Below are 235,953 nucleotides of genomic sequence, written 5' to 3' on the forward strand. Positions count from 1 at the left end.
TGGGCAGTGCTACAAGTCGGTAGCTACTGGACACAAATGACGAAAATCATCCTGGTGTAAATGACCGTATTAGTAGTCTGCAAGCCCCATGAATATCACAAACAACGAATCAAACTCTACCCACCATGATATCAACTCCAGCAGGACATATTTCCAATATATTGAGATATGTAAATTTCATTCTTAATATTTTCAATCTTCCAAGCGAACCATCTTTTAAGGCGGCAATAATACAAGATTTGTCGTTATCGGCTAACGCTCTCAAGGGCGATTTGGTGTATGGAAATGTGAATATTGAATACGACGGTGCGATCTTGGACGGTTCGCCGCGGTAAACAATCCTTCATATCAGGAAACAATCATGCGCAGTCTGAAAATATAGTCGAACATTCGTACCATGCTACAATACCAAGCACAAAGCGTTATTGGAAAAAAAATTGCGATGAAGCGGCGATCGACATGCATTGTACAAAGACATAACAATAGTCACGCACACATACACACTAGAATACTAGTCGGATTATCGGACCACGACCTAACATATCGATCTGGCTTTCCATCCCATGTCACCTCATTTTGTCGCTTGCCTTTCATATTCTTTGCTTTAGTTTTCATTCGGTATGCATTCCTCTTTTCTACTTTACCTGTGCCAAGGTGGGTGTCTGATTTCAAAGACTACTCCAAGCTCCAACTCGTTTCGACACCTTATGTCTTTCATTGTATCGCAGTTTTGTATAGTGTTTTGAAACGATGAAAATAATAATAAACTGACAATGATACACTAAATTCTCCCAAGAACAACTACAATACAGTAACGGTCAGAGGTGTGGTCAGTAACGAAATATACTTCTACTTTTTAGAAGTACTCAAGTAGTTTTGCTCTACTTCTGGTTCTTACTCAAGTAGATCTGATTTTCTCTACTTCTATTTCTACTTCGTCATATTTTATGATAGACTTACTTACTTTTCGCTATTTTCAGTTTGTCAAGTAGAAGTAGTTTCATCCCCCAATACGAAAGCTAGCCTGAGGAATTTCGGGGCTGTTTTCACGAAGGAACCAGATTTAATATTTATAAAAGTCAAGTAAAGCCCAGAAATTATGTTGAGCTTCGCACATAGTAGTGATGAAGTGACAAATATGTTTTGATGAAAGTATCAGTGAATATAATTTAGGTACCGGATTGTTTGGTTCCTATCACACCACATTGTCGCCCATATCAAATATTTCATCACAGTAAATATGGCCCACCATAACGTTGAAAACTACCGATTCGCAATCTAGCAATTACCTATGCTAATCTGGAAAATCCAACTTTTTTGAACGTTACACCTGATTTAGCAGATCACCTTTGATGTTTTATGGACAAAAGACATGCAATATATTTTCCGATTTTAAGAAGTGGTATTTGTATTTCACTGCAAGTATCATACTTTGAGTTCGAATTACTTTTAGTTCTTTTGTCTGCCGAAGATAGATGTTGAAGCATATAAGCAAGTGTAGTAATGCCTCTTTATTTTACGAAAATAAAGCTACACTAAATATAACTTTAACGATCCATAATATTTGTTATTAACGTATACTAATCACGTAAAAGTCATGAAACCGTATCCTATACAACTTCCACGTGATGCTGTTCGCCTAAACTTGGGGTCTTATAGCTAAGGGCAGGGCGCCATGCCATGATATTCTCTAAAAACGGGGTCTTCTAGTAAACAAATTGTTAGTATCGCATTTTCATAGCAATACTATAATATGCATGCCCATGATGCGAAACAATGCTTATTCTGTCGGGGATTGATACCTCCCATGATGCATCAATACGAATCAAGCTCTCTGCCCCTGCCGCATAGCTCGATTCGCAGATTTTGACAGTCCATGCGAACAGATTAAGACTGTTTTCAAAACTACTTACTTACTTGAGTAGATTTAAAGATAGTCAATTCTACTTCCACTTCAAGTAGTTTTAGGGGATCATTTTCGTTGAGCATTAAAATATGGTCTCTTGCAGAACGTGACAGTCAAAGAATGTGTGTCTCAAATATTCAGCGGAAACCGCCGTACATTATTATACGAGACTCCTATATATGGCTTGGAATACAGCACCGATGCCTTGTAATTCAGAGGCTGCTGTATCGAGAGCGTCCATGGCAGTTGGTCGAATAACCATATGAGAAGATGGGCAAATTTGATTGTTTAACTCTCTATTATAAATATTTCGGAGTGTTTCCTTGTATATCCCCGAAAGCGACGACATAGAGCCGATTATTACTGATCTCCCGATGTGAGGATGAAACTCGTGAAAAGAAGCTTGTGATCTATAACGGATTACAGAATATTCCGATGTCAACGCTGACGTTCGTGAAAATGGTGCGATTCGTTATAGTTCTGATCTTGTGTGACTACCCCAAACAGTAGATTCTCGACTATAAAACGTTTGTGTAGCTATAATTCGTATCCAAGTTGTTGAACTAAGACATATGATGGTAGAATCGAATGCCATACATAAAAACTTATTCAAATACCTACTAAGAGTGAATATTACAACGTTGAGTCACTTGAAACGTTGTCGTGGTAGCAGAATATTGTTTGTGAATCGATACAGTTAGTAACAGTTGCATTGTTCGCACATTTAATGCTATTTATCGATATCGGATCGCCTTACGAAATATCAGTGTGAGAACCAAGTGCGTGCCAACTGCCCTTTGTCGATGGAAATAAACACCTGTCTCCCATATTGCTGTCAGAAAACAATCTGTTTTCATGCAATACGCATATTTGCACGCCCAGTCCTGCTAATTTTGTTGTCCGTTCGTTTTGTATTGACATTAAGTGTCTTGTATCGCTCCTTTGGCGATGGTAATTTGCCGGAAAAAGTCAGCACCTAAGATTAAAAATTAACCAGAGAACGAGCTCTTTCTTCGTGACCTTTCAATATTCACCTATGGTTTTGAATTCACAGCAAATGACATTATTGTTGCCAATATGTGAATTGCTATCGAAGATTCGTAGTAATGGTTTCGTCTGTTTTTAGGATGATATATTTCTCAAATAGTTTCCCAAAATGAGAGACTGTTATGGAAAGACACTTCGATCCGGATCCGCCAGTACAGGGATGTGTATATATCGCGTCGGGCTCTCACCGCTCCGAATTATATAGACTCGCAACGTTCGCCAGGTTTTCGAGATTATCGTACCCAAAACGTGCAGATTTAGCATCTGACGGATATTACTGGCTAGGGTTCGAAGACAAAATTAAACGTTTCGGATGCAGTATTTCACTCGAAAAATGGGTTGAAAAGGATTCGAATGTAAGTTGTCATGAAGCGAGTTGTGTTCGAGACGTTTTCAATATTCCCGTTGAAAAATCGAATTTCAGGAGTCTATTACGGGAATTTAAGCTCCAAATCGAGACACCGCAAGTCAATAACAGCGACATAAAACTTGCGAATATCATTGACCGAGAACACGCGTGTTTGATTAAGAACCTCGACTTGAAAAGGGAATCGAAGCGACGCGAAACCTTCGAGAAATGGCCTAGCTATCCAATACCCCACGCAGTAGGCGAGTTGGCGAAACAAGGGTTTTTCTATCTCGGTAACTTGGACAGAACGCAATGCATTAGCTGCTTCGGTGTTCTTCGCAATTGGAAACCCATAGACGACGTATCGGAAATACACCTTACACATTTTCCAAAATGTACTTTCGCGCGTGGTAGCTTTTCAGGAAATATCGCACTAGCTGAGCACGAGCGCGGCAATTTGGATGACTTGCTTCACGAGAAAATACGACGGCTCACTATCAATGTGAAAGAACCAGATGAGCCCTCCGAGGATGAAAAACACTATCTTGCTGAATTATTCCCTTACCTAAACCCCGTGAATCTTGTAATGTCGTCCTTGTCACGAAGAATAGCAACCTTCGACCAAGGTTGGGATCCCGCTAAAATCAATGCTAGCGTTGAGCAACTAGCAAATGCGGGGTTTTATTACATCGATTCGGACAAGACGAAATGTTTTTACTGCAATGGTGGACTTCGGTGGGACCGGACATACGAGGTTTGGACGGAACATGCTAAATGGTTTCCGCAATGCGAGTACGTACTTCGTACGAAAGGTATCGAATTCGGGCGACGCATCGAAAACACATATCCAAATCTCAATCGTCCGATTATTACAAACCCCATCACGAAGTTGGAGTTGAATAAACGCCAAAATTTTCTGGGGAATCGTCGATCAAACGATGGACACCGTTGAATTGTATCGATAACGGGAGAGGTCATGGCGTGTAAACGATGTGAAATAAACATAAATGAATATGACTATAGCATGTGGACATCTTTGCGTTGTTTCTAGACTTGTGGGACTGACGTAGAACGCAGTGGTGGCAGTCATGAAGTACATCTATTTTTTCTCAGAATTGTGGTAGGTTTTACCTAATTACACTATATACGCAAGTGCCTTGTGTTGGACTACTTCTATTTCTATCTGTTTTAAAACCATTTAGAATGTCCCGTCTAATGGAACCGATAGAAATAGAAGTATTTCAACACAAGGCACTTGCGTATATAGTGTAATTAGGTAAAACCTACCACAATTCTGAGAAAAAATAGATGTACTTCATGACTGCCACCACTGCGTTCTACGTCAGTCCCACAAGTCTAGAAACAACGCAAAGATGTCCACATGCTATAGTCATATTCATTTATGTTTATTTCACATCGTTTACACGCCATGACCTCTCCCGTTATCGATACAATTCAACGGTGTCCATCGTTTGATCGACGATTCCCCAGAAAATTTTGGCGTTTATTCAACTCCAACTTCGTGATGGGGTTTGTAATAATCGGACGATTGAGATTTGGATATGTGTTTTCGATGCGTCGCCCGAATTCGATACCTTTCATACGAAGTACGTACTCGCATTGCGGAAACCATTTAGCATGTTCCGTCCAAACCTCGTATGTCCGGTCCCACCGAAGTCCACCATTGCAGTAAAAACATTTCGTCTTGTCCGAATCGATGTAATAAAACCCCGCATTTGCTAGTTGCTCAACGCTAGCATTGATTTTAGCGGGATCCCAACCTTGGTCGAAGGTTGCTATTCTTCGTGACAAGGACGACATTACAAGATTCACGGGGTTTAGGTAAGGGAATAATTCAGCAAGATAGTGTTTTTCATCCTCGGAGGGCTCATCTGGTTCTTTCACATTGATAGTGAGCCGTCGTATTTTCTCGTGAAGCAAGTCATCCAAATTGCCGCGCTCGTGCTCAGCTAGTGCGATATTTCCTGAAAAGCTACCACGCGCGAAAGTACATTTTGGAAAATGTGTAAGGTGTATTTCCGATACGTCGTCTATGGGTTTCCAATTGCGAAGAACACCGAAGCAGCTAATGCATTGCGTTCTGTCCAAGTTACCGAGATAGAAAAACCCTTGTTTCGCCAACTCGCCTACTGCGTGGGGTATTGGATAGCTAGGCCATTTCTCGAAGGTTTCGCGTCGCTTCGATTCCCTTTTCAAGTCGAGGTTCTTAATCAAACACGCGTGTTCTCGGTCAATGATATTCGCAAGTTTTATGTCGCTGTTATTGACTTGCGGTGTCTCGATTTGGAGCTTAAATTCCCGTAATAGACTCCTGAAATTCGATTTTTCAACGGGAATATTGAAAACGTCTCGAACACAACTCGCTTCATGACAACTTACATTCGAATCCTTTTCAACCCATTTTTCGAGTGAAATACTGCATCCGAAACGTTTAATTTTGTCTTCGAACCCTAGCCAGTAATATCCGTCAGATGCTAAATCTGCACGTTTTGGGTACGATAATCTCGAAAACCTGGCGAACGTTGCGAGTCTATATAATTCGGAGCGGTGAGAGCCCGACGCGATATATACACATCCCTGTACTGGCGGATCCGGATCGAAGTGTCTTTCCATAACAGTCTCTCATTTTGGGAAACTATTTGAGAAATATATCATCCTAAAAACAGACGAAACCATTACTACGAATCTTCGATAGCAATTCACATATTGGCAACAATAATGTCATTTGCTGTGAATTCAAAACCATAGGTGAATATTGAAAGGTCACGAAGAAAGAGCTCGTTCTCTGGTTAATTTTTAATCTTAGGTGCTGACTTTTTCCGGCAAATTACCATCGCCAAAGGAGCGATACAAGACACTTAATGTCAATACAAAACGAACGGACAACAAAATTAGCAGGACTGGGCGTGCAAATATGCGTATTGCATGAAAACAGATTGTTTTCTGACAGCAATATGGGAGACAGGTGTTTATTTCCATCGACAAAGGGCAGTTGGCACGCACTTGGTTCTCACACTGATATTTCGTAAGGCGATCCGATATCGATAAATAGCATTAAATGTGCGAACAATGCAACTGTTACTAACTGTATCGATTCACAAACAATATTCTGCTACCACGACAACGTTTCAAGTGACTCAACGTTGTAATATTCACTCTTAGTAGGTATTTGAATAAGTTTTTATGTATGGCATTCGATTCTACCATCATATGTCTTAGTTCAACAACTTGGATACGAATTATAGCTACACAAACGTTTTATAGTCGAGAATCTACTGTTTGGGGTAGTCACACAAGATCAGAACTATAACGAATCGCACCATTTTCACGAACGTCAGCGTTGACATCGGAATATTCTGTAATCCGTTATAGATCACAAGCTTCTTTTCACGAGTTTCATCCTCACATCGGGAGATCAGTAATAATCGGCTCTATGTCGTCGCTTTCGGGGATATACAAGGAAACACTCCGAAATATTTATAATAGAGAGTTAAACAATCAAATTTGCCCATCTTCTCATATGGTTATTCGACCAACTGCCATGGACGCTCTCGATACAGCAGCCTCTGAATTACAAGGCATCGGTGCTGTATTCCAAGCCATATATAGGAGTCTCGTATAATAATGTACGGCGGTTTCCGCTGAATATTTGAGACACACATTCTTTGACCGTCACGTTCTGCAAGAGACCATATTTTAATGCTCAACGAAAATGATCCCCTAAAACTACTTGAAGTGGAAGTAGAATTGACTATCTTTAAATCTACTCAAGTAAGTAAGTAGTTTTGAAAACAGTCTTAATCTGTTCGCATGGACTGTCAAAATCTGCGAATCGAGCTATGCGGCAGGGGCAGAGAGCTTGATTCGTATTGATGCATCATGGGAGGTATCAATCCCCGACAGAATAAGCATTGTTTCGCATCATGGACATGCATATTATAGTATTGCTATGAAAATGCGATACTAACAATTTGTTTACTAGAAGACCCCGTTTTTAGAGAATATCATGGCATGGCGCCCTGCCCTTAGCTGTAAGACCCCAAGTTTAGGCGAACAGCATCACGTGGAAGTTGTATAGGATACGGTTTCATGACTTTTACGTGATTAGTATACGTTAATAACAAATATTATGGATCGTTAAAGTTATATTTAGTGTAGCTTTATTTTCGTAAAATAAAGAGGCATTACTACACTTGCTTATATGCTTCAACATCTATCTTCGGCAGACAAAAGAACTAAAAGTAATTCGAACTCAAAGTATGATACTTGCAGTGAAATACAAATACCACTTCTTAAAATCGGAAAATATATTGCATGTCTTTTGTCCATAAAACATCAAAGGTGATCTGCTAAATCAGGTGTAACGTTCAAAAAAGTTGGATTTTCCAGATTAGCATAGGTAATTGCTAGATTGCGAATCGGTAGTTTTCAACGTTATGGTGGGCCATATTTACTGTGATGAAATATTTGATATGGGCGACAATGTGGTGTGATAGGAACCAAACAATCCGGTACCTAAATTATATTCACTGATACTTTCATCAAAACATATTTGTCACTTCATCACTACTATGTGCGAAGCTCAACATAATTTCTGGGCTTTACTTGACTTTTATAAATATTAAATCTGGTTCCTTCGTGAAAACAGCCCCGAAATTCCTCAGGCTAGCTTTCGTATTGGGGGATGAAACTACTTCTACTTGACAAACTGAAAATAGCGAAAAGTAAGTAAGTATATCATAAAATATGACGAAGTAGAAATAGAAGTAGAGAAAATCAGATCTACTTGAGTAAGAACCAGAAGTAGAGCAAAACTACTTGAGTACTTCTAAAAAGTAGAAGTATATTTCGTTACTGACCACACCTCTGACCGTTACTGTATTGTAGTTGTTCTTGGGAGAATTTAGTGTATCATTGTCAGTTTATTATTATTTTCATCGTTTCAAAACACTATACAAAACTGCGATACAATGAAAGACATAAGGTGTCGAAACGAGTTGGAGCTTGGAGTAGTCTTTGAAATCAGACACCCGCCTTGGCACAGGTAAAGTAGAAAAGAGGAATGCATACCGAATGAAAACTAAAGCAAAGAATATGAAAGGCAAGCGACAAAATGAGGTGACATGGGATGGAAAGCCAGATCGATATGTTAGGTCGTGGTCCGATAATCCGACTAGTATTCTAGTGTGTATGTGTGCGTGACTATTGTTATGTCTTTGTACAATGCATGTCGATCGCCGCTTCATCGCAATGTTTTTTCCAATAACGCTTTGTGCTTGGTATTGTAGCATGGTACGAATGTTCGACTATATTTTCAGACTGCGCATGATTGTTTCCTGATATGAAGGATTGTTTACCGCGGCGAACCGTCCAAGATCGCACCGTCGTATTCAATATTCACATTTCCATACACCAAATCGCCCTTGAGAGCGTTAGCCGATAACGACAAATCTTGTATTATTGCCGCCTTAAAAGATGGTTCGCTTGGAAGATTGAAAATATTAAGAATGAAATTTACATATCTCAATATATTGGAAATATGTCCTGCTGGAGTTGATATCATGGTGGGTAGAGTTTGATTCGTTGTTTGTGATATTCATGGGGCTTGCAGACTACTAATACGGTCATTTACACCAGGATGATTTTCGTCATTTGTGTCCAGTAGCTACCGACTTGTAGCACTGCCCACTTCTGAGCTTCTAGAAGGCGTCGCTTATACGTATTATATGAAAAATAGGAGCCGGATCACCGATTCATTGCACCACTTCACAAGTGATTGTGGACAGAGACAATGAGAATTTGGGTCGCAGGCTATAAACACTCAGCAAGTACGTCTACTTGCCTAGAGATAAGTTTTTTTATCACTCGAATATAATGCCTAATATTCCCAAACTCGTATTCAGCGAAATTAAGCCATTCCACCAGTATCCTACGAAACGAGGCGAACTTTTCCGATGCGTCAGCGTACAATGGAATCGAGTATCGTATAGTTCTCGATACAGGAACCACATCGACGGAAGAGTCACGAGTCAGAAGAAAATGACTACGTTGATGCAATTAATCCAAACGAGTATTTTAAACCCCGACTGACATCATCGTATCACGCTCGATCGATCACGGCTGAATTATGGCCATCACTTGCTGGCGCAATTATTCCGCCAGTAGCATGTAAAATCTAAAAAATCCGGGTCTGGATAAGCGTAAATCCAAATGTAATCCAGTAAAAATCATCCAATACGCTGTACTCCCATCCGAATTCACGCTTACATGTATAGTATACGAGTCCCGATTCGTCGGCGTACAATGGAATCGAGTATCGTAGTTCTCGATACAGGAACCACATCGATGCAAGAGTCACGAGTCAGAAGAAAAATGACTACTTTGATGTAATTGATACAGACGAGTATTTTGAACTCCGACTGACATCATCGCATCACGCTTGATCGACCACGGCTGATTCATGGACAATGGACATCATTTGACAGCGAAATTATTTGGCGAGTAGCATGTAAAATTCACAAATCCGGGTCCGGAAAAACGTAAATCCAAAAATAATCCAGTAAGGATTCTCCAATGCGTTGCTTTTCCATCCAAATTGACGTTCATTTGTATCATATACGAGGCTCGCTGCTGGCACATACGCCATCTACTGTCCTGAGCTGCGGCAAGTAGCTTCGAACGTCGTCAACAACCCCTTGAACATGGCGGCTAGCAAGTAGCAGCAATCGAACCCCATATGGTTATTCAAAACTGTCTGCTTACAATCATATCAATGTGATATACTATGGACTCAATGACACAAACGAGTTTGATTTGATAACACGTGCACCACACAGATAGCTTGCAGTAACACTCGATTGAACCGGAAATCATTGATCGAGAGATCCAAGAGAAATCATACGCCAGTTGAGTTTTAAAATATAAACAGGAGCAGGATGGTTTCATGATACCAAATCTTTACATCCGCGCGTCTCTGCGCCTGACTGACAGCAGGTTACGGTAGTAGTTTGGAATGTAGCCCTTAAAAACAGCCAACTGTCCCCCACCCCCATCGAAGACAATGACCTTGAGAAAACTCGCCTAATAATAAAACTTTATTCAACACAAACGACTTTTCGTTATACGCAGATGCCACCCGTACTCATTTGAACCGGAAATCATTGATCGACATGATAGGTCAGCGGAGTTTTAAATCGCCAGGCAGGACCACTTCTAGTTTAGGAATCCACTCATCGCCCGATAGTGAGTTACGTAATTCTGCAAACAGCCTTGAAAATGATACCAAGAATGCACATATATCACCCTCATTTGAACCGAAAATCACTAGCCGTAGCGACATCACACCTTCAGCCACAGAAATTATTGATGAAACCTCTGCAGCAATCCGTCACGGGGGGAACTACCCACTGCAATTCTGCAAAATGCGTAAGTCGGTTATCCTTTGTTTCTTTTTTATATTGGAGAAGTTAGTTTCTTTAAGTTAAAAGACCGTATGCGGGCATCGCGCTCATTTCTTTACTACTGGTATATTGGGTCAAAAGTGGATTGCTGCTGATAAGGTCGCGACATGCTCTCATTTCTGCAGTTACAACTGAACAAATCGCACCATTTCAAGACTAAATCGTACTGTATGGCTTGATATTAACGAGCGCGATACCGGTACAAAACATCACATCACTGTTTTAATGCTATATCATGTGTACAATGTACACAATAGTACATGCAGTGATGCAAAGGCATGGAATAAATTACGTTCTCGTGCGGATATGACGTCATCGACAGACGACACGAAGTAATTATTACGTCACAGGACTTTGCATACGCCGAACAAATGATGGTGCCTTGCGACTTCTACAACAGAACCATAGTTGCCGGAGCAGTGGTATCAATGAGTTCCGGAGATTGGAGCCGAAGCCAATTCATCATAGAAGAGAGCTCCGGAGCCGGAGCTCGAGTAGTTTAAAATTTACGACTGGTCCAAAGTCCTGGTAGCCGGGAGGCGTAAAATTCCGAATGGATATCTATCTACCCAGTGAATCACACAAGATCCTTAGCCTAATTATGATTAGCGTAGTAACATACTAAACCAGTGGTTCTCAACCTTTTTGGCTTCGCGGACCCCTTTTAACCGTCACGGACCGTCGCGGACCCCCTCAAGTTTTAGTTCAATTTTAGCTCTATTATGGTGCAACCTTCCTCTGCCTTCTGCAAATATGAACTGTAGGCTTGTGATAAACAGCAAAATAATGATTTTTCTTGAAAATAACCTCATACCATTTATGTAGAAATTGGTAGACTTTTATTATTTCAAAGCTAATTTTGCTGCTGTATTTCTTGAAGTACTAGGTCGTGTCTTGAAAATCCGCGTCTTCGTTTTGATATGAACGAGGAGTGCCGGAAACTATTTCCGCAAAGATAGATGGAGGCTACTGCAATATTAACGCATAACGCTTCCAACGATACTTTTGGTGTGATCGCAACATTTTTGGCACCGAATTGAAGAAACATATATTTTATGAACATATCACGTCGAGCATCTTGCGCGGGGACGGGCAACATACGGATCGCGAGCCGCAGAGAGTTTCTACTGTCAAAGTGAAATCCTAATCTAAAAGTATAGACAAATTTTATGCGCCAACGAATGGATCCAAGTTTTGCAACCTGAGAAAGACTGTCAGGAAACGACTTGTTATGTTCGGGTTTACATATATATTTACGTGCAAACATTTTCGACCATGAACAATTGAACATTAACAAGACAAGGCTGCATACCAATATAACTGGTGATATGAATTTCAGGGTTGGAGCGTAATGCTTCGATAGCAACGAAACACTCCTTGTTCATCAAAATACCAGCCTGGTCGATAGGGAATCCGCAATAAGAATGTGCAAAATCTGATAGCCGAGCTTTAAGGGCAGGTATATCATGGTCTTATTTATGACGAGTGTCAGCTGAAAATACTCGGGTTAATTTCATATTGAAGTTCTGTACCTCCAAGAAGCTGTTCAAATAGTGTATATCACAGGAATAAATGGATTTCGTGGCGAGGTTTTAATCCACGCATTGGGACAAATTTGGGAAATGCTTCGGAAATTTTTTATTTTAAACGACTGTTTTGTGAGACAACTTCGCATCGAGAAGGTTTAGCAGACATTACGAAGTCGATTGACGTTATCTCCATATTTTTATTTTTTCCACAAACCCCAACAAAACGTCCCTAAACAGCAATATGTTTGTATCAGCAGGTTATTGAAAGATTGGCAATAAAAATGATATTCCACACTACGACAGTTCATGTCAGACGATTACGATGATGATATGAGTCATGAGGTTTTAGCAGTTGTGGTATGAAACTGCCTCATGCTTTCTCAAAATAAAAAAAAATAGGTTATCAACCATTTTATAAATTTAGATGTCTCGCGGACCCCCTTAAATTGCTTCGCGGACTCCCAGGGGTCCGCGGACCCCCGGTTGAGAACCGCTGTGCGGTGGTTCTCAACCTTTTTGGCTTCGCGGACCCCTTTTGACCGCCACGGACCCTCGCGGACCCCCTCAAGTTTTAGGACAATTTTAGCTCTATTATGGTGCAACCTTCATCTGTCTTGTGCAAATATGAACTGTAGGCTTGTGATAAACAGCAAAATATTGATTTTTCTTGAAGATAACATCATACTATTTATGTAGAAATTGGTGGACTTTTGTTATTTCAAAGCTAATTTTGCTGCTGTATTTCTTGAAGTACGTGGTCGTGTCTTGAAAATCCGCGTCTTCGTTTTGATATGAACGAGGAGTGCCGAAAACCATTTCCACAAAGATAGATGGAGGCTAATGCAATATTAACGCATAACGCTTCCGATGATACTTTTGGTGTGATCGCAACATTTATGGCACCACAATGAAGAAACACATATTTTATGAACATATCACGTCCAGCATCTAGCGCAGGGACGGGCAACATACGGACCGCTGGCCGGATTAGGCCTGCAACGACATTTTGATCGGCCCGCAGAGAGTTTCCACCGTCAAAGTGAAATCCTAATCTAGAAGTATAGACAAATTTTATGCACCAAAGAATGGATTCATGTTTCCAACCAGAGAAAGACTGTCATGAAACGATTTTTTCTGTTCGGGTTTACATATATATTTACGAGCAAACATTTTCGACCGAGAACAATTGAACATTAACAAGACAAGGCTGCATACCAATATAACTGGTGATATGAATTTCAGGGTTGGGGCGTAATGCTTTGACAGGGATTTCTAAAACTTAGATATCCCTGTGCTTTGATAGCAACGAAACACTCCTTGTTCATCAAAAAATCAGCCTTGTCGATAGGGCATCCGCAATAAGAATGCTCAAAATCTGATAGCCGAGCCTCAAGAGTATAGGTATATCATTGTCCGATTTATGACGAGTGTCAGCCGAAAATATTCGGGTTCATTTCAATATGAATATACTATTCAATTGTATATTAAAGTTCTGTACCTCCAAGAAGCTTTTCACTGCATTGGGCCAAATTATGGAAATACTTCGGAAATTTTTATTTCAAACGACTGTTCACTAACTTGATGAGACTGCTAACTTCAAATCGAAAAGGTTTCGCAGACATTACGAAGCAGTGTTGGGATGACTCGAGTCATGACTTGACTCGAGTCAGACTCGAGTCACTTTTTCGTATGACTTGACTTGACTCGAGTCACTTTGCTAAAATGACTTGACTTGACTTGACTCGGCGTATCAGAAATGTGGATTGACTCGTGACTCGGAGCAAAATTCACGAGTCAATTTCAAGTCATCAAATAATCGGTGTCGATAAAAATCACTGTATCTTGCACATGCTCGGATTGTTCGCGCAACGCTGGTGTAACCCGTGAGAGCGACCAATCATTCAATGACCGTACGTTTTACTGAGCCTCCATTGTTCTCTCACAAATATTTTGATCACAAACGAAGTGATCGAAGCTTACAGCTTACGTTGTCGTAAACTATAGTATAGTAAAGTAATTTAATAGCAAAATGTCTATTTCTGTTCTGTGTTCTTAACTTAACCAAACCTCTTGTTTTATTGAAATTGAATTCGGAAACAGTTTATATAGTCCTCAACCATTGGCGAAGGCTCCAATTGTATCATATCAATTTGCAAAAGGGTAATGTATTGCATCTTATCAATTCGTTTCACTATTCTCTGTTTTGGCTGGTAACTATAAACTGAGGCTGTGCAAATACTTACGTAGTTTATTAGTTCTACTTATATGTGAGCGATACAGCGCCTTACTTGCGTGTATGTTTAGCTCTATATTCTTTCATCGGTTCAAAATCAACGACCACTCAATCTGAATTTCAGACAGCTAGCAAAATACAATGACGTAATCACGCCTCATACCTCGAAAAGGCAATTTGACTTTAATTGTGACTTGACTCGTGACTTGACTTGACTTGACTCGACTTGACTCGAGTCACCTCCAAAAATCGACTGACTTGACTTGACTCGAGTCACCTTCGAAAATTGATTGACTTGACTTGACTCGAGTCAAAATGTGCAATGACTCGAAATGACTCGTGACTCGAAGGTAGTGACTTGATCCCAACACTGTTACGAAGTCACCCTGATTGACGTTACTATCTCCATATTTTTATTTTTTCCACAAACCACAACAAAACCTCTCTAAACAGCAATTTGTTTGTATCAGCAGGTTATTGGAAAATTGGCAATGAAAATGAGTTTCCACACTACGTCAGTCCATGTCAGACGATTATTATGGTGATATGAGTCATGAGGTTTTAGCAGTTGTGGTGCGAAACTGCCTCATGCTTTCTCAAATTGAAAAATAAAATAAAAATTAGGTTATCAACCATTTTAAAAATTTATAGGTCTCGCGGACCCCCTGAAATTGCTTCGCGGACCCCCGGTTGAGAACCGCTGTACTAAACCAAGGTATCTTGGCTAAGTATGATTATAACTATGGCGCAGCCAAGTGGCGGAAGATGCCCAGTCCCCTTAGCACAGTGGTTCTCAACCGGTGTGCCGCGGCACACTATAGTGTGCCATTTATGTCTCACGAGGGTACCGCAAGAGATTTCTTCGAAATCTTGAAATTAGGCGTAAAATAATTCTTGTCCGTAGCAAACAATCATTAATCTAAATCGGGCTCGATGTGAAGTTTGTATACATTTCTCAAGGGATATCTAGAACTCCGAAGAACCGGAGTTCTAGATATCCCTGCATTTGTCAAATCAAAATTGCTGTCATGCCCGCAATCAATGTCACCCAGTAATTCGCTTTACCCGACCTATCGCGTGCCTTGAAGGCTGAATTCAGTTTCGCACAATAAAGAGAGAGAGAGAGAGAGAGAGAGAGAGAGAGAGAGAGAGAGATGATATTCTTTTTCGCCTGCACCATCGAGATGCTTTGTCGACGGAGTAGCGATACGGCCGTGAGGTCATCTAGTCTGCGCCCCCGTTTTTTTTCTCCTTCGTGCTATCCATGATTGCTGAGCGCCTAGCAGGAGAGCTGCGGATACCAATTTTCAAGTCTTTGGTATGACCCGGCCGGAGATCGAACCCACGACCTACCGATCGAGAAGCTGGACGCATAACCATCTCGGGGTCTTAAAAAATTACTTTATTTCTCAAATCGTACTTGCTACTTGATAAAATTGTTAGGTTACCTAATTTAAGCCTACACACTAAATATGGTTCAATTCCAACCAGTAGCCGCATTGCTACAGCAAAAAAAGCTATATTTGTTATACATAAATAAATAACAAAAAATTTGAAAATGTTCTGTTCCCCCATTAAAGTGTTTGGTTGTCTATACAAACGATGTTCACTAAATTTGGTTCAATTCCAACCAGTGGAAGCGGAGTTATTGCCGTCGAAAAATTTGGATTCGAATAAAATAGTATTTAATTAAAGCATTGGTCACCGTAAATACTATTTCATTCATAATCAAAATTTTTCGACGGCAATGACTCCGCTTCCATTTGTTGGAATTGAACCAAATTTGGTGAACATCGTTTATGCAGATAACCTAACACTTTCATGGGGTGAACAGAAAATTTTCAAATTTTTTGGAATTTATTTTTATACAATAAATGGAAACTTTCTTCCCCTGTAGCAATGCGGCTACTGGTTGGAATTGAAGCAAATTTGGTGTGTAGGCTTAAATTAGGTATCCTAACAATTTTATCAAGTAGCCAGTACGATTTGAGAAAAAAAAAAGTCATTATTGAAGACCCCTGCTGATCGATCGCAGACTCGGCGGTGGCTGTGTGACAATGCAGATTTCGAATCCTCATTGTTTGCCTAATCACCAGCGAGAAATGAACTCCTTTGGAAGTGATGTTCATTGTTCACGTTTACAAATCGGAATTAAAAACAGCCAGCCATCCACATTGCGATTGTTAGGTAGCGTGCCGGACCGGCACTGCCGTTAAAATGTAGAATCGAAGCGCAACGCTATGTTTCCGTCGACGAATTCGCGAATTGGGGAGTAAAGTTGATCAAATAATATCAGTTAACTGCTCCGAAAAGGTAGAAGTGCTTCTTCTGCGACCTTTGTGCGACTGTGGTTGCTGCTACGTATTCTGGTACTTTGCAGGTGCAGCGTGCAGTAAGCCAAAGTATGTTGAGAACCACTTTTTTAGTGCGCCGCGAACTATTTTCATTTTCAAAGAGTGCCGCGGGGTCGAAACGGTTGAGAATCACTGCCTTAGCACTTCGATTTCATTCGTTTTGATTACGTCGCAATGTGTAGTCATGACATCATGTCATTGTTATAAATCCTGAATCCCACAGAAATAGTTTTATCGTGGCTACGCCTATGTTTGTGATGGCATTCTGCAAGTAGCATAGACTTCGCCGACAAAATGATGCTGATTCTTCTAAAGATGCTATTGTCGTTCTAGGCCAGAAGTACTGGTTAATTGTAGCATAATTTAGCAGATTCTGTATCACGGCTACGATTTGTTTGAGTAAGGAAAACTCAGTAGATGCATTTTGTGTTCTCTATCGAAAAATGGACAAGATCGCGCTGTGAATGAGCCAACGCTTAACTTCATTCAACTCATATGCTGGAGTGAAATATATGACAGACGAATCTCACTTCGAATGAAGGTGTCCTGCATTTCTCTCTGTCATTTTGATTCGAAAGAACGTACTTGTACAAAATCACCGAAGTAGTGGCATACCTTTCGCGATTGATGCGAATATGCGATGCCATGATAACTTGCCAAACTGAGATATAGAATTCGACGATAATAGACCAGCATGACATTATTATGATTAATATTGATGCTATGGAAAATGACACACGTGATGCTAATCTTTTTATCGGTCTGGTGCGCCAGGTCCAGGATTCATTCACGTAGCATAACAGCTCAGTAGATTTCATTGCTGTGGCAGGCGGTTGCCCGACATATGAGCATGCGACACAATGGAAAACGACAGTTCAGCATGGAACACATCAGCATGCGTCACTTCAGCATGTGACTGTATAACCCAAAAACTTACCCTAACCCGAAACATAGCCTAACCTAACCTAACCTAGCCTAACCTAACCTAAACCCTAACCCTAACCCAACCATAAACCTAACCTAACCTACCCCTAACCCGTAATTTAACCCACATGCTCATGTGTCGCATGCCAAATTGTCGCATGCCGAAGCGTCGCATGCTGTAATGTCGCATGCTCATATGTCCACGGACCGTGGCAGGCAACACAATTGCATTATGATACTAATCGTCATTGCCAAATCCGTAGAAAAGTACGGTACGGCATGATAAATGTTTATCCATGTACCAATTCCGTGTCTATAATCTAGAATTTTACTTTTCCTATATTGGTACAGAAATATTTTCCACACGAAATGAATTTGCTGATTCAATATACCGCACGTAACATTTTGACCTGTATTCCTTTGAATGAATGCTTTTCTCCGCTTGGATTGGTGTCTTACCTCACGTTCGCGCCGACATGTGGAATGTCAATGCTCAATATTTATGTATTATGTCTTGCTTAATTTTCTCCCGAGGCCATATCTTCATTGAGTAATCACAAATCGGATTCCCCGCTCACAAACCTGATATGACACGTATTGTACTTATTGTGTTACACGTGAGCAATGAATTCATAATCACCCCTTCGTGAAATGAAATGTCGAAACTGTACATTGTACAGTCTTGATAAACACCAGTGATACTGGTAATGCTATGTGAAAACAATATCCAGCCTCGAGCTTGCAAACAATCCCGGACATTATAAATAGTGATTGAAAGCAAGTTTGCTGGTACAATGTGAACAGGTTGGAGGTATCACGATGTGTTTCAGTCACAATAGGCTTGTCATTACGCTTTTGCTTCTGGTAGCATCGGTGTCCTATTGCTACGGTTGTAATTCATTTCTTTTTGCATCGTTGGGTAAGGACTACACTGTTTCGCGGACTCGTAAGTGAAAGGACTAATGCATTGATATTAAAGCACCTAGAACTTGCAACCTCAGATGCAACCGACGACCGACTCTTCTGGATTACGATTGTCCATTCGGATGCTACTGCCACGACACATGCGGCGGAAGATTGCCCTGCTGCGGCGACAAGAACCGATATTGCGGATGTAAGCCTGTTTGTTACTCCAATTCTAGTGAGACGTCGTAAATCTATCTGATATATTATCATCGATGTATTACATCAAAGCAATATATGGTGACGTAGTTGCGTTGCCGTAATGATTGTAATTGTGTTTTTAAAACCAGGTAGGTTTTGGGAAGTGGTGCATTTACGAAGGGTCTATTATGAACACAGCGCTTTAACAAAGTTACCTCTATCCAAGGGCCCGCCCATGCTTACCATACGAGACTTGGGCGTATGGCATGAGCACTGAGCAGTCGATAATTTGACGTAAGGTAATACTCGTGATTGGGTTGGGTGAGGCGATAGTAATTGAGGGGTAAGTCTAATTCCTTTGCCGCAGCCAATTGTGAATTAAATATTATTATACATATTATTATTATATTCTTTATTCACAATTGACCAGTTTCTTACTGTGAATAAAGAATATAATAATAATATTTATAATAATATAATAATAATATTTACTCCAATCTCGCCATTTTCCTTTGGGTGCAGGTTGCTCCCCGGATTATGTCTGTATTGAAATACAGACATAATCCGGGGAGCAACCTGCACCCAAAGGAAAATGGCGAGATTGGAGTAAATTTTTAAAATTTCAGTAATGCAGTCAAATTGTTATTCCTATGCAATACATGGAGGAGTCAATTACAGAATTGCAGTAGATGAAGAATTGGCAAGGGTTACAGAGCAGAGGTAGAGATGATTGAAAATGAAGAATCGAAATTACAGAACTGATGCTGTGATTCACTAGTATAAATTTAGTCCAGTGGAGCATTCAAGGCCTTCCGAAGAATATGCACAGTGCCCAATAACGTGATCTTTTGGATCATGTCGAATCGAACCCAGAATGTTTATTTACCTTCAACTAATAAAAATAGCACGTTAGATAAGCGAGTACATCGTGATAACACGACGATTTACGAACAACATTTTGTTTTTGAAATTTGGGTCGCGTCAAAAAAGAGTAGACACCAGAGGATGCAAATGCCTGGTTTTGTTTGTCTTTCAACATTTTTTTATTAGTTGATTATATAAGTGTCGGCTTTAACTATGCGTGTTTTCATATCTTTCTTTGGTGGCTGCCGGTTAAAAACTACACTATGATCAATAAAGTATAAGCGTTACAAGCTTATAAATAACTCATTTTTATCGCCTCATTTCAACCATGACAATTGTGCTTGGTAATAGGTTCCAACAGCTTTATCTCTGTAATTTTAATTTATGTGTTATTGATAGTTTACTGCCGTCGTGTAAGCGACAACATTATTATGACTGCAAGTTAATGTCATCTTCATACCGAGCAGCAGGCAATCCGACTTCTGTGAGAAATTTGATTTTATATTCATCGCCGTAATATAATCCGCTTATTCTATGCATTTTCAAAGCATCATTCGTCTCCGGAGGACAGCAGTCTTGCATCATTCCAAAGAGAGTTCGAAGTGCCAAAATCGTTGGCGAGGAAAAAACGTTTTATACAATTGGAGAGAGTATCACTTACGAATGCAACTTCCACTACGTAATGGACGGAAGTAGCACAAGAACATGTATTTTCAGAAACGTCTGGTCACCGGGCCCACCTTCCTGTTCATGTAAGTTTTATGGGCGAACATCGTTGTAGGTAGAGCATGAACATATTGATTGGCGAAATCCATTATGAATGTATATCGTACTTGGAGAGTATACGAACACGATAAATTAGTCAAAGCGCCGTAAGATATCTGCAATATCACCATGACCCAGGGGTTGTAACCAAGTCACAAGGCTCCGAGTCACAAGTCAATCTCACTTTTATAGTTTTAACTCGAGTCAAGTCGAGTCATTTTCAATTCACCACCGAGTCAAGTCCGAGTCCAAGTCAACCAGCAGAGGGTCGACTTCGCGTCATGGTAATATGACTCGAGTTCGAGTCCAAGTCATTGTGTTGACTGCTCAGTTTCCAGTTGAAGTCTTGTTAAACCCACCTTTTATAACTTTGTTTGGTTATATCGAATGGTTCGCATTGATAATATACTAATTTCCTTGGTTTTAGCAGTTTGTGGTTGCATTTTCAAGTACCAGTACCATTAGATGAAATCCCAATAGTGTGGTGACTTTACTATTCTTCGAAACTACAAAAAATATCGGTCTTGGCCGTCTGAGCCTCGATTCCAATGACTTGCGCATGACTCGAGTCCAAGTCGAGTCAATACACAGATTGACTCGAGTCGAGTCGAGTCATGACTCAAGTCATTACAGCCCTGCATGACCCCTGGTAGTTCTGAATTTAGCTGCGCAGCGTTTCGCGTACACGTGACATAGTAAGAATGATTTTAAAGTTTTTATTGTATGAATTTTCGATCTGACAGATATTATCCACGAAAACTAGGAAATGTAAATGTCGTTCGGAACGTTTCAGTCAGACGAAATTTCCCAGGGCATCCGTTCCAAATTGTCCTCGGGTACCGTACAGCCAATGGCATATTTCAGTATACACTGTAAGCGAAAGTCGTGTATGTCGCCGATTTTCACCCTAGCGCATAATGCAAGTCAGGTAAACGGCGCTTTTAGGTATCGAATTGTGCTTTCACACCCTTCCAATGGATGAAAATGCATCAAATACACCAATTCCCATGGAGATATATCCCAGGGTTGTTGTGGGATCTGTTTCCATATGTGCCACACCAACAGGTGGTGTATTTGACTCATTTTCACCCATTAAAATGCCGTGAAAGCACAACTGAGTGCCCGAAAGTGCCTTTAGCCTGATTCACACCCCACGTTACGGGGGAAATCTGAAAAATACTAATGCACCTATTTTCCACCTATCGATTAAAAGTGCATACCCATTAACATTTATGTACTCTTTAGATGAGCTACATGTGTGTCGTCCACTGGATATTAAAGATGGGTTCGTCAGCGAGACGAAAAAACAGTTCTTGAATTATGAATCGGTGCGTGTTTGGTGCAAAGACGGATACGTTCTGCAAGGATCAAGTAGAAGTACCTGCGTAAGGTCAAGATGGAGTCCGTCTACGCCCAGATGCTTCAGTAAGTGAACCGACTCTGCGTGTAACAGTAACCATCCATCTTCAAATAATCTTTCTTACCGTATAACTGAAGTTCAGTTCCACTTTGAGCTTATTCTGTACACACATGCAGGAGACTGGTGCTCGACAATGTCTTGTTCTGCTGACGCAACGTGCACGAATCTACATTTCAGAGGAAGTTGTCGATGCAAAGATGGTTTCACTGGCAGTGGATATACATGTGCAAGTAATGGGCGTAATATTGATATTCAATTTTGCTTGGCAACGTCCAATGGTGCAACTCCGATTCTATACTGATTCCGCAAAATTGAAATTCACGTCTCTGGCTTCGACTCACGCGACTCTGACTGGCCGGTATGTAGTCTGACATAATCGTGCTATGCGGTTGGTTGGATCGATCAATTTCAACAGTGCTCAGTATCCAGTTTCGCAAACAGTGTTTATAATAGAGTCGGTTTTGTTTGATTTTACATCCAAGATACAACAATCTGAGACTTCCATGGCTGAAATTCGCAAGTATAGTCAATTAGTCATGGCCTTTAATGCAAATATGTAAAATCAATAACATTGCGTCTTGTGTATCGCATTGTAGGCTACACTGTGTGTCTCGATTGGATAAATATCGTAATACCGCCGATTCAATTGCCACTCGCAGTGCACGCACCCTGATTGTTCGTTACGTGGTTATACTGAAAATTACAGAACATCAGCAAATCTCGATGAAAGCCTGATTAAAGCACAGGTTCTATCTCTCGGATTTATCCAATACCAATTACTGCCCTACCAGAAATGCTCATTTATATTGATGATAAATAATACAGAGGTGCTCAGAAGTAACAAAGTAGGCTACTTCTACTTTTTCGGAGTACCCAAGTTGAGTTTGTTTACTCTTGCTACTTACTCAAGAGGTTATGACTTAACAGATTTCAATTTTGTGGGCAAAACCTAGAATACTTACTTGGTAATCGCCACTTCAATTGAGTTGCAATTTACGACGTTACTGCTACTTTTGAGTACCAAAAACTTCGCCGGATAAATAATGCTGCACACCTAAACCACTTACAAGAGTCTCATATTTTAATGGGGACGCGACTGCAAAATATCGCGATGACTTGGTTTTGGACTCACACTAACCCAACTTTAATCGACAGGAATACCCTGTTATAACCACAGATGCACCGAAAACGAAATGTGCGTAGATTCTGGCGATGGTTCGGGACGTTATACGTGCGAATGTAAAGACGGGTTTATTACATTTGAAGACAAATGTATCGGTGAGCATTCGCGTTTACTAATATGCCACCGACCCCATTAAGATATGTTTCTACTACAACATTTGTAGCCGACCCATGTTTATCGAACGACTGCCACGAAAATGCGACCTGCGTAGTCAACTCGGACACCTACGAGTGTAGTTGCACTGACGGATATATCGGGAACGGCACAACTTGCAACGGTATGCCTACTAAACAGTTACTTCACCAGAGGTGGTTATAAGTAGCCCATGGCCACAAAAATGTAAGCCTAGTCATATAACCACTTGAGCAAGTAGGCCAAACTTACTTGAATAGCCTACTACGAAAAGGTAGGATTTCTATCCTTTTCTTTTATTAATGCCGTGCGACATTTCCAAGACAAGAGGGCGGAAGCAGAATGGGTGCCTAATTATAGGGTTACCATATGTCTTCCTTTTACAGGAAATCCAAAATGTTCTCCGAGTACGCCACAATGTCCTCCTTTTTGGTAATTCGTCCTCCTCTACAAGAAGATTTCCCTTAAAATTTTTTCAAATAAGCAGTTTTTTGGTCCGGTGATCTTCCTTTTGCGATCTGAAAAAAAGTGTCCTTTCTTCCCGATCCCAAAATATGGTAACCCGACTGATTAGCTAGTATAGTCCTATAATGTTAATTAGGACTAGCCATGTTGAGTTCTCACGACGTGTGTGGTTAGAAAACGGATCTCTGGCTCTCAATTGCTGCAATCTTCTATGGCTCTATGCATTTCTGCGATCGGTGACACAATAACCCTGATTCACAATGATTTTTATACTCATAAAGTCTCGTCGAATGAACGAACTACTTTGACTAGTAGAAGATGGAATTCAAAAACATCCTAAAAAGAGTCAACCTGAAGTCGTGCTTTGTCAGTGACTAGCACATGCGTCCATATTGACCCGCATTAACATATTAATCCGTGAAGAGCGGCTTTGCAACTCCACCGCAATTTACGGCGAAGAAATCGAGCAGCCTTGCGCCGCGTGTGAAGATATTTGCTGCGACGACGAACGAATTCGCGACTGCAGAATTTGCATCCACACGCAATGCAACGGAGGAGGTAATTACGGGGTTTTAACATCATGGATTTGATTGCAAATCCAATTTTTGAGGTACATCGACGCCTTTTGCCCAGCAACCAGACTTGGACAACTAGAAAATTTTCAGCTTTTCCAAATTAGATTAGAATTAGAGCTACATAGTTTTTTTTAAATTAAATTAGAATTAGAGCTACACAGCTTTTTCCAAATTAGATTAGAATTAGAGCTACTAAGCATTTTCCAAACTAGATTAGAATTAGAATTACTGAATTCGCAAAAACTTGGAAATTGAATGAAATTGTGAATGAGAAATATATACAGCAAAATCAAGTTCAGTTCATATCAAATCACACTGCGTTCCCATAAGCATGAGAATGGTCAACGTCTGTACACCAAGCTTGGCTCGTTTTCCACTATACCAGGGGTCACAAACAAGCGAGCCACATGCGGCCGGCGATCCGATTTACGACCTTGGAAGAACGCGAAGTAAAGAATTTTGAAATACTAAAATTGATTTCAGTTTCAAAGTATTGTAGTTGTTTCAAAATTAGCTATTCGCCTACGCCAAACAACACTTTTCCTCACCAGCTGAAACGGCGTTGGCGACGACAACAGCATTCCATCGATGTAGAGTCAGTTGATATGAAAGAGCATTTGAGTATATTGCCTTGACGTGCAATGACCCATACACTGCATAGACCGAGACGCTTAGAAAATGCCTAGGGCTTGCACACAAGATCAATTTTTAGGATGAGATTATTAGATTAGATTAGAACTTAGAGTGTAGGAACGCTTGACAAATTAGATTAGAATTAGAGCATAGGAACATTTCACAAATTAGATTATAATTAGAATTAGAGCATAGATACATTTCACAAATAAGATTAGAATTAGATTACTGGCAATTTGCTTTAATTTAGTGAAATTAGACAACTAGAATTATCTAGTTGCCCAAGTCTGCCAGCAACCACATAGAGATAGTCAAAGAAATCTGCGTTGGTCTTCATGTAGAAATAAAGCCGTAAATTTCTTCTCAATCACAAGCGTCGATTTCCAATGTAAACGCAGAATTATATAATGAAAGTTCGAATAGCATGTATTTCGAAAAGTTGATATAGTGAAGGTGCCGCATACCCTTGGCGGCAAATCGAAGGCAGCTGCTTTAGATAATGCAGGGTACATGTTACCATTATCCCCAAAAAACTGATGGAACTGCAGACAGAAGCAAAACGTATCCCTATGCAAAATTTTAATTGTAAAAGAAAACATAACTACCTGATTACTACGAAAAAGTTCAACTACTTCATTGGCGTGACCACCTCTCCCCGTAATAGACCCTCTGCTATCACTACATGGAAAATACCACAACGTGCCTTCCTTTCACAGAGGTCTGCGGCGAGGATGCCTCTCGAATTCCTACAGTCTGCAGTGCAGTTCAATGCTTCGAGAACAAGGGAAGTGGTGGCTTTACAGTAGACACGCCCGACAATGTAGTGTGCTTCAACGACGAAGGGAAACCGAACGAAGACATGCATTGCTGCTGGATTGGCGAATGAAGCTGCATCTCAATCTTAGACCACCTTCTGGATGAAAAAACTAAAATTTTTCCAATAAATAAACACTGCATTTATCCGTTACTGACATTGGAAGGGCAAGAAGCCTAGATGAGGCAATGGATCAGAGGGTCTGTGGAAAAAGACTTATGAGCATGTGACACGATAATATGAGACACTTGCCAATGACCACGTGGTAAAGTTAGGGTTAGGGGTTGAGGGGTACCGGTTAATTCGGGATTAGGGTTTTGAGGTTATAAAGTCATATGCACAACTGTTGTTTTTCCATGTCACATGCCCAAATGTCGGGAAATTGGATAAGAGCATGCACTGTACTCAATTGAAATGGGTAGCAGAAAAAGTGGGGTGTAACTACCGTAGTCAGCGAAAGGTAGCGCTTTTAATGGATGCATAATAAGACTTCGCAGCCGTAGCAACTCAACTGTAACATCAATTCCAGAGGTAGATGGATGAGATAGCAGTGAGATATGAAAGCAGAGGTGGTCAGGGGTCAGTAAAAAAGTACTCATACTCTAACAAAGTAGGCCTACTTAAGTAGCTTTTCCACTTCAACTCGGATAGTTTGGGTATGGGTTTGCATCACTTATATGTGGGAAAACCGCCTGAATCAAACGATCACAGTAACTGCTGAAGACATATTTTCGCAAATTCCACCTATTTGTAGCGTCATTAGTTAGTATTTAACATTGGTCGCGAAGACGTGTCTAGCAATTTTGTAAGTAACCACCATCGATCAACTGCCAAAAGTTTGCATACCCTTATCATTCACTTGAGTACATTTAAGACGTTTCATATCCTAGTTCCACTTGAACTACTTTTGACATTTCAATTGCTACTTTTAATTGTAATTGAGTAGAAATGTATGGCTTTACTTACACGGTAAATGAGTAGAATTTTACAGTGTCACTCCAACATGAGTAGCAATGCTGCCGCCTTTGACCACCTCTGTATAAAACATATTGCAGCACCACCAAGGACACTAGCTCACATTTTGCTAACCAAGCGCTCATCCCGACTCGAATTGAAACCGTGTTAACTGCAACCGCACATTACCACCATCGCTAACACTGTTTCAAGAACAAATGCATCTTCCCATTGATTTTTTTCTGCTCGGGCTCCAGCCTTTTCAAAATAGAAGCCACGGTGTTCACGATTTCGTCTTTTTTCAACCCGGTCTTTTTTGTCTTGAATTTCTTCAGCAAGTCCTTCGGCGTGATTGGCTTATGCTGCAAGTACCGTCTGATAGTCTCCTCGTTGAGCAGATTTTGATTTTGAGACTGTTCTTTCGAGGACGAGCCGGCGCCTGGCGAAGTCTTGATTCGTTTGGCGGAAGATATTTCCGAATCAGCACCGGCACGCCTTTTACCTAGCAAGCCGACTACTTTAGGCGATGATCTGCCCGCGGTTTCGAATTTTTTAACATCTTTGATTTCAGTTACAGGCGTGGATGACCGACTGCTAGATTTACTGTCGGTACCTTTTTTGGGTTTGGACAAGGATTTATTTTCTGTCATCAAAAATGCGGGAGATTCTTTCTCCATATCGCTGTCAATATCGGAATCGCCGGAGCTGGACGTTTCATCGGCGCTTCCAGTTTTCTCGTTCTTTTTGACGTCATCAGGATTTTCTTCATTTTCATCACTGCTGCTTGAAGATTCTTGCTCATCAAGCCCTTTCGGTGCTATCCTGGTGTCGTTACCTGTTTCCTCTTCACTGCTGACGTCGCTGTTGTAATCTTGTTCCATTCCTTCTCCATCGCCATCATCTGATTCCTCTATACCTTCTTCAGGAGCGTCGTGTTTTATGTCTTTTTGCTTTTTTGTTTTATTCTTTGTCGCCTCATCGTCGCTGCTGTCGTCGCTATCACTCATTAGTAATTTATCGTCTGTTTCGTCGTGAATCTGCAATTCTGTGTTTTTTTGCTTTGTAGATTTTGTGGTTTTCTTTTTTTTCTTATCCTCCTCCTCGTCTTCCTCTTCCTCGTCAATTTTAAGACGTTTCCTCGCCATGAAATTGAGATGGTTCACGATTTTGTCACGCTTATCCCACTCTGCCTCTGCTTCTTCGTCAGTTAGTGTTCTGTGTTTGATTTTTCTAGTGAAGTTGTACCAAGAGTCGACCGGATAAGCTTCGAATGCTCGGTCTGGAGTTTGCATAAATACAAAATACCCTGAGCCTTCACCGATACCGCCCTCTTTACGCCCGATGAATTCTTTAGTAACCGCGACTGTTGCATCTTTTCCTTTATTCTTGGCCGAATACGGAGCTTTCGCTTGCGTGTTTACAGCTAAATTCCAAGGCTGACCGTCAAGGTTGAATTTTGATTTCCTCATGCCGTATTTTAGCTTGCGAGCCGCTTCTTTTTGTTTTCTTCCGTACTCGCTGCCTGCGCCGAATTCGGGATACTCTTCTTCTTCCTGGTAGATCTTCTTCGCGCTCATGTCTCTAGTCATGACTGCGCTGTTCCACTTCTGTACGTCCATCATGTCACCTCCGCCGAAGCGCATGACGCTATACTTCTTGTTGCTGTTTTTAGGTACCCGCACGACAAACTCATTTGCCCCAGGTTGAGCCATTTTTAGTGATTGTCTTCACAAATCACAATAATAACCAAATATATTCCCGTTACCAGAGCCGCGGCCTGAATAAGTTGCATCCGCCTGTAGTGAGTAAAGACTGAAGTGAAGAGTGAAGATTCGGTCGTTTGATTGACATGAGGCGTCACGGCGATATCTAGTGGTCGAAAACGTTTGTACGCAGCTACGTGAGTGTTCGAGAAAGGCATGACGGTAATATGATGGAATTGAACATGAAATATGCAGAAGCGTTATTGATTTTATAAATTTAAACTTTTCACTGAACCCCCTTCCTATTTTATGTCTACCTGTAGCAATCTTTCTCTCGGTTTGGGGAATTCCCCAAAAATTTGCGCGAGAAATTGAGTAAACATAGCTCCAAACTGATGCAAAATGAGAAACCGTAGCCGAGCGCTACGATTAATCATTCACTATCACTGATATTGCTCGCCGTTGAAAAAGGGGAACCGGGCTGGATAGTGTGTAAGTGACCGCGATGGGAGACACGGTCGTAAATCTGACGCACGAACCCTGCTCGCATAGGATTGCAGTGACCGTCAACAAAGAATATAATATTTCGCGAGATCAGTTAACCAAATATTTTGGTAAATCCAACAACGGCGGAGATGACATGAAATCCGTAATATATCCGTACGAGTATCGAGGTCGAAACGTAGCCGTCGTCGAGTTCGAAGAAAGGAAATGTAAGTTTGCAATGGCATTCCTAATCTATTGGGTTCTTCTGATACAGTGATACTTGATACATGACATTATATCGCATATGGTGTCTTGAATTGATAAAAAAATTTAATGAGTGACTGGTTGATTGACTAAAATTTTTGATTCCTGTATTGTTTTTCATTTTCCAACTTTGAGGGGTCGAGTCACTGATAGAAAGACAGGCTCAGATCAAGATCAAAGGCAACGTAATTGTTTCTTTGGAAATAACTAAATTTGAAGAAGTATGTATGCTGTTGTCTATGAATGTATGAATATATCACCCATATCTATCTATCTCTCTTATACCTTTTCAGATTTTGGGGCATGGGTCAATGGAAATAAGTCCTGTGATTTATAAAAACTTGAAATCATGTTTCACGAATGATAAGTGGGATGATATTTTAGAAGAATATGATATTACCATTGATGAAGAAAAGTACTGCATGACAGGTAAGAACATTGTCTAATCTGAGTCAAGATATCAAATGAAGAATAGGCACGGCCATACTATATATGCATGCTTTTTCTTGTGATGAATGATATGAAATTTATTTCATTGTATTTCTTTAAAAACGATTCAGACTATTATTGATGATACATCCTGCTCATAACATAGATCGTTATGCTATATGTGAAACAGGTGATTATTACAAAATATCGGCAGCAAAAAAAATGTTGGATGACTTGGCCGCAAAACAATTCTGTGAAGAGCAAAACAATCCTCAGCACAATGAAACAGGTAAGCAACCAATTAAGACATTACAATCAAAGTTAGAAATTGACAAGAATTTCTAGCTTACCTTTTCCAGCACTAGACTACTTTCCAGTATAGAATCAGTTTCTGTGGCACGTGCGCATGTCATTGACTATTGCCGACGGTCAAATTATGTGTGTTGACAGGCTAACAAAAATGGTGTCTGACCCACTGCAAATGCTATAAATTGATTTCGGCTAAACTCGGCAATCCTTACAAATGCTGATATTGTCACAAGCCTAATGGTTATACGGGTTTGTGGTTATGATGGTACGGTACTGGGTTTACTTGTATCTGATGGAAGAGCACCAATTAACCCCTCCAAACCTTGTGTGGTTGATCTCTGGCAACAAATTTTACATAGAGAAATACTAGCTGTCATGTAACAGCTCCGCCTTGAGCCAAATAATTGCAGAAAAGTTACCTTGATATAAAGCTGGATCTTTCCATGCAACATTGTATCGAAACAAAATGCATTGACTCTCCTGTCAGTACCAAATCATTTGTTGTGTGGTGTTGGTTTTCAATTGTCGTTTAGCATCGACTTCACCACCCATAAACTCTTTTGCCTGCGATATGAGTATGCCAATTCACGTCAGTAATAATCTTCTTCAGCATGTACGCATAACTGATTTACAATATCCTTGCTCTTTTTGCATTACTTTTGCTTTAACACCTGATGTAGGAGCAGAGCTCCGAAAGCTCGTGTAACTAATAAAGTTATATTCATGCAAGTGGATGTTATTTAGGGTGTGGAAGCTATCAAGGTCCTACGTATATACATACCGTAAGTGAGTAAAATGCCCGTAGTGCTACCTCGGTTTCCCATTCCCTTGTCTGGCAGCAGCTTTGACATTTTAAGATGAAGCAGGCAGTTCAACCAATATCACTGACATCCTACTTTCGACGCAAAACCACTCCAAAGATGAATGTCCACCATCAGAATCTGAATTGACACAGCCTCAAGTAAACTTCAACTCCTTAGCCGTTGATAATAGCGGTAATCAGCATCAGCAAGGTTTGGTGCTAGAAATTTGTGGAAATTCTTGTAACTTATATATTTTAAGTTTTATTCATATCAGAACTTCAAACTGAAGCAGATGACAAAATCTCTGTCGATCGCCATACATGGGGCTGCATCAAACTTACAGACGGGGAAAGCTTAAAAGCCTTGATGTAATTTATTCTCTATTTCATATCTTTATCGAAGTTTAAAGAGTTTAGGGGCACGTTCCACTAGCAGTGGTTCTCGAACATTTTTAGACACGCCCCCATTCTGATAGTGAACAATTTCGCGCCCCCTCATTGCCATATCACAAAATGCAACGAGAATGCTAGCAATCCCAACAAATAGTTTGATGGCATGTAAGGTTATGACTGTTGATGAGAGAATTAACAAATATGAAATTCAAACTATACACAGAGCAACAAAGTTTGAATGGAGGTAAATCGCGCCCAGCACGAAAAATTTTTCCAGTTGAACGCAGCTTCGCTCTCCCCATCAGATGCCTTCATGCCCCCCAGTTTGAGAACCACTACTCTAGTTGTAGCAGATGCTCCTGGTTAAATTGGTCATAGTGTGAGTTGTTGTATTTGACAAGTGGTGTGATGACACTCTACTTGTCTAGAGGTAGCCTTGGTGGCATTATGCTAATACTGCGTTTCCAAAACTTTTTTCACGCAATGCCCTCCTGGACCGCAAACCAGATATCAAACCTACTCCAGACAAAAAGTTGTTTGGTTTGACTTTTCGTGTTTAACCAAGTTGTTGGCAGCCTGGCATACGTTCTGTGCCGTATGTCAGAGTCACGTTTTTTTACTATTTCTAGTACAAGGCTATTTCTGTTTCAAATCTTCATACTTCGTTTTGCTTCGATATGCGCCTAAAATTTTATCGGCCTTGTACATGTGTTTGAATGCGTGCTGATAGCTTACACTCGATAAGTGCCACTAATTAACAAGTCTGTTTGTTCTTTTGTTGATTGTTTGATTAGTTATAACACTCAATGTTTCATAACAATGAACATCTGCAAAGAGCGTTGGTGACAACTTTTGATTAAGTGTGCCTTGTGCAACCGCAAATGATGTGACCACAAAATTTTAAATCTGATTTTGGCGTACAGAGAGCGCTATTAATTTACGGATTTCTCAAACAGTTCCACAAAATGCCCACATTTACTCTCATTGCCCCCAATCGCTGAATTTGTAGCTAGTACCCCCTTCAACAACTCTCTCAGCGTGGTGCTGGCATCCACTTCGGGAACCGCTGTGCTAATATAATTGTCCGATTGGATTGTGATTCATTGTGACATGGTTCCATTTGCAATATCAAAAGCCTACACCCACTCACATAATATCTATTTCAGGGAAGACTACGGCATAGAATGGGTGGGCGAGAAGGATTACAAGACGACATTACGCTTTATGAATTCTGATAAAATCGTGGAAGCCCATGCGAAAATGAAAGACTTTTTCGAGACTGCGAAGACCGGCCACACCAGAAAAACTTGTTCGATTGCCAATACAGATGAAAATATGATCAACCATGCCATTGAGACAGTGCGAAAGAGATACGGCAATGTTTATATGAATGAAATGTCACGGGAGGCTGATGGAACGATCGAATTTGTCTTCATATCATCCATCAAGGATGACTGTGAGGACGCTGTTGGTATATTTTGGCAAACTCTATTGGCAGCCCCATCTGAAGGGAACTGTGGAAGTGAAATCAAGAATCGTAGCAAGCCAGAAAACTCGCACGAACTTGCTTGCTATCCCTTCCATAATGAGAATTTACAGCTCAGGGTACTGCAAGGCAATATAGTAGACCAGAAAGTAAAGGCAATTGTAAATGCGGCTAATGCAGATCTACATGACGGTGGTGGTGTGACTGGTGCTATTTTTGACGCTGGAGGTCGCCAATTTCGACGACGATGTCAAGACTTGATGAAGGAGAGAAACTACCGGCCTCTTGATCCCGGGGAAGTTGTAATGACGGAGGCATGCGGCAAGCTCAATTGTGAGAGGTATGTTTTATCAATAATCGCAACAGGCAGATGGGGATGTCAAGAAATTATCGCCATCTTTATGCATATGCAAATTGTGCCTTTTCCCCTTCTCTGATAGTTGACTTTGTGACGTCATAACTTGTCATTATGCCACAATGGAACAGCTATTCCACGTAGTTTGTGCTTATCTGTATCTGATTTTTCTATTTCTCAAGAGCTCATTTCAAAATCGTTTTTGGTCCACTACAAAGACGAGGAAGAAAAGTCCCATTTCATTATTTACTATGAGATGTTGAGTGCATCGTGAACTACGAATTTTCTAGCCTAATCCCAATGCTGTTATGTTTGTATCTTCCGTTGTACTTGCTAAGAAGTGGTATTTGTGAGTTATGTCATGTTTCACATCCCACAGAGAAAATTTATTGCTCGTTGTATGAGGGATCAGATTCGCTGCTGACTCGTGGTAGCCAAGGTCCTACTTGGTATTATATACTAGAGTTGAAAAGGAACTGTCATTTTCAACATTCTGATGTTTCATTCATTTTCAGCGTCCTACATGCAGTTGCTCCCAAATATCACGAATGCGCGAATGAACATGATTGCCAGCAGAGAATGAACTTTTTATGCCTCCAAGTATTTATGGCAGCCGACCAACAGAAATTTCACACGATCAGTATGCCAGCCATGGGCACAGGTGATTGATAGATTTTTTAGAAAGGTGCGCTCTTTCTCTATTGTGCCCACATTTTTTCAATTTCGACTTTGTCACATATCTCTGTCCTTTATCTTCTTCTAGTGGTCATTGTTATCCATTAGCAATGCTCTTATTTCATCATGATAACCTGACCACCGATACCCCGTGCAGGTTGGTCGAAGTAGATACTTCAGTATTAGTAATCCTTTCAAGTATCTCTCAGACTCTCACTTACAAGTGAAGTAGCAATTCCAAGACCTGTCAAAATTACTTCAAGTGGAAATAGAAAATTGAAGGTCTAAGAAGCACTCGGTATGTAATCTCAAGAAGTACATTTGTTTGAGGTGTCGCACACTTCCAACACTTAGTCGGGGCTGGCTACTTTTAAAATTGCAAGATGTATCTTCGCGACTGGCACAATATGTCTAAATGGCACTGCAAGTAGGTGCAAACTTTGAATATATATTAATTTACTTTGCTACCAATTCTGTTTAATGCTGTTGTGATGATAATTTCACGTTCTCTTCGTTTTACTCTTCAGAATTCAAAGTGTAAATAGTCAGTAAATAGAGTTGGAAGTAGTCTACAAACATCCTCTTGATCGAGTGCTGAAAGTAGTCGCATTTACTAGAGTACTCGGCAAACATAGAATTGCTTCGTTACTGACCACCTCTGCTTATTTCCGCCGCCTTGGCCCCTTGTCCGCATGGAAGAAGAAGGTATCATTTATAAACTACATTTAGCACTTGAGATTTGATAATAAAAATATCGCTGTTTGCATTTTCAGGAATCTATGGCGTTCCCATTCATGTGTTCTGCAAAGCGATGATGGCAAGCGTCGGTGAGCTACGTGATGCAATAGCGAAAGGCAACGCCAAATATTTGAGAGAAATTCGTCTCGTGAACTTCAACAAATATCAAGCAGAAGACATAGCACAGTTCATGTCTAGTCTGTTCGTAGAGAGCGATTGCTGAACTCTAAATGGGGACTTGAAGTTATTCGTATGTTTCTGATTTTACTTCCACTGTTGTGGATTTCCCATAATGACTTGTGATAACTTGATGAATTTGTGAATCAATTGAAATCGGTTGATCTTCGGATTTTGCTTTTCACACCATGTATCCAGTAAAAAAATTTACAATGAGCATTTGAGTACACTAAACATTAATGTGGTAACACTATACGTAACTATACAGTTGGATAGACATGAGTGTTTTAATCGTGTTGCTCGAGACTTCAAGAGTGAGACAACTGCTGTCGCTATTGTGTTACACTGTTACTGTCAAAGTTCTCAACAGTGCATGTCATAGTCCTGCTTTTGTTCTATCAAATAAAATATCTTTTCATCCTTTCCGTGGTGTAGTAATTTTTTAGCCTGATTTCATGATTTATTTGATGGCTATGTGATTTCCAATATACCCATATCTTTGATAGCAATACATAACATGTTTGGGTAAACTACCACACGCATCAGTAATTCGGTACGGCACAAAGTCAATCCGTATGCCATGCTAAAACTTACAGCGTAGGAATTGATGGAACGGTCTCTTATTTACGTGTTGGCCAATGTGGTTGTCTGATTAATATAGGCTACTACTCTCAAGTCGTCAACCACGGGTCGTAATTGTACGGCGAGCATTCGAACATACTCGATTTCTTGTGACATTAGGTCAATTCTCAGTAACTGGGAACACGAAGTTTCCCTGCGTTGCGTCACTTGTAGGCTACGATATACGTACAGTCTACTTTTGGCTTTTGGTAGACCCAGCGCTACCCAGATACAAAGCGAAATTGAAATCTTGATCTACCTAACATATTTTCAATGCATTTATATATTGGCTAAAGTAATGTTACCATGTTTTGAGATCCGGAAAAGGGGACACTTTTGACTAAATATATAATATCGGGCGAGAAAAGAGGTGATTTTAGGGTATTTACGGGAAATATTGTTGCGTTGACTGAAAAAAGGTAATTTATACAACTCGACTCCCGAAACACACGATGAACGTCAAGATCCCACATTATTTTTGTCATGGCGTATTTTTGGTTCTGCCTGTGCGATCGCCTGGCTGTCAAAGCTATAACGGAGGACGGATTGCCAAAGAGGATGACATTTGGGCGTTCTCGGAGGACATTTTCGATTTACCGAAAAAGGAGGACAAATCTTCCTAAAGGAGGTCGTATGGTGGTAACTTTAGAGCAGGGGTGGGCAAACTACGGCCCGCGGGCCGCATGCGGCCCGCAACACCGTTCTGTGCGGCCCGCGAGAGTCGAAAGGAACTTTTTTAAAAATATTGATAAAATATATACTAAATATCGAATTAATGTAGGGACTTGATTAAAGTTTTTCTTAGTATATTTCACCATTATAATTTTACGACAATGGTTACCAAACTGGGGTGCACCCCCTCCTTGGGGGTGTGAAGGCATCTGAAGGGGGCGCGAAGCTGAGCTCGAATGAAAAAATTTTCGCGCTTCGCGCGATTGTAATCCAATTCATAATCATTGCTCTGTATTTAGTATGAATTTCATAGTTAAAAATCTCTCCTCCACAGTCGTAACCTTCCATGCCATCAAACTATCCGTTAGGTTTGCGTTTCACCATCATAAAGGGGGGGGGGGGAGGCTTAACAAGTTTGGGAGCCACTGTTCTAAGGTAAATACTTCCTATTATAACTTTTATGTTTAATTTCTTGCGCGACAGCTCGATCTCAAGGCCCACACAGTTTGATAGGTTTCAACTGCTAAACATCACAGAAATCCTAAACGAGATTGACATAATTCGGATCACGAGTGGGATTTCAGATTGGCCACTACAGTTTTAATTATCTCAGTGATGTGCTTATAAAAACGATTTGCGCGTGTCTTAGGTAGATTCGTTCTCGGTATGCGTAGAATTGAGGAATCTATATTTTATCTACACATAGTAGAAGTGTGTTTGAAGCTAACATGGTTATGATGCTGTCAGCATTGTGAGTCCTGGAACTGAGCCAAAAGTGGAATCAGTAAATCTATGAACAGATCGCTGCTCACAGACTTAAATTTCAATCCGGTTCTAACAGACTTTCATCTCTATAGTTTTGACAAATTGGTTATTGAGGTCGACTAGCCGATGAAATCTCGCCACTGTGTTTCTGACGCGAGTACGATATCATCAAAGCAATGTTTCGTTTGTTTTAAATAACCACATATATTATCTCCATGTCCTCACTATATTATCAAATACCAATATTGCGTTTTGGTTTATAATCCCAATTTTATATAGTGCGGCCCGCGAATGGATTTAGATGTTGAATGCGGCCCGCGAGCTCAAAAGTTTGCCCACCCCTGCTCTAGAGAGAGAGAGAGTCTTTATTTTCATCCAACCTAACTACATGACAAAATACATAGCTAAAGTTACTCGCATACCACTTGCGGTTAAGATGCGTACGCGTACCACAGTTTTGGAACCACTGCTATAAGTGTACGTTGAGTAAGGGTGAAAGCTACCAATATGCGATTCACAAAACTCTAGAGATAGTTCCACAAAATAGCGCCCGTAATTTCACTGAATACAGGATAAAATATGTTGGACTCGATACCTTTATGTAGGCTCTGCCTTGTTCATTTAAATTATGTTGTTAGTGAAGGACTATAATTTTCAGTTCAATTTTTCAAACCCCAGTCCTTGCTAATAACGCTACTGATTTTTATAGATCAGTAGTGGCTACTCGTTACAGCTGACTGAGCTCAGCGGACTCAACGAGCCATGTCGCTTTTCTTGAAAACTACGTTAGTTTACTATATTGTAGAAGTAATGGAATGTCTGGCTTGTCGATAGTTGCTTTACTAGGTATACGGTGTGCATGTATAGCTCCTTGTGAAGATGGAGGTGAATCTGCACGATGAGCATGTCATTAGCATGGTTTTGGAATACCTTCACGCGAAGAATCTGTTGGACAGCGCGTTGGCTTTAGAAAGAGAAACAGGAATATTAGTCGATGCCGACAGCTCGATGCCAGAACATTCGCGATATCTTCGCAATTTGTGTCTCGGCGGTGAGTGGGAAAATGTTCGATTTTATTTAGAGCCGTTCACAGACCTTCACGCTTCTGAGGCTAAAAGACTTGAATTCCTTGTCCTGAGACAAAAGTTCGTTGAAGTGCTTCATTCCATGAATCAGAATAAATGCTGCTCCTCCGAGGATAAGGAAGCATTGTTGACTATCATGAGTGAAATTCGGCCGTTATGTTCTGACGAGGAGATGTTACAGATACGCGCATTAACGGTTAATAAGAAATTCAACGATTCGGGTACAATCAGTGTCTCGAGACTGCAATGTTTTCAAGATATATTGAAGACCCTGGGGCCGTTTTTTGGCCACTACGAACCTGTCACTCAGAGCGCTGATGGAACATACACAACTTCCAATTTCACTAGATTGGAATCTGTTGTTACTGACTCCTTATTCTTGGAAGCATGCTGCAAGAGATGCCGGGACAAAGCCCTTCAAGTGAATAATAATTCGTCCCTGCCGACTTTGAGTTCTTCCACGCTTGAATATCGTGGTACGGATCCGTCATACAACGCTGCGGTGCTCTTCTGGATTCTTTCTTTAAAACAAACAGATATCTACAGACAGCCGTATCAGGTAGAGAAAGTGAAAGTAACGACAGAAAGAATCGTAAGGCCTGAAAATGCAATGAAAAACAGTCCATCCATTCGTACTTCTGGAGCGTCTCCAAATGCTACTACTGTGAAATATTCGGAACACCATATTTTACAGCCTACAGCCGCGAGAAGTCTTCAGATATCTAATAACACAAAAACACCACCATCAAATCCTACTCTCTCCGAATCAGGCCCCATGAGATTTTCGGATTTCGGCCGCAATGTTAACAACAATAACAACGTACACCCCACCACCAGTGTGACCGTCGATCAATCCGCGGGAGATGCATCACTTTCTCTGACTAACGAAAGTGATATCTTTTCTGCCTCTCCCTTGATTAAGCTTAATGGTTGGACCAAAGAAAACCTCGACCAGCCAGTTGAAACACAAGGCACCGACGTATCGACGAATGAAGTCAGAGATTTCAGCATGAACGAAAGTGCTCGCACTGAGCCAGAGACTAATTCACCGACTCCAAACGTATCAGATTCTGCCGCTACTGGCACATCCAAAGTCTCAGATTTTAATGTTAACTCATCGCACGAACAATTCCTTTCAGAGCAGAGAATGTTAAAAAGAGAAAAAGAAGACTTGTTGCGGCAAATAGAAGAAAGAGAAAAGCAACATGCCGAAATCAGAAGACGTCTAATGGAACCAACTTCAACCTCACCCGGAAGGACCTTTCATAAAGCAGACTTGTCCACATCAACAGATTTAGAAAGCAGCTCAGCACGATCTAGTCACTCCCCGCCACGTTCTCCGCCATTCAACAAATTACAATGCGTCCAACTGGAGAAACTTGAAGACACTCATGCTATCAGGACAATGTCATTTCATCCGAGCGGTCAGGTTTACGCTGTCGGTAGTAACAGCAAAACCTTACGTATATGCTCCGTTCCTAGAGAGGTCATCACCTATTCTGCTGTACAAGACGGAGATGTTGATATCGTCAAAAAAAGATCACCAAGTTCTGCTACAGTTATTGCAACAGCTAATAATTACCATAAAGGATCCGTGTATTGCTCGGCTTGGAGTGATGATGGTACGCTTATAGCAACCGGCTCCAATGATAAATTAGTGAAATTGTCTGGATTTAATATACTCGGAAAAAGCTTGGATGACAAGCCTACGGAACCGCTCATGCACAGAGGTATCGTCCGAGACGTAGCTTTCATGCATGAAAGCAGCAACCGCCTAGCTAGCGCTGGTGTTGATCAGATGGTTTACATCACTGATTGCAAGCAGGAACGTAACGTACACAGTTTGGCCGGTCACTCCGGACAAATTCTGGGATTGTACTCGTGGCACCGTGAAATGTTGGCCTCTACGTCGGAAGATAAAACCATTCGGTTGTGGGATATCAGAACTCCGCATTGCGTGTCGATCATTGAAGTAGGCGGTGCTAATCCGTGCGTTGCCACCAGTGTATGTGTGGACAACCGTGTTGATTACCTCGCGATGGGTATGGATTGTGCCAAAATCGCTTTGTATGATATCAGAAAGAGAGCTGTTGAAGTGGAATACAAATGTCACAGTGAGGAAATCCGTAGCGTGAGATTCAATCCGGTTTACGGAGAGCTTTTACTTTCCTCTTCCTACGACGGATCGGTTGTCGTTACTGACGTACAAGGGCTGCTGTCGGAAATCGATCCAAAGTCGTCTCATCTTCATCATTGGAAGACGCTGACCGAGTCGACCAACAAAATTATTCAATGCAGATGGCACCCAAACGGCGACGCATTTGCGGCCACATCTGTTGACAAGACTTGTAAACTGTATATGACGATTTCCACGTGATGCTGCTTACCGCATATACCGTACTATTATCTTTGAAAAAGCGTTTCCTATATTACACCACCCTGTGCAGTATTTAGCATGATATTGCTCCAACGTGCCTAGAATTCTGTGCTGAAAGTTGACTGTCACTTGAGCTCTGGTTAAATCGTCATTCTACCGCGATTGCGACATTTCATCATTGCATGTGCAAGTTGATGGCAGCGTATAGAGTGTCTGTTCGAATCTTAATTTTACTGCATGTAACAGCCGTGAATGTAAGTGAGCAATAAGTTTGGGATGAAATATTTGTAGAATTTCTCATTAACCACTAAGGTTTGTATCGCTCGGCTGTATGTACTGTGATGATTGTCGTTGTCGGTGTATATTCCAACGCCGTCTTGAAATAATTTTCTGTACACTGTGCTTTGTTCTTCATATTCAATCCACTTCTGGTGCTGGAATTTTGACATATTCGCAACTTAATGGTGTGGCAGTGACTGTGAAATTTTGTCTGTATTGGCTCTATTCTGAAATTTTTGAGAAAGTAATCGTCAACATAAATTATTTACGGCGATTGTTCCTAGAAACGTGCTTACACCCATCAATATTTTAGATAATTTCTCATATTCCTTGACATGCATGCATGGAAATATTTTCTCTATATTACCGAATCTCTTTATTCTGATATGAGTCTCATGAAATCATATGTATTATATTGTGATTCATTGGTTTGTGATCGTAGAAAATTCAGTTGAACATACCCGGTATACTCCCTGTAATCATAGCAAACGGACCTGCATAATTCAGTATGGTAAATGTATTGTAGATTTTCTGGATGCTTGTTTATGAGATTTGATATGTACTTTGAGTATATGTTGTAATGTAATGTAATTATCCCTCTTTATGACGAAAACGAATTGGTCTTGACATAATCAGTACGTCACTGGTATCTGTATCCATCCAGTTGTGTAGAGACATTATCATTGTACTTATGGAACCGAATGATTAATGAATGAATCCGTTTGCTAAATTTATTGTTTACGTACCACTAAAAGCTTGTATGCCTTACTGATGCTTTTGACTTCTGCCCCATTGAATTTAACGTCCCAAATTCCACAATAAAGATTACTTCTTTGATCGTTACAATGGTACCGCAAAGCAATGCTACACAAGTGGTGATTTTGCGTAATCTTGTAAGGTGCAAATTTCTTTTTGAACTCTGTCTAGTTACCTATATATTTCGACAAGTCTTTCGAAGGTGCTGGAACCGTCTCGCGCTACAGGTTTTTAGAGGTCTAGAGCGTTCGTTGCATGTGATTGTTTCCATTGATTTCTTTTTTGTCTTGGCGTTCAGGTTGCTATGTTAGAACTCTCCTAAATTATAGTTCCAATCTTAGTAGCGGCAACTCATCGACGTTAAACAATGACGAGTAGCTCGGCAGAGGCTCACAACGCATCACACAATGTTGCCCTATGGTTGAAAGAAACTATGAAACTGCAGAACGCGAACAATGCTGATGTCAAGAAAATATCGGCCGGTTTCGTACCCTTCTGTAAGGGTACCGCAATGTCGACGATGTGGAAAAATATGGCGACGCACATACGACCTAAAGACGAAGTTGACGCCGTTAAGAAAGACATTGAGCTTGACAATTTGCGAGCAAAGCAAGACGAACAGATAGTTGAACTACAATGCAGAAAACGCAAATTAAAGGCAATGAGAGACGAAGTGCGTTCCTTGAAAGCGCAAGTTGCCGATAAAAGAGAAAAAGTACAATTTATCAATCAGCGCGTCATAAAATCGAAAGATACTGAGAAAAAAATGAAAATTAAATCCCAAATGCACAAGAGTTACAAAGAACTCTTGACGGAGCAGACATCGAGGTGCAAGGCTTATCTGGATTGGATAAGAGAGCTTGGTAAAACATATTCTAGGAATGAGCAGCGCGATGCTCAATTTAGCGACGTACTGCTGAGATCTGCAGTTTCTCGTGTCAAAGACGCAGTTGCTTGCGGCAGTGATAAAAGTTCCGTGTATCCAATAATCAAAGATTTGCTACAGAATTACTCTCCGAAAACCATGACCTTGGTCTTAATCACGGTTTTGGAAGAACATGTGAACAACGTCCGTAATGACGTCGAATCTTTTGATATAGATAAGGAAATGACGGAGTTACGTTGTCAAATTCGTGAAAGTTCTCGAAGTTATGGTGTGCACGGCGCCACGACACTGCACGGCATGTTACAGTTATGGAATACGGAATGTATCGGTAACTACGCTAAACTGTCACAGAACGAGCGGGAGCATAGAGAAAAAATGAAGGAAGCCACCAGAATTCGATGCGATGTGCTTGAAAAGATGGAGGAGGTTTACGAATTCGAGCCTGCTAATCTGCGTGGCGCTGTCGACAGCCTTGATCGCGAAGCAGGCTTAACGACAGGCAAGATTCGCTTGCAAAAGTTACGAGACGGCAAGGTTGGAATAGCCGATGAGATCCAACGAAAACGTGTAGCAAGGCAACATGTGTCAGTATTAAAAGAAATGTTGGCTGCCGGATTGAAATCAATACGTGAAGATCAGAAGGAACTCTTCGAAACGAAGCGTATGAATTCGAACACGACGGCGTCTTTACAAGATCGCCAGCGTCAAGTGCAAAGAGTCGGGCTTGCAAGTGTATGTTCCAAGCGAGACAGCTTGGGTAGTATATGCGCCGGCGCGCAAGCGGCTTTACGGTCGCGTATGAGCGCTTTCAATCACGTCGACATGGACAGGTTATGTCAAGTGGAGACTTTAGACGGGCTGCTACCTATAAGGGACCTGGCCATACACCGGTACAACGATGTGTCGGAGGATAACGGCAGATTTTCATTTCAAAAATCTCTCTGCCGTCTATCAATATATGGACACGTGCCGCCTAGCGTGGCGTGGAGAAAGATTTTGGACGTTAAAACCGACATTGGGAGGCTGAGTATTTTAAAGTCGTTGATCGATGATACTGGGACTGAAAACACCACGTCGGAGTTGAAGGATTTGTTCCGGCAATGTCGTGATAGCGAAGCGCGGATTCTACAGACTTTTGATCCCCGTTGTAAAAACGCATTGCTACTCGCAGATCATGCTGCTGCAGAGTGCGCAAGACTAAGTAACTGTGTTAAAATATGGTTCGAGCAGCCGGCGCAACACCAAACGCCGTGGATTACCGTTAACGAAATGAATTTTGAAGAATGGAGAACTGCTCAGCGTAAATAGTAGACTTAGTTCATGTTTGTCAATTTGTCATTATATATTTTTATTATTTTGTTGCGATCTTGATGCTGATTTATTAGTTCGTATGTTTGCGAGTTCACATCGGGCAATCATAGTTGAAGCCTTTTTTTTAGGTTGTGCGTAAATGTATTTTATGAATCTGGAATAGGCCTGACGATGCGTTACAAGCCTGCGATCATCGACAAGAAGCTATTGGTATGGCGACATTTAATTTTATTTCTTTGAGAGTCGCGTGCAATATATGGGGCCCCTGCTAGGACTCTGAGGTGTGGAATCATCACCGAATACCACCAAATGATATCATTATGAAGTCATCAGGACTGGGCAAAATAGAGTACCGGTGTCCGAGGGATTCCATTCTGAGTCGAGTATATGGGTGCCACTCGTCATAACGCCATAACAGTAAGATGGACCTGAAGTGTCCAAGCATATACCTTTCATGCGACCACGAAGTAAACAATGCCAGTTACATTGATAGAGACAATACTGCAGTTTGATCACTGCTTTACAGAGATTCTGTTGTTATGAACGCGTGCCTCGTGGGGCATGTAATGAATGACCGGCTGTCTCACACCAAGGCTCCCCTAATAGCAATAAAGTGTCACAACAACAATTTGTGCTCGAAAAGCATGTAATTTCATTAATTGAAAACACTTACTGTCGCTATTCTTCTCAAATCAGGTCACGGAGTTCTGTCGGCTGTCAAGATAGAATTTTGACGCATGGTTTTTGCCATTTAGAAATATGTAGCGAGTCGATATGACAAGCCCGTAAGTCAAATCTTCAATGATCCGAAAGTCACGATGCATCCCCTCAAGTCCGAAGAAGACAGAAAAAATGAGAAGTTGCTCTTCCAAGTACTAAAGACGGTTGGTGTCATGTCCATATCTAGGTAAACCGGCCCTTTCAAAGCAATTTTCACTTTTCTGCAGCTTCCCGACTGGGGTGTGGGTCGGTACGTGGTGTTCAAACAAGACATGCCGAGCTTGAGCGATCCTCCAACTTTCTGGCGAGTGACGCGAGCGCTGGTGGATCAGACTGATCACGTACGATTGCAGGAAGTGTAGCTTGATCCTAGCTGTCTCTAAATGGTTTCCCTTCAGGAATTCAACTACGGCGTCGCGTGGGGGATACATACTTGGAAAGGGTGGTGTGAAGAATACGAGAAAGAAATCCCCAGGGTAGGCTGACGCGTCACGGCAATACTGTTTTAGGGTTTATGGCGCTTTTAGGCAGAGATGAGAAAAGTAGTCATTGTTGGTACTCAATTAGAAGTGAAAGTACCGAAATTATCCACCGACATCAACAAAAAACAATTTTTAATATTTCTATCACAATCAACCGTATATTTTTCTAAATGTAACTGGTAATATTTTCTTTTATATTGTCTGAAAGGTACACATCTGAACATTACAATTCGGTCTTCCAGTGTATGACGTCATAGTGCAGGGGTTCTTAAAGGATGGGGTAAAATGTTGGTCGTGGCCGTACCCACGGGCAACTTCTCCAGTCGGTGGGCCTCGTATGGGAAAATGTAGTAGTTGATGGGCCGGATTTCTGAATTGATACGTTAATCGCGTATTTACCAACCTATACATTAACTTCAAGTTTGAAGCATTGAGACCAAAACCAGTATTTAATGAATTCTTCAACGTAATGTACTTCAATAACATCTGTGGTTGATCAAAGTTGTCAACAAGTTATTTGAACTCTTGGCTGCATGTTGGACGTAGAAACCCTTATTAGTAAAAGCTGCATGTAAACATCTGTTAGATTGGAAGGCAGCTTTGTCTTGTTAATGTTCATGGCCGAAATTTTGTTTGCTCACAAATATATGTAGAGACCCGAACAGAACAGGTAGTTTCATGGTCTTGGTCATCTTTCTCAGGTTGGCAAAGTTGGATTCCTTCAGTGACGCATAAAATTTGCCAATGATTTCACATTGGACTATCTCTTCCACATTATCATCTAAGAGCGAAAACTATCCAGGGGCTGGGTTTGGCCCGTGGGCTGTATGTTGCCCGCCCTTGGTTTAATAGATGTGTGAAATTTTCGAAGATATCACCTCCACCGTTACATCTGATATTACGGTGATTTAAACGATTACATAAAATTGGAAAAAGTCCGTTCCTAGCGCGTCTAGAAGCCTAGTATCACTATACGTGATATGCCAATAGAAATAAATTAATATGTGTTACTTTGGTAATTCGGCCTGCCTGTTCCTGCATGTTGTGTGTTAGTGACTCATATATAGAAATGAACTTCATTGCTGGATTGTGTGGACTTGATCGCCGATTTCAATGATGCAGGAGTTCGCTCACTGGTGCTTACAAATTATTTCCCTGTAAGGAGGTCGTGAATAGAAAAGGTTGGAAACCATTGATATACGCATTGCTCATCGATCCCAACACAAACGAGTCGTACATGAGTAATGCTATGAAGGATACATGTCATGTGGCATAAACCTCGCTGAATGAATGACTTTTTTGTAATGAACCATTATTCTGCACCTTTTCTATTTAATACATGCCCGTGAAAACGTAACATACTGGAACCAGAAATGCAATAATGTCAATGTGTGAAGATTGGGTCGCGAGATATCGTTCAAACTCTGATTTAGGTGTTGTGCTGTAAAAAGTCAGAACCACCGTCGTAGTGCGTGGTACTAGGCTTGGAATCGTATCTGTATGGTGTCAGATTTTACCTAGAACCCTATTGAGTACATTCTACGTACCACGTTACTGCGCTAGCATCGAACTAGTTGTTCCATTCCGCAGTCGAATCGCCACGGTTGGAGATTGATCCCGAAACTCGACGAACACCTCTTCCTCAATTTCGAGCCGCGAAGTCGCGAGACCAAGGAAGTGCCGCTGTATTTCCGGCCGCCGCCCTTGCTGGACTTGATGCTGCGACAAGTAATGATGACGCAATTTTTCGTGTTCTTGGCAATGAAAAGCAGTCAGCGTAACATTCTACTCAATTGCAAGTAGATTTAGCGACTTCCGAGGCGTGTGAAACTCCAAGTGGAAGTAGATTGTGTAAAGCCTGAAAGCTAGAATCTTCGAAAATACCTTGGCTATCATGCTTTTCTTACCGCAATTATCCTCAACTCAATACTTACTTACTACTGAAACTTCTTTCTTCTTTGTTGTTGTACAAAGCAAGCAACAGTTATGCTTGAATACTTCACAACTATAATCGCTTAGTTCTTTGAAAAAGTAGAAGTACTTAATTACCGCCCACGTCTGATTATTGGATTCCTCTACCCTTTCAGAATGCTCCGAAAGCCGATAAGAAACCAGTGATAAGATTATTGCTGGATCGGAACAGGAATTGCGTGGAGAGACAACGACTTGACGACGGCACTTTGGTATGAACGCCCGTTCTGTTTGGAGATAACCACGCGCTCTTTTCGGAGCGTTTCGTCACGAGAAAGCATCCGAAGGACGAGTGATAACGTTGACGACCCGTTCTGCACCGCTAAGCGACTGGAGTGTAATTGACAGTCCAGAAATATGCGTGCGATCGATTGAAATGGAGTGAATAAAATGAAACATTACTATGCGGTGTGATTGTTGTTCACTTTCAGGCCTGTGTAGATCATTCAGTTTATAAATAATATTAGCGATTCAAAACTTAACTAGAATGCGATGCAATGAAAGATATGAAGGTGTCGAAACGACTTGTCTTTCAATCAGATACCCACCTTGTCTTAGAATATATAGATGAGACTATGAGAGGCGTAGGCCTACACTGCACACCTAGTGTAAGGCAGCGTCTCATTGTACATTGCGTTTTTATGTTGGATGAATATATAAAATGCCTACTAATGTTACATATCATTACGGCGTATAACATAGACAAGCGGTGAAAATTAGGAGGCGTGTCGAAAGGCGAAGTCGATATGTCACATCGTGTCCCAGTCACCACAAGCGATATTTTTAACTGGCTGGGATGCGAAACCAATTTGGAACGGGGATGTATCCTGTTCCGGTAGTTTGACGATATGCCGTAACCGCATCGATCGCAGTCGTCAAATTCCGTAGTGGCGGGTTGCGTGCGTCACCCTGGTATTCATCTCGATAAGGCTGGCTAACCTGCAGCCAGTCGAGTTGCAAGAACACTGATTCTGGAAAGACGGTCACTGAAGCGCAACCGCTATGGCTGATTATTACTTCGCTATTGTAGAAGCATCATTGTACGCGGTATCGGACTATTGTAAGATTCATGTTGGTAAACGGCATTTGCTAGTGGTCGTTAGAAGACACGAGTTGGATCTGCATGCAGTTGCAGGTTAGGGAGTTCCGAGAGGACAATGTCGTCGTGGTTGAGATGCTGGTGCAATTCGACACCCCGTTGTTTGTGTGAAGGGATGTAGTTTAGGGATGCGCAAATCTTGTGTATGGAGTTCTGCAGCATCGATTCATTTTTTCATATAAGTTTAATTGACTAACAGTCGTGGTGCGCAATATAGCGGCGAACATTGTGAATGGTTATGGTCAGTGTGGAGTGTTTGCGGGGATCGGCGCGGTCCACCACGTCTGATTCAACTGGAGGCTCTTATTGTGATCAAATCGGTGGAAAGGTGCATTTATTTTTCACAAAAGTTGCAGTAAAAAGTTGCATTTATCTTTTTCACAAAATTGAACTAAAAGATTGTATTTATGGACAAGCTGCTTGAAATTATTAGGGTATGAGATACTCGAATCGATCCGTATCCAAGGCACTGTAGCAAAACTCAGTGTTGACGACTTCAACAAAATCAATAGCATGAAAAAATTGACCAGGTGAAAATGTAATTTTCGGCGTTTTAGCCTGAATGTGCGTCAAATCAGGAAGGACCTTCAAATTTTAACGACAGTGAAATAATGAAGCGATCTATTTACATATTGTGCCAAATATTTCCAGTAAAAAGTTAGTTGCATGAAAAATCGAAAAAAAAACTTGCAAAAATTTGCATGGAAATTTGAAAAAAGTTGCAAAAAGTTTCATGAAAAATAGAAAACGCTACAAAAAGTTGCATGAAAAAATTGGAGACGAGTTGCGATATAAGAATCCTCCGAACAGCTTAAGACGCCTTACTACGTAACTTCTGAGTATTTAGGAAGCTGCCAGAAGCTGTAAAAAAAAGTTGCAAAAGTTGCAAAAAACTTGCCCCAGTTGTGACTTGACTTGAACCCACCCGCTAGCGGGTCCTACTGTTGAGATTTAGTTCAGTTCATCAGTTTACTATTTATTTCAACGTTTCAAAACACCACAAGATTGTGTTACATTGAGAAGACAGAAAGGAGTCGCATCCCAACATCAACTCAAACCCTCCTGTCCTACAGATATTATAAGGAACTTGTATATACAGAGACATATGCACACTTGCATAGATGTAGGCTACTTTAGCAGCGGTTCGCAAACTGGGGGCGTGAAAGCATCTGAAGATGGCGCGAAGCCGCAGTGAGCTGAAGGCTTAATCGATATGACAGATCGTACTTATCAAGCGCACACTAGTATTCATTCAGTAGTCGTGGTCCTTCAAACTTGATAAAGCATTGCGTTCTCATGTGATTGGTGCTGTACTGCACGCATTGTGTAATTGGGAGGCCAAGTCGCACGAGTGATAATGCGGGAATCCTCGCAAATTTAGTGGCGATTTGTTGGTCGAACATACATGCCCTTCGGGGCCTCGGCCATGATACGGCGAACCTGGTATCAGCCTGTAGTTTTTGCAGTGGTCAGTGACTCAGTGTAGTACTGTACAGTGTACCTGTACAGTTTACACACTATAGCGAAGAGAGTATTTATTCACACCCAGAGGGCACAAAAGGGTGATACACGAAAGGGTGATACACGTGAGCCTACGTGTGTCGTGCAGCCTATACCTTCCTACGTCACTGCGTGCATGCACAATGCACAATTAGGATTATATTGTTGTTCTCGATTTATACCGTGGTTTAAGTTTGAGGACTGAGGTAGGTTCTGGTTTCGTGTGCCATGGATGTTTAATATATCCACACCCGCATATCAGGGTGGTACACGGGTGGAAATACACTGTTTTCGCCAGGAATGTATACCTTCTTAGTGGCAGCACTCCTGAGAACGGCACAATGTAGCTTTGTAGAAACAATGTACAAAACGTACGTGGTAGGCCTAGACATGCAGTTGCAGCGGCATGATGAGCTAGTGGTCATATCTGTGCTGGTATTTACGATATGACTGAAGTGGAATGAGCTTATTGGTTTCCAATGCTAATCCCCAAATTTTGAATCGATCATAGACTCAAAGACACGTGATAATAGTATCCTTGAAATACGTCGGGCCGTATTTTCGGCAAATAGTATTGTACTTCAATTGCCCGACGAATTGGATTATTTCGAAAACACAAATGGATAATGATTCTGCGGGTAGCTGCACAGACGAGGACAATGCATCGAGGCTGGCTGCCGACGAGCATGGGTTTTTGGATGCAATCCACCATATGGACGACTCTTTGAAACAAAAAGAGTTGGCTTTGTGGATCGGGGAGATTCTAGGTATGTATCGTAATGTATGCATGGGTTAGCTTTATGGATCGGCATCGGGGATATTCTAGGTATGAGTTGTATATTCGGGGAAATCCCAATTTTTCAGGATGTGTTCCTGTCGAGTATATGTATAGTAGTATACTGTAGCAGTAGGTGTACGCTAAACCTACAGAGTATGGAAGCACGCGCTTATTGCAACGACATTGCGCTAAGGATTGCTATCACATAAGTACAATAACATGCGCTTTACAACTTGCTGTGTTATCACTGGTAACTCTTGTTTAATATTCTCTCTCGACTTTACGACATCACAGTTGAATCTTCCTCATCTATTGCTAAATTTTATCCATATAGGCTACAGCTTATTGATTCCTGATATTCCGCGAACTAATGCCCCGTTCTCGTCCTCGATATGAAACGGAGCAACTGATATTGTCCCGATCTTCCAGCTTGCGAGTTTATCCTGTGATGCGACATGTCCGAGTTGCGTTGCGGTATAATCGCAATACTTGGAAGTTGTTATTTCTTCGCTCTGTTTAGGTGAAGAATTGAACCCCGACGAGCTGTTCAACGATTTGGAAAGCGGTGTAAGATTGTTGTATCTGGCGAAATCGATACAACTCATTAAGTGTGGTCGTATAAAGGATGCCGATTTCCGAAAAAAAGTAGAAAACGTAAGAATGGAGTTTTCTGTTTATCTAGGACCAATCCAGATCATTGGTTGGTTTGGTCAAGACCATCTTCGCCGCCAGTCTTTTCGGCCCTTGGCGGGCTTATTGCTGCCGGCTATAATACCATTCGCGTTGTGCGTTCGCAATTCGTGCCTGTGTTCATTGATTAATTGTGTGTGGTTCTCAACCTTTTTGTCTTCGCGGACCCCTTTTGGACCGCCACGGACCCATGCGGACCCCCTCAAGTTTTCGTTCAAAAATTAGCTCAATTATATCGTGCAACCGTAATCAGTCCCGTGCAAATATTGATTGTAGGCTAGTGATAAACAGCCACAAAATAATTTTTCTTGAAAATAACATAACACTATATGTAGAAATTGGGTGGCCTTTTATTATTTAGAAACGAATTTTGCTGCTGTATTTATTGTCTTGAAAATCCACAGCTTTGGCGGCGATTGCATATGAACGAGTGCCGAAAATCTATTTCCTCAGGAATATATTGGTGGCGAATGTAATATTATCGCGTAACGTTTCCCCGAAGACAGCTTTTGGTGTGTGTCTTTAATGAACATATCACGTCCAGTAGGGTTGTTCAGAATTGACCGACTTTCAAAAAGTCCAGGCTTTCAGTCCGATTCCCATGCCTTATACCTTAAAAACATATTCTGGCTACTTTTTTTTTTGTAACTCGTATTTTGCATCCGTGTGCACATTGAGCTGGAAGAATAGCAGCTGAAAATAGGGGATTCACCTAAAATCTGAGTGTCACGATTTTACCTAGCCTAGTTAAAGTGACATATAACATGGATTTATGCAGCTGTTGCGGTTTGGAGTGCTAAAAAACCCCACTATATAAGGCATTGCTAGTTCAGGATATCATTTCCATGTCGCCCACTGCCTTAGAACTGCTCAAAACTACCTAAAACTGATAGTCATTTTGTTGGATCACATATCCTACACCCCTCAAACCTACCGGCACTGTTCATCAATTTCCTGGATCCCCATGTGCAAGAATACAACTGTAAATGTAACATCCACTCACAGCCACATAATAAACATCACAGGAAACGAAAAAATAAGGCAAAGAAAGAGATCAACTTGGCAAAATATTACATAAATCAGGTGGATGAAATGGTTGCTTTCGAGAAATCTGCATATCTGTTCCGGTGATCTTCCACAGCTTGTAGGAAGCTCGCTCGCTGTTTTTTGTCATCCGTTATGATGGAAAGTGCTACAGGAAAAGCACAGGCTGATGCATCATTTGAACTGCTGGAACTTTGGAATTTAACAAAATCTGTTAGAGCTCTTGTGTTTGACACAACATCCTCAAACACTGGCAAAAACAAAGGTGCGGTTCCGTTACTTGAAGAATTGATTAACAGGAAAGTTTTCTACAAGCCTGTCGCCATCATATTTATGAACTGGTCATTCGAGAGGTTTGGAAGTGTTTGTTTGGATCGACAACCACAGGCCCTGAAAACAGGATTTTAATACCTTCAAGAAGAAGTGGAAACATATTGATAAATCAAGAAGCTATAAAACGCTGAAGTTTATTGAAGGCAGCTGGTTGGCGATGAAAGCTGATGAAGCAAAGCAAGAAATAATTCAACTGATGAAACCCAATGATGGAAAGCAGAAAGAAATATTGATAAGAGATGACTACAGAGAATGTGCAACAGGCACCTTGGCGATTTTGGATGACAAATGTTGATAATCGTTTTCGCAAGCCTGGTGCTACTCATAGCGCTAGATGGATGAGTCAAGTCCTGTACTGTCAAAAAATGTTCATGTGGAGTGAGCAAATGGACTATTCTGAAGAGTTCATTGAAAAGTTGGAACGAATCAATACATTCATTGCTTTGTTTTATGTTCCAGCTTGGTTGAAAACTGGTATTGCATGTGACGCACCTTGGAATGATCTCAAATTCCTTCGTGACATGAAAAACTTTTCATTATGCGATCTCACTGTTGCTGATGTGGCATACAAGAAATTGCGAAAACATCATTGGTATCTAACTGAGGAAATGGTGGTATTTACCATGTTCTCGGCTAATCCAAAGATTCCTGACAAACTGAAGGAAGCGATGGCTGCTAAATTCCTGAAAATGCCAATCCCTGAAAAATTTCGCAGAGGTATGCCTCTCAGTCTGATCTCTGACTCTGTCTCTGAGTCAATGAGTATGGTCGATTTGATTGCGCCAGAATCGTGGTTTCTATTTGATGCTATACATGTGGAACATGATTGGTTGAGTCTTCCAGTTTCGGAATGGCATACTGATCCGGATTTCGTGACTGCTCAAGAATTTGTGAATACTGTTGAAGTAGTTAATGATGCAGCAGAGCGTATAGTAAAATTGAATACCGACTATGCTGCGTTCATAACGGATGACAAAAAACAGCGAGCGAGCCTCCTACAAGCTGTGGAAGATCACCGGAACAGATATGCAGATTTCTCGAAAGCAACCATTTCATCCACCTGATTTATGTAATATTTTGCCAAGTCAATCTCTTTCTTTGCCTTATTTTTTCGTTTCCTGTGATGTTTCTAATGTGGCTGTGAGTGGATGTTACATTTACAGTTGTATTCTTGCACATGGGGATCCAGGAAATTGATGAACAGTGCTGGTAGGTTTGAGGGGTGTAGGATATGTGATCCAACAAAATGACTATAAGTTTTAGGTAGTTTTGATCAGTTCTAAGGCAGTGGGGGACAGGGAAATGATATCCTGAACTAGCGATGCCTCATATAGTGGGGTTTTTTAGCACTCCAAACCGCAACAGCTGCATAAATCCATGTTATATGTCACTTTAACTAGGTTAGGTAAAATCGTGACACTCAGATTTTAGGGGAATCCCCTATTTTCAGCTGCTATTCTTCCAGCTCAATGTGCACACGGATGCAGGGGACGAGTTACAAAAAAAAGTAGCCAGAATATGTTTTTAAGGTATAAGGCATGGGAATCGGACTGAAAACCTGGACTTTTTGAAAGTCGGTCAATTCTGAACAACCCTAACGTCCAGCCTAGTCATTTTTATCTAGCATCTCATCTTGAAGGCCTTTAGTGGGAAAATGGATTTCCTGGCGAGGTTTCAATTCCTTCATTTGGACAGATTTGGAAAAAAAAATCAGGAATTTCTATTTCAAACGACTGCATGTTTACTAATTTGATGAGACTGACAACTTTGAATCCGAAATGCTATCTTCAACATTTCATTTTTCCACAAACCCCAACAAAACATCTCTAGACTGCAATTTGTTTGCGTCGGCAGGCTATTGGTATTTTGACGATTAAAACGAGTTTGCGCAATCGGATATTTCATTTCAGACGGCCATTTCAATGATGCGAGTCCTAAAGTTTTAGCAAATATAACGCGAAACTGTCTCGTGCTTTTCCTAATTAAAATAAAATAAAAATAAAGTTATCAATCCCTCTACAAATTTAGAGGTTTCGCGGACCCCCTGAAAATGCGTGGCAGACCCCCGGTTGAGAACCACTGGTGTAGATCATTTCGAGATCACGGCTGCCTATAATTTTTTTATCATCGTATATCTAACATCAGAGCTCATCAAAATCGCCTTACCTACCTTCAGCATTAAGAACTACCTGATACGCTTTAGGAAACCAACAAACACATCCTTTGGAATGAGGCAACGTCCGACCTTCGGTTGCATGCATTCCGATATAGCCTACATTCAAGCAAAAATTACCCTTCGCTGTGACTCAGCAGCGATATGCCAATGGGTTCTGGAGTGCGACAGTTTGTCTGAACCTGTTATTATTATTAGAAGCACTGAGTGATGTTGGTAACGTATTGACCATGTGCACCACCGCCACGCACTATAAATTTACATCCAACTATAGAGTATAATCATATTGGGAATCGGTATTGTGAATCTGCCTTGATATTAGCGTTGGGACCTCGGGAAATCGCGGGATCCCGGGATTATTCCAAATGAAATCCCGGGATTTGTAAACAGCATCCACCAAGGCTTACGTAGCGCCATATCTCTTATTTTGGTGATGAAGAAGTGTCACAAACTCGGCTGATTGTCTGAAACATTGGTCTTAAACACGCGACCCGCGTCGGCATTTTTCATTTTCAAGTATTCGACAATATTTAACTGGAAAATATCTTATTTCGGATTTGAGATCTTAAAATTCACCCTGAATCCACCACAAAAACCTGAATCGCTATCACGTGTCAAATGTCCGCTATCTGGGAAATTATAACGCGACAGATTTTACGATGACACGATGCATTTGTTGTCTCGCATGGTGTCCAACTGTCTATAACTCATTATTTCGCCAAATTATGACAAGCACAGCAATATTTTAAATAAAATATTTAAAAATATGACTTGGCAAACGTAAATATTACAATAATGAATCACATTTTCACAGTGTGTAAGGAACGCCAGTCAGCAAGGAATAAGGCCTATTTGGAAACACACATTATACCCCTATTTGATGCTGCGGCCCGCCGCGTCATCAGAAACTTCGAAATAGGCCTGCGAGCAAATTTGAGTTTAGATCCAACGATGATACTCGTGATGCTCTCATGTTTTTGCGTCAATATTACAAGGAATACCGGATAAATGTTGCTCAAGTAGCTTGTATGTGTATTTTACTACTTTTCTAATCCCGGGAAATCTCGATCCCGGGATTTCAAATTTGATCCCGAAAGTCCCAACCCTACTTGATATATGTCAACATATCTTGAAATCCAACATTAGCATTCACGATGGCTCGAATAATACTGAACAAACTCAAGAGTTACCGAGTCACGAACAATCGAGATTTCGAGGCTCCAACGGTGTGAAGGAAGCATAGAAGCTATATTTCGAGCTGATGAAATAGCTCTTACCGTGAAGGGAAGGACGTAGTTAATTGTTGTTCTCCCGACTCCTAATATACATACACACAGCCTGTGCATATGTATGCCATGCATGAGTGCATCATATGTATTTGCCGTTGGACAAGGAAGGTGCAGATGTAGCCTTGTAGGGCTGGGCTGTCTAAGTCTTGCACTACCCATCCATGCTGTTCCAGTTATGCACGAGTGCCAAGCGGGGTAGTGTTACGAATCAGGTCTTTAGTCTGACCCGGTCGGGGATCGAACCCGCGACTTACCGATCAAGAAACCGGACGCTTCACCATTACGCCATCTTGAAGTCGCTACCCGACTCGATTCCTTACAATTGACACTCGACTTGGATTCGAGTACTCAAATCATTGTGCCCAGCCCTACTTATAAGTCAACCACACAGGCCTATTTAAGTGAACAAAACGCTTGTCGGCAATAAATAGTATATACCCGCTTAAAAGCCACCTTTCAACAAACGTCTACGTAATCTGTTTCAGCTCAAACCAGATACGTACAGTGTGACAGGAAGGGGTCCGCCTCAGCGAGCATCTCTAATAGCAAAGCAACGATCCAATATTGCCAAGTTCCTGGAATGGTGCAACGATATAGGAGTTCCTCAGATCACCATATTTCAGACGGATGACCTCAGTCAGTAAAAACTTGTATTTTTGTCCGTCGAGTTATCCTTTGCAAATGCAGACACGCTTTGAATTGGTTTTGTTGGCAAATGTGAATGTCATATAATGCAATAATGAAGTGGCGAGGTTAAATTGAGAATTGTGCATCGTTCAAAATATCACTGGGAGCAAAGTAAAAAGCGGGAGATTGGCGCTGCGACAACGCAGTCTGTGTCATTGTCCACTACAAAGTCCGAATCGATCTAACGACGTCTTTACCAGGACTGCGGAGTCGGCTCATTTTACTATTCCACACTTCCTGTCAATCTACTCAGAAAATTTTAGTTTTACCTATTGTTTATCACGTGAATCAACCTATTGCTTTGAATTAAAAAGATTTCATTCTCAAAATAAACATGTAGATATCCCACATTCAACCAAACTCCGACTCCACAGACCTGGTCTGTACGTAACAAACAGGGATATCTAGATATCCCTGGTAACAAACCTGCTACGTCATCGAACTTGAATTGTATTTCAGCTCATCGCAAAAACCTGCGTCAAGTCACAACGTGTCTCTTTTACGTGTCGAAGATTGCTTCGAGGTAATCAAAATGCTCTCCGTGCCGTACTCCGTTTATCGCCGCTTTAATCAATTTCTCGCTCAGAGTTGTTGAAGTATCAAATTTGTGGCCCAATGTAGAATTTTAATCAATAAATATGATACATGAGGTAACTCCTACACACTGCCTTATCCATGACATCGTAACTTACTTCCATTCCACGTCTCTATTTAATTTTCTAGACGAGAAATCGTGTATTCTGCGGGATTTCGTCGTCAAAGTGTCGCTATGAAACCCTGTCTCACATTCCTTTTCTAAATTTATAACCTCCGCAAATTGCGCTTTCTGGCTTCGTTTTTGTGCGATACCACAATGTCCCGCTGTCGATCTTAAGTGTTTCAGCATAGACAAGGTCTAGTCTTGTCGTTAAATGTATCAATTGTATTTAAAGGTTTGGAATCGAGCCGCCGTCGAGCGTCAAAGAGGAATTACAAGTGGAAAAATGCGGGTGACTGTTCCTTGTTGCATTCTTCGCCGAAAATATCGACGCTTGGCGCCTGTGCAATTATTCACGCATTTTGTTTTGACGTTTGTAATAGGGAAAGCAACAATGCAGCGAGTACGGACGATTCGTTTTTGATGTTGCGGAGTAACCCGTCGTACGCCGCATGTCAGGTGAGCAAGCTGCGACGAGAGAGATTGGTGTCTATCTCCTCTATGCCGACACTAAAATGCAGCTTTCCATTGTTTCTAATACAGAGTCCCTTTCGTCAAGAGGATTACGCAGTTGTGGTTGCATCACAAGTTCCGAAATTGGAATCACCCCTGAGCGAAGGTATATGCAACAATGCATACTACTTTCTACCAGACATGGTGAACGTAGTCAGCCTTGCAGCTCAAGTATGGAAGTATAGGCCTATAAGTGGGCTTATCGCTTTAAACTGCTTATTAGAGTTAAAGTAGAAAATGAAATGGCCGGGAAGCAGGTTACTCTAGGAAGTCCTTTCGAAAAGTGGATTTTGGTCGAGGGGTCGGAGACTTTTAACAGATGACCAGAGGCTATACTTACAAAAGTGCAACATGTATTTTCGCGACGAACGCAAAATTACTTATGACGCTTTAGATTGGCGCAATCTTCGAATATATATTCGGTTCCTGTAATAAAGGAACTATATATCATGCCTTGGTTCTGACAATCCCGCTCAGCAGAAAAGTAATGCAAACTTATTCTAAAACTACTTATACTTTTCGGAATCCGTATTGTAAGAAGCCGGTTAGCCTAAAATTTGTTGAGTATAGAAGTGGAAGTAATCACTAGTCAGAAAACATATAAGTAAGTAGCGCGTCACCAACTCGAGTACCCTGAAAAAGTAGCACTTCGTTACATACCGTCTCTGGTTTCTATAATGTTCCATTTGATACGTAACCAGTGGTAGTAAAAATGGTCATCGTTAGTACCCAAGTATAGATAGAAGTAGCGCCGTAAATTCCCAATCAAGTAGAAGTAGCGAGAAGTAAGCAAAAAGATCTATAGTTTTGCCTAAAAAACTGGTGAGTGGAATTGGAACTAGTCTGAAATCATAGTCACTTAGCACGAAGCGCCAGTGCAGGCAAACTAGAAGAACTTCGTTACTGACCACCTTGGTACGTAACCTGGCGATGCTAAGAGTATAAATCCGCTATCGCGCCACTACACAACCCCCGCGTAATTCGCTACATTGACGCGGATAAACTACTGTACTTTCGCGCAAGTATATCTCAACATACCTTTAGATACGGTCGAATCATTTGATTCGTTCGCGCAACACTGTAGTCTGCCGGCCGATTCCCCACACGAAGACGCCCCACGTACCAGTAGCCGTGACGTCACGAAAGACGACGCTCAATCGGTAGTGAGTGATCGAACGGATGATGCGAAAAACCGCAAGACAAGAGCGTCGTGTATATTTGTTCCAGATGTACCACCCCGACGAAGTCTACTTTCGGCCTCTGCACTCGCTGTCGTCAAATTCGACTCTTCCGATGGGCGAGGATGAAAATTCAGACTTATATATGCATTCTACCAGCGGTAACGTATAACCGGCAGAGATGGTCAACGTATTCGACGTTGATACTGAAGCATACGAACAAGTAACGCCGCAAAGGTATAGGCCCACGTAATTGCAAGTAGAAATAGTGATTTACAAGTACAAGTAGCTACTTCAAGTGGTAGTAGACTATTAAGATTTGGAAGTAGACTCGAGTCAGCAATTGCAAAAATAAAGACTTGGTGATACTACTCAGAAAATCATTTGATGAATTAGTTATATTACATTATAAGTTATAGCTATTACCTAGTAAATTAAACTATTTTTGAATTAAACATAATTGCGGGCGCAGAAAGATATAAAGAAACATGCGGAAATCTGCCTATACGTCAAAAATTTCGTACCTTCTGTTACTGAAACGCCACTTTTTCGTAACATTAGAGGATACATGGGTTGGTTTTAAATTGGACGGAGTCGGAGCATTTGAACCAACTCCGACTCAGGCCAGTCCGTGTTTCCCCGACTCTGACTCCAAAGGGTGCTAAAAAATTCCCGACTCCTAATCCAGAGCCCTGGTAATTCCTTATTCACCGCCTCTTTTCGCTTACGCAAGATGATTCACAGGCGGGCCGCGCGTTTCGTCGGATCACGTCCCACAAACACGCCACGAGGATCACAGTCGTAGCGGCTCGGAATATATGCCTACATACGCCCCTGTGTATTACGATTCGGGAAACGAAGACAGCGCACTGCACCATATGACGGATTCCCAAGGAATTTTCGACTACACCACGACGACCGCGCGGTCCGTTTCGCCTCCGCACTACACCGCAAATAAAATCCGGCCGTCATCGCCGTTCCACCTTCCGGCGATACCCGCCGATGTCACCATCGCGAATTGCAGCACCGACGAAATCGACTCGGAAGACTCCGCTTCTGACGAATCGGGCGACGAGATAATCTATGTCGACGCAGCAGTCGGTGACGACGAGCCCTTGACTAAAGATCTTTTCCTCTATGTTCCAAAACGCGAAGAAATCATGATCGATTTTCCGCCGTACTTTGAATTCCTAGGCGCTGCCGACAAATATCCGGTGCTGCAGCGAGAATACACAGTCGCGACGGTGGAAAACGATGCGACGTACGCGAAGCCGAACAAGCCGTCTCGACGGCGGGAAGAGCGAGCGAACGACGCGTTTCAGGACGACGCTACCGCGCGCTTTCAGCAGTACCCTTCCAGGTATAGAGGTGGTCGGTAACGGAGGGGACGGTGTATTTTTGGAGTGCCCTAGTATGTTTTGGCTGCTTGAGCTTATTGGTTCTGATTGGTGACTGATTCCATTTCTACTTGAACGGTTTTGGAGTAGTGCATACTTTTACACTCAGGATTTTTAAAGTCGAAAGTAGTTTCTGGATAAGTATGCATCACTTTGATGAGTGAAATTGTCGTAACACCACGGGAAATAGCCCCAGTAACACGGTAACTGAATTTATTTTCGAATATTTTGCCTATGGGTTACTGCGGGGGTTGTCGACTTGCGGCCATAGAAGGAAATTGTGCGGCCGTCGACATAAAAATTTAATTACCAAATTAACTCTTTGAGTTTTTCTACGCGCCAGGCGCGATTCAATGTGACTTCATTTTTCGATTTTAAATATAGTAGCGCTCTTTGCAATCTGAGCCCCACAGTACAGATACGAACATCGGAGAATAATGATGCGCCCCGTATAGAAACACCAACTTTGTTTCTGGTACGTTTGTAATATCCTAATATATTTCCACTATACCTACAATCATTGGGAGGTACATAATGCAGCAAAGTGACTAATAACAATTGGCTCAGCCGAAGACGCATCACCAATGGTGAATATATAATTTGCCCTACATTTTCGAAAACACTACCTCCATCAACTCTACCGGTGAATCTGATTACGTGTGCTGAAAAAGGATAAATATTTAATAGTAATATGTGATACCATTAATATTCATGACGAAATTCATTCGTGGATGTAAAAAGTTTTCGCGCTGGGCGCGACCATAACTAATCCCAGTAACTACATATTCATAGCATGACCATTCGCGATTTCGGTGCGATGGTTAGACGATATGAATAAATAGATTAGTCTGGAGTTTACCGGAAATGGACAGCGTCAGTTTAACATGGGTATTAGCGTCCAGTTATAGTTCATTATGACTGTGCCCCGTAATGTGGCCTCGAAAGGCAAAAAGGTTGGCGATCCCTAGGTTAGTGTCCTTAGTCGTTTTGCGTGAGTCGCGCAGATGCACCCTCCGATTTCAAACCGCCTCTAATTAACTGCAAGAAGTTTGCGGTCGAATCTTCTTTTTTAAATTACTTATTCAAGTACTTTTTCGTTTTCGACTTTCACTTGAAGTAGTCTCGAGGTGGTTACTAACGAAGTACTACTTTTTTGGAGTAATTTAGTAGATTACACCTACTCGCACTACTTGACTTAGTTGGTTATGATTTTAAACTACTTGTACTTCACGTATTTCAGTGTTTAAGCAAAACTACGCGTAGAATACTTACTTTTTAACTTACACGAACATCACTATTTCTATTGTACCCGAGTAGAAATTCACGGCTCCACTCTTCAAGTACCTGCGACGAGTAGTTTGCCACCTCCGAACAGTATCAGTTTTTGTTCTAGTCGCGAAGACAAATCTTGCAATTCAGAAAGTATAGCCATCTCCGATTAACTGCTAACAGTAGCAACCAAGCGGTCAAATCTACTTTTGAAGCTGCTTGGAGCACGTTCAACGACTTGTATTTATCCGTCCACTCGCAGTAGTTTTGACTGGTGTTGGAAAATGCTACTTCTACTCGTAATCAAGCAGACATTCACCGCACCACTTTTGCTCAACTCAAGCAGCAATGCTGATGAATTTTCCTCTGTTTAGGTATCACAGTCTGGACGGCATCAATATCGCGCGGCGTGGGGCGGCTTGGAGCTACACGGCTTCGTCCGCCACCATCAGCACCTTTCGCGTTCGCACACCGCCGGCAACACACCATCAGGTCGGCACACAGACTCACTTCACTTACAGCCAAGACACGCTTCGGATCATCAGCGAGCTGGACGATTATTCAGAGTTGCGCAAAGAACATTCCAGCCTCTCCAGCATAAGCACGCGCGGCAGCACCACGATACTGAGAACTGATTACCAGCGCGTCCTGCCGACCAGCGATAGAGACGTTAGCATTATTCAGGAGTCGGACTTGGTAGGTTCTGTGCCTGCCAGGTTTGGAAGCATCACCGCCAGTACAAGGCTGCGAAACCGGGATCCCGATTCAGCGGCAGGCGCTGTGGTAACGCCGATGCGCAGAGGGTTGCTGCGCAGGACCAGCAGTAGAATAAGTCAGAGGATACGAAAAGCCGCACTAGCCACAAAAAAGTATACTAACCGAACCATCCTTGTGGCGATTCTGTTTGGCCTCGCCCTTTGTGTCCTTGCCGCTATGCTTGGCGTGTTTCTCACCAGATAGAAGAATTTATATGTGTACACTGAGTGTACACTGTGTACAGTGTACATGCATAATGTCTGATGTATGCGCCTTGAAGCAGTAGCGGAAGATAGATATATAACAACGCACGATTAAGTCAATATACATTGTTTGAATGATTTTACTACGCATTAACTATGAGCTATATATGAATCACCGATGATAATATATTTTGTTTTCGATTAAAGAACGATTTTAAACTTTATGTTGTTTTCTTCTTCGCGGCGCTCTTGCTATGGACCTAAGGTGTGTGCCTGTGGGCATAGTTGTGCGTTACATTACGAGGTAGGGTTGGGTCGAGATGGTGTCCATTCTCACGCACAATTTGGCCCTGTTGTTGCTATTTGTTTGTGTCGTCGCTATGCGCTGCGTTTCGTCGTGGGGTCTTCTGTTCGCGGCATATGAAAAATAAAATTGCTGTCTGCTGCTGTACTACCTGTCGTTAGCTGATCTGGAAGGTCATTGCAATTAGAAAGATGAATTTTGGCTGCTGCATTTGTCGGTCGAGCTACAGGAACACCAAACTTAAATCAGATATGGGACCTCACCATTATCTTTGACGCATGTCAGTATATAATTCCCTGACATGTCAGTGAAATAGAAATCGAACTCTTTATATAATCTGTCGGTTGTGTGGATTTAGTCGCGTTATCAGGCGATGTAATAGTGTCAATCATATATTCGTCGCGTTATGGCGTCAGAGTCGTACGTCTACTTCTACGAAGACACTGGTTTTGGTTGAGTTCATTCATTTCAGTAATCTAGCAAAGTACTAGTGGCAAATTTGTTAGTCGCGACAACTCAACTCTGTTATTTGTCTCACAAAAACAGCAATGGCGCGAAAGTAGATCTCTGCAATATTGTAATGTAGAGTAGGCTACATCGGGCATTTTCGTTTTATGGCGTTGTGGTACCATTTATTGTGTGCTCCGGTAGAGAGACACGCTAATCAAAATTCATGTCACCCCAGCTTCGCACGAACCGGGAATGCAGGGCACTAGATTTTTACTGTAATCACTATACCCTTGTATGTTTCCATGGTTGGAAACGAGTCATTTATACGGAATCTGTTGATAACAGACGAAAAGGAATATACGCGATGAAATTAGCATTATTAGTTGGGATTGCATTTTTGTTTCTATTTGGAGCAGAGGCAAAGTTGAAAGTCCAAAACAATTCCTACAGACAGTTACTCATTGCGATCAATCCAGAATTGGAAGAAGACCCGGTCATCATCGAACGGCTCAAGGTATGCAGTATAAGCAATAATATGCATTTATAATTGTGAATATTCAATATTATGCAGTTCCGTGCGGGTGTATGTATGTACGTACAGATATGAAACGCATTCGGGAATGTGGTAGTTGGGTAAGTCTGGAGCAATGATGTTCAACTTCTGAGCTATTCAATGCTATAACTATGGGTTGGTTTTAAAACAAATGGTGTTTTAAAACAATGCCGTAAAACAATTATGTTTATTGTAATATAGGGATTTTTAAATTTATTTTAGTAGGTATGTGAAATTTTAAACTTTGTGATAAAATAAATAATTGCTAATATTTAAAAATATTTAAATCATGTTGTGATGCTTATAACAACGTAGGATAAGCTGATTATTTTCATCAAAAACATGAGATAATTGGTAATTTCACGAAAAGGATAAGATATTCACAATGTTAGCCAATTTTTATATTATTACTTTGTGAGATTTATTAATAAAATGATTGTTAATAATCATTGAAATCATGTCATGTTGATTATAACAGTGAACGTCTTTTGTACAAGCTAATTATTTTCATCAACAACACAAGATAATTGATAATTTATCTAAAAATTAATAAGATTTTCACAAAGCAACAATATTATTAGAATAATCAGTGGCAGTGAAACAATGACACTTAATAAAGGCATTGGTTCTGACTTACTGAGATCTAGGCGGGGTTAATTGTTCTAGATTGCGGGTGGTAATGACGCGACAAATGTTTAATAGCGAGCAGCCGGGCGACGCGCCAATTTTTTAATAGCGAGCGCGCGCGCGGCGGACGGCGGGGGTCGCGGCGGCGGCCGTGAATATGAATAATATAGACGTGACCGTAACTGCTGCAACCCAATTGTAGGAGGCCAAGCTCGAACGGGGCCAAAACCTGTATTTCGAAAATCAATAAGGATTGGGTTGACCGTCAATTGGGAGGCCCAAGAGCCATGTTTTGGGGCACACAAAGTGATGTTACGGCTCTGATTAGTATTAGACTATACAAGCATTATCCGTGACATTTCAGACCGCCTGGACCGATGCATCGAGAGACTTATTTCAGGCGACGAAAAAGCGAGTGTACTTCAGATCAATAAAGATACTCGTACCAAAAACATGGACCAAAGGGCAATACGCTGTCAGCAACGGAGAATCCTACAATAAAGTAGCTCATTTTTTCGTAACGTTTGTCATTAATTACCAACTGCATGGTTCATCATCGTGTTTGACAGGCGGACGTTATTGTTGCTGATCAAAGTCCCGTCTACGGAGACAATCCGTACACTGTACAATATGGCAAATGTGGAGATCCAGGCTCGTACATTCACCTCACACCGGGATATCTCACCGATGATGATGTCGCTAGTAGTTTTGGGCCACGAGGTAATATAAACACGATTCTGTTCAGTTTTTATCAATTGAAAACACCACAATACTGCGATACAATGAAAAGATACTCCATGGAGGAGCGTATTGGCGTTACACTATAATTTAGGGTTACCATATTTTGAAAATCTGAAAAAGAGGTCAACTTTCCGGCCCAGCTCCCGAAATACCCGCCGGAGCGTTGCCAGTGCTGATTTACTGTAGGCCTATTAAAGTCAATTTTGCCTAATATTTACCGAAAATTCTGAAAAAAGAGGACAAAAAAATCAAAAAATAGGACATTTGGGATTCCTCCGAGAACACAACTTTCAAAAAAGTCAAAAAAGAGGACAAATCCTCTCAAAAGAGGACGTATGGTAACCCTATATAATTCCGTTAGATTGGAGTCTAAATGCTTCGGAATCTACCGCTAGCTATATGTCGTGAAACTTCCCAACACCTGGCCTACTTGTTGAGTCCCATTATCTGCGATGGAAACTCTACAGTTGTTTTCAGGAAAGACTATAGTTCATGAATGGGCGCACTACCGGTGGGGTGTTTTTGACGAAACCGTTACGAACGGATACGATCCGTTTTATCTTTCGGGATCCGGGACTATCGAAGCAAACCGGTAAGATATCTGTAGAAACACAGCCCAATCTGTGTAAGAATTGACGCTCATAGTCAAGGCCTATATCTGTTGTGCGCATGGGCAATTCGGGCATGAATTAGAGTCCAGCGGTCACCAACCTGGTGCCCGCGGGCCCCAGGTAGCCCGCGAGGGCCAGATGAGTAGCCCGCAAGCCTGTTCTAAAAATAGATCGAATAGCAGAATTTGCCAACATTCGTCAGATTATTACCAGTGAGCTTTGAAATATATAAATTGATTGATTTAGCTACTCTTATTTAAATCACACTATAAAATGTGACTTAGAAATGACAATACATATATATATCAGAGATGAGCGGATTTGAAATTTCTATGTCCTAATCCAATCCAAATCCGAACCTTCAAATCCAAATCCAAATCCTTATCCATAACTTTTTCATATTCAAGTCCATGTCCAATCCAATCCTAATCCTAACTGGAAATTCAGAAAATATACTAATTTTTGCAATGAAGGGATTCGAAAATCTTCTTTCACAACCAACGATTCACTTGATTCAAGATAACTTGGTAACCATATTAGTAAATTAATAACTGATCTGAATAAAGTTTGTCGCCATTCGCCACACGACATGTCAATCTCCCAGAAAATAGATAAATCCAATCCAAATCCTAATTCGTTCAGAAAAAAATGTCTAATCCAAATCCAATCCAAATCCGACAAAATTTCATAAATCATATTTTTTCAAAACCTAATCCTAATCCATGCTCATCTCTGATATATATATATAGATATCGAAGACGTAAAATATGACGGCATGCCATCCACACTCTTCTTGAAATGGTGGGTGGATCCGTTATGGTCGCTCGCCGTCCAGGACAATACCAAAGTAGTAAACAACATTATTATCCGGTTGCAGATAGCGATGAAGTACTAGTAGATGCAGTATGCCCATTTCGTATTGCATCTTTTGACACAGCTTGCCTATCTTACACTCAACGCAGTTCATGGTACCATTTTCTTAACTTTCTGTAATCGATGCTGCTGTCAGGTATAATGAAATCTGTCATGTCTGGATGCTGAACAGTTAGAGATTGAAATTGTACCACTGCAAAATCACCTACACCTCAAAGCCCACAGCAAAGCTGCAGCAAACTTTTGATGCCTTGTTAACACGGAAAAGTATACAGTGGTGAATGCGCAACAGCTATGAAGGTTGCAAGCGTGTTTGGTTCAACCTATCGTTGTGAATCAGCCTTTGCGGACACGACCTTCATCAACATTAAAAAAACTCAAAACACGCCTCCCTAGTGCACATCTGGAACACTCACTCAGAGTTGCAGTGTCAAGTTACATACGAGAGTACAGCGCACTAGTTGATAGCATGCAATGCCAGGCCTCCCCCTGACCAGAGTTGGATCAATTGTAATATGTAATTGTAATTGAATGTAATTAATTACATTTTTCAATGTAATTGTAATGTAATTGTAATTGAAGCATTTTTATTTTGTGTAATTGTAATTGTAATTGTAATTTGACAAAAATTTTGCTCAATTACATGAAATTGCTATTGAGACCTGACAAGCACAACATAAAATAATTGACTTATAATGAGGCCTGTTTATTTTTGGATTTCTCCAAAAATAACAAAAATAGCTTAGTTTTGGATGTTTTCAAATTTTATTTTTGGAGAATCTCCAAAAATAGGAAATGAAGGTGTTTTTAGCCCTAATACTACATATGAAACTTCACCGAAAGTATGTTATTATCATGTATTCATGTTCTTCAACACATCGACATCATCATTGATCTTGATCTAACTTTCTAATACTTTCGTCACAAAGTCTTTGGCCTGGAGAATGCCCTCTAAATAAATATCAGTGGGTGACGGCCGGTAGGGGCCTTTCTCTTAAGTTGATTTTCGAGAAATCAGCTTCGACCGGTGCAGTTGTGGGAAACATCGAGCCATGTGGGTCCAAAGAACTGACGCTCGTCAATAATGCGCTTGAAAGTGACGTCCATTTTGCATCGGACAGACATGAATTGGAATTGGTCTTCGATATTCTGTATCTACTCAGGTGTCCACTTGTTCAACAGCCCACCCCGGTGTTTGTCGATCAATTCACTGAGCTGCAAATAAAGTAGCTTACATATATGTATCACTCTTGTTTATATTATTAGAATCTAACAGAGCAAGAAGTATTTGTTCTGTCCTGCCAACGAGGTTGCACCACTTGGTGTGGTAGACAGGGCAGAACCCTTTCATTGTCGGCAACTTCAATTTTCTTTATGACGTCGATGAGCCCTGCTATAAGGCTCCTGGCTGCCTCGAACGTGGACTGCTTCTCTTTTTCGTCGATATTCTCGAGAAGGTCGAAGACTGCACAGTGCACACTCTGATCCTCCACGAAATTGCGTGACTCAGTGAACTTGATAGCCCAGCACCCTCTGACCAGAGGACCTTCCTTGCCGCGGGTGTCATTGTCCCAGTCCTCAGCTGGACACCGAGCTCGAAGTCGTTCGACCAGGCGATGGAGCTCATCCTGATGCTCCACGATCAGATGGCCAAGTCCTTGCATGAATCTTTGTGACGGTGGTGCTCACCTCTGTGGCCATGCGCTCGAGGACGATTAGTAGGATCCACTACTGCAGCGGAGATGCACAGGCCAGAATTTTATCGTTTATAACCCCGAGGAGTTTGGCACGGTGTCTAGTCAACCAAGTGGTCATCTTCTTAATTGACAACCAACATGTGTCTACAAACTTGGGGCACATACTTTTAGGCTTACCATATTTTGGAAATCTAAAAGGGGGACACTTTTCCTAGGCTTGCAAAACCGGAGAAGAATTCTCAAAAACCGGTGAATTTATCCAACTTTCTGATCGGTTGACTAAAAAAAAAAAGGTCTTCTCTCCGCTCAGAGCTCAAAAATACCGTTTTGCTCTCCGCATTGCTAGGTGGTTGACTAAAAAAAAAAGGTCATCTTTCCGCTCAGAGCTCAAATCACCGTTTTTCACTCCGAAATACCCGCCGGCCTTAAAAAGCGGGACGTTTGGCTGACTGGTCGGGACGCCGGGACAAGACGTCAAAAAGAGGGACTGTCCCGCCTAAAGCGGGACGTATGGTAAGCCTACATACTTTTCTTTTCCTGGATCAAGTCCCGTTGGAGGTAGCCATTCAGTCCATCATCGTGTGGACGAAGTTATTTTTGTAGAGGTGGCGTTATTCGGCCTGCGTAACAAGGTCCCGCCCGCACCACACTCGCACGATTTCATACCATGCAGCCTCTTCAACCCTTGTCGTGTCGCCTCTGATCCTTCCAGTGAGTTGAAGTACTTTTAGCGTTTCGGAGACCCCCCTCCCGCACACACATGCTGTTTTTGTGTGTGTTTGTGAGTTTCCGGGTTGTTTCAACAGTATTTACACTGCTCTGACTCGTGCATTTCACTAAAAAACTTGAAAAACATCATTCAAAAAAAGGTTATTTTTGGATGTTTTCAAATCTTATTTTTGGAGAATCTCCAAAAATAAAACCCAATATCCAAAAATAAACAGGCCTGCTTCTAATGCATTCTCTTTAAATGTCGACAAGGAATTTGATGGATCCATTTGCGGAAGCCCTTGACTGCGCCCTTGCGGGCGAAGTTTTTTTTATTTTTACCGCTATGCTGGCCTCGGCTGCCACGATTGAATACGCCGAGAAGCGAACTGCTGAGCCGCTAAAAGCAGCAGAATTGATAGTCCCATAGCTGGCGATCCAAGCGTCGAAATTTGATATGTATGGTCCTAATCGGAAGCTAGTGTCGCACTGATTCCGCAATAAAAGTATATTTCCAGGCAATGGTACCATCCCAAAATAGTCGTGAAACTCTGGGAATCGGCATTGTTCTGAACAATCGCTGGGCGTAATTGGTCATTGTTGTGGTCATGCTGCTGCGGCGCTCTCACTTTTCAAAACAGTCGGCCTTAAACGGCTATTTTGGAGCAGTTACATTGCCCTGACGAGATTTTAATTTGTATTTTCGGAATTAGTGCATCGATAGCGTACTATAAAGACCAGATGCATCAAATTTAGACGCCGAGCGAGATAGTGTAATGGTTATGCGTCCGGCTTCTCGATCGGTAAGTCGTGGGTTCGATCCGCGGCCGGGTCATACTAAAGACTCAACAATTGGTATCCGCAGCTATACTGCTAGGCGCTCAGCAATCACGGATAGCATGGAGGAGGAAAAAAAACGGGGGCGCAGATGATGACCTCATGGGGCCGTATCGCAACTCCGTCGTCAAAGCATCTCGATGGTGCAGGCGAAAAAGAATATCATCTCTCTCTCTCTCTTGGATCGCCAGCTTTACAAGGTCTGCTGCTTTTAGCCGGCTCTGCAGTACGTTTGTCGGTGCATTCATCCGTGACTCACATCTTGCGCATCTATCCGTGGGTTGGCAATCTACAATACGATTTCGGATCACGATGCTGCATCGTTACTTCGTCAGGCTAACTAACCAGATCACTGGATATTATATAACATCTTATCTGACAAAGCACGGTTTTGTTTTTACTCCTCATCCTAATTCCTACGTCCCTCGATAAAAATAATATTATTTCTTTAATTATACACTATATACGCAAATCCAACACGTGCATATATTATAATACTTTTTTCAACGACATAGCCTACTGCATATAGTTCGAAAACGTTTTTTCTTTTTATTAATTAACGGGTATTTGCGCATCATGAATGAAACATGAATACTTGAATTGTTGTTAATTACGACGCTACGGTTGTCAAGGAGCACGGTTGAATTTATGATTATTCAATTACATGTTCAACCAGTGGCGGCTCGTCCTATAGGGCAACTGGGGCATTGCCCCACCTAAAATTCTGTTCAATAACAATTTAACCATTTATAGACGCACAGCGCACAATATATACCGAGATCACAGCGAAACCCGCGTTCTTCTTGTGCTTTCGCTTGCAAATGCCCATACATAGCGAAGTCTCTGCGAAAATCGAATTCTCTTCTGTGTTTTCGTCGTGAATGCCTAGCCGGGGCTTGCCCCGGTAGCGCTCATAACAAGCTTTCACTATCTATTCTCTCAAAGCCGCGCACAATTAAGAAACGGTGATATACTCTCTCCTATTCGTAAAATGGCCGAGCAACCGGGGCATATATGCCTGTCGCCCCTAAGGTGTGATGTAACAATCGTATCTATGTCTGAACTCGGATACCGTGATATGCGTTGAGTCGACCTTTGCTGGTATAGGTCGATTTTCATGGTGTTTCACACCATGATAATTCTTGAAACTTGGTATGTCATGTCGTGATGGTGGTATTTAACACTGTCGCAGTGGCGGCTCGTCCTATAGGGCAACTGGGGCATTGCCCCACCTAAAATTCTGTTCAATAACAATTTAACCATTTATAGACGCACAGCGCACAATATATACCGAGATCACAGCGAAACCCGCGTTCTTCTTGTGCTTTCGCTTGCAAATGCCCATACATAGCGAAGTCTCTGCGAAAATCGAATTCTCTTCTGTGTTTTCGCTTTGTGAATGCCTAGCCGGGGCTTGCCCCGGTAGCGCTCATAACAAGCTTTCACTATCTATTCTCTCAAAGCCGCGCACAATTAAGAAACGGTGATATACTCTCTCCTATTCGTAAAATGGCCGAGCAACCGGGGCATATATGCCTGTCGCCCCTAAGGTGTGATGTAACAATCGTATCTATATCTGAACTCGGATACCGTGATATGCGTTGAGTCGACCTTTGCTGGTATAGGTCGATTTTGATGGTGTTTCACACCATGATAATTCTTGAAACTTGGTATGTCATGTCGTGATGGTGGTATTTAACACTGTCGTAAGTTTCAGGGTTTCTACTCAAAGTTTAGGGTAGTAATTCCGTTTCCAAAGTCGAGTGTGTGCTGATCCGTCATGTATCGCAAACATATTTCACGCAAAGCCGGTATTGGTCTCCATTAATTTTAACGATGCTCCTTAGCTAGATCCGTCATGAGCTTTTACATGGTATGTCATGATTTTAGTATCGAACGCTGTGCCAAGTCTCAAGGTTGGCACTCAATGATTAGGGCAGCAATTTCGTTATCTAGTTCGAGTATGGTAGAGATGTGCGCTGATCTGACACTTAGCCTACCTAACGCATTGCGGATTTCACGCAAAAGCCGGTGTATCTGTGTTCCATACTGAGATAGGTGATGAGATGATGATATCATGAAACAGTTTACTAACATCCTCGGTTTGCATTCAAATATTTAGTTTTATTTTATATTCTCCAATGTCAATTTCACCGTGGAATGGTGGCCTTCGGGCCATTTGCTCACAATTACAACCCCTGTCAAGCGCGATAGCTGTTTCGTTTTCGATGGCGGCTAACAGCTTATCGCTTGATCAGCCTATTCCTCAGTAAATTTTACGCAAAATTCGGCGTTGATCAATTCGTATTAATTTTGACAGTGTACCATACCGAAAACGGTCATGAGGCTACCTCTCGATGATTTCATGTAACAGTGTACCAAGTTTTCGGCTTTCATCCACGTATTTATTCGGTAATATATTTTCCGAAGGCGATTTTGCAGCAGACATATAGACAGTAGACACTATAGACCGTAAGCCGTATGTGTCGTGTGACAATCTCCAGCCTCAAGGTCAAAATCTCCCAAGCTGTACCGGGACCGAATTTCCGAGGATGCTATCCGTAGTTCTTCAGAATGATGTTTTGGATTCAATATGACATTTCCTTGTCCAATCTATGAGATAACAATTGCGTATGTGTCCGAACTCGTTGACCTTTCCAGTAAGGCATACGCAATCTCTCGATTTATAGTCATTTCCATTTCTGCAGATAAGTAGTCAGGTGCGAACATGAATCGTGTTGAATCTTTGCTCCGTACGCCGTTTAGCCAGCTGCCTTTAGAGCAAAAATTACAGGTAGAGCGACTAGGTCCGTATCAGCCTAGAAATTGCCCATTGGTCCAATCGTACGCCGGAGGAAAACGCACTCGTGCCTTTTCTTCAGCGCATTTCGATAAAAATGAATGGCTTACTTATGGCGAGGATAAAAACGCCTTGTTTTGCTCGCTTTCGGGACGAGAATCCTACCATATACAAATCGGGTCAGAGGCGCTGCAGCACTTTACAGAATTGCTGAGCATGGAACGATTAAAACACCACAAGGTGTCATGCGAATGCTCTTTGTAGGTAGTTGGTCTGTGTATTTTTTGGTATAGTCTTACTTTACTCGGCGCTTGCGTAATCTCTACCACGAAATCATAACGCATGCTACTAAGGATACCCTGATGATTGATTCGTGGCATGGGAACGATTCTTAGTTCGCGTACATTTTGTAAAATAATCATTTGAATAAAAAACAATGAATAAAACATTTGTTACCGCACTTCAAGTCACGCCACCGGCAAACCTCTCGCGGCACCTACGTTAAAAATCATTGTTTACGGGAAATTCATGTGACCATCATGAACGTTGAAAAACGCTACTGTGACGTCATATTGATAACAAGTCGCTTGCGGCCCTTGCCCCACCACCCGATATTGTCACGAGCCGCCACTGTGTTCAACAGCAGCAATTGTAATTGTAATGTAATTGAAGCATGCAAGGAGTAATTGCAATTGTAATTGTAATTTGATATTTTTAGCATGGAGTAATTGTAATGTAATTGATACATGCATGAAAGTAATTGTAATTGTAATTGAACTGAAATAATGTAATTGATCCAACTCTGCCCCTGACTGGTATAAAAACAGATAACGTGTGACATGATTTATGTTAAAATTTGAGCTGACAGTTGTTGTATAATTTATATTAACATGGTGCGAAGTAATTCATGATTTCTTAAAAAGTGTTAGTGGCTAGCTAGTTGAAATGAGATGTTTTGATTCAAAAGACTCTCTTGGAAGTCTTACCGCTATGCTATTCCTGCCCAGTGTTACGAATATTAAAGCGGAAATTCCGTCTGGTACGGGTAAACGGCAGGAGTAAATGGTAGCCCGTCGCTTCAATCAGTATCCAAAAGTAGCCCTTTGTTGCAAAAAGGTTGGTGACCCCTGATAGACTATAATTCATCTGTAATAATTATTACAGAATTTAATTGGTATAGTATAGGCCTACGCAAGGAATGTTTTACTTTCTGCGATGAATTGATCTTAGCCAGGAGTGGCCGTGCAATCAGTCATACCTGAATATCCGTAACGAGTCGCTTTTGTATGTACAGTAGATATTAGCTCCAAAAAGCAGCAGATTATGCCTCCACATACAACCAGATCTTGGATTAGTCAAATTTATTGAATATGTCACCATTCAGGCGTAGGCAATATGGAAATTTGGTCTGGTTGACAGTTTCAAATTAGATTTGTAGGGGGAGATCATTCAACACAAGATCAGGGATAGATAATTGTGTAGTCAACAAATAGGTGACCTTACCATGGAATTGGGAGGGGGAGAGGCAGGAACTTGCCATTGCCCATTACGCCCAACAAAAATGATAAACTATGCCATTCTGTTCCATGTTCCATGTCCATGTTCATCTTCATAGTTTCTCTTGGCTGTGAACTTCATCGCAACATTCCGATGCCCCTTTACGTTCGAATAACTTAAATAAATCCGAAAGTGTTGGTATAAAGCTGGTGTTGTCCAACTACATACTGTGTGTATGTGGCAGGGATGAGCATGGATTAGGACTAGAAATCGCCAAGTTTATGTATCAGTTTCACTGCGGTCGTTGCCCCGAATATTTCAATGACTTCTTTACCTCTGAATCAAAAGCGCACAAGTACAACACACGCGCGTCCACGTCGTCCAAATATCATATGATCGACCGAAAAGATCATCGCTCTATCAAATATGCCGGACCTAATGTGTGGAACAGTATCCCGCCGGCCATCCGGCAGTCGACGAGCATGTCCAGTTGTCCACATTCAAGTCGAAATACAAGCAATTACTACTAAATAAATACAGTCCATCCTCAAGATTACCGGACCACGACTGACCTATCGATCTCGCTTCCCATGACATGCCGCCCTATTTCTTGTCGCTTCCTTTTTCTATACTATCTTCTTTACTTTCATTCAGTGTGCATGCCTCCTCTCTACATCGCCTAGGCCAACGTGGGTGTCCGATCCATAGACAACTCCTAGTCGCTTCGACATCTTCCTTTCTTTTCATTAAGCCCATTTACATGGCCGTTTGGGTCAGCTTCGAAGCTGACTCGTCAATCCGACTCTCTCGTTTTTGAAAAAGAGAAAAAAGCAGACGGCTTCAATCCGTCTTGAGCTCAACCCGTTCCGCAGAGTCGCTTGGAGACGACTTGAACAGTACCGGTACTTGAAAACGAATCCAGACTACAGCAACATACCAACATTTCATGTTGATATTTCACGAAACCGGCACGTATTTCAACTGGGTGAATATGAAAGCTCTATCAGTCCATGATACTGCTTTTATAATATGCACGTGGTGTTATTTGTTCAGCGTCACAACTTCTGAAGCGAGTACAGCCAACAATATAACTTGCCCAACTCACTATCAGAAAGAATATATACACGGTGTATTTGGTCATTCTAGAATTGTGTTTAAGTATTTCTGGATATCTCAACTGCCGTAGCATATTCCCGAACTGAATCCCAAAGTGCTGTGTATCACTCGAGCTGCGATAAACATGACCAATGACCATGTAAACTCGATCACTTTGGCAAGCCGTCTCATGACGTCACTCAAAGACGACTTGGCTTCAAGACGACTTGACCATGTAAATGGGCTTATTGTATCGCATTTTTTGTGGTGTATTGAACTGATAAAATTGCTGATAAACCAATGATGATGATGATGATGATGACTAGGCTTTGAAAAAAAAAGGATTTGTGAAATTTGTCGGATTAGGCTTGGATTAGGATTAAAGATTTATTTCTGAATAGATTTGGATTTGGATTGGATTTACTGATTTTCTCGGAGATTGATATGTCGTGTGGCGAATGGCGACAAACTTTATTCAGATCGGTGTACTTATGGTAGACTACACTATGGTGCACTTGGTGCCAATGAACACGAGAGGTGCAGCCCTATGCTAAGTTATCTTAAATCAAGTGAATTGTTGGTTGTGAAAGAAAAATTTCCAATTCCTCCCTTGCATAAATTAGCATTTTTTCTGAATTTCAAGTTAGAATCGGGTTAGGATTGAACACGGATTTGAATATACAAAAGTTCTGGATTAAGATTTAGATTAGGATTTGAAGCTTCGAATTAGGACATAGAAATTCCAAATCCGCTCATATCTGGTATGTGGTTCCACTGTTCCCATTACATCTGTCAACCCGAAAAATCTATCAACCGAGATGGAGCAGGCCACACTGATGGTAGTCGTATAGTAAAGAAGCAGCTAATCGTTAGTAGGTGTTCTAGATATCCGTGATCTCTATTGCATCGTATGAGCATAGTGTCCTATATGGTGTCGACACAAACAAATCGCACGGTTCAATGAAATTGTATCACGTCACAGTTTCCATTTGGCTACAGGCAATTTGACGGTGATTTTTGACCGGCTTGCCGAGCATTAAATTTGATGAATCGGGTATCAATCGAAAGCTGACTCTGCACTGATTACGAAAATATAAATTTTATTCCGCTCGCGGCCCTGGAACCCCCACAATCAGCCCCCAATTATTCATTGTCGAGTAGATTGGCAGTGTGACGCAACAATGATGTCTGGCGAAACGAGAGACTCGCTCAAGAGCAAGGATGCGGCCGAGCGGCGAGAGTGGGATCAGCTGACGTCGCGGCAATAGCGATGTGCAAACGCGCCACAGAGAAACGCTGCGCTGTTGATACTTTTTCTATGCGTTTCGGTACAAGCGAGCACACACCAGCCTTTCCTTGACTTGTAAGGGTAGAACTGGGTCCACAGAATGTATTAGGGCCCTACCAATTTTCGCGCAATATCCTTCAGCTGATAAAGATATGTAGGCTACGTCTAAGTAGTCTACATTGGATATGTCAGATTATTATGATATCGATTGCCTTAGCCCGCTTGTTGCGTAGGGCTCCAGAGACACGTCGCGCTGTTGATGGCGGGTGTCGATACTTTCTATAGTCGCTTTTATGGTTAAGTGTGAGCAGGGAGCATTGAGCATGAGCATACATTACAAGCTTTTAATTGATCCGTATGGGTAGGACTTGGTCCGCGAATGCAGCAGGTAAAATGTTGATTGTTGAATAAAGTTTAACAGCAGGAGTGTCGAATTAAACTGGTATCGCTGTCCGGATTCAATCCGTTACTAGAAAGCTTGCGGACCATACCTGCCAAATGGTTCCAAATGTTACCACCAAATTCATACCTTTGTTTTTCACTGGAATATATCTGATATCACTATAAACGTTGACGTTGGAAGTTGGTTTAGCATTTTTCAATCACCAAATAGTTTTTTTGAATGCCGGGGACCTTTTGCGTCAAAAGTAATACAGTGGTATCACAGATATTTGAATTATATTCATTCTGTAGCCTGTATATATATTCCTAATGTAACTTACGTAATACGGATTTGCAGTATTTTTTTCGCATCTGTGAATAACTGAATGTCCATTGTCCATTCGGCCCAACAGAGTTTGCACTTTTTTGCCTTCTCGGAATTTGGCAAGGTCACCGACGTGGTGCTTATGGGGACTAGAGTGAAAACTCAACACTGTAGTTGTATTACTGCAATATGATATATTTACATTATCTAAATTTGCTGTCTTGAGTGAATCTTATTACTTGAAAGTATATTTTTCTTACTAGAAATATCTCTAACAGCTGAAGGATTGCGCGAAAATTGGTAGGGACCAAATACATTCTGTGGACCCAGTTCTACCATTACAAGTCAAGGAAAGGATGGTGTGTGCTCGCTTTTAGCGAAGCGCATAGAAAAAGTATCAACAGCGCCACGCATCTCTGGAGCCCTACGCAACAAGCGGGCCAAGGCAATCGATATCATAATAATCTGACATATCCAATGTAGACTACTTAGACGTAGCCTACATATCTCTATCAGCTGAAGGATATTGCGCGAAAATTGGTAGGGCCCTAATACATTCCGTGGACCCAGTTCTACCCTTACAAGTCAAGGAAAGGCTGGTGTGTGCTCGCTTGTACCGAAACGCATAGAAAAAGTATCAACAGCGCAGCGTTTCTCTGTGGCGCGTTTGCACATCGCTATTGCCGCGACGTCAGCTGATCCCACTCTCGCCGCTCGGCCGCATCCTTGCTCTTGAGCGAGTCTCTCGTTTCGCCAGACATCATTGTTGCGTCACACTGCCAATCTACTCGACAATGAATAATCGGGGGCTGATTGTGGGGGTTCCAGGGCCGCGAGCGGAATAAAATTTATATTTTCGTAATCAGTGCAGAGTCAGCTTTCGATTGATACCCGATTCCTCAAATTTAATGCTCGGCAAGTCGGTCAAAAATCACCGTCAAATTGCCTGTAGCCAAATGGAAACTGTGACGTGATACAATTTCATTGAACCGTGCGATTTGCTTGTGTCGACACCATATAGGACACTATGGTATGAGGTATCCGTGCTACGGACCACGTGATTATTGCATTGAGTTTTGTGTATGACATGCGTAACACATTTATACATCTCTCTCTCTCTCTCTCTATCTTTCTCTCTATCTTTCTCTCTCTCTCTCTCTCTCTCTCTCTCTCTCTCTCTCTCTCTCTCTTTCTCTCTCTCTCTCTCTCTCTCTCTCTTTCTCTCTCTCTCTCTCTCTCTCTCTCTCACTCACTCTTTTCTCTCTCGCACCACGCCGTCGCGTAGCCTGATGTAAAAGTGAACGCATCCATCGTATCGTCAGACTCGTAACGTTACAGTTATTGAATTGATTTACCGGTATAAACGAATCTGAGGCAAAAGTGTCGTTGCAATACGGTTGAAGCTGCCGGCTGTCGGACAAAAACTCATACGCGGGACAGCATACGTTGCCTAATGCCTACATTATTGTATATACTCCGATGCAGCATATTTATGATTATGTGCACCACATTGATTATGTTATCCTTCACATTTTCATAATTTAAAGGAGAATTTTTTCAGATGTCCTGTAGCCATACAGGGTAGTAACTACTTTGTGGACTGGTCATCTGGAACGTACCGAACATGTAATATTGAGCCGCAAACGATGCTCCCAGAGGACGGCTGTGTGTTTTTTCCGGACGAAAGGAGAAGCTCCGAAGTTTCAGCATCGATGATGTCTTATCAATACCTAGATAGCGTAAGGATAACAAACTTCTATGATGAAAAAATCCTGACAGGCATACATTTTTAGTGACTGTAAGACCCTTATAATTTATATGATTTATAACTGGACAGTGGACAGTCGGACACGCACTCTCTAAACTTATTATTATTACAATGGACAACAAAAAATTTCATCATGGTAGGTAAGAACGATTTTAAGGTAAATCAGGGACGCTGAGCTCGAAAATGGCATTGGTTTCTGACATCACCGAATTTGAACATTTTTTAATTTTTTTCTATATTCAGACTTGGTTAAATTTTATCCTAACAACCTATATTTGTATATTAAATGTTTTGGTAGGTCCGTCTGTACTGAAACCATGAGAATGTGAGAAATGTAAAACACAATTAGATCGGCGGGACGAAACTGTGCTGCATAACTCTATTCTTTTCCACATACCAAACACAAAAATACCCCATTTATTCGTATTTTTATCGGGTTCTCCTATTATATTGGACTCGGGACCCTGATATACCTCTAAATCAGAGGTCTCAAACTCAAATGTGCTGGCGGGCCAATTTCCACGTTTTTGATGACACCACGGGCCGCAGCATCAATAAAAATGAGGATATTCAGTGTATAATTCCAAGTAGGCCTTATTCGGCGGGACCCTGCCGACAGGATTTTCACAAACAACGTGTTGGTGTCATTTACTATTGTATTATTCACTCTTGACACAAAAAAAAAACAATGTTTTCAAACATTTATAAAAATATAAATAAAATTGATTTTGTGCAGGGCATACTTGTTTTAAAGGGGCACTGCGCTCTAAAAATGATGTGGTCTCAAATTGAAGGTAAAAACGAACAAAAATTTTTGGCCGCAGCCATTTTCTTCAGAACGCCACCGTAATGGAGCTGCAATTTATTGAAATTTCTACAAGACCAACTGCCGCGGCTGCTTAACCCGTTACATGGCACGATGTCTTCACCGTCGCACTTGCTCGAAGCGATTAGGCAGTCACGCAGTGCAGTGCCCCTTTAATTAACGAGTTATAGACATCATACGAGAGGATGCATCATGACATCTCAAAATTGTCAGGTTATAATATTGCAGCTTGTGAACCTTTGACGTGCCACAATTTTATATCAAATATTATAAAATATACTGAAGGTCGATCTGATATCAGAGCATTTGAATGGTGTAGCCCAGTGGTTCCCAACCTTTTTCGACCCATCGCCCCCTTTTCAAGGTCAACACCGATCATCGCCCCCCAAATTTTGTGTACCGAAAATTGGGCATACAAATTGCAATCACCGGCGGGTTGACTAAAAATAAAAAAAGGTCAAATTTTCGGCTCGATGTCTGATTTGACACACTTTCGTAACTAAATTTCCGTGGGTTGACTAAAAAAAAAAACAGCCGTCTAGACGCGTCATCGCCCCCCTATCGCCCCCTTCGCTTTTTCGCCCCCCGTCGCCCCCTTTGTCCATTTTCGCCCCCCCTGTCGCCCCCTTCGTCATTTTCGCCCCCTAGAAAGCCAAATCGCCCACGTTGGGAACCACTGGTGTAGCCTACTCAGGGTTTTGATATAGTCGTGATGAGTATAGGCTATTGTTACTGTTATTGCCAAAGTCAAATTAAATTAGCTTTAGATTTTGCTTTCGATTATTATTGGACATATCAATAGCAACTCAAGCGTAATAATTATTGAGCCATAATAATAGCAGTGCTTCTTAACCTTTTTAGCGATTGTGCTTTTAATCAGATTTCCCGTAGCATCTGTCCGTTTTCAACACAATTGTTGAGATTTCAGTGATTTCTATAGTAGTTTTGGGATGAACTTCGAGTTCTTATATCTAAAAAAGATAGATCACTTGAATATATTGTTGAATATTTGAAATTCCAAAATGCCGTCGCGGGCCGCGTGTTTGAGACCTCTGCTCTAAATCGATCTCACATGTCACGATTTTTCAAAAATATATTTTTGTTGCCCTGCGTTATTAATCACGAGTTTCAGTGGTGCGTGTTGTTGTTTCCTGCCCTGTGCGCCACGGACGAAATATATTACCTAGGATCGAATTTTCATGCTATTGGATGTAGGTTTATAATAAATTCCCAACTATATATACAAACACATGTTACATGAAACAATAAACTCGGCGACCGGGGTAAATAAAACACTCGGCAAACCAATTAACGGCATTTGTGGATTATGTCACAAACGGTTTATGTGTGCTTAACATGTATCTACAAATTTGATTTCTTCTGTAGCAAATATTTGGCTAATGGAGCACCAAGACCTATTATGTTATAAAACTGACGTCAATTGTTGCCTTCCTGCGTCAAATGGACAAGCCTATCATTTTGCTTCGCAGATACAAATGTTTTGTCATGACGACAGAGAAGACGCGCTCAATATGCATAACAGAGAGGCGCCAAACGAACACAATAGGTTGTGCAATCTGCGCAGTACGTGGGACGTGATATTGAACTCAAAAGATTTTGAAAACGAAGAGAATTCACCCAACGAAGAAATTGAAGACACGTCGCCGACTTTCCAAGTGATACGACCCGGTTCATACCAGAGATTCGTGCTCGTTCTCGACACTTCTGGTAGCATGGATGGAGTAAGTTCGCACAGCTATAGTGCGTAATTAGGGATATGGTGTGAACCCCTGAAAGGCTCTGGTTCGTGTGAACGTTAATCTTTTTGAAAGGCAGTGAACGCGAACGTGAACAGTACGAATCAATGGCGTCACGTGACGTTACAATGTCAATAATACATTTCCGTAAAGTATAGTACATCAATGTACTTGCACATTTACACGATATATATAGCGACTATTCAGGCCACATTATGCAAGCATTCGAGTAACATTTTCACCATCCATCACCAAATGTATCAACTGGAACGATCAAAGGCTATAATAATTGCATAAAATCTGCCGTCGCTTTGCCACCAATTCCGACGAGGACTTCTTGGAAGGGAAGAAAAAGCTTACGCTTTATCGGTCTATATATATTCTATAGGCTCGACCGGACAATGTATTTTTATCTGAACAAGACACATACAATGTACAATGCGATAAGACACAATGTGATGTAATGAACAAATATAAGAGGATGCCGAACGACCTAGTTGCCCGATGTCACAGTTCCTTTTCTTCGATGCTTGTGTCTATTCTGAGGCTCTTTCTTGCTTTTTCCATTCCTCGTAACTGCGCTCTTCCATCGAGTCTTTTTCTAGACTTTTTGTCGCCGCAAGAACAGCGATGCGTGGGTAGAGGAGCCCAGAATTGAACAACATCCGGCGAATATCCTCACCACTACCTACCCTATCTGCCCCCGTATTCGCGAGGAGCCAGACTATTTCTACATTGATATTTATCAAAGTGAAAATTCTATAGGGCCTACTTGCTACAGATCCCTCAAAATTAAGTTATGCAGAGCCAAAACCCCAATCAGACGGATTTGGTTGATACAATAAACATATCAAATCACGTACGCCTTACAGATTTTTTACATTAGACAACGATGCATTCTTCAGAATATCAATTTCGTCGATGCCTATCAATGATATCGTTCCAAGCCCAGAGTAGAGAGTCACTAAATATTCACAAACGGTAAGCTGAATATTTTGAGTAAACATCTGTAACAAAATCAACAATTTTTGTTTTAAAGGACAAGGTGCATGCTCGTTTAGTGCTGAATTTTTTTTCGTGCTGCCAGTGCCATGCATAGAGTGGTCAGAAGTTGAAATGCATCAACAAATGATGTTATAATGAAGTGTAAAATTGTAATAAACGGAAAAGGTTCACAGTGGCCAACCAAAGTTCACGCAGAGAACGCGAACTTTAACTTCACATTCACAACATCCCTGAGACATTATCACTCACACAATATTATGCCTACCATATATTTTCTACACTCAAAAAGTGGACCTATTATATTTCCTGCCAGTAAACGAAATTAGAATAGTTACGCTTGAGTTTGATGATGCATAACATTTCATAGGAGGGTTGCATTTAAAACAGAAATTTATAACAAACATATCTACGTACTACAGCTGTTGAACCGATATTTTGAGGGTTCAAACCACCCCATATCGTACAGGTATAGGCTATATCGGGTGGTAATTGTCCGTAGGCTTATACAACATGTTTTGGAAAATATTTACACAATTATGGCATAATTATAAAACTAGAAAAAAAAAACATTTTTTAAAAGGCCTTTGTATAAAACACTGTTAAAACAGTTTTGTTTGTTTTAAATGCAGCCCTAGGTATACTAGTTGCAGGAAAAAGTTACAAAATCGAAACAAAGATAAAGTTGCAAAACAACAGATCAAATTTATTTTTCAGATTCTGCTTCCGAATACATTGAGGTCTCCTAAACTTTTTCCAGTGAGGAATGGTCATTTTTGAGGAGATCATGATATTATTCACACGAGATATCATTATAGTGTTCGGAATTATAGTTACGGTATGTTCGAACCTGCGGCAGAAAAACTGAGACAGATAATATAAAAAGGTCCAGATTTTACAGGAAAACCCTTTTTGAAACCTGCAATTCAGCATATTTCATGGTTACACTTATTATTTGGTAATAAATACGCCTAAAAGCTCGTATGAAGTATAAGCATTAAGCAACTAACTGGGAATGCAAAAATAGTAGGACATTTGGGCATTTTTGAGCGTCCTCGGAGGACCATTCAATTTTCCTAAAAACAAATAGGACAAATCCTTCTAAATAAGGGCATATATCGTAGGCCATACCAGCAGCGGTGGTCAAAATAATCAGTGTTGCTACTCGATTCGAAGTAGAAGTAACGCCATCAATTTCTGCTCAATTACACACAAGTAGCCTATCAATTTCCAAGACGTGCCAAAACTACCTCCGATATAAGCAGAAAATTAATATCTGAGTAGTAGGCCTACTCCACTAAGTTGTTTTTAAAAACGCAGTCGTGGTCGATGGATCGCACACTTTTAACAGTTAATCGAATCGAAGGTAACCACTTTTGAATTTGCTGGGCTCATCTTTGCGACTAACGCAAAATGACGAATGACACTACAAAGTTGTATAATTACGCGACCGTGATACAGGGTTATCTTGAATCCGTGTCTCATCATCATCAATGTGGATTCTGTTATACATGTATAATAATTATGGTATAAATGATTCTATAACGCCACCCAGTGTTAGTGGAGGCTGTATTATGTGCTTTAGGCTGAGAGTGCACTGGGCGAAAGACTGCTTGGGGTCCTACAGTCACACACGCCTCGATTAAGATATACAGTCAGTCAGGTTTTTTTTATTTTTTTTTATTTTTATTATTAATGGCACATTTACAGTGGCGCTTATCGCCTTTTTCAGGCTTTGTGCGCCACGACACGAATATTTGTAAAGTTCATAATTCTTTGCCTTTCGTATTGTTGAGGACGACTTTCACTCTTTCTCTCACTCAGACGGTCTCTCTCGCTCCCATGCGTCCCCATCGATGTCTTTGCTGCCGACTTCTAGCACGGCTCACTTTCAATCTGGGCTTTTTCAATGCACTGCAACTGCAGTGAGGTCGGCGATGAGGAGCCCAGAGAAACCTCCGACACATAGAAGTTGGTCCGAACCGGGATTCGAACCACTGCCATTGGTGTCGTGACGCTGGTACTTAACCAACTGCGCTTCCCAGTCAGTCAGGTTGCTTACAGCCGCCTTGGGATTCTCCATCGACTCATCCCATTGACAGAACCTTCAAACGAAGGTTCAAATAGGATTTGTAGTGTAGTATAAATATTGTGATTTTGTACACCCAGCTGTCTGTCACGGACGGGTTGGTGTCCCCCATCACCGGAAGCGCTGTGACTGATACTGATACCGGCAACCTTGAATTCCAGGATCGTTTACTGATGATGAGACAAGCAGCCTCCACCTTCATAATGCAGGCTGCACCAAGTGGAAGTGACATTGGAATGGTGGAATTCGAAAGCAAGGCCAAGACGCTGAGCGACATGGTGCGTATTGACACATACAAGGATAGAGAAACAATCAACGCGTTGCTACCAACTTCCGCTGATGGTGGAACTAGCATTGGCAGCGGCGTTCTAGAAGCATTAGAGGTAAGTACATGCTGAGTATAGTTGGTTCCATATATTTCCATATTCAGTTCAATTATCGTGCTTACAGGTGCTGAGCAAAGGGTGTGATACAAGCGAAGGTAATCAGTGCACAAACGGCGGTATTCTTATTGTTTTAAGCGACGGAGAGGAAAATGAAGCTCCCAAATTACCGGACGTTTACCAAGATATTATCGACGCGGTATGGCAGATCATATATATCAAGCAGAAAACCCGAGATTTAGTATTACCCGTAGAAATCTAAGTACCAAGACTAAATGCCAATAATAATCAACAATATCTTTTATGCAGGGAGTTATCGTCCACTCGATGGTGTTCACTGAAAATGCAGATCCCATGCTGCAAGTGATCGCGCAAGACACTGGTGGTATCTGGTATTTCGCCGATGAAAATGACGAGGGTGCTGTATCGGCTCTAACTGACGCTTTTGTTGAGGTAGCTAAAGTCGATGACGGTGATACCTACAGAGAAAACTTTCAGGTGCTGCGAGTCTACGAGGCTCCTCCGTTCACACTATAACGAAGGCTACCTCTTGCAGATCCATAGCTCATCTTTTACAGTGGGAAAATATGCGACTCACACAGGACGTGTGACCATTGATATGACCGTTGGCAATAATACAGTGTTTAATTTTGCTTGGTCTCAATACGATATTCAACCAGGAGTGGTACTTGAGGCACCAGACGGTTGTACATATTCCACGGCAGTACCTCCTGGTACCCCATGCGAGCCAGGAACAACACCAGCAGTCGATATAGACCTCAAGACTGTTACGTTTGCCATCAACGGGACAGCTCAGGTACCGTGTGTCGTCGATGGATATTCATTAAAGTCATATCGTATTACAGTTGCAAGTAAAGAGATGTAAAGAATCACTATACTAAAAAAAGTGTCGCAGTGCATGATAGGGTTGCCTGCGTGATCACTATTCAACTTAATTTATATCATATTGTAGGTTTTTGGTTATGATTTTAGACTACTTTTACTTCATAGTTTTCAGCCATTTAGACAAAACTAGGCCTAGAATACTTACATTTTTACTTACTTGGAGGTTATTACTTGTACTTCTACTTGAGCAACAATAACGACTACTTTTGCCAGCTCTTGTGTTACGTAACTATTTATACAATATTACTTTGGTTTCCACTTTTGAAAGTCGAGAATGGATGCAAATCCCTATAGTTGAATTTTACTTGGGTTGCTTTATACTTGGAAACCATTATCTTAATGTATTCTTGGCAAAGAACAATTCGGAACAATTCTATGCGTCCACATCTAGAACTATTTCTAGACTAGTGAATATTGATGCAGACGTCACCTTTTGCAGTCTTCGAAACACGATGTATTATTACGGTGACGAATATATATTTTGTCAGATTGGTGTATGGACGTACTACGTTAGTTCCGCTGGATCATACTCAGAGAATGTTGTGGTAACCGTTACTTCGATGGCCTCTGATCGTGATGTAGATCCTATAATTGTGGAGTCTGGAATGGGTAATATTAACACAACAGACGGGGAAGCAGTAGTCGTCTATGCTCAAGTTAGTATGGGATACGCTCCAGTGATTAATGCCGACGTGACAGCAACGGTTACAAGACCGAATGAAGAACCAGTAATTCTCGTCTTGAAAGACAAGGGGGCGGGTAAATATTTTCAATATGCTTATCTGTGTATCGGTATGTCAACACATAACATTGCACCGAGAATAGCTCCGGATGTCCGGAAAAACGATGGCATCTATTCAAGATACTTCACGCAATACTCCGAGGCTGGACGCTATTCGGTTCAGGTTGGTTCCAGAGCTTTTCTATAGGCCTATGTATAATTACTGGGGAGTGATATGAGCATATACTTCCCTCTCCAGGTTACGGTGACTGGCGTGGATGGAAAAACAACTAGTGCGTATGACGCCGTGGGTTCCAAAGCGGCCCTTAAACCTGGTTCCTTCGACTCAAACGGTATAGTAAACATTGGCTACCGAGAGCAGTAATCACCACGGCAAAATGACTAAATTGCATTTCACTCTTGTATTCCGCTATAGGCAATCTCAATTTGAACACGCGGAACACTCCTGTCTCCCCTCCACAACAAGTAACTGGGATCTTTTCACGTTACACCTCAGCTGGAGGATTTAGCTTTTCCGGGTGTGTTGGAATTTCAACTGAAATCTATTGCCATCATAAAGCCGTATGTGTAACAATAATCCGCCTGGCATACAGTACTGCGCTCTCTGACACTTTCCCGCCCAGTCAAATTTTGGATTTGACTGCTATCCAGGAAGATACAAGGATCGAGAACTCGGGAATAAGAATTCGATTCACGGCGCCGGGCGATGACTTTGACGCCGAGACAGGTATTCATTTATGAGATGCTCAAATGAAATGGAATGTACGGTATGGATGGAAGATGTGGGTATGATGTTGTTAGCGTTTTCATGGCAGTAAAATCACCGTATGTTTTGAACACGGCGCGTCAACAGACTTCAACTAAGCAGTCTATTGTACCGCGCGTGCGTAGCGAGCTAACACTATCAGGGGTGTCGATAATATTAAAATCACTGCTCGAAATATTTGTCACATACAGTGACAATGTGAGTACAAGGACTCATTTGGTATTCATCGTCATATTTTCTCGGTCAGGCCGCTGGAAAGCTACGAAAAGTATGTATTTCCACCTGTGTACCACCCCTGATATACGGGTGTGAATATACACCCATGACACACGAAACCAGAACCTGCCTCGGACTTATACCATGGTGTAAATCGAGTAGAAAATTTTAATCCAAATTATTAAATTAATTACGTAGGAATGTCTGCACGTAGGCTCGTATAGGATTCATGGTTGCGTCACAATACCAATAAACTCCATTACAGTGCAACATTCGAGGCTAATTTTGGGGGGTTCCAGGACCGCACGAGCAGAATAAAATTTATATTTCCGCAACCAGTACTGCGGTAGCTTTCGATTGATACCCGTTTTATCAAATTTAATGCTATAGGCAAGCCGGTCAAATATTTCCGTCAAACTGCCTTCGACCAAATGGAAATTGTGACGTAGACCAATTTCACTGAGCCGTGAGATTTGCTTGTGTCCACACCATATAGGACACTATGTTGTAACGAAGAAATTCAGCGGTGCAAACGATGCTCGATCGTTTGCGCGAATAACAATGGCATTGCAACAATCCGCCGAGTTGAGTTGAAGCTGTACCTTTACGTACAGTGTAGGCTACGTACACACTCTTCATGTGTTCATTTAGTTATGTTTCAATTTCTTGATACTAATAGCGGTCATAATATTGATACCCAATTGCGTTGTATTTGTCTCATTTTCATATCGCATCTCAGCTTCATATTATGAGATCCGGTACACATACGGAGACATATTCGACCTGACAGCTAATTTCTCCGACCATCGAAATGTCGAGGATAGCAATATCCTTGCGGGATGCCTTCGAAGTCCAAAAGAGGCCGGGAGCGACGAATCTTTCCTTTTTCAGTTATCGAACCTACCGTCGAATACGGCCGAACAAGCGTAAGTGTATTTGATATATCGATTTGTCCTGGCGTAACTTAACAGATCTGGCTTTTTGGTGATAGTCGTGTGACTTGGAGGTTGGAAATATTTCTTTCTTTTATAATCAGGGTTGGCATCGCTGTAAGAGCTGTTGATGATGTTGGTAACGAGGCCATAACGTCAAACGTCGTCTCGGTCAAATACTTCATCGATCCTCTTACGTACGAGGGTCCGCAAACACTGGGTAACGCTGCAACGTCTTTGGAAAATGTTCCCAAGGCTCAATATGATATCGAATTTCAGATAGAGAGAATACAACGGCGTTCGTACTGATGATCGTCTTTGCTTGCAGTACAGCGGGATTGCGTAAGTTGTCTATAGCAGTTGTTCTCAACCTTTTTGGCCTTACGTACCTGTAAAACTTCAAAACGTATGTTGCGGACCTGTGAACCTTTAAAAATCAAATTAACCGTAACTTCCAGGACAACAGATTTATGCAACCTCAAATGTAATATTGGAAACTTCATTGAACGCTGTTTCTATTGAAGTCTGTGTAATGCGAAGCTCGCGAAGTCCTGTTAAAGACCACTAACTTGATTGTGATTGTTTGATACGTCATCATTTGACAGAAATGCTACTTTGCTGTTTGCTATAGCCTCTATTACACTGCCAAGTGCTGATTAACTTGGCGTTACCATAAGTCCTCCTTAAAGAGTATTTGTCCTCTTTTTGACTTATTTGACAGTGTCCTCGGAGGACGCCCAAATGTCCTCTTTTTAGAGAATTTTGGTTAAATATATGGTAAAATCGACTGAGATGCAGTATATCAGCACTGAAGTAGCGCTCCGGTGGCTATTTCAGGAGCTGAGCTGGGAAGTTGGCCTTTTTTTAGTCAACCGTCCACGAAGTGGGAAAAATTTACCATTTTTTCAGGATTTTCTTCCGGTTTTGCAAGTCTGTAAATTTTGAAAAAGCGTCCTTTTTTCAGATTTCCAAAATATGGTAACCCAAGCTTAACTGCACTGGCGGGATTGAACCAAGTTGGTTTAAAAGTGTTCGTAGCTTTCACATATTACTTGTCAGAAACGAGTTGTAGGTAACGTTTAAACAGTTTCGTACTACACTCGTACCATTTTGACGTATAGGCCTAAAGTAGACCATGAACTCTCTATTACGAGTTACGACACCATGCTTAAGAACACGTTTCAAACTTCTAAACCAGAGACGGGCAACATAAGACCCGCGACGTGATTTTGAGCTGGCCGCTACCACCCGCTGACAGTTTCCGGTCGTGCATGATAATGTGGCCCGCAGCCACAGTCTGCCGCAACCCCTCACTACTTGCATACTACGTCAGATTTTAGTGACTGTTAGGTTATTCTTTAGAGTGCGTGTGTGCACTGTGAATAGCGTGCGAGAATGAATCTTACCCGCACAAGTTCGTCAACACGAGAAGGCTTGTATTACCAGAATTCCTATACTTAAGTGTTGGAGGTTTATCTAGGCTCCTCCTCGCCATCTTATCCGCGTAAGCGTTGTGGGCCTAGTGGGCCGTGCTATACAAGTCGGCATCTACGGAATATCGGTCTGGTGTAAATGACCACTGTAGTCGGCAAACACCATGAATACCACAAACAAATCAACATTTACGCATGAACTCATCCCTAATGAGTTGATATCTTGGTAGATATGAAAATATACAAACCTCTTGTGCGTAATACATTTTACAAGAGTCGGTACATTTTACCATACTGTCCGTGATGGGATTTCAAGCGGCCCGCAGACGGTTTTTGGTCTTAGGCCTACATATGTTAGTAGCTATGGCCCGCGGTCACAGTCTGCCGCGATTCTTCACTACTTACTTACTTTATCAAATTATAGCGACAGTAGTTTAGTCTTTCTTTTTTTCGAACACAAATAATAGTGATTGTTAATTATTCTTCATTTTTTTTGTGTGCTCTGTTTACCGCCAGAGTTCAAATAACCTGTTCGCAACTTTGATCGGCCACAGATGTCTGGTTGACTTCAACAGCTATTGAAGTAGGCCTACATTACGTTAATAAATTCATTGAATACTGTTTTGGTCTATATGCTTCGAACTACGATAAGTAAGAATAATCCTATAAGTGAATAAATAGCCTACGCGTTGAATGCATCGATTTAGGAATCCGGCCCGCCAAGTAGGCCTATACTTCATTTTCCCATAACCGCCCGACTGCAGAACTTGCCCCTTGCCCGCCCCTGTTCTAAACCAATTTGAAATTTGATGTTGTATTTTTATGATTGGTGGACAAGTGTCCAGCTCCCTGCATATTATAATTGAGATATTAAAGTCTAATATATTTGGCGGACCGGCAGGAAACTTGCCAAGGACCAGTACCGGTTCTCAACCTTTTTGGACATGCGCCCCCCTTGAGGATGGTCGAAAATATTGCGCCCCCCTTGACCCCCCCCCCTACACTTTTCGTCATGTCTAAAAGAGCACATCATCTAATACAGAGGTAGGCAACCTTTTTGCTAATCACGGCCCATTTCGATTACTTATGTAGCCCAAGGCCACATTCCAGGACATAGCCGTAATGAACTAACTGCACGCGAAATACCTAATCTGTTCATATCCATTGCCGGTGAATTCCGGAGTCCAGACTATTATACTTTTAACAAAAGCCTTTTGTACGTACCGAAATCGTGAGTCGCAATGTTATGAATAGATGCTGGGAGTGTTTATTGTCGCGCCGAGCGCGAAAATTTTTCAGATTCACGAATGAATTCCGTAATTTATAGTAGCAGTATCACATATTATTATCAAATATTTATCCTCTTTTAGCCCTTGTGATCAGATACACCGGTAGGGTTCATTGAGGGAGTGCTTTTGAAAATTTAGGGCAAGTTATAAATGATAATGCATCTTCGCGTGGGCCAAATGTTATTAGTCACTTGGTTGTATGCTGTTATTTCTTGACCCCCGATCAGGATTGTCGATTGTATCGGTAGAAGAAATATATTAAAATCGTCCAAATGTACCATAAACAAATTTCTTTCGCGAGGAGCACACGATTCCGGGTCAGAGTGAGAAGGTCGCTACTATATTAAAATCGAAAATCAAGTTATGTTGAATTGCGCGGAGTGTGAAGAAAATTTCAAGATTAATTAAAATATCTCAAAAATTCGGGAGTGAATTCGTAATTTCAATTTGCATGTCTACGGATGCCAACACATACAAATTGAATTAGGTGTCGACGGTCGCACAAATTCCCATCTACAGCAACAGGTTGCCCTTCCCTGATCTAATAGTATAGATATGGTATGTCTTACGCCCAGTTTGAATTCGCATTCCAGTTGTTGAGTCTTTAACATTTCTGACAAATTTCCCCAAACTTGTGGGAATTGCTCAAAATTTTCAAAGAATATCAAAAATTTGCTCAAATGAAGTTGAAATCAGCCTATACTCCGTTGAGCGCGACTGCTGGAGTTGGAATTTGGCGAGATTTCTTGAATACGAAATAAGTTTCATCTTTAACAATCGCCTTCTCAGAATGATTGTGAAGCACATTCTTAGTCAGAATTCATACAGACGTGATCAATTTCTCGCGCTCCCCCCTGAGAGCTTCCCGCGCCCCCCAGGTTGAGAACCCCTGCTATAGAGAGTTCAAAATTATGTACGCCATTTCAAAAGCAAGTGTCAAAATCGCCAGTGTCATACCGGCGAGATATGTTGTTCAGTAGGTTCTTTAGGGATGGATTCAGACCCTCACTGTTTTGACTGTTGCTAAAACGAACGACTCGTTGTCTTGACACTCACAATTTCACTACCTTGCTATTATTTGTCATTTGCAGTTTTGAAACTCGATATATTGAAATCTTCGCTACTATGACACTCGCTATCATAATCATAATATGTGTTTTTTTTATCATTGCCAACCCCTGAAGACACACAGTATACATCGATGACGTTGTTGTCTTGTTGAGCCAATAGCAGACGATACAGTTATAATTAGGACCTTGGTAGCTTTCACGCCTTATTTAACGTCCGCTTTGAAATTAATATAACTTTGAAATTAACCGTCTTGGCGAAACACACACCTGGGCCTAGGCGATATAAAGAGGCGGCATGTAGTTGTAGGTAGACCAACAATCCAACATTGTACATGTAGGCTACAGTAGGCCTACACTGAATGAAAAGTATAAGAAGATATAGTATAAAAGAACAAGCGAAAACATTAGGGGGCATGTGATGGAAGGCGAGATCGATAAGTCATATCGTGGTCCATAGTAAAATACAGGTATAGCCAATTCCACATTTTATAACTAGGCACTTCTATCTATATTCTATATAGGCCTACATTGGGGTGGCCCCGGGTTAGTTAGTGCTCAGTAGGCAATATAGCTTGATCGTGGGTAGTAGGCCTAGCTCCTGATTTGTATGGGTGAGCTGTATTATTAAATGCGGTGGCACTATCGAATTTGATATCTTTTCACGCCTGGTCCTCCGTATACCCTATTTTTCTAAAACAATATAATGATTCATAACTTGTTTTGCAGTCGTATGGGTTGGTATTTTGCTTTCTACCCTTCGCAAGACGAATAAGCGTCAGCAGAAGACACAGCCAGGATCCGAAACAGTGAAAGTTGCTTGATGTTACCACATCACCACCGCCTCTTCAAGTGTAGTGACAATGTTCCTCACATATTTTTGCTATCAATATTATATATATAATGTAATTATTATTGCAATCGAATAGAAGTTATACGTATTTATCTTTACGTTTGCTTTTTACTAATGCACACTCGGGTTCTGTTTAATACTAGCAGGGTCAGCACAGGCCAGACCGTATTTGGTCGTTCCGACATTCTCCTATACATTGTACACTGCACAGTACATACATTCATCGTGTTGTGTCTTGTGCATCGCGCCGTACATTGTGTGTCTTAAGTTGGCCGGATGAAAAGTGCAAAACGGCTGACCAATGACCATGACATGCTCGACGACTGTCGGGTAGCCGGCGAGATAGGCCTACTATTCCACACTTCAGGTCCGAAGCGATGATCTTTTTTGTCAACCATATGATAGTTGGACGACGTGGACAAGCGTGTGTCGTACTTATGCACTTTTGATACCGAGGTAAAGAAGTCAGAAGTGTTCGGGGAAGTGGCCGCAGTGGAACTGATACATAAACTTTGCACCAAATTTTTTGAGCAGTGATTTGTTGGACACTCATCCTGGTCCCTTTGGGACCCTGGCTATAATAAGGAGGACCTGATGTTGTAATTTTTGTAGCGGCTTCAGTGCAGTTTTACTGGCAGCCCCCCAATAGATGATGCCATATTGTAACTTCGATAGCAAAAATGATTCAAAGAGTATCAGGAGGACCCAGACTGGCATGTAGTCTTTAAGGCTGTAGTACAGACCACAGTTTCGTGATAATTGTTTTTCCTGCGACTGAATGTGACTCTTCCAGGACATGTTCGAGTCTAGTAAAACCCCAAGGTATTTCGAATTTTCCGAGTTGGAAATAGGTTGACCACCGATGGTAACGGTTAATTTTTTGTTTTCGGAGTTTAAGGCCAATAACTGGGATTTCGCGGCGTTGACGCAGATATTATTGCGGGCAGTCCACTCATGCACTTTGTGCATTTGGTCACTGGTCACGGCACCCAACTTAGCCTTAGAGGATGAGCAAGAGAGGAGGTATCATCAGCGAACAGTGTGGTATTCAATGAGGAGGACTCAGAGAAAGGACTCAGCGCTGATTTACTGTATCTCAGTCGAATTTGGCCCTATATTTGAGCAAAATTCTAAAAAAGAGGACATTTGGGCGTCCTTCGAGGACACTTTCAAAAAAGTCAAAACAAGAAGCCAAAAGGGGACGTATGGTAAGTTTGGTCCGGTCATGGTCATGGATTTCGTTGAAAGTCAGAATTTAGAAGAATTTATTTATTAGAGCATATATTTTGCACGATTCGTGGTACCAGGTGGATTATTTGGACATTTGAAATACCAGCCGGAGCTCGATGGAGCATTTCAGGAGCATCTCATCTCCGGTCACAAGTCACTGAGTTTTGAGCTACCAAGTTGTTGCGCCACCGCGCGACTGAATTTCTAAGCATGAACTGTTGTTGGTGAATGTCAATAAGCTATATAAGTGGACTGTGGGATGAGTGAGTGAGGATTCTGCGGGTTTTATCTGTTGGAGATTGTTGTAACTAGTCTGACCAGGTTTATCACTTCTGCTTTACGTTCATTAGCTTACTGGACTATCAGTTTTAGGATATTTACATCAGAAATGTCCTTGTGGAATACAAACAGAAGACTACTTACTCATTATGGAAGGAGGATATTGCATTCCCGGCAGGTTATCCCTTTAACAACGAGCTTCCAAGCTATGAATTACTCGAGGTTACCAACCAACACAGTTCTCCTGTTTGTCCCACAGCAAGAGGCATGGGTGATCGAGAGGATGGGTAAATTTCTGAAGATTCTTGAGCCTGTGAGTATATCTTGTGACCGTATACTGTGTGTATATCAGTAGTGAAAACAAATTATACTGGCTGACTAAGCTGACCTACTACTCCTCAGGGTCTGAATATCCTGATCCCCATACTGGATCGTGTCAAGTATGTGCAAGTTTTGAAAGAGCAAGCCATCAAGATTCCTGAGCAGAGCGCAGTAACAAAAGGTGACTGAATCAGTATGTCCTATATTTAGTGCCATATAAATGTGATGGACTGAAGCAGGTTGAAACATTACCAGCTAATTGACGATGTATGACTGCGTTTATTTTGATCATTCATCCAGACCAGTGCCTTCAACCTGTGGCTGTGGGATGGTACGCACTTGTGCGAATGAAAAAAAATTGCAGTACGAATGACGAAGATGGTGCGAATGAATATCTGGATAAAAATCATAGGAAATATTCGGGCAATGTCTCCCTAACTTTTGTGGTTTAAAATATGTGTAGCGGAGCGGTGAACCTTGGAAATTCCAAATTAAACCTAAATTTCATTGCGACAAATGTACGCATATCAAATGTAATATACTGGGAGCTTGATTTACTGCCGTCTCTTTGATATTAGATATCATGCGTCACTTTGGCATATGGTTTCATAGCCCCAACACTAACCCTAATCGGCTAACCCCACCCTACCCCCGAAATCAACACGTATATATATATACTAACCCCAAACCTAACCCAATCCTTAATCTAACTAGACCATGCCCGACCATAACCCCAAATTTTACCCACTAGCTCAAGTGTCGCATGCTCCATGGTGCGAATGAAATTTATTCTCCAAAAAAGTGCAAATGAAGCTCAAAAAGGTGGAAAAGCACTGGTCCAGGCTAGTAAAGAATCGTTACGATGTCCAGTGTCCAAAAATCCATAATGTAACCCGAATCTCAACCAGTTTAACCAGTTCGTAGCAGAACTATGCCATTGAATTAATCTCACTCTATAATGCCACATTGGAAATCTGAGCGACGACTAAAGCTTGACACCCATAATCTTGGTTTACAGTTTACCACAACATATTATGATGGAAAATCTTCCCTGTACCGGTATCCGAGAATTGCTGCTGTCATGCACAATATCAATTGTTGACAACATGTAATCTTGAATATCAAATACTTACCTACTTGACATTTTCCCTGATCCATTCATTGGATGTACTGTCCGTTTATTCATGTATTACGTTTTTTACAAATTGATTGCGGGTGATAAATATCGACCTACAATCCACCAAATGAACTTGATCCGTACCGGTATTGTACAATGGTGTATGACCCAAAGAATATGTGCTAGATTTTAGTTTACTAAGTGTAGTCATAATTGCAAGAATTCCGTTTGAATTCTGAGATAAGTCGTTATGAAATTAACTAATGTGTTATTTTACATTTGTTATTCCTAGCTGCTGGTTGGGTGACTGCATTTATCATGTCTTCTGTTTTCAGATAATGTCGGATTGCACATTGATGGGGTTTTGTATGTGAAAGTTGTGGATCCATACAAGTCAAGCTACGGAGTTGAAGATCCAGAGTATGCAGTAACTCAACTAGCACAAACCACAATGAGATCAGAAATAGGTAAGTTCAATATAGAACTTGTAGTCTTGGGCAGCAAATTATGTCCACTTCGTAATATTTCGTTGAGAAATGAAAACTGAATATTTGCTGTCAAGGTCAATTTGCCTGGCATTATCGTTCCAAGTCCGCAGCACTTTCAATGGGTTAAGCAGCACAAAGCCACACGCAACTTTGTGCTTGTGCACCAGAATGGGATGCATAATGTGCATTTTAAAATATGTTGCATGCAATGTTCCCTTTAAGATGTGCATGTGCGCAGTGCTGACAAGGTCTCTGCGCACAGGAAATCCAAGATGCGCACAAAAAATCCGAAGTGATGACCTTTTTTTAGTCGTTACGCACTGTTGTCCAAGGGTCTGCGCAGAGAGTTGGTGAGTCTGCGCAGATGCGTCAAAAAAATTGGAGGGAACATTGGTTGCATGCCTTCACATAAGTGTTCATATTTTCCAACAGCCATTATATACACAGGAAGCACTGTTGTATTTATAAGATGTTTCTAGTGTTGTGTGTGAAGCTAGTTACTTCGTTACACATGAACGCTTCACAAATGATTTTATGCTGCACTGCAAATGAACACACAAATGATTTTATGCTGCACTGCAAATGACCAGAGGTGATAAAAACAGTCAGCGTTGCTACTCAAGTAAGTAAAAGTAATGCTGTAAATTTTTACACAGCTACAAGTGGAAGTTTCACTACTGTCAAACTACTTTGAGTGAAAGTAGAAAATTAGAAGTCTCAAACTTACTCAAGTTGGTAGTTTTACACAGACGATTTGATTGGCGATTTGCAAACTTTCGGCAATTAATCTGCGGGAGCCACTACCGAAATTTCAACATATATCTGCGCGAAGAACGCAAAATGACTATAGACGCTACGAATAGGTACCGAATATCGTTGAAAATGTATTCCCATGTCACTGCTATGGTTCTTTCACACGGCTCCTATGACGATTTCACACGTAAAAGTGACGATAACCACTTCCTACTTTTAAAAATACAAAGCAGTTTTGCCTAAAATACGGTTCAGGCAGAAGTAGTCTAAACACGTAACCACTCGAGCAAGTAGTAAAAGTGTGCTAAATCTACTTGAGTAGGCCTACATCAAAAAAGTAAAAGTACTTATTTACTGACTGTAAATAACTGGTTATTAGCACTTTTTAAACCCCGTGAAATTCAACCGTCGACACGTTGGCTTTGGCGTGTGCCTTTTGAATATCTGACGTCATGTCGAGCTGATAAAGCGCGATTTCCGTGTGTTTCAAACGCGGATTGGAGTGCGCTCGCTCAACCCCTCTCAGACATGTTGAAGTAACATGTCATTACAATTATGTCAACAGGCAAGTTGACTTTGGACGGGATATTCCGCGAAAGAGAACTCCTCAACACAAACATCGTGATGGCCATCAACAACGCCTCGCAAGACGCGTGGGGCATTCAGTGCCTGCGTTACGAAATAAGAGACATACAGGCGAGTGCTTCTCCAAGAGAATAGCAACGAGGCACCCGTTCAAATTGGCGCCATTTTTGAACGCAGGTCCCCACGAGAGTGCAGGAAGCTATGCAAATGCAAGTGGAAGCGGAAAGGAAGAAGAGGGCCGCAGTTTTGGAGTCAGAGGGTAAAAAAGAGGCCAACATCAATGTAGCCGAAGGCATGCGGCAGGCTCAAATTCTGTCTTCGGAAGCCTTCAAAATCGAACAAATCAACAGGGCGGAGGGTAAGTGCGTCCAACGATTATTATTCAACGAATTACTAATTGACGCTACTTTGTGCAGGCGAAGCCAAAGCTATTATCGCCAAGGCCGAGGCTAGGGCTCGATCAATACTCGCTATAGCGGAGGCTCTGTCGCAGGAGGTAAGTTTGCCTTCGTGCTTGTGTATTGTAATTTGATAAAATTGAGCTGTCCTCTTGTCCTTCGCTCAGCACGGCTCAAATGCTGCCTCACTGTCTGTTGCCGAGCAATATGTAGTCGCGTTTGAAAAACTGGCTAAGGAAGGCAACACTATACTACTACCAGCCAACACTGGTGACGTGTCAAGTATGGCAGCACAGGTAAGCGACGGAAATATATTATAGAACAATAGGCATGTACATTTATACCGTTCTTTTACTCTCACAGGCACTTTCGATATATAAAAGTATGTACCGCGAGCCGGGCAAGGTAGATGCGAATACGTCGGACGAAAATAATGTAGATAATAAAGATAACATATCTTGATCATGTTGGCCATGCAATTTCATTGCGTTTTTGATATAATGAAAGAAAAGGATCGCGTTTGCTGAAAAGATCTCCTGCTGAGTACTATATTATATTGTGGGTCACGGTGATGCGATAATCAATTGCATATCTATCTGATGTGAACTATTTGGTTGTCATGGAACTGTCTCACACGTATTCTAATCTACCGGAATGTGTTTGACCACATGAAGGGTTACCGTCACAGCTAAAAATTTAGGCACAATGCCAAAACGATGGCTGCAGCAGCTTATGATCAGGCAGAGAGTTTCTCGTACAGCGGGAGCTTCTTGATCTCCAGATTGATCTGCTTTACTTGATCAGCGACCCTGGCGCGGCTTGTACCGCCTGGGGCCTGGTACTGTTCCACGCTGTTCTCGAAATCCCAAATAGCAGCCGTATCTTCGTCAAAGTTTGGGCTGACAAAAGAAAACAATTTGCGTTGAGCCCATAAGAAAGGTATGAGGATTACGATGTGGTTGTCACATCTGCTTATTAAGCAAAATTTATCACGTTGACTTGTAAGTTGCTATGAATTTCATAGTTAAAGACTTGGAGACTCTAGGCCAGTGTAAATTTCTACTCGAAGAAGTAGATTTGGTCAAGGGGTCACCTGCAGAGTGCATCAACAACGCTCAACACACTGATAGAGTCCCGACACTACAAAGTCATACAAACATATTGCCTAACTAATTTCTAATTAGTAGTTTTACCCAAAAATTCAAGCAGTGTAATCCAAAAACATAACCACTTGAGCAATCTAATTGAGTGCGCTCCAAATACATTGAAGTGTTGTGTTACAGGGGACTCGAGTCGCAATTTTTCATGGACTTGAGCCATTTTCTTAAAAATGTAAAATGACTCGACACATTCTACTTCCACTTATTAGAGTTATGAATCCGAGGACTTCGATATGATCCAAGAGTTACACAGAAGTGAGTTTAACCTGACTTAACTCGATACTGAACAGTAAACGCTATTATTTGGACTCGAGTCTTAACACTATGACTTGGACATGACCGTGAATTGAAAATGACTCGAGTCAAAACTATATAAGTTAAATTGACTTGTCACAACCCTATCATGTTACTGATCACCTGTGATCTGCAGTGCGTAAGGTTGACAACACAGACTTGAAAGATTGAGAAACAGTATGCAACTACCATATGATCGGGATGGAATACAAGCAATTTCTTCTAAATGAATACTAGTCAGTCTTCAGGATTACCGGACCACGACCTAACATATCGATCTCTGCTTTTTACATTCTCTGCTTTACTTTTCATTCAGTGTGCATGCCTCTTCTCTACTTCGCCTAGGCCAAAGTGGGTAGGCCTATCTGATTTCAAAGACTACTCCAAGTCGTTTCGAAACCTTCCTATAAATTCATTGTATTGGAGTTTGGTGGTGTTTTGAAATAATGAAAATATTGAAAACTGATACCAATGCAAAGCTAACATCGAGACGCACTGACCATTAGGGTTATGACTAATAAAAAAATTTTTTTGCCTGTAGCAGGAATAAATGAACATTTTGGTATAAATTAATAAAATTATAATCATTTTGTTCAAATCGACAAAAATGTCCCGCACAAATAAACTTCAATTTTCGACACTGGTCCAAATATAGAAAAAATTTAAAATTCAAAGATTTTCTTTGCTACAAATTTAATCTTGAAATATATGTCCTTTTGCACTTGTGAAGTTCATTCATCAATTTGACTTCCCTTTCTGTTATTATGTTAGTGCCAGGGACATCTACGACGGACATATCCGACTTCCAATGGGGTTTTAAGGCACTTTACCACTGCAGACCGCAAAGATAGCAGCATATAATCTTTGGTATATTCGAGAGCCCGACCAATATTGGATTTTTGGGTCGATACTGATAAAACCGATATCTCACACCTTGACCGATAACCCCAATACATTCAGTCAATATTCAAAAGAAGTTGGATGTAATCATATTTACATAAGCACATTTTCAAAGCTTCAGGGCATTTATTTGAACATCTTTACAGCCATTGTTATACTTGAACATGAAATAAACTAGGACACCTGTAAAGTGTAACCTATATGAAATATATCAATATTCTCAGTGTAGCGGTCAAAGATTATAGTTTTCTGACTTCCTACCACCATGATGTGACGTCACACGCAAATTGCCGACAAGTTTTCAGCTCCAATGGCCGATACCGATAATTCTTTCAAAGTGTGATATCGTCTCGATATTATCGACGAACCGATAATCGGTTGGGCTCTAGTATATTCCATCTTTAGACATCTGGTTAGAATACCAGTCTTCCTGACACGCATTTGCGAAGAATAAGCATGATATCTCCAGAGTTATTCTCCATCTGGGGATTTGGAAGTACGCAATCATGGCCCCCTTGAGCACCATCTCGCATTGCGTAGAGATGGAAGTATATGCCATTTGATTAGTGGTAATCTATACTATTTTCTTTAAAAGAGCGGCATGCTCTGCACAGGTCATAGATAAACTTAAAATCATCTCTCCATCCTCGGTTTACTAATATTTTCATCTGAAATTCTTGCTTGGTGGATTGCAGCAAGTTTTTGTAGTGTTTTACCACATCATCTCCAAATTTATAGCTGAGAGTTGGATTTGTTGAAGACGTTGGATTGAAAAACTCTATTATATGCTTTAAGAATCGATAATATGATGTTGGCAGACAATATATTGTGGTTTATGAAAAACCTTGCTCATCATTGCATTTTGCAGTTTCGAAACAACGCCATTATGCCGTCCAGTATCAACAGATGCTACGGTGTCACATAGGCCTATGATATATGAGATTTTCAAATTTTCCTATACATCATATTCTTCTTATCGGTTTTCTAGACCGCTGAAAATATCTAAAGTTGTTCTACTTTCGCCTTTTCAAACACCCAGTTTGATTTGTGTCAGACAAATTGAAATTATACGATATATACGGTCTACATCTAAAATTGGAATTAATAATTATTTATTAATTATTCAATTTTGACTGTAAACAAGAACACGATAGGAATAATTCAATCTGGGCGATAAAATTTTACCAAAATACTACCGTATTTTAAATCTTCGCAATTGGAATTGGGTCAGTTAAATTCAAATCAGTCGATATATAAATTATATAGTCTGTATCTACGAAAGAAAGCCTATCCCCTTCATACAGTGAAAACTGGAAAATTTTTGTGCGGGAGGTTTTTGTTTAAACAGTCTTAACTTTTGTGAATTTTGAAATCAGGACACAAAAGTTCATCATTTGTGACTACAGGACACACAAAATTTTGAAATTTTTTTTCTAGTCGTAAATCTACTGACCATATCTTCTGAAGTGCAGATAACGGAAGTTCGTTCAATGCGCAGCCCCTGTCTTCGGCAGCCTTCACTACTTGACCAGAGATGCCGTGCGCGGTCCGGAACGCAACCTGCAGTTTTCAAAAGCAATACGTGAAAAGAATGCAAGAATATTCGGCAATGTCATCACTTACGCCTTTTCGAACCAAGTAATACGCTACGTCGGTCGCGAGCATATCCATACTGAGAGCCTCGCGCATTTTCACGGGGTCGATTTGCAGCGTTGACACGATGCCGCAGGCAATCTTTGGATGCCAGATATGTCACTGATATATCGCAATTCCTTTTTTTTCATAAGCTTACCTGTAATAGATCTTCCACTGAGTCGCACACGTCGAAAAGTACGATTTTATCCTCTTGTAGATCTTTGTTGTAGGTACTTGGAAGTCCCTTCATTGTCATCATAAATCCCATGCACTGTTGAGAGGAAAACCCATCATTAACAAGTGATGAACTGTGCTAAAGGCTTGCTAGTGGCCTACGTACTGTGCTCAATTCAGTTTAGTTAACCAGCTTAGCATCCAATGGGATTACTTGGGAGGGTGGTTTCTGTTCAAGTTTAGGACAATCGCTTTTAAGACCTTGTTAAATTAGGAGACGGTCAGTAATGAAGTACTTCTACTTTTCATAGATACCAAAATACTATATTCTGAACAGCTTCTAAGAGGCAAATTTGCATCGCTGTCATAAGTTAAATTGTCCAGATAACCTTGGATCACGTTAAGTGAATGTTTTTGAAAAGAACCACCATCTGTAGAGTCCTTAATCTTTTTGAGTTAGTCACAAAGATGTATCTTGCAATTTCGCATAAAGCCATCTGCGATGAACAGCTCGAGGCCCTCGATCAAATCCACTTTTTCAAACTACTTACTTCAGTGCTATTCAGCCCCTTCATTTTTTACGTCCACTTGAAGGAGGACAGGTACTGTAAATTGATACTGCTATTTATAATTGAGTAGAAATTTCTTGTACTTCTTTTTGAGTAGCATTGAAGCGCTACTTTTGTTATGATAATAGTAACGTCAAGAAAGTGAAAGGGTAAACGTACAAGCACCAAAACCAATGAATTGTTTCAATAAGCATGAACCAACAGACTTTCAGGCGTTCAATCGCAGCGACACTTACCCTGCCTGTGATCGTGCCGGCTTTTCCACGTATGAGTTCTAATCCGTCCGAATTTCTTTTTTGCGGCATCAAACTACTTCCCGTGCTGTAGCGATCGGAAATTCGAACATAGCCAAACTCGCGCGTCGAGTACAATATCAAGTCCTCGGCAAATCGACTTAATGTAGATGACAGCTGTGCACACCAAAACAGAGTATCACCTGGAAATATAAATGCAGTGTTTAAGAAGTCAAGATTTGTTGCAGAACTGATCAGAGTATTGATAATACTCACGTGCAGTTAAGATTTTACTCAAGTGCAAATTCAAGGGGAGCGTGAGCAGAATCTACAGAATGAATACTTGTCTGCACAAGAGGCTACTTTCACCTCTACTTGGCTTTTTTATTGGCTAAAAATAACCCTTCGAGAATCGAGAAAAGCAGAAACAGATTAGGGATAAGTTTACCTAGTCTAAATCGTCGTAAGAACAGCGTAAAACAGCCGCATTATCACAGCAACTGAATATATTTTTTGGATTGCACGTATTTATAGTGTTCATAGTATCATTGTCCAATTCAAATAGATTTGACATGTCTTGGAAATCCCTATTTCTACTTGTAATTTACAGCAGTACGTCTACGCCTACTTGAGTGTAAACACTGACTACTTTGACCATTTCTGCAAGCGACCCACGAAGGCACAGCTTTCAAGTCATACTCAGTGATTTTAATTCAAATAAAGTGAAGCCATTTCCCACTCGGTCAAGTAGCACAGTACCAATATAAGGAACTCAGACTTGCTCTAGTTGAAGAATGGTTACAAAAGATATCAACAACGCTCCACTCACTGATAAAGTCCCGACTGCCAGTCGCGTCCAGACTGTTTATACTGACAGAACCGAAATTCAACTCTTTGCACAGAAAAGCACGGTCGATATTGAAGGGATTTCCAGCTAACGCACCACTGCCTAACGGCAGCACGTTGACTTTGTGATGGAGACTCTGAATGTCCGTCAAGCTCCTGAGCAAAGCGCTGGCGTAGCTCAGAAGCCAATGACTCCATCTGGAAAATAATATTCACGGTCAGTAAAGAAGTACTTCTCTTTTTCTGAGGACTCATGTAGGGTGTGCCTACTTACTCGAGTGGATATGCTTCCACTTTTATTCATTGGTTTCTACAGCTAAACTACATACTGTTATACACTTTGAATGCTGTGAAGTAAACGGTAGTTTCTGGGTAAGTTTAGGATGCTTGAGTAGCAATGCCATTCTGACTACCAAGTCAGGGTAAGTAAGATGGCATGCTACCGATTAAAGGTCAAGCACATTTGTTGTCACCTGATAGGCTGAGCACGTTGTAAATGAGTGTACCCCGGCATCAGTATATTGATTTCCGTTTCTGCTCGTCCCGTAATGGCCGTGATAAATCGTGTAATTAAATTGAAGAGCGTGACCAGTTCTTTTCTCAGCCACATCCTGACATCTGTCACCACCTACCAAGAGATTGAGCAAGCACTATAGCATGACGAGCCTCTTTTTACATTTCGATGGCCGGAAAAGCTCAGATCTAAGCATGCTGACGTTGTACATGACTTACCTGATCATTTCTACTTCTGCCAGTATGAAGTTTTCCTCCAATCTCTGATCCGATGATTTCACTCAACCTCCGTTCATTTGCCGTGTGGATATCTTCGTCGGTATTCAAGATTTTGAATTTGTTCTTCTCCCACTCTTGATACACCTTATCTAAACCTGCATGATCAATTTACTTGAATAACTCATCCAAATGAAATACATAACAATATTCAACTGCTGGACAGAAAGAGGCCCTGCGTTAACAGGCTGAACCATCCATATTATATTTTTTAAATTGAATCGATATGTGGCACCTACAGTCATGACTCATGACAATATCAACTCATGAAAGCGATACAAAGATATCCCGAAACTACTTTCTACTATGCAAAACAAAAAGTTTATTTGTGTAAACATTATAAGTAGTCGAAACATAACCACTCAAGTAGTGTGCAAGTATGCAAAACCTACTTGAGAGCAGAACTACTTTGTTACTGATCGCCTCCGTTAATAGGTAGGTCCTAATGTGTCCCATGATTATGAAGCAGCGTCAAATGGGCAACTCACCCACAAGGATTGATGTCGCCTCATCTTTAGTGATAAGAGACGCCTTCCATAGCGCTGCAGCATATGCTTTGCTGCCCGTTATATCTTCTCTCCACATTCTCTTATCAAATCCTATCGAAGCGTTGAATTTTTCCATTACAGGATCAGTGTCCGTGCTAAATCGTCCTCCCCATAGTTTACCACCCTATAGCAAGGAATAAAGAACCAATCTACAACTGCAAAGCTACCAAGAGACTATAAACGCATCTCCAATAATACCACGCTTCTTCTCACCTCAGATGAGCTTTCATATTTGCCGGATTTCATACCTATTGATCGGGACATCCTCGGTGCTTTCAGTTTTCTTAAATTCCTTATTATCATTACTCGTCTGCCAAAAAATACACGTACTGAATAGACATATACACGCATAAATCGGACATATGGCATGATTTGAAAGAAGAATGCTCCCTAGGAGTGAATTTCATCAAGCCATTATTATATACCAGACAGCGTTTGGGTCAAAGTTACTTATGCATTAGTCGCAAAAAGCAGAACTGCCCGACTGGACTAAATTTGTAGTGATCCCGACGCAGCCGGTAAAGAGGATCCCATCGAATCACCCAAAGGTTGCGCTATGCACATACATTGGATTTTGGATGTACTGTCAATGTCTATCAACAATGATAACTTTGTGCGTAACGATAGGTCCCGCAATTCCTGTTGACTATGGGGAAGCAAACCTTTGTCATCTCACCAGGAAGATTTGGGAGCTGCCAGACACGCCAAGAATCCAAATATCCGATTTATTTTTGTAGCATATATCAATATAGTTCATAGCACGACTAAAAATATTATCGATTGCCCACGACAAGGGTCAGTCATGAAGGTGTATAAAACACAAATTTTATTACAAAGAAACGTAGATCATACAACGAACACCAATGTCATGCAAGCTGAGAGTTGTGTTTTAGAAATATGCAAAGGTATGACACAAGTCAACAAGTGATATATTAGGAAGCATGACAGTTAATGGTTATCTAAAACATTGTGTGTACGAATACCATATTACCAGCGAATCCTGTTGTAAATTTACAACTTGGACAAGATTACAAACATAACAAAAGATCAGTGACAAGAACAGTAACAATCACTAAAAAAAGAGCGACAGCATGCTCGACACCAGATTGAAATTGATACACTCAATAGAGCACACATATGCAAATCAATTACATTATCCTTGTATAGGTCTACTATTATTACTTTAAATCAGTGAAGTAGTAGAACAAAAACAAAAGAAAATAACTGTAGCATTAATCAGACCATCGCCCGGAGTCTTGTGCGTACGACTACAAATAATACCGGTAAACATTAACCGAAACGGTTATCACACCCGATGATTATATTCGAAGCTCACTCTGACAAAGAACTGATTTAGAAACAAAAGCGTACGTAACGTCAGAAATTTGTATTGAATACATAAAGTTTGAGATGAGCACAGTGTGCAGACATAATATTGAAAACATGCACGGTCACGTCCCCATGAAAAATTCGATGAACTCCCGCCGGTTACCCGTTCACTTTATGTCATTGAACTCCCACAATTCGTTATCATATCCCTCGTGAATATGCTGCAGCAAAAGCTGCCGCCGGCTGTCGCAGTATCTCCACTTGTCCTGCACCTTCTGTTTAATATCCCTCATCGCGTCGGTGGTGATATCGCGTTCAAGATACGCACACAACTCCTCCGTCGCCTTCTCTAAATCCGCTTGATTGCTTTCAAAAATTATCGATTGATTATTCTTATCGAGGAAGAAAGCGAATACGTAGGAATACATCAACATCTGCCGGCACTGACACAAGATATCGACTGCCCTTTTGAGAAACTGCACTTCGATCCATGACATCCCGAATTTCTGCATTTCTTCCATTTTTTGCTTCACCTGCGTGTAGAGCTTGTGATCGAAACGGAGATTCTGCATGTGATTCATGTAACGGTTGCAGTAGAATAGATAACGCTGTAAAGCTTGCCTGGATTTCTCTTGTGAATCACGAGCCTTTTTCGCGTCATCCGCTTTAAACCTGTTACACTGATACCAGGACGACCCGTGCGGTTCCCATGGACCCAAACAAACCCAACAAAACTCATGCTTACAGCTGCTACTCCTGCATACCATGTGGTTGCAGCCACCATCCTTTTCTATAGTTGCTCTGCATAGGGGACATTCCTTTGTGTTGGCTGCGATCCAATTGAATGTTTCGCTATCATCGTCGCATTTTTTCTTCCATCGCTTTAGATAAGCGCAAAGCACAGGGTCGTGCCATGATTCGCCGCATTTGAAGCAAAACTCTTTCTCGCAGGTACACTTTACGGGACGCGTATCGACAAAGTTTACTTTGATAACGTTCAAACAATTGGGCGCCGGACACCATCTTAACAACGGATTGCATTCGACGAACGTGTTCGATATCAAATGTTGGTATTTTTGACGAATTCGGTTATTATCAATCAATGACATCACCATTTCATCAGAAACTAAGATCTCACAGCCGTACGTAGGACAGCTGATGGTTTGTGACATGCCTTGATCCATAATTTTTGTGCGCAGGTATTCCGCCCAGCAGTCTTTACAGAAGTAATGCTGACAACCGAGCCCTGTCAAAAAACTTACGCTGTACGGAATGCAACAAATTTCACAATCGTACTCTGTGTGACGACTCCCCGTGTGTAATTTCTTCTTTATAACCTGCGGATCCACTACGTGGGCGTCCTTGAAAAATTTTTCCCGATTCCCATCAGATTCATAATATTTCTCCAACAAACGTTCCTTGTCCCATTTGTAGTGGGCGAGTAATATACGCAACGTCGTAGAGTCCAAGGTAATAATATCTGAAATGTCTCTCACGGAAACTTTCATGAGATTAACAACACCTTCGGGAGTTAAGGTCTCGAACGCGAACCCATCATGCTCATTGCCTCCTCCGGCAGTGAATGGTACCGAGCTGCTATTATGCGTGCCGAGACTCGGATCATTTTCAAGGCCTTCTACTTCATCAGAATCGACCCATTCTTCTTCCTCTCCACTATCAGATTCATATTCGAAGTCATCATCCATTTTACGATCAAAGTTTAATTTACAATAAAAACTAGATACCTGTCCCAGAATAATGGCATCAATGTTCTATAAAAAACATCATTTAGAAGATGTTCTACACAAATTTGTTTGTGCAGAGATGGGTCACGGGTCTTTCTGAGGTATGCCTATTATTTCAGTAAACAAATTTACAGTGCAATTTCTGCACGACTTAGGCTGATAAAAATCACCATACGATAGACAACATATTTAATTATTCTAGAAAATGAACTGAATGTACGCCACCGTGTTGTAAAATATTAATGATTGGCTGTTGGCTCCACAGGCATAACCGGGTCCGGGTGTATGTAGTAACAGGACCACTTATTAATTACCTCACTCCAAGGAACTATAGCATAGCAGTTCTATTTTGAACTATCTATACTATGACTTAAATATTCCAAGGTATAATAATGGCACAAGCAACCATAGCCCACTGATCAATCAGAAACGACTGACTGTGTACTTCCTCGAATTTACGAAAAGCCATTCTCAAGGGACAAGAAATGGTTAAACCATTCTCAGGGATGGCCGGTTAGCAATGGATTTTACATTTTGAAATGCACTGTAGCAGATAGGAATGTTTGATTGTAACATAGTAGGTGCTCGGGGTAGAATCAAGGTACAATCAATTGGTGTGAGATGTGGATTTTCCTCGAGTGACAAATTATGAGACATGACAAGACTAGAAGTAGAACCTTGAACCTCTCCTTATAAATTCTGTCATAGCCTATATACCCGCTAAGCTCAAGCTATGTCAACTATAAACTCTATAACGACAATATGGTATTGGCATTTTTGTTGACTGCTGTTAATCCTAAATCAATTTATAGCATTCATGGTGGGCTCAAAAAACTTTTCGTCGGCCTGTTATTGTTAGCCCACCGCCCGAACGCCGAGCCCATGCTATGCTACGGGCTATACACACCATGGATCGTGGATGGATAGTATCGGTATCCGGATACCTATACCTGAACAAATACTATATAGCTAACGGTCATGGCGATGAGTGCTAATACATAAATATCAGTGTTGGATAGATTCAAGTCGCCAAGTTACGACTGCGTCAAAACCTTCGATAATTTTCCATGCTCCTCTTCATATCTGCTATATCAATCTTACGTTGTGTGTACCGTGGCAAAAGAGCTCGAACGGATATCCAATTCCATTGTTTATGAGGGTCAGTAACGATACAATGACAGACTATCAATTAGATTTGTTACACACAAATGTAACTATCTACCAGTATCACTGTATCAGAGCGGCCTGGTTTGGGTGCGCCAACGCCAAATCAATCTTCGGTGCAAGGGAATGGACAACTGCAGTCGAAGGACGACGTCAAAATGTCCACTGATTGACATGACCATTGATACCCGTACGACGAGTCGGACGGCAGTGTATTCATTTAATTATGGTTTGAACGAATTGAAATAACCGTATATCGTTACACGTATAATATTCTGAAACATATCATTTATTGTTACGTATAACATATATCAACTATTATTATCGTTTGAGGTTGTTCATGTATATGACTATAGATAACTAACCTTATGTTGTGGCTGCTTCTCTCATGCCAGCTATCTCCACGTTCTGTGTAGTTACTCAAATTCATTATATGACGAGCGTCATTTAGTTTACGTTAGGCCGGAGTAAGTGCCGACTTTAACAATGCAACAATTCTCCACTCAAGCTGCAGAAGACTTGATGATCCCTCAGTCTCTTCACCAAAACCTGGTTATGCAGTACATTTTCCTATCTCTTTCAATTTTTGATCCACATCGAAAATATAAATCTCCCTCCCGAAACTAACGCCATAACGGAATTCCCGTCCCCACATCCAGCGTATATAATCTCACTCTGGACCAGTGGTTCTCAACATTTTTGGCTTCGCGGACCCCTTTTAACCGTCACGGAGCCTCGCGGACCCCCTAAAGTTTTAGTTCAATTTTGCCGCTATTATGGAGCAACCTTCATCTGTTTTGTGCAAATATGAACTGTAGGCTTGTGATAAACAGCAAAATAATGATTTTTCTTGAAAATAACATCATACTTCTTATGTAGAAATTGGTAGACTTTTATTATTTCAAAGCTAATTTTGCTGCTGTACTTCATGAAGTACGTGGTCGTGTCATGAAAATCCGCGTCTTCGTTTTGATATGAACGAGGAATGCCGAAAACCATTTCCGCAAAGATAGATAGAGGCTAATGCAATATTAACGCATAACGCTTCCGACGATACTTTTGGCGTGATCGCAACATTTATGGCAACAAAATGAAGAAACATCTATGTTATGAACATATCACGTCTAGCATCTAGCGCAGGGACGGGCAACATACGGACCACCACGGGCCGGATTCGGCCCCCGACGGCATTTTGATCGGCCCGCAGAGAGTTTCTACCGTCAAAGTGAAATCCTAATTTTAAAGTATGGACAAATTTTATGCGCCAAAGAATGGATCCAAGTTTTCCAACCTGAGAAAGACTGTCATGAAACGACTTGTTCTGTTCGGGTTTAAATATATATTTACGAGCAAACATTTTCGACCATGAACAATTGAACATTAACAAGACGAGGCTGCATACCAATATAACTGGTGATATGAATTTCAGGGTTGGGGCGTAATGCTTTGATAGCAACGAAACACTCCTTGTTCATCAAAAAATCAGCCTTGACGATAGGGCATCCGCAGTAAGAATGCGCCAAATCTGATAGCCGAGCTTTAAGAGCAGGTATATCATTGTCAGATTTATGACGAGTGTAAGCCGGAAATATTCGGGTTCATTTCAATATGAATATACTATTCAATTGTATAGTGAAGTTCATCTGTACCTCCAAGGAGCTGCTCAAATAGTGGTTATGTATATCACAGGATAAAGTGGATTTCGTGGCGAGGTTTCAATCCCTGCATTGGGACAAATTAGGGAAATACTTCGGAAATATATATTTCAAACGACTGTTCACTAATTTGATGAGACTGACAACTTCAAATCGAGGTTTAGCAGACATTACGAAGTCACCCTGATTGACGTTACTATCTCCATATTTTAATTTTTTCCACAAACATCAACAAACCATCTCTAAGCAGCAATATGTTTGTATCAGCAAACTTTCTCAAATCAAAAAATTAAATAACAATTACGTTATCAACCATTTTAAAAATTTAGAGGTCTCGCGGACCCCCTGGAATTGCTTCGCGAACCCCTAGGGGTCCGGGGACCCCCGGTTGAGAACCGCTGCTCTGGACCTTTCCGACTTCGTGATATCATCATGTCCATTCACATTTAAAAACTTCACTCTGACAAAGCATGCTCAAGCCCTATTTCTAGTGTTCACTTCATTACTACTTATTTACGATACATACTAAAGGCACAAGCACTTTGATAACCACCAGTATAGCCACATTGTCGTTCATGCACGGAAATGTTTGCATGCTCCAAAATTACCTCTCATAATAATAATGTCTGTATACTTTGTGTTATTTTCACTGAGACTTCATTACAACTCACAAGGCATAATTTCATCTGAAGTTTTAGCAAGTGATTGAAATGTATTCATTTTCTCATTCATTTGAAACATAAGAAAAGTTTCAAAAGACATCTTTATCCATCAACATTTTCGGACTTCACTTTTCGTTTCTTCTTGTGTTTCATATCGCTTTTATCTGAAAATAAACAACATTACCATCTCCTTCACGATGGAATGTAACTTGAATTAACCAGCATAAATCCATGTTTTGTACCTTCCTTTTCAGATTCTTTGGGAGTCTTTTTTTTTCTTTTCTTTTTGTCATCTGTAGTCACTTTTTCATCAGTGTCTTTCACTGTTTCACTGCAGGCATCATCTGAATAACGAGGAGAAAAGTCAAGTCTTGACAAAATTTTGTTTCAGGTGAGGCAATACCAAATTATTTAACAGTGACTGGGCAGAATAACCCGACCCGTGGGTATGAAACCTGTAGTGGGTCCAAATGCGGCTGGCCATGACATATATACAGTTTGAATCGTCTCATTAGTAGCTGGCTTCTTAATTCAGTGTGTGTTGAAAAACCTATGCCAAAGTCTATACCTTCATTCATTATGATCTCAATGTTTCACATTTGATCGAATGGTTTTCAAAACAGGAATCATAAAATTTCAAACTGACCACTTCCCATTACGAGTACTCGAGAAAAACACTACAAATCGAAGCAAATTTGGAAGAAGTCAGCTGCATATTTCCCATCCAACTTGAAACCAGTTAGTTACACAGTAACTTTGGGCGGTAGTTTTCTTCGCAACTCTTAATGTATGAACATGAACAGCTCATGCAATATGATGGATATCACTACCGAAGTCACAACACAATAGAAGCGATTTTTGATTCAATATCTATTGCAAAGTTCAACCTGAACAAACAGAAAGTGTGTACTGTGATCCCTAGTTCAGCTGCATTAATGGCAAACATTTTATTTATCAATAGATGTGTGATTCGCATTGTTCACCCTTCTTTTCCGATTTTTGTTTTGAAATCACAACATTCTTTTTCCTCTTCCGCTCCTTTTTCTCCATTAAAACCCGTGCCTTAAGCTGCTTCTTAGTTTCCTGTGGTGTTTCATCAGAGCCTTCATCTAAATGACAAACAAGTCGTGCCTTGGCTATTCTGGGTGCGGCAATAGTACCGTTGCCGATAGAACAAGCATTTAACTAGGCTCGGATATAGCATTGCGGTATCGAGAATGGCATTGGGGAGGGACAAAAGAACATGACTCCTGAAGCCAGGGTTGTAACCAAGTCACAAGTCGATCTCACTTTTATAGTTTTGACTTGAGTCAAGTTGAGTCATTTTCAATTCACCACCGACTCAAGTCATCGAGTAGAGGGTAGGGGGTAGAGTACGAGTCATGGTATTATGACTCGAGTCCTAGTCCAAGTCATTGTGTTGACTGCTCGGTTTCCACTTTTTATAACTCTGTTTGGTGATATAAAATGGTTCGCATTTACAATATACCAATTTTCTCAATTTTAGCAGTTTCTGGCCACATTTCAAGTACTATTCTTCGACATAACAATGAAATGTCGATCTTGGCCGTCTGAGTCTCGAGTCATATGACTTGGTTCAAGTAATGCGCAATGAGTCGAGTTGATACACAGATTGACTCGAGTCAAGTCATTTCCGTATTTTGAGAAAATGACGCGAGTCACAACAAGTCATCCGAAAATCGTGACTCAAGTCAGTTTAAGGCAGACTACAACCCTGCCTGAAGCTATCTAACATTTCAGTCGGGGTCGAAACCAAACAATACACCACTCTGATTCGCACTAAATCTTCAAATCCATTTGGATCTGAGGTATATACTGCGAGCAGATTTCACGAAGCCTACATTAGTGTCCAGTGTCCACTTTGATAGGGCTTATTAAATATATATATGTTAATGCAATTTTACATGCTTTTTTGGTCCCGACTATTTCCAAGCAGAGGTGGTTGGTAACAATGTACTTATATACTTTCGGGTAATTCCATTACTAGCCACGGTAAAAAAGTACAAAATTATTGGCACATACATATCACCCGCAAATCGACTTTCAAATACCTCATTATAGCAATAAAACACCAAAGGTAACTATGATTTACAGCCTCTATATATGTAGGCGTGTTTCTGTTGCTAAGTGATTATTTGGTCCAACTATTTTGCTTGATTTGGCTATGGTACCATAATGCTAGGGTCACCGTATTCCGGACGCTCTTTAGCGCCCACTAGTGGATTCCAAAATGAGGTATGAGCACATTGTCGATCAATATGACGTCACAACAGCAAAGCTTTGTATATCGACTAGAGCTGGTCATGATCCGGTTCAGGAGTATATGGCTGTGTGTTGCAAGTTGTAACCAGGGCCTAAGCCACATATTTTTAGCCCCCTCCCGCACCAAGAAACACTGATATTGAACCAACCGTTGGGTAATCGATGCTACTTGAAGGGGCTTTCTATATGCTTTTGCTTATTATGTGGTCGTTAAATGATCTGAATGTCAATAATATTGGCTCTTCCATATATTAGCATATAATTTTGATCCTCTCTCCGCTCACATGATCAGACTTAGCGTTAAGTCATGTTCATGTCACACCGATAAGATTATTTGTCAGCCTAATGCCGGTGCGCACTGCACCACTGAGCTATATAAACACCGCCCATCCCGTGGCTTCCAACCTTTTATGGTCGCGACTCCAATTTTCCGTGGCCCAGCTTCAAATTTGATAAGCTGATTACTAATTAAGGGTCGGCACATTTGCCCAGACTTACTCACGGCCTATTTTGGAAACTGATTACGTTCAACATCTCCGTGAACCGCAGAATAAAGGCAAACTACCCCCAGGTTTGGAACCACTATCTTTGAATAAAGCATCTAAACGGCCTAAACCGACTCTATGAACATACCGTTATCTTGTAATTGCGATTACAATTAGACTCATTTCCGTAAATGAATGGTATTTTTATTTATTTTTGATCACAGTTTTTGCGAGGGTGGTAGTCCCCATATTAATGCCAATATATGCGATACAAAATCGCGCCGCGAAGAAATATTTCATGTAGCATAAATCTGCCCAAAAATAATATTGCTTCGACACCTTCCTATCTTTGCATTGTATCGCATTTTTGTGGTGTATTGAACTGATAAAAATTGCTTATAAACCAATGATGATGATGACGACGACTACGGCTCGTAGGTTCAAAAGGTCCTATGAGAATTTTAATCTTGCTGATCACCGGTGTGTGTATTCAATGATTTTATTATAATCATCAGCCCAACATACACACACACACACATTGTATAACGCGAAAATCAGGACCCTCGTATTCATCCTTTTTGTGAAGCCGCTGTAAAAAAGGGACCAAGAGCCTATATAAATCTCCGACACTCCAGAGTGTGTTACTGGCGAGAATCGACAAGGTTCGGCTACCCCGATGGCGACGGAACTAGCCATTACGCCAACCCCCCTTCTGCGGCCCTGACGTCCATACATCGAGTTTTGTGGGCAGCACAGGGGACAAACATGTGAAACATGACAAATTTTGATATGTTCAGGGGGAGTACAGATCAGCGGTTATCAGCTACTTGAAAGTTTAAAAAGTAGTTTCGGGATAAGTTTCTATCAGATTTACGGGCGAAATTATCATGAAAACTGAGCGAAATAGCCCCCCTCCCCATCAAGCTAACTGGATATATTTTCGAACACAGCACCAAAATGTAGGAGCATTAGGCGATAAGCGTTAGTTGCGAGGTGCACCCTGCAATTTTGAAAGGTAGCCAGCCACCTCCGACCAAATCCACTTTTGCAGACTACTCAAATAGAATCATGAAATCGTTCCTGGAGGCAGACTTTGACAACTAGATAATTCCAGTTGACCAATGAGAGTGAAATGACGGTAATCTAATTCTAATCTAATTCGTGAAATGTTTCTATGCTTTTATTATAATTCCAATCTGATTTCTTTTGCGAATCTAATTCGGAAAAATTGTATTGCTATAATTCTAATAGTAATTCTAATGTTACTCAAGTAGAATAGTCGTCGGCATTGACGAAATAGATGCACGGCGACATTGGAAACATTGACAAAATAAATATATCCTTGGGCCTTGGATAATCGGTATGTTGTCAGTCGGGTATAACCGTTCGGTGAATGATTCTGATATTACTGTTGAAAACGAATTGGACCCTGGACACCGATTTGTACCTGGCTTCTTTGCCACAGGTGGAAGTGCCGTTTCTGCGTCTGAATTCGACTTGGTCCTCTTCCGCTTTTTCTTGCTGTCTTTCTCACGTCTGAATCAAATCGACTCACATAATCGGACACCAGGCAACAAGCGGCATACACTCACTCGACGCCGAGCCCCTTCAGGACCTGCCAAGTCCAGTTCGTCAGCTTTCGCGATTTTGAAATACGTGACGACTTCAAATACTTGTCCAGTGCCGCGACCAGGACGGGTTTGTTCAAATCCAACTTGGCGGACGACAACGCCACGTGATAAAGTCTAAACCAATGTGCTTAATCGAGTGAAATCTAAAATAACGTTCTCCAGCACAAAACGTGATGCTCAACCAGAATCGGGACCAGTAAAAACCTACGAATAGGGTGGGCATAATCGAGTACCTGACTGATTCGAATCAAGCATTAGACTCGTATGAGTCAGTCATTAGGATGGGTAAAGTTCAAATATACACCTTTTATGCAATCACTAAGAAAATAGTGCCAATTCCTCACCACATGTAGATGATTTGGCAACCCGATTCCATTTCCTTTTTCTTAAAATGCTGTGGGTTGATCGTGACTTAACAAAAACGTCATTTCCACTAAAATGTGTAGCTCTAGACTTCATATTTTGGGTGCCGCGATACGACCGATCGAGGTTTCAAGGCTTCACATTGGTGCTATAATTCTCGTTGATAATATAAAACTTTGTGGAAAGGGGCGTGCAATTTCACTACTCAACACGAATCGTTACAATTGATTATAAAAATTGGTGATAAATTCGGGTGTCGATGGCCGAGTTGCAATTACATTGCAAGAGTCTCGCATTCGAGAAAATCAAATATAACTGTACCGAACCTCAAAACGCCACGTGACATACTTAAGCAATTCGACGTAATACTTCGCTGTAAGTTTCTCAAACCCAGCCGCGCGTTCAATCAAGTCGTTGGCCACGGACACAATTTGAGACAACAGACTTTGGCATTTCTCTTTCGACGCCGCGTTCTTGAGGAGATCTTGAAGCAGCTCGCAAGCCTTCGTCTGGAAACACAGCGGTTACTACCTGACTTGCAAAAATGTCTCGGAAATGTACATGTACTGTACAGTTACCTTTCGATAGATCTGCACGGCGTCTTTGATGTATTTCAGTAAATCGGGTGCCAGATCGGCGGCGATACTAGGGAATCTGTAACAGAAGTCCGGACATCAGATCAGATCGCAATGGAACTCAGAATTTAAGGTAAGGAACATTACATTCTATTACCAACCTTGAAAGGAATCGCTTATGAAAAGCTACATATAGGGACAAGGCGGGAAGTACAAAACTTAGTACTGCATGCTTTTGTCACTCCGAGAAGCGTTAGACATGACAGCCAATAACCCTTGACTCACACCAGAGACTCTGGCTAGGGTTGGGTGACTTTAAACACCCTGACCGCGACTCTAATATTTCTGTAACTCCTGTAGTATTCATCATTACCATGAGAATCAAACTATCTTTTCGAATTAAAAAAGCCTGGTACTGGCGAAAGAAAAAGGTTGGAATACGAGCAAAACTGAACGACTTGTGGAACTGCAATGGCACCTTTTAGTAACATTTGATTCGATTAGAGCATTTCAACAAACACCGACCTGCATGCGTTTCCACAACTTCGATTTTAAGGAGTGTTTTGCAAAATTTGTGACTCCGACTCCATCACAAGAAAATTCAACAGAACTCCAATCCTGACTCCACAGCCCTGGTATGTGATGTGTGCGAGTCCCGATGACACACGTTTTTCAAGGTAAGGTAAAGATTGTGTATCTATGAGCGGAACACCCTCTCTCTCTTATGAGTATGAAACGGCATAGTCATAACTCCCTACACCTAATCTAACCCATCCAGAGTCACTGACGCATTTTGATTGCAGGCATTTGGAAAAAACCTTAATTTGTATCAATAGGTGGAAATGCAGAACACTTCTTCAACACATTGTCTCCGACGCGTAGCCAGGGCCAATGCCGTTAAGTGTATGCTGATTAGCGATTGTGACTAAAGAGTGACATCGCGAAACCGAAGGACAACAAACGTCCACAAACATGTGTGTGTGTCAAGGCTTGAGCTATAAAAGATGAGAAAGGTTTGAAATTGAACCACCTAAAATCGGTGCCATTATAGCATACATTTTCACTTGCTGAAATCGACGCCGAGAATGTGAAATACGCGTTGATAAGCGCCCATTTAACTGTTCACAAGAAATCAGGGACGCGCTAATTGACAGCACTTCTGGACTCGTTGGCAAGCTTATCATACGCGCAAGCTCGTGAACGCGAGGAGATTGTATAATCGTCATTTACTCATGTACTTAACCCTAATGAATTGATGCTATATTAATAAATTCGAAAAAAATCGAAACCCTCTCCTTTTTATTAAAAACCCTTCCCTTATTTTTTGGGCTGGCTACGCGCCTGCGTAGTCTGAATTGAAGAGGTGTTAAAAATTTAATAGTTTACCTCAGAGCAATATTGATATTGATATCCACAATGACTTCACCGAAACCAACATGTTGCACACCAACCTTGCTATATAATCCTGAATGACACATAGATGCACACGACTATCTCTTTCAGTCATGAAACTCTCGGCAGTCGCTTTGTATAACTTTGATATCCGTTTCACATCTACAGCACCCAGTTCGCCGTCCGCACTGAGACAAATATCAAGTCACATAACACAAACACTACCGAGCCAAAAGTCATCGCGGGAATTCAATTGTCTCACATGTCACTCGATTGATTCCCAGCCAACACTCGAAGTAGAAACAGACTGCAGTCGGATGCAAGTTGGCAGATGAAGACGCTGTGAGCTTGGTGGGCCACAGACATCATATCTTCGATATCGTCGTGGCATTGTATGATCGTTTCCTCCGAAAGATTACGTGGATAATTCTTCATTTTACAGATTTTGACTCTGTGAAACAAAAACGTAGACCGCATTAGACAAGGAAGATACTCAACGTCAGCAGATTAACTTCATATAAATGTCAAATCATGCCTTGATATTTGTCGCCACTAATTGCATTCCATTTATTTATATGTCACTGGTCGATACTATCATATAACAATTTATCGAAAGGATGGTATACCATAGGGAAATGTACTCAACTGATTGTACTCAACTGATTGCCATTTACATATCTATATAACCAATCGTGATCTGAATCACAGAATTCAGTATACTGAGTCATGTACAGGAGTTTGGTCAATCGTCAAATGTTATGAATCAAATAATTTCCCACCTCTCAAATTAGCATGTCTAATTGCCGATAAGATAGTGTGCATTATATTAGCGAGATGCAGTGAGAATGCGACATGACTGCCAGAAAAGCAATTATGAATCTTGGCATAAATAAAGTGCGATGCTCGCGATGACATCATTAATCAACAAAAGAATCGACTAGAATTCTCGAATACCCAGCGCAATCACGTGTCGGCTAATCATGTTTCTGATTGTCACCGGTCAGATGACGTGAAGAGAGAAAGCATAAATAAGCCAACGTGCGACAGACATGATGCACGCATTCTCCAAGATTTGCGACACAGGGTATAGAACAGAAAAGTCTAGCACATTCATCATTTTTAAGGCAACAGTTTAGAAGTGAACAGAAGAAAAGAATTTTGAGCATTAGTAGATAATAAACAGCATATCACAAGTTGATTTCAGGGTAATTACGAATGTGATCTGATAAGTACATTGCAATAACATAAGTACCACAGCCTCATGAGGATTTGCAGCACTAGGTCATGTCGAAACATAGCAAGCGAAAATAAACTTCGTGACACATTATTACTAATAGTCTACAGACGTTTATACGGAGATTGATCGAAGTTAAGCGTGATCACGAATAACATACACCAACTCCATTGAGCACGGCTGTGCAACAATCAATCAATCAAGGTATAAGAGATTTTACAAAAGCAAATTCACAAAGTGACGTTGCAAAACAATCACCATGCTTTGGAAATTCTGTGCTGTATATGTATCTATCCCACCAGTAAGAACCGTTTATAGCAAATGGTGAACACCAATGTCTCAATTAAAGAGCCCGCACAGCAGGACATTGTGTAAACAATGTCAGAGCACGCCAGCTTAAAATTGTTTATTTTGCACCCATGCAACCACAACAATTGCCCATGTTTTATTCAACCGTATCCTGAGTAGGGTTGAAAGAAGACCAAAAACGCTTGCTTTATCAAGTCGCTTGTCCCTGCTAATGAGCAGATGTACTTGTACTGACAATAGCGCCATCGATACCAAGTTAAGTCACCTGAGTTTAAGTTTCATGATATGAAGGAAGCAACAGAAAGCATTTCCTCATAGAATTTTGTATATTATGAAGGAATGAGTAATCTATTACCGTACTTAGTTAAGTTCAAGCATTATCTCGATTGAAGTGTGTATATTAGATCTCAATAATAATCAGAGAGACTATCACAGCTGCATCATCGCGATAAACAAATTTTTGTAAATTCTTAAACGAAAAAGTTGAGCGAACAGCAAATACATGTGGAAACAGGCCAAGGCAGGGATTCATGCAGAAAGATCAATATTAATAAATTTAACATGTACGTTGCAGGTCTGGCTTATTATTGTTGCAAGAATGGGTGTATACAAAAGTTGTTGCAGCATAAGTATCTGTGCATTCGCACTCAGATTGCCAGATCTCGGGTTTACGTACCAGGATTAGATTATCTAGACTGATTGGTTGCTTGGATTGGTTCCAAAGAGGAATAATTCACACTTGGTAGCCACCTAATAATTAGAATGAACAGAATTCATCTGCCTTCGTGTAATGGTATCAAAAAGAAAATAATTGAATTACACCTGCTTTCATGCTAGTAAGCGTAACGGCTTACAATATAGCACTTGCATCCAATATAAATATTGAATGCGAACTTTAACTACCCATTTCAGGTCAAGGGTGTTTGCTATCGAAGTGCCTAGCTACAGTGATTCGCTTCATTATCGCCAGGATCCCGATTTTACCCAGAGCATAATTAAATGCTCTGTCCGATATGGGAAATAAACAATCGACAAAAAACTACAGATTGGAGAAAGCAGTTCAAGCGAGAAAGTCAAAGACTGCCGAGAGATGGATAAGAAAAGGTTTGTCACAGAGGGCAAACCCTATCGGGATATTAAAGTGCTATAAGAATAACCTGCTGTATCAAGTAATGGCACGAATGATACTCCAGTATGAGCAGTAACCAGTGATAGGATTCATATCTAAGTTCTACTTACAGGCGCAAACCCAAACGGATACAGCAAGAAATCACATTATTCGTACCTGAGCATGGCCATAACACTCAGAGACGAGGCGCTGGTAAACGGTCTACGTACAAATAACCGCAGTCATTAGTGACATTTTGTGCTGTTTAGGTTCGGCTGCTCTTAAAGAAGGGAGCAAATCCAAACCAAAAATCGTGGCTCCCCATTGGAAAGGACACAATCGACAGTAGGACCGACAGTGACGTTGAGTACCCGATCCACATCGCCGCAGCGCATGGAAACGTGAAAATAATGCAGGTGATCTTGATCGTGTGAGGTTATAATCAGCAGTGGTAAAAGTAGTCATCGTTAGTACTGTATCAGAAGAAGAAGTAATGTCGAAAAATTCTAATCAAGTGTAAGCAGCGATTTCGAAGTACAAACATATGTATTCCCGGAAATGAGACTGGTCATGCGGTCAAGTCGATGAATTTGTCGGCGTAAATTTAAACCACGATACAGACCAAGAGCATTGTGTAAAATCCTTGCAGAACTACATGCCGACTAGACTTCCTACAAACTATATATAGATGCTCCAACTAGGGCTGGGTAGGTAAAATGATTCGAGTGTAATGATTGTAATGATTCAAGAGTTGCAAGAGACAATTTTTTTCAAGTAGCCTACTTAAATTAAATTCCCCCACCAAGAGTTATATTATTAGCAAAAATTGGTTTTTTTTTCACAACGTAGAAAGCTTCAAACACTCAATTGTTCGTTTCACATTGTCCAAAACATATAGTACAAAGCCACGCCATACGCACGTTGTGGAAATGACATTTCTGCATAGTCGTGGTCAATCCAAGGCATTGTAACAAAAGGTAATGAAATGGGTATGGTAAAAGAATAACAAATTGGAAAACTGGCAGTATATGCTTTGTAGCCATATAAAAGGTACATATTTGAACTTTATCCACCATCCATAATGCCACGACGTCACAATGATTGATACTCCGATACTTAATTTGGAATTGAATCACACAGCGATTCGATTTTGCCCAGACCTTGTCCCGACTTGTACTACCAACTTACAATCTCAGGCCCTACTCAACTCTGATGCCATCGAAATCAATAAGGGCCAGGACCACAAGCACGGAACCGCTCTTCACCACGCCGCGAGATTCGGCCACTCAGAAGTAACGGAACCTCCCAACAAGTCTCCCACCAACACTAATGTAACTCATTCTTCTTCCGCAGGTAGCCGAGCTTCTACTCGAAAACGAAGCCGACATAATCGGTATCGACAGCAGAATAAACATCCCGTTACACATCGCCGCTGCGTTTGGACACGTCAAAGTCGCTGCCGCACTCATAAGATTTGGCAGTCCGATTGACGCGTTCAACGTAAAACGATGGACTCCCCTACATTATGCTTCATACGAAGGCGCGTTGTCTATGGCAAAGCTGTTGCTCCAGCAAGGAGCACGGCTTACGCCACAGGATCACGCAGGAAAGACTCCAGTCGACTTAGCAGCGTCGGAAGACATGGTCAAACTATTCCTCGAACACGCCATCGACGAGACCGAAATAGGAAATAGTAATCCGGACTTGATGAACATCACAGGACCGCCTAAACCTGTCCGTACTTTCGTCAGTTCCGGTAGAATAAGAGAAAGATCTCAATCGGAAACAGGAGATTCGTCAACACACAAGGAATCTCTGCAATTCTCAAAGTCTTATTCGGAATTCGGCAAGTGGAATCGTTCCAGAGAAAATAAAATCACGCCAAGATCTCCAGAAAATTGCGCGCTGGAGGTCAAACATCGTCGAACCAAGTCAGCACCGCATAAAAGGCACCCCAGACTAAATCCGCCTATCGTCGAATCGAAGATAGATACAGAGACACAACAAAGGCATACAAGATCCAAATCATACAGAGAGAGAAAAGTGAAGAAGACGTCGCAGAAAAGGTGGCGCTCCACACGGTATCGCAAAGTCGACAGGCTGCAAGACCACAAGGTCCAGGAGAAAGCGGAGGTGCCCGCTACACCGAAACGAAGCAAAAGTACGTCTGCCTTGCGGAATCAAATTAAAGACGCCCCAAAACCAGGAGCTGTTGCGTGTCATGATCCGCTGCTTGCCCAATGCGAAGACAAAGCGGTAGATTCAGAAATTAAATCGGTGGATGATAGCAACACAGAGAACATAAAGACCGCGTCAGTACAGGCACGCAGCAGCCTGAGTCGTTCCCTTCACGACTTGTTACAGATCGCAAATGAGCAAACCGATGCAAATCACAATGTCACTAAAGAGACACAAAAAGCGGTGCACCGCACAAGATCGGAGGGTCGTCACTACGGCAAAAGCGCGACAGCCGAAAGCTGGATTCATTTCGACGCGACGACGACCCAAGTCTGCAGATGACCTTTCGTGAATATCGAAAGGCGACGGGTCGTTAAACTTAAAGTTTCTTTTACTCACCGTTTTGCAATTTTTCTAAAATACCTTGTTGTTACGCAACGCGTGGGCTTGTAAACACATGCACAGGGGCATGTCAGAGGTAGATAGCAGTACTGAGCAAAATAAAGTAGCTGAGCGATTTCAATCCGAATTGAGATTAGATTTACAGTCGGCTATCCGAGTCTCGTCTGTTACGATGTCATGACAGTATGGATGGTTCGGAAAAATATTTATCTTCAAAGACCACAAAAAACAACTCTGTCACACGGCACAAAGATAATTAGATATTTCTGATATTTTTTCGTTGCGCTTTGGGGGCATGTTGATTGATCACTACTCCACAGGAATCCCGTTTCCACTAACGTTGTTGTGGATGCTGTGTCACAACCGATTTAGATTTTCAAGGCGTACAGGATGGAAAAAAAGTGCCGAAACTCAAATTTTCGCCGATAATTAAACTCTTACCAAGACTAGGAACATATAATTCGATTACCTGAAAAAATTATCTCTCACTACACGGCTCGATTAGGATTGAAGTATTCCAGTCTTACTTGATATAGTCAGCGTGACAAAAGTTTTCGCAGGAAGTTATTTTATCGCAGACCTTACCTTCGCCATTAGCACATAACGGAAAAGGAATCTCGCCTCACCTTAACAAGACTGCTGCCTTTTCTGCCAACGTCATATCTGAAGTGTTCTTCGAAGCGTGTTGGACGGCGATAAGCAAAGGCTTAACGGTTTTCAAAATCAACGAGTCCGATGACGATTCACATTGCCGGTTGCCAGTCGCCATTATTTCGATGAGATCCAGGACGCGCAGTTGAAACACCAACAGTTGTTGGTGCGAGTCTTTCTCCCTCTTCTTCTTGGACAACTGGAGAAACAGAGGTGGTCAAAGCGGTCAGCACTAACACTCCAGTACAGACTGACAAGACAGCGTGATGGTGACATCGAGGATCAAAATAAACAGCGTCCTATCCCTTTGGTTCCGCTCACTTTTGGCCGAACTAAGCAGAGAAACGGCTTTGTCCGAATTAGGTGGAAAATCAATTGTTGGTTTCGTGGCAATTCGATAAAATATTGTACCGCTGCGCATAAATGAATTTCAGCTGCGATATACTGCAGTAATTGGCATTGATCGCGTAAAACGTACAAGAGTTATGCCTTCAGGTTAGTAGTATGTACACTATTTCTATATTAAGCGATTCAACAGATAACAGACAAAAAATAATACGGTAAGCCATGTAGGAGAGGCTGAAACAATATTCTCACTTGATAAATCTACATTCTACACAGAGAAACAGTGGGAATATAAATCATAAAGCTGTCAGCGAAATACTGCCTATTTCGTCATAACCAAACAATAGAAATTGCGAAAGAGTGTCCAAACTGACGTGTGTCGGAGTTTTTCACATGGAATTTCAACTTTTGTGACCGTACAAGTAGAAAATAAGTTTTAATAGTAATCGAGAAAATAGTTGCAAAAAGTAGATTAGATCGACGAGCAGCATACTTGGCTTCTTCCGAAATTACAGGATGCGATTTGGTGGCTAACGCAAAATGAGTAATAACTAGGGCGATGTTTTGACATGTCAAAAACTCGTGAAAGTTGTTTACAACGTCAAAATTCCTTTGCAACCTGCATTTCGATTGTGTCGTAGACGTTCGCACTGTCGGTGAACTTATCATTTGACATTTGACATCTTGTAGCCTACTTTACAGGTCTACCGTCGTTGAAATCATAGTGTTATGCTCAACGTAGCGCAATTTCCTTACTGAAGCAAGACTGCCTCGGCATTGGTTCTCACATCAAGAAGTGCATGCTGTAGACAAAATTGCCAGAACGAAGCAAAACGGTGTGTCACCAGCAGTGTACACACAACTTCCGTGTTGCCAGCCAACAACTGCTGCTGTTGAACGTTCTATCTCCATTCTTGTCAAGCTGCTTAGCAAGGACAGACACCTTCTACCGGAAAATGTAGGAAAGTATCTTTCGTTGTACAACAATTTTAATAATGTCCACCATAATGGGTGATTTAACTACTACTGGAATTCTTCATAGGACCAGTTTTCAAGTCAAAAAAAGTTTTTCAGCCCAAACTACATCGTAAGGACAGACAGTTCCAACGAGAAACAAAGATAAGTAGTGCAATTCTAACATCATGTATGAAAACACCTAATTTACATATGCGAGGTCAAAACTTTGTCGAAATCAAGTTCTTCAAGTTGAAATAATGTTAAAATTTTCATTTTTAGGTCAAATTCGCCCTTGTAATAACCAAAGGTGGTCAGCAATTTTTACTTTTTCGGATACCCAAGTAGGTTTTGCCTGCTTGCGCTACTTATTCAAGTAGATATCATTTTAAATTACTCAAGACTACTTCTAGTTAACAGCAAAACTAGGCCTAGAATACCTACTTGGAAATCGCTACTTCTACTTACACTCAAGTAGAAGTTTACAACATTACTTCTACTTCTACTAGAGTACAAACTGTTTTTCAGAAATATACTATTTCGCTGCTATATACTGACTAGTTCACTGCATCGTCATGGCAATTTCACTCACGAAGCCGATACAAACATATCCCGAAACTGCTTCATAGTTATCAAAATTGAAAACATAAAGAAGTTTGCAGCAAAAACGGTCGAAGTGGAAGTAGTCAAAAACATGACCACTCAAACAAAGCAGGAAGCTTGAGTACTCCGAAAAAGTAGAATACTTCGTTACTGACTGTTGATGGAAACTGTAGCCCCGCAATCACACTGTGTTGACATACCTTCTTCTGCCGAAACACATCGGCCAACACTGAATCAATCCTCATCATGGCTTCGTCATCCAGCTCCGGACCCGAGTCTTCCTCGTTGTCTTCTTTCGATTTTCCGGAATCCCCAGAGTCCGCGTCATCATCCTCCTGTAATGGAGAGCGTTTGATAACAAAATTTGCGGTAAAAACGACTCGGGTATCATTATGTATATCTCAGGTGCTCAGTAGTGTTGTCCAAAGCATTTCAAAAGTGCTTCGTTTATTTAAAGTACTCGAGTTATTTCAGGCATTTAGTTTTCTATTTCCACCTGAAGTAGTTATAACATGTCTTGGAAATCGCTACTTCTACTTGTAATTGAGTAGAAATTTTTAGGGATATTTCTACTTGAGTAGAAAAGCTGACTACCAGGACCACCTCAGGTGCACTATATACACCATTATGCTTCATAGTTCCCAACTGCCGCAGTACCTAGTACCATATCAGGGCATCATTGCAACACCATCAGCATGAACGGGCACGATTCACAAATGAGCGTGTTAGGTGCCAACACCAACTGAAGTGCTTTTATTGAATAAACAAAAGGGAAATCTCGAACACGATATCACATAAGTCAGCAATCTGTTATCTGGAGGCTTCAATTGAAACCGCTTGCTGATAATGCGGTGGTTCCCATTGATTGCATGAAAATTCAATCAATTTCATTTCGAGTATTCATTTTGCCTGTCCCCGGTAAGGTAACTCACATCAGCAGCATCTCCTAACGCCTCCTTGACCCGGTTTCGGAATAACATATTTTCCTCGGTAGCTTCGTCTGAGACATCAACTTCGTCGAACGCAGAATCTTCAGATTCTACATCCTCGTCCTCTCCAGATTCTACAAGCACAATCGTGAATCAATACAATAAAAACAGCGACGCAACAAACTTCTTCCTCCCACCATCATCATCATCGTCGTCATCATCCATTTCCCCGTCAGTAACGTCTTCATCCATACTCTCGTCTCCTTCGAGAATCTCGACACCGCGTTCTGGGTCCAAAACCTTCGAGAGACGGTGCAAACATAACGTACCAAGGTGCAAACGTAACGTACCTCGCTGCCAGGGTTGTAAAGTACGGAATATGACTCGACTATACTGGAGTCAATTTGTGTATTGACAAGACTTGTAGTTGCGTCACTGCGCATGACTCGACCATGTCATATGACGTGAGACTCGGATGGCCAAAACGGCATTTCATAGTGACTTGGAAGAATAGCAAAGCTGCCACATTATTGGCTTTCGTTAATCAGTGCTGAAACTTGAAAATAGAGCTAGAAACTATCACAAATGAGGAAAATTACTATATTATGAATGCGAGGAATTCGATATTACCCCGCGGAGTTGTAAAAAGGAGGGTTGAACATGACATGAAACTCGAAATTGAAAAGTGAATACGAGAACATGAACTCGAGTCTCCACACCACGACTCTGTCCTGACCCTCTGTTACATGACTTGGACTTGACTCGGTGCAAACTTGGAGAACTAGAAAATTTTCAGCTTATCTAAATTAGATTAGAATTAGCTTACAGGCATTTCGATCTAATTTAGTGAAATTAGACAACTAGAATTATCTAGTGGCCCAAGTCCGACTCGGTGGTGAAGCGAAAGTGACCCTACTTGACTCAAGTCAAACCTATAAAAGTAAAATTGACTCGGAACCTTGCGACTTGGTTACAACCTAGCTCGTTGCCAATCAACCGTCAATTTACTCACGTCCAGTATCAAACGCAGGCCTTTCCCAGTGAGCTGCGTTCTGAAGAGCTTGAAAACCTGATCGGCGACCAATCGGATGGATTTTGAGTTTTGCGAAAGCATACTCAAAATGGTGTCGATAACCACCTGAAAATACGAAAATATACATGCAGGCGGTAGCAATATGATTCGCAACAAATGAACAGTCAAATTAGGACTCAACAGCTTGGTCTTAAAATCCTCGTGACGAAAATGATAAATTGGCAGAGTGACAAGCGATAAAGGTGACAATGGGAGCTTGCAGATATATACGAACCGGCAGGTCAGGGTAAAATCTGGAACTGTCCGGTTCTATTCCTATTCTAGTTTCAAGTTGAGACCTGTGTTATCGCGTATGCTATGATGTGATATAGGACTCATCAATTACTTCTCAAAAGAATGTCGTTTCGATTAATGCTTGCAGGCTTGATATACATCAATTGAATGGTCTGATATACAGTCAGTTGAAGTTCCTAGGCAACAGTGATGAAAAAAAATTAATTGACACAAAAATAATCGATGCAAAAATAATTATTACTCGCAACTGGCGTACAATTTTGGTAACAAAAACAAGTGTGTGTTTACTCCATAGCCAAATCATTATACAGTCCTACTAATTTCTGCATAAGAATGTGCAGTACATGTACAAACCCCTTCAGTATCATTAACTATGACTTTGTAAGGCTGGGATAGTGTTGACCCATAGTGCAAAGTTCAAAAATGAGTTGTATCCCATACTAAAAATATAAGATCTCTTTTTAATCAAGCCGGTTCAAAACATATGGCACGGTCTCCGTTCATCGCGTTCAGTCTGCAGGTGAAGACTAGAAATCAACAATTAAATCGTCAGAGCCTACCTCCACCCAGCTCGTTTCTTCTTCATCCCCTGCAACAGAATTGGAATATTAGCTCCCAAAAGTTATACCGACACAATGAATGATACATTTAAAACGCTTATGGATAGCAGATTGGTTTGAATGATCGGAAACTCGATTCCGATTGGCTGTTTCGATCACAATCCTATCCGACATCTCGATGGTCCTAAATGTGAACGTGAAATAGACATGGACACGTAGTGTCGCGGTGCAATCAAAGTACCGGTACTTTATGCAGAATACTTAAAAATCTTGAGATTCATTTTCAAATGGATAGAAGTCGAGTTTTCTCATGATTTTCATATTTTCTTGCCATATCTTGGTCATATATATGCTTGTCACAATGTCACATTGTTTTAAAGTTAACCGTGGCCAAAAGAAAACGAAAACTTTACATGAAGTTAATTAAATGGAAATAAGCTACTTTGATACCACAGCGATGATATTCGCCCTTGCGTCTACTCTTCATAGAAGAATTCCTAGGTTCAAATATCCTTGATTTTGGCTTTCTTTGCTCATGCCATGACAATCCCAATGTCTTGGCTCAAATCATTCAAAAGGTAACTTTGTTTTCACCGGCAGCGACTACGAGGACCTTGCTTACCTTGTTCCTCGTCTTCGGGCATGTCTTCATCTTTCGACAATCGAGATTTGACAACGCTAAATAAATCTGTCAGGACCTCCTTGGTGGCGACAAATTCGTCCTTGGGGCAGTTGAGAAGTCGGATTCCTACCTGAGACAGTAGCAGCCGCAGAGCACGGAACTCTGTTGCCCTTGAACTGTCAGATGCTAAAAGACACATCGAGTTTAGAGATGAAACACCACATAGAAATACGGAGCCTACTTTGCATCGACTTCAATTGTGACAAATGCTCTGTCATTTCGGACCATACGCCTTTCGTCTTTTTGTCCATCGGCGAAACAAGATTGGCGCCATGCTTGTTCATGAGAGAGTCGGAAAAATCAATGAGCTTGCACATCCAGAAGTCTCCATCGGACGCTGTGCCTTGGAATCCACGCTTTGCCTGAAAATACAGAAACATCTCACAAGGCCAGTCTTGAGCCTAGGGACCTTTTCAAAATGGTAAGTGGACCATGGCTATAAAATGATTAAAAACCACTGTTTGCTGAATGTCGGTTACGGATGGATTTCAATCATTTTCAACAGTGGGCACCATTATTATAGGACCCTATCTCCCATGCATCGCCATCAAGGAACATAGTTTTAACAAGCGTTTGTATTTGCATTACCTTTCCGTCACCAGGCGGCGTGCTGCTCAACCCATTCATAGCCTGTTCCGAACACCTTCGCAGGTGCGTTCTCGTTTTCTCAGAAATCTCGGACATGGCTCCGTCGACCGACTCGAAACCAGGCATCTTCTTCACGCGACCGCTCACTGAAACCGCAAACGCTCAGTCAGGAACGCCCAACACTCGGCTATCTTTCCAAGCTGGTCACTTGGTCACCAGTAAATTTGGGCCATGGTGAATTTAGAATTACAATAGAATAAGTATCTATCAATATTATCAAAGCGTTTCATCAATATTGTATGAATGTTCAATGAATATGCGCATAAATTGTGATACACAGCACTTGATACACAGCAAAATCAGCATGCTGAATTTAGCATTCGAAGTATTTTAACTAGTATTATTATGAAGTGATGTATCAATATGGTATGAATGTTCACCGAATATGAGTGTAAATTATGATATACAGCACTGGGTGAATTTCCCATTAAAATGTACTAATAACTAGCCTATTCATTTTTATGAATGCGGAGGATCAATATTGAATTTATATATTTAAAAATGAATGTTTACCTGAATACGAGCGTGAAGTGTGATTTATGGCACTTCCTGAATTAGGCACTTACTGAATCTGGCATCAGATATGTACTAGTGACTATTATCATTATTATGGAAGCGATGCATCAATATTGTGGTACTAAATTCAAAAATGAATGTTTCCCTGATATATGCACGTGGTGAATTAGGCACTCGACAATTGGTTCCGGAAAGGGTTAGGAGTTAGGATCAGTGCCGGTCGAGTTCATCAGTAACCGTTCACTCACACGAGAAATGATTCAACGCAAACAAGAACTGCACGGTGGGCAATATCCATTCGTCGCTACGGGGCAGCCGGCTGTTGCGTAAAAGCTGACACAGCTGAGACACACTCCACCTGAAAAACGAGCAGGTAAAATTGTGGGTGTAACGCGGAGGGCAGCAAGACACAAAACCTTCGAGCGGTGTCTTCGGTCACTTCCTTGACCCCTTCGCGGTTCAACTTGCCGTCGACAAACACTCTCTTCAGCCACTCGACGTATTTCATCAGCGCCTCCAGATTTAGCGACCCGGCTATAGCGGCAACGCATCGAGTGTTTGTGTTATCGTCGAGAAAGAGGCCGGCGGGGCTAAACACAGTAAGCGCAAACGCTTGAACAAAACAAATAACTCAAATGACACAGGAATCGTCAAACGTTTCTAAAAACACACAATCCTAGATACGCTCCCGACAGATATGGAAATGATTCAAGTAATACTTCTCCGCATAAATTTGCATGATTCTACAGTATTTGAAATTGTCTCCGCATTGATTGCTGGGAATAATTCACACGGTAACTCGGTAGGAGTAATTAAACAATTTTATGGTGTCAATGAGACTTCATATCCGATACTTTTGAATTACAATTACAGCGATTTCCTTTAACCAAGTACCGGTGCCATGTGATACTTTATAGCCTACTGTAGCATTAACTTGGCTATAAAGCAACAGAACTGTCTTATTTCTCAGTGGCAATACCATAGTGATCATTTTGGGCTGCTTTTATTTCTAGATTTCAAATTTGGTCATTTCAATAAAAACGTTACCAGACGTATTGTTTTAACAATAACATTCCGCCGATGGCTAAGTATCCAAGTTGATTCAAGAGCATTGCTTATTGTCCGCGCTACAAGATACCAGACATACCGTACATAGAACATTATGTGGTATTCTTGGAGCCGGGATACCACAAAAATATGAAATAGAAACCACACCGCATACGTCAGTACTATACGCAATCACGAGGCAATGTCTCACATTGTAGCCTACTATCCAAGTAACACTGCGTGTTGCTTACAGGTACAGAAAAAGAGACATAACTCGATGCAGGACTACACATTTCACCTTCATGCGCTGTAACACATAGCCGCAAAGACAAATCAAGATACCTTGTAAGAAACTGATAAAGGAGCGCGAGTTGTTGCTCCGATGAAGTTGTTTTGGTTTTCTCGCCGATGCCTTCCAAAATCTCAGACTTACAGACGACGTGCAGCGGATGGGATTTGTTGGAAAAGATATGCATCAAGCCCGTGACTGCTTTGCTGGACCATACCGTACGAATCTGCACATTACATCACAAATGTTTTAATATAAAACACGACAATCGCAAGTGCCAATGAAGCCACTACAGAGGGTAAGATCAAAAGCATCAGCACGCTACAATTATTTTTAAAAGAAGTATTGTAAACAAATCACAGACACATAACTTTTTCTGTTCAGCTGTTACTTATCGTACTACTAGGTTGACAGTTGTTAACGATGGCGTCAGAATGCGTATGATTTGCTTTGGATTTATTATGCTACCCGATTTCACCGAAGGATTACAACACAATCGGGAGAAAGCATTGTAATATAGTTCCACACCATACCAGAAACTATTGGCAATAAAAGCTTTACGCAGCAATCTACAAACCTACACGTAGTTACGTAGCTATGTTCATATCAACCACCAGGGCAGAATTCGAAGCCCTCAAAGTAACACCAACCTGGCTGACATTCAATTCCGAAGTAATATACAATGACAGTTTCAATCCGAGATATTTCCTTTCGGGCGTCGATTCCATCAGTCCCGCCTCGATCATTTCTTTCCAAAACTTGGAAAAAACGTCTTGGTCACATTTCACCACGCTGCTGACAATCTCATAACAAAGAGGGTGAACGTGCGGGTGGCAAATAGTCGTCCCGGGCAGCATCTGTCCGATATGCTTGTAGCTGTGAAGGCCTGTCAGAAAAAAGTTGAAGAAACTAATTCCAGATTGATGTCAGCGTTTTGCAAAAGTAGCTTTCTGGTATTTATACGAGTAAGGGGAACCAGGTAATGCAGGTCACTTGTCATGACACAACAAATCTAAATGGTGATTAAATTCTACTGTTCATGCAAAGTTGAGAATAAGATGGCGTCTAGTTGAAGGTTGACAAGATTTCGACAATTTTCACAGGTCAAAATCTTCCCTGGGCATCAATTCCATCACCAATAAATACAATATTGTTGAGCTCCAGTACTCTCTTCGCCCTGGTTATTCAAAATTTCATGCCACGTTATATTGTGAGAAGATAGTTGATATACAATACTCTTTCTAATTCTCCACTAGTTGCTGACGATTACCCAATACCCATGAGGAGTGTCAGCAGTAAATATACCGGTTCATTTCAATATAAATATGCTTTTCAATTGTATATTGAAGTTCTGTACCTCTTTAAATACAATTATGTTGTTACAACCGAAGACCAACATAGTGTTGTCGAACATAACTTGTAAAATTAAATACCAAAAAGATGAATTCGGCAGCCCAAATCAATGCAGGCAGCATGGCTATCAAATAATGATTCCACAATTGAAAAATTAAATTCCAATTGACTGAATTCCAAGACAGTTTATATCAATCTCCGACAGATAATACCTCATATTAATGCGCTTTGATCAATGGGCAGGCAAACGTTTGACATGAAATTACCACATCCCGTATCGATTTCTGATGCTCATGGAAACAAGGCATGAAAATTTGGACATTACTGAAGATGATGGATGATTTACAGTGACCAACACAAATTGAAGTAGCGCAGCGCAGCATGTTCGTACCGAAGTTAGCTGTTTCCTGTGTTCATGATTAAACATCTTCACTGATATGATGATATAATAGTAGGCCTACTTATATAGACTTACAGGACAGATGTTTTGGGTATCTATTACCGGAAAAGGAAATCTAAGGGAATGGCCATAATACATCGCACATATCCGGAAGTCAAATTTGATGACCAGGAACTTCAGTCAAGATCATATAAATCAGTGGTTCTTAACCTTTTTTCCTCCAGCGCCCCCTTTCCCCCCTTCGTGCTCCAGCGCCCCCCAACCTCATATTGTAAGGAATGTAATAACGACAATGACTAAGAGGGAGGGCCGTAACAGTACTTCGTCAACCCCGCTAAAAACGATTGCCTTGCGCAAACTTCTGAGGGCTTCGCCCCCAAGAACGCCGTAGCGTGATTTCGACCGTAGGCGTTGGTCTTTGGCCCCCCATCGGGTGATATGCCAGACTTCCGAGGGGGCTTCGCCCCCAGACTCTCCTCTGGCTATCCGCTATTTGCTGATACTATAGTCATCTACATTAGGTGTCCGTTTACTGAGCCAGCTATTCTCGCCTAGACGCACGAGGCGCGAAAATTTCAATTATTATTGATTGAATGGGTCAATATGATCGGGAATTGCATGCATATTGATATCAATTTTTATCCTCTCCCTGCTCACGTAAACAGATTTACAGGTAGCGCCGAGTGATGTGTGATTGAAAAGGTAGGACCCCTCAATAATAATTAGACATCTTCTGGCGTATTCCCGTTGGCAGGAACGAAACGGCACTTCGTCAGCCCCCCCCGAAAAAGCTTGGGTCTTGGGCTCCCATAGGGTGATATACCGACCGCCCCCCATCACGTTGTTCGCTTTAGCCACGAAATCAGCTGTACTGTTAAGCGAGCCAGTGCAAAGCGCGAAAACTTTCGATAATTCATGATAAAATCGGTCAGTAAGATCGGAATTGCATATATAGTGCAATCAATTTCTTGTCCTCTCTGCTCACGTTACCAGATTTACCGTTAGAGCTGAGTGAGGTGCAATGTTCCCTCTAAGCTGCGCACCTGCGCAGTGCTGACACGGTCTCTGCGCACAGAAAATCTACGTTGCGCACAACAAATCCGAAGTTATGACCTTTTTTTAGTCCTTACGCACTGTTGTCCAAGGGTCTGCGCAGTGAGTTGTTTAGTGTGCGCAGACTCGTCAAAACGTAGAGCGAACATTGTGAGGTGTCTTGGAAACTGTAGGGCCAGTAACTAATAATTAAACATATTCGGGCGGGCGAACCCGTTGGTATGACTTCGTTGCATGATGTTATTTCGTGACCTCCTGTCTGCTATATCAAAAAATATAGAATCGCTCAACAAGAATATCTAGCTTTAGATATCCCTGTCGCCCCATCGTACTAAACTAAAAGACGCAAACGATTTCAAATTGGGATTTCTTCACTGGCATGTAATTTTTCCCTCCAAGATGGAATTCGTCTTCTGGGGTTCAGATTGCCAAGACAGGAACATTCAGTGCCAGTCATTTAGGCGCCCATGGACAATTAAACCTATATGTCGAAGTTTTCGGTGTTAATTTGCTCTGAATACTCATTAGGGATATGTCCTACCACCACATCATCTACTGCGAAGCCATTTTTTTCCAGCGCCCCCCATACCGTCCCCCGAGCGTTTCCGCCCAAGGGGCGCTGCAGGCAAGGTTAAGAACCACTGATCTACTGCGAAGCCATTTTTCTCCAGCGCCCCCCATACCGCCCCCCTGAGCCCAGCGCCCCCCATATCGCCCCCTGAGCGTTTCCGCCCCCTTCAAAATCGCCAGCGCCTCTTGGAGGGCGCTGGAGGCAAGGTTAGGAACCACTGATATAAATCAACTCACCAATTAGTTCGATTTTCTTCGATTTTTGCGCAATCCAATTATGAGCTTTCAGGAAAGTTTTTCCACACGTTTCCGATTGGTGTTTACAGCAAACTTGTAAGAGACTGAACGTGTCGGCATCACACTCATACCAGCCTTTCGCGAATATCTCACTCAGCTTCGGCCACATGATTTCATCAAATACAGAATTCGGCACCTGAAGGCACAACCCAAATGAATCAAAATCTCAAATACCACTCGAACACATGATAAGTGCGGGCACATTACCTTTTCCACCAGCTCGCTTATTCCGTGCAGGCACGACGGTCTCAGATATGACTTGGACTTGCTCAGTTGCATCAAACCCGTGAATACTGCTTTCAATGATGATTTCGCAGTGTCAAAACTGCACGACTTGATTACTGACAAGTAGGCAAATACTTTGCCGATTAACGCTGCTTTCTCAACCTTTGAAATAAGGTAAAACCCATTATTGTGTCATCTACATGAAAACATTTACAGGTAACATGGTCACAGGATGACTGTTATATTGTTAATGACTTTTAGTTGGAGATCAACAAAGATTAGTTGATCGAGTGGAGAGAGTAAGCAATATTTCATAGACTCACCTCTTTTGCTGAAGAGAGTTTCTCATCCGCCAAACAAAGTACTTTCTCAATCTGTGAGTCATCGTTTATATCCAGTCGAGCCATGAGGTGGGTCACCGCAAGGGAGTATCCTAAACGAGACGCCTTGCGCTCCGAAGCAAGGCCTTGAAACAGACGGCTGAGCGAGTATTTTATTTCAGAACACCAGAGATCTTCTTCATTCTAAAACGACAACATTGAAGAATCACAACCGCATGACAAAACAGAATATGCAATTACCTCTGATTTGTTGTGTTTTCGTTGGCATTGCACCAATGCATCGACAATTTGCTCAGAAGCATTCACCCTTACAGCATCGCTGGGATCTGAAAGCTTCCAGAACAGACCCATGAAACCGTCTTCCGATGATTTGGCCATGTTCCGCACTTGATACAAGAAAGTATAGAGATACTACAAAGAATCCGTATAGACACGGGTACAGGTAGTGCTACAAATCTGACGAGGTACAGGCGTGGTGATTGTGCAACCATTGTGTCAAAATATGTCGACTTGATACAAGAACATAAATAGAATAACAACAGTCATCAAAGATCCTTATTATTCCAGTTAGTGGAGACGAATTGTGGTTATAATGGAACATGGTTAACACAACTGAACAACATGAAAAGTCTGACATTAAATATCGGCAATAGGCTATATTATAGCCAATAAGAGATTGAAGACATAATTTCCAAAAAAAGCATGAACCAAGTAAAGCGTAAACAGGTCAGAGTGAAAAAATGAAACTGGACACTTGAACTTGAAAAATTATAGTATTTGCTTTCAGAAAAAGCAGTCGTCAAAAACCAAATTATTCCAAACATTTTATGTGCATTGCTGAAAATCATTTGAAAGTTTTAAAAGGCTCAAAACAAGCATATCAAATCAATTCAACTACGGCGATTACAAGGATTAAAATACGCAGTGTATTTTCCGGCCTAGACACCATGCAGACTTGACAGTGCTATGCAAATTTGAATTACCACTCTCTATTTCGATTTCATTTTGTACGCCACTCTATAAAACTTTTTGGTGAAGCCTATTTGGTTGGGCGCTTTCACAAGTCATGTTAAGCATCATGTCCAAAAATAATATTCTGTATAGTAAGCTGAGTCAGTATACATGCAATGACAGTGTTTCTAGATGATTTTGGTATGCTTACTGTTACTGGGTTCATCAGATTTGGTATAAAACATTGTCCAGTTTTTAAATGAGGTATGATGACAATTTTGCTCTTGATTGCGTGATTTCAGCAAGATGACAGATTAGCTCCATTCGAAGTTACACAACTGCAATTTCACACATGGATTTGCAATTCCAATATTGAAATACCACGATAAAGGAGGTAATTCAAACTGAAGGGCCAGTAACTTGAAGGGTATGTAAAATACCCTGCATACAAAGTCTTGACAGCACTGTTGAATTTGCCAGATTGCAAGGACCATAACAAACCATGAAATGCTGACAGAATACATTTCAGATAGCGAGCATGAATGAAAGTGGCATGGGATAATCATTGACGTGTTTTCGAAAGAGCAAGCAAACACTAGGTTATACTTTGTCAAATAATCCAAATTGCTACTCTTTAGCATTTAAAACAATTAGAGTCATAGCCAATTAACCTGATTGGCATCATAAAGATATCATTAATTGCAACACAATTCCACTGTTCAGATTGCATTTCAGTCATTACCGTCCATTTGCAGCATTGCTGGGCTCGTCTGAAAACATATCTCACATTCGAGTGAAATGTCACAATAGTGAATGCTGCCACAAGTCAAATTATGTGCAATATAGTCGAGCAAGTGGTGCTCTTCATTCTAAGAACAGCACTAAAGTGACCACTTTGGGGGTTGGTGTGGTTTCGTTTTCAACATGCCAACCTTGAATGAAACCTAATTGATAAAATAAACAATGTTCATCAACAATTAACAAAAACACCAAATAGTCTTCTTCCTCATCTTAATGACGGCGAATCGGTGATTTTTAAGAATTCCATATCTCAAGAGTTTGAAATCGAATATTTCTTGACCGAGTCAGGAGACATGATGCAGATGTGACCCAAATCACGGAAGTACTCATTGTAATCCAGGCCGTAGCCAACAACAAATTTATCGGGAACTTCAAAGCCGATATGGTCAGGGCGGTATCCAGTGCTTCGACTGGTTCTTTTGACCAAAAGACTCACAACTCTAACAGCGTTTGGCTCATTCTCGTCAAGTATTTTTAGCAGCTTTTGCATTGTCCTTCCAGAATCAACAATGTCTTCAACAACGAGAACATTTTTTCCTTTAATCCCGGATAGATCATCTCCGCCAATTACCTTGATAGTTCCAGTTGATGTAGAGTCCGTATAACTCTTCAGCCTTATGAAGTCAATGCTCATGCGGCAGGACTTATTTGCATTTGCACTAAGAGCGCGTAGTTGTTCCAATAAATCATTGAAAAATATGTAGCTTCCTTTCAAGACGCAAAGTGCGACAAGGGGCTTGCTCAAATCGATTTTCTCGTGAATGTCTTTAGCGAGTTTTGCTGTTCTGTCTAGAATGATCCCGCGAGGCAAGAGTACGGATTCCACATCATTGATGTAGTGAGAAGGAACATTGAAAAATTCCTTCGAATATCCAGGGTATTCGTCATCAACAATGATACAGTCGCCCATATTATGTGACCAACTCAGCTTTCTTACAAGAAATGCACGGAAACGCTTCTTGACTTGACATGTGCTACTTGCCGTGTGCGCATTGGAGTAGAACATCCACAACATGCCTCTGCTGTTCTTTTGATGAATGAGCGCCAATAGCGGACGAGTGACAACGAAAAGGCACCATCACGCCTCACCAGTGCTCGCTAGAATATGATGGAGTGCATGTCTTTTGGGAGTTGCATGTTTGAGTAATGAGTACCACTCAATATGAGGACATACATAAGAAGAAACGAACTATCTCATCTTGAAGGGGCCTTCGAATCAATCAATAGTACCCCAAGTCACAAATGATGCCATTTCAGGTTTCTTTGTACATTAACCAAACCAGAAATATTATATCTATCGCATTTCCCCGTCACATATGCGAGACCGAAACAGCAATCCGTCAGCCCCCGCCCTCCCCCTCCCAAAAAAAAACGGTGGCCTTGGTCCCCCATATGTTGATAAACCAAACTTGCCCCCCCCCTCCCGACTCCTCCTCGGGTTGTACGTTTTTGCCGCTACTTATCAGCGAAAACTGTTGTACTGTTAAGTGATCCAGCTGTTATCGCCTAAACGGGCGAAAATTTTCCATAATTCATGATTGAACCAGTCAATACGGGAATTGCCTTGGGTTTTTTCTGGATTCGGACATGTCATGGAAGAGTGATCGACATACAATCACTCAAACGCAACTATCAAAGGAATGTGGTCTGTTTTGCCGCCTTAGGTACACTCCGCAAGTTGGGTTTCTGTAGATACTATTCAACACTCTATTCTATCAAAGTTACAATACGGAATTCTTTGCTGGGGTGCTGCCTGCAAGAATACGATTGACCCACTGCAAAAAACTACAAAATCGGATCATCCGTATCATTGCCAAAGGTCCTGCCCAATGCCCATACGTAACCTCTTTTGGTCGCATGTTATTTTATGATATCTTATATTACTTTTCATTTTGTATGCATGCCTCATCTTTACATCGCCAAGTCGTTTCGACACCTCGTCAGCCTTCAGGATTTCTGGACCACGACCTAACATCAATCTCGCCTTCCGCCACATGCCACCTCATTCTGTCGCTTGCCTTTTATATTCTCAGCTTTACTTTTCATTCAGTGCGCATGCCTCTTCTTTACTTCGCCTAGGCCAAGGCGGCTGTCTGATCTCAAAGACTACTCCAAGTCTTTTCGACATCTTCCTATCTTTTCATTGTATCACAGTGTTGTGAAATGATGAAAATAGTAATAAAAATGACTGATTCCTAGACGCACCGAGTAATAAATCTGAATTTGACAGAATGCGCCCCACAGTCATCCTGGATCCATATCACAACGTCACTCACTGTTGATCAATGTTAGCCTCTGCAACCAACAAATTTTTCGAACATCACAACTCTACATTTTCACTTCCCAACTTTTCATCAAGAATACATGCACTGAAAATATGCCATTTTTTCCATAATTTGAAAAATAATTATGTTCGGTCTTGTAATATAAAAATCAGTTTCATTTCGCATTCCAGAAATGAAATTCGACTTATTTAAAGTCAGCAGACAAAACCTTAAGAACTATATTTAGACAATCAAAGCTCGAACACAATTGAAACATCCTAGATTATAATGCTTCTTTGAAACATGAAATGCAGATTCAATATACTTCAATAATTTGCTAGTTAATATTCAAGAATGTAAGCTCTTAATACATGAAACAAGCGACAGTGTTTGATCCGGGATATCATTTACTCTGATTCTAAAACTGTGTAAATATCTTCAAAAGATTCAACAATCGAATCAACAAACCCGGCCACGTCCCTATTTTCATAACTGGTTATATTACACCCCAAGTGGTCCTTTCGACATCCGTACCCGATTCCGAACCCATCGGGCACGACCGGAGCGAACCCGCCCATGGCTACAAAATTGGTGTCCAGCGTTGAAGTGGACAATATTATGTGGTTCATCAGCTTATACATTTTGTCTTCGAAAATGTTAGGGACAGACGACCCATGTCTAAATGCAAGGTTTTTCAACCCAAACATATGCCGATCGAATCCAAGGCCCATCGCAGCTTGATATGTAAGAGTGTTGTGCTTTTTACAGCTTTCACGAATTAATCGACTGGCTTCGCTGCGATTAGTAGCATCTTTCATACTGTTCTCACAGATAAATTTGGCAGCCGCCTGAGCTTCAATCGTGCAAGATCGTACAGTTTCCGTACGGCCATGCTTGAAAGCAGCCGTGCTGCAAGACTCGTATGTGGCCGCTGGGTGTCCGTACATCTTGCGATGTCCGATTTGGATTGACAGTTGAAGGACCCCGTCGGGAGATATCTTCTTACTTTTCAAATACTCTTTGGACATCTTTTCATATTTCTTGGCGGCTATTTTCAATCGAGACGTATCTGCTTCGTAACGTTGTTTCGCTTCAAGTATCGCCGCTTTGCTGGCGTCGTCATAGTTGAAATTCAACTTTCTGACGGTCGATATACCCGAAGATTGGAACTCCGAAGACTTCACCACAGGATTGTTGATGGAGTTATCATAAACCTCGTTCATGTAACGTACAACTGCAACACCGTCGCCCCAAGAATGCTCAAAATTTAAGCATGTTTCCCCATTTTTAGTTACGATCAGAGAAAATGATTTGTCGAACCATCTAGAACCGCCATCCCCATAAAGAAAAGTCCTAGTCGCCTTATCCACATCTTCAACATCGACATTGTCGTCTTCCAGAACAACACAAAACAGCGCAGAATCGATTGCATTGATGGAACTCGCATTACCCGTGTGCATGAGATGATTCCTAGCATTGGCCCACTTATCTCTCTCCTCCGTGGTCAAGTATCCAATCTCATGAGCTGGCTTAGGCGCTTTATCCGACGTTATAAACTTGATGTCTTGCATAATTTGTTCAGCTGGGAGTATATTGAAATTTTTGTCCAAAACATCGATTGCATAGAAATTTCCATTGCGCACAACAACCAAATGTCTGCTGCGTTCGTAAGTACAAAGCTGATCTCGTCCTATGCCGGGTATACGCGTGGAGGCAAACAGATTGCCGTACTGACTCATATCCAACGGGTATGCTCCGGTTAGAAGCATTGGCAGATAGCGCAAGTTCATAGTGCTCGGTAAGACCTTAACTAGATTTTGAACGAGCGGAGACTTGGCAGTGTCTTTGGTGTAGAATACTTCAGGGCTGAGCACTTCGCTTGTTAACGTTTTGTAAAATCGCAGTGACGAGACGATCAAGTTTGTCGTTTTCACAAGCTGATCGTTCAACGCAGGGATTGGATCTGCGTTCAACACCATAAACGGATTGTAGTTAAGCGGCAATGGAAGTCTGCTTTCCAGATACATATCAAACCACGGCTTTGACACATAGCTGGTGTTTCGATTCGCCGCATTTTCCTCCGTGAGAAGCTGGTTCAGTTTAGGACCTTCCGACATCATGAAGCTGTGTACGGCACGCTTCGTAGCATCCAAATCTTCGACCGACACGTCCGGATGCCCGACAACTGCAGCGCAAGAATCTAAATATCGATTCATCGTGTCTTCGAGCTCGGGAATCGGCAATCGCGGCAGGCAATTTTGAAAATGATAAGTCGGGAGAGCGCTTTTGTGGAGAAAATCGGACGAAGACGAATAACTCCTTTGGACAGCTGAAGATAAACGCTTCACGAAATTGCACCTCACAAGGCCAGCCATGTTAACTACTGATTGAAGTCGAGCTTAAAAATAGAAACATAATTTGAGGTTACAGTGATCTTCACATTGATAATATCTATGAGCTACCATAATGTAAAGTAAAAGAGCAACAGTGCACACCAACAAAATGGTGTAGGACTAGAAACTACAGCACTCAATAAAAAGTTCATATAGATGCAAGAGCGAAATAGTTTCAAGACAATACGTGTAACACAAGTTTGTGCAGGTAACTCATTTTCATTGTGTCGTTTTAAAATGTTAAAAATGAATGAACAAATCAACACACTCTGGATACCGGTTTTCCACCAGGTCCGATATCTCATCTAAGCTGCATAACCCGACTGCATGCTATTGTTAAAAAGGTTACGGCAACACAGAACATACCGACCTGGTCAAAGTTAAAATACGAAAACGATAATGTTTGAACGAGTACTTGAGTTGCGAGGAAAATTTTCAATTTTACAGTGCAGAGCTACAAGGTACTGAAGAAATAATCAAACTTGCAAAGTTACAAAACAGTTAATATACAATGATTAAACCAAAACTATCATATATGTTCATTGAATTATATTAAGTAATTAATAGATATTTGCGAATTAGGTGGTAGAAGTCAAAGATTGGGTTATAAATTATTGATGATATTACGACACAATGATGAAGTGTTCAGATTGGTATATCCCAATACGATAGATCATTAACCAGCCGACCAAGGATGGAGAAAGACTCCCTGAAGTCTGAGATTGAAATGCAGAATGCGTACTTCCGCTAAAATTTCACGAGTCCGAAGACCGTGCTATGTGTCCACGCAACGTCGATTGCAGATACACGACCTCGTCACTAGATGCCCTGCTTTCATCACTGTCAGTGGTGGGGTCCAATACGTCTTGGGTAGTAGACATGTTGGAAGAGCTTCTTTCACTGAGAGCCTGGCTTCGGACGAGATGTCCTCTCAGAGCAGCTTGTAATTCGACAATTTCTTTTTCCTTTTTGCTCTTGTGAGCGTGCCACTGCTTTTGTATCGACAAAGCTGCTTTGTTCCTTGTGTTAGGAGTGGCGGGACGCCTTGATTTTGATGTTCTTCTCGTTGGGACTGGTTTTCTGTGGTCACTTGAATCATCAGAATCTTGGGACACTGTGTCACTGCTGGAGCTACGTCTTTTGCCTCGACTGTGTCTCCTGTATCTAAGTTGATTTTTGCCTTCCGAATCGCTGGTTTTGTCTAATCTTTTGTGGTCACTTGAATCATCAGAATGCCGAGATACTGTGTCACTTCGGGAACTGTGTCCGTCGCTTCGTTCGTTTTTTCTGTATCTACGATGATCTTCTGATTTCATGGCTTTCTCTAGCCTTTCTAATTCCGTCCGCAATCCCTTCACCTTTTTCACTTGGTTATCGACATCTGTTTTCAGTCGGTCACAGTCTTCTTTTAGCTTCTTGTTCTCTTCTTTTACTTCATTTTTTTCTTTCTTGTGGTTGGAAATGATCGATTTCAGTCGATCAACCTCATCTTGGTGTTCCTTCCTAGACCGGTCAGTTTTCCGCGACTCTGATGCCTTTGTTTTCTTTACTAATCCCACCAATTCCGCTTTACTCAGAGCGCTGAACTTGATTTCTTCATCACTATTGTCATCGTCGCTGTACTTGTTTTCCGAGTAATCGAGCGCACGCTCCATATCAATTCTTAACCTACGATTTTCCTCCGTCAACTGGTTGTTTTCGGCGATGAGTTGAACGATTTTTTTGCGAAGCTGGCCTTGTTTCGCAGAGTTCCCGGCGTTCACAGAGCTCATTGATACGGACAATCTACTCGTTTCTATTTTTTCTGATTTGACCAATTCTTCTAATCTCAATACCTCTTGGTAGTATAACTCCATGGCGGCCTTCATCTCGACTGTGTCTGTAATTTTCATTTGCCTTTTCATATCGGTCAATTCGTTATCTTTGTCCATCAGACGCTTTTCTAACTTTAGCATTTTTTGCTTCAACCCGAGGGTCACAGAAGTGGCGTTACCCCCTCCGGCGAGCATGCGTACCTTTTCATCGCTAGTCTTCTTGTCCAGCAGCTCGTCGATGTATTTTGCATTCCTCGCGTTTTCCTCTTCAAGTCGTCTCGACTTTGTTTTGAGCACTTCGTAGTCGTTTTTTTGGACTACAAGTGCTCTTTTTAAACTCATGATTTCATCGCATAGATCTTCTTTGGATTTGTGCTGCATAGCTGTGGGTGAGAATGACGTGTTTGTGCTTAAATCGACGCTGCTACTTCTTTTGCGACGGCGTGCGGAGTTTGGGAGTCCAAGCTGCGCACGTAAATGATCAGAAGTACTGGAAAGTGCGGGATTCGAAACATTGACTTTGAAGGATGCGGGATTTTTCGAGTCGCCTCCTCTTCTTAAGGATTTTAACCACATTTCCCTGGACTTTTCTGCGAAAGCGTTGGACGAGTCGCTCTCGCCCGTACTGGTCAGAGACCGCCATTGTCTTTGTTGTGACTTGGGTCTGGGTGATTGGGAAGAGCGATATGGTGACGGCGGACGTTGTATTCTTGGAGAGTATTTTGTAGGCATATTCGAATTAAAAATGCATGTGATACAGAAAACTAAAAGGAAGAATTACTCGTGTTACCAATATGTGTACCAAATGTCACTCTGGGAATATAGGTTCCAGATTAGACTCCAGCTGATTCATTATGCTTGCTCTACTCATGCCAACATTACCTTGTAAAACAGAAATAATGACAGAAATACATATATAATTCTGACTTGGATGGAATACTCACTACCTTATCCTGTTATTAGGCAATATAGACAGTATTACAGTATTTGGGCGAATGCTAATATGAATGTTCATAAGCTACTGAAAAAAACATTGAGAGTGCAAAATCTGCTATAATATACCTGCAAGACATGGATGAATGTGCAGGTATATTGTCCCGGCACAACCTTTCCAGCTACCATCGATTACAATGAAATTCAACAATACATAAAGCCTCAAAAACACAAAACTATGGAGAGTTTTGAGACCAATAACTAGAAAGATATAAGCCTATCTAGGTATAACGGACGTTTCATATATATTAGGGTTACCATACGTCCTCTATTAGGAGGATTCGTCCTCTTTTTTGACTGTTTTGAAAGTGTGCTTGAAGGACGCCCAAGCCCAAAATATCCTCTTTTTTGAGAATTTGTCCTCACATTTGAAAATTATGATTAAACATAGGTTAAAATTTGACAGAAATATAGGTAGGCCTAATCAGTAATCAGTACTGCAGTAACGTTCCGGCGGGTATTTCGGGAGTTGAGCCGGAAAGTTGACCTTGTATTTTTTAGTCAACCAACAAAGACGGGAAAAATGACCATTTCTTCCGGATTTCCACACTATGTAAGTCTGACAATTTTGAAAACGAGTCCTCTTTTCAGAATTCCAAAATTTGGTAACCTCAAGATATATTGTGATTGAGTTCTGGACAACTACAGTATACCTTACAGTCACAATAGTCAGGATACAGGATATTTTATTTCAGATTTTTGTATCTTTTAAATTTAATTATGATTCGATTTCGAATATCTTATGCGAGAGTTCATAAGAATCGTATCACTGCAAAATTATGGTATTTGGATTGGAATTATTGTTTAATAAACTGTCTATCCATCAATCATGGGCATGGTTTCATTACTCAGACCGTGGTTCTCAACCTTTAATATTCTGATGTCATGCACTCACTTGATCTGCATGGTAACTAACAACTTCAAATTTTCGTCTATTGCTGCAGTACTGCTGTTCAATTATTAGATCGGCGCGCTGCAACTATATCCCAAACATTCAATTGAAACAAAGTGCGAACGAAATGCAGTCTTTCCAACTAACGGTCCTTCTAAGTGTTGATCAAACATTGGCAACAAACGCAGTCTACGCTGTTGGAGTCAGGAAAGTAGCGTTGTCATCATCTGCGATATCAACAGTAAAGCGAGCCATCTTGCGGAGCGCCACCCTGAGCAGCGGTTGGAAAGAACTCTGAGCTCGATCATATGTGGACTGATTTTCATCTTTCATAATCATCATCATCCTTGGTTTATTATCAATTTTATCGGTTCAATACACCACAAAATGCGATACACTGAAAGATAGGAAGGTGTCGAAGCGACTTGGAGTAGTCTGAAATCGGACACCCACCTTGGCCAAGGCCATAGCCGATGTAAAAGGAGGCATGCACCTGCACAATGCACACTGTGCACACTGAATGAAAAGTAAAGAAGATAGTATAGAAAGAAGTAAGCGACAAAAATGGGGTGGCATGTCATGGAAAGCGAAATCGATAGGCCAGTCGTGGTCCGGTAATCTTGAGGATGAACCAGTATATTCATTTAGTAGTATAATTGCTTGTATTTCGACTTGAATGTGAACATGCTCGTCGACTTCCGGATATCCGGCGGGATACTGTTCCACCATAGTGTCCTACATGGTGTCCTATATGGTGTTTATATAGCTCAGTGGTCCACACAGGTAAATCTCACGCCTCGGTGAAATTGTATCACGTCACAATTTCCATTTGGCTACAGGCAATTTGACGGTCATTTTTGACCGGCTTGCCGAGCACTAAATTTGGTAAAACGGGTATCAATCGAAAGCTGACTCTGCACTGATTACGAAAATATAAATTTTATTCCGCTCGTGGCCCTGGAACTCCCACAATCAGCCTCGAATTTTTCATTGTTATGGAGATTGGCATTGGGACGCAACTCTTTGGTTTTAGCCCTTTTTTCAAGGGCTGTAGCGAATAGACGTGGAAATCCTTGTACCAATCAAGAAGATGATTCCGTTCAGATGAGTCAATGTTCAAATCTCCGCATTTGTTACTAAAGTCCCATATCACAACAATAATAACGTCTCTGCATGGCTGTTAAGTTGGTAGGCGAAAGCAGCGATTACATACTTATAGGGGGCCCCCCAATCGTAGGGCCACCACTGGGTGTCAAACATACGGCCCGCCATACCATTTCATCCGGCCAGCGAGGCCATTCTGAGTAAATTGAAAAATTATCACATTATTCAGCATTGTCTTTGAACTTTGTCAACTTCGTAGCAACGTATTCCATCATAATGAAAATATGTGCCTTTTTCTGCAAGAGCGGGTTCTATTTTCTATGCTGAGAGATACAAAAATAGGATAAGGCCATCAAGCGTTAAAAGATAGGCATTTCAGTATCAAAACATCCGAAGTAGAAGTATTATACAAACATAGCCATACTTGAATAGGCTAAGTAATTCAAGCAACCTACTTGAGTAGTCCAAAAGGTGAAAATATTTTGTTACTGCTGACCTGCGGGTTTTAGAGGTGATGTTATTTTCGAATCACCATTCGTTTAAACGTCGCTATCTCAATGAATTCGACGAATTACTCGTTATCAGCGTCATATTCTTATGTCAATGTATTTATCCAAACTTACAACACCTGCCCTTCGCAGGATGAAAATGCTTGGAAAAAATCATCACTAGGTATATGGACAGAATATTGTAAACCGTAGCGCAGAGGTGTCAAACACAACCTGATTCAAAAGTCCCGTTAGCTCGCGAACGGACCAGCCGTGTGATTCCAGTCACCTCCAAATCCATGTCTTTGTTTTTCACTGGAATGCTATTATCAACGCTATGTATAGAATAGTTAGGGTTGCATTTGAAACAAACGGTGTTTTAAAACACTTTGTTTAGAACATGTTCCAAACAGTGTTTTAAACAATGCCTTTTAAAATAAATTAAATTTAATTTTTTTGAAAAAGTATGCTTTGATTGAGAAAAAACTTTCGGAAAACATGTAGTATGAGCCTACGGACGATTTGCACCCAATATAGTCAACGTATATATACGATATGGAGCGGCTGCTGGAACCCTCGAAATCGTCGTTGGTTCGACAGTTATAGCAAGTGGATATAGATAATAATTGGTGCGGAATGGGTATTCCGATGATGATGGCCACCGACCGTAAAATCGCTGAATAACGATGTAGTCCTGCATAATTAAACATATTTTTAGTCTGTTTATGACAGTGGTCGGAAGCCCTTTTTCGGAGCCCGGTCGGAGCCTATATTTTCCAATTGTTAATGCCACTCCATTGTGACGTCTTCATCAAAGATTCGTGACGTCATGGCTAGAAAAAAACAATAAAAACATGTTTTGAACAAGGATCATGTTTAAAACATATCGGGTTTAAATTGATTTTTGTTTTAAATACCACCTCAAATAGTATTATACATTATATAACGGATCATGTTGGCTCTATTCAAGCGACACCGTTATTTGCAAACAATGGAATAGACAAAAAATAGGATGATTTGCTGATTGAATTCAGCTATAACATTACCCAAAAAAAAACCAGTGGCGATATATGTTGCAATATTTTTATGCTTCCGCGTATTCGACAAACTAGCACCCTGTTATAGTTGTTCGAGAATTATATATCTTTATTCGTATATTATTTCCAACAATTACAAGATCGAGCAATGTAAAAAGATAAGAAGAAATCAAAACGACAATATATTACCACACCATGTTGTCACCACTATGTAGGCCTTTGTAAAGACAATCTATATAGGCCTACCATATTACATGACTGCAACATTGAATGAGGGAATACATAAATATTCACATGGAGAGAGAGAGAGAGAGAGAGAGAGAGAGAGATAAGGTGTTCTTTTTCGCCTGTACCATCGAGATGCTTTGACGACGGAGATGCGATACGGCTTTTATAGTATGGTCATCTTGTCTGCACCCCCGTTTTTTTTCTCCTCCATGCTATCCGTAATTGCCGAGCGCCAAGCGGGATAGCCGCGGATACCAGTTTTCGAGTCTTTGGTCTGACCCGGCCGGGGATCGGCACGACCTACCGATCAAGAAGCCGGACGCATCACCATTACACTATCTCGCTCGGTTAAAATGTGTTGAAGAAATATTTTAGCCATTTTATAATCAATCAATCAATCGACAGATTATAATTGAACAATGCTCAGTTTAAGATATTGTAACAACTGTTCCAATGCTGGAGGTATCGCTATCGCGAACTTTATGTCTAATGGTGCCCTGAATTGCAACCTTCTGCTTCAGGAATGGTAACAAGCGTTGCTTCCAATCCTGAAAAATGCAGATTACGCATATGCAGGACACAATTAGAGAGACATCATACATTAACTGACGAAATATAGATATAATGAGGTCAGACACAAGTGCACTCACCCCAGCGACGCATACGTCAACTAGGACGGACAATATGGTCAATAAAAACGTCCGCCTAATGAGGGTCTCCGTCTTTTTAAAGCTTTTACCCGCTTTGGAAGAGTTTTTCCTGTTTAGTATCAACGGATATAAGAACAAGCCGAGCAGAATAATTTGAAAACAAACAGTGCAAGCTAACAGAAACATTCCGGGTAATCGCTTGTCAACGAGGCTGTATCTAACAACACAGCCTGTCTGGCGACTCATATACATTCTTGTGGCAAGCATGAGAGTCACTCCTACGATATCGCCGAGTGCCATAAATGCAATAACAGACGCACTCGCGAATTTTACGATTCTGTTGAAAAATTTTCGAAGGAGTTTTGATCGATAGAATATTCGTTGCCGAAACCAGATTACCAGATAGACAGAAGTCAAACATGCTCCGTACATGAAATTTTTTATCCCTCTCAGCGTGTTGCATACGACGTCACTTTCGTATGCATATCGCAGTTCGATAAATTCCAAACATTGTCGTGTGAAAACGATTGCTATGGAGATCAGTATCAAATATCGCATTCTGTCTGCTGTAACATCCCTTGTCAAGTTGTTGCTCTTGCGACTCCTTGTTATTGAGCATCGGATGGAAAGGTTGACTTTATGCACTTTGTATTCGTAGAGTGACGTGACAATAAGTAAATACAGGCTGATGAAAAACAGCGCTGTTGCCAGAGTCGACGCCGCGATAAATTGCTGGTAGATGACGAACTGGTCCAATTCGCCCGCAGTATCATTGCTTGCTACGTAGTACATTTAGTTCAGATGACCTGAAAACAACGGTATTTGTAAGCACGGTCGGGCCTTCATATTCGTGTGGACCTTCGTAGTTTTATTGAAAATATTTCAGCGAATATAGGATACAGTTTCGCGCAAGGTTTGTGGTAATCGATTACTTCCTGTCGACTCGTCATTCGCATACGTTGGGAATATGGATTCGACAATGTATGATGACAGTGTCAGTGGAAACTATCTAACGAATTCTGATTGCAATATCGATTCGATATATCTGTGATTGGCTGCTGGCATCTGCAGGGGTCGCGTAAAAAAGTCTTAGCACCTTTGCCGGAGTTTCCGGCGTCATCTGCGGTTACTACCTAACAATAAGCATAACAAACACACCCAATGCTTATGTCTGATGCAATGTTGCAGGCATACTTTTGTTCTCACTACTTTACACTACTGGCCATAGCGTGTCTTTAAATCATCAAGGAAACGTGTATTTTTGGAACTTCCAACTATATAGCCTACTCATTTCGTGCGCTGGGAAACCTCTGCAAATGTGTGTTAATATGTCTGCTTTTATGAGGCGAATCAAGAACAACATATACTGACATTGCAAGTATTTCGCAAATGATTTTATTCTGACACCTAAATCATTTCCGTGCAGGCTCTCGCTAATAAAATGGAAATAGTATAGAGCAGGGGTTCTCAGCCCGCGGGCCGCATGCGGCCCGTAGAGGTCTGATTTGCGGCCCGCGGCATCTTTCATGACGTACGCAATTACTGCTGGCCCAGCATTGTTGCATATTAATTTAGCGAATTAGCTCTCTTATCGCACCGTCGCTGTTTCGTTTGAATACCCATTCTTTGACGTGTTCTGGTCTCTTGATATGTTCTCGAGTTTAGATTGTTATTGTTCTGAATCAGTATTGGTATGGACCTTTAATTTTCACTAGTCTGCGCGCACTCACCAACTCAGCGCGCGCTCCCTTGGACAGAAGTGCGTAACGACTGAAAGAAAGGTCATCACTTCGGCTTTTTTCTGTGCGCGGCACAGATTTTCTGTGCGTGGCGACTTTGTCAGCAGTGTGCGGCCGCGCACGCGTGCAGCTTGAATTTGATGAATTTGCTTTCTCATATATAAATGGAAAACCTATATTTGTCATATTTGTCGAAGAACAATTGTCGTAACGAAGCGTAGAAGCTTAAAACGATGCCACTAAAGTTTATTCTAGGTTACATATTACCTGATCTTAGAGAAAACGGTACTACCTAGGCGTCAAGCCCAGTAATCCGTAGTTCGAGGAATTATTAAAATTGCCGACGACGTTATACAGACGCTTTGGAATATCGCTAAACCCAAGAAATCTGATAGAGAAGGTGTGATTTCACTAATACTTTAACATACTGTGCGAATATTCGCTGTTTCCGGGACTTAGAAGCAATGTTTCTTCCAAGCTGGGTACGTGCGCAAATGCGCAGTGCTGACACGATATGTGCGCACAGAAAATCTAAGTTGCGCACAAAAATCCGAAATGATAACCTTTTTTATAGTCTTTACGCACGGTTCTCCAAGGGTCTGCGCAGTAAGTTGGTGAGTGTGCGCAGACTCGTCAAAAATTAGAGGGAACACTGCTTAGCAGCAGGGACAACATTACCTGACAAAATTTGAAGCTAAAGTTGTCCGATTCAACCGTGACCAGAAAGAAGAGTAGCCAGTCGACATTTTATGGCATGTTCTGAAACACGTTGCCGCGTATACTACTTTAGCCTATAGCATTGGACGAATCCACCGACTTCACAGACATTGCATAGCTAATTTTCTTGGATCATTTTGCTAGCTGTTTGAAATACAGATTGATTGGTCATTGCTTCTGAACCGATGAACGAATATAGAGCTAAATATACACGCAAAAAACTGATGTATCACTCACATATACGTAAGTAATTGACTACGTAAGTAAGTATTTGCAGAAGGAATGCTGGCATGGCAAACGTGGGGAGGTGACCAGCGAAAAACATCAACTTGACAAAGTTGACTTCTGTAACTATTGCTGGAAGGCTCCAGCCATGGAAGGAAAGGACATTGGTTAATTGGTTTGCTCTGAAATGACCCGGAAACGCCAGACTTCTTCTCATTTCACTGAGAGCTCAAAGTGATAATGGCTTCTGTTGTAACAAAAAAGTGCCTGTGTTGTGACGCACAAGGCCTAAACGGCGATAAGCGTCACAGTAATACCATGTGTAATAATAATAATAAGGTACATATACCGACTTGGAAATGAATGCAATGCACGCTTCATGAAGTGATTTACTTGCGACGCCGGAAGATACATATTCTAACAAAAAACAGCGATTGAAAACTTACGAACGCTGTCCAAGTGACCATTAATGCTTTGAAATGCCTAAAAATGGACTAGACGCCCGTATACGACTAATAAATAGGCTCCAGTAGCCTAAATTTGATAGAAGCTCACAAATGCATGGTAATAATGTTTTGCGGCCCGCAGCGTCTTTTGCGGGCAAAATGCGGCCCGTTGTGCATGCGAAGTTGAGAACCCCTGGTATAGAGAAACATTTAACAGTGTCAGGGGAGCGCGGCGAGCGATTGGCATCACTTCTTACAAATAGCCGTAGTTGTAACCAAATCAAGTCTGAATCAGGGTGCAAAGGGTTGTGTCCACCAATCAATGATAATCCGAGAGTTATCAACGAAAAACTCAAATAACTCCGCTTCTACTTGTTGGAATTGAGTTATATTTGTTTTGCATCGTCTTTGAAGACAACCCAACAATTTCATGGGGTTGACAAAAAAAAATTGATTTTTTTTTCAATTTTCCTTAATAAAAGAATTTTTTAAATTAGATCTGCGGAGGCATAGACTTGCTAGAATTGAACCAAATTTGGTGTTCAGCGTTTTTCAGGGTAACCTGACAATTTAATCAGTGAATGGCTGTAATCCGGAAACAAAAGTTATTTTTGAACAGCCCTAATGTTGCTGTAACAGGTAAATATTCCCAGCCGAGAAAAAAAAAGAATTGAAATCGCTGATGTATTTTCTAACTTTTGACTTGCTAGTCCTCTTAATCACCAAGGATTTTTGGGTATTGTTACGAGTAGGATGAGATTGAGAGAGACGCTTTTTAGAACACTGTGGTTCTCGACCTTTTTGACCTCGCGGCACCCTCTGAAAACGAAAGATAGATGTATCGCGACATCCTAGCACTTCGAGTACCGAGCGCAAGATTTGGGAAGCCAGTGACAAAATGAGGTCATCTAACTACGTTGGTCAGCCTGAGATCCTTGTGGCGGCGACAAAAAATGGCAAGCTTCAAAGCATGGATATCACGGTCTCATTGCCAATGATGATGATGACCCTTTTTGTTAGTCATCAGCTTCTTAAATGTTATGCATCATAATTTGGATGTCAGCGACAACCATATCTGCCACCTTTTCTCGTGGCACCGTTAAACATTGCAATCAGCTACCCTGTTGAGAGTCACTGCTCTATCATAAAACCAACGACTGGATATTCGTACAACCTCATTTTAATCACCCAGCCAGCATAGACCTACTACGATTTCAATCATTGCCATCACACGCTAACAGAAAATATTAGTATGTAGAAAATAGGCCTATTTCCGGCACAAGATTGATTCAGTTAGTGGGTATCGATTGTTAGGGGTAGGGGCCTACTGTTTCCTCACATCCCATTATCGAGTTTTAGAAAATTGTCTTGAATAGCTATAGTTGCAAAAGTCCTTATACTGAAACTTTATCGGTACTTTTTCAGTTAGTCAGGACCGTGCTCCAGGGATATCTAGAACTGTCTGACCACTGGCCAGGACTCGGGAATCGCGAATTGCGGACAGGGAGCTTCAAATTCTCATTTTCTGAAATTCTATGCTCAAAATAAGCGTAGCAACTTTCCGCTCTGAGTAGGTTCAAACCTGCCATCTATTTACCCACTCACAAGTCCACAACATCTAAAATTATCGGCAAACACTGACTGCGCTCTTCTAGCTTCTCCACCTGATTGGGTATGACTAATATTGGCAAATTCAAGCTAGCGAAATAGACCTGGAATATTGGTATGATAAGAAATGAATCTGCAAATGTTGAAATCACGAACACAAAGCGTATACTCTCTATCTATTGCATGCAAGGCTAAACGACGGCCATCACGGCGCAAGCGACGACACTATACTATACGAAAGTGCGTCAATAGTAGAAATTCGGAAATCAAGAGTGGTACAGTGTAGAACTAAAGTCATAGCGAACGAAACCATATCCCGTATTGAGTAGAGTGTCATGTCACGAACGTTGTTGCAAATGGCAACTGGATAGTCATTTTCAGTAGGCCTATATACTCTCACAAGAGTGAATCAGCACCTGGTGTGTTCGAAAGACGTCATAGCCGACTCGGTGATCACCACATCAGATTCGAAATCTGCCAAGGAAGCGTGGATAAAGCCTATATAGGCCGGAACCGCGGTAAGTCTCTGCCATCTCATTCTAACTTTACAGTGTGTCAATAAATAGGCCTATCCGATATTCAGGACTCCGCCCCGACATGAAGAATAGCGCATAACATATCGGATCACTTCGTCCTTTTTATTCTCATGTTGAATGAATCTTTTGATTAATTAACTATTTTCTACTTTTTAATCTACATCGAATCATTGCATATTTTGACGAGAGTCAAGTCAAATCACTCGATTTTGGGGGGTAATTCGAGAGTAAATTAAAGGGGCACTGCACTCTAAAAATGATGTGGTCTCAAATTGAAGGGCAAAACGAAAGAAAAATTTTGGCCGCAGCCGTTCTCTTTAGAACGCCACCGTAATGGAGCTGTAATGTATTGAAATTTCCAGAGTTGCAGCACGCTCCAGCAGTTACGCAGAGATCGAACTTGCATAGTTGTCAGCCGATGTTATGAAGGAAATATGTCGTACACGCCAAGGTGGTTTAGATACCGCGTTCAACGGAAGATGTCCACTATGTCCAGTCAGGCGATTTATGTCAAAATCGGGCCTAGTGTATTGTATTTCCTTCATAACATCGGCTGACAACTATATAAAGTTTGATCTCTGCGTGACTGCCGGAGCGTGCTGCAACTCTGGAAATTTCAATACATTACAGCTCCATTACGGTGGCGTTCTGAAGAAAACGGCTGCGGCCAAAATTTTTCTTTCGTTTTGCCCTGCAATTTGAGACCACAACATTTTTAGAGTGCAGTGCCCCTTTAAAGTCAAGTCAAGTCAAATCGAGTCAAGTCACAAAGTCATGTCGAATTTTCGAAGTAAGAATCAAGTCATTGCATTTTGCAAGATGATTTAAATACAGATTGAGTCGGTCATAATTCTGAATCAATATTATATACGTAGAATTCAATATCAATAATCGTAATCAATATGCGTAGAACAACTAAACCGCGTCTGTAACCGTCAGCGAAGTAGCAGATACAGAATGTGAAGCCTCAGAAAGTTGGAACAAATGATATGATGTAATAGAATCCACCTATACAGTACATATCCAACGATACGATGTAAGCCTGCGTCAATTGTTGACGAGTAATTATATAAAATACCGAGTCTATCAATCCAATTTAAACCATACAAGAGGTTCGTTAATGTGAGCACAGGACACTCTATCTATAGAACAAAAATATAGGCCTACTGCTATAAATAGAGTACTACTCAGTGACGTGCGGCCAGGAGAGGCAAAGCTAGGCAGTGTTTTACATGTCGTCACAACGAGTAAAAGAAAATTGTAAAAACCTCCAATAATTGTAACACCATTATTTAATTATTGGTATTTTCTATTGATTTTCATGAATAACAAATTGTTGCTCATTTTTACACCCAACATCACGGAATCTACATCATCATCATCATCATTATCATTGGTTTATTAGCAATTTTATCAGTTCAATACACCACAAAAAAATGCGATACAATGAAAAGAAAGGAAGATGTCGAAGCGACTAGGAGTTGTCTATGGAATCGGACACCCACCTTGGCCTAGGCGATGTAAAGAGGAGGCATGCACACTGAATGAAAGTAAAGAAGATAGTATAGAAAAAGGAAGCGACAAGAAATAGGGCGGCATGTCAGGGGAAGCGAGATCGATAGGTCAGTCGTGGTCCGGTAATCTTGAGGATGGACTGTATTTATTTAGTAGTAATAGGCTATTTAATGTTCGAAAATATAGCCCGAACGGGAAGGTGATAGGCACAGACGGGCCAATAAGCCTCACCTGTAACCAAGTCACAAGTTTCCGGGTCAAAAGTCATCTTGATTTAAATAGTTCTGACTAGAGTCAAGTCGAGTCAGTTTCAATTCACCACCGAGTCAAGTCCGAGTTCAAGTCAGGGAACAACGGGTTGAGTTCGAGTCGTGGTGTCAAGACTCGAGTCCGAGTCCAAGTCATATACAGAGGTGGTCAAAGTAGTCACCGTCGCTACTCAAGTAGAAGTAGAAGTAAGGCCGGAATTTCTACCCAAGTAGAAGTAGGAGTGGCGGTTTACAAGTAAGTAAGTAAGTAGGTATTCTACGCTTATTTTTGCCTAAAAAACTGAAATCTGTCAAGTAGAAGTAGAAGTAGTCTAAAATCGTAACTACTTAAAAAGTAGTGCGAGAAGGCCAAATCTACTTCAAGTACTTAAAAAAGTAGAAGTACTTCGTTACTGACCACCTCTGGTCATATATAATGTTTACTGTTCAGTATGGAGTTCACGTTATGTTCAGCTCACTTCTACGAAACTCTTGGGTGACATCAAAGGTCTCGGATTCATTATATACTGATTTTTCTCACTATATATATCTTTATTCAAACAGATATAGAAGAAAGTTATTGTGCCTATTTTTCAATTATCGGTCCTGCTATAAAAGACTTGAATAAGTGATATAGAACTGTCGGGTCATGCGCAATGACTCAAGTACAAGTCGAATCAATACACAAATTGACTCAAATCGAGATGAACCATTTTCCATTTTCAAGAAAATGACTCGAATCAAGTCGAGTCGACGAAATATGGTTCTAAATAATGCCAGTCATAATTTCACTGTGAACATCAATCATAAACAAATCTCAATATGTGACTCAGCAAAATATCTCGGCGTCACCATTGATTCCAAATTGTCTTGGAAGCAGCATATTGAATGCACAATATCAAAACTAGCTCGGTGTGTGGGAATAATGACCCGTCTCCAATCTTTGGTTTCCAGATCAGTACTACGAACCATCTACTTCTCTCTTTTCCACTCGCATCTGCAATATGGAATCGTAGTATGGGGAAATGCATGTACAACATTTTTGTGCAGAATTCGAACCCTGCAAAACCGTGCGATACGGCTGATCTCATCTGTACCTTTACGTACCAATTTATCGCCTTACTACCGTAAGCATCGAATTTTGCGAGTTGATGAACTGTATCGCTTCGAAGTATCAAAAGTTGTTCACAAATATTTTTCCAATAGTCTCCCTCCTGTGTTTGATGACTTTTTCATACCTGCTAAACATGTCCATTCCCATTACACGAGATCTTCGTCTAAAGGAAACGTCTACTTACCCCAACCCAATAGCAACCTAACTAAGAGATCTATCGACTACTCGGGACCTATCATCTGGAATGCATTACCATCACATATCCGTGAATTGCCTTATAATAGATTCAAAAAAGCCCTACTTGATCACCTCTTGTCGTTACACTAACACTGTTGCCCTACCTCGCCCAGACATTGCTTCATTGATCATTTGCTACCATTGTTTAATTTTCTTTCTATTTTCCTTTCGTAACTAAACATTTTTTTACAGCCAGACTGTTCTGAGTCAAGTGTACCTGTTTGATGCTGGTGTGATCAGACTAGATGACCTTCACGGTCTTATCGATCATTCCTATCTAATACCGAATACTGTGCACGCATATTTTCTGTACCACCATCACTGCCGTTTGTTATGTATTTTGGTTCGATGAAAATAAAGACTCTCTCTCTCTTCTATACCAATACCGAGAAAACCATTACCGAGAATGGACATTACCGAGAATGCCATTACCGAGAATGGACATTACCGAGAATTGACATTACCGAGAATGGCCATTACCGAGAATAGACACCACCGAGAATGGACATTACCGAGAATGGCCAATGTCAAGAATATAGCTTACTGGGACTGACTTTGTCGAGAAATTTATACCTGAGCATCGATACCGAATGTGGCAACGCCGTGATGCACTCACACGACCTGTGCATATGCATATTGCATAACATGCCTGCATTGCATATATTGCATTCTCGGTAATGTCCATTCTCGGTAATGTCCATTCTCTGTGGTGTCCATTCTCGGTAATGTCCATTCTCGGTGGTGTCCATTCTCGGTAATGGCATTCTCGGTAATGGTTTTCTCGGTATTGACCGGACACCACGAAATATTGCTACTCGAGTCGTTAAAAATCCTGTTGTTCTGTGATAGCGCAATTCATCAAAAGGGTATTTCGAAATCGGCAAGACTGCAACCGTTCACTGTACTGACAGGATTAGATCGTTGCGTAGGCTTACCATACGTCCTCTTTTAAGAGGATTTGTCCTCACTCCTGACTTTTTTGAAAGTGTCCTCGGAGGACGCCCAAATGTCCTCTTTTTGAGATTTTGTCCTCTTTTTCGAGAATTTTGGTCATATGTACGTGGAAATTGGACTGAGATATAGGAAATCAGCGGAAATTTACAATTTACGCACGATTTTACTCCGGTATTGCAAGTCCGTAAATTTTGAAATAGTGTCCTCTTTTCAGATTCCCAAATATGATAACCCTATCGTTACGTAGACGCCGGAAATGGAAAGAGAAGATAAATATATTGCCAACGAGCAGCATCAACTATAAGATGGACGGAACAAATTAATTCGGATATCAAAATATACAGATTTACACCTGATGTTTAGGCGTTTGGACGGAACAAGATACAGAGTAACAGTGATATGCTATGACAAAATGGCTTGTACATCGGAAGAGCGATCCTCTATTCCAACCACTATATTTTGGTAATAATTATTAAATAAATTTTAAAATTAAACAAAATCATACCGAAAGCTCTTGAGCTTGCTCACGAATAATCGCATTAAACCGAAAGTAAGGATAGTCAAGAAATCATGCCGTAAATCATGAAAACTTGGATTTCTACCTCTGCTTGTACTGCAATATTACTTCCGGTAACCATTCCTGTTACTTCCTGTTAACAACTTTAGATCGGTAGTTTATCACATTTGGAAGCAATGAATCAAGTAATTCTCTTGCAAAGGCAGAATAACAGCTCATTGATTTACGAATCGACCCGTTTTTTAAAACGCTGTTTCCAGAAACAAAGGATGAGTTCGGGCTGTCTGCTTCCAAATCCTATTTCATGATCGATGCAAAAGCAAACAAAATTATATTGACACTGCGTCTTTTTAAGGTTATGTGGAAAAGACATGGCTTTCTCTTTGGACGGAAATTAAAAGTCCAAACGAGAGACACTGCTTGGAATTGACGAAGAAATGGTGGTATGGTTGTCCACAATGCATAAAAACAAGCACATCTGCCGTATTAACTTGCGAAAATATTTTTAAGCAACTTCTTATCTTGTAAGTTTCCGGGATCACTTAAAAAATTTTCTAGTGTGTCACCAGCTGAAAAAGTTAGGGGACCACTGACGTAGCCTATATCTTGATGAATATACGTTTTTCCATGAGGTATGGAATCTGCTAAAAACCTAATTTACAATATGATCCTAATCAGTAGGGCGATTTTTTGACGTGAAAACGTAAGATTTTTGCCTTATTTTGACCAAATTTTGACCTCACGTATGCAAATTAGGTATTTTCGCACATAAAGTTGAAATTGTACTACTTATCTTCATTTCTGGTTGGGACTGTCTGTCCTTACGAAGTAGTTTGGCCTGAAAAATAGTTTTTGACTTAAAAACTGACAAATTTCACATGAAAAAACTAGTATTTAACGAAATCTGGCCCTATGAAGAATTATAGTAGTTTCATCACGGATTATTAAGGTAGAAATAATTAAAATTTGTTGTAGTACAACGAAAGATACTTTCCTACATTCCTACATTCCTTACAAAGTAGCTTGTCAAGAATGGAGAAAGAACGTTGAACAGCAGCAGTTGTTATATGGTAACACTGAAGTGGTGCATTTGCGCTATTCTGACAATGTTGTCTACATCACAATTTTTCATCATGCACTTTTTGATATAAGAATCATGCAATGCCCAGCAGTCTTGCTTCAGTTAAGATATTGCGGTACGTTGACCATAACACCATGTGACCCTATTTGTTTCATTTGACCGTTTATGATTCACAATGAGCAGACAATAGGCCGTCTGGTAGAAAGTATCGGCTACAAGCTGTAAAATATCAAATGATAAGTTCACCGACAGTGCAAAATCTCCAATACCAACAAAATGCAGATGTAAAAAAATTGACTTCGTAAACAATTTTGACAAATTGTGACCTAACGCTACAATTTTCAGAAAATTTTGACATATATTAACATGTCAAAAAAGTCGCCCTACTAATCAGCAAAGATGCGTCGATACCGACTACGCTACCGAACGTAAGGATTTCCTCTAAATCTAAGGCATTGAGGGAACGTAAATACTAAATAGCTATTTGAAATTTTATATAGTCCAGCTATCGCATCCTGGCGAGTGATTTCGGTCAACCCAAATGTATATTGCAGGAATACTCAATTGCTGGACCGCGGGCCTTATTTGGTTTAGTATCAATGAGTAGAATATTCGGATATGGCAGACAGGCGGGAGAGATGACCTTAATCCATAAAGTCATCACAACACAAGTATCAGTAAACCTACGTAAAAAAAAAACAGTATCAACGGGTAGATAGATTATGCGGATTTGGCTGCCAGGCGGGAGAGTTGACCTACCGGATCTGAGAGAATTTCAATATTCTGTATATGGACCTTTGCTAATATAGTTGAATATATCCCTGGTATATTACATGATACCAAACAACGGTTAAGGTGCGATATTTTATAATTACCATACTATAGCATTGGTTGGACTCAGTCTGTAGGCCTATATATGCACCAGCACCAGCAGTTCAATATAATCAAGTCACGAAAAATTATGGGATCAGCCACCGGTTACCATTACTGGTTACTGCCAATGACTTTTTGCAACAGAATCGACTGGAAAATATTACTTTTGTATTACTTTTGGACAAAAATTTTGAATCCTACTGCTGCGTACTAGTACACGATGTCAATAAATTACGTGGTGAGAACTGAGAACTACGATATTTATACCTGACCGTGCAGTAACAATTCTCCCAAATATTTTAAGCAGACTTTTAAGCGTCTGAAAACCTCTACAAAACCCGTTGCATCAACTGCCCACGTTCAAATTGATCACTGATTTATTATCCGTCTCATGCGAGAATAACCGTACGACGGGTTTCGGGGCGCCTCAGAACAACACAATTATTTAAACTATGCGGGGAATTCACGAATAAATGTGCTGGTTGATTGGACATTTCGATTAGAAAGCAAGTTCTCATGCTGCTAATTCTCGTTGCGAGAAAATCTAAAACCCGCAATCGCAAAATTATTTCAACATATTGATCGCATTTACTTTGGCGCCGACGAAACACATCTGCAGGAAAAGCACCAAGTACGTTACGCAAAAGAATTGTTGGAGCAACCTGTAGGGGTGGAAACATGCTTGTTGGGTTAACTTATGACGGTGGAAAGTTACTTATCTGATTAGTCTGTAGCGGTGGAAATATACTAAGCCTACTAAAAATCTTAGGAACGGAGTGACTCTTGACCGTCACACACATCTGAATGGATTTTAGCGCCGGATATATGGAATACAACCAATTTGTCGCTTCAGAGCAGACTTGGACAACTAGAAAATGTTTAGCTTTTCCATTATATTAGAATTGGAATTATATCGCTCAACATTTTCCAAATTCGACTAGAGTTAGAATTATAGCTATACAGCGAGCTGGTCCGGCAGCGTAGGCAAGCTCGAGAATTGGAAGAGTTAGCGACTTGCTAAATTTCGGTGATATATCGCGGGCTCATCACTGACTCTAGAGTTTAGACCAGTGGTTCTCAACCTTTTTTGACATGCGCCCCCTTTGCGATGATCAAAAAAATTGCGCCCCCTGACCCCCTGCACTTATCGCCATGTCAAAAAGAGCACATAGTACAGTAGTATAGTAGCAAAGTAGCAGAGTATACATATGGTATATGTTACGCCAAGTTTGAATACGCATTCCAGTTGTTGAGTCTTTTACATTTTTGACAAATTTCCCCGAAACTTGATTGAAAATAACAATAAAACATTGACCAGGACATCAGTTTATTTCAAGGTATGTTGCACTGAGACTAATCCTAATGCTGGTAGTGACTGCAGAGAGCACGGCGTCGTTCTGTCCTGCCATGCTAAATTTGATCAGTTTTGGAATTGAATTAAATTGTGCTGATTTAGGGTAGCCTATAATTGAGGGCGAAACCGGGCAACCTAAACTGTCTTAGGCCAAGTGCGGGCAACTTCTCCAGTCGCTGGCCCGGATATCGGAAAATTATGTATGCCTACTGGGCGGACCTATGATTGCTAAATCGATACATTATTCGCCTATTTATCCACATATACAAGGAATAAATCATATTTAATGAATGTATTTTAACGGCAGCAATGTCAATTCAAAGCCATTTCTCGCCGATAATGACGAGGACAATGTGGATTTGAGAACAGCATTGTCATACAGGCGGCGCTATGTATGCTATGTTTCTCTCTGATCAATAAACACACTGACCAATCCTTAATTACGATTTCAAGGCGTTCGATCAGCGCGGTACCCCTAATTTACCAAGATATCAATTCATTAGAGTTGAGTAAATCGTAAATGCCGATAATGCAAGTCTTCTCGCTTCGACGAACTTATAGGCCTACGCGTAAGCTCAACTCTCGCACGCTGCGGACACACGTATATAATAACATGCAGTCACTAAAATTTCACGTAGTAAGCAAGCAGTGGGAAATCTTGGCAGACTGGGGCCACGGGCCACATTATCATCTGAGACGGGAAACTGTCCGTGGGCCGAGCCATCACTAAAAATCTCTCAAATTTCTCGCTGGTCTTTTGTGTGCTATAGCAGTACAATTATCGCAATTTCAAAACCAAACAACACTTGCGACGCCTGAAACCTATACCCGTATTTCCCTGTCCAGTAATGTAGAAATCAGTCACGGTACGTTCGTCAAACAGTGGTATTCATCTTACACAAAAATAGAAAGAAAAGTATATCGGCAGTTTCAAAATCAGACTCAAGTCGTCAGCGCGTCTGCGCGTCGACTTCTATGTAGCGACGAAGCTGCTGCGCTCAAATTACCGGCTCGCATTCTCGCTTGCCGTATCTGGCTAGATTCAAGCTGCTGCCAACGATTCGCCTCTTGCACTTTCCTTTCTCTAAACGAAACGGATATCGAATCATGAACAATTTGTGCGGCAGGTAAATCGCACCGTGGTGTCGCAGTAGGACACCGTGATCGTATATTGGATATCAATCGTCGGAGATATTTGGTCTTGGTGATGAAATAATGCTATAAACAAAATATATAATTGTTTCTCAACCGCATTTTCGTGAGTCAGTCTCAGGGATTCCGTTCACTGTAAATCCATGGGTGAGAAAATAGGTGCATTTATCAAATTGCAACCATATAGTGCTGTGGGGTATAAGTCAGGTTAAGTCACTTTTAGGTATCAAATTGTGCATTCACGCCTCTTGCGATGGGCGTTACTGGGTTCAACACACCAATCCTTAAGGAGAAGTTCGAAATCGAAAACCCGTTCTTCTGAAATGCTGATTGAATCTCCAATCTTTGTTAGCTAATTTCCAATTAAGCAATTGGTATCGCGCTGTTGCGGCTCGACCGAGCAATACGATGGCACATTCTAAGGTGAAGCGTCGCATTTCAAACTGGTCTCCTAGAGGAAAAAGTCGAAGGCAAACTGATTTGAAATAAATATTCATTATCATGTTTTCGTTTTGGGTGAAGATCATACTTCATGGTTCTTTAAACACTCTGTTGATGCACAGTTAATTTTGTACACCAGTAATCTATAGTAAGTATTAGATGTGTAGTTAGATATGTAATGTGGTAGACAAATGTTTACATGACTCGGCGAAAATTTGGGATTTCCGAAGGCTTTCAGATTAACGTATGGGTTCCCCGAGTTAGTAAAGGTTAAGAAACACTGGATTAGATCATCAATAAATTCCTTTACGCCAGGTCCTACCCGCTCATCATCAATCATCTGTAATCAGCGGCAACGCGATATCTCGGATTTTAGTCATGTATACCAGCCTAAGGTAGACTTCTACGTTTCGGGCGATATATTGCTGCACGCACGACATGCAGAACGCTATTACAATCTGGCGAACCCGAGCCATGCGCGCCGGAATGCAGCTTTGTGAAATACTGTCCCGCGAAACAATGGGTATCTGTTGCCTATGATTCACTATGACCATAACTGTTATGAGCGATTATGTCAACAACTTGGTGTAGCGGCTTCCTTCGAGCCGCTATGTCTTTGGAATTTCCATAGATAACCATTTTCGCCATGCAGTTATGGCGTGCTATCATCACACGCAGGGAAAATGACATTACGAAATTGAGACCGTGATAATTCGATTGTTAAACTGAAGTTTTCAACGAAGTCTGGCGCAGAGCCGAGCCGTTTGCAAAAAAGTAGACATTTCCCCTGGCAAAGACCAACGGGCCCTGATCCGACACGACATATGCTTGTCAGCGACATACTATTTCCTGCACTATCGAGCGTTCGTTATGTACGGGTATCGGGAAAGTCGGATGCCGAGAACCACGAAAAGGTATTGATCAGGTGTGAACAAAGTAGCCAGAGTTGCTACTCAAGTAGGTATAGATGTGCCGACGTAAATTTCTACTCAAATACAAGTAGAAGTAGGAATTTCCGAGACCTCTCAAAACTACTTTCATATGGGGAAATAGCGTAGTGGTGAGCTTCGACGCCACTTACGCTGGCGTTGGTTCAATTCCCGCCGTCGGAGGTTTGGCTTTGGAGTCCTCTTACCCCGCACCTCCGTTCGTACGGGAGCAAAAAAATCCAAAGAAAGACACGACGAATAACGTGAAATGATGAATACTAAGTAAGTAGTATTACCGAACAAAAAATTCAATAGAAGTGAACAGAGTCCAAAAACCTATCTCCGCGGCCATGACTAATTAGTAGGACTATTTCTGGCTGACACTCGTCAGTTGTAATCATCAGCAACTATAGTAGAGCATTGTTTGTATCATCAAATATGAAGTCACCGGCATGAAATTACGGAATAATCGGGGCGAAGAGATCGCTTAAGCCAGTGGTTACCAACGTGGGCGATATCGCCCCCCAGGAAGCGATTTGGCGGTCTAGGGGGGCGAAAATGGACAAAGGGGGCGGCCGGGGGCAAAAATAGCGAAGGGGGCGATAGAGGGCCGATGACGCGTCAAAACGGCTGACCTTTTTTTTTAGTCAACCCATGAAAATTTAGTTGCAAAAGTGTCAAATCCGACATCGAGCCGAAAAGTTGACCTTTTTTTTGAGTCAACCCGCCGGTGATTACAGTTTGTATGCCCATTTTTCGGTACACAAAAATTTGGGGGGCGATGAACGGTGTTGAGCTTGAAAAGGGGGCGATGTGTCGAAAAAGGTTGGGAACCACTGGCTTAAGCTCAATGTACTATTTGTAGATGGTATACACAAACTCCTTCCGTTGGCACAAACTAGGTTGGCGTATTCTGATTAAAGTCGACTGCAAGACACATAGATGAAAGTGTGAACGGCCTCTCCTGACGACGTGAAATCTGTCGTCTCGATAATATTGGACCAAACCGAATGGTAATCTATATCGCGAACAAACTTGCACCCACCTAGCAAGCCCTCTCGTCCGCGCTCCAGACGAAGGCGTCGGCTTCACTTCCAATTCTTTCGCCAATTTCGACTTCTCCGCTTTTTTCTGCTCAAGCAAGTCGCGAAGTCTCGCCAGATTTTCGTCGTTCTCTATCTCGTTCCGTCTGCGTCTTTGCAATTCCGCTTCCTTTTGAGCTCTGAAAGGGAATTGAGCAATGAGCAGTACTCAAAACCGAGCATACGGAGCTGACGCTGTGAAGCCAGTAGATCTGTTTGGTAACGAAGCACTTTTACCAGCGGGGAAGATAGAGCAGTTGTCGGTACCATCCATGCAGGCGGAACAGCTTCAAGTCCCAACGTTGGAGGTTAGTAGTATAGGAAATGTGCGGAACTCGCGCATGCACCCTATTTACTTAAACAAACAAAGATTATCAATATAATAAGTAATTAAAGAATTAGCTCATTCTCAGTTTTGCAGCAATACTCGGGGGGAATTCCCTTCTGACTGTGCGGCAATTAAAAAGGGGGAATAATTAGAGAGAAAACGAACAAAGAATCTGGATTGACCTTTGTACTCAGACTGGAGTCATTCTACTTGTACTTCTCCGCCTCCTGATTATAATACATTGTAATTTTACTGTATTTTTCCACGATCCATAGCTGACCTCGTACACGACGGTGATAATAGTTGCCTGCCCTGACCCGTTGTTCCGTGGTCCAATTTCATGACCTGGGAGCCCGTCAAACTGGTTGACTCGTCGTTCCGCGGTTGATTCAATTTCGTGTACGGTGGGTCATAATTGCCGGTCGTGACGTCAGTATCGTTTTCTTCTGCTCCATGAGATCCTGGACGGGGCTTGATCATAGTTGCCTGACCTGTCGTCCCGTGGTCCAATTTCGTGTCTTGGGAGCAATAACCCGTCAAACTGGTTGACTCGTCGTTCCGCGGTTGATTCAATTTCGTGTACGGGGGGGTCATAGGAATAATTGCCGGTCGTGACGTCAGTATCGTTTTCTCCTGATCCGTGGGATTCTGGTGCGTGTTTTAGGTGTCCATACGTTCGGCTGTGTAAAGTGATGCTTGTGGTCTGTCTCATACTGTCGTACTTGAACCCGCTTGCTTTGTTGTCCACCCAGACAGTAACGAGAAATGATCTGTTATTATTATAAATATGTGTGTCATTTCGAGTCATACCGAGAATCAGAATGAATGGCCTAGTAGAAATTTGTATTAGGCGACCCGACATAGATTAGCTTAAATAAAGTAACATTATGAATATAATAAGTAATTAAACAAATAGCTGATTCTCAATTTTGCTCGCATCAACGTGTTAATTTCCGGTATTGTAGTAATTGGTGCAAGCAACAACTAATGTTCCACACCTATACCGCGTTCTAGCGTCTTCATAAGGACAGACAGTCCCAACCAAACAATGTATTTATGATGGGTTCTTTTACTGCTTCACGTCTGGTCAAGCGTAATCGTGCCGGTGCTTGTAAATGATATACAATTTACCGCGGCATATTATTTTTGTATGCTGTACAGTGTACACGAGATACAACTTGAATCGATCAGTTGGCGAACTAATGCTTTACCCGTCTGTACGATCGATCGCGAGCTCACCACGCACTTGTCGTTCGAGAGCGACTCATTTCGCTATAGACAATCGGTTGTGTTCGCGTGTACCGTAACATATCCTCAACACTTGTTATGCGAACACCTCCAAGCATATTTACAATATCATGCTAAGGAACTATTGATTCGGCAGCCACGCACTGTCGTTCGAATTTGACTAATTTCGCTGCAGACAATCAGTTGTGCTCGTGTGTACCGTAACATATCCTCAACACATGTTATGCCAACACCGCCGAGCATATTTGCAGCATCATACTACGGATATATTGACTCGACAGAGTGTTACTATAGAAATTAAACATGGAATGGCAACGATCAATTCTGCAGCTTCGCTCCGCTTCGCCGGGGCTGGAATGAAGAATTGTTTTGCGTAAGCGACTGTAGGATTTCTGGCAATCCAAAAGCTATCTTCCCGAGCGCAGAAATTATTGAATCTGGTCTTGATCGAAAGCTACTGTTGCACCGATTCCGAAAATATAAATTAAAATATTGATCGTGTGCTGATCCACCTAGAATATGTCCTCCAAGTCTGAAATATCGGCATTGTTTAGAACAATCGGGTAACCGCAACACAATAGCCATAACAATGTCCCGTTGGGATCAGTGGGCTGACCTTATTTGGCTGCGAAACGCGCTCGGTGGTGCAATAATGGCAATGAATTGTGGTAGATCATACGTTATGCGACCTATAGCCTGAGGTGAGGTGTAAAGTAGAGTGGGAGATTTCGAAATCGGAATCCACTACGACTATAGGATTGCAAAATCAAAGTCCAAAAAACCCGACTGGCACGTAAAGTACTGGTTTCTCCATATATTAGGCTGGGTAAAATGTAACATAAATCCAACTCTCAAAGGCACTGCTGTAAGGGGAGTGTCGTTGTACATTAATTTGCGTACACCGAAACTTTGTATGCGGTGGTGCAATAATGTGGATGAATTGTGCCAGATCACGTGATGCAATCTAGCCTGCTTTCGGTGAGGTGTAAAGATGAGCGGGGAGATTTCGAAATCTGACTCCACCCCGACTCGGGTTGCTAAATCAAAGTCCAAAAAATCCGACTGGCACGTAAAGGCCTGGTATTTCCATGTATTAAGCTGGTAAAATGTATCATAAATCCGACTCTCAAAGACACTTGGCCGCATCCAGTCCGGGTTTAACCAAAACTGATGAAATCTGCGCCGGAAACAAATCGTGACCACCCCCGTCCAGACAAAACAGTTATGCTGTAAGGGGGTGTCGTTGTACATTCATTTGCGTACAGCGAAACTTTGTATCGACTCATTGACGGACTTCTGTTTGTCTGTACAGGTGTTATTAGTGCAATTAGATTTGGCACCCTGGCACACAGCCATATTGGCAAAATCACACAACGATAAGAGCTTTACCCGCCAACAACTCCAACGGGATATATCTATGTAAATTTCATTCATATTAATATGAAAAGCTAATCCACCACGTTCACACGATAATATTTCGTACGAGTCCTTTGACAGGGTTGTTTACGTTAGTATTGTAACATGGTGATCGTCATGCGGACTCATTTAGGGGAGCATATGTCCTCCATTTTCCAGATATGTTCTCCCTTCGACCAAATGTACTCTCTTTCTGTCAATTTGTCCTCCTTGTCAGCTTAACATAGCCAAAAAACGGTCCGTGGACATATGAGCATACGACATTACAGCATGCGAGACTTCGGCATGCGACAATTTGGCATGCGACACGTGAGCATGTGGGTTAAATTACGGGTTAGGGGTAGGTTAGGGTTGGATTTATGGTTGGGTTAGGGTTAGGGTTTAGGTTAGGTTAGGCTAGGTTAGGTTAGGTTAGGCTATGTTTCGGGTTAGGGTAGGTTTTTGGGTTATACAGTCGCATGCTGAAGTGACGCATGCTGATGTGTTCCATGCTGAACTGTCGTTTTCCATTGTGTCGCATGCTCATATGTCAGGCAACCCAAAAAAACACCACGAGTAACGCAAAATGCGGGGCTAGATTACAAAATTCGGGTATTTACGTGGCCAAATCGGAAAAATGACGCTATGACGGTATTGTGCAGGCTATTACGTGGATACGGGGGCCTGAGTAACATGTGAATAGTAGAAGCGCCCCAAACTACCGTTACATGAAAAAGATCGAGCGCACTCGACCATGTCGGGGTATACCCACCTTAGTACAGCCAAATGATCCAATGTCGTACCGAGAATAACCGGGGTGGTGGTACATCATTGTCACAAGATGTACTTTGGAATGCGTGTCAAATCGTCATCGTCCGCTACTCGACTAAAGCAGAATATAGCTTTGAAGTACTCAAGTAGAAGTAGTTTTAAAGAAATGTCGGTATCGTGAAATCGCTTTCTATCCTAATTGTAAAGAGTAGGCCCCCATAACACTATCGAGCCAAAATACAGTTTCGAAGCGATCCAGTAATTTGTAAATCCTATTTATGGATTGCACGGTGTGTTAATTGATTAGAGAGAAGGAGACACGGCGGTGCCTGTATAACAAGGCTGTTCTCAAACCAACATTGTCTTCGTTATCATCGGCCAGATATGTCTTTGCAGTGACATTGCGGTCGTTAAAATACATTGATTAAATACGATTTATCCCGCCGGGGATCAATGGGCGAATAATGTATCGATTCAACAATTCGCCCCGCCAAGTACCTCATTTTCTTATATTCGCCCCGCCGACCGAAGAAGTTGCCCGCCCCCAACAAATATGTAAATGGTGCAATAGCGACAGCTAGCGGTTGTCGATCATCAATAAAAATACTAACCAGTAATACAGCTGTCAAGGATAAACTAGGAATATCTGTGTGAGTCGCCTTGATTGACCCATAGGGCAAGTTTAGACACGAAAGTATTTTGAGGTGTGATATAACACTAGTAATTGTACTGTATTCTTCCACGCACACATACCACAATCGAAAACGGGGTTCGCCCGTCTCATCCCTAGTGTTTTGCCTCGAACAAAAGTATCGGAGAGACCATGGGTCTACACCAACTCTGCCCCCACCACTTTTGAGTAGATATTTGGAAAGACCGGCTCGTGATCACCTCCATACAAGGCATATTAGTTCTGCGTGCAGCGAAACTTTGCAGCGACCTGCGGGGTGTGCATGTGTTAGTGCAATCGTGTTTAGCACAACAAAGAACGTAGTCATTTGAGGATGAATAAAATCTTATCCCACAACGATACCAACTTTACATCCCTCAGCGACTCCAACGGTATGTATTTATGTGAATTCCATATTATTATGAAAAGCTGATCGACCACAAGATACTGTTACGTGCCATCTTTTTTGATAGAGTTGTTATATTGTAACAGGATGATCGGGGAGCTATGGCCTTTTACACTAGCTCTAAAAGGGTAGGGGAATTCGTTAGTGATACACCCGTCTGACGGTGGGGTATTCGACAAAATCACTCTGTTTTACTACGGAACCGATGATCACACTGACGGGCTCGCTTGTCGTACGAGTGCTTGTAATTTCGGTGTGATGTGCGCAATTCAGCTGTATTCACTCGAGTGTGACTCTAACGAAGTCAGTCCTATCAGCTGCTTGAGAAAACTCGTATATTCAGTCAGGTTGACGGCAATGCGATATTTTTGATGCCCCATTGATACTAATGGAGGTTACCGTACGTCCTCCCTCTCTAGGAAAATATCCTCCGTACAAATGTTGTGCTAATTTATCCTTCGGTTCAGCTTAAAATACCCAAAAGACGATGAGTAACGCGAAATGAGGACCTACGAGAGACGGGTAGGGTCTATCTTGCTGTTTCGCATAATCCTGTTATTCAAACGTAGGATTCTGGTGTAGGTCTGATTGATAACTTTATACAAGTGAAGTAAACTCATTACATAACTACTTTCTACTTTTTAAAGTCAAACGTGTAAAGAGGTAATTTCACCTGAAACGATTGAGGAGTAAGTTAAAACGACTTGAGTATATAGCACAAGTACCGAGTACTCGAATCAGTAGCGTGACACCATTACTCACCCAAGTCCGCAACACACAAACCGAAGAAATAATATACAGATATGGAAATAACCCACGATATTTCCCGCTGACACGTTTCAGATTCAGTACAACCCGACAATCTGGCTGCGGTTTGCAATTTGAAAGAGTTTGAAATAAAACGGGGGTGGTACCTAAATTGTGGTATTGTTTTGTGTATTTCAGTGAAGTAAATTCAATTTACATCTCAAACCACTTTATTCTGTGCCCGACCTCATTAAAAATCGATCAAAACCTGGTCACCACCTGCGTAATCAATCCGCTGCGTGTAAAATGGTATATCATGTTGGTGTCGATCGTATAGTAATTTTTCGATTTGCGTCGATCTGCTGTCGAACAGATATATTTTTGACCACCCTCGAAATATACAGTATTACCGCGTTGTCGATATTACGGCTCTGTGGTTAGGCAATATAAATTAGCGACACTCCCAGACTGATCAATAGTGGGATACTCAAGCCCGTAAAACTCTCATTATCCTGTGAAATTATGCGACGCGTTTGGCGCCGCGACGTTGTCTTTGTAGATCGCCTTGAAATCTTAATTAGGGATTGCAGCGTGTGTTGATTGATGAGAGAGAAGCAGAGATGGCGGCTTCATGTTTATGCCAATGCTGTTCCCAAATCCACATTGTTTTCCTCATTATCGGCGAGAAACGGTTTTGAAGTGACATTGCTCTCGTTAAAATACATTCATTAAATACGATTTATTCCTTGTATAAGTGGATGAATGGACCAATAACGTATCGATTCGCCGACCGCTCGTGGTATGGGATAGCTGGGGCATTTCTCAAAGGTTCAGTACTCTCCGTATTTTGAGGTTATTGCACAATCTATCTTTAATATGCTGTAATATAGACAGGTCCAGACTTGTCTATTCACTTCCGTAGACTGACTTTTATAACACATTTTACACAATTAAATACACATGTTCAGTTTATTTGAAGTAATAGCGGACAAGCACATTAACTAATCGTCCAGAACAAGGTGTAGAGCTTCTTTCAGATCTTGGCATACTTTCTTGATATCAGAATCCTTCTTTTGATGTGCGATGTAAAAGCAAGACCAGTTTCGCATACATGAGCATATGATTGCGTATAAGCCGATATTGAAGTCTTCTGAGAGCATCTTCATTATTCCCCCGTCTACACAATATTATTTTCCTCTTAGTGCGTTTCTCAATCCAACAGAACAGTTGAATTGCTATTCGAAGGTATCTGATACAGACAACTGTAAACCAATTCTTTAAGTTTGTTCATCGTAGCGTAACGACCATTTTTACGAATCCATAACTGTATCATTTGATATCGTTGCTCAGTTAAGTTATAGCAATCCGTGTATTGACATTCGGCAATTTCATTGTCAGATAGCTCAAGTTTTTCACGTGCAAACCTATGCCAGTTCATCGGGTCAATCCGATCCATTATGACGTATATATCACTAGCAGTAATCTTGGACATATTCGATCTACAGTGTACAGCGAATAATCATGTAATAAATATTACACGTTATATATTGCCTTGCACTTGATTCAACTACAATAACAAATAAGGCGATCAACTTACGCAATAATGACGTAATCATATCTCAGCGTTACTGGAACCAAGCAAAGCCGCTCTCGTAATAACTAGACTAGAGTAATCAACTACGCAATCATGATGACGTAATCATTACTGTACATGCTTGAACTGCAATACGCAATCATAATGAAGAATATATATATCAATTTCTGCAACTTTTTAATTTTGCTCGCACTGTACGCGATTTCATGTAGATAAATGTTTTGAATATTAGGCACCCTTCCTCCACAAAAAATACGCATCATTTATGAAAGTAGGCATCTAAGCGTTGACCATTACCACGCCCAGATGTAAGAAGACATATGAAGTTTGGGCCAACATGGGTCTCATAGAAGAGTGCCAAAAAGATCGTCAGCGAGAAAACATTGGTCGAAAAGGATTGCCCTTATGTTGACCGTAAACTTCGATATAAATGTATTTGTATGGGTGCCTAAAGTGCTGGCACCGAATAATTATGTCGTGGCAATCTGGACCCCACAGGGCAACTGACATCCCATCCCGAATTATTATTTAACAGTGAAGAAATACCAATTTTGAATCGTGCGCTTCTTTTAGTTTAGTAGTCTGTGTATAGGCGAGTTCAATATCTTTTGATTACATACCGCACAGGAAGTCGGACTGAGAGGATACAAAATTTATAGCAATATACACGCAATTATCAACATTATTGACCTAATCAATCATTAATTATACAGACATTTTACCAGGTCCACGTGGTCGCATCTGAATGGAGACTGCATAGGTCAAAAGTGCTACATTCGGTCAAAGTAGCGATCACCGAATAGATATAGGATTCTTAATTGTATCAATGTGAGGCGAGATGCTATGTAACAGTCCTGGATTTATGACTTTTACCTATACAAGAATAATATATTGCTCAGAACGCAGTAGCCAAAGCAGATGAATATAAAATATGACCTAATATGCCCGCGGGTGTAATCATCCCCTCTCCACATCCGCAACAATTTCGTTGCTAGAGGCACGAGAACAACACCAACTAGCATAATAAATAACAATATATCTCGTCATAATTTTCCAAATATACGTAAGGTCCAACGGACCATGTGACCTCAAACAGCTTTCCATACCTTCGCAAGTTTGTTGCAATTCCAAAAATTGTTGTAATCACCCTATCATCGTCACCAGAAATACATATCTGAGTTGAAAACGCGTGATATCAATCAAGCGTACGTTTAACATTAAATTCAACTAAGTAGCTTAAGTCATCCTCTCATACCATGCAGCAGTGTTGATCGAAAAATCGAGCTGGTTTATTCGTCATCACATACACGGATAAAATGACTCTGCAAAAGCTGACACAAACAAATAATGATGATCAGGCTGAAATGTGGCAACATAGGATTGGAAAGCAGCCGAGTGCAAGTAGTAAATTAGTTGACTTGTTTTGTCATTTCATAACGTCACAATGCTTAGGTAAGAGAGCGTCAAATCAAACACTTATCAAACATATTATGGTATCAGCTTTAAATACCCAGAGGATCGACTTCGCACAATGCGTCGGTTACAACGCTCAGTATAGGCTTACAGCCCAAAATCCTACTTTATATACGTTGCACTAACTAATAATTTCCACGAGTACAGATAGTTTCCTTATAATAAAACACGGTAAGAAGCAGTCAGATTCGGGTATCAATTACGACCCCCGTCAGTTTAAGCCAAGGCAAGGTCAACATTACATGTATTGACTGACTGATATTGAAGAGATCATAGCGTGTAACGGCATTATCGTTGCTCATTATGGCAGACTAGGGAGTGATATTCACATTTGTGTCTGGTTATAATGAAGTCTCCGCAGTCCGCATACACTTATCGGTCACGCATTGAACAGCTCGACGGCAAATTCACACGCTATTGTACGCAGAATTCAGCAGTTATGTAGAATACTGTTCAATACGCAGAACGAATCGTTCGATGAAAACACTGATTGAGAAGTAACTCCATCACGCATGTTTGCATCTTAAACTTTTCTAATAAGATTCGTGTTTATAGGATTCATGTTAATATACTTGTCATGTTAATATACTTGTCAGTCGGGGGGCCGGGTCTGGGAAAATTAATACTTGGCGGTCCGGATTGCTGAATCGATACGTTATTGGCCCATTCATCCACTTATACAAGGAATAAATCGTATTTAATGAATGTATTTTAACGAGAGCAATGTCACTTCAAAACCGTTTCTCGCCGATAATGAGGAAAACAATGTGGATTTGGGAACAGCATTGGCATAAACATGAAGCCGCCATCTCTGCTTCTCTCTCATCAATCAACACACGCTGCAATCCCTAATTAAGATTTCAAGGCGATCTACAAAGACAACGTCGCGGCGCCAAACGCGTCGCATAATTTCACAGGATAATGAGAGTTTTACGGGCTTGAGTATCCCACTATTGATCAGTCTGGGAGTGTCGCTAATTTATATTGCCTAACCACAGAGCCGTAATATCGACAACGCGGTAATACTGTATATTTCGAGGGTGGTCAAAAATATATCTGTTCGACAGCAGATCGACGCAAATCGAAAAATTACTATACGATCGACACCAACATGATATACCATTTTACACGCAGCGGATTGATTACGCAGGTGGTGACCAGGTTTTGATCGATTTTTAATGAGGTCGGGCACAGAATAAAGTGGTTTGAGATGTAAATTGAATTTACTTCACTGAAATACACAAAACAATACCACAATTTAGGTACCACCCCCGTTTTATTTCAAACTCTTTCAAATTGCAAACCGCAGCCAGATTGTCGGGTTGTACTGAATCTGAAACGTGTCAGCGGGAAATATCGTGGGTTATTTCCATATCTGTATATTATTTCTTCGGTTTGTGTGTTGCGGACTTGGGTGAGTAATGGTGTCACGCTACTGATTCGAGTACTCGGTACTTGTGCTATATACTCAAGTCGTTTTAACTTACTCCTCAATCGTTTCAGGTGAAATTACCTCTTTACACGTTTGACTTTAAAAAGTAGAAAGTAGTTATGTAATGAGTTTACTTCACTTGTATAAAGTTATCAATCAGACCTACACCAGAATCCTACGTTTGAATAACAGGATTATGCGAAACAGCAAGATAGACCCTACCCGTCTCTCGTAGGTCCTCATTTCGCGTTACTCATCGTCTTTTGGGTATTTTAAGCTGAACCGAAGGATAAATTAGCACAACATTTGTACGGAGGATATTTTCCTAGAGAGGGAGGACGTACGGTAACCTCCATTAGTATCAATGGGGCATCAAAAATATCGCATTGCCGTCAACCTGACTGAATATACGAGTTTTCTCAAGCAGCTGATAGGACTGACTTCGTTAGAGTCACACTCGAGTGAATACAGCTGAATTGCGCACATCACACCGAAATTACAAGCACTCGTACGACAAGCGAGCCCGTCAGTGTGATCATCGGTTCCGTAGTAAAACAGAGTGATTTTGTCGAATACCCCACCGTCAGACGGGTGTATCACTAACGAATTCCCCTACCCTTTTAGAGCTAGTGTAAAAGGCCATAGCTCCCCGATCATCCTGTTACAATATAACAACTCTATCAAAAAAGATGGCACGTAACAGTATCTTGTGGTCGATCAGCTTTTCATAATAATATGGAATTCACATAAATACATACCGTTGGAGTCGCTGAGGGATGTAAAGTTGGTATCGTTGTGGGATAAGATTTTATTCATCCTCAAATGACTACGTTCTTTGTTGTGCTAAACACGATTGCACTAACACATGCACACCCCGCAGGTCGCTGCAAAGTTTCGCTGCACGCAGAACTAATATGCCTTGTATGGAGGTGATCACGAGCCGGTCTTTCCAAATATCTACTCAAAAGTGGTGGGGGCAGAGTTGGTGTAGACCCATGGTCTCTCCGATACTTTTGTTCGAGGCAAAACACTAGGGATGAGACGGGCGAACCCCGTTTTCGATTGTGGTATGTGTGCGTGGAAGAATACAGTACAATTACTAGTGTTATATCACACCTCAAAATACTTTCGTGTCTAAACTTGCCCTATGGGTCAATCAAGGCGACTCACACAGATATTCCTAGTTTATCCTTGACAGCTGTATTACTGGTTAGTATTTTTATTGATGATCGACAACCGCTAGCTGTCGCTATTGCACCATTTACATATTTGTTGGGGGCGGGCAACTTCTTCGGTCGGCGGGGCGAATATAAGAAAATGAGGTACTTGGCGGGGCGAATTGTTGAATCGATACATTATTCGCCCATTGATCCCCGGCGGGATAAATCGTATTTAATCAATGTATTTTAACGACCGCAATGTCACTGCAAAGACATATCTGGCCGATGATAACGAAGACAATGTTGGTTTGAGAACAGCCTTGTTATACAGGCACCGCCGTGTCTCCTTCTCTCTAATCAATTAACACACCGTGCAATCCATAAATAGGATTTACAAATTACTGGATCGCTTCGAAACTGTATTTTGGCTCGATAGTGTTATGGGGGCCTACTCTTTACAATTAGGATAGAAAGCGATTTCACGATACCGACATTTCTTTAAAACTACTTCTACTTGAGTACTTCAAAGCTATATTCTGCTTTAGTCGAGTAGCGGACGATGACGATTTGACACGCATTCCAAAGTACATCTTGTGACAATGATGTACCACCACCCCGGTTATTCTCGGTACGACATTGGATCATTTGGCTGTACTAAGGTGGGTATACCCCGACATGGTCGAGTGCGCTCGATCTTTTTCATGTAACGGTAGTTTGGGGCGCTTCTACTATTCACATGTTACTCAGGCCCCCGTATCCACGTAATAGCCTGCACAATACCGTCATAGCGTCATTTTTCCGATTTGGCCACGTAAATACCCGAATTTTGTAATCTAGCCCCGCATTTTGCGTTACTCGTGGTGTTTTTTTGGGTTGCCTGACATATGAGCATGCGACACAATGGAAAACGACAGTTCAGCATGGAACACATCAGCATGCGTCACTTCAGCATGCGACTGTATAACCCAAAAACCTACCCTAACCCGAAACATAGCCTAACCTAACCTAACCTAGCCTAACCTAACCTAAACCCTAACCCTAACCCAACCATAAATCCAACCCTAACCTACCCCTAACCCGTAATTTAACCCACATGCTCACGTGTCGCATGCCAAATTGTCGCATGCCGAAGTCTCGCATGCTGTAATGTCGTATGCTCATATGTCCACGGACCGTTTTTTGGCTATGTTAAGCTGACAAGGAGGACAAATTGACAGAAAGAGAGTACATTTGGTCGAAGGGAGAACATATCTGGAAAATGGAGGACATATGCTCCCCTAAATGAGTCCGCATGACGATCACCATGTTACAATACTAACGTAAACAACCCTGTCAAAGGACTCGTACGAAATATTATCGTGTGAACGTGGTGGATTAGCTTTTCATATTAATATGAATGAAATTTACATAGATATATCCCGTTGGAGTTGTTGGCGGGTAAAGCTCTTATCGTTGTGTGATTTTGCCAATATGGCTGTGTGCCAGGGTGCCAAATCTAATTGCACTAATAACACCTGTACAGACAAACAGAAGTCCGTCAATGAGTCGATACAAAGTTTCGCTGTACGCAAATGAATGTACAACGACACCCCCTTACAGCATAACTGTTTTGTCTGGACGGGGGTGGTCACGATTTGTTTCCGGCGCAGATTTCATCAGTTTTGGTTAAACCCGGACTGGATGCGGCCAAGTGTCTTTGAGAGTCGGATTTATGATACATTTTACCAGCTTAATACATGGAAATACCAGGCCTTTACGTGCCAGTCGGATTTTTTGGACTTTGATTTAGCAACCCGAGTCGGGGTGGAGTCAGATTTCGAAATCTCCCCGCTCATCTTTACACCTCACCGAAAGCAGGCTAGATTGCATCACGTGATCTGGCACAATTCATCCACATTATTGCACCACCGCATACAAAGTTTCGGTGTACGCAAATTAATGTACAACGACACTCCCCTTACAGCAGTGCCTTTGAGAGTTGGATTTATGTTACATTTTACCCAGCCTAATATATGGAGAAACCAGTACTTTACGTGCCAGTCGGGTTTTTTGGACTTTGATTTTGCAATCCTATAGTCGTAGTGGATTCCGATTTCGAAATCTCCCACTCTACTTTACACCTCACCTCAGGCTATAGGTCGCATAACGTATGATCTACCACAATTCATTGCCATTATTGCACCACCGAGCGCGTTTCGCAGCCAAATAAGGTCAGCCCACTGATCCCAACGGGACATTGTTATGGCTATTGTGTTGCGGTTACCCGATTGTTCTAAACAATGCCGATATTTCAGACTTGGAGGACATATTCTAGGTGGATCAGCACACGATCAATATTTTAATTTATATTTTCGGAATCGGTGCAACAGTAGCTTTCGATCAAGACCAGATTCAATAATTTCTGCGCTCGGGAAGATAGCTTTTGGATTGCCAGAAATCCTACAGTCGCTTACGCAAAACAATTCTTCATTCCAGCCCCGGCGAAGCGGAGCGAAGCTGCAGAATTGATCGTTGCCATTCCATGTTTAATTTCTATAGTAACACTCTGTCGAGTCAATATATCCGTAGTATGATGCTGCAAATATGCTCGGCGGTGTTGGCATAACATGTGTTGAGGATATGTTACGGTACACACGAGCACAACTGATTGTCTGCAGCGAAATTAGTCAAATTCGAACGACAGTGCGTGGCTGCCGAATCAATAGTTCCTTAGCATGATATTGTAAATATGCTTGGAGGTGTTCGCATAACAAGTGTTGAGGATATGTTACGGTACACGCGAACACAACCGATTGTCTATAGCGAAATGAGTCGCTCTCGAACGACAAGTGCGTGGTGAGCTCGCGATCGATCGTACAGACGGGTAAAGCATTAGTTCGCCAACTGATCGATTCAAGTTGTATCTCGTGTACACTGTACAGCATACAAAAATAATATGCCGCGGTAAATTGTATATCATTTACAAGCACCGGCACGATTACGCTTGACCAGACGTGAAGCAGTAAAAGAACCCATCATAAATACATTGTTTGGTTGGGACTGTCTGTCCTTATGAAGACGCTAGAACGCGGTATAGGTGTGGAACATTAGTTGTTGCTTGCACCAATTACTACAATACCGGAAATTAACACGTTGATGCGAGCAAAATTGAGAATCAGCTATTTGTTTAATTACTTATTATATTCATAATGTTACTTTATTTAAGCTAATCTATGTCGGGTCGCCTAATACAAATTTCTACTAGGCCATTCATTCTGATTCTCGGTATGACTCGAAATGACACACATATTTATAATAATAACAGATCATTTCTCGTTACTGTCTGGGTGGACAACAAAGCAAGCGGGTTCAAGTACGACAGTATGAGACAGACCACAAGCATCACTTTACACAGCCGAACGTATGGACACCTAAAACACGCACCAGAATCCCACGGATCAGGAGAAAACGATACTGACGTCACGACCGGCAATTATTCCTATGACCCCCCCGTACACGAAATTGAATCAACCGCGGAACGACGAGTCAACCAGTTTGACGGGTTATTGCTCCCAAGACACGAAATTGGACCACGGGACGACAGGTCAGGCAACTATGATCAAGCCCCGTCCAGGATCTCATGGAGCAGAAGAAAACGATACTGACGTCACGACCGGCAATTATGACCCACCGTACACGAAATTGAATCAACCGCGGAACGACGAGTCAACCAGTTTGACGGGCTCCCAGGTCATGAAATTGGACCACGGAACAACGGGTCAGGGCAGGCAACTATTATCACCGTCGTGTACGAGGTCAGCTATGGATCGTGGAAAAATACAGTAAAATTACAATGTATTATAATCAGGAGGCGGAGAAGTACAAGTAGAATGACTCCAGTCTGAGTACAAAGGTCAATCCAGATTCTTTGTTCGTTTTCTCTCTAATTATTCCCCCTTTTTAATTGCCGCACAGTCAGAAGGGAATTCCCCCCGAGTATTGCTGCAAAACTGAGAATGAGCTAATTCTTTAATTACTTATTATATTGATAATCTTTGTTTGTTTAAGTAAATAGGGTGCATGCGCGAGTTCCGCACATTTCCTATACTACTGAGGTTATTCTGGGATCCTCGTCCCCTGTGTCGCTGTTCTTACGGCGACAAAAAAAAAGTCCAGAAAAAAGATCCGATAAAGAAAGAAAAGAGCAAGTAATAGCTTCTAAAACAGGGACGGGCAACATACCGTCCGCGGTCACAATATGCTGCATTCTCCACTGCTTTATCACTACGTCAAATTATAGTGACTGTAGGTTTTTCGTTCTTTTTTTCGGACACAAATAATAGTGATTTTTAGTTATTCTTTAGTTCTTTGTTTTCTTTGTGTGTGTCATGCACCCAGAGTTCAAAGACTTTGATCGACCGCATAATCATGTCTCATTGACTTCAACAGCTATTGAAATACATTACATTAATAAATTCATAGAATACTGTTTTGGTTTCTATGCTTCAAACTTAAAATTCACATTGAATACGATTAATCCTTGTATAGGTGGATAAATACACGTTCAATGTACCAATTCAGGACTCAAGCCCGCCAATTACTCCATTTCCCTATATCCGGCCCGCCGGCTGCGAGACTTCGGCATCCCCCTGTCCGTTCATTGCATCGCATTGTGTGTCTCGTATATCGCATTATACATTGTGTGGGCGTCTTGGGCAGATGATATTTAACAAACTCTTGGAGGTACAGAACTTCAGAATAGAATTGAATAATATATTCTTATTGAAATGAAACCGGATATTTTCGTCAGGGGTAATTGTCAGCAACTAGTAGAGAATTGAAATCACCCAATATGACGTCACACGCAAAAGAATTCGATGCCATGCAGTTAACGTTTTAAAGTAGAAAGTAGTGTTGGGGTATATTTGCGTCCCCTTTGTGAGTGAAATTGTCATAACAATTGGGCAAAATAGAGTCTATGTATCACGGTAACTGAATTTATTTTCGAAAAATACCACCTATTTATGGAATCATTAGTCACTTTGCATTGGTCGTGAATATGCGCATTGCATTTCGAAAGTTGTCATCTCCAACTGCTATGTCTTGGAAATTGCTACTTGTACTCAAGTGGAAATTACGCCGTTACTTATACTACCATTTAAGTGACAATGCTGAGTACTTTGACCACTTTCGTATCCATCCTAAAGTCTCGGTAGTAAAAAGTTCACCGCTTACTTCATAGCAGCAGCTTTGGTCATCTCCGTCCTGTGAACCGATATCAGAGCGAGTTGTTCCATGAGCCTGTCGTTTTTCGCCTGCTTTTCCTGGATGTTCGTGTCCCGCTTCTGTTCCTCCACGGCCTTTCGCTGCTCCTTCACCAGGCACAGGCGTTCCCGTAACTCCACGATGGACATCTCGGAAAGGAGAGCGTGACCGGCAGTCGAGGATAGGTCGACGAACTTGTTTCTGACGAGAGGAATTTCAAGAGATTGTTGGAGACGTACAGTACTTCAGTATGCAATTGTAGAATGAATTCATATTGAAATAAACCCGAATATTTTCGGCGGACACTCGTCACGGGTAATCGTCATCAACAAGCCAATTCTCTACTAGAGTCTGTCGAAAATATTCGGATTTATTTCAATAAAAACATATTATTCGAATGGAAATTCACAAGAGATGGTCATCAACGAAGCACTTCTACATTTTCGGGGAAGGTTCTGCCTATTCGCACGACTTACCCAATGGGTTATGTTGATAGGTTTATACTTACATTTCTAGTTGAACAGTTTTTCAGGCTAAACTACCTTTTTATAGTAGATTTGAAGGTAGAAAATAGTTTTGGTATAAGTCTATACTTTTTCGGAGTACTAAAGCCTATTTGCACTGCTTCGTCAATGTGCTATGCTTTTAGGCTATACTTCAACTACTATTTGAACATTTATTTATGCAAAACTACTTACTTTTTACAATTGTATTTTGAAAAAGTGGAGATTAGTTTTGGGATTAGAGCGAAATTGACATTGCAATCGCGTGAAATATCTCATATATCACGGTAACTGAGTATATTTTCGAAGATCCTCTCAATTCGTAGTGTCGTTAGTAATTTTGCGTTCTAATGAGTAGACACATCATGCCATATCGAAAGTAACCGCCTCAGATTGACTGTATGTGAAGCCTCGACCAAAACCAACTCTACTCAAAGACGTTTTGACATGTACTGGAATTTGCTTTCCCTATTTGTAAAGGAGTTCAAATGGACGATGTCACTTCTACTTCCACATGAGTAGGAACGCTGACTGATTTGACCAACTCTGAATGTCACACATGATACAGCTACAGACTCTCGTGTTTCACAGCAACTCTAAAACGCACCTATTAACCGGGATGGACTCCATTGCACGGATTTCCTGAATCAGTTCGATTTTTCTTCTCATTTCCAACTCGGCGTCTTCCAAGGCTTGCCTCATGAGATCGCGACTCTCGGCGTTGACTTCTTGCACTGAACAAGGCAAAGTAACTTTGATGTAATGTCAGCTCTGGGACTTTATGTGTGCAAGGCTGATACGAGTGATTTGCCCCTGGAGTCGGAGCTAAGAGTCACGTCAGTTTACGAATTCAACTAAGGGCAGCTGCATAAAAATGTTAACAATACACACAGGTCAGCTATATTGCTGGGAGATATCGGGGTCAGATTTTTTACAATTTCTTGGAAGCGGAGCTGATCAATAACAAAATACTTCAGTGTCTGTGGCAAAACTACTCAATTTTTAATTTTTGGATTTTGTGAAGTAGAAAGTAGATTTGAGATGTGTTTCCACCCCTTTATAAGTAAAATCGTCATGACGGCCGTGCGGAACAGCCATTGTATCATAGCAGCTTTATAGATATCGGAAAATGGCGTCTCTTAATAGTGTCATTTGTCATTTTGTGATATGCATGAAGATACACCCTGCAGTTAACTGCTAAAAGTATGAGACTCTATGATCATATCCAGGGACGTATAGAGTACTATATATCTCTGACTACTTTTAGAAACTACTTCCTCGAGTACTTTTTCTACCTTTATTATCTATTTCCCTTGAAGTAGTTTTGACACATCTTGGAAATCGTTAGTTCCACTTGTTGTTGAACAGCTTCTTGGAGGTACAGAACTTCAACATACAATTTAATGGTTTATTCATATTGAAATGAACCCGAATATTTTCGGCTGGCACTTGTCAGGGGTAATCGTCACCAACTAATAGAGAATTCAAAAGAACATCGTATATCAACATTCGTATCACAAAATATGTCGCCACCAGCATGAAATTCCGAATACTAGCGCATTCAATGCACTATTTTTAGATGGTACATTAACTCTAGTTGTATTTGGGTAGAAATTTACGACGTTACTTTAAGCTTTACTTGATTACCAATGCTGTCTACTTTTACCACCTCTTCCAGGAAGTCCATTTGAAGGAGTCGTTATTTAATTGTGTGATAATAGATAGCATAATTGGATGCAGGAAAGCAATCAGATTGTACCTAATTTTCTTTTGTATGCCACAAGCTTTTCTTTGGCGAGTTTGGCATTTTCGTGTCCGTCCATTATTTCCTTCACCAGACTTTTCATTTGTTCTTCCTCCTCGATACGAAGCGTCAGAAATTCTTCCATCATTTCCGCCGTTTCTACTTTCATCTCGAGAACCTTACGACAAAATAGGAATAGGATGTTGTATAATTTTGTGCTTCATGTTTTTTTGGGACTTGATCAAACCCACCACCTATCGAACAAGGAGCCGGACCCGTCACTATTATGCTATCTTGTCGGTAGAACAAAAGAACTCTATTTACTTTGAATTCATGTTCAAGAATGGTTGGAATGCAGCTGTAAATTATACGTTACACAGATACCAAAGTACTGAAATATGTACAGCTGTGCTTAGAGCAGGGGTTCTCAACCTGGGGGGCGTGAAACATCTGAAGGGGGGCGCAAAGAAGCGGTGACCTGAAAAAAAGCGCGATTTTCCTCCAATGCACACGTGTTTCTCTCTATATGAACCTAATTTCATCTTTTTTATTCTCTTATCAACATTCATAATCGTCCATACCACCAAACAATCTGTTATTATTGCTGGCATCCCAGTTGGATTTTGTGATATGACGATAAGGGGGCCGCGAAATTTTGCACTATCAAAAAGGGGGGCGTATCTAAAAAAAGGTTGAGAACCACTGGCTTAGAGGGCTTACACAGTTGGGAGATACTCCAGTACATAGGTGGCCTATAATGAAGTACCGTACTACTTTTTCAGAGTTTTGCTTACTTGCTCTCTACTTATTCAAGTGGTTATGTTTTTAGACTACTTGCACTTCTACTTGAATAGTTTTTAGGCTAAATGATTAAATTTTTACATATTGTAATTTTAAAAGTAGAAAGTAGTTTTGTGACGAGTTTGCATCACTTTTATGACTAGGATTGAGTGAGCGAGAGAGAAATATTCATGGATTTGCCCAACCGTCAAGAAAATAACATTGACATATGAAATAATAACAAGAAACTTAAAGGTATGGCACAGGGTATAATCGATATGACTCTGAGTAGGGTCAACTGGTCTGATCACACCCTACATCCAACAATTACAGATATTCTTTATAAATTTTGGTTGCAGTCCGTTGGTATTAGTAAATTCATCATAGCATAAAATGAACAATAACAATACCAACATGAAAAATTGGGGCGGGACAAGTGGAGTCAATGATAGGAGATGAGGTGTGTGAATAATTCTTTTTTAAACGAGTGATATGGAAGGTGTCGTATAGATGGGGGTATGAAATTCAAAATAACAGGACCGGCGTAGTCGATTGATTTCTTTGTGAGGTTACTGATGGGCGGGCGTATATGGATGTTGCCCTTGGAAGAACGTCTGGTACTATTGGAGTGTACACTTCGAGCAAGCACGAAGAAATTATCGAAGACAGGAGGCAAGTCATTCCAAGTCAAAAGTCATAAGAACCCCTTGAAATAGTAACTGAATATATTTCCAAAGGTTCTGCCTATCACTACTTCATTAGTTATTTTGCGATAGTCGCGAGGATGCTTTTTGTTTTTTTGAAAGTAGCCACCTTCGATTAACATTAAAGGTACGCGGCTCCTCGACCAAACCTACTATTGAATCTACTTACTCGTTAACTCTCTATACGTTTCATTTTTGACTTCCACTTGAAATAGTCTTGACATATCACAGAAATTGCTACTGCTATTTGCAACCGAGTAATAATTTGTGGTGTTACTTCTACTTGGCTACTCAAGTAGCAACACCGACTAGAGACGCTCTGACCACTGCTGCTCCACTACTATGTGATAGACAATAAAACAGTGAGAAGGAGAATAGTAGTATAGCATGACTACGATTACGACACATTGCGGATTTTAACATGACAGAATATACTTTAGACACGATGGTGCACACCGCACAGACATACCTTTTGTTGATTCTCCTTAGCCCGTCTTTGCCTTGCGATGATTGCTTCCTCCCGACTCAGTTTTCCTTCCACTCTCTTCCGTTCCGAGTCGGTCTCCTTACGCTTCCTGTCTTCGCTGAGTTTCTTCTGCTGCCAGGCGTCGAATTCCGACCCGTCCTTTGCTCCCGCCAATAATTTTTCCAATCTAATCATGACGAACAAAGTGCAGGAAGAGCGATTAATCGTAGCCCTTTACGGGAGAATTAAAAATAAACGATACATAATAAGAAGCCAGACCGTAAAGAATGGTAAGAGACAAAAAGACGCTGTTGTTGTGAAATCATTGACATCAGTCAAGGTGTTTGTAAAGCCCAATATTTCCAAACTAAATAAGAATAGGACTATAGGAATAAGAGGTTGTATATTTTTGTCCTTGATGTTTTTGCTGAATATGCACCGACTCATGATATGCATATATACACGATCTGTGCATACTGCGCAGTGTGCAACTGTGCATGCATACCATGAGTGCATGATGTGTATATACCGCTGAACAAGGACAGCGCAGAAATAGCCTCATAAGGCTTTCCCGTCCATGCTATCCCAGAAATTGTGAGCAACAAGCTGGGATGCCGCAGGTACCAGTTTTGCCATAAATGGAATAATTTCATGCAGCGATACCGAGACTGCATGAAACAGCTCTACGAGTAACACTAAAACATAAATATCCAAACTAAATGTCTACAAAAAAACCACTCACTTTTCTAACTGTTCACCTTCTTTTTTACGAAAGATGGCCCCTTCCCTTAGTATTGCAGCAGCGTTCATTCTTGTAGGACGGCTCTGTTTCTAACAAAGTCAATCGCATATGAAAACATATAAACGTATAAAATAAGATGTCAATATTTACTATGTTTTTCGGTATCGGTCGAGCGTGACGTTGGTTGAAATTCAGTTTTGATTCTTCGTCCATTTTTATTTTCTCCAGAATCGTCTGAAGGGAAACAGTGTGGTATATACATCATACTTCTGAAGTTTTCAGAAAAAATAATGCTTATCAAAAGTAAATTACTGCTACAGGAATCCATATGGCATATATTTTCCAATATTTCACAATACTTTACCATAGCTTTAGCCGATTTCTCAGCATTAGCGCAATTGAATTGGTCTGCTTCTGTCTCGAGAAGAAATTCTTCTGCCCTCAAACGATTTTCTTCCCTCAATCTCGCCAATTCGTCAAATTCTTTAGGCTCTCTAAATTAATGCAAACCATATCACACAATAGGTAGATGGATGGTAAAACAAGTTACTTCATAAACCAACAGCCAAAATGCACAATGATACAACATCTTATAGAATTTATCAACCCACTGAATAAGTATTAGTTAAATTACAAGGGAAACATTCAATTTCGATGTGCTCAGTCGCAAAAAGAGGGCATTTACGATAACTATTATATATTAGATGTCCTTCATAGACACCGACCTAAATAGACGCAACTCTTGTGCATTATCATATACGAAGCTTGGATCATTAAACAGGTGATTGGCTGGTAATTGACAATTGTATTTGGTGATGAATCAGTGACTGGAAACTATCACATGCCACAGTTGTGGGTACTGTAAATGGATACGGTATGTTAATTTTGACGTGTAGATAAGAAATTAACGATCTGCAAACAACTTACTTGTAAATGTGATCGGGAACAGGTTTGTGTCGCTTCAATTTCGGGATTTTATCAGGAATAGGCACGCCTTTCGGTTTTGGTTGAGTTATGTTGAACGGACGCGGATCGGTCACAGGAATTGTGGGCTTCTTCAAAGAGATTTTATTATCGACAATGTCTTTCAAATGGTTGACTAATTTGTCCAACTGCGGTTTCCACCTGAAAAGCGGTAGTAGCGATAAGAAACGTTTTCTTAAGCAAGTACTGAAAATTATACAAACCTTAGTAAAGGCATCATAACTTGTTCCTGTACGAACTGGCTGTCATATTCTTTGCACCAATCACTATATATCCAAGTGTCGAGATTTCCTTCCGAAAGAAAGAATCTCAAAAACCTGAAACAATAATCATCTATTTAAAAAAAGTTTTCTAGGACGAAAATTCCTGTATTCAGTTTTACATATAAAATGCTGATACTTGCTTTGAATTGCATATTTCGAGTCCTATTTTACTGTCTGAAAAGGATTAGTCATTCAAACTGATTGTTCAAATAATAATTAGCCTACATTATACCACATCACATTACATTTAATAGAATTACCGAACAAATAAAATTTAGGACTATCCAACAACTGATAGTTTACGATTCTCCACTAATGTCAACTTCAAAAGTATAGTTCTGTTTACCTGTGCATCTTATTGATATCTTGCGATAAAACGAAATTTTTCATATGGGCCATTTTTAGTTCGTCCAGTCTGAATAATATCAAGTAACACACCACACAGAATAGATTGGAGTCTGAAGACAAGCAGTTCTTTCCTGCAACAAGACAAGAAGGTAGATGTAAATGCGGTGTTAAAAATTGAGACAGAACTTTTCTAATTTCCCAAAGGAACTCGGACGGTATGATTGACACGTAATGCTACCAATTGCCTACATCATTACATTTGCATAACATACATTTATCGTTTTATTTCATCTGGCCAATACACCATAGTAGTGATATCGCCAAAACAGCATTATCGGCCCACCATAGGCTCTCCTATTTTATGCACGCCAAGTGGTGAAGAACTTCATACTATAGGTATAGATGCAGATGAGGTTTTTTCATAACTGGAGATTGATACAATGCTTCAGGTTTTATATGATGTCATTATGTTCTTACACAAAACTGTGATATGGCGTAATGTAACTCAAGGATGGTGCAGTTATACTACATATAATGGTAAAATTACTGGGTGTTAGCCATCCATATTGCTATAACTTTCATGCAATTGATGTATCTTACCATCAAGAAGATAAAACCCGTCAACAATGACTTTGATGATCTTTCTGAACTCGAAACATCCTGAGAAAACTTCAATAATGAATGTATGATCATCATCGCTTAATCCCTGTAAGACAAAAAATATTTAGATGAATAAACAGAGTACATTATCGTACCAAAAGACCAACTAAAATTACGAAAACAACCTTTCTTCTTTTCATGAAATCTTTAATGAACTCTTCCACACTTTCATCTTCGGCACTAAAATCGTTCAGGGCGTCTATGCATACTTCGAAAAGGTTTTTGTACGATAGCATTTCGTATTCCGGCTTGCAAATTCGATTACGCAATGAAATATTAGGCGTGCACGTATGGCATGACCAAGACAGACAGACAACAACAAAACAATCCGTTGCCCAAAGCAACGAGATTATTTGCGAGGTGGCGCTATACAGCTGATAACAGACGGTACATGCCTACATGGCTCGTCGTGCAGCGTAAATTTTCTAATAATCTAGGAAATCTTTATATCGTTCAATCGTACTATATTTACAGTGATATGTTGCAAATATCTACGTACAAACGTGAAAACCGAAATACATCGCTTATGCCCAGGTGGTGTCAGATTTCAAAGACTACTCCAAATCGTTTCGACACTTTCCTATTTCTTCATAGCATCGCAAGCTTGTGGTGTATTACCCTGATAAAATTGATAACAATAAAACTGAACTGAACCATTCCAATTTACAGCGTAGCTGAAACTGACCTGGTTTTCGCGATGTAACTTATTACCGAATATTATAATCTATGGTATAACCTGCTAACCGGAGTTATTGCTCAATTTTTTATCTGAAATTAAACTATCACTGTGGAAAGATATTATAGTGTGAGCATTGACTACGATAGAAATCGTTCAAATGTTAATCCGACTGGATGTGAGAACCGGATCTCTATGATTCATGGCTTAAGCACTTTTCCGTCATGGTCTATTAACCATCAATGCATTGGTGGCAACGGCTTCCAGGCTCGAATTTTGTTTCAATGTGATGTTTCGGTTATGATTCGATTTGCCGCAATCTTTTCGAAACGCGGCAGCTGGGATTTTGCGTGTAATTAGTCATCACAAAGATGTAATTTGATAAAGTTGTCTTCACTTTTCAGCACTAGTATTGTATAGTTTGAGATTATGGCGACCGACAAAAATGCTGCATTCCTGGCATCTGGCATGTCTTTATTTGGGTCAAGTGTAGAATACGGCCATCGCGAGAAAGTGACCCCTTAATTTCACAAAAGAATAACAAAGTCAGACTTTCGCAGAACGATATTTGTTGCTGGTGTTGGGAAGAAAAAGCTTTCGAGTAGCCTATGCGAAAACGATTTTTTCCGAATTGACCGCAAGCTACAAACACACTTGGAATATATAATAATGCACGTATGATTGATGTTTTTTATAAGTGCTCACCAACTTTTGAGTGACTTGTTTATAGTTTACTGTTCAGCATCACTGGAACTGACGCCAATTTGACATGAGCATCAGGCGGAAAGGTTGATCCTGATTGTTTAGCAGGATTGCCAGTGAACTCGGCCCATGACGAATTCGGCCTATTGAACTCGGCCCATGACGAACTCGGCCTATGACCAACTCGGCCCGTGGGGAATTTCTTAGTATTAATGAATATAAACGTCGTAAATTGTAGTATTTGTCGGAGAAAATGGTTAATTTGGGAGTGATGGACATGTCGTACGAATGCTGGGGGAGGGCAGTATTGCAATTCTCAGAATTTGAAGTTTTACTTGCCGCCGTCATAACACGTGGGGATTGCCAGTGAACTCGGCCCATGACGAACTCGGCCCATGACGAACTCGGCCTATGATGAACTCGGCCCATGAAGAACGCAGCCTATGAAGAACTCGGCCCATGACAAACTCGGCCTATGACCAACTCGGCCCGTGGGGAATTTCTTAGTATGAATGATTATAAACGTCGTAAATTGTATTATTTGTCGGAGAAAATGGTTAATTTGGAAGTGTTGGACCCTAACCCTAATCATAATCCTAACCTAACCCTAATCCTAACCTAACCCTAATCCTAACCTAACCCTAATCCTAACCTAACCCTAACCTAACCCTAATCCTAACCTAACCCTAATCATAACCTAACCTAATCCTAACCCTAACCTAACCCTAATCATAACCCTAAGCTAATCACTTGATAATAATATAATTATGTAATATAATTCACATTAATAGTTGAGTTGGTGCAAGGAGGTTTTTTTCTGTCTAGGCCCTATTCCATGACGATACTGCCCCCATTGGTAATAACATTCATACGACATGTCCATCACCACCAATTCACCATTGTCTCCACACAATTAATACAATTCACGACATTTATAATAACTTTTATTAACAAATTCACCATGGGCCGAGTTGGTCATAGGCCGAGTTGGTCATAGGCCGAGTTCGTCGAGTTGGTCATGGGCCGAGTTCGTCATAGGCCGAGTTCGTCATGGGCCGAGTTCAATAGGCCGAGTTCGTCATGGGCCGAGTTCACCGGTAACCTTTAGCAGAGAATAACTATGTCATATTCAATCCATTCCAGTTTCTATCATGTTGATACTGAATATACATTCTTCTCCGTCACTCCTAATTGGCAAAGAGAGATACAATTGTAATTAAAATGTAATATTATAAATAACGTAGCTACATGCATTGAGATTTGCCTATATCATGGGTCACCAACCTCTTTGAAACCAACAGCTACTCAGTCATTGGGTACTGATTAATGCGAAGGGCTACCAGTTACTCCCATCGTCTACCAGTGTTGGGATCAAGTCACTACCTTCAGGTCACGAGTCATTGCAGATTTTGACTCGAGTCAAGTCAAGTCGCTCGATTTTTCGAGGTGACTCGAGTCAAGTCACGAGTCAAGTCACAATTCAAGTCAAGTTGCCTTTTCTAAGTATGAGGCATTCTTACATCATTGCATTTTGCTAGCTGTCTGAAATACAGACTGAGTGGTCATTAATTCTGGACCTATGAACGAATATAGAGTTAAATATAAACTCAAGAAGGCGGTTTATCGCTCACATATATACGTAGAAATGCTAAACTACGTGAGTAACTGCATAGCCTCGGATTATAGTTACCAGTCTAAATAGAGAAACGAATTGATAAGATGCAATACATTACCCAATACCGATTTACAAACTGATATGATACAATTCTAGCCTGCGCCAATGGTTTGAGGACTATATAAACTATATTGGAATTCAATTTCAATAAAACAAGAGGTTTGGTCAAGTTAAGAACAGAAAACAGAAATACACATTTTGCTATTAGATTACTGGTTACGACAGCGATCACTTCATTTGCAGTCAATTAATTTCTGAGATAACAATGGAGGCTCAGTAAAAACGTGCACGATCATTGAATGATTGGTCGTTCTCATGGGTTACACCAGCGTTTCACGTACAATCCGAACATATGCAAGACACAATGATTTTTATCGACATCGTTTGCTTGATGACTCGAAATTGACTCGTGAATTTTGCTCCGAGTCACGAGTCAATCCACATTTTTGATATGCCAAGTCAAGTCATTTTAGCAAAGTGACTCGAGTCAAGTTAAGTCATACGATAAAGGTGACTCGAGTCAAGTCATGACTCGAGTCATCCCAACACTGTCGTCTACCCGTTTCACTTTGAACTTCTACTTCTTCAATTTGACCAGAGCAATGGGCAGGGTTTCCATTCCTAAATTATCAAATTACTAAGTTAAATCAGGTCACCGTCTCCGAGTTTAGTTGCGTTATTGCACTGGGCGCCCATCTCCGCGTCGCTGCTCGGGGATATTAAGTGCATTCCGTTTCGGATCTGCATGAGCCAAGACGAGCAACAAACTGTGTTTGCATGTTCATTTGGGTTGACTGACCCCCCATGTTCAACTTCTGTTCACATCGAACCCTTTTCCACTCCGACCTTTAGAGCTCTCATTTCAATATTTGCTACTGCCACCACGGGCGACTCATCAGGTGCTAACGGGCGACCTGTCACCTGCGGGCACCGCGTTGGTGACCCCTGACCCCTGGCCTATAGAGTTATACAATTTATTGATCCATAAATGACTCGCTTGTGGCTAATTCCATTATAATTTAGCAAGGGCTGTAATGCATACCGGTACCCTCAGAATTGTCCAATATTTACAAATTTTGTTATTTTTTTAATTCTAGGTAGATTAAAAAAACAATTGAAAAATTTCCAACGGCTCGAAAGATAATGCCATTCAAAATTGACAATTTTTTTTGAGATTTTATTAAAGAATAGATTGCACTTCGAAAATCCAATTTTATATCAACCATGCTGCTTTAAAGTACATTTTGCATTTTTTTGTGGAAACGGAACACCACATGGATTTTCAAGTCCGCCCCCCCCCCCCCCCCCATTTCTTTTTCATCCATTACTTTTTTTTCATTGAGTTCAGAGCAACAAAGTTGATTTTTTGTAATTCCTTGGCCCCAGAATTGTATAATTACACATTTTAATTGGTTCTCCACCATCAATAAAGCAAAAAATACCAATTTTAAGGTTTTTTGCATGCAGCGCCACCTAGTGACAAGAGAGCTTTGAATCACATTATCTTTTGAGCCGTTGGAAAATTTTTCAATTGTTTTTTTTTTAATCTACTTGGAATTCAAAAAAGAACAAAATTTGTAAATATTGGACAATTCTGAGGGCATGCATTACAAATGTAAAGAAAGAAATTTGCTAAATTATAATGGAATGAGTCATGTAAATCAGTGATTTGGTATTGCATAGTATGTTCCACAAACTTTGTTTTTATTGTAGCTGCGAGTAAAATTTGACTAGATACCTATCCAGGTTTGTAATGACTCGAGTCTCAATTTTTCGATGACTCGAATTCACTTCTAACTCGACTTGAGTCACCATGTTTATTGACTTGACTTGTGCTCGAGTGATTGAGCATGACTTGAGGCATTCTATACTACTTGATTCAAGTCACGTTTATCATGACCGATGCTTGAAACATGAGTCCAGAAAATGTCTTAGCCAAGTTAGCCAACTACAAACTATTGCTAATATGTCTTCATAATGTGGATGTTTCTCATTGTGCTATTCTTCTTACAGCAGTATTCAATACAAATATGTCCTCTACTATCCGGGAAGTTTTGCCTAAGCAAGGGGAATTATATCAACAAGATGCTCCAGCTGTTGTTTTGTGCAAGCCCAAGATAATGCCTTTGAAATCTGTGAGCCTTGAAAAGATGGAAAAAATGCAGAAAGAAGCCCAGGAAATAATGAAAGCTCAAGAGGAAGCCGATATCGCAAAGTCAAACGAGGAGATCTGAATCAATATCTCTTTCTCGATATCACAGACTTTCATTGAAACCATATATAAACTGATATATCATAATATCTTGCAAAATGTCAGCTTCTACGCAAAAAGCGTTGGCAAAAAGTCGGGCTACTACACCAATTCGTAAACATAACATGTATCGAACTAGATCGTATAGTTCAGATGTTGATGAAACGTTATTTGGGTCTCCCGCACGCCATGTGGCCCAAAAAGACACTTTGCGGATAAATCCCGGTGACGTTTCTTGGGATCCGCCATGGGTTACATCACCGAGAAAAGATGGGTCGCCCTTGCTTTGGACTCCATATGATGGAAAAGGTATGACAACACTAAATTGGTGTGCATTGGATTGCACTTTGTTCGAATTAGGCCTATGTATATTCGCATACAATAAATAATTCTTTTAGTTATTTAATTAATATTTTAGTGAATGAACAATAAAGTCTCGATATCACATGTTAAGTTATGCTATATCAAAATTTCGCGTACTATCTAGTATTTCGATGATAGATCTTCATGATGATCCTAAACCTTATCTAACTTTGAAGCTTATTAAGATACTGTAATGAGAAAATTTCAATCTTTTTTTACATTGTATGTATTATATTTATTAGATTCTGCAACAAAGAATACAAAGCCTTCCAGTCCTAGACGGCCTACCACACCAAGAAACAAGTACAGGTTTGTTACCATTTATTGTTTAATTTCTATATCTCTATCATGAAATGATAATGTAATACTGGCATCTATCCATGTGATATTATTACAGACTAAAGAAACAAGTCCCGTCTTATGTGGATGAGACATTGTTTGGTACACCACGTAAACCCCGACAATCAAGTCCGCCTTTGGTTACCCGTGACAATAATGCATATAAGCAACCGCAAGCTACATGGTCTCCACCCCTGGCTACTGTTGAATCAGATATGACGATTGATTCGAAGAAGATAGAAGTGAAGGTAAAAAAACACAAAAATTGTAACACTATCCACTACTACTTTCTCGGCGGTGACAATAGATTGTTTGTTAACGCTTGAAAGAATAATAACACAGAGACATACCGAGTAGGTTGTGTAAATACTGTACTGTCAAGTGTTTTATCTTCAAGGGATACCTTTTATTCAAGCAGCAAGGCTTCTTCATGTTGATATCGCTGTTATATTCGGTGTATCATATGTTTAACATCTGTTTTAGGCAGATACTGAAGCAAACGACATGCGGTATACTCCTGTGATAAAAGCCAGGTCAGGCTCTACGATTAACACTCCACAGAGTTCTAGTAAGACCAGCCAGGGCAGAGCTAATAATGGCAACCTACCACCAACAAAACTTGACTTCTGTATTGAGAATGGTGCAAACGATGGATCATCGGGTAAGTTAGCAAGTTACGATATTTTTGTGTAAGGGTTCTATTTTCAACTTGAACTATGCTTTTCACACATTCTTTTTTCTTGGAATGCAAATTTGTGTGTTGTTTGTAAAAAAATGCCAAGAATTGCCTTTTTTCTCATTCTAATAGCCTTTCAAACTGTGCTTGTATCTAAATGTAACAGGGGCGTAACTGTGTCCTGGTAGCCCCTCTGCGTCACATGGTCCACACCAGTTTTTCACTAGTGTGACATTATAAAGGAACCCATCTATCTTATAATATGTTTTTATGCCCTGTGTTTTCTGTTACATTTTCAGACGAGCATGATCCTGATACTATCGTACGAAATGCATTAAAGCTAGCCGGACTATCGAAGAATAATGACCGTCCCATACAGAGGACAAATTCGCTCGAAGGTCTTTCGAGCAGAGTGACCACGCCTGGACGGTATTTTTGGAGAAGACCTGCATCTCCATCATCGACATCAAGTAATTTAGTCTCTTCTCGTTACGATCTTGCTATTAGTAATTTGGGTGTGTTGTAGGAAGATGTTTTCTGTCTATGATGACCAAGCGATACTGAATTGATTTCACGGCTGAGTTTTTACTCGGCCATCGAATCATTAGTGACAATTTACACTTGATCTGAGACTACCGTAAAACACGTAAATTTTTCATGTCTGTGATGACCAAGCGATATTGAATTGATCTCACGGTCGAGTTATCACTCGCCATCGAGTCATTAGTGAAAATTCACACTTGATCTGAGACTGTCGGAATATATGATGACTAGGGCAAGTTTCTGTTGCAGTTAAATCCGTAGAAAGTTGCATTTATTTTTGAAAAAATTTTGCTCGGTTGACAAAAAAAAAAGGCAATTTTCCGGCTCAGCTCCCGAAATACCCGTAAAAGCGTTACTTCGGTGCTAATTTACGGTGTTTCAGTCGAATTTGGCCGTGTATTTCTCCAAAATCGAAAATACTTTCATGAAAAATCGAAAAAGTTGCAGAATGTTGCAAAAAGTTGCATGAAAAATGAAGTTGCAAAAAGTTGCACTGTAAGATTCCTTCAAACAGCTTAAACAGCATTCTACATATCTTACGAGTATTTAGGAAGCTGTAAAAAAAAGTTGTAAAAGTTGCAAAAACTCGCCCTAATGATGACCTTATAAAGGGGGGAAGTATGTATATGCCGCGGCTACGTTCAGGGACGACTGAAATATTTTTTGTGATCGTTTCATGATAACACCGTCGCTTCAAATATTAATAACAGTATATTTTGTGTTCCAGTTTCACGAACCTGTGATCATTGTAAAGCAGTGGCTGCGGAGGTTAAGGCACACACTGATATGCAGCAAATATGCTCTTAATATTCTTGTTTTGTATGAGAATCATAATTTAATGGTATTGTTCTTTTGACACTGCTTTTGATGCACAGTTCATTTAGGTCACAGCTCACAGGTATTCAATAGTAATATATTAGATGTGCAATGAGATTTTTGTCCTTATGACTCGGCGAAAATTTGGGGTTCGTCGAAGGCTTGCAAATTAGCGTAAAATTCTCGGGGTTAGTTGATGTGAAGAAACACTCATGCAAAGGTTGTCATAAACTTTTGGTTTGAATCGAATAATTGAGGAAATTACGTTGCAGTCCACATCTTAACTCTATCAATTACTTTTACCTTCTTAGTTCAAATTGGTTTCTACAGCACGTATCAACCGCATCCAGAACGCCATTTCCAATTTACAGGCAGGCCCGCAACTACCCTATCGCTGCAAAATGTGGGCGAGACAAGGACAAAAGTGAACGATTTCTTCTCCGCTACAGGGACCAGCGTGCCGCTATCAGCAAGAGGGGGTTCTCGACGGCCCGACTCGGCAAGGTACAGCGTTGGCAATCAAGAAGAAGTTGAAGTAACGCTATAAATTTATACTGAATTACAAGCAGCAGAAGTAGTGATCAAAACTACTTCAAGTGAAATGAGAGGTCGGCAAAACTCAATTAAGTAGTTACAGAAAGTAGAATCAGTCAAAGAGGCCTCATAATTTTAGCGGTTAACGGGAGTTGACTAATGAGTGACATTATGACTCTACAAAGAGATGCAGTTCAAAAATACATATATTTTGTTGCTATAATATGGGGATATTTCGATCATTTGTTTTGACATTCCACATATCCCAAAAGTATTTTCTACCAGTGGTTTGAAAATAAACCACTTTCTTGAGTAGTGCGTTACGGATCACCGCTGTAGACAAGAGTGTGATTGAGCCGAGTCATGTTCGAGTCGTGACCTAGAAACAAACTTGGTCCCCTACTTCTTCCGTAACCCACAGTGTGTTGAATGCACAAATTATTTGTTGGTCCAAGTCATGAGATTGTGGCTTTGAAGGCTGCGTTCGGATCACGGCCATGGTCCATACGCATATCTACCCGCTATCTACTGCATGAACCATTTATTTATCTTACAGGACAACACGGACCGATGACAGCGTTCCTGGACTAGACATATCCAGACCGCCGAGACTGCCTCCTAGTGGCGCACAAACTCCTAGAACAGCCAGATCGACAGCGAGCGGACATTCGTCGATCATGAATCGACCTTCGTGGAGGCCGTGACTTTTCGCGCTTGACACAGTCGTCATTCTCGGTGCAAAGAGCACGGAATCGCGACCTTGTTTGTTTGGCCGTGTGTAATTACGCGGGATACTGCAGTGTTTGTCTGATAGTCTCGCTCAATTTTCAACTTTCGGCGTAACCGAGGACAAGGACTTGGTGACCTGAACATCCGACAGACGAGTTCTTTCTAGATGGTCTATCAATATCTTAGAGCAGTGGTTCCCAATGGGCGCAACCCAATTTCAGACTTGAAAATGGTCCGCGACCCTCTTCTAAATTTTGTAAGCTGATTCTTAAAAAATGGTGCTCATCAACCTGCACACCTACTCATCACCTGTTTTGGAAGCGGACTACTAAAAAAACAGGTCGAAAAGGTCCCCCAGAAGAAAGGAAAGCGACGCCGAGGTTGAAAACCACTGTCTTAGGAAATACTCTGTTTGCTCAGTTAATTAATAGAACTGCATATCAAGCCTAACTTTTATGCAAAACTTACTAATCCTCGTCTGATTTGGACGGTTGGAAAAATTTCATTAATATATGTACAAATAGTATATCATTTTTTCTAATGAGAGAGAGAGAGAGAGATTTACTTCTTTGTCAACCGGAACATTACTGAGATGTTGCAGTTTAATTGTTATCAGTGTTGAATACTGATGATATGATGTGGCGGAGCGAAACCGCATCGTCCACAAATGCATAAATCTATTAGTTTGCTCTTTCATTTTATTTCCATTTCCTGTATCTGTTCGTGCGATTGTTCGTTTTCGGGGCTGGGCCAAATCGAGTGCTTGGGGCTTGGCCCAATGAGTACAACCCGTGACTGATTTGGTATCTCTTATAGAGGGTCGAGGTATAGAGAACCTGAGGTGGTCAGTGATGCAATTTCAGATGTAGCTACCTCCCATTGACTGTACTATTTCAAACTGCTAGAGTACTTTTCCGACCTTGTATTTTCTACATCTGCATGAGATAACTTGGGAATCGCTCTTTCTCCGTGCAATGGAGTAGAAATTGACGGCGTTTCTTCTAATTCGGTGGCAACGCTGACTACTTGTTGACCACCTCTGTAGAACGCTGGCGGTGTAAGCAATGGAATGAATATGCAATGTCGGCAATATGAAGGCCGGCAGTCGCATAGTCACTTTTGTCAACATGTGTTATGGATCCTCTGACCGACTCAAGTTTTACTATTCGTTTGGTAACACTAAGGCCTTAACCAAAGTGAAAAGGAAATTTGATACCGTGTTGGACTGAGCTTCAAGTACTCTGATTTATGTGCATGGCCCTGCGTGTAGTTTCATAGTGTAGATATTTTATTGTTGCACATTATTTCTAACTCTAGTGCAACACTGATGTTTCAATTTATTTTTGTATGTTTGGCAATGGGTTCTTTCCTTGTTGCCTTTATATAAATGTTTCATACGATCTGGGCTGGAACTGATATATTTTGTAAGTTTTTCTATGACTTGAAACACATATCGGTGCTTCTGTCCTATAAAAGGTTCAGTCATTATGGTGATCTTCATCAAAGTTCATTTGAAAACCATGGTTTAAATATTTCAAAATATCACACTTCGACTAATCAGCGACAACAAGGCATTTTATGCATTTGCATCGCATCCAAAACAAGACCTTTCAAACTTATGCCCAGCATATTATTACATTATTAAGCGGAATGCTTTGTAAGGCATCTTGACACCATGCCTGTCCAATTGGGCTGGTCGGTAATGATCTGAGCCATCCACATTTTTCGGTAGGAACTCTGATATTTTTGTCCCAATATCTGAATTCGTATCCTGGCAGCAGTTACTCGGTAATTTACGGTTGTGTAGTAATTTCTTATGTGTATTGGGTACATTTCGAATTCCGGAGAACAATAAACCGCAATCGATAAGAATATGTTCAATCCTTATATCTTAACGTGATTTGTTTATGTCGATCGCATGCTTTTGAGGTGGAAGAATGCCGCATTTTACCATATCGAATTACTTGCCTAGCAAGACTCGGCGCGCGTATGCCTTGAGGCGGCTAAGTCCGACAGCCGGCTTAAATCCGTTTAGCCGCACGCGCGGTAGAAGTCCGCAGCCGGCTCTATCTCTTGTGATGTCGGGCAGATGTGTTCTTAGATGAAGGGGAGACGGGTTCGCTTCGTCACTGCTGTATGCAGCCTATCTGCGCTTCTCTTTTTCGTGGCACTGACCCGCCCCCGAAACAGTTCGTTTCTGAAGATCTTTTCGTGGAGACACAGGAAATACTCAATCAACCAAACTGCAGCGAGTTTGCTCACTAGTGACGGACGTGATCGCATTGTATTTTACAACCGAGTTGGAAAATGTGGAAGCAGGTCTCTTCTTAATATAGTGCGCAGATTGGGAAAATCTAACGATTTCAAGGTCATGAGCTCCCCAGACACCGGTCATGAGAGACCATCTATCATGGAAAGGTATACTGAAATTGGATCCTTAGGCGCAAAGTCGCCTCCGTTGTTTTATAATCGACATATTCATTACCTAGACTTTAGGAAAGCTGGTGTCCGGCTCCCGCATTATATTAATATGATCCGAGAGCCCATAGACAGGTTTTCCTCTCATTACAACTACATAAAATATGGTGATGCAGGCGGGAGCATTAAAGGCGGACTGAAGTCAGAGTTGGAAGATATCAATGATTGCGTTATGAACGAAGTTGGTCGCTGCAGTACCGACATGATGTTCTACACGGGCATGTATTTTTGCGGACTAGGCTTTCCAATCTGCCAGGAAAGAAATAATCCAAAAAGAGCATCGCTCGCTATAAAGCACATTGATGAGGAATACCTCTTTATCGGATTGATCGAGGAATTTGAAGCCACATTACTTCTTCTGGAAGTATTGCTCCCTGGATACTTCAAGGGTGCGATAGATGAGTGGGAAAGTCATGCCAGCGACCGTCGAAGCAAGTTCTTCACCACGAGAAATGAAATTCTCACGGATGAATCGAAAGAAAAATTACGTAATCATTTGATGAAGGAAGAGTATGTTGTGTATTTTCATGTTAAGGACAGGTTTGAGGCTTTGAAACGAAAGTACTTGATACAAAATTACTAATGCACTTAATGGAAAATATCGAACTGTATGCAAATTGTGTGATCAATTTTTACGTTATTCGTGTTTCTTTTACGCTTGTAGCCAAAACAAGATATTGCTGTTGCGTTTGTGGTGACAATATTCCATGTTTGATGTCGCGAGGCGTCTCCAAAGTTTGAGATAGGCCTATCTATAAGTTTTAGGGACTGAGTCGCGACCCTTCAATAAATGCCATATTCGAATAGGACAATATAAATTCCGGGGCCACGAATTCAGCAATCGGATCTACGCGACATCACAATGAAGCCATTATGATGTAGTGAAGCAACCATTGACATCGCGTCGGATTTTACTCTATATTTAAGGTGTAAGGGCACGTTTACCCGTCTTTAATAGATGGTGGTGCTTTATAGATATAATACTTTTAGAAACTCAACTACCTCGTCCTCACCGAAACAATACGAACGAAATGCTCCGCAGAATTAGCATGTACCTATAGGGTAGGCTTACCATATTTCGGAAATGAAAAAAGAGGACACTTTTTCAGAAATTTCAGACAAGCAAAACTGGAGAAGAATTCTCAAAAACAGGTAAATTTCACCCGCTTCATGATCGGTTGACTAAAAAAAAAAAAAAAAAAGTCATCACTTCCGCTCAGAGCTCAAAAACACGTTTTTCACTCCACATTGCTAGGTGGATGACTAGAAAAAAAAAAAAAAAAAAAAAAAAAGGTCTTCTTTTCGCTCAGAGCTGAAATCACCACTTTTCCCTCCGAAATACACACTTTCAAAAAAGTCAAAAAAGAGGACAAATCCTCTTAAAAGAGGACGTATGGTAAGCCTACTATAGGTTTGCATTCAAGCTATATGTACTGCCTTTCAAATTTCTTAACATCGCCGACAGCTTATCCTTTGAAAGTGCTGCTAGATCCGAAGGAGCTCATGTTCCTCTACCTCGATATATTTTCCTCGTTCACCACGTCTGTCCGTTTTGCCAGCCGAGAGATATAGCCTATATGTAGTATATTTTTACGGCGTTTCCAATCCCGAAATGTATATTGCAAGTTGCCTGCCTATTATACTCTTAAATTCTCCGAATGGTTTGCCAATTGACCCATATACCTATGTATTAGTGTACTGTACAGTGTACAGTACATGATGTAGGCTATCACTTCTAGGACTGGCCATGCAATAAATTTGACACGCGTATACAGTAAGTGGTGCCACTTGATGATAATTATAATAAAGATTGAACACCGGGCACAATGGGCAGTAATTTACTACGATATCGCTCTCACGTTAGTTTGTTAACACTTTCCCAGTTAGCGTATTGCCAGAACCAATTGGATTTTGTCTTAGTTGGAACTCGGTCCAGTAGTGCTTATTTGCACGCGGTCTGGCATATATTCTGTCCGTTACGACTCCTGCGCGGCCGGGGCGGAACTGAGATCCGAATGAATACTTGGTGTGATGAATTGGTGGTTCATACAGTTCCGATGGCCAATACTTGAAATTATTCATAGCATGAATATAAAACTTTGTTCGATTAGAATCATCGCCACTTCCTGAAGACTTGCTGGTTGACGATGCTGCAACGCCTGTACCTTCCGCATTCATTCCAATATTGGCGCGCCTAGCCATCCGTTTTCTTTTTATCACCTCTTCGTAGTCTCGAGCATCAACAGATTTCAACAACTTTTGATCTAAATATCTACCTTCAACTTGTTTGCTATAATATTTTTCTGGGTTTGGGTGCTTTCGTATTCTCGGCAGCGCGATGGGCTCACCGAAGCCGGCATTCCATGAATACAAATCCTGCGTGTCGCGCAATCTCGCCGCAGCTTGGTGTATATTTCCTGACTTCCTGTGCCAAGCGTCCATCTTGTCCAACCAACGAAGATATGCTAACACTGCCGGAGTTCTTGGTGTAGGCAGTTTTAATTCTTGGTTTAATTCCCCTACATAACGCTTTGCACGATTTGCCTCGATCTGCAATGCTTTATCGGCAAGTGAATCTGTTTTTGGCCTATCAATCTTGATCCCGAATCGGTAGGGCCTGGCTGGCATTCTGCTGCTATACATCAGGCCCGCTAAATCGAAATACGTCGTTAGTGTTGTTCTATTTGACGCGCAACTAGCTCACGTATAGACTTTTTTGTTGATGATACACGTCAGACATGATGATAGTCGTTGCCTAGAATACCTCCTTTCAAAAGGTGCGATTGGGTGTCGCGTTGACGAGATAATCATTTCATCCGACAATTCAATTGTATCGTCTCACTTGACATGAATGGAATATTTAAAAATACTGTTGTCTTCAATCTGCGCAAAGAGCCAGACTGGGTGTAACATAGACCGATACATGATCGAAGGTCATTCGCTCTTGTCATGATAATTTATAAAAAATAATAATAATACCGAACAAAGTCCCATACCGACCAATCAAATCAATTCCAAGTTGTAGTATCGGTGTGCAAAGCACCAAATTCCCATCAAAATCTAGTGTATGTTCTGTTGGTCAGAATAATTAAACCACCCATCACAAAAGATTTGGCTACACACTATAAGACAACTTACACGATCGGGTATACGTACGTATACGCCATCATCGACTGCTTTTCATTTCTTACGGAATTACTGACCGTGGTGCAAGAGACCAACAGGCGATAAGCGGCAAATTTTTTTTTCAATAAACAACAACAACTACACTATCGGGTAAGTATAACATCGTACTTTGACCTGTTTCGTGTGTGGTTGCGCGCAACCAATATTGATGCAACCACGAAAACATAGATCTTTCCCGATGTAGAATGTACCCGATTTTTCTTCACGTAACACGATTATCATGATAACTAGTCGTAGACTCGTAGCACACCGTATTTTAACTAGAAGGTACGCCGTTACAGTTAGGGTGTCCAAATTCCTGATTGAAATGGACGAAATATTTACGCTTGATGGCTCTAAACTTTACCATCCTGCCGAACCCTTATATATGCTACATAAACAATAATAGACAAAAATCTACCACATTTAATCGTCATGGCCAGGACCGAAACAGCACTTCTTCATCCCCCAAGCGACGTTGGTCTTGGAACCCCCACAGGACAATCAACCAAACTTATGGGGGGGGGGGGGGGGGGATTGCAGACCTCCCCACACTATATACGACCGACCTTTCTACCACTATCCGCAGGGGAGTCAGTGTGTATTTCTTGGTCGCACGGAGAGCGACAGAATTTCGAATCAATGACTAAATTTAGTCAATATTGTTGATAATTGCAGATATTATTACTAGGGCAAGTTTTTGCAACTTTTTTACAGCTTCCGGCAGCGCTTCATAAATACTCAGAAGTTATGTAGTATGGTGTTTTAAGCTGTTTGGAGCATTCTTATATTGCAACTTTTCTCAATTTTTTTCATGTAACTTTTTGTAACTTTTACGAGTATTCACGAAACATTTTGCAAGTTTTTTCGATTTTTCATGCAAATTTTTGCAAGTTTTTTCGATTTTTCGTGCAACCAACTTTTTACTGGGAATATTTGGTACTATATGTAAATAGATCGCTTGATTATTTCACTGTCGTTAAAATTTGAGGTCCTTTCTGATTTGACGTAGCCTACATTCAGGCTAGACCGCCGAAAATTCTATTTTCACTGGGTCAATTTTTTCAGGCTATTGATTTTTCTGAAGTGGCCAACACTGAGTTTTGCTACAATATGTTGGATACGGATCGATTCGAGTATCATACCCTAATCATCTAGTGTTGGGATCAAGTCACTACCTTCGAGTCACGAGTCATCTCGAGTCATTGCACATTTTAACTCGAGTCAAGTCAATTCAATCGATTTTCAAAGGTGACTCGAGTCAAGTCAAGTCACTAGTTTTTTTGGAGGTGACTCGAGTCAAGTCGAGTCAAGTCAAGTCAATTCACGAGTCAAGTCACGATTCAAGTCAAATTGAATTTTCGAATTATGAGTGATGATGATGATGCAAAGTCATTACATTTTGCTAACTGGGTGAAGGACAGATTAATCGGCCATTTATCTTGAATCAAATAACGAATATAAAGTTAAACATGAAGGGTTGGAATTAGTGATATGACGTCAGGTGACGTCATGACGCTCACGTTCGCGTTCACACAGAACCTTTCAAAAAGGTTCGCGTTCACACGAACCTGAACCTTTCAGAGGTTCACGCCATCCCTACTACACGCCATACCTTTGAGTACACGCCAGGGTTACCATATTTTGGAAATGTGAAAAGAGGACACTTTTTCAAAATTTTCCGACTTACAATTTTGGAGTGAAATTATGAAAAAATGGTGAATTTTCCCCGACTTTGTGGTTGGTTGATAGAAAAAGAGGTCATGATTTCGTCTCGACTCCCCAAAACACGCTATTTTAATATACTATTCCGTTGGTTGACCAAAATAAAAAAGGTCAACTTTCCGGCTCAGCTTCCGAAATAGCCGCCGGAGCGTTACTTCAGTGCTGATTTACTGTATCTTTAAGCAAAATTCTCAAAATATAGGACATTTTGGCGTCCCCTGAGAACACTTTAAAAAAAGTCATAATTTTAATTTTCCGCTTCCACTATTCCCTGCATAAGGCCAGGGTTGTAACCAAGTCAAAAGTCCCCGAGTCACAAGTCAATTTCACTTTTATACTTTTGACTAAGTCAAGTCGAGTCATTTTCAATTCACCACCGAGTCAAGTCCGAGTCCAAGTCATCGAGCAGAGGTTCGAGTCCGAGTCATGGTATTATGACTCGAGTCCGAGTCCAAGTCATTGTGTTGACGGCTCAGTTTCCAGTTGAAGTCTTGTTAAAGCCACTTTTGTAACTCTGTTTGGTGATATCGAAGGGCTCGCATTTATTATATACTGATTTTCTTCACTTTTAACAGTTTCCGGTCGCATTTTTAAAGTACCAATAGACGAAATCACAATAGGCTGGTTGTTTTACTATTCTTCGAAATTACAATGAAATGTCGGTCTTGGCCGTCTGAGTCTCGAGTCATATGACTTGGTTCCAGTCATGCGCAATTCGAGTCGAGTCGAGTCATTTCCGTATTTTGAGAAAATGACTCGATTCAAGTCGAGTCATCAGAAAATCGTGACTCGAGTCTGACTCGGGTCGAGTCAGGACTCGAGTCATTACAACCCTGCATAAGGCTTAGGCCAATTTGACTTATCATAGTAAGCTTGGGTCTTCCGCAGGGTTGTAACTAAGTCACAATGCTCCGAGTCACAAAGTCAATCTCAATTTGATAGTTTTGACTCGAGTCAAGTTGAGTCATTTTGAATTCACCATCGAGTCCAAGTCACCGAGCAGAAGGTCGAGTCCGAGTCATGGTATTATGACTCGAGTCGAGTCAAAGTCATTATGTTGACTGCCCAGTTTCCAGTTAAAGGCTTGTTAAATCCACTTTTTGTAACTCTGTTTAGTGATATCGAATGGTTCACATTGACAATATACTAATTTTCGTCATTTTTAGAAATTTCTGGGCGCATTTTCAAGTACCAGTACCAATAGACGAAATCAAAATAGTGTGATTACTTTACTATTCCTCGAAATTACAATGAAAGGTCGGTCTTGGCCGTCTGAGTCTCGAGTCATATGACTCGGTTCGAGTAATGCACAATGACTCGAGTCCAAGTCGAGTCAATACACAAATTGACTCGAGTCGAGTCGAGTCATTTCCGTAATTTGAGAAAATGACTCGAGTCAAGTCCATTCATCTGAAAAACGTGACTCGAGTCGGACTCGAGTCGAGTCATGACTCGAGTCATTACAACCCTGGTCTTCCACTATTTCCGCTAAATAGGGCCGGGTGACTGCCTCTGCAATGCCTATATAGTGTCTACATTCGTAATTGGCCGAATGTTTCACGTTCACCTAAGTAAGTTTGGGCCTTCCGCTGTTTCCGTGTTATTTTCCGCTACGTTGGCTTTGTCTACATTACCAATGACCATGAACCTAATGTTGTATTTATTGTTTCAGCAGCATTTTAAATTTTCCCCGGTTTACGCAGCGGTGGTCACCGTAGACAAGAAAGCCACTCAAGTAGAAGTAGCAACGCAAAAAAACACTCAATTACGAGTAGTAGTAGCCCTTTTAAAAGCAGCCTAAACTACTTGAAGAAGAATTGACGGACTTTAAATCTACTCAAGTAAGAAAGCAGTTGTGAAAACTAGTGTAATTCGTTCGCATAGACTACCAAAAGCTGCAAATTGAGCTATGCGAAAGGTGCAGAGCATGATTCATATTGATGCATCCCAGGAGGTATAAATTTTCGACAGCATAAGCGTTCGTCCACATCATGGGATGAAAATGAGGGCATTGATATGGGATGCGATACTAATCCTCTGTTTACTCGAACACCCCGATTTAGAAAATAACATGGTATGGCGCCCATCCCATATTATAGGCCCGTAGTTTGGTCTAAGAGCAACACGGAGAAGTGGTGTCGGATGCGGTGTTTCCAATTTGCGCGATTAGTACACATTAATCAAAATATGACTGATCGTAAAAAATGTTATGTAGTGTAGCTTTATATTCGGCAAACAGAGGCATTGCCGTACACTTGCTTTTATACTTCAACATCTATGTTCTCCAGACAAAAGAACTGAAACTAATTAGAACTCAAAGTATCATACTGGGAATTGAAAGAGAAATATATATACTACTTCTAAAAAGCGGGAAATATATTTCAAGCCGTTTCTCCAGAAAGTTTCAACAGTGGTCAGTAGTATAGTCGATCGGTCGCAGATCGTAATGGGGTTCTTATGGGTGTGGCGGTGACGCGCCTGGAAAACTCGTGGTGGTGATGCGCCTTTTTAGACCCCCCTCTCGGCGGTGATGCGCCATGTGTTCTTATGGATGCGGTCATGATTCGCCCTTTCAGGTATAGGCTGCGTCGGTGACTCACCGCGAAAACTCGTGTTGGTGACTCGCCTTTTTTGTTATAGGCGGTGGCGGTGATTCGCCTGTCGTGTATTCTTACGGGTTCTGTGGTGATTTACCATGTGTTCTTACGGACGTGGCGGTGATTCGCACTTTCAGGTATCTCTCGCGTGGTGTTGAATATGCACGAGTCACCAACAATAACCGCGCAGACGGAAACGTGGCTTGTTGTGAGGATTAAGCAGTGCGACCTATATTTCGAATGACCTGCGCGCTGAATTGTTTCACGGCCAACCGCGGCGGTCGTGACTCGCCTTTTTTACTATAGGTGGTGACGGTGATTCGCCTGTCGTGTATTCTTACGGGATCTGTGGTGACTCGCCATGTGTTCTTATGGATGCGGTCGCATGCGGCTATTGCGTCTTATGGCGGAGGTGGCGAGCGGCTATTGATGCTAAAACGAAACCCGGAGTGGCGAGCGGCACTTATTTCTTACGGCGGGGGTCGCATGCGGCTATTGCGTCTTATGGGTGCGGTCGTGATTCGTACTTTCGGTATAGACTGCGGGCGGTATGTCGTACTTTCAGCAAAAAAAGGTGTGAAATAGTTTGCTAAGTCTAGGAATCACTTGCAAGGTAATATTTTGGTATTTAGTTTACCACAGAGCCGGCGTAGACGGTGATTCGAATATCAACAATAACAACGCTCACGAATTAACACTTCAAATAGCTGTGAAATAGTTTGCAAAACCCCGCGATCGCTGACAAGATAATGTCTCGGTCATAACCATCTTTCACGACTTGGTGTCATAACCATACCGATCGCTCACGCGGTGAAATTTTAGTAATCAGTTTGTCACAGAACTTGATATCGCTGGTAAGATTTAACAAGTAACGAATAACAGACCGCGGTAACTTGAATAGCGACAAATTGTCACTTATTTCCGCTCTAACCCTAATCCTTTGTGAAGTGAACGCTTATTCAAAAGGGTGTGATATAATTTTAAAATCCAACGACCACTCACCGGATAATACTTCAGACATAGCAATTCCTCATACCCGCCCACAAGGTAATATTTCGGTAATTAGTTTGTCACAGAACCGTCGCAGGCGGTGATTGGAAAACCGACAATTTGTCACTCGCCTGCGATCGCTATATGTTTCACGCCTCCAGAATAGCGGCTGACTTTAGTTGCGTGATAAGATCCATGAAAATATTCAATCAATGTGTTAGTTTATCAACTTGAAATGAAACTTACTACACAAATCAAGTCGATTCGTATCTGAATGTTTTAAATCGGTACAACTTTAATCCTTTGACAAATCCCTTAACGCGTTTTTGTTGAATCGAACGTAACCCGAATATTACTGACGCCGACTTTCAGCCGCATCGAATTATTCGCACATTCGCCGCTGTTTTCACACTTATAGAATCAATACCAACTATAACTCTACAAGAATCAAGAATCACAAGTATGTGCATTACACAGTTATTGTCTTTATTAACTTGAAATCAAACACTTAACAAAAACACGCAACTAATCATTTGGCAACTCTAGCATTACCAAAAAATTCCAGTATTGTTGATTGAAAATCCTTGAGTCATTATTATCAAAAATGTTATAGTACCGCATCGGAATCCATTCGCGGGATGTACTAAAGGTAAATCCAGATAATCCAAAATGAAATATTTGGACTTTGACAAACATGACTACTAACTTTGATCCAGTCACATTTCAAGATTATACTTTGAAACAATCCTTGAAACTTACAACTCTATTCACGACTGAGTTTTCCGTTTGTCAGTTTCAGTAAATACTATCGCGATATTTTAATGTGTTACTACACACAATAGAATCATTCAATGAAATAGCACCTGTTGTAAATATTTCTAACTTGACAACCACTTGTGCATACCGCGATCGACTTGTGACGCGATGAGTTAAATTGGAATATTTCAATCTATTTGTCGAAACCTTGAACAAGCTATCGGGTTATTTTTTTTTTGTTGTAATCGAGTGAACGGAAATAGTATTACGTCTCAACATTTTAACATCTTCCCATACACAAAAGAGTAAAATACAAAAAACCTTGTCAAGTCAATCCGTTTGTAACTTACCCAACCAAAGCAAAAAGTATCCTTATGAAAAGTAGACAAGACTACGCGAGTAATCACCACAATCCAAAATCCATAGCAAGTTCGGTTGTATTCATAGTCCACCAACTCGTACTTTTATTCAACTGTAAAAGTCGTTACTATTCCGCAAGACAAAGAAATTACTATGTGGTATATTTTGTAAGACAAAAGTAATTACTTCTCGGTGTCGGCGACTTGAGATTAACATATGTTTTGAGTATATGATATTTGAATGTCTGACCAACGTAGTTAAGAATTCATTTTATACGATCGAACACCGGTATTACATTGAAAGTTATCATGCTGTAAACATAAGGATTGACACATGGATTTGACATATGTAATAGTTGATCATGACTTGATTATTAAATTATTCGCGTTAATTAGACCCGGCGTTGCGGTAAAGGTTATTATGACAGCAACAAACTTTTCACCGCCGTGGTTATTAACATATTGATTTGTAAAACTATACTTGTCTGAAATGTTCTTGGTTTGAAAGATATTCCGTGTTGGTACAAATCACTCTGTGTATTACGGATATCAGAAAATATTTTTACAAATGTAGTTGTTTCCAGTAACCAAGACTAAAGATGACACAACAATTTCGTTTGGAATATCTTTACTGGACGCATCCTATTCTACTAGACTTGAGTAATACACAAAACTCATAGCATTAACAAAATCGCAATAGGCGCTACACTGAAATCTACAAAATGTGTTTGTATTGTTACTCAAAGTAGTGATCATAAATTATCATTTAAATAAGTAATTGTAATCATAAAACCAAACTTGCGAAAGTCATTACCATAACAAAAGAATATTGTAGGTTGCTTGCTAAATGTATGCCGGAAATATTTGTAGAACGCTCACGACCAAAGAAATCGGAAATTTCTCCCCATTGTCATTCGTCAAAGTATATGTTGTCACAATACTCATCCCGTAAAAGATCTTACTTGTATGTGATTGAATCGCCGGTAATTAACTCGCTAAATCAAACCATAAGGAAATTTCACTCAGTCATCGGATTATGATATTAAACAGCGTCGCTTAATCGGCATAGAGCGTTTTTCTAAATGCAAATCATACCTGACCAACAGAAAACAATTTTCACTCACCTCGTAATGAAACCAAGTGGTGGGCCTACGTTCAATATTTTGTTTGTGTCAAATACTTTGCAATAAACACACACACTGGAGTGGTTGAGCTTTACATCATCAAGCTGTCATCTGTAAATCGAGATCACATCCGACTTGTAACTGTATCGTTTACCTAACCGAGTTGTATGCACAGTTTCATATTTTTATCATTTAGTGATTGCTGAACATACCAAACGATACACATTCACTTCCGAAATACTGCGTTGATCTCAATTCCCTTTGTCGTGATAACCGAAGTACATTTGTTTCGAATTCGTAACAGCCGACTTTTCTATGACACGATAAATTTTGACAAGTTATGCTTAGAAGATTGGTTGCATATCGCGAAAAATAACATACTGCTCATATTGATACTGTTAATCGGTATTTTCACGCGAGTCGATTTTCAAATGAGTAAAATTTATTACATGAGTTTCTCCGCTTAATGTAAATGAAAACTCAGTCGTCTTTTAACATCACATAGACATTGATAAAAAGTAAGCAATCAAACACAACACTTTGTACGACACTAATTATTGTTCCACACATCTCATTTCATACTAAGTGTATACGAAAGATATTCATGTTACACGAAAATATTCGCTCATGCTACAAACCTGTACAATGATTGGTGGTGTAAGTCCAGCACAATTGCGGTATCCATACGAGTTTAGTTAACACAATTTACGACACCGAGGTCGCCTCATCTTTCGTAAAACAACAAACCAACCAAGCCTTCAGGATATGTCCATGTCATAACAATAAATCAACTACTCCAACAACAGAGTACATATGTTTTCTAGCACGGTGCTTACATCTTACAAACAAATCAACCTACTTTGCTAACGAAAAGCGCTGAGTCATCACATGGTTGTCCTCACAACAATACAACTAAAACATACTATCATACAAAATGACCGTTATAGTTTGCACACCAACGATACATCGTACAAGTAGCAAGTCTCGAGAATCCAGTTATTCAAAAAACGTGAAAGTGTTTCTACGCCAAGTCGGTATGTTGACGAAAGCATATATTGTAATATCATGATCGATTTACATTCGTTGGTCACAAAATGTCACTACTCTAAATAATTATTTTTCACTCAAAGCCTACTTGTCACCATTCGTTTCATCAAGCACGAGTTCAAGAAACCTGCTGCGACATGAATTGTTATTTTATGTTGTGTAAATAGGTAATAATTAATTTTAGTAACACTATATCAACATCATCGAGTTGCGCGAATGGATTTACATGTGGTCTTGTGGTTTTAATCGAAGTATACAGCACGGTCTAATGTAGAGTCGTCTCTACTGTACAGCAACTCGGTAATCGAAATGCATTAAAATTTAAACAAGGATCTTGTTTCGTCGCACCAAAAATATGTTTACTATCGCGATACTCTGCACAGGCCGTGTAAATCCTTTTCACACTCGTAATAGTATACCAACAGCTACCGGCGACAACGTTTAACAATACCAACAACACTAAACATACGATACCTACCCAAGTAAAATTACCATTTTCACCTAGAGGTCGGTCGTTACCCGAGTAGAAATACCATTGTCCTTTGGAGATTTATCGTTTACCCAGTGTAACAAACCCCTTTTCCTTTGGAAATATATTTTTTCTCTGGTTAACAAACCTTTTTCACTTGGAAATATATTTTTTCTCTGGGTAACAAACCTTTTTCACTTGGAAATATATTTTTTCTCTGGTTAACAAACCTTTTTCACTTGGAAATATATTTGTTCTCTGGGTAACAAACCTTTTTCACTTGGAAATATATTTTTTCCCCGGGTAACAAACCTTTTTCCCTGAGCAACAAACCATTTTCACTTGGTGGTCCGTCGTTTACCCGAGTAAAAATATCATTTTCTTTTGGAGATCCGGCGTTTACCCAGTGTAACAATACATTTTCATTTGGAAAAATACTTTTACCTAGAGTAACTAATCATTTTCTCCTGGGTAACAAACCCTTTTCGTCTGGAAACTAGCATTTACCTGAGTACCAATACCGTTTTCCCTTGGAAATCTATCTTTTCCCTGGGTAACAATACCATTTTTGTTTTGAAAACTGACAACCACACCGGTCAATTTGATATTTTTTGTATATTGTTACAACAGACAGCGACAAAATATACACCAACAACGACTCCGATACATTTGTGTAATCGCATACTCACTTGTTCTGGTGCATCCCATCAAAATCGACGGTTAGCCACACACACACACACACACACAATACCAATGCACTATTTCGATATGACTGCGATGTCCGGGTTCGTGCTTTAGATTTTCCAGAACCAATCCGTCTAAAGTTGTAATCCCCCGCCTTTGTTAACTGGTTGATACACGGATAACAATCTTCGGAAAATGTAGGAACGCATACTACCCATCGTGCTAACGATTCCAGGTTACTTGTGATTAATTTCCTTGCTCACCCTATACAGATTATACGTACAGCGATATGTAGTGGTAATCGGTTTGGTCAATACATATCGCCCCATTCAGTATGGAATTACAAACCCAATACAGGTCAGTTCATAACCGGATCCGGATATTCAATGCAAAGCGATAAAGCAGAACCAATGACCAAATGTAATTAAACATGTAGATTCACAACCCTTGATTTTTTTTTTTCGTGAAAAATGACAATACATATCGAATATATATTTTACGATGGTTCAACCCTGCCAAGTATTCACGTAAATGTGGTTTATGACATTACATACAATGTATCAGTGTATCAATGTTGGGTGTTTATGCACACATCGGTATGACCCATAGACAATATCATCATACCCTCCAGGACTTCGTTATTGCATCGTGAGGTCAATAAAATCAATCGGTGGCATAGACGACAGAAGGCTTGGAGATCCAATGTAAAATTCAGACAAACAAACGGATATATTTGTCCATCTTGGTTATTCACTCAACTACCATTGGTGCTCTCGATACAGCGAACGGTACAGTATGCAACGCATATCATTAGAGTGATATATCCGCAGATAAATATGGGGCCTGGCCACAATAATTGTATCGAGATTTAACCCAGATTACTATCCGTTCACTGATTCACTCGATGGTTTTAGCAACTTGTAACAACACAAGATAGATACGACTGGAATTACTAATATTCATAATGTTTATGATAAGTGTCGTTACCGATCGTTCACTAAGTCGATATGAATATTCAAAAAATCGGATATCACTACTCTCAACACCAGTGATTCGGTTTAAGTTTAAAATCGATTTGATAATGTAATCCAAGGTGTGTTTCTGTGGGATCTGATAACCTTTACGAGAGAGTGCTGTCTCTTTGACACATGAAACAACTATTATCAACCACACCTTGCGTGCATCGATTTGTCGGCGTCGTACAATTATTGTGGCCAGGCCCCATATTTATCTGCGGATATATCACTCTAATGATATGCGTTGCATACTGTACCGTTCGCTGTATCGAGAGCACCAATGGTAGTTGAGTGAATAACCAAGATGGACAAATATATCCGTTTGTTTGTCTGAATTTTACATTGGATCTCCAAGCCTTCTGTCGTCTATGCCACCGATTGATTTTATTGACCTCACGATGCAATAACGAAGTCCTGGAGGGTATGATGATATTGTCTATGGGTCATACCGATGTGTGCATAAACACCCAACATTGATACACTGATACATTGTATGTAATGTCATAAACCACATTTACGTGAATACTTGGCAGGGTTGAACCATCGTAAAATATATATTCGATATGTATTGTCATTTTTCACGAAAAAAAAAAATCAAGGGTTGTGAATCTACATGTTTAATTACATTTGGTCATTGGTTCTGCTTTATCGCTTTGCATTGAATATCCGGATCCGGTTATGAACTGACCTGTATTGGGTTTGTAATTCCATACTGAATGGGGCGATATGTATTGACCAAACCGATTACCACTACATATCGCTGTACGTATAATCTGTATAGGGTGAGCAAGGAAATTAATCACAAGTAACCTGGAATCGTTAGCACGATGGGTAGTATGCGTTCCTACATTTTCCGAAGATTGTTATCCGTGTATCAACCAGTTAACAAAGGCGGGGGATTACAACTTTAGACGGATTGGTTCTGGAAAATCTAAAGCACGAACCCGGACATCGCAGTCATATCGAAATAGTGCATTGGTATTGTGTGTGTGTGTGTGTGTGTGTGGCTAACCGTCGATTTTGATGGGATGCACCAGAACAAGTGAGTATGCGATTACACAAATGTATCGGAGTCGTTGTTGGTGTATATTTTGTCGCTGTCTGTTGTAACAATATACAAAAAATATCAAATTGACCGGTGTGGTTGTCAGTTTTCAAAACAAAAATGGTATTGTTACCCAGGGAAAAGATAGATTTCCAAGGGAAAACGGTATTGGTACTCAGGTAAATGCTAGTTTCCAGACGAAAAGGGTTTGTTACCCAGGAGAAAATGATTAGTTACTCTAGGTAAAAGTATTTTTCCAAATGAAAATGTATTGTTACACTGGGTAAACGCCGGATCTCCAAAAGAAAATGATATTTTTACTCGGGTAAACGACGGACCACCAAGTGAAAATGGTTTGTTGCTCAGGGAAAAAGGTTTGTTACCCGGGGAAAAAATATATTTCCAAGTGAAAAAGGTTTGTTACCCAGAGAACAAATATATTTCCAAGTGAAAAAGGTTTGTTAACCAGAGAAAAAATATATTTCCAAGTGAAAAAGGTTTGTTACCCAGAGAAAAAATATATTTCCAAGTGAAAAAGGTTTGTTAACCAGAGAAAAAATATATTTCCAAAGGAAAAGGGGTTTGTTACACTGGGTAAACGATAAATCTCCAAAGGACAATGGTATTTCTACTCGGGTAACGACCGACCTCTAGGTGAAAATGGTAATTTTACTTGGGTAGGTATCGTATGTTTAGTGTTGTTGGTATTGTTAAACGTTGTCGCCGGTAGCTGTTGGTATACTATTACGAGTGTGAAAAGGATTTACACGGCCTGTGCAGAGTATCGCGATAGTAAACATATTTTTGGTGCGACGAAACAAGATCCTTGTTTAAATTTTAATGCATTTCGATTACCGAGTTGCTGTACAGTAGAGACGACTCTACATTAGACCGTGCTGTATACTTCGATTAAAACCACAAGACCACATGTAAATCCATTCGCGCAACTCGATGATGTTGATATAGTGTTACTAAAATTAATTATTACCTATTTACACAACATAAAATAACAATTCATGTCGCAGCAGGTTTCTTGAACTCGTGCTTGATGAAACGAATGGTGACAAGTAGGCTTTGAGTGAAAAATAATTATTTAGAGTAGTGACATTTTGTGACCAACGAATGTAAATCGATCATGATATTACAATATATGCTTTCGTCAACATACCGACTTGGCGTAGAAACACTTTCACGTTTTTTGAATAACTGGATTCTCGAGACTTGCTACTTGTACGATGTATCGTTGGTGTGCAAACTATAACGGTCATTTTGTATGATAGTATGTTTTAGTTGTATTGTTGTGAGGACAACCATGTGATGACTCAGCGCTTTTCGTTAGCAAAGTAGGTTGATTTGTTTGTAAGATGTAAGCACCGTGCTAGAAAACATATGTACTCTGTTGTTGGAGTAGTTGATTTATTGTTATGACATGGACATATCCTGAAGGCTTGGTTGGTTTGTTGTTTTACGAAAGATGAGGCGACCTCGGTGTCGTAAATTGTGTTAACTAAACTCGTATGGATACCGCAATTGTGCTGGACTTACACCACCAATCATTGTACAGGTTTGTAGCATGAGCGAATATTTTCGTGTAACATGAATATCTTTCGTATACACTTAGTATGAAATGAGATGTGTGGAACAATAATTAGTGTCGTACAAAGTGTTGTGTTTGATTGCTTACTTTTTATCAATGTCTATGTGATGTTAAAAGACGACTGAGTTTTCATTTACATTAAGCGGAGAAACTCATGTAATAAATTTTACTCATTTGAAAATCGACTCGCGTGAAAATACCGATTAACAGTATCAATATGAGCAGTATGTTATTTTTCGCGATATGCAACCAATCTTCTAAGCATAACTTGTCAAAATTTATCGTGTCATAGAAAAGTCGGCTGTTACGAATTCGAAACAAATGTACTTCGGTTATCACGACAAAGGGAATTGAGATCAACGCAGTATTTCGGAAGTGAATGTGTATCGTTTGGTATGTTCAGCAATCACTAAATGATAAAAATATGAAACTGTGCATACAACTCGGTTAGGTAAACGATACAGTTACAAGTCGGATGTGATCTCGATTTACAGATGACAGCTTGATGATGTAAAGCTCAACCACTCCAGTGTGTGTGTTTATTGCAAAGTATTTGACACAAACAAAATATTGAACGTAGGCCCACCACTTGGTTTCATTACGAGGTGAGTGAAAATTGTTTTCTGTTGGTCAGGTATGATTTGCATTTAGAAAAACGCTCTATGCCGATTAAGCGACGCTGTTTAATATCATAATCCGATGACTGAGTGAAATTTCCTTATGGTTTGATTTAGCGAGTTAATTACCGGCGATTCAATCACATACAAGTAAGATCTTTTACGGGATGAGTATTGTGACAACATATACTTTGACGAATGACAATGGGGAGAAATTTCCGATTTCTTTGGTCGTGAGCGTTCTACAAATATTTCCGGCATACATTTAGCAAGCAACCTACAATATTCTTTTGTTATGGTAATGACTTTCGCAAGTTTGGTTTTATGATTACAATTACTTATTTAAATGATAATTTATGATCACTACTTTGAGTAACAATACAAACACATTTTGTAGATTTCAGTGTAGCGCCTATTGCGATTTTGTTAATGCTATGAGTTTTGTGTATTACTCAAGTCTAGTAGAATAGGATGCGTCCAGTAAAGATATTCCAAACGAAATTGTTGTGTCATCTTTAGTCTTGGTTACTGGAAACAACTACATTTGTAAAAATATTTTCTGATATCCGTAATACACAGAGTGATTTGTACCAACACGGAATATCTTTCAAACCAAGAACATTTCAGACAAGTATAGTTTTACAAATCAATATGTTAATAACCACGGCGGTGAAAAGTTTGTTGCTGTCATAATAACCTTTACCGCAACGCCGGGTCTAATTAACGCGAATAATTTAATAATCAAGTCATGATCAACTATTACATATGTCAAATCCATGTGTCAATCCTTATGTTTACAGCATGATAACTTTCAATGTAATACCGGTGTTCGATCGTATAAAATGAATTCTTAACTACGTTGGTCAGACATTCAAATATCATATACTCAAAACATATGTTAATCTCAAGTCGCCGACACCGAGAAGTAATTACTTTTGTCTTACAAAATATACCACATAGTAATTTCTTTGTCTTGCGGAATAGTAACGACTTTTACAGTTGAATAAAAGTACGAGTTGGTGGACTATGAATACAACCGAACTTGCTATATGGATTTTGGATTGTGGTGATTACTCGCGTAGTCTTGTCTACTTTTCATAAGGATACTTTTTGCTTTGGTTGGGTAAGTTACAAACGGATTGACTTGACAAGGTTTTTTGTATTTTACTCTTTTGTGTATGGGAAGATGTTAAAATGTTGAGACGTAATACTATTTCCGTTCACTCGATTACAACAAAAAAAAAATAACCCGATAGCTTGTTCAAGGTTTCGACAAATAGATTGAAATATTCCGATTTAACTCATCGCGTCACAAGTCGATCGCGGTATGCACAAGTGGTTGTCAAGTTAGAAATATTTACAACAGGTGCTATTTCATTGAATGATTCTATTGTGTGTAGTAACACATTAAAATATCGCGATAGTATTTACTGAAACTGACAAACGGAAAACTCAGTCGTGAATAGAGTTGTAAGTTTCAAGGATTGTTTCAAAGTATAATCTTGAAATGTGACTGGATCAAAGTTAGTAGTCATGTTTGTCAAAGTCCAAATATTTCATTTTGGATTATCTGGATTTACCTTTAGTACATCCCGCGAATGGATTCCGATGCGGTACTATAACATTTTTGATAATAATGACTCAAGGATTTTCAATCAACAATACTGGAATTTTTTGGTAATGCTAGAGTTGCCAAATGATTAGTTGCGTGTTTTTGTTAAGTGTTTGATTTCAAGTTAATAAAGACAATAACTGTGTAATGCACATACTTGTGATTCTTGATTCTTGTAGAGTTATAGTTGGTATTGATTCTATAAGTGTGAAAACAGCGGCGAATGTGCGAATAATTCGATGCGGCTGAAAGTCGGCGTCAGTAATATTCGGGTTACGTTCGATTCAACAAAAACGCGTTAAGGGATTTGTCAAAGGATTAAAGTTGTACCGATTTAAAACATTCAGATACGAATCGACTTGATTTGTGTAGTAAGTTTCATTTCAAGTTGATAAACTAACACATTGATTGAATATTTTCATGGATCTTATCACGCAACTAAAGTCAGCCGCTATTCTGGAGGCGTGAAACATATAGCGATCGCAGGCGAGTGACAAATTGTCGGTTTTCCAATCACCGCCTGCGACGGTTCTGTGACAAACTAATTACCGAAATATTACCTTGTGGGCGGGTATGAGGAATTGCTATGTCTGAAGTATTATCCGGTGAGTGGTCGTTGGATTTTAAAATTATATCACACCCTTTTGAATAAGCGTTCACTTCACAAAGGATTAGGGTTAGAGCGGAAATAAGTGACAATTTGTCGCTATTCAAGTTACCGCGGTCTGTTATTCGTTACTTGTTAAATCTTACCAGCGATATCAAGTTCTGTGACAAACTGATTACTAAAATTTCACCGCGTGAGCGATCGGTATGGTTATGACACCAAGTCGTGAAAGATGGTTATGACCGAGACATTATCTTGTCAGCGATCGCGGGGTTTTGCAAACTATTTCACAGCTATTTGAAGTGTTAATTCGTGAGCGTTGTTATTGTTGATATTCGAATCACCGTCTACGCCGGCTCTGTGGTAAACTAAATACCAAAATATTACCTTGCAAGTGATTCCTAGACTTAGCAAACTATTTCACACCTTTTTTTGCTGAAAGTACGACATACCGCCCGCAGTCTATACCGAAAGTACGAATCACGACCGCACCCATAAGACGCAATAGCCGCATGCGACCCCCGCCGTAAGAAATAAGTGCCGCTCGCCACTCCGGGTTTCGTTTTAGCATCAATAGCCGCTCGCCACCTCCGCCATAAGACGCAATAGCCGCATGCGACCGCATCCATAAGAACACATGGCGAGTCACCACAGATCCCGTAAGAATACACGACAGGCGAATCACCGTCACCACCTATAGTAAAAAAGGCGAGTCACGACCGCCGCGGTTGGCCGTGAAACAATTCAGCGCGCAGGTCATTCGAAATATAGGTCGCACTGCTTAATCCTCACAACAAGCCACGTTTCCGTCTGCGCGGTTATTGTTGGTGACTCGTGCATATTCAACACCACGCGAGAGATACCTGAAAGTGCGAATCACCGCCACGTCCGTAAGAACACATGGTAAATCACCACAGAACCCGTAAGAATACACGACAGGCGAATCACCGCCACCGCCTATAACAAAAAAGGCGAGTCACCAACACGAGTTTTCGCGGTGAGTCACCGACGCAGCCTATACCTGAAAGGGCGAATCATGACCGCATCCATAAGAACACATGGCGCATCACCGCCGAGAGGGGGGTCTAAAAAGGCGCATCACCACCACGAGTTTTCCAGGCGCGTCACCGCCACACCCATAAGAACCCCATTACGATCTGCGACCGATCGACTATACTACTGTGGTCTGCTAAAACAGGTGCAAACCTAAGAAAAAGTCAAGGTCCACCTTTCCAGATTAGGACACGCCGTGGGCTGCTAGATTACGCTATGATGGATAAATGCTAGATTGCGAAATGGAAGTTTAAAACGCTATGATGAGCCATATTTACTGTGATTAAATATTTCATATGGGCGACGATGCGGTGTGATGCAACCAAGCAACCCGCTACTTAAAGAATATTTCCCGATACGTTCGTAAAATCATAATAGCGACGAAAATTCTTAGCTTTAGTCAATATTTATGAAAATAAAATGTTGATACTCCGTGAAAACAGCCCCGAAATTCCTCCAGGCTATCTTCTCCTCGACAAACTGAAGATAGCGAAAAGTAAGTAAGTAGATCACAAAATAACACGAAGTAGAAGCCGTGGGAAATTAGATCTACTTGAGCATGTAGCCAAGTAGCGGAAAACTACTTGGGTACTTCAAAAGGTAGAAGTACTTCGTTACAGATCACCTCTGATCGTGCTCCGCAAAGTTCGCTTTAATGATAACTATATGGCCGTGTTTCCGTGGATTCGTTTCAAACCTCTTCAAATTCGACTTTTAGACATGCTGTTTACGGACCATTTATGGCTGTTTCTGTTTTCCGTCGTTTGAAGATTTATTGCTTCTTTTTTTGCACCACGCTTCTTTAGATTACCACTACCCAGGATTATGACCATATTCGGAATGGAGGGCTCTATCCCGTAAAATCCATAATGATACAATCGATTTTTAACCGCCAAATTCGACTTCAAATTGTATGATTGCATGTCTTCGCAGTGTTGACTGGATAAAAATATATAGAACGACTGGTGATCGACTTCTCCGTCGTTTCCGCCTTTTAAACACGTCTTAAGCTCTTCCTGTTGTGCTCCGTCCGCTAAGTGTGATGTATAGGCTATTCATGTTCACATTCCGATAGTTCCAGCAAAGAGTATATAGATCTCTGTAGATCTATAGCAAGGTCGTTGTTCCGCGGAAATATTGATATCATTCCAGCTCATTTCTTTTCTCATTTTACGCGTTTTAGTGATGCTATGTGCTCAGTCTGTGTTTTAGGGACATCCTTCTTGTTTATTATTACGATCTTAGTTTCAATATCGAATGTAAACAACCAGCAATATCTATAAGTTCTAGAAATCCCTGTAAACAACAATCGAAGCGCCGCAATGGATTATTGTGTTGCGATTATCTGATTGTTGCAATGCAGGTTCAGAGGTATGGTCAAAGTAGTCAATAAAGCAACTCAAGTAGAAGTAGCGACGCAAATTTCTACTCAAGTACGATTAGAAGTACTTATTTTAAAAGCAACCTAAAACTACTTGAAGTAGAATTGACTGACTTTAAATCTACTCAAGTAAGTAAGTAGTTGTTAAAACGGTCGCAATTCGTTCGCAAGGACTGTCAAAAGCTGCAGATTGAGCTATGCGGAAGGTGTAGAGAGCTGATTGATTCATATTAACGCATCCCAGGAGGTATCAATTTTTGACAGAATAACCATTCGTCCGCATCATGTGATGCAAATGATATTGTTGATATTGAAATGCGATACTAATCCTTTGTTTACTCAAACACCCCGTTTTAGAACATATCATGACATGGTGCCCTCCCCCGGCCATATTATAAGACCCCTAGATTTGTCGAAAAGCAATACGGAGAAGTTATATCGGATACGGTGTTAACTTTGAGCGATTAGTCTACGTTGATAAAAAATTTATCGGATCGTTAAAATGTCATATAGTATATAGCTACATTTTCGGAAAACAGAGGCATTACTACAGTTGCTTTTATACTTTATCATAATTTCAATTCCTATATTTAAGTATTGGAGGTTTATCTAGGCTCCTTCTCGCCACCTCATCCGCGTAAGCGGTGTCTTACAAAATGCCTAGAAGTGGGCCGTGCTATAAGTCGGCAGTTATGACGAATATCGGCTTGGTGTTAATGACCATAGTAGTCGACAAACACCATGGATATCACAAAAACAAAATGTATGATCTCCAGAAAAAAAGAAATGAAACTAATTAGAGCCTATGATACTGGGAATTTAAAGAGAAATAACAATACTACTTCCAAAAAGCGGAAAATATATTTTATGTCTTTTGTCCAGAAAGTCTCAACGGCGTTCTGTTAGAACAGGTCGACGCACAAAAAGTCAGACTCCAGTTTTCCAGATTAGGACACAAGCCATGGATTAGATTACGATATGATAGGTATCATTGTTAGATTGCGAAACGTTGTTGGTTTCAATATCGGTCATATCTACTGTGATGAAATATTTCATATGGGTGACAATGTGGCGTGAACAGAACCACACAACTCGCTACATAAAGTATATTTCACCCATACTTTCGTGAAAACATATTGGACACTCCATATATACTATGTACCGTGCGCTGAGCTCGACGAAAATTCGGGTCTTTACTTTAATTAAATGTTGGTACTCCGCGAAAACAGCCCCAAAATTCGTCAGGCTATCTTTCTGATTGGAGGATTACAGTACTTCTACTTGACAAAGATTTACTTGAGTAAGTACTGCAAGTCGCAGAAAACTACTTGAGTACTTCGAAAAAGTAGAAGTAGCCTACTTCACTATACTGACCAACTCTGTGCAGGTAACCCTTATTTATCTATAGTGTCAGATGTTGAGGGTGATTTTTGGTGAGGTTATAGTGTGACATGATAGTGTGACCGACAATACAGCGTAATGGTGAAGCGTCCGGCTTCTTGATCGGTATAAGGTCGTGGGTTCGATCCACGGCCGGGTCAGACCAAAGACCTGATTAGTAACATTGGTATCCATGACTTCCCTGCTTGGCGCTCATGCATTACTGGGATAGCATGGAGGGGTGGTGCATGACCTAGAAAGCCGTAAAGGCTATAATATTATCTGCACTTCCTTGTCCAGCGGCATATGCACAATTGCACATCATGCTCCCATGGTATGCAAATGCACAGATCGTGTGTATGTGTATCGTGAGTCGGCGTATATGGCGCAGAAACATCAAGGACAAAAATAACTACGTCCTTTCCTTCCTTTCCACTACCAGGTTTCAATATATATTTTCGAAATCACCGCAATGCGACTGTGTCTTTCGATCAAGATGAGACTCAATCATGCTCTATGGACGCCAGCTGTAGGATTGGCCTTCTTTAGCTGCCGCGAGATTCCAGCCCCAGCGAAGCGGAACGAGCAAAAAAATCGGCCGTCGCCATTCCATGTTTACATTCGACAGTTTCGACTTCGGTGTTGTTTTATTTATCCGTTTCTCATCATCATTGGTTTATTAGCAATTATATCAGTTCAATACACCACAAAAATGCGATAGGATCTATTTATTTTTTCACCCTAACTCATTTCTCCGGAAGACACTTTGAAAAGGGGTTACCGGTGAAGCATGAACAGACTACACGTGAAACATTTCATATATATTGCTCAGAGGTTTCCTCGAGGCGTTTCGGATTTCGGTTGTTTCTTTAACTTATTGGCATGCCAATCCATGCTATACATAGCCCTCAAGGCATGCCATCCACTTGCATTGTTTTCTTCCGCTCGAATGCATTTATCTTTTTATAGATTAGATTTATTCCGAAGTTTCAATGACGTGATGTTTGATTTCAAAATAACTCCCTCTGGGCAAGTCAGCACATTTCTTTAAAACTGCTTCTAATTAAATCAAATTTCTAAGCCGACAATCTGTCTATTGCACACCATTTCCGATTTATTGCCACTAGGAATGGACTGTGTTTTATCCCGAATGTTTTTATCGCGTTCCAAAACTTTTCTGATTTGGGCCCATTCCAGCTTGCAAAGAACGTCGCCATCGCTGTCGATCGTCACCCAATAATTCATAATCGTTTAGTACACCTTTAATAGTGAGTGTTTGTATTGGTAAGGAGGAGGCGGGAAGTGCCCTTATACCGCAAATCCCTAGATTTGGCGCGCGCCCACGCTCTATCTCCACGTCTTATGAGGAGGTATGGGAAATATATCAACATACCTTTCGCCATACTGCTGCCCATGACTAGGATGCGAAACGACATCGGATCCCATAACTTGACATGTGCTCGATCATGAATTCTCTTCGACGGCCTCTTTTCTGGAATTTGTTGCGTCCTAATGTTACCAGAACTCCCCGACAACTGTGCTGAAACTAAACAACACAGCATTATCGGTTACTGCGCTGGAAAGTGGTGCTGTCGCATTCTTGACAGACCTTAACACACTTCGTGCGACCACATTCCACTTTTCCGGGTAATTATTTTGGCACACCCATTCGTGCATATATATACGCAATACTTACCAACCGGTTGGCTTAGTCGATTTTGCACATTTCGCCTTTGCCAACCGTTTCACGCTTCACATAGGTGTCATAATGACGCTGTAATAAATACTGAAATACATTTATTTTAACCTTCGCTTGCTGTGACTTTTTGACTGTAGAATATCGTGATCGATTTTTGCTTGGCTCACCTGAGGGCTGAGGTTATCAATTCTCCCCCCGCTTCTATCAAAATGAGCAATTGTGTCTATATGCTATAGAATGAGGTTCGGTCTATGTGCTTGTAAGTGTAACCGACTTTCTGTAAACCGCGATGATTGTTCATGGTATTTTCCAGGACAAAAATATGCAAAGATGAATCATAGTTATTTATAAGAAGTGATTTGAGACGATTCAGCATATCATCGTAGCGACTTCCCACGCCAAGATGCAAAACTGAATTCTGGAGAAAATGTCATCAAAATAAGTTGTTTAAAAGAGGGACATAAGATGGCTGTACGTAATTTAACAAGTAAATCGTTGGTTGCAGATTTAAATTGAACAGGCAACATCGTGTACTATTGTCATAATATGAGCAGTTACGCCAATAATAGGTGCATTTTGTAATTCTTTTAATGTGACACCGTGATAAGGATGATACACCTAAATCACCATAACGATTTCACCCGCAAAGTCGAGGACTAAAAATTAACGCGCCTATAACCAACACTACATTGATAACATGGATTATACGGATAATCTGGATAACAATTCCTTGGTGTGAACGTAACTCTATCTATTATGGAACAGATATCGAATATTTTTTTATGTTGTGAATTCCGTCAAACTACCTTCGTCACTTCTGCAAATAATCTCAAAACACCTATTTTATTTATGTCTCAACGTGCCAAACATAATTTCCAAATCTAACTATCGTTCGAGTTGTGCAATATAATATAACCTACGACATACTGCAAAAGCACTTCAAGAGATTAAATTTGATTATCGTATCAGTTCCGTGCATTAGCTTATTGGTCACGACATGATTGGTACCTCGATTAACACTACAACTTATTCGTATTACTTTTATACGACCTTGAAAACAGATGAATTAAATTTCGTAAAGATATTTACAAAGTTACCACTTTAATATTGGAATCTAGGCCTGGTCCTTAAGGTGGGAATAATCCGTCACTGACCATCCCTGGCGAATACTGATATCGCAAATAGCGGCCCGGTCCTTCCGAGTCAATGAATACTTCATATTGATTCCTTCCAATTGCCAATGGTCGCCAAATTCATGTTCAGTCCCAAGTCTGGATTGGCATTGCTTCGAATTATCGACGATGGCGAGATAACGTCCAGTTAGTTGGGACTGCTTTTGCCGCATTTCCTGTCTGCCCGATGAACCACTCGCCATTAGTCTGTTGTCGTAATATAATTCGCATGTAGGTTTCTCGCACAGAACATTGGCTTGCTGATATTCATATTGCGAGCAGAACTGATGAGCCAATGTAATGATTGGATTTAGCTTCTTCATTTGGAGTGCTGTCGCCTTCATATTCTGAAGGCATAGGACACCGGAACACTATTCCTATCGACGGCAACAGCGTTTTTGACACCGTCCAAGTAGTTGGGATGATAACTATTATTACCGCCTTTAAGACAATCAAGATCGGCCCCCACTGTGACGTTTGACAGGACATATATGTAGAAAAACTGGCACTTCAGATTCCCCGTACTGGCCACCAATATGAGAGAGATGAAAAAAAGATGCCTTGGGTTCAAGAAGTAATTTTCACACTGAACATCAATCAATAATGGATTGAGCAGTTTGCAACAGTCTTTTGATGAACTTCAGGCAAGGATTCAACTCTCGGTTCGTTTGCTTCTTCTGTAGAATGTACCAGATGTCCAACTTTAACGCCTGACAGCAGTCAACAGCGACCTTATATGGTCCAGTAATTAACTAGATACTCATTATGTGTATTCCGTCTTAATACAACCAAATACTCCAATGTATGTTTCAACATATAAATGCTGAGGCCTTTCCTTCCCAATATACATCCATATAAAATATAACAACAATATGCCGATAGATGACCACAAAAGGACTGTCATTCGAAGACTAGGGTCAAATATATTTCTATCGTTGTGTTCCGGTGTTTTCCTTTGATTTATTACTTTGTATTGGTGTCTTAAGCTTTTTTATATATTCGTATAAGCTGTGATCCAAAGGCAACATAAGTCCTTATTTAGCACGAAATGGAAACTCTATTCCCGCTGGGGCAGAGGGTCTTGGCTCAATATATGCGTAGCCAATCATGAAGCGTATGTGTAGTATATCAGTCATAATAATTAAACAATCGATACTGCAATAACATTAACACGTGACAATTCATTATGCTTGAAAATATGACTAAAAGGGTTCTAAATTTTCAAGGTAACAAGGCATTAATGTTTTATTCTTTTGTTAGTTATGGAGCTAATTTGGGTAATCTGTTTTATTCTACCTCCCCCCAATTATTTCAAACGTTTACTATCCCATAACTCTATAACTCTGTAAATATTACTTTAGCTTTAGTCCAACGTTTTATTTCATTTCCGACGCATCTACTAACTAGCCTGAGGGCATGGCAGGTTCCGATGTGTTGAAATGACAACAAAAGTATTTTGAAACATGACGACATTTTAGTCCTTATCCGAGCCAATTTTGGCGTAGCAATACAAAACTGCAGCAATTAATAACAATACGTGCTCACATAACTAGCAATAGAGGCATGCATTTACAAATATATTCATAACCCGAAAGTCAATTGTCACATCCACATTTCTTCCTTCAAATAAAGATCACGTAACTCTATTGATTACTCATTGTTCTCAAAACACTCAGCGTTCATTCTGACCAATTTAAATATTGTCACCTCCCAGATCAGAGTCTTTCAGCTTTCGAGATATTTTTGATTACTCGCAATTGCAGTTGAGGCATCGATTCCTCGTTCGCGTTATGTCGTTCCCTGGATTTATCAAGCACCTTCGCTTCACGTCGCATAGGCAAGCTCGACAGTAAACGGGGTTTCGTCTCGAGTTCCGCGACTTCCAATGCAATATCTTCCAAATACTGTTCTGATTCGTTCCGTCGTCGGTTCATCGGCTTTGTGGAGCGATTCCGGCGCAATTTATCACGATGTTGCATTCTGTATGCTTTGCTACTGGTGCAAGCGGCCGGTTTAATCATTATATGATTAAGTGCCATTAGGGATGACCTCCTAATTTCGCCCATCTGTATCCTAACAGGTGATATTCATTCAATGCCCATCAATGGTCACTGGTCAGTTCTGGTGTTTGAGTCTGATAATGGCTATGTCTTTCGGTACTTTGTGTCGATAGTTCATTTCAGTGGTGTTTTGACCACCGCAACTGAGTGCATAATTCATGTGGATACCATACAATATAACATAATATACGTACAATTAAAAATCCATCAATTTGCAAAAGATTCGCAAACACGAAAACTTAAAATAGTGGCGCATTTTTCTGACGATAGATTTGCCAACGTAGTACTAGATGTAGTTAAACATGAACTAATTAAAGCGTAGCCCGCCGTGCTGGCGCAGCTGTTGCATGCAACATACGTTAGCATTTGTACTATAACTGTTATTTGCGAACAAAATTTCTAAACAAAGGATATTATACGTGATAAAAGTTCAAATTACCCATTGCGGAGCGCACATATTTCGAAACATAAAATGATGTCATTTTTTGTTCAATAACATAATAGTAAACTTGCGGATACTTCGATCGGACTGATCGAGCATAAACTGAGCGTTAACACCTTCGTCGTGACGAATGCGTGAACCCTTCGTATCATCATTCAATTTTCGACAAATCTGTTTCGTAAAACAGATATGTGTACTTCAAGAAACTATTGATAATAAAGCACTATTCACTAGAAATAGTTATTAACTTACTCTATGACATTTTGGATACCTCGGGACATGTTTCTTGAATTGAAAATCAAGCCAGGATTAGCTCTCGGATTTAAATTCAAACATACATACATCTAATTCCTTTGGAAAATTCATTTTCACGCAGGTCTCCAATGTTTGGTTGGGTAGCCTATTCACAATAAAGTCCGACGTTTCTTTATTCACTATAAAAGATCAAATCGTTTTATGTAGCCTTGGACAATATTAGTTATGTACTCATACTCGAACCAAATTTGAATCAAGGTCTCCAGATCCAAGACAAGTACATCCTGATCCACAATAAGTAATGTAGGCTACTCATTTCATTGGACAACTCGATACAATTGTAATATCCTCATCATTATATAATTATGCTCCGAAACTTTCTTCATATATCTTAACCTTCCACATTCGAGATAATGTATCCAAAAAATATCTAAATATTTTGTTTTCAAATCGGTTATGCTATGTGCCTCACATCCTGAGATTGAAATAAGATTTCGAATCAGGACGTGTCGTATATATATGTCGATATATTATAGCTGTCGGGGATCAACATTCCAAGTTTCGGAAAAAAATACATAAATACATCTATTGTCATCAGATAACGTCATCTTAACCTTTCAAGTCGAAATTGGCCAGTTTGTTTGCAATTCTTTCGGTTTGAGCAACATTCTTTTAATAATCTTCCGAATCATCTCGAAAGGAAAGCTACCAAACCACTTCCATTGTCGTCACACCACGTCAATCATAATATGATATCTTTGATATCTATAGCATTTTTGCAAAACTAAAAATGACTTTGGAAACATACAATTGTCGTACTCGATGAAATTTGGTCTTATCATGCTTCGCACAATTTTTTCAACAATTACTACCACAGATTAAGTGAAATAGGTGAGGCTTTCCGCATTTAACATTGCAATCTTATACCTATATCACGTAACCACAGAGTTTTGTGATTCCTGACCTGCATTGGCTTTATCATTACGTATTTCTACAGTTGTCTTGTATATTGAACCTTTATTGATAAATAAAATAAATCGCAAACATATTCATTGTAATAATAATAATGAGTTTCCATGGTATTAATTTGATTCTTAACTGAAATACCGCACTACACCGTAATGTAAGGGCAATTCCGTCGTGTCTTTTATAACTTAGTTATTATAGATGGGACCAATATATTAGTAAACTAGTTGTACGAGTAATACATATTGTTTCCCAAATGGCTTGTATCAGTTCCTAGTCGGCATCGTGTGGGTACTGAGCCTCCTTCGATGTAAACTTACCTTCTGACGCTCTTCAACCGCTAAGCCTTTATGGTTTCTTCGGAATTGTGTAAAATAGTATTTGAGTTCATGTTCCTCAAACATCAAGGCATACATTTTTGTCTATCAAGTTAGCTGGACTTACAATGCATGTATACAAATTTCAACTCGCTATAATCACTTCAATAAACCTCAGACACACATAACTGAGTTTATCAGGCCACTACAATAACTCATTATCATACAACTCAGTAACCCTTTTTGTGTTTCTGCCGTTTACGTCTTCATTACTGGTTTTTGACCACAGGGTGCCGCGGGGTCATGAGGTATTATTACACGACTACGGCCAAATATCTGACTAGTTTGAACTTGTTCCGTGCGGATTTAATGTATATTCAAACCGGATAATTTTGCTATTCGGCAGGTCTGTCGCTTTCTCTCAACATAACGTAAAATTTGTCAAGACAGACCGAAGTACGGAGCCTGTGAAAGCGGATATATTGTTATAACACAATTATCGTGCTTTGCTTGACGTGAGAACAGAAGGCAACCACAATAAAATTTCGATCGGCCTTCTTCATTCGTAATATTCACTTTCACGTCATTACATACAACGCATTCGCTCATCTTTAGTTCTAGACTCCATTGATTAAATGATTTACGTACGCAATTCGACGATAAATCAACAAAAATTGAAAGCATTTTTTTTTATATCGCAGCAAAATTTTAATAAAAATCGACATCTTTTTTTTGCATTTTCTTGTGGTATTTCGAGCTATAATAAATTTTTTATATTGTTTTCATGACTTATTTTCATGACGCACCAAAAAAATATATAATAAAATATTTTTGAATATTTTCAACTTGTTTCGTATGTGCACCGATATATAGTAAATTAGTAGTTATAACTATAGGAACTGCAAGGCATGCTATATAAAATCCAATTTGAACACCACAGAATATAGAAAAAGGTAACCTTCAGAGTTCATTTCTTTCTAGCCAGGACCGTGATAGGAAATTAGGATTCGCTATTTCATAATCTGCGTTTATGTGCCATATGCGCAAAGCTTGACTGAATTGTTTCAAACACGTTTAAACACAAGGGGTATCCGTATCCGGCCAATATGAAATTATGGTGATGATCTCAATAATATCTAGTCTTTCGCATCCACAAATCTCGCTTACCGTATATTTCAAGTTCGCTGAATCGTCTTGTTTTGCGATCTTTCGTCAAATACAATGTGGACATATCAAATATTTATAGGAACTATTTTGTGTGATATCAAAATCGCAATAATTAATATTTTCAGTTACCAATATATGTCCTTTCACGAGGTCTTTGAAATTACTACCTCAATAATGATAATAATCGACTCGTGTTGAGTAATTAACGCCCCATTTTAAGTATTTCATACAAATTCTCAGTAACTTAGCCGTGTGATCCAAATTTTTATTTATTCTATGGAGTTCCTAATTAGTACATTGTTTCCCGCTGTATTTTCGATTACAATACCTTATCGAACCATGGACTCCTTCTGTTGATACTCCGATCAACATGAAATATGGTAAGTTACGTTTTAATTGAGGGCTCCGGTGCGCACACTATCATGTTTATTACTTAAACTCACGCACTCGTCGACATAGTTATCGGAGACTTCCTCCAACTTTAATATGGCCTACATAATGTTGGTCACGTTGATTCGCGATGTCGCTATCTATGTCGTGATACAGGGATATCCCTGGTCGTGATAGAACGCTATTGATTCGAAGTCGTCGCCCACCCGGTTGTTAGCATCGTTTCCGCAGCATTCGTTCTCTGTTCTGATACATTGACTTGAGAAATTAAGTTCTTGAATGAGCGTCGTCTATTCTAAATTCAACCGAACTCGTGTATTAACCATATGCAATATACCTCCTTGTCGCCACTGTCGCAATATTATCCTTGCAGTGATTCCTATTGTATTCACGGCTAGATCACTGTTTATCATTTGTCTGGATACGAGGAATATCATGTGTGTCAAGATCCACTTATAATTTGTTTATTTTCTGAGCATCTACCATTTAAATATACCTTACATTCACTTGACGCGTCGTTTTATTATGATTTAACCATAGTGTCCTATATGGTGTCGACACAAGCAAATCGCACGGTTCAATGAAATTGTATCACGTCACAGTTTCCATTTGGCTACAGGCAATTTGACGGTGATTTTTAACCGGCTTGCCGAGCATTAAATTTGATGAATCGGGTATCAATCGAAAGCTGACGCTGCACTGATTACGAAAATATAAATTTTATTCCGCTCGCAGCCCTGGAACCCCCACAATCAGCCCCAAATTATTCATTGTCGAGTAGATTGGCAGTGTGACGCAACAATGATGTCTGGCGAGACTAGCTCAAGAGCAAGGATGCGGCCGAGCGGCGAGAGTGGGATCAGCTGACGTCGCGGCAATAGCAATGTGCAACCGCGCCACAGAGAAACGCTGGGCTGTTGATACTTTTTCTATGCGTTTCGGTACAAGCGAGCACACACCAGCCTTTCCTTGACTTGTAAGGGTAGAACTGGGTCCACAGAATGTATTAGGGCCCTACCAATTTTCGCGCAATATCCTTCAGCTGATAGAGATATGTAGGCTACGTCTAAGTAGTCTACATTGGATAAGTCAGATTATTATGATATCGATTGCCTTAGCCCGCTTGTTGCGTAGGGCTCCAGAGACACGTCGCGCTGTTGATGGCGGGTGTCGATACTTTCTATAGTCGCTTTTATGGTTAAGTGTGAGCAAGGAGCATTCAGCATGAGCATACATTACAAGCTTTTATTTGATCCGTATGGGTAGGACTTGGTCCGCGAATGCAGCAGGTAAAATGTTGATTGTTGAATAAAGTTTAACAGCAGGAGTGTCGAATTAAACTGGTATCGCTGTCCGGATTCAATCCGTTACTAGAAAGCTTGCGGGCCATACCTGCCAAATGATTCCAAAATGTTACCACCAAATTCATACCTTTGTTTTTCATTGGAATATATCTGATATCACTATAAACGTTGACGTTGGAATTTGGTTTAGCATTTTTCAATCACCAAACAGTTTTTTTGAATGCCGGGACCTTTTACGTCAAAAGTAATACAGTGGTATCACAGATATTTGAATTATATTCATTCTGTAGCCTGTATATATATTCCTAATGTAACTTACGTAAAACGGATTTGCAGTATTTTTTTGCATCTGTGAATAACTGAATGTCCATTGTCCATTCGGCCCAACAGAGTTTGCACTTTTTCGCCTTCTCGGAATTTGGCAAGGTCACCGACGTGGTGCTTATGGGGACTAGAGTGAAAACTCAACACTGTAGTTGTATTACTACAATATGATATTTTTACATTATCTAAATTTGCTGTCTTGAGTGAATCTTATTACTTGAAAGTATATTTTTCTTACTAGAAATAGAAACTAGAAAACAGCTGAAGGATTGCGCGAAAATTGGTA

At 40.8% G+C, this 235,953-nt stretch overlaps 22 protein-coding genes and 1 long non-coding RNA gene across 29 annotated transcripts; 13 read left to right on the forward strand and 10 right to left on the reverse strand.

The window, feature by feature from the left end:
• The first annotated feature begins 3,075 nt into the window (after positions 1 to 3,075).
• LOC145446722 (baculoviral IAP repeat-containing protein 3-like) lies at positions 3,076 to 4,254 on the forward strand. Its single transcript, XM_080325074.1, has one exon. It carries the CDS (start codon positions 3,076 to 3,078, stop codon positions 4,252 to 4,254), a length of 1,179 nt encoding a protein of 392 aa, XP_080181200.1.
• A 503-nt stretch (positions 4,255 to 4,757) lies between these two features.
• On the reverse strand, positions 4,758 to 5,936 carry LOC145446723 (baculoviral IAP repeat-containing protein 3-like). Its single transcript, XM_080325075.1, has one exon. The coding sequence runs from the start codon at positions 5,934 to 5,936 to the stop codon at positions 4,758 to 4,760; it is 1,179 nt and encodes a 392-aa protein (XP_080181201.1).
• Positions 5,937 to 18,555: 12,619 nt separating this feature from the next.
• On the forward strand, positions 18,556 to 25,924 carry LOC145446453 (uncharacterized). 2 transcript variants are annotated; one of them, XM_080324748.1, is made up of 9 exons: positions 18,562 to 18,742; positions 18,803 to 18,937; positions 20,340 to 20,543; positions 21,802 to 21,981; positions 22,093 to 22,206; positions 23,132 to 23,254; positions 23,323 to 23,436; positions 24,180 to 24,314; positions 25,681 to 25,924. In XM_080324748.1, the coding sequence occupies exons 1-9, from the start codon at positions 18,643 to 18,645 to the stop codon at positions 25,848 to 25,850; spliced, it is 1,275 nt and encodes a 424-aa protein (XP_080180874.1). In that variant the 5' UTR covers positions 18,562 to 18,642; the 3' UTR covers positions 25,851 to 25,924. The 2 variants fall into 2 exon arrangements, with proteins under 2 accessions (XP_080180875.1, XP_080180874.1); XM_080324749.1 differs by lacking the exon at positions 22,093 to 22,206 and having other exon boundaries at positions 18,556 to 18,742.
• Positions 25,925 to 26,228: 304 nt separating this feature from the next.
• LOC145446452 (general transcription factor IIF subunit 1-like) lies at positions 26,229 to 28,525 on the reverse strand. The gene has a single exon (XM_080324747.1). The coding sequence runs from the start codon at positions 28,442 to 28,444 to the stop codon at positions 26,930 to 26,932; it is 1,515 nt and encodes a 504-aa protein (XP_080180873.1). The 5' UTR covers positions 28,445 to 28,525; the 3' UTR covers positions 26,229 to 26,929.
• A 284-nt stretch (positions 28,526 to 28,809) lies between these two features.
• LOC145446879 (uncharacterized) lies at positions 28,810 to 34,974 on the forward strand. The gene is made up of 9 exons (XM_080325251.1): positions 28,810 to 29,148; positions 29,321 to 29,406; positions 29,479 to 29,614; positions 29,805 to 29,903; positions 30,781 to 30,936; positions 31,001 to 31,094; positions 32,285 to 32,944; positions 33,475 to 33,620; positions 34,408 to 34,974. Exons 1-9 carry the CDS (start codon positions 28,941 to 28,943, stop codon positions 34,593 to 34,595), a joined length of 1,773 nt encoding a protein of 590 aa, XP_080181377.1. The 5' UTR covers positions 28,810 to 28,940; the 3' UTR covers positions 34,596 to 34,974.
• A 2,406-nt stretch (positions 34,975 to 37,380) lies between these two features.
• Positions 37,381 to 41,402, forward strand: LOC145446407 (WD repeat-containing protein 47-like). Its single transcript, XM_080324694.1, has 2 exons — positions 37,381 to 41,187; positions 41,247 to 41,402. The coding sequence occupies exon 1, from the start codon at positions 37,487 to 37,489 to the stop codon at positions 40,067 to 40,069; it is 2,583 nt and encodes an 860-aa protein (XP_080180820.1). The 5' UTR covers positions 37,381 to 37,486; the 3' UTR covers positions 40,070 to 41,187; positions 41,247 to 41,402.
• A 65-nt stretch (positions 41,403 to 41,467) lies between these two features.
• On the forward strand, positions 41,468 to 43,429 carry LOC145446412 (uncharacterized). The gene has a single exon (XM_080324699.1). It carries the CDS (start codon positions 41,472 to 41,474, stop codon positions 43,296 to 43,298), a length of 1,827 nt encoding a protein of 608 aa, XP_080180825.1. The 5' UTR covers positions 41,468 to 41,471; the 3' UTR covers positions 43,299 to 43,429.
• LOC145446422 (small ribosomal subunit protein mS34-like) lies at positions 43,325 to 46,878 on the forward strand. The gene is made up of 6 exons (XM_080324710.1): positions 43,325 to 43,511; positions 44,057 to 44,185; positions 44,249 to 44,362; positions 44,420 to 44,497; positions 46,094 to 46,231; positions 46,591 to 46,878. The coding sequence occupies exons 1-6, from the start codon at positions 43,473 to 43,475 to the stop codon at positions 46,690 to 46,692; spliced, it is 600 nt and encodes a 199-aa protein (XP_080180836.1). The 5' UTR covers positions 43,325 to 43,472; the 3' UTR covers positions 46,693 to 46,878.
• Positions 46,879 to 49,279: 2,401 nt separating this feature from the next.
• LOC145446409 (uncharacterized) lies at positions 49,280 to 62,304 on the forward strand. Of its 2 annotated transcripts, none has more exons than XM_080324696.1 (11): positions 49,280 to 49,840; positions 50,372 to 50,505; positions 55,866 to 56,016; positions 56,527 to 56,590; positions 57,000 to 57,056; positions 57,148 to 57,223; positions 57,308 to 57,383; positions 58,322 to 58,437; positions 58,505 to 58,616; positions 59,200 to 59,815; positions 61,496 to 62,304. In XM_080324696.1, the coding sequence occupies exons 1-11, from the start codon at positions 49,693 to 49,695 to the stop codon at positions 62,079 to 62,081; spliced, it is 2,136 nt and encodes a 711-aa protein (XP_080180822.1). In that variant the 5' UTR covers positions 49,280 to 49,692; the 3' UTR covers positions 62,082 to 62,304. The 2 variants fall into 2 exon arrangements, with proteins under 2 accessions (XP_080180822.1, XP_080180821.1); XM_080324695.1 differs by having other exon boundaries at positions 49,283 to 49,840; positions 58,322 to 58,440.
• An 846-nt stretch (positions 62,305 to 63,150) lies between these two features.
• On the forward strand, positions 63,151 to 93,015 carry LOC145446406 (calcium-activated chloride channel regulator 1-like). Its single transcript, XM_080324693.1, has 19 exons — positions 63,151 to 63,348; positions 64,379 to 64,516; positions 64,584 to 64,734; positions 65,233 to 65,347; positions 78,429 to 78,606; positions 80,952 to 81,203; positions 84,471 to 84,692; positions 84,760 to 84,891; positions 85,002 to 85,190; positions 85,249 to 85,509; positions 86,087 to 86,357; positions 86,424 to 86,503; positions 86,579 to 86,672; positions 86,756 to 86,858; positions 86,934 to 87,067; positions 88,062 to 88,248; positions 88,359 to 88,474; positions 88,534 to 88,596; positions 92,773 to 93,015. Exons 1-19 carry the CDS (start codon positions 63,199 to 63,201, stop codon positions 92,865 to 92,867), a joined length of 2,931 nt encoding a protein of 976 aa, XP_080180819.1. The 5' UTR covers positions 63,151 to 63,198; the 3' UTR covers positions 92,868 to 93,015.
• A 1,338-nt stretch (positions 93,016 to 94,353) lies between these two features.
• Positions 94,354 to 98,600, forward strand: LOC145446418 (stomatin-like protein stl-1). Its single transcript, XM_080324705.1, has 8 exons — positions 94,354 to 94,718; positions 94,808 to 94,907; positions 96,179 to 96,310; positions 97,650 to 97,780; positions 97,847 to 98,027; positions 98,086 to 98,165; positions 98,235 to 98,363; positions 98,431 to 98,600. Exons 1-8 carry the CDS (start codon positions 94,515 to 94,517, stop codon positions 98,527 to 98,529), a joined length of 1,056 nt encoding a protein of 351 aa, XP_080180831.1. The 5' UTR covers positions 94,354 to 94,514; the 3' UTR covers positions 98,530 to 98,600.
• LOC145446416 (argininosuccinate lyase-like) lies at positions 98,365 to 229,253 on the reverse strand. 2 transcript variants are annotated; one of them, XM_080324703.1, is made up of 11 exons: positions 229,218 to 229,253; positions 105,429 to 105,522; positions 105,156 to 105,339; positions 104,611 to 104,765; positions 104,352 to 104,506; positions 103,862 to 104,076; positions 103,036 to 103,235; positions 102,214 to 102,327; positions 102,045 to 102,155; positions 101,875 to 101,981; positions 98,365 to 98,966 (listed from the first exon to the last, which is right to left on the reverse strand). In XM_080324703.1, exons 2-11 carry the CDS (start codon positions 105,516 to 105,518, stop codon positions 98,804 to 98,806), a joined length of 1,494 nt encoding a protein of 497 aa, XP_080180829.1. In that variant the 5' UTR covers positions 105,519 to 105,522; positions 229,218 to 229,253; the 3' UTR covers positions 98,365 to 98,803. The 2 variants fall into 2 exon arrangements, with proteins under 2 accessions (XP_080180829.1, XP_080180828.1); XM_080324702.1 differs by lacking the exon at positions 229,218 to 229,253 and having other exon boundaries at positions 105,429 to 105,584.
• LOC145446417 (E3 ubiquitin-protein ligase arih1-like) lies at positions 105,525 to 109,609 on the reverse strand. Its single transcript, XM_080324704.1, has one exon. The coding sequence runs from the start codon at positions 108,248 to 108,250 to the stop codon at positions 106,712 to 106,714; it is 1,539 nt and encodes a 512-aa protein (XP_080180830.1). The 5' UTR covers positions 108,251 to 109,609; the 3' UTR covers positions 105,525 to 106,711.
• Positions 111,801 to 138,505, reverse strand: LOC145446405 (myb-binding protein 1A-like protein). 4 transcript variants are annotated; one of them, XM_080324692.1, is made up of 26 exons: positions 136,761 to 138,504; positions 136,503 to 136,703; positions 136,162 to 136,341; positions 135,895 to 136,090; positions 132,932 to 133,167; positions 132,335 to 132,507; positions 131,362 to 131,535; positions 131,194 to 131,303; positions 130,370 to 130,515; positions 129,963 to 130,143; positions 129,722 to 129,907; positions 129,100 to 129,128; positions 128,225 to 128,350; positions 127,410 to 127,512; positions 127,216 to 127,346; positions 126,484 to 126,618; positions 124,357 to 124,580; positions 118,762 to 118,950; positions 118,559 to 118,687; positions 117,111 to 117,186; positions 116,881 to 117,041; positions 116,131 to 116,283; positions 115,986 to 116,074; positions 112,754 to 112,879; positions 111,990 to 112,114; positions 111,801 to 111,934 (listed from the first exon to the last, which is right to left on the reverse strand). In XM_080324692.1, the coding sequence occupies exons 1-26, from the start codon at positions 136,896 to 136,898 to the stop codon at positions 111,920 to 111,922; spliced, it is 3,732 nt and encodes a 1,243-aa protein (XP_080180818.1). In that variant the 5' UTR covers positions 136,899 to 138,504; the 3' UTR covers positions 111,801 to 111,919. The 4 variants fall into 4 exon arrangements, 3 of the variants coding, with proteins under 3 accessions (XP_080180818.1, XP_080180816.1, XP_080180817.1); XM_080324690.1 differs by having other exon boundaries at positions 112,013 to 112,114; positions 136,761 to 138,503; XM_080324691.1 differs by having other exon boundaries at positions 112,013 to 112,114; positions 126,484 to 126,600; positions 127,207 to 127,346; positions 136,761 to 138,503.
• LOC145446414 (uncharacterized) lies at positions 119,636 to 123,766 on the forward strand. The gene is made up of 5 exons (XM_080324701.1): positions 119,636 to 121,146; positions 121,284 to 121,363; positions 121,420 to 121,566; positions 122,347 to 122,442; positions 122,504 to 123,766. Exons 1-5 carry the CDS (start codon positions 121,056 to 121,058, stop codon positions 123,668 to 123,670), a joined length of 1,581 nt encoding a protein of 526 aa, XP_080180827.1. The 5' UTR covers positions 119,636 to 121,055; the 3' UTR covers positions 123,671 to 123,766.
• Positions 136,976 to 139,314, reverse strand: LOC145446421 (hypoxanthine-guanine phosphoribosyltransferase-like). Its single transcript, XM_080324709.1, has one exon. It carries the CDS (start codon positions 139,285 to 139,287, stop codon positions 138,523 to 138,525), a length of 765 nt encoding a protein of 254 aa, XP_080180835.1. The 5' UTR covers positions 139,288 to 139,314; the 3' UTR covers positions 136,976 to 138,522.
• On the reverse strand, positions 140,602 to 142,911 carry LOC145446411 (carnitine O-palmitoyltransferase 2, mitochondrial-like). The gene has a single exon (XM_080324698.1). The coding sequence runs from the start codon at positions 142,909 to 142,911 to the stop codon at positions 140,944 to 140,946; it is 1,968 nt and encodes a 655-aa protein (XP_080180824.1). The 3' UTR covers positions 140,602 to 140,943.
• On the reverse strand, positions 142,935 to 146,105 carry LOC145446413 (uncharacterized). Its single transcript, XM_080324700.1, has one exon. It carries the CDS (start codon positions 145,473 to 145,475, stop codon positions 143,685 to 143,687), a length of 1,791 nt encoding a protein of 596 aa, XP_080180826.1. The 5' UTR covers positions 145,476 to 146,105; the 3' UTR covers positions 142,935 to 143,684.
• On the reverse strand, positions 149,340 to 152,696 carry LOC145446419 (uncharacterized). Its single transcript, XM_080324707.1, has 2 exons — positions 152,553 to 152,696; positions 149,340 to 150,941 (listed from the first exon to the last, which is right to left on the reverse strand). The coding sequence occupies exon 2, from the start codon at positions 150,925 to 150,927 to the stop codon at positions 149,914 to 149,916; it is 1,014 nt and encodes a 337-aa protein (XP_080180833.1). The 5' UTR covers positions 150,928 to 150,941; positions 152,553 to 152,696; the 3' UTR covers positions 149,340 to 149,913.
• Positions 155,726 to 159,830, forward strand: LOC145446425 (uncharacterized). The gene is made up of 2 exons (XR_013917285.1): positions 155,726 to 158,296; positions 159,689 to 159,830. It is a non-coding gene; the product is annotated as an uncharacterized LOC145446425 (long non-coding RNA).
• On the reverse strand, positions 164,167 to 190,895 carry LOC145446410 (cilia- and flagella-associated protein 99-like). Its single transcript, XM_080324697.1, has 14 exons — positions 190,691 to 190,895; positions 190,506 to 190,611; positions 189,904 to 190,036; positions 189,498 to 189,611; positions 189,238 to 189,435; positions 188,675 to 188,804; positions 188,461 to 188,544; positions 188,311 to 188,399; positions 187,572 to 187,755; positions 185,634 to 185,796; positions 184,482 to 184,608; positions 183,342 to 183,572; positions 166,867 to 167,043; positions 164,167 to 164,383 (listed from the first exon to the last, which is right to left on the reverse strand). The coding sequence occupies exons 1-14, from the start codon at positions 190,799 to 190,801 to the stop codon at positions 164,242 to 164,244; spliced, it is 1,989 nt and encodes a 662-aa protein (XP_080180823.1). The 5' UTR covers positions 190,802 to 190,895; the 3' UTR covers positions 164,167 to 164,241.
• On the forward strand, positions 195,791 to 201,741 carry LOC145446428 (uncharacterized). Its single transcript, XM_080324714.1, has 7 exons — positions 195,791 to 196,178; positions 196,475 to 196,541; positions 196,630 to 196,819; positions 197,055 to 197,232; positions 197,547 to 197,717; positions 198,978 to 199,110; positions 199,697 to 201,741. Exons 1-7 carry the CDS (start codon positions 195,929 to 195,931, stop codon positions 199,842 to 199,844), a joined length of 1,137 nt encoding a protein of 378 aa, XP_080180840.1. The 5' UTR covers positions 195,791 to 195,928; the 3' UTR covers positions 199,845 to 201,741.
• Positions 201,837 to 204,174, forward strand: LOC145446429 (uronyl 2-sulfotransferase-like). The gene is made up of 2 exons (XM_080324715.1): positions 201,837 to 203,398; positions 203,749 to 204,174. The coding sequence occupies exon 1, from the start codon at positions 201,971 to 201,973 to the stop codon at positions 202,928 to 202,930; it is 960 nt and encodes a 319-aa protein (XP_080180841.1). The 5' UTR covers positions 201,837 to 201,970; the 3' UTR covers positions 202,931 to 203,398; positions 203,749 to 204,174.
• Positions 229,254 to 235,953: the final 6,700 nt, after the last annotated feature.

The sequence above is a fragment of the Botryllus schlosseri genome, chromosome 9 (assembly GCF_051294905.1).
Source record: "Botryllus schlosseri isolate E-star chromosome 9, Bs_hap1, whole genome shotgun sequence".
NCBI lineage: Eukaryota > Metazoa > Chordata > Ascidiacea > Stolidobranchia > Styelidae > Botryllus > Botryllus schlosseri.

Bases quoted from the DNA above. Each gene is read 5' to 3' on its own strand.
- LOC145446722 (XM_080325074.1), top strand. From the start codon at position 3,076: ATGGAAAGACACTTCGATCCGGATCCGCCAGTACAGGGATGTGTATAT.
- LOC145446723 (XM_080325075.1), bottom strand. From the start codon at position 5,936: ATGGAAAGACACTTCGATCCGGATCCGCCAGTACAGGGATGTGTATAT.
- LOC145446453 (XM_080324748.1), top strand. From the start codon at position 18,643: ATGTGTTTCAGTCACAATAGGCTTGTCATTACGCTTTTGCTTCTGGTA. The intron at 20,544-21,801 runs GTAAGTTTTATG...TGTACTCTTTAG, and splicing joins GGGCCCACCTTCCTGTTCAT to ATGAGCTACATGTGTGTCGT. The intron at 22,207-23,131 runs GTAATGGGCGTA...TTTAATCGACAG, and splicing joins CAGTGGATATACATGTGCAA to GAATACCCTGTTATAACCAC.
- LOC145446452 (XM_080324747.1), bottom strand. From the start codon at position 28,444: ATGGCTCAACCTGGGGCAAATGAGTTTGTCGTGCGGGTACCTAAAAAC.
- LOC145446879 (XM_080325251.1), top strand. From the start codon at position 28,941: ATGGGAGACACGGTCGTAAATCTGACGCACGAACCCTGCTCGCATAGG. The intron at 29,149-29,320 runs GTAAGTTTGCAA...TCCAACTTTGAG, and splicing joins CGAGTTCGAAGAAAGGAAAT to GGGTCGAGTCACTGATAGAA. The intron at 32,945-33,474 runs GTATGTTTTATC...ATTCATTTTCAG, and splicing joins GGCAAGCTCAATTGTGAGAG to CGTCCTACATGCAGTTGCTC.
- LOC145446407 (XM_080324694.1), top strand. From the start codon at position 37,487: ATGGAGGTGAATCTGCACGATGAGCATGTCATTAGCATGGTTTTGGAA.
- LOC145446412 (XM_080324699.1), top strand. From the start codon at position 41,472: ATGACGAGTAGCTCGGCAGAGGCTCACAACGCATCACACAATGTTGCC.
- LOC145446422 (XM_080324710.1), top strand. From the start codon at position 43,473: ATGCGTTACAAGCCTGCGATCATCGACAAGAAGCTATTG. The intron at 44,186-44,248 runs GTTGGTGTCATG...ACTTTTCTGCAG, and splicing joins TCTTCCAAGTACTAAAGACG to CTTCCCGACTGGGGTGTGGG. The intron at 46,232-46,590 runs GTAATGATGACG...CTACCCTTTCAG, and splicing joins TGGACTTGATGCTGCGACAA to AATGCTCCGAAAGCCGATAA.
- LOC145446409 (XM_080324695.1), top strand. From the start codon at position 49,693: ATGGATAATGATTCTGCGGGTAGCTGCACAGACGAGGACAATGCATCG. The intron at 58,441-58,504 runs GTGAGTGATCGA...TATTTGTTCCAG, and splicing joins AAGACGACGCTCAATCGGTA to ATGTACCACCCCGACGAAGT. The intron at 59,816-61,495 runs GTATAGAGGTGG...TCCTCTGTTTAG, and splicing joins TTTCAGCAGTACCCTTCCAG to GTATCACAGTCTGGACGGCA.
- LOC145446406 (XM_080324693.1), top strand. From the start codon at position 63,199: ATGAAATTAGCATTATTAGTTGGGATTGCATTTTTGTTTCTATTTGGA. The intron at 81,204-84,470 runs GTAAGTTCGCAC...CTTGAATTCCAG, and splicing joins CTTCTGGTAGCATGGATGGA to GATCGTTTACTGATGATGAG. The intron at 86,673-86,755 runs GTATAGTAAACA...ATTCCGCTATAG, and splicing joins TGGTTCCTTCGACTCAAACG to GCAATCTCAATTTGAACACG.
- LOC145446418 (XM_080324705.1), top strand. From the start codon at position 94,515: ATGTCCTTGTGGAATACAAACAGAAGACTACTTACTCATTATGGAAGG. The intron at 96,311-97,649 runs GTAAGTTCAATA...TTATGTCAACAG, and splicing joins CACAATGAGATCAGAAATAG to GCAAGTTGACTTTGGACGGG. The intron at 98,028-98,085 runs GTAAGTGCGTCC...TACTTTGTGCAG, and splicing joins ACAAATCAACAGGGCGGAGG to GCGAAGCCAAAGCTATTATC.
- LOC145446416 (XM_080324702.1), bottom strand. From the start codon at position 105,584: ATGCCATATGTCCGATTTATGCGTGTATATGTCTATTCAGTACGTGTA. The intron at 104,766-105,155 runs GTGAGTTGCCCA...TTGATCATGCAG, and splicing joins GGCGACATCAATCCTTGTGG to GTTTAGATAAGGTGTATCAA. The intron at 102,328-103,035 runs GTAAGTGTCGCT...TCCTCTCAACAG, and splicing joins CCGGCACGATCACAGGCAGG to TGCATGGGATTTATGATGAC.
- LOC145446417 (XM_080324704.1), bottom strand. From the start codon at position 108,250: ATGGATGATGACTTCGAATATGAATCTGATAGTGGAGAGGAAGAAGAA.
- LOC145446414 (XM_080324701.1), top strand. From the start codon at position 121,056: ATGGGAAATAAACAATCGACAAAAAACTACAGATTGGAGAAAGCAGTT. The intron at 121,364-121,419 runs GTAAACGGTCTA...TGTGCTGTTTAG, and splicing joins CACTCAGAGACGAGGCGCTG to GTTCGGCTGCTCTTAAAGAA. The intron at 122,443-122,503 runs GTAACGGAACCT...CTTCTTCCGCAG, and splicing joins CGAGATTCGGCCACTCAGAA to GTAGCCGAGCTTCTACTCGA.
- LOC145446405 (XM_080324690.1), bottom strand. From the start codon at position 136,898: ATGGCCAAATCATCGGAAGACGGTTTCATGGGTCTGTTCTGGAAGCTT. The intron at 133,168-135,894 runs GTGAGTTGATTT...TTTTTCTGACAG, and splicing joins GAAGAAAATCGAACTAATTG to GCCTTCACAGCTACAAGCAT. The intron at 118,688-118,761 runs GTGAGACAATTG...TATTTGTCTCAG, and splicing joins GGGAATCAATCGAGTGACAT to TGCGGACGGCGAACTGGGTG.
- LOC145446421 (XM_080324709.1), bottom strand. From the start codon at position 139,287: ATGTTGTGGATGTTCTACTCCAATGCGCACACGGCAAGTAGCACATGT.
- LOC145446411 (XM_080324698.1), bottom strand. From the start codon at position 142,911: ATGGCTGGCCTTGTGAGGTGCAATTTCGTGAAGCGTTTATCTTCAGCT.
- LOC145446413 (XM_080324700.1), bottom strand. From the start codon at position 145,475: ATGCCTACAAAATACTCTCCAAGAATACAACGTCCGCCGTCACCATAT.
- LOC145446419 (XM_080324707.1), bottom strand. From the start codon at position 150,927: ATGTACTACGTAGCAAGCAATGATACTGCGGGCGAATTGGACCAGTTC.
- LOC145446410 (XM_080324697.1), bottom strand. From the start codon at position 190,801: ATGCTATCGTACAAAAACCTTTTCGAAGTATGCATAGACGCCCTGAAC. The intron at 183,573-184,481 runs GTGCGTTTTAGA...TCCTCTCGTCAG, and splicing joins GAGTCCATCCCGGTTAATAG to AAACAAGTTCGTCGACCTAT. The intron at 164,384-166,866 runs GTGGGTGCAAGT...CGTTTCGTTTAG, and splicing joins CGGACGAGAGGGCTTGCTAG to AGAAAGGAAAGTGCAAGAGG.
- LOC145446428 (XM_080324714.1), top strand. From the start codon at position 195,929: ATGTCAGCTTCTACGCAAAAAGCGTTGGCAAAAAGTCGGGCTACTACA. The intron at 197,233-197,546 runs GTAAGTTAGCAA...TTACATTTTCAG, and splicing joins TGCAAACGATGGATCATCGG to ACGAGCATGATCCTGATACT. The intron at 197,718-198,977 runs GTAATTTAGTCT...TCCAATTTACAG, and splicing joins ATCTCCATCATCGACATCAA to GCAGGCCCGCAACTACCCTA.
- LOC145446429 (XM_080324715.1), top strand. From the start codon at position 201,971: ATGAAGGGGAGACGGGTTCGCTTCGTCACTGCTGTATGCAGCCTATCT.